Raw genomic sequence first — 288,358 nt, forward strand, 5'->3', positions numbered from 1 at the left:
GAATGTGTCTTCAGACATTATCAAATGTCTCTGCATCTCTTGTGGGGCTAAGGGGTGGGGTAGGGGCAGGGGAAGTAGAGAATCACCTCTCATATCACAGAGCCACTGAATTGACTGAGGCTATCATTATTTAATCACCTGCATTAAGGCAAAAGATTCCACCTAGCCTACCTGCCCAGTACTATACCCTTTCCCTATTTTCTACACTCCTTACGATTCTAGTTTACTTCAGGATAAAAATCTAGTATTTCTAAAATGGCATTAAAAGAGCAGTATCTGTACTCTACCTCTCTAGTTTCCCGCTCCAGCAGTTTCCTTATGGATGGATGACAGTCATAAGAAGTGTTAGTCAGAAAAAGTGTTAAATATATAAGCAGCTTATAAGATAAATGCAAAACTCCTAGGATGTTTTATATAGAGAATGTGAGTAAGCATGTACTTTGTGAAACATAGGCAGAATTGTGTTAAATATACATAGTGAGTAAACTAGAAGGCATGCCAAAGGTAAATAAATTGAAAGTATGATGGAACAGAGGGTCATTTATACTCAAAAAGAAATGGACTCACGGATACATAGAACAAATTGGTGGTTGCCAGAGAGGAGGGGATTTTGAGGCTGGATAAAAATATAAAGAGATGAAGAAGTAGAAATCTGTAGTTACAAAACAGTCATGGGGATATAGAATATAGCATAGGGAATACAGTCGATATTATTGTAATGGCTATATAGAGTGCCAGATGGATGACAGAGTAATCGAGGGGATCATGAATTATATAAATGTCTAACCATTGTACTGTACACCTGAAACTAATATAAAATAATAAAAATAAAAAATGTTTCCACATAAAGATTTTCTGATTTGAAAATAAACACATGTTCTTCACTCTAAGAAATGATATGACAGTATACAACAAATAAATTTAGAAACTCAAAGAATAGCATTTTAAAAAATCATTCTTCATTTTGCAAAAGAATTAACCTCAGAGCTTCTTTAGTAAGTGGAAACCATCAGAGTATAAAATACTATATTTTTAAAAAAGATGAAAAAACTAAGCTATAATTATGCAATCTCTGGGCTGAAATCTATATCACATCCGTGAGAAACATCTTGTATAGTCCCATATGTGCACTATCCAAAAAGTGCAAATAAACCCATTCTGTTCAGACTAATTAGTAAGCTCTGGTTGTGCCCAGATATGCTCACCTGCACCTATCCAACAAGAGCAGGTGTGTGCTATTGGCCCAAAGCATTTTCTACCTTGGGCCTCCTTGCTATAACCTGAACTCTAGTCCTCATAAGCATATCATCAGTAGAAAAGGCTGATGTGGCAGATAGAACATTGCTTAACTCCTGATTCAGGTGATGTTGTCTTTCCACTTGCTTGCATCCTATCCTAAGTGTGTCAACTCCAACTCTTTCCATTTGCTTTTCACTAGATATTAAAATTGATTCAATCATATACGTTATTCGAGCATCCTAATTTGATCTGTGAGCCTAGTATTTCATTACCTCTGGGATAGCTTGCCTAGTTTACTTGGAGGCCACCACTGCAACAAGTTATTTTCCATACGACAGCTCAATTCAAGCATTAATCTACTCTCAGAATACCCATGTTTGAGTAACTCTCATTTTATCCTGTTCATATCCTGTGTTCTCATGATGGCATTTATCATACCAGACTGTGATTAACTGTTTATTTTTGTTACTTTTTATTCTTTTGTCTCATTATTACTTAGCAAAGTGCCAACTACGAAGTAACCACTAAAAGAATTACTGAATGCGACCTCCTACAGACACAGTTGAAGGGATTATCCCTTGTTTTTGCCTCCCATTCCCCATTTCTCGTTTAGTGAGCCCCCAAAACCCTGACTGGTTGCACAGCAGCATGGAGGTGTTAGAACCATAGGCTCAATTCAGGAAACACCTTAAAGTGTGTATAGTGTTACTAACAAGCTTAGGCTTTGGTGGACATTATTTCCCTGTCTCACATTTTTTTTTTTACCTGGCTGGTTAAAAAAACAATAGCTTGGAGGGCCTTTTCCCTCCTACCCCCACTTGAAAATGGTTGAAGGCTGAGACCCTTGAGTCTAAGAGATCTTGAGCTCGCAAAGGTTCTAGATGAAATAAACTCACTTTAAAAATTAACGAGCGCCTAAACTGTGGCAGACAATAGGGATACAAGAAAGTAAATTATTTCTTCCCTTACAAAATTTACAAGCATCTTCCTGGAGCCTACATTATTAATCTAAGTAATAAACATAGTTATTTTTGTAGTTTAAAACAGATGAATTTTTTAATATATTTAGCTCAAATGAAAGAAAATAAAAGGTGAGGCAGTAAGTAAATAAAGGGCCTCTTCTTGAGGTCCTTTCAACTCATTCACTTCTCCTTCAGGGATTAGAAGGATAAGGGTGCAAATGTTTGGCGTCACGCACAGGCGTGATATATGCGAAGAGAATCCAAGATAGCTAAACCCGTTTCTCCTAAGAGACGGCCCCAAGGACCAACCAATTCCCCAAACCCCAAGAACCGACGGCAAAACCCTGTCAGCGCCTGACGCAACTATTGCCTCACCTAGAGTCATTCACCAATCACGTGGTCCCGCCCTTTCCGTCCCGGAGGCTGCCTGGCTCCGTTCCGCTCTAGGCTTCTCCCGGGGCCTCTCTTTATGGTAGCGCTGAGCCTCTCTAGCCCTCGCTCGCCGTCCTCTCAGTGGTAGCGCGGAGACTCGCTGAAAAGCGAGCCTCCGAATTCGCGGTGTGTGGATTCGGATGCTGCTCGAACCCGAGCGGAGGAGAGTTCGCGCTAAGGTGGAAAGGGCTGGGGGGTGGAGGCTCTGGGAAGGAGTGAGGGCCTGGAGACAGGTCCCTGGGTGGGAGACTCCGGCCGAGTTACGAGGTTTGTGAGAAGTGGGAATGGAGGCCCAGAAACGTGAGGGGGGTGTTAGCTGCTGGTTGGGGCCTCTGGCAGCCTCCCGCCCTGCAGCGTATCCCTCGACGCCCAGTTTATCTGCGGCCCTTCGTGTCAAGTCTCAGCACAGTTTCTGCCGCATCTGTTTTGTCCGCGGGTTGTCGCCTCCCTTCCGGTCCCTAGAGCTCTCAAAACTATGGTTTAGGCTTGAATATATGAGTGAGGGGGGTTGTGTTCTTGAACCCCATACGCAGCTTGTGTCTCTCCTATTTTATTTTTATTTTTGCAACCAGAATCCTCTCAGCCCTAGTTGTTTGGTTGAGGCCAGAGGCCAAGTATTCCTTTTTTTATCCCGGTACTGTGAACATAGTAGGTGCTCACTGACGTATCCGGTGGCTTGAAACATTTTGATAGAGCCGTAAACTAGGGCCGTTAAGCATGTGATTACCGCAGCCTTGGGTGGGAATAATGGTCGGATCTGGGGATCTCTAGTCACTTTGATTTGGGGGGATTCGGCTTTCCTGATGTGAGATTCTGTCAGTTTCTGAACATGTATTCATTGAAAAGACTTTGTGAAGCGTCTAATAAGTGGCAATATTGTGCTCGAGGAGCTACAATTGTAAACAGTATCCAGGTGATTTCCTTGCCCTCACAGAGCTTAATATGTAATGGAAAAAACTAACAAGTATCAAGCTTGCGGTGAGTACTATGGAAAGGAAAGTCCACGAAGTGACTCTTTTGCCTTGGGTAATACAGAGAATAACACCCTATAGCTCCTGCCTTCCAACAGCTGAGAAATAATAAAGATTTTTAATTCACAATGAAAGTGTGCAGAGAGGAAGGAGGATCTACGGCAATAGTATTTGGGTGAGACTCAGCAGATAGGTGAAGGATAAGTTAACACTGCCTGACAGATAAAGCTGAGGGCTTTCTAAACAAAGAGAACACTATGAGGGCATACAGCGTAAACAGACTTTGCAGGTAGTGTAGTTTGACCTGGAATATGTGGCATTTGAAACAAGTAAGGCTGTGCTTAAGAGCCCAGACTTTTTTTTCTAAGAAAGAAGTAAAAGTGCTTTTGACAGAATGTTAACAGGTCAGTCTCACAATCCCATACTCAACGTTCATATTGTGAACAAGTTATTGTTTCAAGTTATTGTTTGACAATTTTGGCCACATCCAGACAGAATAAAGTAGAATGAGGAAAGCTTTGCTTGTTCCTCTTGGTCCGGAAACAACCTCTCAGTTGTTGAAATTCCCCTTCAGTTCTCCTTGGCCTATAAGGGCCAGAGGAGTAGTGTGACAAATTGCAAATAGGATTTGGAAGCCTGAAGAGTTTGCTACATTGTTCTAAAAATGATCTGAAAGTAGACTGGACAAAGCATTAATAAATCTGAGGGGAGTGCATTAGATGAGTAAATCATTAGGAACAAAGTAATGGAGATTCTTCATCTAAAGTAAAATTAGGTTTGGGTTGTTGTTTTGTTTTGTTTTAATTCAGCGAATATTTGAGTTCATTGTATCAGCCATTATTCTAGGCCTGGTAACTAGAGCTGTGAACTTCAGTTTCTTTGTAAATGGGAATGATAATGCCTCAAAGTTGTTACAAAGATTAATGAGATGTTTGTGTTTATTGCTGTACCTGGCCCTTGCTATATAAATCGTTTAATTGGTACTGTGGACTATATTTTTGTCTTAAATTCTTTCTTCCTTTCTTATTGGTCCTCGGCCTTTTTGAGGATTGAGACTATCTCTAGTTGATTCTTTAACCCTTGTTCCCATTCACATGTTGCATAGGTAGCATAGGTAGCACAGAAAGTTGCCAGTTGCCAGAGTTGTGACTTGTATGTGTGTGACCATAGGTAAAGCTGCTGATTTACATAGTGGGGGAGGGGGGGTAGATGAAATGATTTTCATTAAATAAAGAATAACCTGGAAAATGCTTTATAAATTACAAAACCCTATACTTTACCCTTCCCCCAAAAGGATTTTTTATGGAAGGGAAGGACTCTGGAGTTGACCTAAAGATTCAGTAAAGTTTTCATTTAGTTAAATTTCATAATACTACTTTTTCCACTCATTAGGAGACTGGTAACAAAGTAAAAAGCTGAGAAAACATATTGGAAAATATTATTGCCACATCTTTCCTAAAATTTGGGGCAAGAAAAAATTAGTTCCTTTTTTACTCTGCACTTCCTTCTGCTATTGTTTTAGGACAATTTCGTTTTAAACTGAGCAGGTCTTATCATTTGCTCATAGGGGGTTCAGCTTTCTTTTATCAGCAGGTAAGAGGTGGGGCATAATGTGAAGCCAGCACAAAAGAAAGATCTCTGCTTCCTGGACTATGCAAAAAACAACTATAGTAAATGAAGTTGCCAGAATTAGCAAATAAAAACACAGGATGCCTAGGTAAATTTGAATTTCAGGCAAATTACTTTTTAACAATATTTGGGACATAATTAAAATGAAAATTAATTGTGCATTATCTGAAAGTCAAATTTAATTGAGCATTCTGTATTTTATCTGGCAACTCCAGTAGTAAATTCTAACCCCACAGTGACACCTAAGGGATGAATGCTCACAAAATAGTATAACAATTGTGCAGGCAGTTTAATTCCTTCAGGTGTTCCTCCAAAAATTATAATACGGTACTCAGAAGTGCGCCAAGAGCTCCAAATGTTTGGAAGTCACTTTACCAGAAGGGGATGTTTTCAAAGACTGATAGGGTCATGGTTAATTTGAAGAAAAAATTGTTTTAACTCTATGCTTTTCAACTAAAAGTCCAAGTTCATAGCAGTTTAAGATTAATGTATACTGTTGTAGAAGATGTCCAAGCAAATACTAGAAAAATTGAATTAATAGGAGTTAATCAGTTATACTTTGAGGTTTCCAGGAGAGTTTAGGATTCTTAGTAATAGATATTCAGCTGCAGTGCCACAACTTAGTCTGCTAATAAACTCTTGTGAACTGTGTAGTAATTTAACCAAGATTAAAGGAAAATAAACGAAAGCTCCCAGTAGCCAAGGAAAAGAATTCTCTAATGGGTAAAAATATTGCTATGGACAATAGAATTTCTAAAATAAATTTCGAAGTCACAAGATGCTTTTCCTATCAAGTATGGTCAGGGTAACTCAAGACTGAATACTAAGAACAAATCTCACGTTCCAAAAATTGTTACAGATTAGTAGCTACAAACTGATGACAGTTGCCTATAATTATAAAGAACCTGAAGCACTAATAAGAACTATAAGCATTAGCAGTTTCCAGAATGTGCTGTAGGATAATTGATCAAGTTTTCTTTATACTGTTAGTAAAGGTCAGAGCCAGATTTGGGTCCTATATCTGCTAAGGTACAGTATAGAATAGTTTGTCATATAGCAGTATCTCTGGTTTCTTTTTCCACTCCTTAATTTACTTTATCCCACTTTTCTCTTTAAAAAATCTAATTATGATAGAAGACATGCGATGAGATTGGGAACTATACTTCAGTAGTTAAATTTTGCCTTTTTTTTTTTTTTTTTTTTTTTGCTCTCAGAGAACAGGATGAATTAAGCAGCTCTTCAGAGATTATTGCAAACACAAAGTATCCTTTGAAAAGTGTCCCAGTAGTTAAAATTTAAAAGTTGGTTAAAATAGAATAAAATTAGATAAATACACTCTGTTTTAGATACTTTTTTTAAAAAAATAAAATGTTCATTAATCTTTTAACACTTTAAATTATTTTTTATTTTTAAATTTGATATTTTAACTTAAAACATTCAGATATGTATTCACCATTTTTTTCTTACACGAGGTCTGTTTATTCTTTGTATATGGTTTTACTTATTACAGTTTCTCTCTGCAGAAAACACATCAGAAAGTATCCTTAAGATTTCTAACCAGTTTTTAAAGTGGAACAAAACTTATAAAAGATTTGCAAAATTTCAGAATCCTAGATTTTTCAGTGCCTGTCCACCACCCAGATTTTAATTTTTTGTATCTGTTTTCATCTTCAGTTTTCTCCTAATTACTTGCATTTGTTGGATCCTCTCAAGAATTCCACTGTTCTAATATTTACTTTGAAAAAAACATAGTTATGAGAAAGGTTAAATAGAAAGTATTTAAAATAATGAAACACTTGTGTGCATGCCACTTAGCCTTATCTTCAAAATCTCAAAAAAAAAAGTTCCTTCTTTTTTAGATGTATCCACAAATTTGGTATCTGTTTACTGTTGTGTATATTTTAGTATGTATACATGTTTTCATCCATAAACAATATATACTATTTTTTGTGTTTAAAAATTTACACAAATGATATACTGTAAATCCTTTTGTAACTTTTTCATTTAGATTATCTTTGAGGTTCCATGTTGATACATGTAATTCATGCAGTTATTCAGTTTAACTGCCCTGTAGGTGTATCTTTATGAGTAATCCACAATTTCTTGTCCTTCACAAGAAGGTTAGGTTAGTTCCAGTTTTTCTCTGTCAAAAACTGTAAATGCTTTATGCCCCTGGATATAACTTGTGCTCATGTGAGAAATATATTTCTTCAGCACAGACACCTCGAACTGAAAATGCAAGGTCCTAGGGTATACGCTTCATTTTGCAGGAAATTACCAAAAACTCCTACCGATGTGTAAGAAGCATGTAAAAGTTGGCCACATTTTAGCCACTACTAGGTAATCATCGCTTTTTTAAATTTTTGCCAAGTACATGTTTGAGAAACAGTATTTATTTTATTATATTATTTTTTTTAGGCGAGGAAACCCTTCGTTGACCTCACAGATTGCAAGGACCTTGTTAGCTTACAGTCCCTTATTTTTTAATTGTTTTTTACGCCTACAACACCTGATCTTCCTAGATGGTCTCCCAACCAAAAACTAACCAGGCCCAACCCTGCTTAGCTTCTGAGATCAGACAGGATCGGGCTTGTTCAAGGTATCATGGCTGTAGATGAGAAATGGTATTTGATTTGCACTCTTGATAACTAAGAGGTTGGACATCTTTGCATGCATTTATTGGCTATTTTGCTTTCTTTGTGAATTACCTGTTTACATTTGTTTCATTTTCTAAAGAGTTATTTTCTAATTGATTTGTGGAAATCAGGATTTATTAATATATTTGAGATAATCTAACAGTTTTCAAATGTGTCTTTTTATCTCTTTTAGAGTTACACGGAAATGTTTAATTTTGACATATAGTCAAATGTGTCCATCTTTTTGTATGATATGTTCTTTTTTGTTTGAGAAATTCTCTGCCGCAGTGTCACAAAGCTGCCTCTGTTTTTTGTAAACATTTTTAGTTTTTCGTGTTTAATTCTTTAATCCATCTGGAATTGATTTTCGTTTGTGTTAAAGAGATCTTATTCTACCTTTTTCCACATGGTTAGGCAGTTTTCCAAGCATCTTTTATTAAATCCTTCTCCCATCAACATGTAATACCCATCGATTTATAATACCATATGTCATACACCTTCATCTTTTCATGGATCTATTTGTCTATATTATGCCAGTACCACCATTTTAATTATAATTCTATATAGTAAATAAATATTTTACTTTGTTTTTCTTCATTATTATCTAGGTTTACTAGGACCCTTACTCTTCCATAAAAACCAGTTTGCTAAATTCCAAGAGGGAGTGGAAGAATATCTGATGGGATTTTCATTGGAATAGTATTGGATTTATAGATAAATTTCTAGAGAATTGACATATTTACTGTAGTCAGACTTCCCAAGACATTTCTACATGTATTAAAAGTGTCTCTTTTGCCTTTCTGTTTGGTAATTTTATTCATAAAAGTCTTGCATATCTTTCGTAAGATTGATATATTTTGTAAGGTATCTTAAAGTGTCTCTTTTTTTTCAGAATCCTTGTTGAATTATCTTGCTAGTTCTAATAGTTTGCATACTAAACCTCTCGTGTTTTCCAGGTAGATATTTATATTATCTTTGAGTAATATTTGTTACTTTTCAAGTCTTACACTTTTTAATATAGTGTTAAATGGGTGCTGTGATAGCAGGGATTGTGTAGTTCCAACTTCAAAGGGAATGCCTGTGTTATTTTATGATTAAATATAATAACATTTATTGTAAGCTTTTGGTAAATACCTTTCTATTCTTCACTTGTTAAGAGATTTTTTTTCTTCTAAGTAGTTATTGAATTTTATTAAATGCTTTTTCAGTGTCCCAGATAAAAAGTTGGTAATACAAATCTAATTCTAATGTTTTTTCCAGGGTGATCACCACATGACCTATTAGAGATTGCTAGACAAAATCAAACTGGAAACTTGTTGAAATCAAGAATGATGGATCCATGTTCAGTTGGAGTCCAGCTTCGTACCACAAATGAGTGCCATAAAACCTACTATACTCGTCACACAGGGTTCAAAACTTTGCAAGAATTGTCATCAAATGATATGCTTTTACTTCAACTTAGAACTGGAATGACACTTTCTGGGAATAATACAATTTGCTTTCATCATGCAAAAATTTACATTGATAGATTTGAGGATTTGCAGAAGTCATGTTGTGACCCATTTAACATACACAAAAAATTAGCCAAAAAAAATTTGCATGTAATTGATTTAGATGATGCCACTTTTCTGAGTGCAAAATTTGGCAGACAGCTTGTACCTGGTTGGAAGCTTTGTCCAAAATGTACACAGATTATCAATGGAAGTGTGGATGTTGATTCTGAAGACCGGCAGAGAAGAAAACCTGATTCAGATGTATGTATAGCAGTCATTTTTCCTGCTGTGTTACTTCTACAATGTGGGCTTTTGTTTAAGTATAAGGAAATCATATTTACATTATTATTTATTAGACTCATTAGCATACACTGAATATAAAGTTGGGGAGGTGAAACTAAATGGCATTTTAAATATTTCCATATACCCAGAATGAAGGATAAAGAAAGTAGGCTTGGGAATGGAATAGCATAATCTGCCCTCCTAGTGCTAACACATTAGGACTAGTGCTCTTACACATGAGAGCACCCTTAGTCCCCCACGCACCCCCGAGACCAACGTAACAGTGGGACATGCCAGCCAGCAAGGGTCTGTGTTTAGCAGGTCCTTTTTTTGAAGGACTTGAAAATTACTGCTTTACAAGGAACATCAGAGAAGTGACTTACAATAGTTGTTTCTTGTTTCAGCCTTTTTCCTTTGGCCCTATCCCATTCTTGTTTGGGTTTTTAAGATGCTTGTGAGTTTCCTTTGCTTCTGGATCTGAAATTAGTTGGTATGGTTAAGGCTAATTTTAGGACCTGCTATGGTCAAAAAGCATATATTTTTACATTGTAAATATTAAACATTTTATAACTCTCTTATTAGCATGGCTGCATTCAAATTAACCATATCAGAACAACTTAAGATTTTATAAAGCAATCTTTGATGTAGAACAAGGACAAGTATATTCAAAGGAGGATGTCTCAAAATTTCTACTTATAACCAGTTTATAATTCTTGCTGCCAGGATTTTTGTGTCTATTTTCTCTTTCATTATAGTAATAAACTAAATTAAAAGATAATTAAAAATTGAAATTACATATAGTGCTTTCTTTTTGTTCATCCTTCAGAGGCATATTTCCAGGCTCAATGTTACCTGGCAGCTCCTACTAGGTATTTACAACTGTCACTTAAAATGTCTTCTCTGCTTTAGTTATCCACTGTCCTTTGGAATGTGTCACAAAAAGCTTTTTTCCCTCAAGTAACAAACTTAAGTTCTTAACTATCAAAATTTTGTTTCACCAAAGCTTTTGAAAAAGGTAATACGTTTTAGAACTTGAAACCATATTCTCTGCTTTTATTTTATTATTATTATATTTTTGATATTCTCTGCTTTTAAAAAACATGTAGCAATAGTAAGTAGAACTTTTTCTTAAAGATTCAGGATCATTATTAGGAACCTCAGTTATATGCAGTTGGGTTATAAAGCGATTTTTCTGACTTATCTCCTGTGTTGCTGGCCACCATTGAAGTTTTCACCATGCCTGTCTTCCTATCTTCTGAATATGCCAGAGACTAAAATTGGATAATGAAAATATTATGGGTAAATTCACCAATAAACTTTGAATATGGTCCAGGGCTGTGCATATTTCATTACAGTTGGGCTCTAAAACCTTTTTTTTTTCTTTTTTGTGAGTTCCAGATTGTCTTCCAGGTTAAAGTATTATCTGGATTCACATTAAATGAAATATTAATATGGTCTGATGTAAAGATTTGACTTAATTATTTGTTTACCTTTATTTAGGGAAGAACTGCTAAAGCTTTGAGGTCATTACAATTTGCAAACCCAGGAAAGCAAACGGAATTTGCTCCAGAAACTGGTAAAAGAGAGAAAAGAAGGCTTACTAAAAATGTAACCGCTGGTTCAGACAGGTAGGCTATGTAATACTTAAGGCATATATTAACTTGCCGCTTCACATATGTATTGTTCCCCTATCTTTCTCTCTAAGTTTTGCATTTTCTAGGTCAATATTTTAAATTACATAATCTAGAACCACTGAGGGCCTCATAAAAAAATTAAGGCATCTTTTTCAACTAATAATTTATTTCTAAGAAGAAAAAAAAATGAGATGAACAAGATAATTTTAGCATGAGAATTAAAATAATTTAAGCAAATTATACTTATAATTAAAGTAATGCACCTTTTTGAAAAGCATGGGCATTATATAATTGGTATATCTCTGTTCTATGAGCAACAACTAAAAAGTAAATTTTATGAGATTGCAAGATTGCATTTTAATTTTTTTGGTATAGAATAGAAATTGTACAGTTGAATGAGAACGCTAAATTGTCTAGAATATGATTCTTTAAATTGAGAATTTCTAAAATATAAATTGACAAAGAAAAGTTAGTATAATCATTCAGAATTATATATGCTGTTTTTTTCCATCTATTAAGATTTTCCATTAAGTCATTTAAATATTTTTAGGCCATATTTGCTACAGTGCATTAAAGAACAAGAAACAGATTAACTGCAGTATAAAAAGCAATAGAGTAGTGTACTGTAATAAAAAATTATGTTCACAAAGCAATAAAGAGCTTGGTAGCCAATAAAACATACCTTTATTAACTAGCTTTTTTTTTTTTTTTTTTTTTTTAAGGTAAGAAGAAAATCGTTTTAACAGATACATACTTATTTTTTGGACAAAGTTCTTGTCCATTCCTTTGCTAAGTTTATTTTTCAATGGACTCAAGAGGCATATTCAGGCTTTTTATCCTTGTCTAAACACTTTAGTGTGAGGTCTCTTCGAATATGGAGTTCACTTACTACTAACTGTAGAGTAGCCTTCAGTCTGCTAAGTTATGTACCAGTTTACCAGGCCTTCATCCCTAATTCAAAATATTTTCCCTCCTTAAATTTTTTTTCATTACCTTATTATCAATTAAATATTCAAAAAGAATATCCTTGTGAGGTGTAGTTCACCTTGTGTTTATTTTACAGACAAGTGATACCGGCGAAGAGTAAGGTCTATGATAGCCAGGGTCTCCTGATTTTCAGTGGAATGGACCTCTGCGATTGCCTTGATGAAGATTGCTTAGGATGTTTCTACGCTTGTCCTGCCTGTGGCTCTACCAAATGTGGAGCTGAGTGCCGCTGTGACCGCAAGTGGCTATATGAGCAAATTGAAATCGAAGGCGGAGAAATAATTCATAATAAACATGCTGGATAATTTGTGGTATCAAATTATTGGATCTTTAAAGGTCCTTTCTCTATTTCTAAAATTCTGTCATTCTAAGATTCATTTTAAAGTTGATTGCCAAATGAAAAATTTGGAAATCACTTTAACATGCACTCAATACATGCTACTATTGCATTTAGGGTGCTTTAAAATACATTGTCTGATGTAAATTTAGATGGCCTCTTAAGATTCATTGTCTGATGTAAATTTTGATGGCCTTTTACTCAGCAATCAGCTTTAAGCCTGTCTGGATCAATGTAAACAGGGAATAGGCAGTCCTCTATTTGCACAATTCCCATATCCACAAATTTCTCGATGACAGTGATTAACACCAGGTCTTTAACAGCACAAGTTTCAGTTACCAGTTACCAGAGTATATTAACTGAATAATTACATGAAGTACAAATTTCCTTGCTAGCTCTTTGATCCACGAGTCACTATGAGTAACAGAGGTAATTCATGATCAGTGACCAATCACATTACTTCCCTCAAATTCTGCACATCTGTTGGTCAGTTCGCAGCAAAGCATGAAGTTGTGCTGTCTCCTCGTCACCTATGTGACACTTTATACAAGTAGATAAAAAAATTGGCTAACAAAGATGAAAGTGCAGGGAAGAAATGAAAAATCATAATGCTAAAAGTGAGGTCTGAGTTGAACATTAATGGAGTTGTAGAAATCTCTGATCATGGGAATGTTGACATGTCTGCTTTTCTAGAGCTTCTACATACAGAGCCAGAGAAACTTAGTGAAGGCCCACCTAACATGAATGAGGAAGGTGGTTGTGATGAAAAGGATGACTATGTCCCAGAGAAGGTAATGGTAAGAAACTTCACATTAAAGGAACTACAGAGATATTCACAGCATTGAAAGTACAGATGATGAAATGGTGGAAACTTAATCCAAACTTAAAGGAGTATAGCGGTCTGTCATACCACGGAAAAGATGCTTACTCAGTGTAAGTTATTTGACAAAGACAAGCACTATTCAAACTACTCTTGATTAGGTTTTTTTACAATGAAATAACATTCTAATTCTCAATGTTCCTAATGTTTTAAATTACAGTGTACTACAATACTTTTTTCACAATTTATTTATATTTTAACAGAATTTTTAATGTTTTGACAGATTTTTAAAACAGCATAATTTTCTCCATTGATTATTTAAAAAGATTGCTTTGAATGGCCATTTTTTATGGTCCCACACTATTGTGCAAGGCAAGGACAATCTGTAGCTGAGAACAGTGCCTACTTCAGGGAAAATTAGTGTTGATACAACTAAGTGGTTGATGGTTAAACTGTTTTGGGAATAATCTACATATATATGTGCTAAAACATGCCATTTCCTCTCCCCACTTAAACTCTTCAAAAAAAATGTTTTAATAATGTAAACCTTTTGTTGTTTAGAACATGCATGCTTGGTGAAATTGTGTTCTTGGCAAAAATCTTTTTCTATGTGTAAAGCAAGAATATACATACAATATGTAAACAGATATAATTATTTCTGTGATATTAAAATCTTTCGAGGTGTCAATTTGGACTAAAAGGACTGAAAAAGACTCCTTGAAGAGTAATAATTTTTTTAAAAGTGGAAAAACACTGGCTGAGACTGAATTTTTTGGAAATTAATTGAAACAGTGTTAGAATTTGCATGGGTGCTATTTGGGAGGATGGGGGTATGTGATAACTTCTCTGCTCTTTTGTTTTTGTTAAGACAGCTAATTGACATTCTGTCTAAAATCTTTCATCATCTAAGAAATCGTGATGAAACTAGGTTTTTGTTTTGTTTTGTCTTCCCTAAATATTGTACTTTAGTTTAATCAAATGAGCTTTAAACAATTTGAAATATTTTTCAGCCATTGAAACTATAACTTTATATAGCCAGTTTTATTGAACTAATAGAGCTTTATTTTTATTTCTGTACACTTTTGGTATCTTTATAAAATGGCTGGTTTTACTTTGATGGAATGCCGTTTTCAATCATTGAATTAAATGTCGTTTTTAAGTTATAACTGTTCACTAACTTAGTTATCAGAAGTACAGTTAATTCCAGAGTACTGGCAAAAAGAATATTTAGCTTTATATATGTAAGTAAAATGCTAGAAACTATTTTCTCATAAAGGGTGCAAACATAGACTCCAATTTTTTCTGAATTTCCAGGATCATTAGACTTTCTTAATTGCATTACCAGTATCATTTTTGTTCCTTTTACGTATGCTTTAGTATGGCTTAGGTCCTTCATAGAGGAAAATTAAAATCTTTGATTTTTTTTGTTTGTTTAAAACAGAAATATCTCTTCAACAGCATAAATGGGTTTAAAATTCAAGCTGTGGTATTTCAGAATTCTTTAGTAGAACATTTGTTATTTTTCAAAGATGGTAATTTTTTCAAGGGAAAATTTCTTGAACAATTTTGCTAATATTGGCTTATTATGCCTATGTAGGAGACTAAACTTTTAATGAGCATACAAAACATTTACAGAGAAAGGTATATGTGATTTAGAGTAGGCTGAAATAAAAACTGTGTTTTGGAAAATTTATATTACAAGTCCACTTAACTGTGTTTTAATATAAAATTGAAGGAATACAGAATACAATAAAATCATCTAGATCCTTTTTATATTTTGCATATGACGCAAGGTGAGTAAATTAGAATGCTGTTAATCTACAAAAGCAAAAATGAAAGTTATCTTCTGCCGTAAGAGTGGCTCCTGGTGGAGAAGTTAATGTAAGACCACAAACGGCCTTATGCAGTGTTGGTCACAAATATTAAAACAATGCACATATATATTTGAATAAAATTGCATTCCATGTGATCTTTTTCCTATTTGTTTTTTATAAGTATAAGAAAATAGCTACTTACCTTTGGAATATTATACATATGATTCTTCTATTTTTAAAATGTTACATTCTATATAACAAGCTGCTCAACAGCCTTGACAGCCTACTGTAAAACCACTCTCCTGGCATTGAGTCAACTAAGTAATTCTTAGCAGATATATTTTGAAACATACATAGATGGTATTGAACAAAATTGAAGCAGTTCAGTTCTTGGAAAGAGCTCTTGCTACCCTGCAAAATCAGATACCACCCCCCCCCAACCCCCAGCAGCCTTACATTCTCACCCCTTCACCTCCAAAAAGGTAGTGTGCAAATCAGGTAACAATGTAGAAAACTGAAATGTCTTAAATGGATTAAGCTTTGGTGATATAGGTTTTTCTATTTTACTATGGTTACCCTGTTAGAACTAGCTTAACATCCTTGTCCAAGTTCATATGACAGTGCCTTAGTTTTTACTGACATCTGCTGGTATCTTCATGAAAATAACTTCTGCTACTCCTAAATAATTTTCATCACACCTAGACGCACTGGTAATTTTGTTTCATTAAACTAAAAACACTAGTAATTACACTGAATTGGGTTTTTGGGGTTTTTTTTTGTTTTGTTTTTGTTTTTGCCTCTAATTCTCAAAGTAGAATGGATTATTTTTTCCTTTTTCGCATTCTTAGGGCTTTCCCAGCGGAAGTCAACCACGTTAGATTTTATTTTTTAGGACTATAAGTGAGGATACAAAAAATGCATAAGCGTTTTTGGGGTTCTTTTATTTTTATAAAAGGAATGTCTTGGAAAAATGGTTTTATCTGTATTTTTTTTAAATTATAAAACACTTCATTGAACACTTAGTTTGAAAAGTATAATAAAGTGTAAAACCCAACTTGTAGGTTATTTGTAATGGCATCGATGTGAGGATTGACTCATTTTATGAAGATAATTTAACTTCCAGAAGATGAAGGAAATTTACCAGATAAGCAAATTATTAATTCAGTTGTGTTGGATATTACATATTTAAATGCAGTTCAAAAATATTTATAGCCCTATGAAGTGGCTCAACTAAAATGTATTGTTTTTTCTCTTGAGACCATGAAGGAATAATTTCTTTATGAAACAATGATTACACACTTCATTTTTCTCTCTTCATAGCATTATGAACAATTAAATATATTTTATTAAAGAGTTTTTATAATCTTCCGAGGCTATGGTTTTGAAATAAATGTAATTATTAAAAAGTAAAATGTTTGCAAACATTGCTAACATTGCCAAACCTCCCAAAACTTGCAACTTCAACAGCCAATACCTGAAAACACAAAAATAGTTTTAGACCCTTGATTTTCATTGTAAACCTGATGGATACTTTTTTTAACCAGTTCTTTTCAGGGATACATTCTGAGGTAAGGGCACATTTTACATCAATGAAATAAAAAGCCAGACATTGGCTCAGGGTTGCAGGATCTTTGTCATACCAAGAGGAAACATCTAAAATCAAGTTTGAAAAGTATGGGCTTTAAAAGGAGACCTGAAACAATTTGAAATGTAAATACTAGCCCTATAAATATTCCTTTGTTATCAACAATCAGTTAAACTTGATAAATCTAAATTAAATTGGTTTTAATTGTTTTATATTCAGATAGCCGAAATATATGGAACTTCAAGGCAGTATTTATAGTTCATTTTAAAAATTAAAGTGGTTTTTGTGGCATCAGATAAAGCAATTTTTTGGCAATACTGGTACTATGTAAATGAGTTCTACAAGACTGAGTAAAGTACAGGTTTAAATTTGGCATTGACAGGTAAAAAAATTCAGCCATATTCAGTGAGTTGTGGCATCATTAAGGTTTTAATCTTATGTCTTCCCCTAAGTTAATTAGCCCTTTGATTGGGATTGGCCTTTTCTTGTTTTTCTGTTCAGCATATGTTGAGGTCAGATCACTTAGGGGAAGATAGCTTAGACAGCCAATCTGAAATGATCTGAAGAAAACTCACTAGCTTTTTTTTTTCTGGTGAGATTTTTTAAAAAAAAAAAAAAATGCCAACAAGCTTCTAGTCATTTATGGTTTACTGAATGAGATTATGCAAAGAGAATTTCTGCATAAAATATAGGCCCTACTATTTGGGACATGCAAATAAGATTCTTTTTTCCCCAAAAAATCATTTGGCTCATGGCATTCTTAAATTGGGCCACAAGAGGACTCATCTGTAGGAAATGTAGAAATGAAAAGGAAACATTTCCAGTTTTTCAGTACAAGTTTCCAATTCATCCCCAAATGGTATAGTTGAAGAAATGTGTATATTCTCCTTGATATCTTTTTGTATTGAACTATACGCATGGATTTAAGGGTCAGAGAATAGCTAAAGATCTGTAACAGACCAAGCCTTACACTGTGTGATGCCCATAACCCACATTAGTGGGCTCCTCACACCTTTTAAAAGAAATGGCCCTAGGAGATTCTTAACACTGCATTTCATTTTCCCCTGGTCCCAACTGATTGAGTTTGGTGGGAGACCTCACCCAAGAAAAGCCAATCTATCTTAGCCAGAAATTTATATGTTGGGCAAATGCTAAGGAAACTACCGAAATGATGAAAGTGATTAAGTGAGCCAATTGGATTTAGGAATTTAAACAGAAGGTAAAGGAGAAAATTCAGTTTGTGTAAGGAGAAATGAAATGACAATAGCCAAGGCACCATAATGGAACACTAGGATTCTTTGCTTAAACACTGGAAGGCAACAACTGCTAGAGCTGCCACTGAGTCACCGGAGCTGCTATTACATGCGTTTATCTGTTGTATCTTTTTAAAAACCGTCTCAGGGTAGCCTGGCCACGCAGTCAAGATCCTCTTACTTTTGTATGTTTACTTCCAACGAACACTCCATTAGTTAAAATCTTAATAAGGAGTTAGTTCTTTCATCTAAAGAGTACTAATACTCTGCCCTTCTAGTTTCGAGACAAGAGACTGGCAGTGTGATGTTATATTCCTGCATGTTAGTGGGTCTGGAGTAGGAGTAGAGAATTTGCATTTCCACCAAAGTGAGGTTGAACGTGGCTTAACCTGAAAACCACACTTGAACAACTGCTCTAGAACAGCGATTCTCAATCTTGCACGTGCATTAAAATAACCCTTGGAATATCAAAAAATACCTTGACCGTGGCCTCACCGCCAAATATTTTCATTTAATTGGTCTGGGGTTTGGCAGGAGTGTTGGGAGGCCAACTCTTCTGGCTCAGTGTGAGGATCACTCAGAATTCAAGTAGGTGGTTGTTTGATTTTATGTTTCAACTTGGCTATACTATGGTATCAGTTTTTGGTCAAACATTACTCTCAATGTTGCTGTGAAGGCAATTTTTAGATGTGATTAACATTTAAATCTGCAGACTTTGAATTAAGCAGATTGGCTTCCATAATGTGAGGGGGCCTCATCCAACTAGTTGAAGGTCTTAAAAATACTGAGGTACCCCAAGGAAGGAGGAGTTACCCCTCCAGGCAGCCTTCAGACGCAAGCCGTAATGTCAACTCCCCCAGGTCCCCAGACTGCAGATTTGGGGCCTACCAGCCCCAACAAGCATGTGACCCTGTTCCTTCTGATACATCCTTCTCTCTGTATAAAATGTAAGTGCACATCTTGCTTTCATTTCTCTGGTAATACAATAACCTAATTAGTCTCCATACCAACATAGTTCCCAGAAAGGCCCTAGCTGTAAATCAGAGTATAAACCCTTTACTAGATTTTTGTTGTTGTTATATCTGGGCTAAGGTGAGTCAATGAATATATATATCAGTCATTTTTACTTTTTTCTCCTATTCACATTATCGAATTCATTTTGTTCATGCTTAGAACGCTTTTGAATCTGCATCAGGTTTTTGTTCATTTTTATTTTGCTTATACCACCCCTGTAATGAACAATAGTGTATTATACACCCAATATCAATTCCCCTTTCTATTGTAAGCACTCAATTTAACTTTGAGCAACCGCCCTTGTACTCTTAGACCATGTAGTTCAGATGGTGTTACCTCACTTTGTGGTTCCAAGTCTTGGCCTTTGAGAGTGCAGCATCTCCCTAACCTTAGAGAATGTTTTAAGGGCAGGTACATGACTCACCAGGCCAATCAAAGCCAGTAACCATTAGCTTTTCTGGGGCTAGAGAAAGAGATGCTCATTTTTAATGAGGGTTGATAAGCTCATAGATTTCAGATGACCTATTAGGTGGCTAATCTGGACACTAAGTACTTCAGAAGAATCTGCCTTGGAATGAAAATGACATAGGTAAGAGCAGAAGACAGAGTAGGACAGACAGACAGGATTTAAGTACCTGGATCTAGTTATGCCTAAAGTCAACCCTGGACTTTTCAGTTACATGAACCATTTTCTCTTTTTCTCCATTATTGTCTATTAAGTGACCAGATGGAGAGTCAGCTGTGCATATGAGCATAAAAACCACCAGAGCTCAAGGGTAAAATGGCCCGTTTAAAACTCATGCCCTTGGAACTTATATACAGTATTCTCCCCTTATCTGCAGTTTCACTTTCTGCAACTTCCGTTACCTGAGGTCAGCCATAGTCTGAAAATACTTAATGAAAATTGTCAGAAATAAATAAGTGTTAAATTGTGCACTATTCTGAGCAGTGTGATGAAATCTCACTTGTCTTGCTCTGTCCCTCCTAGGAAGTGAATCATCCCTTTGTCCAGCATCTCCACGCTCTATACACTTCCTGCCCATCAGTCATTTAGTAGCCATCTGGGTTATCATACAAACTGTAGCGGTATCACAGTGCTTGTATTCATCACCCTTATTTTACTTCATAATGGCCCCAAAGCGCAAGAGTAGTGATGCTAGCAATTTAAATATGCTGAGGAGAAGCCATAAAGTGCTTCCTGTAAGTGAAAAGGTGAAGGCAAAGGAAAAGAAAAAGAATCACATGCAAAGGTTGCTAAGACCCAAGGTAAGAATGAATCTTCTGTGAAATTCCGAAGAAGGAAAAAGAAATTCTTGCGAGTTTTGCCGTCCCAACTCAAACTGCAAAAGTTATAGCCATAAAGCATGATAAGTACTTAGCTAAGATGGAAAAGGCATTAAACTTTGTCATAGGTGTGTATGTACAGGGAAAAATTATATATAAAAGGTTTGGTACTGTCCACTGTTCCAGGTATCCACTGGGGGTCTTGAAACATATCCCCTAGGGGATAAGAAGGGACTACTGTGTATTTTAAGGAAAGAGCAAGCAGCTGTGACCTACAGCCACATCTTTATTCCTCCTTTAAATTCTCGCAGAATCTTTTCACTATAGTTGTCATGGACCTTAAAACTCAACCTCCTTTCAAGGACGAATGTAGCATGGACTGTGGTAATTTGCCACTAGGGTCTGAAATTTGATAATTAAAAACAGGAGACTTACAATTAAGATATCAGTTTTCGGTGTTTTGGTTGGTATATTACTTGCTTTTAAAGCACTTACAGTGCTTGAAGATTGTTGGAATACTTGAAGCATTCTCTCTATAAGCCTATGTTTCATAACTAGAATTCGGTTGTAGGTGAAATGATCAGAAATTTTTAATAGCTGTCTGAATTAATTAACATGTCAGGCAATTAAAGGTATATAATTGCCTCAAATTCGTCATTTATAATACATTGCTAGCAAAATTAAATTTAAGTATTAACAGCTCTGGTTCGTCTCTCTTTCTACCCTTTCAGGACACAATTCTGTATGATTGAAGGGGAGAATTGAGTCAGTGGTTCCCACCAGATGAGCTTAGAACAGCTCAACGATTTCTATATGTCGCATTAATGACAATAGTGACAAATTTATGGTGACTTTCTGATACCTGAGGTCAACCATAGTCTGAAAATATTTAATGATAGTATTTTAGATAACTGGAATTCTTATTCACTTATGATAAAGATATTAAGATGCTTTCCTCTTTTTTGATATTCTACTATATTGATGTATTTTAAGCTTTTTTAAGATTTAAAATTAAATAAAACAATACAGATGATTTGTGCCGTGAATTTCATAGGTTCTTGTATTTCTGAGATTTCTGTTCCAAAACATTTTTAAACACCTTAAAATGTGGCTAATTTAAAGAAATATTTGGTTTGTTAAACTTTTGCTATTAGCCAAAATTTTAGTAAAAACACACTTCAAAAAAAGAAACTTTTTGTACTTTGACATTTCATTTTTGTGCATCAAAACGTAAAATAACCAATTTGATACACTTAATAATTGAGATCTAAGAATAGATACCAGTTCACGTGTATTAAGTCTAACTCTTAGCAATGTACTACCTTTATTAGGTGTTATCTCATTTCACATTCACAGGTGAGAAGATCTATTTGGTCTTCCTATCTTTATAACTTAGCTGCTATAGTTTTTTCAACTTTACAATATAGCGTTATCAACTGAAATCACCATGTTTTGCAATAGATCCTCAAAACTTACTCATCTAATAGCTGAAAATTTGTACACTTTTACCACCCTCTCCACATTTCTTACACACCCCCGAGCCCCTGGCAACCACTTTTCCACTCATTATTTCTGAGAGTTTGACTTAAAAAAAAATTTCCACATATAAGTGATACCATGCAGTATTTGTCTTTTTCTGTCTGGCTGATTTCACTTAAGCTGCTATTTTTATAAGTATGATTTGACAGATGAAGAAACTGAGACTCAAAGAATTTAATAACTTGCCTAAGGTCGCATAGCTTATAAGTGGAGTAGGAAGCAAATGAGGTCTGTTGATTCTAAAGTACAAGTGCCAACCTATATTCACTATATTCTTTCTTCATTTATTTTATGCATGTGATGTTCTTCCTATTAAAGATTCATTGGAACTATTTGAATCTAATGGTTTGGTATTATTATAGTTTATTACTATAGTTGTTATTATAGTTAGGTATTATTATAGATTACTTAAGGCATGTCTTGTAATTAAAGATTTTACCTGTTTCTGTCCCTGATGCTCAGCCACCTCCATAAAAATGGATGGGAAAATATTGCTCAGCAAGTTCCAAATGTTTTTCTGCTTCCATCGTGAGGGGTCACTTTGAAGAATAAGTTATACACCTGCTACGTGATAACAACAGCTTTTCGTTGTCATTGGGTCCTTAATTGAATTATACTTTAGCTCTTTTAAAAATCTTTTGTATCCATCTTCATTGTATGATGCCCATATGTCCAGAAGAGGGCGATGTTTTACTACAAACTTGCAGTGAAACATCCTCTGACTTGCTTTGGAGAAGGTACACATTTAGAAACCAAATTTCTTAGAGTTTTGGAGCACTATTTGCTTAAGTGCTTCAGGAGAAAAACATTTCTTTTTAATATTATGTGGAGAAGAGAAAAATGTCCTTCCTCAACTTTTTATATTAGTTGTTCTTTCAACTGGAAATCAAATATTCTATTGAAGTACAGGTTGTAGTGGAATATTCCAGAACCAGCTGATACTTTAATTATAAGTGTTTATAATCCAGTCTCTATGACTTCCTGACTTCGTGACTTCAGCCAGGTTACTTGGTTTCCAGAGGCCTCAGTGTCCTTGCGTGTAAAATGTTAACAGCACTACTTACGTGATAGAAATATTGTGAGGATTAAATGTGCCAGTTAAGAGTCTAACGCCGAGGGAAGACGCTCAATAAATGACAATATTCTAAATTGCTGAATAAGTAGCTAATCTGAGCAATGTTATATGAAGTTTGTCTTTAAGATGAGACTCATCATTTCCATTCTGTGTTGCATAAAACACAGTGCGTGGCACATATTACACATTCAATACATTTTGTTGAATAAACTATTTTAAAATATGGAAAGAAATTATATTTAGGGAAGAAAACATGAAGCCAAAGATAAAGCTGGTAACATAGTCTGATAGGTATGCTTCCACCTTTACTTTCTTCTCCCTGACCCCCATAAAGAGAGGTCAGTTCCCTTTCTTTCTTCTATGAGTGGGGAAAGTGAGTTTGACCAGATAAGAATAAGGTTTAGGGAATGAAGGAAGAGAAAAAGAAATAAAAGGAAGTATTTGTTCTCTGTCCTCTGTTTTCTCCTTGGCAAAGAAAGGCAAAGGCCTGGGGGATTGCAGAAAGTACAGTGTCCAAAACGTGGACCTCATCAGGTAGCAGCTATAAGTGTCAAAGCAGGTGTTGAGGTGAGCTGGCTCTGAGCCAGTAGTGAGTTCTCAGAGACACAGGACAGCAGCCACAGGTAAATCCTCATTGCTCTACCCACTCTGCTCATCCCTGCTTCCTGTGGGAAATCCTCCCTGGGTGGAGCCCTGAGTGGCACCAAGAGGGAAGGAGCTGCAGGTCCTGTTACCTGGCCTGTTGTTGGCCTTTGGTCTGTGCACTCATACCCCAGGCCCAGCTCTGTAAGCTCCTAGCATCAGCTCCATCAACCTATGCCTAAAAAACCAAAAAATGTAAATGATGACATTTCTTTTCAGAGGGAAATCACCTCTAAATGACAAATATGGCTGCCAATGGGTCTTAAAATAAAGATTTTGTACCAGATATTTGTTAGATAACAGCAACATTTGTGAACTACTTTCCAACAAGAGGAAAACAGTTGCACAACTAATGGTATAATATTTATCTATCAATAAAATGCAACCAAATAAGTTTTTTGAAGAATTTTTAATGACTTGGGGCAATATTCTAACATATTGTTAAATATTTTTAAAGCAGCTTACAAAACAAAATAAATAGGATAATTCCAAATTTGCAGAAAAACAGATGCCAAAATGTTAATAAAACTTATCTTTGATTTAATATCATTTTTTATTCTTTCTATCATATATTCTACAATTTTTAAATTTCCTGCACTGAACACTATTACTCTTGTAATCATGACAATATAACACTACAAAAAGGTAGTGGAAGTTGTTATGCTAATGATTTGTAACCCTTCCTTGGCACATAGCATATAGCTCATTGCTTTTGTGGTCAAATATTGAAGAAATGGGCAAGTCTCTTGACAACGTTGACCCTTAGTTTTGCTTCCTTAAAATGAGAATAATTCAATGGGGTGGGGGACTTTACACTATTGTAATAATTGAGATGATGTTTGTAAAACTTTGCTTACCCAAGAACTTGGTACAGAGGAAGCATTCAATCAACTATAATAATAATTATTAAAGAGCAGAATAGTTGAGTAGTTAACCTAATTCTGGCCCTGGCTTCTTTAAGCTTTCCTTCCTTCCTTCCTTCCTTCCTTCCTTCCTTCCTTCCTTCCTTCCTTCCTTCCTTCCTTCCTGTCAAAATAGTCGATAATTCAATAAGTTGATATTGACAATTCAATAAGACTCAACTTTGCTTATTGTTTCACCCCATCTCACAAATTGGTCCATTCGAAATGAACCCCAGACCCTACTGGGAAATAGATTCTCAGTGATAAAAAGACCAAGGAAAGAAAGTGTGGCTCTTTGGGAATGGGAGAAAAAGCAGCCCATTTGGCTGTCAGAGTGATTCTGTGCCTATGTCTATGTCCCAAGGAGAGATTGCCAGCACTTGGGCTATGGGTTCTTGTACATCAGAGAGGCCCAAAGAAGAGCACAGGTTCCCAGATCTTGGTTGGGCCATCCACTTCAACCAATACTCTGAGACCTGGAGGGCAAGAGGAAAGAAAGTGAATCTGAGACACAACATCAGAGATTTAGGTTAAATACTCCATTTGACACTTTTCAATAGCGTTCTAGGCAGACAGAAACTCCAGAGGTAGAGTATCAGCAGAATCCTTTCAGAATAAAACGAAATGAAAAGCCCTTGCAAATATCTATGTAGAGGCCACCTGAGCAAATTCTGATCATGGCTGGATTTACCAAATGGACTCAATCCTCCTGCTGCCTTACCTTATGCCAGTGCTTACAAACATGGCCTGAGGCATCAGAAACTGTCAAACTTAATGGGCTCAATCAAGCAACATCCCTCACGGATTTTCTGAAAAGCAGGGTTTGAAGAGGCTCTAAATATAAACAAATAGCCCTGAGTTTTTTTAAAATCTAGAATCAAGGTAAAGGATTGTTTTATTATTTTCTTATTTTCTTACAGTGTAGGTCCGAGCCAGGTCCCAGGCTGAGTTGTAATCCTTAAACAGCTTTATGAGTTAGGTGCTTCAATTATTTCCATTTTGCAGACAAATGAAAACTCCATGAAATAGTTGTTTTGTTCACTCCTTTGTCTCAGTACCTCCCACACTGGCTGGCTCAGTAAATATATGCTGAACCAATGAATGAAGTTAAAGAGTATGCAGAAGCCACACAGCCAGTAAAGGGTGGAGCTGGGGTCACACATAGGATGGCCTAACTCTAGAGTCTGAATTCTCAAACTCTGCCCATATTTACCCCTTTCCCACTGACTGCTTAGTCTGGGAAAGAAGACAAGGGCACTCTGATGGAGGTGCCTCCCTGCATGACACTTAGAGTTGGCATGTCCTTAGAAATGACTAGATGTACAGTGATTTCTCCAGGGTCACTGTTTAGACATTACTAATGATCCGGGGCTCCTCTGGTCTTGGAATATGTTTACATTTCAGCTGTGAAAGCTGAACGTTTCTTTATGATATAATTCTCCAGGCTTTCTGCAATGCAGAATGATAAATCGTGGGCTACTTACCAAAAATCTCTAGATACAGGCAAATGTACTTCCAGGATCACTTAGCAATTGCTTGAGGGCTTTGAAAGTCTCTTGAAGACAGGCCGTTGAAGAAGTTTCCCCTAAGAATTTATCAAGATTAGGGCTCAGAAGCTAAATGCAGTCCCTATACCTTTTAGGCTCTATCTATTCGAAGGTGAACAGATTGAGTTTGCATCTCTCTGTGTGATTAACATCGAGCACCCTGTGTTGGTTGAATAGGTTCATTATCTGGAGAAGAATTTAAAAGGCAGGATGGACAACTTCAATTTAGATAATTGTTGGATGTGATGGAGTGCTCTTCAAATGGGTCTGCGTAGGGCGGGGGTGGGAGAGCACTGGAAAGGCTCTCAGAACCCACAGGCAGCAAATACGTAAGTGGAGGAAGCATGATGTATGGGATCAGAAGCCCGGAGTTTCAGCTCCGTCTCCATTACTAGCTGGGTGGCCTTAGGCAAAATCGCTCAGTGTCTTTGAGGTCAGTTTAGTCATTTGTAAAAGCGGCAATGATCGTGCCTAACTTTCAGGTTGTCGTAGGGATGCAGTGAGATGGCTGAGAATGCCTTGTAAATGCTCTATATGAGGTTTATCATCATCATCATCATCATCATCATCATCATCATCATCACTACACAAGGTTTAAGAGAATTCAAAGACAAGTGAGACACTGGATTTCCATCCAGTCCTATAGAACCTGAAATTAATACAAACTTGAAGCTCTCTTTAAGGAAAAGAAAACAAAATTATAAATAACAATTAAGTACATTGCATTTGAGAGGGCTTTGTTGGCTTCACAGTAAAGGCACCTCTAGAGAAGTGGTAGAACGGCTGTCAGGAGCATGGACTCAGGGAGGCACACTACCTGGGTTCAAATACTGCTTAGCTGTGTGACCTTGGGCAAGTTACTAAACCTCTCTGTGCCTCAATTTTTCATCTGTAAAAAGGGGTGTTATGAGGATAAACTTACTTAAAGTATGTAGTGGTGTTGGCACATAGTATGAAATACACATGCTTACGACCATCATTTTTTTCTAACCTCTTTTCAAGGATCCTTTCACCTGGAAGAATGGAATATAATAAGGGCAAATGTTACTTAAGACCAAGTGTGGTGAGTGCCGTAAGGAAGTACAAACTGTGGTTTCTGGGGTGGAGGAGAAGTTTTATGTACGTGGGGGAATCGGGAAAGGCTTCATAAAGGATAAACAGAAAAGGTTTCCAGAGGCAGTGCATTCCAGGTGGAGGAAATAGCCCATACGTAGGCTTGGAGGTGAAACTCGCTTCGACAATTTGGGAATAACAAAGGTCTACACTGCAAATGACTAGAGAGGAAGTAAGAGGTGAACCTGACAAGGCAGACATAGTGTCTGGGGGCTTGGGTGCTGGGTGGGGAGGGGCAGGCAGTGGTGAGAGGATTAGGGCACGCGGGCCTCAGGAAGATGGCTTCGGATGGAGGAATGAAGTGGGAGCAATGCTACTTAATCGTCCTGGCAGTAGGTCACAAAGGTGACTGGAGTCCTTCTACATTAACAACCCAGACAATATGAAACATGCTACCAACAACATTGGGAAGGGCACTCATTTCTTTTAAGTCTGAGGAAAGAGAGTCCAGTTTGTAGTTTTCACATTTTCCCCATTCATATTAGTGGTTGAATTTAGTTTCTCACTCTAATTTCATCAGTATGAAAGGTGGAGGGGGTTTTGCCTGTGAGAGCTTAGAATCATCACTCAGCTCAGTCCAGAGCCTTATACATCTCCCACCCCAGTCTTGGGCCTTATATATCACCCTATGCTCATAGGCTCAGACCCAAGGGCTGAGCAGGGTGTCTCTGGCATGGACATGTGCTTTCTCCTGGTGAAAACTTGTCCCATCCCCTTTCATTAGGACTAGGAGTTGCGAAATTTCTCTTGCTGCCACCTTTTGGGGGTATATCTCCTTGAGAAATGAAGTGATTTTGTGTAGCTCCCTGGTATTTCCTTTTCTCCCCAGGCAGGTGAGGCCATTGTGTGCAGCACACCCCACAACCTGAACTACTGTATATGACAGCCCAGCAGCTGGTCGGGGCTTTACCACAGAAGATATTTGTGGGGGCAGGTGAGGGGGGCAAGCGCTGCTCCCAGGTGTTTCCACCTGAAGGGGAGCAGGGTTTGCCATCCTAAAATATGCCTTTGGGGAATAATTATTATTTTAAGCTAGTTATTTTTAAGAAACAAAATACTCAGGAAAAACCCGTGACCTTCTCTCAACTGCCTAAAAGAATTTAATAGAGAAACTTGCTCCAGGAAAGGAGCTATCACTGTAGATAAGTATGGTTTAATAAGAATTAGGTATGGCAGACAAGGAGGTACCTAGCAAGGCCCATTTGATCAAAGTCCTCTTTGTGTCCCATTGTTAAAGATGGCCCAACAAACATTTGTTTACCAAACACATGCTTTTCCATCTCTATGTGAATCGCTTTCCTCCCCTTTCAAGTCCCAAACCACTAACTTCCTTTTCTCTTAAGCTCAAGATGGCATAAGAGCCTCAACTGTCTGATTTGTCCTCTGGTACTGATTTTTACAGAACCTCTGTATGTACAAACATAATACATTTGGTTATTTTCTCCTGTTAATCTGTCTTATGTCAATTTGATGATTAGCCCAGCTAGAAGAACTCAGAGGAAGAGGAGAAATTTCCCTTTTCCCCCCACGCCCTTCTGGGAAGGATAGTTGCCATGTGTTCCCCTGGGGATGCTGCCTCCCTGGCCTCAGCTAGTCCAAGAGTAGGCATCCAACTTCATCCAAGCCAGTCAGCCTCCTTCTCCGGAATGTTTAGAACCCTGGGCCTGTAAGGAGAGGATCAGCCTCCTGTGGGTGGTGGGAGCTACGGGATTTGAGTACTGGGAACACCCATCAGCCAAGTTCTCAGTACGGATGAAGACCGGCCACCTAGCAGAGAAAGATGCTCTCCCAGGAGAAAAGTGAAGTGTTGGTTGAATTTGAGTGCCTCTTTGAATTTTCCTTGAGGACTAACCCCATCCCTATGCTACTCTGGTTAAGTGTGTTGCCTGTTCAGAAAGTTCCTTCTTCTTTTTCCTAAACCATTTTGAGTTGGATTTCTTTCACTTTGATCAAAGGATCCTGATTTATATACCCATGCTCTCACCCCATGCTTATCAATTAAAGCTTATTCAACCTGTTTCCCTTCTTTTCAGTGACCTAAATGTTGAACAGATAACTTCGTCACTGTTAACATAGAGAACAATGTGTTAAAACTTAATCACAGTGAGTGCTTACATGACATATTGCTTTTCAAATTTCAAAATAATTTTTCAATCAGTATTTTACTTAATCTGCATAAACATGCAGAAAGACAGGGCAGATATTCTCTTCCTTATTTTCTAGAAAAGTTAGGGCCAGATAAATTAATTGACTTTCCCAAAGTTGCCCAAGTTACTTTCTGCCAAAACCTGAATTTGAACTTTTATCTTTTGCTTCCAAATCCTGTATACCTTTCCTGATACCTTGTTGCTTTAGAAGGTGACCCAATGCTTAGATTTTTGGATATTGATGAAGGCTAGTGAGGAAGATAATGTGGTCAGGGCTCTGGGTAGGCAGCTTTATATTCTGACTACAAGGAAGGGGGAAGTATTGTTGCTTAATTTCAAAGGTCCAAGGGAAATAGCACAGGGCCAGGACCAGAGTGAGGCAAGTGAGACGCCAAGGGTGAACAGTTTAAGGAGACTCCTAGTCTCGAGGCCAGGCAAGGGCTTACCCTGGGCCTGTAACATCATTAAAGTCAGAGCTTCAAAATTCAGACTCTAAGGGTATGTGAGATATCTCCTGAAATAAAGACACCCCTTCTAGGCTAAGGGGTAGGAGGTATGTTGAGTGGAGGAATCAGATGACCAAAATCGGGCACTGGTAGTCAACCCTGTCATGCCTGGCATCTGGATGTAATTGCCCTAACACCTTTGCTCAGTGCTTGGTTCACTTGGCTAACTCACCATGCTCTCAAGGAACAGATTTTTTTTACTTACCCTGATACAAATGTCCTTAAAAGTAGACACAGGTGAAGAAAAATTATAATCACATTCTGTTGGAGAGCTAATAAAAGCCAAACAAATACGAAAAAAAAAAATCAATGTTTTTAAATCTAAAGTAGATTCTGGAGATAATCTATTTTAAGTTAGATTTCTGTCACTTTTGACCAGAGTCCAATTACTATAACTATATGCTTAGGCTGCTCCCATCGATCACGACTTACTTGTCCTATTACCTTCCTCTCGGTGTCCTAAAGGTTTATAAGATCATGAAATTGAAACCAATAGAGCTTAGGAGGCTTTCTCAAGGTCGCACAGCTAGTTAATGAAGAAGCCTGGATTAGAATCCAAGTCTACTGACACATAGTGCTCGTTCCACTATTCATGAGTCTTAAGCGAGTCCCACATTAAATAATAGTCTGAAGAGAGTTATTGTCTAAACTACAAAAATATTTTATTACTAGTCATTTCATAGATGCGCAGTACTTTGAACTTTTTTGACTGTTTTTGCATTTCATTTTTAACTCACAGAAATTTTGAGAGTAGATTAGACCTAAGATAAGGAAATTGAGGTGCAGAAAGGTTATATGATTTGTCTAAGGAAACGTATTGAGGAACTGGTAGAACAGTCCTCCACCACTGTTCATAGTTCTTCAGACCAGACTCCATGACGAGCTAAATATTATCTAAAATTATCTGTCTAATAACCACTCCCTCCTGCCCTATTTTTGTTATCTATTGCCACCTAACATATCACCCTGAAACTTAGCAGCTTAAAATAATAAACACTTCCTACTTTACTGTTCCATGGGTCAGGAATCCAGGTATCACTCAACTGGGTGCCTCTGACTTCAGATCTCTCCTGAGGTGGCAATCAGTTGTCGGCTGGGGCTGCAGGTCCATCTGAAAGCTCAACAAGGGAGGATTTGCTTCCAAACCACTGACAGGATTCAGTTCCTTCTGGGCCTTGGTTCTCTGCTGGCTGTTGGCCAGAGACCTCCCTTAGTTACCAGATGGCCTCTCCATAGGGCAGTCACAACATGAGAGCTGGCTTCCCTCACAGTGAGCACACGAGAGAGCAGGACAGGGAACCCTAAGGCAGAAGCCCCAGTACTTTGTGGAACCTAATCTTCAAAGTAACATCCCATTACTTTTGCCATGTTCAAAAAAAAGCAAGTCAAAAGGTCCAGCCCACACTCAAATGGAAAAGATTCAAAGGGTGTGACTATCAGGAGACTGAAATCATGGGAGCCATTTTAGAGGCTGCCTATCATTTATCACATGCCCCAAATTAAAATCCCACCTTCAAGTTGCCTCAGGTGAAATAACTCTAGAGTTAAGTTTATTATCCTTCAGTTTTTAAGAGAAAAAAAAAATTTTTTTATTGTAAAGCAAAAAGGATTATTCATCCAAAAATTGTAGCTGGCAGCTTGTTTGATATTTTGAAACCATGGTACAAAGTGGACACGTACCCCAGAGGGATCGATCTGTGATTCTGCCATCCATCTCTCCCTCTCCTCAGAGCATGCTAATTTCATAGTTTCATTTTTTTCCATCTCAACTGAAAGTCTTGCCTTCCAGATAGCACAAGTGAATGACACTGCCTGCATGTCAGAAATTGCTACTGACATTTCAATTTTGCTTAATTTTTTTTCTTTCTTTGATAGTATTACGGAGAAAATTTACATTTGAATAAAAAGCAAATAGTGCATGTCAGAGTAAGCATCAGGGAATGTCAAATTGTTTTTTTCCAATTACAACTCTATTTCAAATAGGGTAATGCAATTAAAGGATAATTACTAGAAGCACAAAGCCAAGGTTACGATCAGAAATTGTTACCCTTTCACTTTAAGTCCTGTCTTGCTAAATAAAATATTCCTGAGGGGCAAGTTACTGTTTGAAAATAGAATATACTCATCTAGGAACAACCAAACACTTGGCAGTATTGACCAAAACATGTATTTGTGTATAAATACAAGTGTTTTTAAAAAGATGAAAAGGCATTGAAGGTGAGCAGCATTTTCCTTGATTTCATCACTCTGATTAATAATGTGATAAATTAACTGTAAGATGCAATATTAATTAACAGTATATTAGCTGCATTTTATTGCCAATAACATAACAAGCTCTGAAATAGTAGTCAGACTAAACTGCTGACGTGGGCTCTTCTGCAAACTGAGCTGTAGTTTGATTTCTCATTTGTCCAAGTGAAACATCAGCAACTGAGTAAAACCAATTACCTCAAAACCCACCAAGCCCTCGGCAGCAACTTGGTACATCTGAGCTTTGCCCAAATGTTATTACTTTCAAATTAGAGCCTGGTCTGAGATGGGGCACCAAAGAATTTCTACTACTGAAAATAATTCAATATGGCAGTCTAGTTGTGTAACACTCTGCAGAGCCAAAAAACAAAGACTCCCTCCAACTTTGAGACATGTTGAATCTATAGCTGTTCACTTCTGGAAGGCAATCCTGGAGGTAAGGAAGTCAGATTTAAAAAAAAAACAACAAAAAAAAAAACAAGAAGAAGAAGAAGAAAAAGAAGCATTTTCCTAACTCCCTTAAGTAAAAATGTTGTAGGAAATTTTCCAGGTCGCAGTGTTCATTTTTGAGGTGAAGTCCTGGGTTTGGGTTGAGGACACTTTAGGAAAAAAGATGCAAGGCCAAGAATGGAGAGGAATAAGGAGGCTTAGATAATGGGAGTTATCTCACCTCACTATGTAGTGAGAAACTCTATCCTATGACAAAAGTTTATCTGGTAAAGATAGAAGTTACCGCGGTAACGCATGGTCAGAGGAATTAAAACAAGCACAGCAGAATGCATTATAGGTTCTTGAAGAAACCCCTGCTCATTTATTTATTTACTTGTCTCCCCAACATTCTTTCACTTAACAGCCTTTCTCTCTCTGTGTGTCTCTGTCTGTTTCTCTCTCTCACTCCTACACACGTGCAGTCATTTCCTATTTTTTTGCTTAATTTCTTTCACATATCACTATCGTAAATTGCATTTCATAGTTTATTCATTCACTTACTTGTTTATTACCTGTATCCCCACCAAATTGTAAACTCCGTGAGGTCAGGAGATGTGTCTCTGTGCATTGCAGAACAATGCCTGGCACATAGTAGGCATAGAAATAGAAGAATGAACCCATTCACCGAACTTACACTTACCAAATGCCCAATGCCTAAGTGCAAAGGATTCTAAGGAGAGGATAATCCTATCATTCATTGGAATTTACTAAGTGCTTTACATACAGTCTCTTATTTAATCTCATAAAACCCTGCAAAGCATGTGTTTTTGTTGTCTTTTTTTTTTTTTCCAGATGAAGACACAGAGGCTCAAAGAACCTGGTTTACTTAATGCCACACAGTGAAAAAGAGGTAAAGCCATGAATTAAACAGGGTTTGACACTCTGACTCTAGGCTTTGTCTTATTCAAAGATAAAAAGGATACAAATACCCTCTCAGTTTGGGTTTGAAGCATCATTGTCTTAGATGGTCATCTTTGCCTAGCATGGCCAGAAGGGGAATCCAGTAGTGAATCCCAGAGAACTGCAGATGGGACATTTGCCATTTTGGGAACTGCCGGAATGTCCTCCCTCCTGGCAGGACCTGGTGTCTCCTGCTGTTTTGCCTGGGTGAGGTCGGATTCTAGCACAGGTTCTTGAGAGCACCACATATTCTCACCTCCCTGGTTCCGGGTTTGTATGAGAGCCTAGCAGCTGGCGGGCATCCTGTTTACCTTTAATAAATCTAACAAATGAATGATAAATAAATGATGAGTCTTCTGCCTCAGAGAAGCCAGTAGGGGCAGGACCCAGCCAGGTGCATGGGAAGTCAAACTTTTCCAGCATTCACAACTGAATTCTAAATAGCCGACACCAAACTCCACAGTCAGTTCAGTCCACAGAGTTTCTATGTACTTTACCAGCCACAAAAGTCTTCCTCTCTCTTGTCCTCTGGAATAAAGAAAGTTCCTCAGCCTATTCATTCCATGAATTAAAAAAAAAAAAAGGTTAAAAAAGGTCTTCCTCGGTTACAATGCTGTTCATGTCCTTTGACCAGAAAGAGTTAGAGAAAAACTTCAGGATTGATCTGAGGGACACAGAGCCCAGGTGCCATTAAAGTGTATTAATGCCAAGGTCTGTGCAATTAGTGAAAAGTCAATTCCCATTACTAGTTAACACTATTGAATATCTGCTTTCTTTAATAAAAAGGCATGTCCAGTACAAAGAGAATAAATCAATAGGTTGGCTGCATTTAGATCTATTCTACCTTCTTCTAAAATGCACAGAGAAACTCCCTGTGAGAGCTCCACTGTCTGTCTGCCAAGCTCAGTCTGTGAGCTGGCAGCCGGCCCTGACATCTTTGCCTGAGATCTTTCATTAGTATGATCTTGCCCTAGCTCTCATTTCTCTCATCAGAAAATTTGAGTTTTGCCCTGTGCTTAAAAAATCTTCTATTTGAGCTTAACCTTGATCTGTCTCTGATTTAAATTTGTTCAGAAAACAAGCCATCAGCAGCTATGGATATACTTCTAAACCCCAGTGTGGGCTAACATTAGTTCTCCCTCAGGTGGGGACAGTGTGGGGTGGACACAGCCTCTTAACAAAAAATCTTTAGGGCCTGAAAGAGCTTGTCCCTTCAGATACACCTTTTCCTTCCCCTCCCCACCCCCGCCAGCTGGTTAACCCTGTCTGCTGTCAACTTTGGAGGCAGCTGGAATGCCCATTGAAGTCTTCAAGCCCTCTGGCTTCCCAGAACCACATGCGGAGGAAGAACGCCTTTGCTTCTCTGCAGTGGAGGCTTCCTCTCTGTAGCTAAGCCTGGCTATTCATCTTCTGTGTGGCCCACAAGAAGGAGAAAGCTGTTTATACACTACTCTCAATATAATGCTTAGTTTATTGGAAATTGAAAGGACACTTTGGACATCATTGTCTCTCAGGTGCTTGCTAATTATGTGTAAGTTACTCTTAAGTTAGAGTATTGTATTTCCACTAAAGTGATTTACATTTCCCCAAATTTTTTTGTTTTATTAACCAGAATGCTCAGTCTTTGATTGAAAAAGGAGGATTGATATTATTTTGCTTTAGCTCAAGTTTATTTTGCAGAATTACTTGATATTCTTTTTTTTATCTTTTGGTCCCTATTTTTATCTGTTGGTCTTCAGTCACTATTTCGATACTTCTGTACCCTCTCTCCCTTCCCAGAGATGTGGGTAGGATGATGGTGATATTGGTTTGGGTCATTGTTTCAATGAAAGAAAGTATTTGAATTCTATTCCTTTCAGGATTCAACAAATCAATATCAACTGTTCTGGGTTTTTCAGTGGGTTCAAGTATTTCTCCACCCACCAAGGTAGACATATCTCCACCCACGAAGGTAGACATATCTAAAGAAGTGAGAGCTGGCTGAACCCCCTTCTGTTTATTCCTGCCGCTTGCCATGCACCTGTTCCTGGCCCTGAGGTCTGGTCTGCCCCATCAGATGATCACAGACCAGGCCCTACACATAGAAACTAAAGAGTAAGACTACCGTCGTAGATGCTTCCTGGAGCTGCTGAAGTCATGCACTGTAGATAGAGAGCTAAGGGAGGATATTTCCTGTGCCACTTCACGGAGCAATTTTAGGATGAAAGTAACTGACATTCCATCCTAATACAAGGGGAGAAGTCTTCAATTGCGAGGAGACATTTATAGCCACAAAAATAGCCAGTTTTTCTGCACATACAAAGTTATAGATTTTGAAAAGGCAGATTCATTAGGTGACGAAGCAAGATTTAAAAGTCATCAGACAGGCTGGCACAGTGCTCCCAATAGCTGAGATGCCTCTATTGAAGGGATACTGACTAAGGAACAGGTAACTGGGTCAAGAGACCACCAATCTTTGTCATTTGAAGTAGACGAAGGCTGTATACTTGGCTGGAAGCAGTTACTGAATTCTCATTTTGGGATAGAGTTCACAAAACGATGAGCAGGCATTGTTAGGAAATTAATGCAGGATAAATTATGGTAATGAATGTTGGGAAATGAATAAATGCAGTTCCAAGCAATCTGCCTGTGTGATGTCTATATAGGAAAACTGCCTTTTAAGGGATTGGAAGTTGTCTTTGGTCCTTTAGCAAATCTTCCTGTGATAACCCTAAAATGACTAACAGGAGGCAGAACTGGATTAAAATTTTCACTTTTACAGAATATAGTATGTTTTACAAGTTCAAAATTCACAGAATTGTCTTAGATGCTGCACATCTTATGAAACCTCAAGCAGTCGACCTTTCTTGCCTTCGAGATGGGGTGGGGGGAGAGGGACTAGGAGAGCTGTCAGAGATATTCCCCACCTTTTGCAAGAGAGCCAAGTTATCAAGCCAGAGTTGGTAGGAGAGTTATTCCATGAAACGGGCATGGTATGGAAAGCACTCTCACCCTTGAGTTCAAGTGCATGTTGAGATTATTATCTGGAATAAATTCTGATTAATATAAACTTGAACTAAAGGAGGGAAAACATTCAAGCATGTGTTTATACTTGTTGACATGCATAAAGGATACACCTTAAATCAAAGCCATAATACTGGAAGAAAAGATTATTGAGAAACGTATACCACTGATACAATCTTACTAAGAAAGTCAACATTCCAAATCCCCGAAGAGACAGGGAAATTTGTTTCAATAATTTGTCCAATCACTCTACAAGCCATAAGAGCAGCCTACAGTTGGGGGCCCTCAACCCTCCCCACACCACTTTGTTCTTTTTAGTTATTGACTCAGTTCCTCACTCCAATGCTTCATTTTCCAATCATTTTGGAAATGGACATAACTTCCATGGATGATTTGAAAGCCCTAGAGGGTTGAATTCTGTATTCTGAGGAGAGCATTGCACCCATGGCAATGGATGTCACACACACAAATAAGAAGAGGATAAAATAAGCCCATCCTCTCAGATGATGATGCCAGATTCCTGCAATCAGTTTTCTTTATTAAATGTGAAACTTTGACTTCAGCCAAGTTAGGTCTCTCAGTGGAGATAAGATTTCCAAACTGGCCAGATTTGGAGATTGGCTGGATAAGCCCTGTCAAGGAGAAGAAGTGGGTTTTTCCACTTCTCTGCTCTTAGCACACTGTCTATATCCCCCAGAGAGACATTCTTACATTACCTCTTCCTCCTCCCATGATTTCTTACCAGAAACTAATCTGAAGGGTACAAAATAATTATATCTAATGGCTTCCCATCTCATTCAGAGTAAAAGCAAAGTCTCTATAATGCTTTCCTCACCAAGCCACATGCCAGCCACTCACTCGCCGTCATTATTCCTTCTCTAACCTCCTCCAGGCGCAGTTACGTGTTAGTCCTGCGAGTTCGTCCTTCAATGCTCCAGGCATATTCCTGCTTCAGGCCTTTGCCATTGCTGTTCTCTCTGTCCGGGTTGCTCTCACTGCAGTACACACTTAGCGAAGTTAGGTCTTAAACGTCACTTCCTCAGTAGAGACTCTGAGCTACCTCACCTAAAATAGCTACATCCTCTACCTCCCAAGCAATTCCTGTCTTTTTTCCTAACATACCATATAATGCACTTTTAAAATCTCATTTAGTCTGTGTCTCAACTCAAATGTAAGCTCCATGAAGACAGTGTTTTACTCACTGCTATGTCCTTGGTATCCAAAACAATGCCTGGTATGTAGTAAAGGCTCAATAAACACTTATTAAAAGAATGAATCAATGAATTGATGGATGAATATCAATAATTTACCAACGGAGATTTCCATCTCTCCTTCATTCACATATAAAGGTCAAGTCCTTTCACTGAGCACCAGAAGCATCAATAGCACAGGCTTCATTGCAAATGGCTGTAGGTTCTTACCACATGCCAAGCATTATGTGAAATGCTGTATATATATATATTATCTTATTTAATCTTCACAACCAGCTCCTGAGCTTAATGTGGTCATCCCTGGTTTACAATGAGTAAATGATGAGCCAAGGAGATTAAGTAACCTGCCCATGTTGGCATATTAGTATGAGGTAGAGCTCAAATACAAGTCGAAGTTCATCTAACACAGTAGGTCTCAACCAGGGGGTAATTCTGCCCCGCAACCCCACCCTAGGGCAATGTCTGGAGGTAGTTTTCATTGTCACTACTGGGGAGGGCATGTAGTGGGCGGATATCAGAGATGCTGCTAAATATCTCACAATGCACAGGCCTTCTCTCCCACAATGAAGAATTATCCAGCTCTAAAGGTCAATTGTGCTGAGGTTGAGAAACCCTGGTCTAACTCCATAAACTGTTTTTAGTCATTTTGCAGTTTTGCGCTATGAGTTGCTAGTGGCAGTGAAAATGGCATCAACCCCTTTATAAAGCGATGTGAAGATATTTCTCGAGTGTCAAATGTTTTCGTATCTTTTGACCCTGCAATCCTATTTCTGTAAATCTGGCCTCAGGAAATAATATAAACTGTGAAGAATGTCTCCAAATATTTATCATGATGTTATTTGTAATAGCAAAAATTGAAAACTACTTAATGTCTGGTAATAAAGGACTCATTAAGTAAACTCTGGAATATCCACTTGTTGGAACATTAAACAGCCATTAAAATGATATTTATTAAGAGTTTATAAGGAGAAGAGAAAATGCCTATGCAGAAATGGTAAATTTTAAAATTAGACTTCAAAATTACGTTTGCAGTATGACTATTAAAAATGACAAATTATACGTACAAAGGAGGTGAAGTAGAAACACACTAAAATATTAATAGTGTGGTAGGACAGAGGCTGGTTAATTTCTTTTATCTTTCAATGCTTCCAAAATGCCTTTGTCGAAGGAAGAAAGGCACGTTAGTCATGCTGTGGTAGCTGGAACCAGCTCCATCTCTGCAAGTTTATACCTAACAAAAACATTTTACTTGCTTATCTTAAATTCGTTTTTAATGTTTTAAAAACATTTGATTCCATTAGATCAACGAGCTCTCTCTCCTAGAACCAGGTCTGCTGTCAGCGCAGTTACTATTTGGGGCCCCGAGCGGCACACGGAGGGTAGGATGCTAACGTCCTTCATATGAACATCCAAAACTGGAAGTCATGATGAGTCCAGGAACTAAGAGTGTGAGCTCTGGACTCTGACAGGCTGTGGTTCAAATCTCAGCTTCACACTCACTAGTGTGTCCTTGAGTGAGTTCTTAAGCCCTCTGTGGCCTCTGGATCCCATGCCCATGTTTAAAAACTATAAAATGCTGTTAACTCCTGATGGACTCTATGCTCTTTGAATACTATGGCTTGGAACCCTCCACTTGGAAACTGTGCCACAACCAGCCTAGTTTCTCATCTTCCTCGTTCATCCCACTTTCCAGAGATGTCTTTAATCTCAAGAAAACTTAACAGCTTAGCACACAAAAGATATGAACCACATATGAAAGCCTCATCTAAAATGCTTTACCCTTGGACTTTGTTTTAAAATTAAACTTGTTTTTACCCTGTGGGCAGATAGGGGTAAGGTTTGGCTTTCTGGTCAACCTTACGTTGCTGCCTAGAATGAGTAAGAAGCACAAACAAAGCAGCTGCGGAGACAACATGCTCTCTTATTCAGACAGCATTTGGGAAATGAAAGAACAGAGAACGCAGTTATTTAATTAACCCTTGGAGTCTCTGGAATGTAAACATTTTCTTTGTAAAGCCCTGAGCCCTCTCTTGTTTCCAACCAGCAGGCCTTTATTTCTGCCTCCCCTGTTCTCTCTGCTCTTGACCCCCATGTAATGCATTGTTAGATGACTTGTTTGCACAGAGAGACAGGATTCTTCCCCCAGAATTGTTAAGGCGTTAGAAATTTTCTCCCTTATCAATTTTCCATGGACTGGCCCTCTATTCCCTAATGACATTGTATTGGTACACACTGCAGACACGGGCTCAGAAACAAAAGGAAAAGTGAGGCGATAGAGATACACAGCTTGCCTCCCTGCCTATTCCCAGTGTGTCCCACTGACAATGCTGTGTGGAAGGGAAATTGTTCCATCAGCGACTGTGTTAGATTCATGACCCCGCCACAACCTTGAATTGGCCTTTAGTTGTCGCTGATGGGAACTGAAGAACAGCGCCTGTCGACATGATTGCTACTCTCCAATGAATCAGAACATACAGGGCGAGGAGCAGCACATTAAACCAGCTACAGAAATATATCACTGTACTTTTATATAGATGTATTGCTTTTGCCCAGGCATATAAATGATTGGGCCAGCCACTTATTTTTTTTTCAAGGACTATAAATTTAAAATAAGCTAAGGGTTTTAAAATTATGTTCTTTTTAAAAAATCAGGGTAGCTATTTTAAGGCAACAGTCAAATATTTAAAGATCATCTTATATGGATATTTCAGCCACTGTCATTGGGAGGAAAATCAGCCCTTGTCACCTGCTCTCAGGTTACTTAACACATAGGCACTGATTTATCATGTGTTGTCGTTTACTAATTGATCTTTTTCAAAAATGTTTCCCGTATTTACCTCCCAGTCTGCTTATTGGAGAAAGTATAGTTCGCAAATTTGAGATGTGACTTAAATAGACAGCAAGCATACCAGCCTAAATCAAGGTGCTGTAAGAGTCAAGGTGTTCAGAGAAAGCTAAGAGTAGGGAGGGAACCAATGATTCTTAAATTTGGAAGTTATCGGGTCCTACTGAGAATACATTGAGGCCAACGGACACTCTCCCCAGGAGCACATGCGTATGCTTTCGCTTATGAGCAAAATTTTTCATTTCACTTCAAGGGCTCACAAACTCCCTGATCCCCTCCCTGGAGCCCAGGTTGAGATCCCCTGTGACATACTAGGATGTGATGACCAGCTATGAAACATGTCTCAAGTAGTTGGTTACTCATAATAGGTAAAATATAGATGTTTACTCTTTAGAAGCGTATACTGTTGAGAAGATTCAAAGGTTTTTCTATAACAGCATCACTCTTATTTGTCCCCACAGGTAATAAGACTTTATGCGGTCCAATCCATGCCTACCTCCCTCATATCACCGATTGACACTTTTCTCCTCATCCCAAAAGTTCCAGCCACATGACTTCCTTTCTAATTTCCAGTGCACTAAGTTTCCTGCCTTGGATTATTTTTAACACTGGGCAAACATTTTTAATGTTCTACGCACAGTTTGAACAAGGCCACAGTATCTGTCTTTTGTGTGTATCTTAGATTCTCTGGAGGGAAACAGACAATAGGCACAAAATAAATCTATAAGTTTGATCATTTCGAAAGTTAGGAAGTAATTAAAATATGATGATGGGATAGAGAGTGACTAATGGATGTCCTATTAATGTGTTTTAGGGAAGATTTTAGCTAAGATAAGATAAAAGAGAGACAGCTGCAGGTTAAAGGAAACCTTTTACAGTAGCAAGTGCAAGTGCCCCGAGGCTGGAAAGAACCTGGTTTGGAAGGTCAGTGAGGAGGCCATGTGGCATCTGACATGCTCTCTCAAGGAGAAACTTCAATGATCTGTGTTTCTGCCCAATGCACCGATATGCCATAAGCAGTTGTAATTACAAATTACGGGCTTTATTTCTCTGCCATAACTTTGAGTTTTTGTCAAAACCTGGATATGCAAATTGAGGTCGCTGAAGACATAATTTGAGTTGGAGTAACATGAGGCCCAAAGAGGTTAAGTGATTTGCCCAAGGTCATACATCTGGTTAATAAGTTAGCTTCTTGGAAGAGACCAAAGAAAAACCCTAACCTTTAGCATTTGCAGGGTAGTTTTCTTGCACCATACCATTCTGCCTCTCAGTCACCTTCACATAATTTATGAAAGGTTGCTTTTTCTTGAAAACTGTCCTGGTGCCTGGTTCCGTATGCAGTTATGGCCCAGAGACACATCATCATTACATACTTTTTTAGCTTTTATGAAGTTTTGTTAAAAATCTAGCTCAGGGTTCCTGATTTTTTGAGTTCACCAATAGCCAAAGGTAAGCTAAAAATTTCTCGCCTATAAAGGAAACTGAGCAGCACTGTTACTCTGGGCCAGGCATTAAGATCAATGAGACTGTTATAGGTTGTGAGTTCTCACCTGCCTCTGGTTGGGCTGGCAGTTGGGACAGATGGCTTCGCAACATTAAATGTCCATGTCTAGGAGGATAACCATGCTCCCACACCTCTTTGTCCCTCTGAGCTCCAAACAACAATTGAATCGACAGCAGTCTTGATTTCCAATAAGTGTGGGAATTTTCTGATCTAATGGAATCAAATGTTTTAAAAACATTTTTAAAAAGATGCGCAAGTGAAATATTTTTGACATTTTGGCAAAAATAATAACATAGAAGTCATCTTGTACCCTTCTCAGTGCTTCATTATCAAGAATTGCATGATATTAATATATTTTTATACTGGTCTTATTAATTTTGATCATTTAATAAGTATCTTGTGGGAAGATATTTTGAGACTATAAAAATCCTATTTCTCACCATGCTTTTACTCACTAATTTTAGTATCTATCAATTCTTGTCTGTAAAAGTTATCGCTGTTGTGTTTTCCTAATGGCGATTTTTCTATTTCTATCATTCCACATTTATTAATTGGAAATCTGCTGCAACAAAAGTTGTCCCTTTGCCTCCATATATTTATTCAATTGTTTTTATGTAAGTATACACTAATGGTTATTTTATTTATGCATTATCATTACTATGATTTTTTTTTCTCAAACTGTCCCAGATTTGGCCATTCAGAGACCCATCAAGTTCATTCCTGTATCCCTAAACATGCTCCCATTCTTTTTGAGCACTTCTTTACTCTCTGACACTCAAGATATTCCAAAATTATTTTATACTTTCCTTTCCTGGCCCTGGAATCAAACACTTCTCCAAGGAAAAAACAAGATCTGAGCACAAGCCATGCCCATTGCTACCACGATATCATTGCTTCTAGGTTCTTTCAGTGGACAGAGCATGGAAATATACGAAATGTACTGACACATGCATACAGAAATATCTGTATTTTCAAATCTACCATCTCTCATCTATCTCTTTATGTCTTTCTCTCACCCATCGAGCTATCTATCATTGATCTATCATCTATCATCTATCTATCTGTCACCATGACTTCGTGCTGATACCTCTGATTCCAATCAAACTCTACAGTGTTCATGAGTCTTCCCCCTTGTCGTATTTATAATCCCTTTCTTCAACAGTGAGAGACCTGACTCTCGTTAACCATAATACATTTATTTATTTGTTCAGTCCTAGAACATATATAAAGATTTTCAGAATTACCAGCCCATAACCCTATGAAAAATTAAACTTACCAACTGGAGTACAGTATTTGTATAGAATACTTTTTGTTTTTCGCTGAATAATCACTAAATACCACTTTCCAAAGTTACTTGGGTTAGTTTTTGTACCCTCTTTTTCAGTGTAGTTATATTTGTAATTTGTCATACAGTTAGGTTCATTTTTATTATTTGTATTCCACTGGGGATATCCTCAAACCTTGGTTGATTCTAAATGTTTAAATTTATTTGAGGAATATGCTAAATATGAAGGAGCTTTTTATTCAGAAATTATACTCAGAGAAATGTCACTTTTCCTCATCCTTGCTACCTCTTTCCCATCCCCCCATTCTTTCCACCCTCTCCCCCTCCACCACCTCTCAGTAACTAATTCAATTAGTTTCCATTTTTTCCTTTCCATATTTCTTTTGCACAAATGAACAGATACTTATAAATTTTCTTATATATTTTTCTTTCTTATATGAAGGGTAACATGCTATAAATACTCTTTACGCTTTGCTTTTTTCCGTGTAATAGTATATCCCAGAAATTACTCCCAATTCTTTTTTCGGTTTCCATCAAGTGAACGTGCCATAGTGTGTTCGACCACTCTCTATGTATGAACACTCAAATTCTTTCTAGTATTTTGCAATCACGACTAATGTTGAAATGGATAACCTTGTGCATGTGTATTTATTTACATATCGTTGGACATATATCTTCAGTACAGATTCCTAGAAGTAAAATTGCTGGGTCAAAAAGTAAGTGCACATATAGTTGTTGAGCATTGCCAGATTATCCTTAGGAATGGTTCTACCAATTGCATTTCCATCAGCAATTTATATGAGCTCTTCTTTCTCCATAGCCTTGACAACAAAATGTGTTGACTGCTAGTTAATTTTCACTAATTTAACAGGTGAAAAAATGCATGTAAGTTGAATGTTGGTTTAATTTACATTTTTCTAATAATGGTTGGTGAATTTAAACATTTTTTTGTTGTTGTATGTTTAAGGGCCATTCTGGATTTCTTTTCTTTTTTTTTTTTTTTTTTTGAATTGTGTCTTTTTTGAATTTTTACATGATGCTTTTGGTCCTTTATCCCTCATTTTTAAAGAGTTGTTTATGTCGTTAGGTGGACTAGCCCTTTGCAGTATGTGTTGTAAATATTCTTTCCTAGTTTGTGAGTTATTTTTGGCCTTTTACAAAGGTGTTTCTTGCCTTAAGAATTTTTTATTTAATTTTATGTAGTCGAATTTACCAACTCTTCTTTTTGCCTCTAAATTTTATTATACACTACTTCAGTGCCAAGGAAAGTAAGAACTTACCCTAGGACATTTTAAACCTGAGTAAGAGTAAAGAAGCAGAAAATTCAAGGGCTATGTTGTCAGGTGGATTCTATTCCCATTTAGCTCACTTCATCTTTTTAGCTGCAAGATCTTTGGCAAACTACTTAAACTTTCAGAACCTACTTTTTCTCATCTGTCAGATGGGATTGTGCCACATACCTTATGCTACAATGAAAATTTGAAATGCTCGTTTCAATGTTTGGCACTAAGGAGACATGATTATTATTATTGAATAAAAATCTAAAAATGTGGATATGATATTTTTGTTCTCAATATTATTTCATCAAGACTTTACCACTTCTATAAGAACAAAGAATCTGAGAGATTTTTAACCATTCATCTGTGTGTTCATCAAAATTGTTCTCTTTCTAAAATACTTTGTCTTTCGAACTGCTATTATGTCTCTCTTCTATAATGAATTTAGAGAAACATTATGAGGATGAAGGAGTTAACATCCATAAGGCACACTGAATTGAGGAGTAATAGCATAAAAATGAGTTCCAGAAAGAATTCTAATTAACCCAATTTATTATCACCTTATCTCTCCAAAGTCCTTTTCTGGCCCTTAGCCCCAAGTTCAAAATTTTGTGGTAATTCCTAAAGAACACATAATACTAGAACCAGGAATCTTCAGGTTACACCAGTTATTGTCAGTACCGCAAAGGTACTCATTGGAATTCCTGTGGCCAAATGTATTCTTCCCTTAATAGGCAATTCCTTTTCAGTTTCCTCGTGAAACAAAACAGATGTCCATAAGGAAGTCTGATGACACTTTTGTTTTCAATAGTATTCGAAGGAAACGCAACCAAGACTATTCCCCTAATCCTTTGGCAGCTGCTTCTAAATTATTTGAACATAATGAAGTTCCCATCTACTGATAAGTTAATTAGGTAGAAGTGTGTCCTTATAGAGTACAGATGTATTACAGGGGGAAAAAATGTCTAAGGGCCCATGGATGAGAATGAATTTACTTCTAGTTAACTGGTGTTTGTTTCTCTCATTATTTTATCCCCAAGGGCATGATTTGGACATGGTTGTCCTTCCGCCCTTTGCAATTCCTCAGCGCCCCTGGGCACATGCAACTGACCGAGGGAAAAAGAACGAAAGTGACAAATGAAAGGCAACTAATTTTGATTGCATCTTTACTATAATCTGATCACTACACTACCTCCTTAGAGATATGTTATTTCATTTGCTGCTGGTGTCTGAAGTGGGGAACAGTCTTGTGGGACTGAGCCCTTAACCTGTGGGATCTGCACTAACTCCTCATAGTTACAGGTATACCTCAGAGATATTGTGAGTCTGGTTCCAGACCATTGCAATAAAGCAAATCATAATCTTTCTGTTGGTGGAGTGTCTTACTTTCAATTTGTAAAAAATTGTAACATCTGTGAAAAACAAGAAAATGAGGTTTGGCTGTGGTTTTAGAATGGTTGGACACCCAGTTGGTGTTGGAGAGTCGATTTTTGGTGCTGGGAAAACAACATAGGTGGAGACCAGAGATACATCATGCTAGACATCCTTCGGCGCACGCAACAGTTCTGCAGAAGGGAGAGTCGTCCTGCATCCAGCATGACTTTCAAAGGGATCACTGGCGAAAACCCGTTTATAATGATCTAAGCTTAGAATCGAACTTTGTTATTTACAAAGTATGTTTTGCATAGTTTTTGTATAACTTTTCAGAAATGCAACTACTATGTAAACTGAGGGAAGACTGCACTTTATTTTGTGCTCTGTGGTACTTGAATTGCTAATACAACACACCTGTGTTGGTCTGTCTCTGTTCCTGCCACATATGTGATGGAAAATGTAGGTGCAAACACTGGACCACTTCATTTTATTGCCTACTGTAGTTGTGCCTGAGTATTTATAAATTGTTTTATTATAAATTATCTTTCTTTTGTGTCTTCTTTATATTGTATATGAGCCTTTATCGATTTTTTATGTGTATCTTGATTATTATTTATGAATTTTATTTCAGGATAATAAAGGAGGCATTCCAAAGTATTTGCAATAAAATTGTAGAATTTGATCTACAACTGTTCACAGTGATTTTGAGAAGATCCCATATTGGTGCTATTTTATAGATACGGGAATTGGAAATCCGAGTGGGTAAGACTCTTGCTCAAAGTCACACAGCCAGTAAGTGGCAAAGTCCAGATTCAAATGGTTTCTGTCTGGTCCTAAAGTCCCAAATTTAGTGGAAATAAGAGGACAAAGGACAGAAGGATGCATTAAGGAAGAAAAACATCGAAATAGAAAAAAGTATAGAGAAGAAAAAAAGATGTGAATCAATGTTTATTTCAATTGTTAAACTCTGTTGAGTAATCTAAATGTTTATAAAAGGTTCCCATTGATAAATGTTGTTTGATGTCTGCTATATATAATGTATATTTAAAAATGCTGAGGATGCAAAAATAATTTTGACTGTGTAACACCACCTCATCCTTGAGAAACTTGTAGTTGGGAAGATAGAATACATTCATTTGAAACGAACAAACGACATGGTCCAGGGTGTATCAAGTGCAAAAGGAGAAGGGCGGCAGCATCTATTCCCCTAAATGCAGGACCTGGTTTCTAGATACTTTTCCATTCTCAGGCTGTAGTCAAGGAACAGGAAATCAAATGGTTATATGCTCAATGAAAACTTCATGTGACAGGCACACATTTTCTTTCCCTCCATTAAAGCTGATTCCTGAATGCAAGGTTGATCCTGGCTTTGTCAGACACAACTCACTGTGTTTTCCCTTTTCATAGCTCATGACATGGGGTACCCTGATTTTCACTGGAAGAAAATACCACGTGGCCCAAAAAGTGAAGATCAATCAGATTCCAGCAAATGCATCATGTGAAATGTCCAAAAGCCACAGCCACCACAGGGCAGATAAGTGGCCTGTTTTCTGACCCTTTCCGATGTGACAGGTTCTCTGTCATTCCCATTCCTCACTGGGGCTGATCTTAAGCAGAACTGTGCTCTCGCTGTCCCTGGGGAGTTATTTCCCTGTGAGGACTCACAGGCAGGGCCGATTTTTGGGACACTAATGAAGCTTAAGATTCAAGGCCTCTCATTTGCACACACCCCTCTTTAAATCTAAGAAGGAAACCACAAAATGTTCACAGGGTCTTAAGTTTCAATAACACTCACAAAAGTAAGATACTGTAGGTACAATTGGTTAAGGCCACTATCTCTTTCTGTTCGGACTTCCCCTCTCCCCTGTATTCCTCTGTGTTAGGAAGGCATTGGAGCGCCCATAGGTATTTTCAGCTCTAGTTAAGGAGAGCTTGGGATGGGGATACATTTAGTCTGAATGTTGTAGGATATATTTTTGTGGTTCGTACTTACTTCTATACATGGTTAAGGATGGCTAGCTGTCCTGAGAAAAATGGCTTCCAGGAATATTCCTTTTACTGATTATGCTGGCTCTTCTATTATTGAGCATATCATGAAGATACAATGCCTGGGTACTTTGACATTCAACTATCAAAATGTCATGCAATGCCTGGCATCAGATGTTTATAGGTAATGTGGAGAAGTAAAGTGTGAAATATTTAGAGCCAGAAGTCAGTCTATGAAAAATTCTTCCAAATCTTAGAGCACATATATAAAAGAAATTTATGAAAGCTTTCCCAAATTTGACAATAATCCTAAAAATGTATTGATGTTACCCATCGCAATTGGAAAAGCTGAAAAAATTTTTTTCTAATCTATAAAAAATAAAGATAAAATTCGATGATAGAGGAAAGATTGAATTATCTTTCTCTTTTTACCTTAGAAAATATTACAAAACCATTGTCAAATAAAGAATTATTCATAATATTGATTTTAAAAATGTAAGAATGAAAAGTGTTAGAGAGGTAAAGTTTGTGAATACTCAATTCCAAACGTAGTAGTGGGTTTTCCTCCACCAAGGAATTCTTGGACACCATCTGGGTGTTCTACGACTCAACTCCATTCTGACACTACCTACCTGCCCCCTCTTCCATTCAGACACTGCTGACAAGTCCAGGTTGTCGGCTGGGCTTCTGACAGACCGGTTACAGACAGGAGTTTCCCATGCTCCCCTCTTTGGGTTCCATTAACTTGCTAGAGGGGCTCACAGAACTCAGAAGCATTTTAGTTACTAGATCAGCAGCTTATTAGGAAAAGATATAACTCAGGAACAGCCAGATGGAAGAGATGCAAAGGACAAGGAATGGAGAAACAGTGTGGCACTTCATGGCCCCTCCCAGGGCCACTCTCCCCAAATCGCCATGTGTTCTCCAACCCTGAAGTTCGCCAAATCCAGTCCTTCTGGGTTTTCATGGAGCCTTCATTACATAGGCACCATTGATTAGATCATTGTCGGTTGGCATTGATTCAACCTCCAACACCTCTCCTCTCCCTAGAGGTATGTGCATTAGTGGGGGTTGGGGGAAATTGTTGACTAAAAATTCCAATCCTCTAATCCTGTGGTTGGTTCTCCTGGCAATCGCCCCCATCCTTAGGTGTGATCCAAAAGCCACCTCATTCACATGGTAAAGACACCTTTATTGTTATCATCAATTAGGAAATTCCAAGGGTTTGAGGAGTCCTGTGGCAGAAATGAGAGAAAGACTAAAAATATAATTTCTTAATATAAATCACAATATCACAGAGGTATGTTAGGCAATTAATTAATAAAATTATTATGCTCTTTTTCTGAATTTTGTAATGTTTGGATTATTGTCAGCTTTTTAAAATATGTGATTTATTACGATTCATTTTCTTATTCAGATTAAACATTTACTTTTGCACCTCATTTTGTATTAGTATTTTTTTTCTTCATCAGACATTTAATAAATTGAATAGGGTGAGACTTAAATGGATACTGAATTACAACAAGGAGGGGAAGGGGAACAAGGATGTAATTGCAAATGACCCCCAAGTGTAAGCGACCTTCTTGTATTAGTAATTTTATATGTTTTTCTTACAGAGGGCCTCTCAAATTTTATAAGCTTCAGGTCTCACAAAACTTGGATTCATCCCTGCTCATGAGGCCTGAATTAGCTATTTTCAAAGTGCTGTTATGCAAAGACGGTTTGCTTCATATGATACCAGAGGGCTAGAACTTTAATGCTGAGATATACAAGAGGAATGATTTCAGGTCAGTTTAAGAAAAAATATTTTAATATTCAAAGCCTTCCAAAGATGAAGAGGGAAGCTATGGAGGTAATGAGTTCCATCACAGTGGAGCTATTTCAGTAAAAGCTTCACCATCATTTGGCATAGCCGTTGTCGTGTGAGTGCATGCTAGCCAGGCTGGTTGGGCGTAATGAGCTTTCAAATGTATTTGGATGCAGAGTCTCTGCTTCTTCCTGTCTGTGTACCCTCGGGGCCCTCATTGTGCCCCTAACTTTTCTCCCACGATAGAATCTCAGGGAGGGGTGAGACGGGCTGGAGTAATGAGGGCAGAAAACAAGGAACACAGCAAACACAACAATATCTTTATAAAGAGGAACTGAGGGCTCAGAAGTGAGATTAATGGTATGGCAGGTTCGGCCGCTGAGAGGGAATCCACAGCAGACAGTTTCTAGAAACACCTTCTACAAGCTACTCCAAGACCTAATCGCGTCCTAAGGGAAAGGCCCAATTTCTCACTAACGGTGGAGGCAGTTGCTTTGCCATTAACCTTTCAAAGGGTCACTTCCACACCATGAGCTCAACATGCCACCCAGAAAATGTAAGTGAACATCAGTTTTGCTTTCCCTCTTGCTTAACTGTTTTAAATGTCCTTGAACTGCATTTCTCCACCAGGCTTAATTTTATGGATTGTGGATTACATTTACTGCTCAGCACTTCTTGCTCAACCCTGGACAATTGCAGACCTACTGAGTTGTTAACTCACATGGTCAGCATTAATGTCTGGACTAGTTATACCAAATGACTGTAGCATAGCACGATTAACACCTGGCCTTAGAGCGTCCCAATGAAATCAGCACTTCAGTTCTTTTTCACCCAGCAAAAAACCCAAGAGAAATGTACAAGTAATGACTTGGGTTAACTGTGCTTATCTTTCAAAGAGTTCAAATTCCTACCCCAGTCTTGCTAGCTGCCTTATCTTGGAGAATTGTATTTGAAAGCTGCTTGATGGCCAATTTTACCACCTTACAGGCAGGTTATAGAAATCCAGAGAAAGATGTGACTTCTCCATGGTCCACAGAAAGTCAGTAGATTATCTTGCTCCATTTTTCCCCCACTAGCCCAAGTCACTTAGGTGAATTCCAAAAAATTGTGGAAGCTGCAAAAAGCTTTAGAATCATAGAATCTTAAAGCCAAAAGGGATCTTTAAACTTACTTATTTTTTTGCATCTCTAGGCCTGGAACATCTCAAATAAAGGTGACTAGAACTTGCCACATGTATGATCTATAGCTGAAACCACTATATCTACCGATGAGGAAGAAAACTCTACTACTGATAGATGGATGAATCCAAGAGAGTGAAGCACAGTGAGTATAACTAGTTTCTAAGCAAAGGACACTTGAAATCATTACTAAAGGGCTCCCAGTTCAGTGCTAACTTCGTCAACTTTTCTTGGTCTTTTCCTCATTTTGTCAACCCCATTCAGTGTAGATTGTTGTTCTGTGAAAGTCTGACATGTGTAGGGATGCTCAAATTAAGGATGTCAGTGATTCTGTTTAGGAGGAGGACAATCTGCGGCTGCTGAGAATGGAAAAAAATTCTGAAATGTCCTCTCCTGACTCACTCAACCGTCCCTCCCACGGATCTTGTGAAAGGGAGTTTGACAAATTTTCAATATCAAAACCAGCTGTCAGGACAACACAGGGTAATAGCTGTCCTTGTCAAATGCACCAATTAATTCACCTGTCAATGCTAGGATAATTGATAGACTCCACAATATGGCTGAGTAATGAAAGTTGAAGGCATTACTAAGTCCATTTTACCTCCTAACAGGTCTTATAGTGGAACTGAGGCTGTCAGAGCTGGATTATACCAATAAACCTGTGCAAAAAGCTTGACTTTTAAAAATATGTGTGTAGGCAGGGGGAGAAAGTCTCCCTGATCAACTGCATCTGTTACTATGTGACCAGTTCCCAAGAATATTGCCAGAAAATGATCAAAGAAAAATGTGGCAGATCAGTAAACATTCTACTCATTTATTCTGAGGTTTGTTTGCATGCAGACACTTCCCTGCTTGGGGGTACCATTTAAGATTGCAAGAGCCTTGTCCTTCCTGCAGTACTTACTCATTTGGCTGGAAGTAGGAAATAGAAATCTGAATCAACAGAAATCCAGCCAAAAGATTTGGTAGAAAATATTCCTTATTCTTGACAGGATAAAACAATGACTACCATGCAATGAGAACACTTACCTGGCTAGAGATTTTTGCTGAATATATGATGATATAATATAAACCATTGTGGAATTCCAGGGTGACAGTCATAATTAAATAATTCTGGCAGGAGGGACAAGAAATGTCTAATTTGGTAGACTCCTTAGATCTGGTAGAGTCCCTAGGGGGAAAGGATTATTTTTAAGGCTAAGAAGGAGCAAATAGGTACACCAAGTCTAAGCAGGCAAGATGTTGACTGTAGAGGTCATAAGATCTAGACCTGTGAACAGGTTTGAACTCTGGTCTGTGCATTCTAACTTTGTCACATGCTTCTTATATTAATTTATACTATTTGCTGAGCATGGACCATTCTTAGCCTAAAGGTAACAGTAGTAGTAATACTACTACTACTACTACTAATAAAATTTATTGCGCATTTACTATGTTCAGGTGCTTTATGTAGATTTTATGTACTTTATCTCATTTAATTCTCACACCCACCTTATGATGTAGATGTGAGTGCATGAGAATTTTTAATGTGCACAGACTTCTAGACGAACAGAAAGACACCTGTGATCTCCATCTCAATTTTCTCCCTATTCCTTCTTCCCAGAGAGGAAAGATTCTTCCTTGTTGGTAGATGAGCTAAACACTGATCAAATTCCTAAGATACTGATAGAGAAAGGAGAAAAGAGAAAGGTGGAGGATCGCCTTGTTGATGGATATAGGGGGTGTGGGGTTTACTTTTTCAAGAGTATTTGAGGAGCAAGGTTTGGAACAGCTGCAGAGAGTAGATTAAGTGGGTGGGAGAGTGTAAGGATTGAATAAATATTGCCATAATCAAGTATTTAAACCCTCTATAATGCCCTTTGAAGGATGCCAGCAAAAACTGGAATATCTTCTCAACTACTTTTGGGCTGTTGAAATTAGTGCTTATTATATGTGATATTACTCTAAAATAGAAATACACAATCTCTTGGGTTCATTACGATTAGAGCACAAATGCCACCCATTGAAAGACAAGAATATTGTAACTCGAAGAAATTACAAAATTCACCCAAAGCTTTCAGTACATTTGTGAAACTGTGATCTAGCGGCACAGATGAAACTACGCATTTTTACATTCCTTCCCATGCTTTTCTGGAACAATCCCACATTCAAGGATTTTCCTTGGCTAATTACATCTATTTCCCACCAAGCCTCAACTCAAAATATAACTGCTTTTCTTTCAGTAATAACACTTTTGAACATTGGGTACTTACTACGTGACAGGCTATGCCAAACACTTGACTTGCATTTTCCCACTTAATCCTCACATCATCCCCTGAGTATCCTCTCCAATAGACAGAAGAGAAAACTGAGGCTTAAGTAACTTGCTCAAGGCTGCATAGTTCATGTACGGCCCAGTCAGAAGTTGAACCCAGCTCTGTCTAACCGCAACCCTCTGCCCCCTCTTCTGAGTTAGGATCATTGCGATGCTCCACGTAAATGCAAATTGCTACAATTGGAAGTGAGTGGATCTTGACCCTTGCTCAGAAATATTCTAGGCATCCTTCTCACTTTGGCCTGCTTTCATTCTGGTTGCTTGGATTGCCTTTTGGCCTAAAATGGCCATATCATTTGAATAACCTGTGTATCCAGAGGAGGGACATGTCCAGCAGGAGACCCAGCCCTGAGGCTTAACTTCCTTGGAGCAGCCTGATTGATAAGCCAGGATTTGTTTAGGCAGACAGTCTTCAATTTGGATTTGTCAGGATCAGGAAGATTTGTTGTTATGGTTGTTGTTGGCTTTTTTTTCTGTAGTAATATGAGGCTCAGAGTGAATTCGGTGTAATGTTTGTTCATCTTGACTATGATCTTTAAAATCATAACCATGTTTCTCAAACCACCCGCCTAAAAAAAAATAAAAACAACAACAACAACAACAACAAACCACAGGCATAGATTTGTGTAATGTGCCAATGGAAATAGTTTTTCCTGAAAAGTAAAACATTTTTCTTTCTATCACTCATGTTAAGTCAAGTTATTTAATGAGAAAAAAAATAGATGCAAAGAAAAAAGGAAAAAGGTAGAAAGAGGAAAAGAAAGAAAGGTCCTGTCTTGATTTTTGCCCCTAGGATCATGATGATGAGATCTCCTAATTGGACCAAAATCCTTGTACCAGTGAAAAATAGATCTTCGGTGCCCAGTAAAGTCATTTCTCCTCTTCTCTCTCCCATCCCACTCCAATTCAGGAGGCTCTCGTTTCATTTCATTTCATTTTATTTTATTTTTACTTTGGCCAACTAAAGCTGTCATGTTCGGGAGCTAAATGTGTTGTCCTGCGTGGGCATCACATCCATCAATTAACGTTTCTGCCTTCTGTGCTACAGGAATTATCTCCAAGTTCATCTTGATGAATTTTCTCTCTACCTCATTACCCAAGCTAGATACAGCAGAGACTTGTCATGTTTAATGGCAGCCATCTTACACACATTCTGATTCTTTTGAACGCACACATGCCTGTTTATATAGGCCCGTGAACATCTCATTGACTATTTCTTGCATTAAAAACAAATTATAACAGCCATGTAAGTCCCTTGTAAAATAAAACCAAACATGGAAGTGCTTTTTAAAAAGCAAATGCCCTTGAAAAGAATTTCTTTTTAATGCACAATCGAGAGTTGAATCACACTATATTACTACTACTGTGCTTTGATTTTTTCCACTTACTTTTTTTTGAATACCTAGTGGTAAGATGGACATTAATAACTGTTAAGCTCTTAACATTTTTAGAATGCATTTAAGTTTTATAGCACATTTAAATTTAATTTCTCAATTGTTCCTCATATGGACCTATGAGGTTATGTTAGAGGAGACCCTTAGCTACTAAGATTCCTGAAATAAACTCCTTATATATTTCTGTTTACTTATTTTATGATTCTTTGGACAAGATGCAAACTTTATAAGGACAAAGGGTCCTGTTTGTCTATATCATGACTGTTTCCTCTGGTATCTTATAAGAGGTCAATAAATATTTGTGTATGAACAATGAATAATTTATTCTAAATAGCTCTATTTTTTGGATAGTGGTTTGGATTTTTTTTAAATATAAATGAATTTTTTACTGAGATGTATAAGAGGCTTTCTTGCCTTTTAAAATAGAGTACACTGTCCATGTCTAGCTATTTCTTGAGGTGCAAGATCATTGTTGAAACATTGCTGATTAGTTTGTCGTATATTTTACCGCCATGATTTTTGAGCTCAGGACATATCAAGCTTTTTGCCTCTACCCTAACTGATCTAGATCTTTATTTAATAGTTTGAATCTTTGAGTTTTCTGACTTAAAAAAATCAGTGACAATTGATAGCATCAATTTTATTTCAGCAAACATATATATTGAGTGCATATTATATACTAGAAGTCGGAATGAGTACAGAAAGCAGAGACACAGTCCTAGCACACAGTGATCATGTAATTGTTATTGGCTTGATGTCAGTGTATAAGAATCTTTCTCATTTTGAACCCGTTCTATAATGTTATATGGTGAGTTTAGGATTCAATAACCATGTGTTAGTAATGTGTGTAAAGTATGAAAAAGCAGGCATAGCAATAAGGTGTCTTTTATTTGTACTGTTAGGAGATTTTGTATGTGAATTGGATAATAATATCTAGCTTAGTACTTATGAAAGACTTTATTTTTTAATTGCATCTGATTTTCAACCATGTTTATGAGATGCCTTGTTTTTAAAGGAAGTCTTACTCTATACCCATAAGATAGAGATAAACTGAGACCTGAAAAAATAAATATCTTGTGTAAGTTTGCATTGCTAGTTAGAAGCAGAACCAGAACCAAACTTCAACTTTCTTGATTGCTAATTCTATGTATTTCCTACCAGAGCACGGACTCACACAGATTTATTATAGAGTGACAAGCATACCAGTAAATCTTGTATGCCTCTCTGTGTAATACTATTAGTAGCTTTCCAAAATAGGGAATGAGGCTCACTTATCTTTTTCCTTATTCAGCAGCTGTCTTATGTGAATCTGAGCAAAGAGTTGAGGCAAAGTTTTGCAATGTGTGTGTAAGGGGCAAGGATTTAGGAAAAAAGGCAATAGACATGGTAACCAATTCAAAAAATAATCAGGTATCATCTCTTGCTATTCTCAAATCTTAAGTTTTTATAGTTGCCTTGGGTATTAGATGGAGCAAAAGCCCCAGACCTAGGGAGAAGGCAATGTCAATATAGCTTCACTTCATGTGAACTCATCCTCAACACAGGCTTTTCGTGGACATCTTGTTTATATTTGTTTCTAGAGTAGAGTCTCTTGTGGCTCAGGCCTATTGCCCTGGCTTTCTGAATTTTCATGATAGGTGATGGCATTTGTGTTGACTGTTGCTGTGATGGCTCTTCGGGAAAGTACACTGTTACTGAACATAGCAGCCAGAAAGACTTTCCCAACATATATATCAAATCATGTCATTGGACTACTTAAAACCTTCCACCGTCTTCCTGTGGGAATTAAAAGAAATCCTAAATTAAAATTTGCTGAGCATAAAACGTCAATATGTGTGTGTGTGTGTGTGTGTGTGTGTGTGTGTGTGTGTGTATGTATAAAGATATGAGGTGATGGATGTGTTAATTAATCTGATGGGAGGAATCCTGCAATATAAATGTATATCGAATCATCATGATGTAGACTTTATATATCTTACAATTTTATTTTTCAATTATACCCCAATAAAGCTGAAAAAATAAAATCCTAAATCTTATCAGGGACAGCAAGGACTCTTATGATCTAGCCCTTGCCTCGCCCCCGCCCTCTCTCTTTACCCGCTCACTATGCACTGGCCACACTGGCCTTTTTTTCTGCCTCTTACTGGAAGTTCTGCACTTGCTTGTCCCTCTGCCTGAGCACCGTTTTTCTCCTCAATCTTCTTGTGGCTACTTATTCTCATTGCTTACATCTTCACTCAAATATTTTCTCATTAGAGATTTGTTCTTTGGCTACCCTCTGTAATGTCACCCATCTGCCCTGCCAATCTACCTCTAGCCCATTACTCAGCTATTTTCCTCATAGATGCTTATCACAATTTGAAACTCTTTTTTAAATTACATTTTATTTTCTTTCTTTCCTAAAGAATATGAGTTGGATAGAGGCAAGAACTTTTAAATTCTCATTTACTGCTGTCTTCCCAAAGCCTAGAACAGTGCCTAGCACATAGTAGGGGCTCAGAATTTGGGTGTTGAATAAATCAATGAACAGAACACAGTTTAAATGAACTTCATAAACTTCAGTAACTCTTATCACTGCTTGAGTACTTAGTCTTACTTTTCAGCACATTCACAATAGTCAAGCTCTTCTGATTTATTGTGCTAGAGTTATAGTTGATAATTCTTGCTCACCCTCCTACTAATAAATGTGTTTACGGGTCACCCATAACAACTGCAAAAGCAATAATAATAATAAACTATCAACACTTATTGAGCATGTGCTAAATATTGGACACTACACTTGTCCCACATTTATTTCTAACAGCCACGACAGTTCTGCAAAGTAAGTAGTAGAATCCATATTTTATGGCCGCATATTCATGATGTCTCAAACATATTTTCAGATTCCCATATTCCTCTCAACATGCTTATTAATGCTTATGAATAAACTCCTACTCTGAGCAGATATTCTGCCAGGGACTGAGGTCAGAAGAGGCTCTCAGAGAGAGATAAGAAATGAGAGTGGCCTCAGTACTACTGACCACATCAGGGTGGAGAGACACTCCTCATGATCTGCCTTCAGACAGAAAAGGAACTGAGAAATGGGCTGGGGGAGGGTGTGGGAATGACCCTCGTTACAATTGAGGGTTAATTAATTTCCTCTTTGGGGGAAAATACCCAGGAGCTTGCTAAGCATTCCAGCTTCTTTGGGATTCTGCAGTGCACAATACTATCGTCTTTCTTGCTGACAGCGAACAGTTCCAGCAAAGCTCCATCTGCAACAGAAATTTCCATGGTGCCCCCCTTCCTTAGAGCCCTCCTCCACTCCACTGCACTCCACCCTGTGACAGCAAATACCTAGACCTAGTCCTTTCAGAGTTCAGAGGTGGGGACCAGTGAGAGCTGGGGGGCACATCGTGTGCTTGGCAGATGCCCAACACTGATGTGGGGGAGGGCTTTGTGGGAGGAAGGTGGGAGCCGGGGGTGTGCCCAGCTGGAAGCCGCCCGTAATTTAACACTCACAGATGGAGACTGAGGGTGATGTGATACCCCCAGCTGTCTGCCACTGCCGCCTTCAAGGCCCCCCTCTGCTGCCTGGGATGCAGGATGCTTTGGGAAGGGCCTGGTGCGGGTGGAGGCAGCCTAATAAAGCAGCTGGTCTATTAGAAGATAAGCTTTGTGGAGAATCACACAATCATTTTGAATCCCCCTAATCCCAAACTTTATTGCCCTAGATAATAAGCTTTGGTAGCAACGCTCTATTGAAATATGGAATTGTCTGCAGGCTCGAGGCACCTGCTGTGTCACTCAGATTCAGACTGGCAACTGCCAAGGAAGATTCAGGGGCAGGTGCACTGTACCCGCCGTGGCTCTCAGAGGGATTGGACATGACCAAATAGGCCAGACACCCTCCCACAGAGGGCTCCAAATACCCTGTGCCCAGCAGGCCTGACTTGGGCTTGAGAATGTTGTCTCTGCGGCTTGCGCAGTAAGCTGTTTGGGGAACTTGGGAAAGAAGGAACAGGAGGGAGAATTTGTCCACTGGGGATGCTGAGGCTTAGAGAAGAAACCAGTTCTGTCTGCAGACCTCAGTGGAGAGTCTCTTTCTTCCTCCTGCAACTCCTTCTTGCACCTGCCTGGGACCACCTAGGCACAGGCTGTTTCCTTTTCCAGCGGGATCTTCCCCTGCCTTCTTACCTGCATGTCTACCTGGGGAGGTTCTCTGGCCCCTCATCTGTGATGTCTCTACGCCCCCATCAAGCAGACTTATGTGTCTTCTCCTATGTGCCTCTCTAGTTCCTGATTCATGTCGGGATTGTGGCCCACACATTAATTAATCAAATTATCAATTAATTGCTTCTTTGCCTGACTCCTGCATTCGACTAGGTCTTTGAGGGCAAAGACCATATCTAATTCATCTTTTTGTCCATAGTATCTTGAAGATGCTCAAGATTTAAAAACAAAACAAAACAAAACAAAAGCTAAAAGCTACCTAATTTTGTATAAAATAGAATCCTGTATGGCCACGGAAAATAATGAGGCAGATCTACACATGGTCACAAGGACTGAGGTCCAAAGCATATTGTTAAGTGAAAATAATGCAAAGTGCCAAATGATATAAAAATGTTATCTTATGTTAAAACGAATAATAATGGTATTAATAGTTGCTTCTGGGCAGGGACTTGAAAAGGGGTTGTGATGGGTGGGAGACTTATTTTTTACTTTTAACCTCTTTGTAAAAATGAAACTTTTAGCATATGTGAATATTACCTTCTAAAAAGGTGGAAACACATACATTTGCACATGTAGAAAGGTATTTGTTGAATGCAGGAATAAATATGGTTCATGCTCAGGTTGGTTGGTATTACTCTACTTATTCATTGCCCAAACATGATCTAGAACAATGGGATGTATCTGCCAAAGGCATTTGCAACAGATAAAAGGAAATGTATGATAGGACTTATTTCAATGCAGATGATCATTTGGGGCTGGAACAAGAATTTGTCAGTTACCATCAATCAGCTGAGAAGCTGTGAATGAGAAACTTGGAAGGTGCAATGGGGGAACTGCCTGGGATGCTTTGGGAAGACCCTGAAGCTCCCTGCTCCCCAATGGACAGCCTTCAGTGGGAAGAAACCAAAGAGGCATTTAATAACCTGCATTTAAGGAATAATAAATCTGGCAAGAAATATCTGTAAAGAAACCTGTCAGCTTTTCCTAATTGTTAAGATTAGGATCAAAATGTTTAAATGTCCCTTATTAACATATTCTTTCTCGCTTCTCCCTTCGTCCCCTCCTCCCTCCTTTCCTCTCCCTCAAACATGGTTATAGATGCCCTTTCTAGAAGGTCTGCCCTCCCTCAGATGAACATGACTTAAATTATTTGGCTCCCTCTCTGATGGTGTATTGATTACTTCCCCATTCCCATAAACAACCCCTTGGCACCTCTCCAGGGGCCTGACTGCACTAGATTAAATTAAGAGCAATCTTGGCTTTTAACAGAACCTCTCCACCAAGCAGTTGCCTTGCAGGAGCGATTCACGAGTTTAATTTACGATCCTTAGGGCCTCTAGTTAGGCAGATCCCTTCCTCTAACATTGCCTTTAGGTTGCATAGATTGAGGAACCTTAGTTTTGGGGAACCTTAATTAAGTTTGGGTGTATCCCTCAATCTGAGAGATAGAATATGAGAACAAACATAGTGTGTGTGGTTATCCGCAGAACCAAATTGAGAGCTCCACTCAGGCAGAAGTGGCTTCCTCATCTTTGAAAATAGCATCCCAAAGATGGCCTGCCCTCCGTGCGGTAATGTAGCAATGAGTTCTTCGCAGCCCCCCTGCTAAGCTGCTATGTGGACTTCTGCTTCTATGTTTTCATAAAATGTGTGGCTGATGCGTAGAAATTCAGGAACTCCCTGCTTCCTTTCCCCAGGTAGGATTTAGGTTTAAAATAATTCTCAATTAGCTATTGAAGAATTCAATAACCCTTCATGGCTTCACTTATGTATCCCATCAGACATTGTGCCTCCACAACCCTCCATTCCTCTAGAAAGTACCTTGCTGTTTTTCTATGGCCTGCCTGCTGAATTTAATTGCCTTGATGTACCTCAAGGAGCCTCTAAGAGATTGAGGCAGGAGTTTGCCTTTTTGGTAACTGATTTGGGTAAATAGGGCACCCTTAGTTTTAGGAACTTCATGGCTAATCTTGTCCTCAAGGACAGAATAATATAGCACTGCAAGAGTTCGGGGCTTCGGAATAGGACTCAATGGCCAAATATACATAGTTTCCAGGTGGATCAGTACACAAAATGTTCAAGCTACTCAAGAGTGTCATGGTCCCCAGATCACCTACCTTTTGCAAAGAGCATCCTATATCATTGATTCAAGTATAATAGCCCATATTTAACATATTTTGTATGTAAGTGTTAAAATGCAAGCAACCAGTTGGCATGTTATTACATTTGCAGACACTCAATTAAATATTTATTAATTTGGATTTGCAGCTTTCTTTGAAAATATTGAAATAACGTCTTTCCAGATCTCAAACATTGTTAGTCTAACAGTCTGGTGTTCTGTTTATGCTACCCATAACCTAAAAGTCCTAAAACTATCCTTTGTTCTCTGGAGGAGTTTATGTTAATAGAGGCAGGATTTGGAGAACATCATTTTCATTGATTGCATTGCGGCAGCCTCTGAAGTGTTCCAGAAAAGTGTGTTGGACAGGATGCATCCTTATGTTGCTCTGAACTACAAAGGAGTGCTGTTTCAGTTAGTCTTCGCTGTATAACAAACCACTCCAAAATGTGGCTTAAAACAAAGATTATTATTTTTAACGATTCTGTAAATTGGTCCCAAATTTGCTCTGCCAGTTTTGCCTGGATTCGCTCAAGCAGCTGCATTCAGCTGGAGAGTCAGCTGGGCTTAAAGGTCGAGATGGTGGCATATGTGGCAGAGGATGGTGGCTGTTGGCTGGGTACCTCACTTCTCTCATATTTGGCCTCTTCATCTTCCAGGGGAGGCTAGACCACCTTCCTTGTATGGTGGCCTCGGGGCAGCATTCAAAGAAGGTGGAAGTGGATTGCTCAGAGCAAGTCACAAGATCAGCCCAGCTTCCAGAGGGTGGAGAAATAGACTCTCCTGGATGGGAGGGGCGCAGAATTACAGTGCAAAGTGGCCTGGATTTTGGAATGGAAGGAATTCACAGCCATTAAACAACATACCACAGCCGTAGTACAGATGGACTGCAGGTCCCAGAAGTGAGGAAGAAGGAAGTGTCTTGAGCCTTCAAAGAAACTGGGGCATTGGGTCTGAACTACAGGCCCTGTGGCTTTGCCCTACAACCTTTTCTTATGAAGGGACTTAATTGAGGGCAGTTTAGCAGCATTTTGGCTGAGCGGTTTGAGAGACTAAGGCTAAAGAAGCACTGGTCTCCCTACAGTCTTTTTGTCCTTTCTCTGGCACTGCTCGCCCACTCTGCAGTAAGGCTGTGTATCAGCCCTTAGTTCCTCATGGAGGAAATCTGGGACAGATGCCTAGCTTTATTGATCATGGGAGGAAAAACGAAAACAAAACACATGGTCCCTGAATGACACTCAAATCCAAATGCCCGGGTTCAAATCTGAGCTCTGTCACATGCTGCCTGTGATATGTGAGCAACAGACACAAACTCGCTAAGCCTCGGCTTCTTCTTCTGTAACAGGAGCTGATTATTAAATCTTTAAAAATTTTAAATCACGTCTGTGTGTTTACGTGTAGATTCAATAAAATAATGTCATTTTACTTCACTATCTGGCATTTGTTAAGTATTAAATATGAGTTCTTGTTATTTTTCCAAAGACCCGAAAGTCAAACTAAAAAGAATGGTCTGAAATGAATATCTTAACATATATTTACAGAATCAATACCAGTACATAAATAACAAAGAAAAATTCAACATCCCCAGTTACACTTTCGTGGAAGGCCCTATCGTTGTGCTTTAATGTAGGCCCGGGAGGAGCGTGAAAAGTGCCTTCATTTTGCAGTCAGACTGACCTCGGTTGTAATTGTGGCTCTGCCAGTTAGGAGTTGTGTGTTTTTGAGCAAAATACTTACCTTTTTAAGTTTCAGTTTCTTCGTCTGCCAAGTGCACGTGACAACAGCACCCGCAGTTACATCAAAGGCGAGGTGAGAATTAAGGCAACACTGCGAATCAACTGGCGTGCCGTAGGTGTTCCGTGCATACTAGTTCTGTCGCCTCCACTTTGGGAATTTCCAATTTCCCACTTGAGTTCAAATAGCACATTCAACAATATTTTTTGAGCGCTGGCATGTAGAAGATGATGATTGACTTGACTCACGGTTTTTGCGTGTGTTTGATTTGGGGTCTTTGCCAGGAGCCACAAAAATAAGCGTGCCCTCTCCTGAAACAGCCGATGTGTTTTTGTCCTTATTGACTGTCACGCTGTTCTGTCTCTTTAAGGAAAGACCCTGAACAGGCTGCTCACCTCATTAATACTAAAGGCTGTGAGTTTTTCAGTTCTACTGAACTCTGCATGACCCTCGCAGACAATAATTGCTTTAACATAGGGTTAGGCAACAGCAACAAACTTGTCTAAAAATAAGCCAGGGCTTAAAATACAACTTAACCTGGGAGATTTAAGTAGGTAAAGAAGATGGCTTCTCTCTGGAATTGCTTCTTGATTAATCACCCCATCTGAGGCTGTTGGAAAAAATGACAGTTTTCAAACAGGGCTTTAAATGTCTCCCGCTCTACTTTTCTACACTGGCAGGAAGCCAGTCCCTGTAAGCCATTGGTTCTTAAAGGGGACAGATTCCCTTGGATTTTCTAAAGTACAGCTCAGGAAGACAGTGGGATAGGAAGGGACCAACTGACTGATAGGAAATTTTCATGCTCTTCACTTAATGTTTGTTCATCAAAATAAACTCAAAGGGCAGCCATTGAGTCTGGAGAAGAGAAGTGATACCTGGGGAAGAAGTGTATATTTTCAGTTGAGCTCAGGGCTTAAGACAAACATGCTTCACTGTGTCTACTAGCTTCTTTCCAGTCACATTATCCAATACCTTGCCATCTATACTTGGATCCTGGCATTTTATTAACTTGACCCTAGTCTTCACTCTTTCCCTCTTGCTGGCCTCTGTCAACCATAGGGTTTTTCCTAGGTACCACTTCTCTGAACACCCATGCCTTGAATTTGGGAACTTTCAATTTGCAGCCAAGCTGGGGTCACCTCTCATCTACAGTTGTTTCTCTTTCTCAAATTAATTATGAATTATCTAGAGTCTTGCCTTTCCTCTGTACCTACTGGGCACTCACAGCATCACTGAAAGATATCAGTGGCCAGTCTCCTCTCCTCTGTGTCCTTGCTGATGAATGAGCTAATTTCTGCTCTCATACTACACCCTAAACATAATCTCTGTGGTCTTTAGGTGACTTTGGCTTTATCACTTGGGCCTAAATGCATGCCTCCAACTGGTGGGATTTTTAGACAAGAATTCCATCATGTCCTTAGGTAAGAGATTCTTCTTAGCCAACATAGATTTCTTCTTGACCTTAAACCACATAAGCTCTGTACAGGGATTGGCTGGCTAAGTGGTTTTCACACTGTGTTCCTCATCCACACTGTAGGATTCTGCAAAGGACTCTCTCTGGGAATCTTCCACTTGATTTCAACAAGAGTGGATCTACTCTGACCAGTTTTGTGTACTATATTGGAGTTCCATCTAAGATTGCCTCTTTGTCCACAACACTCATCCCAACACATCTGCATAGTTTACTCCTACTCCTTTGTGACTATGGTTTAATTATTTTCCACAACTACCCTATATAAAATGGCAGCACTACCTCCCCTAATTTCCCATTTTTCTTACCATAGTTTTTATACCATCTGATATATTGTATAGTTATTATTTATGGTGATTCAAGCTGCCATGAGTTTTTGTTATGTTTAGTACTTCATCACCTGCACTTAAAATAATGTGGACACATAGGAAAGACTTAATAAACATTTGTCCAATAAAAGAAAAAATTATATAGAAAGACTCCTAGAGTTCTAGGGCATTTTATGTCTTGTTTATCATAAGTCTGAATGACTTCTTGATGGAATCATTTTCTTTCTTTTCATTTTATTCTATTTACAATATTAACATTTTGACTTTTTGTGTGTGTGTGTGTGTGGTTCTGAGTTTTGACATATGTAGAGATTTGTGTAACCACCACACCATAGTCAGGGTACAGTAAGTTCCCTCATCCCCCCAAAACTCCACAATGCTGCCCCTTTAGTGTCAAGTATTCTCCCCTCAACCCCCTGACAAAACATTAATCACTATAATTTTGTTTTTTTGAGAATATCATATAAATGGAATCATACAGAATGAGACCATCTCCTTTTACTCTTTCTTGCTCTTGAGATTATATTTTGTGTATTAATGGTTTGTCCCTTTCAATTGCCAAGTAGCATTCCATTGTATAAATGCCAAGTAGTATTTTTATTGCCAAGTAGTATTCCACTGTATGGACATACCACACATTTGTTTATCCATTCACCTGCTGAAGGACATCTGAGTTGTTTCCAGTTTTGGGTGATTATGAGAAGAGATGCTATAAACGTTCATGTACAGGTTTTTGTGTGAACCCAAGTTATCACTGTCTAGGGTGAATACTCAGGAGTGGGATTACTATACCAAATGGTAAATATGTATCTAATTTCATAAAAAATCTATACCAAACTATTTTCCAGGTGGCTGTACCATTTTGCATTCTTGTCAATAATACACGAGAGTTCTAGTTACTCTGCGTCCTCATCAACACTTAGCTATAAGACATAATACAATTTACATATATTTTCTCTCAGCCTGTAGTTTGTCTTTTCATTTTGAAGTAATGTGTTTGACAGAGCAAAAGTATTAAATTTCCATAAAGTCCAGGTTACCAATTTTTCTTTTATAGATTATGCTTTTGGTGTCATATATAAGAACTCTTTGCCTAATTCCAGGTTACGAATATTTTCTCATACATCTTCTGAAAGTTTTATAGATTTGTTTCATAATTAGTTAAAAAAATTCATTTGGAGTTAATTTTTATATAAGGTATGAGGTCAACGTTTATTTATTTTTGCATATGAAGTCCAATTGTTCTAACACCATTTGTTGAAAAGACCTTTCTCTTATCATTGAATTGACTTTGTATCTTTAAAAAATAGACTGCTCATACTTGTGAGTCTGTTTTGGATTTTCTATTCTATTCCATTGAAGTATGTATTTATCCCTTCATCAAAACCACACTGTCTTAATATACCTTGATAGTAATTGTTAAAATCAAACAGAATGAGTCCTCCAACTTTCTTGTGGAATAATTTTCTAATTGCTATCATCCTCTGCTACAAAAGGAGAAAGTAAAGAGAAAAAACACTTTTATTGAGCACTGTTTGTTATAGGCAGTGGACCATGCAAATTTACAGTATTTAATTTTCAAAAGAATTCATTCCGGGTGGGTATTATATTCTCATTTTTGAAGATAAGCAAATTGAACCTCAGAGAATTTAATAAATGTCCAAATCTATATATCTAATGTGAGGCTGAGCCAGGTCTTAACCACAGGTCAGACTGACCTTCAAACTCACACCCTATTATACAAAAGTTCATGTCAACCCTTCTGGATTCTAGAGGTAGAAAATATGCCTGAGAATACCTTGGCTGTTCTGCTGGATTTAAGTTTTAAGAAATCACTTATGTTAAAAAAAAAAAAAAAAAACTTTCTGTGGTTTCCAAAAGTTATTTTGTTCCCATGGTTGAGATGCAAACATATTCTTATTTACACAGTCTGAAAAGGTTTAGTTTGGCCTCCTGAAAAATCTGTGCTCAGTTAATAGTCTAAGAGTAAATTGTCACACTGGCTACCAGAAGATAAATAATCAAGGATTATAAGTCTTTAATTTAATATAACTTATTCTCATTAATTAAGTGCCAATTACCTGCTTGTCTTTCCTGGGAACTGGCCTTTGCAATCAATCTCTTCAGAAACGTTGTACACACACGCTCACAGAGGTATTAATATCACTCAAGATTTACAGGCATTGGACTCTTTGGCTTAAACCATCCTCAAACACTCTCCACTGTAACCGCAGATAATCGTCATAAATTTCCCGATCTTTGACCTAACTGGTTCTTAAATTTCCATTCCCTAACGGTCTTGAGGAGTTCGTATTTATCATACTGAGACGCTTACTTCTAAGGATCAATGTGTTCAGCAAGGCTCTGGATTTCAGATGTCTGACCCATCCTCCTACACTGGGTTTTTGCTAGTGACAACAGAAGAAAATCCTTGGGGACTAAGAGAATACTCTGTTCTCTGACTCCCCTGTACAAATCATTCATGGACAATATAACCTTGCAAAGTACCTGGAACAACTTGATCCCTCACAAGCCTTTCGAATGCCCCACCCGCACGGATTGAAGCATTCAATGGCGGCACATGTCCACTGCCGAATATTCCCCTTCCAGGCTTTAGCACTTGGCTGGGTATCTGCAATTTTTATGAAATTTCTTATCCTCTAGACTGCTTATTCCTTATGCTTGTACATAACTATACATTTTATGGGTGCTATAAATTTAAACCTTGCAAGTGGCTGGTGGTTTGCTTCACAAAGCTGGTCTGGAATATGTGCCTTCTAATTCCGTATTTCAGCTCAACAAAGCAAGGAGAAAAAGGAGAAAACCAAATTTATTGATTGAAGGAAATCCTAGGCTTACTTGAAACCTCAAAGTCACAGCTTCCTGCATCTGATCAGCTTCTGCTCTTTGTCAACATTTTGACTTGAATGCCCAGAATAGAATTATCTCCATATCAATCATTAGTCGAATATTCTTTATTTTAAAAATTAGTTCTGTATGAATATGCAAAGTAGAATTTAAAGGGTAGAAGAGTATGAGATAAGTCATAAAGCAATCATTGACAAGCATAAAAAGTCTATATAAATTATTTGATAACTGTAGCTCACATGTGCCAGGTACCATGTTCTTTGCATCCATCTTCTCGCTGACTTCTCTCAAGTCTTATGAGATCGGTACTCTCATATGTTATCACTCTCATTTTAATGATGAAGGAACTGAGGCTCAACCAGTTTAAATAATTTGATCAAAATCTCATAGATAGAGAATGGCAGAATCCTGTTCTGAATCAAATCTGCCTGTCTGGCTCCAAATCTCATGTTCCAAACATGATACTAAAAATGTGACTTATTCACCACCGTTATAATTTCAAGCTCATTTTTTCAACCATATACTGCATGACTTACCTTACACACGTAACTAAAAATTAGTCAATTGTGGGTCTTTAATGTGGGCAGGTTTAAACATCTTCCAAGAGGTGCTTGAAAAATTCAGTTCTTGGATTTGTCCAATTCATTTCTCCAATTTGTAGGAAACAAAAGGAACTGGTTTGGGAATTTCTTACTAAGTCATTCTTCTTGCAAGTAAACATAATACTATTGATTCTTATCAGTGCATCAAGGGCTATGAATTGCCTTTTTCCCTTTCAGTAGCAGAAATAAATTTGCAACAATTTACTTATATTCTTTCAACTAATCCCCATTGTCATGCTAGAGTTATTAGTAAGGAGATAGAACTGAAATTTTGGGGAGCCTCGGACAAGAATGAACATATTTGTCCTCATTAACATACTGATCTGACCTACACACAACCTATTCACTCATTCCCTAGAAGGGGTAGTTCTAGGTTTCACGTGAGCGTGGCTACTTGTTGTTCAGATCCAAGTGGACACATGACCTGGGTACCAATTCACTGAGTAAGAAGAAGCTGAACAGGTGTTTTTTTTTTTTTTTTTTTTTTTTTAACCAAGCATCATAGAAGATCCATGATCAACTATGACTGAGGTTCCTGGAGATTCTCAGTTCGTTTTCCCTAGGTTTGCTTATTTCTTGCTATTTATTATGTCTGTATCCTATAAAACTCCTTTTTAAAAAATGAATTAGAGTGAAGTTTGGTTCTATGTAATTAAATATCATCTGGAGAGTTTTAAACTTTCTTTAATATCAAAAAGAACCCTTCGGAAGTACAGATGTGTACAGGTCCACCTGCTACAGAGCATAAAATGGTATGTATCAGACTTGAAAGAGTTAACTTGCCCTCAGAGAACTAAGGGGTTGACTTCCTTCTCTTCAGTTGGGCCCAGATTAATTTTGGTTGGTTGTAAATGGTGTTTTTATTCAGGAGGCATGGGACATATGTGATAAATGTGAAGATGATGAAACGTCTTATAAAGAGCTAATTGTTTGTGAAAGATGCTCTCTCAGTGACACACACAAGTCTGATGTACACTGGCTGCTGGCTGTTCTATAACAATTTCATTAAACCATCAACCCTTAAACCAGAACGTAATGTGACAAAGCAGAGATTATCTTCTTTGACCTTGGTGGGATCTCGAAACATGAAAAAAAGATCAAATACTCTTTTTTAAAAAAATAAACAACTTCATGAAGACCTAATCACCCTGCATACTAAATTCAAGAACAGGACTTAGAAGCCAACCATTTTTTTCATTAACATTGTTGTTAATTTTTCATGCTGTATCCAATTTTCTCCATGTCTCAGATGAACCACTTACTCTAATTTATTAGCTTAGGAATTGCCGAATTACAAAGGTAAGAAAAAAAAATTCTGTTTCGCCTTTCTTCCAGAATGAGACTGCCATCTCAAGGACCTGGAATTCTTCAATCAAGAAATCATTTCTTCCCATCCTTTAAATTGGTATTTTATCAAATCTCTGGCCTCTAGAATGTCAGCAGGCATTACCCAGTGTAGAATGCTATGTACCATTTCATGTCTTTGTAAGTCATTTTGTATTTATCTTCAGAATTATTTTATCATTTCACAAACAGTTTAATGTATTTATTCATGTGTAAATGGACAATGGGTGAAGGTTAGGGAGGCTTGATTTGCAGCAAAGACCTCACTAAAGTCTTAAATAAAATAAAATAAGTTTGAACTATTGGCTAAAAATTAAAAATTGTGGATATCAAATTATGACCATATTCTCTAACCTTTAAGATATTGCTTTAAACAGAACAGAAAACTGCTGAAAAAAAATGAATATACCCAATATATATGATATATGCATATATAAAGCCCTAGAAAATAGTCCTAAAACTCAGCACTGTACTGAAGAAATATTAAAGTCTTGGGTTCGTAGTTAATTCTTTAACTGTAATTAGAAAGATATTTGTGGAGAGAACTTTTTTGACCAATTTGGAGGAAGAGGAGACACTTTAAATTGTAGGAAAGTTCAGGAACTATCCAAAAGCTTTAAAACAGTCAAGTCCTTGGCCTGTGGAAGATATATTCCATTCTTGATTATTTGGGTGTCCATTTGAATGTCGCTTTGCAGATGTCAATGTTAATATTAGCCAGACAAGTTCTAAATCCTTAAAAGAATAGAGCATGAACTCATTAGCCTGTTTTAAGGTGTATCATACAAACGATGAAAGTTTAAAAGGCCTGAAATTTTAATTTCTGAGATTTAACATTAGCCAGACCTCTCTGGCTTACAGACGTGCACTCCTAACTTTATGGTCCGAAGATCAATTGTTTTGTATTCGTTTCTTTTTCCAATAAAAGATATTTATCATCAAACATTCCTAAATGAATTTATTGATACTTTTTCCTGATAATACACATCATGGCCCAAAAGTAACACATAAGCCATGATCTGTAAAAATCACTATAGAAAACTGAGACTTCATTTTACAGAACAGCAGGCGGTGCAGACGGAGTAGCACCAGAGATTTTCCACTTGGAGGAAGACAGCCTCATTGCTCTGATGCACGTTAGACCACTGTGGTTAAGGCTTTGGTTGGAACCTCTCTTTGGCCCAACTCTAGACTAAATCTTATGCTAAGCAGAGTGTCTGACATAGAGTGGTGACATGATAAATATTAGTTTCCTTGTGCATGGCTGTAGAGGTACAAATCTGCATCCCTGACCTCAATCTAACATTCCCCAGGTGCATGTTACTGGCAACTAAATGTACATAAAAAGATTAGCTGTGTAACCCCACTTCCAAACTTCATTCCTAAAACAAGGACTAAAACAGAATCTCTTTGACTTTAGGTGAGTAGTAGAAACATTGCCTAACAAACTAAAAGAACTGTTCAACTGAAGAATGACAACTATAGTTTTATAAAACTTTCCGATGAAAAGGAACTACATAAGATAATAAAAATGGCCAACATACATCTCCCTCTAGAATGCTCCTAGGTCAGCAATAATTACTTGGGGGATTACGAAAGGAGAATGTCTTCATTGAATTGCTTTTAACATTGGTCCAAAGTGGTGGTGATGAAGGGGCTCCTTAAATAGCTTTGAGAATGCTGAGTTTTAAAAACAGTAGGTGATGTCCTCAGCATCCCAGCCAAGCTATTCACTGTAAATACTACCAACAACCACAGCACTACTGGCATAGATATAAATATTCATATCAATAAATGTGGTATTGCTGAATCCACAAGTATAGCCGGAATAGACTGCATATTGTCACTTCACTGGAGATGCATAATTTATTTCTTGGGAAAAGTCTTCTTTAAGAGTAACATCTTCACAAAACAGTCTCCTATTGCCATTGTGTTGATTATGTTGGAAAAACCCATCACATATAGATTATGACGAGGAGGTTCAGCTCTCCTGGTCTCCTATAAAAGCCAGCAGACCTCATATTAATAAAACCACCAGGCTACTCGTACCCTTAGTTCGAAGGTGTCCTAACATCTGAGAAGGTAAATCCATCAATTTATAGATTAGAGAAAGTAAGTGATCAAGAGTTACATAAGTAATACCTATTGATCTGGGAAATCAAAAAGTTCAGTTTTTTTTTTTTTTAATTTTTATAAGATTTTATTTGGACCAAACTGACAATTGCTGGGAAGCAGATCTCAGATGATCCCAAAGTTCATTCAGCTTTGGAACTTGACCTCTTGCTTCTTCTCTTACCTATTCCCATCCCCCCACCCCCACCTCACCTTTTCACTGAGTACTTTTCTCTTCATTATCTCTGAACTCAAGTATATTTTATGGCTGAAATTCCTGCATGCTGTATCCATCGACTTCACCCTTCACTGGGAAGATAATCTATTAAATACAAATGCAAGAGAAATACAATGTCCATCTACCATAGTTTCTGAATTTTCACAGAACATACAAATTCCATTTATAAGATGTGAAACCAACATACTGCTCTCACTGTTACCAGTGCTTTTATGACTAGTCCCAGACTTGTTTTGGTTATGCAGCCCTTGACAAAACAATGTAAGGAAAAAGGTTAATTTGTTTTGTGTAGGACATAGTATTGTTGAAGTAAACACACACACACATTCATTCATTCCCCCTCTCTCACTAGAGATACTTTAATGCAGAAACAAAGTGAGATAAGTGATAAGTATTATTACTTCTTTTCTACAAAATCGATTTCAACAAATTTTCTCAGGTGAAACCTTCCAAGTTGTACTTTTCAACTTTTAAAGAGAAGAATCAAGAAGGTAAACATGGTATTTCAAATCTTGTGACAATTTATTAATGCTACAGGAAGGAGTACTGCGTTTAACTTTCCAGGATCTCTGTACTATTTATGTCTCAAACCTCTTATCTTCATTATCACTATCATCTAATAAGACAAAATCTTTGTGGAGTGGCCCGTCTGGTATTTGTTAGAGCCAGATCTTATTTAGAGAATGCTAAACTCTGCCTTCTCTCAAGGAACCTTCAGAAGATAAGAATTATCTTGATGTTTTTATTTATCTTCAATTTCTGATCCATGGATCTATGTGAAACTCTGAGGAGGTGGGGGTCAGATGTTTCCAGCATGGACAATGGAATTCAAAAAAGTGGTGCAAATTGAAAGCAGCAAGGGAACTGCACTAATACCCACTCTCTTCCTGATGACTGTGCGTCCCAGAGAGCTCATGGGGAGAATCACTGCTGGTCCACACACAGCATCAAAAGCCAAAGCCTTGTTTTCCAGACCTCATTATCCAACCTTAACAGTCACACCCACAGGAACACAAGCTCTTGTATCTCAGAGTTACAGACTCCAGCAGACAACTAGACCAGCTTCCCAAAAAACACTTGTCAGGAGGATATCAGTGCAGCCAAGACCAAAGTCACCCTTCAATACAAGTTCAGGGCAGCAAAAAAAAAAAAAAAAAACGCGTGCTCAGGGCAGTATTTCTCTAGAGAGCTATTTCCGATTCCACATAAGAGTAACTGGTGGCCTTGGATAAATCATTCTTCTCATTTATGTGCTGAATGGGAGAAAACAAGTCAACAACTGATGCATGCAAAAGCATTTGGAGGTGATGGATGGAGACATTATGGTGCATTTCGTCAATGGCATGCCATTAGAGAAAACCATTTCGTAGAGTAAATTAAGAAAACAAACCAGCTACGTGACACAGTTGAAATTGCCACTGGTCAGGCCAGTTTTTCTCCTGCAGGAGTAAAGCTGCACAGATTGACATCATCATTATCACTCAGACTCCCTTTCCTAGGTTAGCTCCTGTGCTTGTCTGAGCCTTATATCCCCAGCTTGTACTTCCCCATGATGGCTACTTACATACTGAAAAAATCTGTATAATAGAGACCTCGACTTTCTTTAAGTGCTGTCTTGAATTAGTATTTAAATCCCTTAGTGCTATGTAACTTCATGTGACAATATCTTGTTTTCTTCACCAAGTTATACAGACCTTTCTTGGCAAAATCTGGGTCTTCCAAAAGAAGCTTACTAGTATAGAACTGTTAAGTAAATATTTGTTGATTTTATCTGTGATTAGTTTCTCCTTTTTCAAATACCTGGTTATCATCCGCCAAACAATGATTAACTCATTAAGAAAGCATTTCTTGGGACTTAGATGCTGGGAACGCAGAGACAGAAGCCCTGGTCATTGATCTTAGCTCACACACAGATAAGCAACGATCAGAAAGTGGTGCAGGTAGAAGTATGGGGGGGGGGGCGGTGCCCTCAGGCAGCACAAAAGGTGAGTGTTCTGGGCACGGGTAGGCAGATTCAGAGAAGGCTTCTAGGAAGTATGACTCCTTTTAAGTTGTTATTAACTAAGCATTATAGCTGGTGGATATGAGGGCATGTTGGTAAGCCTAAGCATGGAGAATTAGGGTTCCAAATCACTTGCTATCTCAGGAGTTTCCACTGAAAAACTTAACCTATTGCCAAGGTCATCGACTAAGGTCATGGCCGAAATGGGCTATGAAATCACAGGCCTTTCTTTCCCTTGGTAAGCAGGCTCTGAGAGCATTCGGATGCACCTCATGGTAACTGTGGCTTCATAAAAATCAAAGCTGATTGATGGGAGCAGGCTCTCTGCCTTCGTGTGTTTAGTCTACTCGTGCTTTTAGTACCACTGTGGCTGTGCTTCCTAATGGAGATGCATTTCTCACTCTCACCATTATCCAGATATAGATGCTCTCGGATATAAAAGGCCATTTACTTCAAGATCTTTGTCTTGTAAGGCATCCCTAATTCAGGAAGGAAACAAGAAGGAGTCGAGAAGAACCCACCACAAATGTTTTGTCAGGTAGTTCAAACAGAGAGAGAGATAGGAATTTAAAGAGCTCAATTTATGTTTGGCTTGGGTTTGCAACTCTATTACCCAGACTCAGTCTAGTTCAAGGAATCCGCTTCCTCTTATGGAGGGCTCTAACATAAAAAATAAGCTTCATGTTTCTCTTTGCCATTTTTTTCCCTTCAAAAATTATGATTGACAGCATAATAAAACCTTCTACTTATTATAATAGCTCACCAGGGCCAGGACCCTACTGATATTATCATATCAACTCTGACAAATCCATCGTGAGGTAGGAACTATCCCTGTTATACAGGTGTGGGGTACAAAGCTGACAGAAAGCAGCACATCCTAAACTTCCCGATGATAAATGGGATTTGAAAACAAGTATGCCTGATTCCAAAGTCGGGGGCTCATAATGACACCCAATGTCTTCCAGACTGAACGTACACGTATGTTAAAACACAGGACAAAGAGCTGTCAAAGTTCGGAGGTAGATAAAGTAGAAACTACACATCTATCTCTCTTTTAAGAGGAGGAACTGGGTGCCCAACAGAGTTGTTGTACATGGTTGAAGGGAAAAAAAGCGAACATTCATGGGAATCCTCGGAGGAGGTCAGATTTTGAGGTTTCTCTCAAAAAATTTGGCTTAATGATAATAATAAGCCAAAGATAAGTGGCTTGCTTTCGGCTACAAAATCATAGTATGTCTGGCCAAACTGAGCTTTCCATCCAGTTATTCCTGCACGTCAAGCTGAAAAAGCAGTTCATGCTTAAAACTTAAAGAGTCCAAATGCCAACACGGGACTATCTCCTTGATCTGCTGTGGTGCCAGTGACCCTCGCTGCACTTCTCACAAGCTGCAGAAACTGACTTTACATGGGCACCAAGAAAGAAGGAGGCTTCTCAGAGAGGCTTTTCAATCGGTACGGTTTTCCTTTCCATGGCAAGGTAGACAGGAACAGAAAGGGAGAGATGACATCTTAAAAAGGAAGGAAAAGCAGCCCTAAACTTTTGAAAGAGCCATGCTACAGAGTGGGCACACATGCAGCAATCCTGCTACTTCTGGAGAAAAAAACGTTTTGTATTAAGACACTGATATTCAGAGATGAGTCTGAAGCCTTCTGTGAAATCACCCATTAAAACCAAGAGAAGTAAAGACCGGCCACTCCCGGAACCCTCAGCACATACAACAGCCTCCTGCTCCAAGCTCGGCAGTGTTTCTGAACGTCTCGGCTCATAGTCAAATTCTCAAAACAAAGTAGACCTTAAATCACTTGGGTTTAATAATTAAACAAAAAGGACCTTAAAACTTGTAGGAAAGTGAGACTAGGGCGTGGAAAGATACTGGGAAACCAGAATAATATAGGAATGTCAACTCTGTTGAAGCAGAGGTAGCATTTCCTTGCTGGATAAGGAGGGCATTACTCTGGTCACAGCAAGTGTTTTATCTGCAATTGACAAATCCCAAATCCTCCAAGCTTCTGTTTCTCCCTCCTTAATACCTGGGTCACAGTATTTATTTACGTAAGTGATGGAGATGAAGGCAGGCTTAATGCTGGCCACCTGTCAGAATAACAGTGACCTGCCTCTTAAGGGGATTTCAGCGACGGCCCCCCTCCCCTACATCTTTATAAAACAAAAGGAGATTGGGAGAAAATGTAAAGAAAAAAAATTCACCAACTGAGCTTAAAGGAGATGGTGAGGTGGAAGGTAAAGACTCCAAGGATGGAGAGATGCTGAGACCCAAGGGTGCCATTTAAAACAAAACAACGAGGACAGACTCCTTCCAATGCTGACATTAGAGGGATTTTTGCAAAATATGATCCCCAGACTGAAAAGTCAGACTCACTTATCTGCCTCTTTCAAATGCCTGTGGGGTTTTTCATATTTTTTATGAAGAAAAGTTACAGTTTCCAAGGAATACAAATAAACATTTTTTTTTTTTTCTCTCACAATGCCATTGTGCTCTTGAAGGTGAGGAGTCAAGAAACAGGTCCCTCCTGGAGAATCTCAATGCAGCATGGGGCACCCTATTTAACAAACACAAGTGCACCACTGGCTGGGTGCCAGGCAGTGATCTCTAAATACTAATTCATATAACAACTTATGACAACTTTATCATCACCTCTATTTTACAGAGATGGTAAGTACCCAGCCGAAGGCAGCTGTGCTAGTTCAAGGTGGAGCCAGGATTAGCCCGCACACTGGCTCTAGGCTCTGTGCTTTTATCCACCATGCTGTGCTGTGCAGCAAGCAGAGAGGAGGTGGTCTGATGTGATGTCGTAAAGCCACGCTGCTGGGTGCTCCAGCAGCTCCTGCATGAGAGACGGGAAATATCCCCAGGTCCTTATCAGTTTTATATCAGCTCTTATCTGCTGCAGATACAGGGCGATTAAAAGGGCATGAGTTATGGAGTCGGATAGACCTGGTTTTGAACCTTCCATTATCTCATTCAATTTCTGGAGCCTTAGTTACCCATCTATAAAGTGGGGCTTATATAATCTCTTTCAGCATTTTGTGAGGATTAGAAACAAAATATGAGACCTACTCAGAATAGTGACTGTTGATGGAAAGATACAAAGTGCTCATTTTGTAAGAGCTATTTCAAATGCTTCCTTGATATAAGGCCCAGTGGAGAGAGCATCAGGCCTTTGGAGAGTCATCCAGACTCCTCTGGAGGCAATTCATGCAAATAAAGATGTGAACGTGGACCAGCTGAAGGATGTGCTGTCCCTGAGCCAGTCTGCCCTGTAGGTTCTGCAGACTGGGCTGCTTCCTGCCCCTACATAATAGAAAGCAATTTTAGTAAGTGCTAAGCTTAACTAGTTTGTGTCCACATGTACTTCTAAGGGCTATACACACACTTTTCATCATGATCAGCCACTTGTTTCTGGAAACCTGCTTTTCCAGAAGTCTGAGCCCAGCCCCTTGCACAGTAACTGGATGGAGTTTTCATTCAGTCTCTGTCTCTCACTCTAGTTCCCTAGGAATGGGCCTGAAGTCGACAGCCTCTTCTGCTGATGTAGCAGGTCAGAGGGGGGTTGTTAACTTCTCACAGGACGTCTTAGGTACTCTCGTCATGGACCACCTGTGGTTGGGAAGCTGGAGCATCTGCTCTGCAAGCTCAGACAAAGTGTTTACCAGAGGCTCTGGGTGGCAGCCGAGACACTTAATAAATATCAACAATTACGATGGCAATGGCCCAACATGATTACATACAAGTCTGAGCTGGAATTCTGGCCGAGAACAATCTTTCTATTCTGCTGGTACTGAAATCAAGAATTCTCTTCTGGAATTATAGCAAAGAATCTACAATGGGTAGGAAGGAAGGAAGATGTGTGCGAATATGGTCCAACCAGCACTGGAATATAGACTTTTGGGATGAACTGCAGACTCAAGATCATGCTGCTTTTCTTCAATGGCTCTTCCAGAGAAATTAAAAAAGACATAGTTTTCCCCATCCCACTGCCTTCTGCCTCCGGGCTGCTACAGCCTTTCAGAGGTGCACATCATTAGAAAAAACACCGAGGGGGAGATAACTGGTTCTGGGGACAAATGAGACTGCGTAGTGGTGACTTTATTACTCACTGGTCCACCTTCCCACTAGCACACACACATCCACAATAGAGCTCCAGCCTCCACTGCACGGTCACTCTGTTCCTATAGAAATGACAATGGCCAAAGATGAAATCTTTACCCTGTGAAATCTATGGCAAGATAAATGACAGCATGATGGAAACAAAAGAGTACACTGAGTGCCTTATCGATCTACCTGCCAGCCCGAGAACAGGGGGTAATAAAATTTTATTGAAAATTAGAAAAAAAAAAGTCACTTATTCTAAGTCTTCTGAAAGGGAGTACTGATGTTTCATATGAATAATGTCCCCCTCCTTTCCCAGGGCTGAATCACTGTCCTCCCACCAGCCAACCCTCCGAACAGCACGAATTTAAAAATCTTGCAATTTTATTTGCATATAAAGGCCGCTAGATATAGAATATCACAATAAATTTAAAGAAACAACTGCTTTCCTAAATTTCATTAACAAGATAACATAAAATAGAATAAAGCTCAACAGCATTTACAATGGGAAAACAGAAATGACTATTAGCGACAATATTTTGTGCTAGCGAAGATTGCATCGACACACAGTGCAAAATGGGAGGGGGGAGGGAAGTAAGAAGACAATTCAGGGCATTTAAATATAAAGGACAACTAAGCCTTATTTTAGTTAGCTTCCATTGCATCCATTTAAGTCTATACACGCCTGTAACTGTACCTAGATTTATCTCAAGCTCTTTAAGACCTTGAGTTCTGAGAAAATGTGGCAGCTCCTTTGGACGTCCAATGTCCTGCTGTACAGCAGTTGAACTGTCCTTGGCAATATTAAACTCCTAACTTAGCCATAATACACAAAAAATATTTATATATATAAACCCATTTTGAAAAGGAGTCTGCACACTCATTTTTTTGCTGCATGAAATACTTGCTCTTGACAGATTCCATTTCCATATTTTTAAAGCTAAAATAATTTAAAAGGAACAAACAAACAATGAGAGCTTGTATAACCACAATATGGATCTCACTAGCTAAGCCATCCTTTAAACGAAGGTTGTTTTCTTCCCTTGACAGAACTTTCTTTATAGTGAGAGTGTGAAGGGAAGTCTTTTTCCACGCCTACTTTTATCGAAAAGATTACCATAAATCCGGGCCACATCTGCGGAAAGAAGCATTATTAAGACAACAACAACACAACATCAAAAAATAAAATAGTTCAAACAAAACTCTTAAACAATTGTGCAAATCTGGGTGGTTTTTAAAACACTGCCTACCTGTTTCTTTCTTTCTTTTTCTTTCAGCTTAAAGCATATTAAAATAAGACTTTTTATCACCTTTTATAAAGAAAGCTTGGCTGTCCTTTGGCGAACACTGACAATTTACAATGGCGTGGCCTTTGAGAAAACAGAAGTCATTTTACAAATTCACAATGCACCTCTGATTTCAAATAGATTCCCCATTAAAAAAAAAAAATAAAGAAGCACAACCTCTAGCATCTTTTGTGTTTCAGCAATTTACAAAAAGAACTCACAGGATTTGGAAATAAATGAGTAAGAGAGCGTAAGTTTATAATTAGAAAAATGGCAGTTTGTAGACCTTCCCTCACATTCCAATTGGGCATTTAGAGCTTCAGGAACCCTGTGGGTTTGGAAGGTCAAATATAATTGGAGGATTGGTCGGTTGAAAGCTGACTGTACACGTTGAGGCATTGATGTACGTTGTGTAACCGTCGGTCATAATGCCGTAACCTGTGGGGAGAGAGTGTCATGCTTACTTGTAATATATACAAATAATAGTGGCTCAAAGCAGCACCATCAGACAAGGAAAACAAAATAAAACAAAGCCTTGTTGGTGGGTAGTGAGATGAAGTTCAGTGGAGACTCCTCAGTTATAACAGCTTTCAGAAGCTGCCTCCCGATTTTCTTTCTTTAAAGGGAGAATTCTCTGCTTCAAAGACAAGGGACTTGTTTTTCCTTATTTAAACACTAGATTTGTCAGGAAAAGGCTGTCATGTCTTTTCTAGTGAGACTATAAAAATTTTTCTCCCTCTTTTTAAAATATGATTTTCATTTCAAAGCCCCTGTGTTAACTATTGAATTCTAGGGCACAGAATGAGTAACATAAGAAACTCTTTGGGGATGCACACAGCCAAACCCCCAGTAGGTTTTGGGATGGGTGAAGAAGGAAAGAGTATTGCACTGGGAGTTGGGAGGAGTAGATGCTCACTCAGCTTCCTTAACTATGAAATAATCTCTAAACTGCCTTAGTGAAAATTAACAAGTGATCTTATCTTACTTGAATTGTGTGCTTTTGATGCAGAATTCCATTTCCTTCAGAGTCAAGTAATCAAACGTCCAAGTGATTTGGAGAAACATCACCATAGGACACTGCTTCCTAAGCTTACCTGGACACTGGATCAAGCAAAAATACTTCCCATATGCAGTATAACTCTCTTGTGACCTATTGGAAGAAAGCTAAGAAAGTTTCTCTGGGTCTTTGATATGTATGAACCTTTTATAATTTTTAATACATTGAAATTTTCAGCATGTTTGTAAATTTGCACATTTCTCTGGATACCTTATAGTTTCCTTATAGCCTCGGCAATTGAGTTTGTAATTCTAGGTTGGTGTCAGGCTCATATGGCATAGAAAAAATATGCCTGTGAAAAAAACAAAATTACCAGGACTTATAGAAATAACTGATTAGGTTTTTTTTTTCCCTTTCCATTTGCTAAAATAAGTAAGCCTGTGGAGAGCTTAATGAGGGTCAATGGAAAAATCTCTTAAGAAAAGAAAAGAGGCATTTAAAATGTGCACTGTTTAGTTCTGGGGTCATAAAGTCTTGTTATCTCTCTCCATCAGGAGGTTGGTATTTGCCCTCTCTCTGCCCTCTTCAGCTGTCTTAAGCGAATACAATCGAGACAAGTTTATTTGAATATGATCTCCTCCCTTTTAAGCAAGTTTATTATTTTGAGACTTCAGTGGAATTCCCCAATTGTCTGGCTAGTTTAAAGCTAATTAATGATTAAAAAAAAAAAAAAAGGATGAAATGTAAACCCATAGGCATGCTGCAGGAATTCAAACCTTATAACTGCCCCTTAAACTGTGGTTTAGACATGAGTTCCTCCGGTCCCCAAATCCTGTATCATGCCTTAGAAAGAGGTGCCCACCTTTTCAGGAATCCAACTCAAGGTCGGGGCAGGATGACATCCACTCTCGGGGAGCTTCGCCCCTGCTTTCCACCCATCCACTCAGCTGGTCCTGCACCTGGAGCAAGCTGACTTTCTCTGGCCTGAGTAGAATGATTTTCAATATGCTCTTTATTACTCACCTAACTAGGAAACCACTGGACTTGTGGGCTTTGAAAAGCAAACCTTGTGTTTTTTTTTTCCCCTTCATCAGGTACAACTGCAGATTCATAAATAACTTCGGAGAACAGCTGTTAGCAGAAGATGGAGAGAGTATGGTGGCTGCCTATGTAAACGCACCCACTGCATACAAATGTCTGGAACAGGGAGAGTCTTGCAAGGCCAGAAAATTGAAGAGGGCTCTGGGTCCATCTAGAGGCCCAGTTACCCCTGCTCTGCAAATGGGAGGACAGACAAAACCTAGTGCCCTGAAGGTTCCTGGGAAACTTTCAGGTTCTATGAACTTGACCCCAGCTTACTCTGAAAGGTGGAAAACGGCAACTGGACCAGTCACCATTCAGGGAGATTTAATTATTCTGTTTAACCGCAGCCGGAGCTAATAGTACTGATGATTTCTGAGAAGTCCAAAATGGTTTTCTGAGGTTAGTAAGAAAGGCGGGTCCTGCCGCTTCTGGTATATGTCTTTCACTGCATATCCAAAGTTATTTTTTCGAGAATGTCTTGTCTTCCTGAGTCTTTGTGTACATGCCCAACGAAACACAATATTTACAAGTAGGAGAAGGCCAGAGAAGTTAGTTAGTCTAATATCCAGGCCATTTCTTCTCTCTTGAAGAGAAAATTTGTTCTTTATTACTTCAGGGCTGTTCTGCAGCAATGGTTATCAAACATTCCTCATCAGGGCCCTGAGATTGCAGAAGTTGCCTGCGGGGAAGTGCTAGGTTTTCAGTAAGGTGGGCCAGACCTGGTTCCGACTCCCTAGTCTGCTTAAAAGAGAGCCGCTCCATGTAAAATATGTATCAGCTTTAATGCAGGTGCTTCTCCCAACATTTTAACTGATGAAACTAGTCCACTGGTAAAAAAGGGTTTGAAAACCATGGATTCGGTTATTGCCATTATAGCTAAGGTCCCCACTGTGGAATGAGATCATGGATAATGATGACACAATATGTCACGAGCCCTTTTCTTCTGGTCTTACCTTCATGAATTCCACCAAACACATGGAGCTTGGGCCGGACTCGTCTCTGAACTGTGTTTAAAAGCTCCACGCAGCCCACTCTTTGAAGCTCCTTTGGAACCCAGTCTCGAAAACCTAAGGGCAAAATGCAATCAATACTCTTAATTTTCTTTCTTCAGGTAAGGTTTCATTTAGACTTTCAGGAAGCCATAACTCACAGAAGGTTTATTACATTATCTGTAATCCTAGCTTCTCCATTAAACCTTACAATGGCTTTTAAAGAACTTTTCACTCGTCACTTTGTCTTCTTTAGGATCCTGAAAAAATTTTTTTTGGTTTCCATTTTTTTTTCTTCCTGTTAATTAACATTTTTTTTTTTTTTTCTGTAAGGGATTTGATTTATTCAGCTACAGGTTTCAAATCTTCTTCATGGGCCCAGTGACATTTATTCCCGGCAGTCCCATAATATCTCTTTCTCTCTCAATTCAGTTACTTTCTTTTTTTTTTTTTTTAAATCTTTCTTATAATAAAAGATAGATGATAAAAATACATAAACCTTCAGAGAAGGTTTAGGAGGGGCTGTCTGTAAACTGGCCACAAGATACCTTGCTTGCTTTGGCTATATCAACTCTTAACCTTCAGTGGTTCTTGCTGACCAAAGCTTGGGGACACCAAGTTCCCCCTTCCGTCTCCTCTCCAGCGACAAGCAATGGTGGTGACCTCATGGTGGCATGCAGCAAGCTGGGGCTAATTGACTACCTTTATGTAAAAGCCACTTAGTTCTACACTTAATGCAGAAAATCCATAAAAACTGACATCAATTATAGCAAAAGTCAGCTCTCTGAATGATTATGGTCTGAAATGAAATCCATACACCTCAGCAGGATGAGGTGCAAAGAAGGCAGGTGGGACGAAAGGCTAAATCATAACCAGTGGGAATCCATTCCATAGCTCCATTAGGTGAGCTCTACTATTTAGAAATGATCAGGCAGCAAAGGGCAGACAAGTTTATTCCACTTTGGCGAAACCGTAGAAATGAAGATTTAGCATCTTTGTAAAGACACATTACCTAGAGTGTGGGACGTGGCCAGATGAAAGTAGGAGCCCTAAAAAATCCAACCAGGGTTTTTAAAATTTTGTTAATTAGAGGGGGAAAAAACCCTTAATTCACAGTGAGTGGCATATTCCCTCATGGATGTGCTTTTCTTGAAGGGGTAAAATATCCATATACAATCAGCTGAGAAAGCATCTTGCCCATACCATAATGGTGAAGTCCCATGGTGTGATGGCTTCCCTTCCCAGCTGGAGAAAATTCAAGGCTGATCTCCACCCCCATCCCAACTTCCTAATCCAGCATTTTCATAAGAATCCTAATAACTGTATTGATTCGGGTTCAGTTTTACCTTACGAAAACTTTGCCCGGCCTTTTATTTTGGAACTCGTTGATGTCGATCTCACTCTGCTCTATGCACAGCCACTCTCTGGACTACTCTGTCTTTACTACAAAGAGAGGGATGATAGCCTCCCTAGTAACAGTTCCTGAGATGTCTGAATTCTCTGGAGGCTAGAATTTTGACTTACTATCACCGCCACTTGCTTTTATACCCAAATTAATGACATGACGAAGTCTGTATATAACCGATCTGTCCAAAGTTGTATGCCAAATAATACTTCAGGCATGTAAATGTTTCTAAGCAGTGGACGCCCAAATCTCTGACAGTAAACATGACTGCACCCGACCAGGCTGCTGAGGAAAAGCATCGAGTTGGCTGGGATGCCATCTCTGGAGACTCTCACTGGGTAACTCTGCTGATCAGAATATTTAGCTAGCAATTTAAGGACCAGTCTCTAATGATTACAAACTAGGGAAATTAATTATGACTTGACAGAAATTGTTGATAAGTATAACCTTTTAAAACATGAGATAGGGTGGTGTGGGGTAGGGAAAAAAGCATGGGGGTGGTGATTCTGGAGTGTTGGAAAAGTCAGGAAGTGCTGGTCTTTTGCGAATGTATGCAATCTCCTGCAACAGAATGGGCTCCCCTTCTCTTTCTTCCTCTTAGCATTAAAATGTGTCACCATGGCGCATGTGTGTTAGATTTTTTATTTTTCAGGTTGACAGAGGAGGAAAGTGACATGGATAACTATCCCAAACCATAGGAAAAAAATTATGAGAATCATTTATTTTCGTATTAAGTACTTTCCCCCTTTCCAAATCAAGAGGCTCAAGAAAAATTTTCTGTACTTTAAAAAAATTTGTTAATAGGGTAGATTTAATTTTTTTGTTTGTTTGTTTGTTTGTTTTACTACAAAGTAAAAAAGAGAGAGAAAGAAAACTCTCCTACTAAAAGTGAAACATCTGAATTTCCTGAGCACACTTTAGTTTGACAAGGGATAATACATGTGGAGTAGATGGGGGATCAAGGTGGTAGTCATGTTTAGAAAATGTTCTGTGGCTAAGCCAAATCACTAACAAGCTCATGAATAATTAGAAGAAAATTATATAAGTCAAATAATGATCTTTTGACCCATGATCTGGGTAACTAAAAGTAGCTTTGAAGCATACTGGCAATCAAAAATTGGATGCAGGCTCAATGTATCTATAGGATAAGTATCTTTAAGTAACATTCAATATAAGTCCTTATTTAACATCTTGGAGGGGGGGGCGGGGAAGGATGCTTTTCTCACATAATCAGTACAAATATTAAACTTTAAAGATCTCCCAGGTTCCACTACTATATGGTAAAGGAAAATGAGCTCCTTTGAACAAGTTTCCATCATTTCACTGCCATGCAAAAGCCCCGTGATCGGGAGGTCTGTGTCTTCCATTCTCTACCTCAACCCTTACTCCAAAGTGATCCAGCTCTTAAAATAAATTATCAAGCCCAAAAGACTGTGGTGTTCCATACTCATTTGATTTTCCCTGACTTGACTAAATGAAAAAATTTAATTTTAAGAACACCTGTAAGCCCAGCAGAACTGCTGAGTTTAATTATCATACTGGGTTTCTTTAAAGACAATGACATTTTTCTGTTTGTATTTTTTTTTAAAATAAAAATGATTAAGTTCCTGAAGCATTTATTTATTATGCTTGGGGGAAAAGGCATCTTGTATGACAAAAGGACAACCTTCGCTTCACTTACCTAGAGGAGGTCCATGTGTCATGAGAATGTCGACGCCGTCAGGGATGAGGTTCCATTTGTCCAGCAGAGACTGACCTCTGGGTAGGTTAAAGCCCCATCCATTAAACCACGGGGTCCTTTAGGGGAGATAATGCACATGGTATCAGGCCAGTGGAGCCTCGTTTCTGCTCTGCAATATTTCTCTCGCGCACATTCCCCCACGGTTTGCATTGCTCTCTTTTCTCTTTTTGATGGTTGGCCCTGGCAGCAGGATGCTTTTTTGTTGACTGCTTCAAAACCAATCCATCTGAAAGCAAGTGTGGAGCCTGTGAATTGTTCAACTAGAAAGGGGCACAGAAGCCTTTGCAGTGAAGACTTTCCCAGCAGACTTCTATCAAAATCTTAACAATGCTTTGTCTTCCCCCAAATCTCAGTGCTTCCTAAGATGCCCAGCCCGGATCCAAAGCATTTCCCACCCTTCCTGCAGTGCCTCAGAGCTCAGAAATTCCACCAGTACTCCTCCTTCCTCCCCATCACCGTGAAACTATACTTGACCACAAAGATTCTTACTGAAGTCTTTGGAGAAAAGGACAGGTGTTCTGCGGGCAGAACCTTCTGTACAGGGAGAGTACCCTGGACAGAGAAGGCGGAAACAAATACAGGGGATCTGACAAGTGAGAAGGGACACAGTGAACAAAAAAGCCGATAGGGAAGATTTCTGGGGACACCCTCAGTCACTCTGGAATCCAGTCTCCTGATAGTAAATGTAAACATTCCGCCTTCTCAGGAACTTCTCCACGAACGAGGTTCTGAGAGCAATGCTATGGGGTTTTTGTCCATTCAAGAAGCATTTCTAATCGGAGCTGAAAATGTCTCTGCTATTTATAACAAAAAGAGAATGATCGATTTTTCTCTACAAATACTACAGGCTAACTCATATCAGAACAAAGAAGTTCCCAATGCCATCCTATTCCCAAACATCTAGCTATAACCACTGTTTTTTGAAACTGATGCTTTTGTTCTGTAGGAAAATTCTAACTTGCTATGGCATACATGTAAACGACAAGTTGGTCAATGTTCTGTTTTAGCCCAACTTTCTGCTTCATTTTAAGCCGCCCCTTCCATGCCTGCTGAGAGAGATAACCCTGTGTACGAGCTCACCTGGTTAGTCACAGCTAATCGAACAGGGTACATTCTTTTATAAAGGCAATACATAGGCCAGACTAATCAGATTCTCTCAAGACTCTGAGCTCCGAGACATTGACCCAGCATTCACTGGATGGTAGACATGTAAAGTAAAGGCCAGAGGTAAAAGGACGATGGCTGAAAGTCACATGAAAATCCACGTCAAAAGTGAGAACCTCAGTTCCCTGAGGTGTGAGGGAAAAAGTTTCAAATCTAAGAGACTATGTAGCCCCAGCTAGAAAAAGAGAAACCAAGTAAGTACCTGACTTGGTTCTTAACCACTTTCCAAGTCCCTAAGCAACCCTCAGGAAGTTTATTTGTGATAATGATAGTAAAATAATAATAATAATAATAATAATTAAAGCTATAATTTATTGATGTTTATGTCAAAGTACTATTCTAAGCACTTTATTTGTATTAACACACTTAACCTCACAACACGCTCATTAGGTGGGTGCTATTATTAACCCCATTTTTCAGATGAGGAAACTGAGGCACAGAGAAGTCAAGTAAATGCAACCAATAAACTGGATACAGACCTACACGGTCTGGTTCTAAAACTCATGCAATTCTTCTTACATACCACCTGAATTAACTTACGACTTGCATGCCCTGGGTGAGTCCCCTCCTGTACTCTTTTTTAAGTTGGAGAGTCTCATTGCTTAAAGCCAAATGAGCTCTGAACTGAAATACTATGACATTTGCATGGTCCTGAAATCCAGCGATAAGATAGCACAAAGGACAGCAATAAGATGGAGAGGACACCAGTGGTTTTTGCTTACTCAGCTCTTTCTATCCTTTTATTTTGGTAAATGGCAACTGAATTTCCTTTGGGGAACCCTTCCCTCCCCAACTCAGCGCATGTGCTCTGGTAAGACTCATCTTTGCTCTAGAATGAAGTATGTGTTGCCTCTCCCTGGACAGCGGCGACTGGTCTGAGGATGTACATATAACCCAATTAGGCCAATAAGAGTCATCTTCAGGATTTTGCTGGTGCGATCTAAAAAATAAAACCATGGTTTCCTTTCTGGGATCTCGAGGCATGAGAACTACGGAAGCCTGAAATTGCTTGGGAGCCACCTTAGCCACCATGCAGACAGCTTTAATTTGAAAGTCAAACTACCACAAAGAAAGCCAAGCCAAGAGACAGAGTGCCTCAGGGACCCTATAGGACATGAGGATCTAGCTGTGCCTGAGGCCAGTCGTATTTTCTTTCTAAATACATACACCAGGAAAATCTTTTTCTTTTTATTAGCTTGAGTTAGGTCCTGCTTCTTGCAACTAAAAGAGTCCTAATGTATACAATTATTGCATTTAAGGTAGAAATGACCACCTCCCCCCCCCCCCCAAGATGTTTATAAATCTTGGAACCTATAAATCTATTACTTTACATGGCAAAGGAGAATTAAGGTTGACATGAAGTCAGGAGCTAATCAGCTAGGGAGACGACCCTGGGTTACGGAGGCGAGCCCAATGGAACCACAAGGTTCCCGGAAAGTGGAGGAGTAACACAAAGTAAGGACTCAACCTCCTATTGCTGGCTTTGAAGGTGAAGGAAGAAGACAAGCCAAAGAATGTGGGGAGCCTCCAGAAGCTGTAAAAGATAAGGAAAGAAAAGGAATTCTCCCACAGAGGCACCAGAAAGGAATGCTGCCCTGCTGGACTTTAACCTAGTGAGACCCATGTCAGACAATAAGGTCATAAATATGTGTTGTTTTAAGCCACTGAGTTTGTGGTGATTTGTTACAACAGCAATAGAAAACTAATACAGTACCCAGACTGCCTGATCTCGCTATAAAATGCAGGGACTGTGAGTGGCACTGGCCTCACTTGAGATATGATACAGCCCTTCCACAGCCATACTGTCTTACATCAGCTAGCAATGTTTTTGGTCTTCTTATCCCAGGCTGCCAGGGAGGTACCAGGCATGACAGGCATGAGGATAATGTCAGGTAGACCCTTTCTGAGCTCAATCTAGTCAGTCTCACTCACTCTTGTCTTCTAGGCCTCCCTGCCTTCAGAATCTCAAACATTTTCATTAGAGTCTAAAACAGAGCTTTTCCAGTTTGAGATGCCCATCCTCCTCCTTCAGTTCACAATGGCCCTTTTCTAAGATTTATCTTAAAAGTAAAAAAAAAAAAAAAAAAGCAAGTTCAGAGCCCAATGAAAACTCAGTGAGCATTTTGGCATGAGAGAGAGAAAAATAAGCAAAAACATCTGTTTTCCTAGATTTTGAAAACAAGCTTCTAGGCCTATGATTCCTGACCGAATGGCAAATAAAGAAGTGTTGGAAAGAGTCCCAAGCACACCCAAGTAGTAGGCACAATGAGGGGCTCTCATTTCGCTGCCAGGGTCTGTCTGGTGCAGTCAGCCTCTGAACCTCAAGGACACCCCAGGGACTTCCAGAGTCAATGAAACAGGACTTATGTTTTTTCAATCTTTTCAGTTTTCCCTTGAAGAATTTTCTTTTAGAAACCCACGGCCCTATTCCCCCAGGAAATGCTTAGTTCTATAAGTGCTCTATGAAAGATTAAGACAGGCCCATGGTCTATAGATACCCCAAATTTCATTTGGTTAATGTTAAGCTTGTGACAAAATCCAGAAGCTTCCAAATTAAGGGTAAACTTTAAAAACGCCTGGCTTTTATTTTGACTCAAACCTGTATGTGTCTGAGGGCGACAGAGAGGTTAAGTTATAGGGAAAGGAACATTTATCGAGCCCTTGATATGCTTTACATAGGCGTTTTGCTATTCAATTAAATTTCTCACAGCAATTCTTGAGCTAGGTATTAGCAGCTCTATTTCTAGATTTAAAAAAAGCTGAAGATCAGTGGTATAGTAACTTGCCGATGTTCCCAGGACTGGTAAGCCCGAATCTGAACCCAGGTCTGCTTGCTCCAAAGCTTTTGTTTTTTCTTTGCTCACTGCTGAACTAAACCTTTCTAGCCCAATTTCAGTTTTGGCTTTCACATACATAAGGTCAAAACGGGGCTGCTCCATTCAGTCTCCTGGGCTGTGTACTGCACAGCTCCAGAGGGTTCCATGGCATTGTGTGACCGAGGTGGCCCTTAGTAAAAATGAACTTAACAATATTGTTATGGATTTTCTTGGATGTTTTCTGTGCCTCTACATCCTCTGGATAAGGCCTTTTCCACCAGACAGTGACCAGGCAATGGGAAAAACAGCCCAGTGATAGGTTCCAGAAGTATCCCAGCCTGACATAACAAGTGAGGTATACAGAAGTTGAGAGACCCGTGTGCTAATTCTCATTCTGGCATCAATTCACTAACTCACATGGACCTTAAATAAAAGAAGAACCTTCAATGGGCCAGTTTCCTCATCTGAGAAATGAATGAGTGGGTGGATTTGATTACTGGATTTCAGAATTGTTCTTTAGGTTGCAGAAACCCCAAACCCAAAGTAGGTGCATGCAGGGGTGCTCTTGCCAGGGCACTAGGAAGAAGGGGCTCTGGACCTACTTGCTCACTCAGCCCCCTTTTCCTCTGAGAAGGGGGCACAGCTGGCAAAACCTGGCACTTGATCTTACTGTGACGTAGAAATCCTAACATTCTAGAATTCCGCGCAGACTATCACTGTTCTGAATAAATGCTGTGAATTGCTTTTAATGAATTATCAAAACTGCCAGTGAGGTACAGAGAAAAAACTGCATGGAGCAGAGACAGCATGTGTCAGCATCAATGAAAAATGCTTTACGTAGTAGTTGAGTTTCAACCTGAAACTTGAAACTCCAGCAGCGAGCCCATCAGGGGGTCCCTGGAAAATATGTGCACAGTCAACCTCCAGAACCCCACAATTGGTTTTGTTCTGTAGCAATGGGGAGCCAAGGGGAAAAGGAGGAGAGAGGAATCCAAGGGAACAATGTCTGTTGCCTCAGCCAAGGACTTCATAATTAGCTGTGACTAACAAATACCACATGGGAACTAACTTGTAAAAAAATGTCCCACAAAGCACCCTATTGCCTGTGGGCCAGTTGGAGCCCATAACCCGTCCCCTCATAGAGAGGGATTAGAAAACCCTGAGAGGAAGGGGAGCATTTCAGCTGCCTGAAGCCACTGGACACGAGACTCAGATAGATGAACTCTCGGGGTCCTTTCAAGGTGCCCTTCCCCTTGCTCTCGGAATTAGAGGCACTTGGCCTCTCCGGGCCACGAGTCCAGGAGCAGGCGCTAAGGGAGTTAACAGAGGCAGAACTTGTTTCAAATAATGTCAATACAAAACAGGTTTGCTATATGGAAACAGGTTGAGATGAAATCACAGCAAAGGTTATCCGTGTTTGCAGTACACAGTGCTGTGGTATGGGCAGAAGGGAGCTGCCGGACCATAAATCCGAGGCTGGGACAGGTGAATGGCTGTTTACTCCCCTACCGACTTCTAGGGGTGGGGGTGGGAGGGAGAATGGGCACGCCCCAGGAAAGCATGATTTGGAAACAAGAAGTTGGTGCTTGTTCACTTCAGATGGCCTGCTCAGGTCACAGCCCTGTTGTTGGTCGGTGACAACAAATCCATGGACAGATGGGTCTGGGCAGGCTTTATCACGAAGACTTGGGATTCCACCTAATATAGTCTCTTAGGTGCTTCCTGCAGAGAGTAGGGCTTGGAATCTCCTGGTGGTGGTGGGGGGGGGGGGGCGCGGGGGGGGGGGTGGGTTGAGATTCTGCCTGGAAGCTGTGAAAGGGAAAATGTAGGGGCTCACCTAACACCCAGACATAGGGGCTGGTGTGTTGCCCATGCCACTTAGAGCTATGAGAACCTGGAGTTTCTGCAAAAGTTAGCCATTCTTGTTTTGGATTCTTGTTTTATAAGCAGTGGGTATGAGCATGGATCATGAAATTAAACAGAGCCACATTCAAGTCCCAGGTCTGCTACTTACTAGCTTCTCTGAGCCTCAGTCTTCTCATCTTTCAAACAGAAACAGAGTATCTGCCTACGTGGACTAAGTGAGATAATTTATGTAAAACTTTTGGCAGAGTACTGCCATGAAGCCTTAACACGCAGCTTTTAATTTATATATGATATATGTTAACAATACCTGTGTATGTATACACGCACACACATACACACAAAGAGTTGCTCACATTATTTTTTCTCTCTAGGATTTCCCAAGCTCCGGCTCATCAAATCATAGACCTTCCAGCTCCAGACTTTTGAAAAAAGTCTCCAATGAACAGGCAAGCATTACTAGATGGCTAGATAGAGCCTGATTTCCTCTGGCTGATTACTTATTAAAAGACACTTCCTCAGTTCACTTTTGAGTGGAAGTTTTTCAAAAAGGCTCACTCGCTCGCTGACTCACTCAGTCTTGCATAGACAATCCCGTGGAATGTGAGAGCACAGGGCAAAACAGTTAGTCAAGGCTGCTTAGCCGGCTAGTACAGGTGGTTAGAGTTTGACAGGATTTTAAATTGGGGAAGTTTAAAGAAGGTTACTTTGGGTCCTTGGAATATTTATAATAGGGGGCTCAGAGAGGTTCACTGGAGGAACTGACAAGCTACTTATTAATGACATCACTGCTGCCTGGCGCCTCCATTAAGCAGAACTCAGAATCTGGGAGCTGGTTTTTCACATACACTGTCTTTCCTAAATGGTGGCGCTTCAGGATTGCAACTTTCTCCAGGCCTGGCACTCCTAGCTGCCATCGGCCCATCTCTGACTGCACATCACACCAGGTCCAAGAGAAGCTAATTTAACCACCACTGGTTAAAATCACACCGCACTTCACAGCGCCTTTCACATGCCATGAAGCTGTCACGATAATTCCTGCTCTCTAGCTCACCTGACAGCTCAGCCCTCCCTTGACTGCAAAGCTTCCCATCGTCGGTTAGAAAGAGCGGTTTCCCTGGCACCAGATGTGTCATCCTGAATATCCAGATGAAAGGCAGACACCTGCCCCGCTCCCCTCCTCGCCTCCTTTTCTCTTCGTAGCTCTGGAGTTTGTTTAAGAAGCCAGCCATCTCTCCCCGAGTCCCTCCACTTGGCAGCCTGGAACGTACTCTTCCACGCAATTAGAAAGATGTCTAGCCCAGGGAGGAACTTCACACCTTGTGCAGCAAAATGACACACACACCAACTGACACCACTAGGAGAGGGAGGGACAACTTCGCTTCAGGCCAAGATTTACACCCCAGCTGCCTGGGAAGCCTGCCTAGCCCAAACCACAGGAGGCTCAGCTGCCACCGAAGGGCAGTGCCGGCTTCTCTCGCACCAGCTGTCCAGTCCCGTCTCCTCACTATGACTTTGTAACTTGTTCTTTCCTTATGAGGGCCTTGGGATGAAAAGAGATACTGTTTTGATAAAGGGCAGGCCTGGGTGAATAATGTGGTCTCTTTGCCATAGATGGGACAGGAACAAATCACACCTGAGGTAGTCACCTGAGGCCCATGAGCTATGAACAGGGGCTTCGTAAAACAAGGCAGCACAAGCTACAGTCTTTATAAACATGCCAATGGTGTCCCCCTTTGGTAACCAATAAGGAACAAGTGTCAGAATTAAGCCTCGGTTATTCCTTTTCCTTTCCCCCGCTGGAAAAAGGAGATGGTGTAAGCAGAGTTTGCTTTAGGAACCAAGGAAAAAAATCACTATGACCTGTTTTTGAACTTGGTGTGCCCTGAATTATTAAAAATAACAGTGTCTAGCAGGCTCTCCCAAGCATACCTGCTTTTAATCTTATAAACAAGTTCATAGCAGGAAGAGGAAGATTTTCAATCCATTTCCTTCCCATAGGGATGTGAGGGAAGCTATGCCCATCCATCATGCAAAGAGCCTGACGGAGCAGAGAAAAGACCATGGCCGGCCGTCTGTCTGGGTGGGCAGGTGAAGCGATTAGGGACATGCCTCGGTGCTTCCAGAAGTGGCTTTTTGTTTTGTGGCTGAAGAAGTCAGAGGAGCAAACCAGGGTGCTCTGACTCAAGGATGGGCCCTGAGCTGAACAGCCTCCAATGGGACCTGCACGAATATCTAACCCCTGGCAGACAGAATTCCTCAAAGAGGGACATTGCAGGACTCATCACCCAGGTTTCACAGAAAAAGGGAGGCTCAACAGATGGAGAGAAGCAGAAAGAGAAAAGCAGCATTTGCCTTTGCCCGCCCGCCCACCCCACTTTTGGCAATCGTTTTTTATTACTGGAAAATACATATAACATAAAAATTTAACATTCTAACCATTTTAAGTGTATAATTCAGTGGTATTCAATGTTGTGCAACCATCACCATTATCCATTTCCAGAACTTTGCCACCATCCCAAATAGAAGCTCTGTACCCATTAAACAATAGTCCTCCATCACCCTCTCCCCATAGGCCCTGGAAACCACCATTCTACTTTCTGTCTCTATCAACATGACTATGTTAGTTACCTCATATAAGTAGAATCGCAATATTTATTCTTTTCTGTCTGGCTTATTTTGCTTAGCGTAATGTGTTCAAAGTTCATCCATGTTGTAATATGTGTCAGAAATTTCTTCCTTCTTATGAATGAATAACAGTCTGCTGCATGGGTATGCAGCATTCATTCTTTTATCTAAGGTTTCTATGGCACTAAGCTTGGCCATAGAGAGACATGGATAAGTCTGCGTCCCTTTCTTTTTCTTTTTCATTTTTTTAAAATTTCTTTTTTAATTTTTATTTTTCAGGCAAGGCAACCTTTGGTTGACCTCACAGATTGTAAGGACCTTGTCAGCTTACAAACCCTTATTTTTTTATTTTTTATTTTTTATGCCCACAGCACCTGGTCCTCCTAGGTGGTCTCTCATCCAAGTACTAACCAGGCCCGACCCTGCTTAGTTTCTGAGATCAGACGGGATCGGGCTTGCTCAGGGGGGTATGGCCGTAGACTTGCGTCCCTTTCTTCATGAAGCACTAGTTACTGGGTTGAAAGCCCAGTGAGGATGAGCTCAATATGGTATTTCTGGAGCATTTACTCATGTAGCAGACAACCTGGATGCCTATATGAGCCAGGTTCCGGTAAGACAGGTGCTGAGAATACGAAAGTGAACTCAGTTTCCAGGATAAACCCACAGCTCACTGTTTCACAGGTAGAGTTGCTCTGAACAGAAGTCTTTAACTCTGGCTTTCCCTTCTAAGTAACCCAATTTCAGAGGAACTTGGGGAACGTCAAAATGATCTGAGAATTAATCCAGCAATTCCAAATATGGATCACCCCCCAGGCCAGGAGGTGATGAATGGCATATTTGACAGGACTTTTTTGGGGGAGGGAGGTCTCCTCTCATTTCCTCCTGCTCACCCCTTAATAAGGCTCTTCAGCTAAAACCAGGACCACAAAACACAAATCCATATCCTACTGGAGACTAAGCCTGCAAGGGCAGCATGTGTCACATGCCTGGCTGCTTCCAAAGCACAGGACAAACAGGACAGCGGCGGAGGTGGGAGGGCTGCCAGGTACCTGGGCAGAACTGGGCAGAGAGCACCTGCACCTCCCTCACTCCTTTTCCTACCCCACCCCACAGATATGTCACAAAAACTTAGCAGGTAGAGAGTGTTTTTCTAACTTAGATTTCTCAAAAGAGTAAGAACAAGAGAAAAGATGGGTTCAGGCTTAGCTATGTTTTATCTTGTTACCCAGTGAATTCTTAAAAATTGGTGTTACTGAACAGGGCTAAACTGATGAAATCTCTGTCCCCAAATGGAGGATAATACACCATTTTATTATTTTTAGTTTAGAATGTGTCTGTGTGAGTGTGTCATATATTTACATTGCTAATGCTGGTTTCTTTTTATACTATTTCATATTCTAGGGCACTGGGCAAACAGATATAGCTGGGGAGCATTGTGCTGTTAGAAAGTCTGCCACCTAAAAAATAGATTCAAAGAGAATAAACAATAAGTGGACAATAAAATACCATGCAGCCATTCATTAAACATGCCAGGGAAGACCGGAAGCTCAAAGACTTCAGTCTGGTTCTCCACTGTGTCCCCAGCACCTGGCACAGAGCAGACGCTTAAGTATCTGTCAACTGAAATTGTGTTAAGAATGAATGTTGGTGAAGAGTGCGTAACTTCAAGAGAAAATGTCTATTCCTTGATGGTCAATGGAAAAGCAAAGTATTAATTTGAATTTCAGTATGAATTCAAGTATGTAAAAAATGCTTAGAAAAAAGAAACAGACCAAGATGCTGAATTAATGGTTATCTCGGGGTGGGAGGAGGATTAGGGTGAATTTTTCCCCCTTCTTTCTATTTGTCTATTATTTTCTACTTTTTCTATACTGACTTTGTATCATTTAGGAAGAAAAAAATATTTGGTATAAAAATCTCCATACAGCCAAATGTGAGTGTGGAGGGAGAGATTTGAAGAATTCATTATCTATTTAGACTCTACTCTTTGACTGTAAAGCAGTTTCTTCCAGGGGGTGAAGAAACTGTTGAATTTGGGGGACTTTCACTCAGGTAGCTGATTTACAGCTTGCTTTTTTTCTCTCTCCTCCCCACTGCCATTCGTGGGAACAGAATGTCATCTTCAGCATCAGAGGTCTTGTATTCATTCAAGTAATTTGATACACATTGACTGAGTATCTGCTGTGGGTCAGGCACCGCTTTCTTGGTGGTGGTTCATTTTTTGTTTTACTGAGGAATTTTAGTTTAAATGTAGCTAACATTACATAACTGCATAGTATTTATTACAAATCATTCCCACATTTATTAGTTCACAATAACCCTGAGTGATGGGCAAGGTATTAATTTTAGAGAAAACAGTATACAGAAATCAGAACTTTAATAACTCGTCCAAGGTCACTTACAGCTGAGGTGGCATGAACATACTTTGTAGTCTGATGATTACACACATAAGGTTAGAAATTAGATAAGATTGGGTTCAAATTCTGACTACTTTTTGCTTAGCAATGTGACCTTGGGCGAGCTCTTCTGTCTGATCTTGGATTTCCCATCTGTAAAATGGAGATAATCCACCAACACTGATTTATGGATAAGATTAAATGTGATACTATACATAATGAATTTAGCAGAGTGCCTTATACTAAGAATTAAATATCAGCTCTTGTAGTGATCATCTTTATGAATGTTAATATAATTACAAAAATAATATCACCAACCCTTGGTTTTTATTTCCTAATTTATCTTCTTTGTATGACCACGAAACATACCTTCTCTCTGATTTAGAATGTAGATACCAAAGAATCTAGTGGATCTATCTCAAAGCAACAAGCGATGACATTCAGATACATTGCCCAAAATAGGTGGACCAGTTTTGGGCAATGGGACAGCACATCTTGGAATTAGAAGGCATGGGTTCCAGTACTGGCTCTTCCAATTTATTTGCTACATAACCTTGAGGAAGTAACCTCTCTGATCTCTTGCTTCCTTAACTGTGTAATGGGGATAGAAATTCCTGTGAAGTTTGCAAGGTTATCTAACAGATGCCCATATAAACGAGTTGCAACTAAGAGGAAAGTGCCTTCTGATGAAGTATCTTCTTAATTCCCATATCACTGGCTATCCATGTTGCCTGTTTATACTGTTTGAAAAGCTCAGAGGGACTAGAATAAGTGACAAGTAGGTCAGATGTAAGTTAAAGTGTTGGCCCCATTTATCTACCATTTTGGCTCTAAACAACTAGTTTCAGTCCAGACCGATTTAGTAAAGTGAGAAAATTATGACTGCAAACGGGCAGTACACACCATCAGAGGAATGAGTGAAAAGCTTAAGCTGCCCCTTCAATTCAGACGTTAAAGCGAGCAGACAGACCCTGGTGTCGCCCTCACCGTGTGCCAGCCAACCATATATTATTAATTGGGCTCAGCAAACATCACTGAGTACCTTCCACTGCAGGGCTCTGGCAAGGCCTCCAGGGAGATCTAAATACAATGAGAGACCATCCCAACCTGCCACCTGGTTGGGCTAACGAGATAGTCGCAGGAAAAACTGTTCTCCCCTCTCTCTGCCCATTAAAATTCTACTGAGCCCTCAAGGCTCAACTCATATTTTCCCCAAGTAGTTTTCCCCAATGCCATCAGCAATTTAACTGTCATTTGTGAAATTTATCATACTCTGGATTATTATTGGCCTCTGCGCATGTGTGAGTTTTAACTTATTTCCCACCTCATTCCAACAAGTATTAAGCAAAAGTTGTGTTATGAATATGTCTATCTTCCCTCAATGGATCGTGAGCCCTGTCCTATTCATATTGGGGTCTTCAAGATCTAATACAGTGCCTGATGTATAACAGATGTCAAGAAAATATTGATAATAATGAAAAAAGCAAGAGAGTTTACTAAATGCCCAAGGGAGTGATCCAGATAATATGCGGAGGTAAGGATGGGGCAAGAAAGATTATAGTTTGGGTTTTTAAACAACAAAAAACATTTAAATATACTGGATTATAATGTAGGCCTTTGCTGCCAAATATACTAGCCACTATGTGGCTACTGAGTACTCTAAATGTGGCTAGTGTGAATTGAGATGTACTATAAATGTGAAACACACACATTACCGTGAATACTGCATACAAAAACAATATAAAAAAATCTTAATTTTTACATTCATTCCACGTTTAAATAATAATATATTTGAGATAGTGAGTTAAATAAAATATATTATTAAAATAAATTTTACTTTCTCCCCCAGTTTTTATATGAGGCTACCAGAAAATTTAAAATTACATATGTGGTTCATGTTATATTTATATTGGACAATGCTATCACAGACTGCATAACTATTAGTACTATGATTCAGGAATCCCTGTTTAGGGATTATTTTAAATTATTTTATCCTACAAAATAATCCAAAAGCAAGGGAAAAATGCTATACACAAAGTTATTCATTACAATGTTATTTATAAGAGCAAAATATTAGAAACAAATATATGCTAAACTCTGCATAAAAATAAGAACAGTTTAAAAAATTACCATGATTATAATATCCAATGATAAGTATATTATGCAAACAAGCACTAATTATGAAGACAAGGTAGCAACACAGAAAATTCTTAAGATATAATATTGCTTGAAGAAGTTAGCCCACACCACACAGTGTCCAAATCTATATGTAATCTGCATGTAGGCATGTCCTTTCATTCACTCGTCATACATCTGCTGAGTGGCTACTACATACCAGGTTCTGTATTAAGAGAAGATCAGAAATGAGAGGGGATATGGAAACATCCAGAAAAAATGGACAATCATGTGTACAAATGGCAAAATATACCAGGTGAGATACCCATCTGAAAGAGGTCTCACTTAACTTTTCCTGGGATGAGCAATGACTAGGAAAAAATGTGAAGAAAAACAAGATAGCTACTTTCTCGGTCAGGGGTGGTTTCTCAGATTACCAAGCTTTCTTGGATTGTTATCATAAAAAGGCAGAGTAGTAATCAGCACCGGACTCCACAGCAAGCCTCCGGCACTGAGCAGATGTACACTGGTGACCCAAGGAGGAACTAAGTAGTCCTTGTAACAGTGAGACTCTGGAGTCAGACCTGTGTCTGAACCAGTGCTAACACCTCCTCTGCTGCACCTCTCTGAGTCTCAGTTTGCCCATCTGTAAAATGGAGACGATTCTAGTATCTACTTCATCTGTATACTGTTGAAAGTTAAACAAAATAATCCATGTAAAGTTCTTAGCAGGGTGTTTTGCACATAATAAGCTCTAAATAAATGTTGATTTTATTATTATTATTATTATTATTATTATTATTATAAAAGATTAGCAGAATTGCACAGGATGAAGGGTGGAAACTGCCTGCTCTTTCACTACATTCTAGCTGTACTGGGTCACTTATCTGCAGTTTCTAGAATCATTTATAGCCATTGAATTTATTCAGCCAAAGTTTCTTCATTTTTTTAATGCCTTAAAGAATGATGAAATTATAAATGTTTTATATAATGTGATAGTGAAGTAATTTAACCAGAGAATTATTTAGGTCTGCCGTCTCTCACTCGGCAGCATAACTCTTACAAAAGCCAGACTGTACTCTCATTTCAAATTTCACTCCCTCCCCGCCCCCACCATGTTATTCATTAAGTTCCGATCTACTCAGAATATTAAACACGATTTATCAATCTCCAGGTGATCTCCCCTTAGTTAAAACAAAACCGGGTCAATCGTTTTATTGTTTCTTAAAGAGATGCAGATGAATTCAAGATATCTTGAAAGAGAAACATTTCATTTTTCTGATAGTCCTGGTCTTCCTCCAATAAGAGACTAAACAAGTTTGCATGAAAACAGACTCTTTGTTTTATAAATAGAACATTGTTCAAGGTTTTCTAGAGGTGTCTGTTAAAAATAAAGAGGGTTACAGTTTACTTCTTTACAGCTTTCAAAATAAAACAAAAAAGCCTGAGCTTAACTAAATGTGTTATATTTTTACTTTGAAAGGTATCTTTCTTTATGTGAGCCAGGACTGATTTCTCGAGATGAAATTCCCCAGAAATTAGATTTCCTATGTTTATACAAAGTGTGCTTATGTAATGACACTACAGTGGTTTTTATTTTTTTACATTATAGTGTTTTACTTTTTTAAAATACATGCCTCAGAGTGAATACAACTGACTGTTACACTTCCATCCTATCAAGTCCTCATACAATTCCTCTTTGAATATTGCTTACTCTGAGGAGTATGATAACCATCTTGATGTATAAGATCTAAGTTATCTGCTCAAAAATTCAGAGCACTGAAGTTGAACTCAATCGATGGTCCCCAAGTTGTGCACTCTGTGTTTCCCAAACCGTTTCTAGGTTGCCTGGTTGGAACTTGTTAAGTGTCGCGTTGTAGAAACAACACCAGGTTCTAGACAAGTCCCCAGGAGCCGAGCTAATTCACGTGATGACTAACACACAATAACAGTAATGGTTAAGGGCTCGCGCACTGCCTAGAATGTGAACATGGAGAGAGGGCTGACTTACAGCTGAGTGCCGGGGACGCGTCTCTCCTGGCCCTGGTGAGATTGGTCCCCAACCTCCAGTTCGGTGGTGGCTCTGGGGCCAGAGGCAGAGGCTACGAATTGGGCAAAAGTGAACTGAGGTTTCCTGGTTTAACTTTGCAGGGCAGTATTTCCCATATTATGTCTAATGGATCTGATCTGAGATCGTTCTGAATCACAAAAGGATCTGGTTAAACAAGTTTGAGAAACGCGATTGCTTTCCCCCTCCACTTTGGGAGTATAAAGTGACCATTACCATGTAGAGACTCTGAGAAGCCCTATAGAAGAGAACTATGTTTAACATGATATGACTGAACATGTTCCAGACATGTTCTGGGTCCCTATGAATCCCGTCCCGCTTTTTTTCTGTATCTATTAACAAGAGCTAACATTTATAAAAGCTTATGATGCGGCGGCAGGTACCGTTCTAAGCACTTGGCATACATGAACTCATTCAACGCCCACAACATCCCTTCGTGGTAAAGGCTTGGATTAACCTTATTTATGGATGTGGAAACTGAGGCAAAGAGAGGTGAGAGATTTTCAGAGTCACACAGAGAGCCCTTTTGAATCACCATGCCAAAATAAACCCTGGAAACCAATCCCCTTGAAAGTCACTTTAGGAAACACATCCCACAGGTAGGTCCAGGCCTGCCCCAGATGGCCCCATCACACCTTTCTTTTCCTTCACTCTCATGTCTTCGCCCATGAGTCTCATTTCACTCAAATCAAGGTGCTGGCAGGGCTGGCTCCTTTCGGAAGCTCTAGGGGAGAATCTAGTTCTTTACCTTTTCTAGCTTCTAGATGCCACCCCACGTTTCTTGCCTCCCGGCCATATTACTCTGACCTCTGCTTCTGTGGTCACATCTTCTCTCATTTTGACCCTCTTGCCTGTCTCGTATAAGGATCCCTGTAATTATATTGGGCCCACCGAGATAATCCAGGATAATCTCCCCATCTCAAAGTCCTTAATATATCTGCAAAATCAGTTTTGCTATGTAAGGTCATTCAGAACTTTGGGGGATTATGATGTGGTCATCTTTGCGGGGCCATTATTCTGCCTACCACACTGGCATTGCACTGATGCTGAGCTGCAGAGGAAAACAGGACCCGGAATTGACAGGAGGTGGAAGGGAGGAGGTGAAGATTCCTCTGGGGCCCCCAGCTCCCACTGTAAGGGGGGAGGAAAGACACAGGATATGGGCTTCTTCCCTTCCTCACCTGCCACCTTTCCCATCACCAGTTCAGCTATGGTGGCCCCTGAACAGCAGAGGTGAGACGATAAATGAAGGCAGGACCGCACTTCTCAGACAGGTGTGTCTATCCTCGAGGGGCCTGGCTCTACGCTGGGAACACTCGAATCCTTAGATCATCCTGATTTATCATCTGGAGCAATAATTTTCCTTAATGATGCTGATATTTTTAAAAAGTGAAACGACTATTTTCATAGTATTACAAGTACAGGTATACTGCTGGTTGTGCTTAAAAACAACACTTTTTAAATCTTCCTGGTTGGCAAAGTATATGAGATAACACAATGCATTTCCAATGGTAATAGTGGTGTTTAAATAAATTAATACCTATGCTATGCTTAGATTCGTGCCTGGCATATAGGAAGCTCTCAATAAATGCTAACTATTCAATTTGATTTTTGTTATTCCACCACTAAAAGAATTATATAGTCACCTGTCAGGTGTTTTCAATACATTGGCTCCTTTTAACTTCACAACAACCCCATGAGATATGACTGTTATTTTCTCTGTTTTATAGACAATCAAATGAGGCGAGGTCCACAGTGTTTCAATCACTTGATTAGGCTACACGTCTGACTGGCAATGTTGAGATCCAAACTCAGTTTGCCTCAGAGCCCATAGTTTCAGCATTTCCATTTCTCCTTCAAATCTGCTACTCAGGTTCTTCTGGGGCCAGCAGAGCATATCAGTCAGGAATTAAATCAGAGTTAGCAGAGCTTCTGAGTGAGTTCTTAAGGGGCTCTTGTTTGTAGGCTTTCTGAGTTATTAATTCTACAGAGAAATTTCTGTTCTCTTCCTTGTTGCTGCTAGTATTTTAAAAGCGAGGGAACCAGAATTTGTGTCCCTCACTCTTCTCCACTGTCGCTATCTGATGACGCACGACCTCCTTCATGAAATGGCCACAGCTTCTAGCTACTCAATACCTTCTTCTCAAAGCCTTTAAATGAACAGTAGCAAAAGTGGTGTTGTCTAACTTTTCAACAATTGGAAAATTCTAGGAGTCAGAGTTTTGCTGGCTCTTCCCCAAACAGAAAACTTTGAACTAGTAGTGGCAGTGATATTCGATCATGGTGGCTCTACATTTGGAAGAATTCCTGATATACGCAAACTTCGTGCTGCTTCTGAGGATGCTGGCTAAGGATACCACAGGGAGAAAAGAGAAAAAAACCTATTTCCCAAAAGCTTGACGAAGGTGAAGAACAGGAAGCTTTGCGTGTCCATGAGCAGTGACACTCGACTGGCTGACAAAGGCTGACCACCCATCCATCATTCATCTCTCTCTCTCTAGACCGGGGTTTCTCTCAGTTTTGTGAGCTAGAAGTAAGCGGTGGCTTTGAACTTCCAGCTCTGCCTCTACAGACAACTGTCAAACTCTCCACGTTAATCCATGTGGGGTCAATCTGTAAGTGGCAGAGAGGGGATTTAGTCTCAGGTCAGAGTGTCTATAAACTTTGTTATTTTTTTCCCGTGACTAGATACTGGTGAAGGAGAATAGAAAAACTTGCTCAGCATTGTACAGTAGAAAGACTCTCTCATCAGAAACCAAGACACCTGGGTTTTAAATTTGCCTCTGGATTATAAACAGTCCTGTCAACCGAGGCAAGTTCCTAAACTCTTATGTAGCTGTTCCTTCACCTGCTCGTCAATGGGTAAAGTGCTAAAGTTCAGTATTTCCCCCCCCCCCGCCCCGTCAATGTAATCTACCAACCTGAGATAACAGAGCTTAGCGTATAATAAATTCCTTAATTTTTTTAGTGTCTGTCTCGCTCTCCAAACTGTAAACTCCATGAAGGGAGGCATTTTTGTCTTTGCTCTATTTCCAACAGAGTCTGTCTTTTATTACTAACTTGATAAATATTTATGGGATGCAACAACAAATTCTGGAGAGGGAGCAAGGTATAATGCAGAGGTTCTCAAACGTTAGAGAGCATCAGAATCACCTGAAAGGCCCACTGCAAAGTTCAACAGGTCCAGGGTGGGGCGTGAGAATGTGCATTTTATGAGAAAGTCTCAGGTGCTGCTGTTGATGTGGGTGAGCCCTGGGACCAGAGTTTGAGAAGCACTGGCTTCATGGTAAAGCGCCAGCTCCTGTAGCAGGCTTCCTTAGTTCAAATCCTGGCTATTAGCTTGATTTACCTCCGTGCATCAGCTTCTTCATCTGTAAAAATGCAGATAACAAAACCTACCTCTCAAACTTCCTGTTTGTAAAACACTTCCAACAGGGCATTGTATTTGCTATCATTAAGAGATTATTCCTTCCTGCTTTGATGTTTTAGCCTGTATTTATATTGGTTCTTCCCACAAAAGACATATATGTATAATTTGAAATTCTGGACTTCACCCTAATAGTTATTCCGACACTGCTGGGCCTTACATTTTTCCCATTAAGATCTTTGTGGATTTGGGCCTTTGCTGAGTAACAGAAAGATTTCTCAGTTGGTAAGTCAATTACTCAGTAAATTTTTAAAGTGAGCGTCTTTATCTTCCACATCAGGCAACTTCCAGGTTCCAGTGATAAATAAAGAAGTAACCTCTTGCGTAGAGCAGCGTTCTCCAACCTTTTTGGCACCAGGGACCAGTGTTGCTATGCCTGATGATCTGAGGTGGAGCTGAGGAGGTGATGCTAGTGCTGGGGAGCAGCTGCAAATAAAGATGAAGCTTTGCTCGTTCACCAGCTGCTCACCTCCTAACATGCTGTGGACAGGTACTGGTCCATGACCTGGGAGTTGGGGACTCTTAGCCTAGGGAGTGTGGTCATTCCTAAATGGTCAAGGCCATGATAGATACCACCTCTCAGAGACGCCTGGGCTGGCCGTGGGAGGTACAGAGAGCCTCGACTATTTAAGCAGAAGGAAATTAGCAGAGAAACAAATTAAAACAACAATCAGATTTAAGTGGCCTCTATCAGGAAATTAACTTTAATGGATATTGTCATCACCAGCCCTGCCTCAGAGTTGCTCTGCTCACAGCATTGGGATGCAATAAAAACCAGGGCCTAAACACCGATTTAGCCACCCACAACTCAGAACGGATTTTCTTTTTACTACCGTATGTTTGCTTTAATATGTTCCTTTCCCTGTTCATTCAAGCTTTTCTATGATTCTATTAAACTGATTGCACACCTCTGCAAATGACTGCACACCTTACCTGAGACAGAAGCTCAAATGGGGACTGGGAGATTGATTCCTTGTTTTGTTACTTTCTCTTAAGTGAGACCTGAACGCTTCTCTTTTCTCCATCACGTTCCTACCCTAGAATGGCGAGAGTGCTTGAAAGGGACTGCTCAGTTCCTAAGTCAGTCCTTTCCTTGCAGGAGAATAAGCACCTGCCTTCTTATCTAGCCATGGCTACCTGATCTGGGTTCCTCTATATCAACACTTACTCGAATTCTAGACAGAGTCTACTCCCCAGCCTTCCTCTACCCAGCTGGCCTATCGGCAACCTTCCCGCTTCATTCGAAACACCTCTAGATTCTGCACTGAAATTCAGGCCTAGGGTTCGGCGGTCCTCTTTACTTGCTACTTTGGGATCAAGATCAAGAGATCAAGTGCAGTACAAGGAGGGCAGAGGGAATCTGACCTCATGGGAGAATCTCTGGCTTGTTAATAAAATGTACCTCTGGGGCCAAGGAGCAGGGACCTTGCGGGGAACAGAGGTGACAGGCCTGGACCCCTAGTCCTTCTGATGGCATCACGCGCTGGGGAAGAGCGTGGACTCTGGAGCCGCACAACTGTGTTTAAATCCTGTTTCACCACTTATTGGCTGGGCAAACTCTGGCAACCCTCCCTGGACCTCAGTTTTCTCATCAGTATCACTGGAATCATTATCGTTTTCTACCTCAAGGTGTTATCAAGGGGCTTAGTTAAAATAAGTAAAACAGAATGGTCCTGATACACATTAAGTGCTAGGTGTTCGTTAAGTGAAGAAAATGTATTGAGCCCTCTTATGCGTCAGAGATGACGAAGAAATGGCTTTTATTGGCAAAGAGCTCATGGTCTGGTAAAGGAGACAGACTTGTGTAGTAAGAGGTATGAGTGTGTGGGGAGTGATGAACTCTATCTGGAGGATAATCATAAAAGCTTCCATTTATTAAACACTTATTAGGTGCTGTCCACATTTGTCCTCTATCTAATCCCTGTAAGAGTCCTTCAAGGTAGATATTATAGTCTCAAGTAACCTATGAAGGATAAGACTAAGAATGCTTAAGTTACTGAACTGAGAAGTCACAGCCAAGTGGCTGAGCTGGGCTTGGATGAAGAGATGCCTGACTTCAAAGTTCATACGCTTTCTCCTTATAAGATAAAGGGACAAGACACTTAGGAAATCATGTGCTATGTGCCATGCATCCCAGTAGAAACAGGTAGCGACAGAGGGCGAAGGACTAGTGTTTTTATTTTTTTCTTTTCTCCTTTTTTTAACCCATGAATAGCTGTGTGACTTCGGAGAAGTTACTAGTCTCCCCTGTGCTCCAACTTTAGTACTATAAGATAGTACTAATCTGTGTCCTACCCACACTGCCTCGTAGAGTTGTTGTGAGATCAACGGTGACAACCACAGTGGCTCTGCAACAAATTTAGAATGCGAGAGAAAAACAGAAGGCTCCAACTCTAAACTTCAGCAGACAACAACCTTAATTGAATGATCTGCCCCCCTATCTTTCCTAAGCCATTACCATGCGGTCCTACCTTCTTACCCAGACTGTAACCTCTAGGGGACAGGAACAGCTTCTGGCCACCCCACCTGTATAATCTTGTAGCACGTTGTCACAGAAAAAGAACACACTGAACAGTTGATCAGGAACAGGAATCCAACAAGGGAGAAAGATTTAAGTAGAAAATGACAAAATTTGTCCAAGAACTCATAGGAAAATACAGAGTTTAGTAAAGCACGTCAATTGAGACTAAAGTGAATTGGCAAAGGAATGTTGTCTGGTTCTGAATTATCCTGTGTTCAGATAAACTCAGGTTAGGCCCTTGTACTTCCAGATTCAGAAAAGAACAAACACTCCAAACCTCTAAAGATCTGCCAATCACTAATTATATGGCAATTATTCTATTTTGGGCTTTTGCTAATGAGATCTGGGAAGTGTCTTAATTACCCAAAATTATGAAAATAATTTCAAACTTGACTCTAGGGCTAGTTTTACTCCACTTAGGAAGAAAAATATAAATGAACGTGCACGGGGTTATTTTTTATTAAGAAATAGTTTGAATTTGCTGGCACTCCAGGCTCCAAGTCTACAGCATCCAACACCTTAAAATTTGAAGTTGCAGGTACATCTGCGGTGTCGCTATTATGTTCAATAGATTGCTGGTGGATTTGGGTAATTTCCAGAAAAAGGCGATCTCTTTCAACTGCGGTGCTCTAGAAATCTTAGTCACTGCCAAAGGAAGAGAAGGTGAATAATACTCTGTGCTCAAGGCGAGGGCCTGGGACACAGTGTACAAGTGGGAGTAGAGAGGATAAGAGGGAATGGCAAGCTTATTATGCAAAATATAACATATGCTTCTCCTCGTGAATTGCTTCCTATAGATAAGTAAATGGGAATTTCCTCGGATAACATTACATCCTATTTGTATACACCTTTGCAATTTATGACCTGTTTTTGTCATGTCATAAGGGAAGGGAGTTTAATATGGGAGGTAAAAGCACAATTCTTGGTCCTCTCATTAACTGTATTTATTGCCTTAAGCAAGTTACTAAACATTTCTATCCTTCAGTTTCCTCAGGTATAAATTAAGGTATTAACTGTTATCACCCGACAAGGTTAAGTAGAGGCAATACATGAAAAGCCTCGACATACCCTAGACCAGGGGGCAGCTAACTATGGCTTATAGGCCAAATATGGCCCAGTGACCGTTTTTGTAAAAAGTTCTGCTGGGACACAGCCACGCCTATTCCTTCGCGTATCATCTGTGGCTGCTTCCACACTGCAGAGTCGAGGTGCCACAGCTGGGACAAGATGGTCTGCAAAGTCTAAGATATTTAATCTGCAGCCGTTCACACACAAAGTTTCCCTACCCCTTTTCTAGACTCTAGAGCACTGAGTGAATGATGGCTATGAGGGTGGTTGAAAAACAGGTACGCTTATGGCATTTTCCGGGTAGAAAAAAGCTCAATAGGGTTACATTCCTTACTTAAGGAAGCAAGGCTAGTCGGTGCCAGGCCGAGACTAAGCCTGACTCCCAGCCCAATGTTTTTTCCCACTACACTTTACTGACATGCTCATTTCACTTAATAAACAATCAGGGCTGAGTTGGCACTGCCATAAAATCAGTGGCGGAGGCCTTGCCTTTGGTTTCTATTTGGGGTACGCCTGCTTGTAAATCCTGTCAGCATGGTGCCACCACAAGAATGCATCCAAAGGATGCTAATAAATCCCACTGCAGTCACATTTTCCAAAGTGTGTTCTGTGGAATGATAATAGGTCTTGGGTTAATTTAAAAACAGGGTGCTGTAGTCAAACACAATTGTGAAAAGCTGAGTTAAAGAGATTTCTTTACTACAGGACTTCTCAGAGCCTTTAGTGTATTAGCACATATTATGAATCTCCAAGAGAACTAACTAGTGAGCAGCACCTCCCAAATCGGTCTCCCCCCTCCCTCCTCATCCCATGAGTTACTCAGCAAGGACCGGTGGGCTCCAGAACCACTCCTTTTTCGGCCTCAGAAATAGTATTTCCCCATTTGTAGGAAGGGACTTTACCTCCCCATACCCAGATGACATATTTTTTAATTAATTTAAAGAAATTAAAACTAAGGAAATGCCCTTTTAATTACAATTGAAGCATTTACTGACCAAATAGTTCCCAGGAGTTATTACTAGAAACACATGCTTTCCAATGCCGCTGAGGAAAGATTTAAGTAGCTAGTTTATACTCCTTCTAATCTTCCCAGACTTTCATAATTCTGAGTTGACCGTGAAACAATCAAAATCATCTGTTCCATGTGGAAAATCAGAAATGGAACATGTGAGAGATCACATTTTTATACATTTGCCACAATCCCCTCTTACAGAACCAATCGCTTTTAGAAACATCTGTAATGTATGAAGTACTTACAATTGACTACAATCTTGTGGTAATAGCTTAATTATGCCTCCAAAATAATGCCCCCTCATCCCAGGAGGCTGGCAACAGATCTGTGATTCTGTGGTTCAGTCTATTGTTTCTCTCCCATTTTGTCCTTTATTTCAATCCCAATTATAAAAGTGGGAAACATTTCTAAAGTTTTGGTCTCCAAATGCTGTTCCAGTGCTGTGATCTGCATTTTCTTGGTTCCCTTTCTTTGTTACATGTTTCCTCAGTCCTGAGACCTAATGGAAATAAGTGCTGGGGTTCCATCAGAGTCTCTAGCGCCCCGTGCTTGCCCTTTTATTTCCTACTTATCACTCTGAAACACTCACTGCCCTTGAATTGCTACTTTACTGAAGTGTAAGTCCCCTGGGGCCAGTCTTGTTCACCACTGTATCCTTATAGCCTAGTCCAGCGCCTGGTGCTAGTAAGTGTAAAAGAAATATTTGTTTGTTGATCTCTGGCTCACTGAAATAACAGGCAGAAAGATGGCTCCTTGAGAGGGAACATTTCACGTATGTTCAAGATACCTGGGTTAAGCAGACATATAAGAATTGTTGGAAAGCTATGGAAGAAGGCAGGAAGAATCTGAAGAAGAGAGAAGCCCCCTCAAGCATGGCAGTTTAAGAAGAAAATCTTGAGATTTTGGAAGGGAGGAAAGAGAAGACTAGTTTCCAGACAGAAATAATACATCAGGGATGTTTTAGAGAAAAAATAGATGGAGCCCAATTAATTACTATCTATGATGTGGCTACTTAGTCACATGAAATCTGTGAGTGTTTGGAGAATTATCACTGATAGGAAAAGAGTTTACAGAAGCAACAGAGAAATGTTTGCCAATTGCCTACTATGTGTGAAGAAGTATGTCAGGGCAGCAGGACAAAGGGGAAAGAGATGAGACATTGCTCTAGATCTGACCAATTTCATGTCTGATAAGGGCATCAAACATGAAAACATTTTAAAACAATGTGATAAGCACTGGCATTCATTCATTATTTAATCCATTCAGGTGCATAACGAAGGTTACTGAGCACTCACTCTGTGTACAGGCTGGAGTGACCACCTCCTCCTGGGAGACTTCTTGCATATCATATGCAAGGTGACATTTCAGCTGACTATCCATTGGGACTCTCTTTTTTAAAAAAAAATTTAAAAAAAATGGTTATCACTGTTAAGCTTTGATTCTAACCTGTTTTGGATCTATAACTCAAGAAATTCCTCAGATGCAATATTAATATATCCCTTTGCTCACATAGATTCCTAAAACCAATCCTCCGCACCTGCTTCTCCATCCACTCTGCTGGGGACTTAGTAGGAAATGATATATTTTAAAAAGTCATAAAACAAACAGCATTTATGATGACAAGATAGTAAAAATAATAGCAGTTATCACTAATGGGAGTTTCTTGTGTCAGGCACCAAGCAGAGTATTTTACATGCTGAAGCTTATGACTTTATGCATCAGTATCATCTCTAGTTCAAGCTGAAGCATCCGAGACTTAGCAAAGTTAAATAAATAACTTGTCCAAGGTCACCCAGCACAGGTGAGAGTCAAGCTCTGGTCTGCCTGACTTCCGGGTCAGTGTCCTGTGTCACTAAGCTCCTTTCACATTGTAAGTGGAGACGAGGTGGGGAGAAGAAGGAAGGGCGTGAGGTAGGAAGGGAAAGGGACGTAGAAAAAAGACAGAGGCTAACCATTTTCAAAATCTGGCATAGTAAAGTGGAAAGTACTAAGACTTTGCAGCCATATGGATCTGGGTTCAAATTTTGTCTCTGCATAATGAACTTAGGGAATAGGCAACACTTTGTATACAGCTGGGGATAGTAAATAGTAGACCCTCCCCTCTGGCACCTACTGTCTCAAGAGAATGACTAGGTTGATGGAGCTCTGTCTACTTGAAAACTGTGAATCATGAGTGACATTTCTCACCAGAAGGAAGATTGCTTAAGTAAATACTAGTGAATTCGTCTTAAGCAGGAATGAGTTCACCTTACGCTTCTCCCTAGCACACAGGTGCTTGGAACTGTGCATTGCTTTCAATCCACGTTTGATATATGGACAAATGCAAATTATTAAGGGATGCAAGATATTCTGGAAAAATGACTATTTTCAAAGCAAAATACACATCTTTTTTTTGTGTTCGTGTCATCTTGTGAGAGTTACAGCAAAGCAATTATTTTGAAAGGAAACTGATTTAAGCTTTTTGTAATGAGTTAAGAAATAAGTAAAGAAACAAATTCACTGGGAAAGTCAAAAAGAAACTAAACAGGATGGAATCGTAGTGTTAGGTGAAAAGTTTTCCCTTATAGCACAAGGTAGAAAATATGAACTTGAGAGAGGCAACTGACCAGAGGTATAATTTGCATTCCACCTGCATTGTAAAGTAATGAAAATAAAGTCATGTGCTCTGAGCAGAGCTGTCACTTTCAATTGTTCCAAATTGTTTTGCTTGTCTCACAAAGTGCTTCAAACATATCAAACGCACTTCCCTTTCTGAAGAAGCAGTCTATAACAAGAATGGAAATTAATAGTGGTTTCTGAATTGCTCTCAAACACACAAAACATCAACCACTTTTTTTTTTCTTCCAGACTGGACACTTCTCCAAGATGATCTAACCCTATCATGGCTAAATCTATTTAAAATAAACATTCAGAATAAACTCATCTCGCAGCTGACAAAAGAAATAAAACACGCATTTACGGTGATCCAAATATTACAAGTTAAGACTTAAAAATTAAATTAACTCACTGAGAAAAACAGTCATTGTAATCTTAACTCCATTCCACTTTTCTTTTTGCTTTTATATCTGTACTTTTTGGTTTGTGCTGGTTTGTTGGACTTTTTCCCACTTGTTTAATTTATTCTAGTCAAAAAATATTTAAATCACACAGTAATGCACCAAAACATTTTAAAAATCTTAGATACACTCACGACAGCATTAATTTCTTAAATACCCATAATCATGTGTGACAAAGAACCAGCAGCCCCTGTGCTACCTTAATTAAATAAATTTTGAAGATGTCCTCTGACTTTGTCAGGACTTCTGGGAGTCAGCGATCACGCATATTGGGATGAAAGAACAGGACACACAGCAATTTCTTAACAGCAACTCCATTAATTTTTTTTCCTCTTTGGGAATTGTGAAATTAAGTTTGGGGAAGATGTACAGTCCCTTTAACGCTTCCATCTTCTCTATCGCTCTTTTCCCCTGACAACACCTATTCTAGGTGTTCAGTCGTTGCCTAAATGACCTGTGACAAAGAGAAAATACAGGACGCAAAAACCAGGCTGGCCTCATTAAAATGTCCGGTGGGAGAACTCAGAAGATGAGAAAGGGCTCTCTCTGGGTGGGTAAGGCTGGCATAATGGAAAGACTTGTTGGACCCTCTCCCACCAGGATAAAAACTAAGGCTCAAAGGGCTGACTTGATTTGCCGAAGACCTGTGACTCATACAGAGACCTAGATTCCACATTTTCTGACTCTTAGGCAAAGATCTTGCCGTTCCTGAGTTCTCATCTAATCTGTCGCAAATGACAAGTTTTTTACTGTGGTAAAATATCCACAACATATAACTTTCCATTTTAGCCATTTTTAAGTGTACAGTTCAGTAGCATTTGGTACATTCATGTTGTTGTGCAACCATCACCACCTTCCATCTCTCCTTTTTATCTTCCCCAACTGAAAATCTGTATCCATGAAACGATAACTCTGTTCCTCCCTCTTCCCCTGGCAATCGCCTTTTACTTTCTACCTCTGTGAATTAGACTACGTAGTTCATGTAAATAGAATCATACCACCTTTGTCCTTTGGTGTTTTTTTTTGACTTAGCGTGTTTTCAAGGTTCATCCATGTTATAGCATGTGTCAGAATTTACTTCCTTTTAAAGGCTGAATAATGTTCCATTGTGTGTATATACATTTTATTTATCCATTCACTTAGTGGTGGACACTTGGGTTGCTCCCACCCTTCGATTATTGTGAATAATGTCACTATGAACACATATGTACAAATATCTGCTTGCGCTAACATAACCTTTAATCAAGAAATTTCTCCCTTCCCTAGGGTCACAAGCCTAAAATGATGGTAGAGGGATCTGTACCTTCTTGAGTACCCCATTTTCTATTAGTATGATCATTTCTCCGCGGACCCCCCCAGTATTTCATTGAGCTGGTTGCATATAGGTGTTAATGCAGCCCAAATTTAGGTTGATACAAAATGAACAGCTTTGCAATCAAGGTTAAAAGTCTCAAGTTCCTCTTTGGCCCTGGGAATTCCAACTGTGTACAGAAAACGGGCTATGCTAGAGGATACCGGCAAGCTCCCTCTCCTGCTCTCTCCTCCTATTGTTTCGCCCACTGGGAATTCAGCCGGAACAAAGACTCCCAATTCAGCTCAACCTGACAACCACTTACTGAGCACTTAGCTAGCACTGAGATCTATAGTAAGTATTCACAGGTTTGATCTTGGCATCACTAACATTACCTTTCTTTGGAGGATACTATGATAGAATGGCACATTCCTAAAAGTGCTAGCTGTTACACAGCTGACAAGAAGAAGAATAGATTAACTCACTGCAAAGGAAAAAGAAAACAGTATATGTAAGCAGAAGAAACAAACATCTTTCCATTTCCTGACACCTTCGTTCATATTTTCTTGCCTGATGAAGACTTGACACTCGTCAGGCTGCTACTCTTCTTCACAGGCAGGATTTAAAATACCTCCAGAGCATGCTTGGCAAAGCAATTAGAGAGCCCCTTGTATATTTCAATCTGGCTAATGGTTTCCTAAGCCATCCCTACACTAAAAGAAGTAACAAACAGCAAAGGCAGGAGCACCCTTCCCATGCCACACTCCCATAATGGAAAACAAGTGGCCCGATTTGCTTGCCAAGCTCATCAGAGCCCTCCTGGAGTCCCAGTCTAACGCAACTTTTTATGCCTAAGTTACTGATTTCCCTGAAAACATTGCCTTACAATGGAAATGTGGACATTTAACTCAAGTGCTCTTTTTGTAATGGTTTTGCATTAGCTGCTGAGGAGCAAGGCAGCCACAAAGATAACATATTGTGTTTCCTGGCAGGGATGGAGGGAAGGAGGGGAAGAGAGGAAGAAGAAGCTGTTGAAAACAAAATTAGAAGTCATGTTATTTGATAACATTCTAAAAGAACATTAGATTTGTACTCTATGAGCTGGGCTGTATAAACACAGGGTCATTCTAGGCAGACAGGCCAATATTTGTCAGGTGGGGGTCTCCCTTCCCTGGAGCACCTGGCCTCAAGTCCTATCAGGTATGTATGTGACAGGGTCCAAAAGCTGTCCTCTTGGGCTGCTGCATGCCATGGAATTTCACACAAGTCCAGAACTTCTGACAGTCTGATTTGATAAAAATCCCAAACCCACAGTAGCCCATTATGTGGGTAAACTATTCATTTTATATTCACCTCCTTGTCGTGTTAGTGCAGAGGTCATCTAAAGAGGAGGCCTAATTAATCAAACTGTCAGAGGCAATGAGGAGGAGCATGTTAATAGGACTTTTATTTCACCCAGGAAAGCGGCAGCCTGACAGGGACCAGAAAATATGGCCTGGGTGTTGCTGTTTATTAGCAGTGCTGAGATCAGTGGTAATAGGAGCCAAGCAGTGTGTGGTTGATGAAGTGCAGCGTGTCAAGGAGCAGCAGCAACTCGAAATTAGACTGACAAGAGCCAGCACTCGGTGGATATTGATAGCCGATGACTAGAAAGCCTGATGCAGAGGGGCATATCGAAGACAGCGGCATAGCCAAGAGGGGTTTGTGCAGTTAGGCAGGGGCAAAGAGAAAGGGCAGAGTTGGGGTTCCATTCTCCGCTGGCAGGTGAAAGGGTCTGCTTCACAATGAATCTCTGCTTCAGCCAAGCAAGATTTCTGCAAAGGATCCTATGAACCAGTCCCTGTCCCAGGTGCTGGGATGCAAAGATGCACAAGACGCCGCCCCTCCTGGCTAGTGCAGTGCTAGTGCACCCTTAAATATGAAGAAAGCTATATATATTCAAAAGTGAAAATTCATATTTACACCAAAAATGCAGGATTAACAAACAGTGTCAGGGGGTTTGCAGAACCGAAGCCCAGTCAGGAACATTTGCAGAGGAAACCCTGGCTAAGAGTCCTTCATCTGCTGTCATCATCTTGAGGGATTATTTTTTAAGAGGTGAATGAGCATCATTTGGAGGGAGAACGAGATAAATCGCAAAGGCACCATTTTCGTAACAGGGATTTTCAATGAAGGACTGGAGAATGTCATGTCATTCCTACTGAACCCCACATCTTACGCTTCTGTAGCTGAAGTGAGTGTCGGGAAGTTCGGAATTAGCCAGCATGGAATCAGCAGGGATGGGTTGAATGCTCAGACTTGAGGGCACGAGAACAGCATCCGAAGGGTTCCTTCTTCCATAAACCCGGCACTGATGCCAGGTGCCCACCGGGCGACCTTATTCTCTACCTCTGGGTGGAGGCCCTGGCTTCTGATTGCTTCATAGATTCCATAGATGATCGTGAGATACACTAACATTTTATAGCTTTATACACTGATTCTTAAAACAGCCTTTAGGAAGATTACTGCATGTGTCCAATTTGATCTATAAGGAAATAGACAAGGCCATTTTATACAACTTTCTTCCACGAGGATGAGATGCAAAGGGCTAACTTATTTGTTTTCTGAAGGCATTCCCTGACAGTTCAGAAAAGCATTCCCTTATCATTTTAAAACCCCTATGATTCCTTCACAGGACTTACTCTAATTCATAACTGAATTTGTTTTATTTCTGTTTACCTGCTTGCTCTTCAGTCTCCCCCTGCCCCCGAGATTCGAGGTTACCACAGCAAGGACTGTGTCTATTTTATGCCTAATATACATCCATTATTAAGCACAGAGCCTGGCACAAAGCGGGTGCTCAACAAATTTTTGTGAAATGAATGAGTGATTGTACCTAAGTACAGCTTAAAATGAAATGAGTTAGAATATAATGAATCTTAGAGTTCTGCTGTGTTTGAATATGATTTCATTACTTCACTCCAGAATATTCATTGAGCACCTATTACTGCCAGGCTTTGTCAGACTTGGGGCTTCAATGAACAAAAGAGCCTTGACCCCCTACTCACACAGCTCTACAGTCTCACTCCTTGTCTAGAGCAGAATAAACAATAAATATAATGACTGAAACACTATCAATTATAACCGGTGTGTTAAACTTGTCCTATATTCAGGTTGCACAAAGTAATTTGCACGTGTTATTTCTTTGATGCTCACAACCATCTTATAAATTAAATGTTGGTATGGGTCCTACTTTACAGATAGAGATCTGAGCTCTGGAGAGGTAAAGTAACCTGTCAGTGTGACCAGCAGTAGGCAAATGGGCACTGGGGTTTGACTCCAAAGCCTGGATTTGTAAGATCAGCAATAAGGCACTTCTAAAATACCCGAACAACAAACAGAAAAATAATAGCTACACATGTGAACTTCCTTGGACTCTATTCTGCACCCAGGTTTTGCAGCCAATAGTTTAATGGCATATGTCTTCCTCAGTTTTTTTTAGTTTGCAAAGAATTTCCACATAAAATGACACATTTCACCCTCAGAGAAACACTGTAAAAGGGAAGAGAAAGAATATTACTTTCCAGAAGAGGTAACAGGCTCAGAAAAGGTATGGCTTGTGCCACATGGTTGGTAAACAGTCGAGATAAGTCCTGAACTCGGTCTCCTGGCTCTCTGAGTTCCGAAGATTATTTTAATTTTTGCACTTAAAGGATTCATAAACTATTCCAGTGGATCCTTGAAGAACAATTTGTGGGCAGCACAGTGTCATGAGACAGAGTAGCAGCTCGGCAGGGCAGCAAGAGCCATCTGGGGTCTTCGTCCCGGCCTCAGCACTAACCAGCTGTGGAAGTGCGAGCAAGCCTCCCTCTCTCTCTCTGGGCCTCATCTTCTTCCCCTGTGCATGGGGACCTTGATGACATGATCTGTAAGTTGTTTTCCAGCTCTTACATTCAATGGGAAGCTCCATTTTACTCATTTTTAATTTCTCGTTTTTAGATTCCTTTCTTTATCTTTTAGCTACTTTTATGACATTCGCAAATTAAATGTGACAAAGTCTGGCACCCATGACTCAGGACTCTGGCTGTCAGGTCTCAGAAACATAACTCTCACTGCTGACCTGACCCACGCAAAGTGTGAAAAGGGGGCACAGAGTGAGGGAGGTGGTCTTAACCAGCAGTTAGCATGTGCCCTGATGGATAATGGAGAGTCTGAAAGCTCAATGTCCTCATATTTATCATTTAAACCAGGCTGATTTAGAAACTTTGTTACTGAGGAATCTTTACCTTAGGGCCACAAATTAGTCTATTTATAATCTTATCAGGAACCCCACCCTAACCCATCACTATGAGAGGTGCTATTTTAATGTTAAAAGAAGCCTGTTTCCACAAATGTCCATTTATCTTTGACCATTTTCATGTGTATTCCAACAGTGTTAGAGGGACTTTCAAAAGAATACAATGCTTTATGCAGTGGGCCTCATTATCACGGAATTTAAAGGGGCGAGAGTGGGATATTTTTTTAATCTCCCTGATTGACAGGCTGCAGCGGGGGTGGGTTGGAGATGTGGAGACGGGAGACCTGTGCCCCAGTTCCCGCTCTCCATGCAACTCGATGCAGTCGTGGGCAAGTCGTTTAACCTTGATTTCTTAAATTGAGAATGGAATCACAGCAATTAAGCCTGCCTCAAAGGAACTTGGGGAGTAGAAGGGAGCGGCGAGTTCCCATTTCCTGCCTCTTCTCATTTTGCCCTTTCTGCTCATTTAAGGCTGCCGCAAACCACCTCAATTGGTCACTACAGAATAAAAGCAGAAATCGTTTCACTTCTCTGCTTAAAAACGTTCAAGAGCTTCTCACTGCCTAAGAATAAATCCCAAATTCTTGAGCTTCTCACACAGAGTCCCGGCCTCCACCTACTGCTCCGGCTGCACTGGCCTTCCTGCAACCTTTACCCTTTGGCCTTAGTCTCCTTGATCTTGTTATTTCCCGTTCTGAAGGCCTCCCTCTCTACCACTGCCAAGTGGCCAGAGCTGAGTCACCCTTAAAAGTCTGGCTTAAACATGACCTCCACCTAGGGGTCTATAGACCTGAGCCAGCCCATCCCGTAGTATGAACACCTGCTCCTCTGTTCCTACAGCACTCTGTGAGGACCTTTATTCAGGCAGCGTCTGCAGTATTTTAATTACTGATGTTTCTATGTCCTCCCACCTCACTATGTCAGTATTTCTCGTGGGGTCCTTACATCAGGATTATCTGAGGTGCCTGTTAGAAATGAAGACTCCTGGGTCCCACTCAAACTCACCAAATCACAACCTCTGGAGGTGGGGTATGACTTGTGCACACTAAAGATGAGAATCATTTCACTAGGGTGTGAGCTCTCGAGTGGCAGGAACCATGCCTGATTCACTGCATGCCTCCAGACCTAAGCACGGTACCTGGCACATAACAGGCACTCAATGAAAATTTGTGGATGAATAAGTAACTTATGCCCTTAGAACACAGGCAAGTGAAGTTCTTGTCTTGAGCGTTTGATTTGAAGATGCACTTCCTTAGATGTCTCTAGAAACACGTTTTGTCTGGCAGCGCGGGGCTATGCAAACTGCTATTAGGACGAAGGAGCTAAGAGAGTACTGCCGCTTTCCTTCACCAACGTTATTCTATGTGTTTCTGCAAAAGGGATGATGTGAACTACAACGAAAGTGGGGACTGGGAAAGAAGGGCCTTGGGGGACGGCTGCAGATGGAGACCTTCCCAGCTGAGGATGCCCAGCACATACTGCACCTTATGCAAATATGACTTCCTGGTGCAGTCAGCAGGCATTCCTTGCAAGGATATGCAATTCAGCTACATGGGGAGGGGGGTGTAGCGGGAGGGGGCTCTGAGGGGAAACACAGCCTTCTTAACTGTCATTTTTTCCTACGCGGAGCATTAAATAAATATAAGAGGCTAAACTACCAGCAACTAAAATTAAGCCTCTGGTGGCAACCAAATAGAAGTAATAGATTCCCTAGGACCTTTTTCATTGAAAATTGAATTTGAGGTCCAAGCCTAAAGGGGTACACTGTCACGTCAAGCTGCAGGCTCAGTCTGGGAAGCCTCCACATCTCAAAGGCATTTCAGGTCCAGAAAGACACAGAGAACCTGCTGAGGTGGATGAGCTGTTTCTGTGTTATCTGTTGGCCCTCAGGCATCCTTTAATTTAGTCTTTTTCAAAACCATCTCTTTGAATTGAGGCTTTGCAGGGGCCCTAACAAAATGAAGAAGGAAACCACTTTATTTCATTTTGGGGACAATCAAATTTCTCTCCGATAGGCAATTTCAAAACTGGCTAATTCTGTAAGCAGCGTACTACAGCCCCAACGGCGAAGCCACACTCTGCACACTTGCTCTTGGGCTGCCTATGGTGACATTCTCACTGAATTCGTTTCTTTAGATTTTCCCTTCCTATGGGGAAAATTGAGTGCACCGAAATTTCTGGTAATTTTCTACAGTTTGCTCTGTGATTTCAAAATGGCAGATTTCATTGGACACCTAGCGATTAGAACTAGCAAAGAAAACTTTTTCTTTTACTCTGAGTTTCCCCACTTGTCTCAAAAGGACAGATGTCTTCTTGCTAAGTCTAACTCACCACAGCTGGCTGGGGATCTCAGACTTGGTTTCTCTGGGGCTGGCTTTGCCTTCCCTGAAGAGAGGACCACAGGGAAAGCATTTTAATAGCTTCTGTATACAGCAGGAGTCAACTAGGAAACTTCTGGGTGCTCTCCAGTGCTGCTGCTGCAGTCCACAAAAGAGGTTGGGGGAGTGTCATTTCTTCCCTCAAAGAGGTCATCTCTGATCTCATCTCCATGCCACACACCTTTGTTTCACGCACTTCTCTGCGCAAGCAACTTCTTCACAAAATTCCTTTAAAACCGAAGGAGCTTCTTTTTATCTTGGCAAAGAGACTATTGTTGCTTGAAACAAAAGGGATCTGCACCTTAGTCCCCATGACATTGCTATAGGAACCTTATTTACAGTATGATAAAAACCTGTTCCATTCTTACAGCCTCATTAAAGCTAAGCCTCATTTAACTAGTAGGACATTTTTACAATGGGTTTACTGGCGTACTGTGATAAATGGCTGTCTAACATCCTTCAACAATAGCCAGGCTGCAGCCATAACCACGATGTGTATAAACACAGCGTCAGTTTAACAATGCACAGGGCTGAATAGCAGGAAGCTAAGGCCAACATTTTCCTTGAACGTGTGTGTGTGTGTGTATGTGTATGTGTGTGTGTGAGTGAGTGTGTGAGCGTGCAGTGGTTTGGGGGGGATGGAATGCACTAGCGGGAAAATTTATAATAATTTTTAACAAGTTCAATGTCTCTGCTGAAGAGAGACATTTGATGACCTTTGAAACTCATGACCTAATTAAAAAAGATTTCTGAAATTTGATAATTTGATCCCCGAAAGGTAAAAAGGGTTGGAAATAAAATGAAAATTACCTTGTTATCTCTCCTTTTAAAAATGTATCTGAAAAATGAATAGGATGATTTGTGAATATATGCTAATTCTTCCAGAAGCTGAAGTCCGGCTTGCTTATTCAAGAATGAGTTAGGTTCCTGGGTAAATCAAAACTACTAGTGCCAGGACAGATCCTGAAGACCAAGGCACTTTTTTTTTTTTGCCAGAGGGTCTATAAATTCTGCATTTTTTCTCTGTGATAAAGACTCTAACCATCGCCATCATATTAAACATTGTTCAGGCCTCCCTCTTCCTGGTACTTGGATGCCAAAGGGTGGAGAAGTATCATGTTTCTTAAATTAGGGGAGAAACTTCAATGTACTCAACGCATTCAGATCCTACCCAGATCTGATCCTGGCCTCTGATTTAATTTTACACCAAATGCTATTGCATAACTGGACAGAGCAAAACCTCTAGTATTTACACTGGAGACGAAGGTGTGACATTCTGTCTAAACGAAATTTCCCAGTTGTCCCAAGCAGTTTTTACCTTGTTTCCACGCTAGTAGTTGGAAATGTCACTACATATTGCTTCAATGACAGGTGAGCAAAAGCCAAAGTTAGCTTGGCTGGAGCTCAGAGCAAACAGGCCTGGGGACCAGCCTCATGTCCTCTGTTCCGCTCCCTCCAGGGCACGGGCTCTCACTCTGTCCCACCAAGCAGCATGCCAAAGGGGACCCAAAAGCTTGCCAGCGACTCACTCAAAAGGCTAATTAGGAGGGACCATGGCCCACTATCATGGACAAAAAGAACACTTAATCTCTCCTTCCCTCTCTAGGCTTTAAGAATAAAAGGCTACCTTTTGGGTGAATTTTGGCACTATCTCTATTTTTATTATTAGAATACACATTTAAAAGAAAAACTTAGTTTTCCATTAAACTAATTTTCATAATGTTAAACAAATTAAAAAGCTAAGTACATATCCTTAGGTTACTCCGGTGTCTTGTTTTTTTCTTCTTGATACCAAAAGGCAGCTTCTGCAACCTCCGCCTTCCTTCCCACATGGGATGGGAGGTAATCAGAAGGCATGTCTGCAGGCTTCATCAACAGTGTAAATCAATTAAGCATCACTATTCCCCTCAGGAAGTCATCCCTTTGCAGAACAGCCTGGCTTATCATGATGAGATATGGGAGCTCCCTGCTCACAAAAGTAAAAATTCCTCACCTGGACAGTCCTGCCAAGATCAGAGCAGCCTCTGGGCACATCCAGAACTCATTAACCTGCCAGTCATTCTATCCTGCTCTTCCAGACTGATATACTGATGCTCTCACAAAAAAGGCTCTGTGACTCAGTTTCCCCACTCTAATCTAGGCTGCACGCTGGCCTGGTTAACGTTTCATCGCATCTCGAATTCAAAGCCCCTATGTATTACTCTTGAAACAGAGCATCATTTCTAAGAATTTAAAACTCTCTCCAGATATGGCATTAAGATGCTCTTTATAAATATCGTTTCTTTATAGGAAATTTGCACTTGTAGGAATCATGGAGGAAATTGCATAGCAATTCCTTTAGTATTGTTTGCCATTCCCCATAATAAGGAGCAAATAAAGAACCTGGGGAAAATTCACCTGGAGAACAGACAGCTAAGGAAAAGACTAAATTCCCTTTGAATATCTGAGGTGCAGTCTGACAGGTAGACTAAGGCTTAGATGGATGTGGTTCAGCCAAAGGAGGTTTGAGTAGAACATATGCCTGGCATGATGAATGGTCCTCAGTTGAGAAGAACAAAGGCATAGCAGTGTGAGAAGAAGGGGGACAGAGCACCCAACCAGCAACATCAATTCTGACCATATAGGGAATAACAAGTATCCCGGCCACATACTATGTACTACTTGGATGGTTAAGCAGAGAGTGGATGAATTCATCATTCTCATAACCTCTCTCTCTCTCTCTCTCTCTCTCTCTCTCTCATGGGTGTATGCATATACATGCACATGTGTGTTATGTATGTATAGCAAGGTTTTGTTACTACAGAGGCACTGGATGGCTACGTAAGCTTTAAGATATGTTGCTGTCCTGAGATTCTATACTCCTAAAAATCAAATGGAAACAGGAATAAAAAGAAATGGACTAGTCTCCATATCCTATATTTTTGCCTACTTTTTTTTTTTTTGTAGGTATAGTATATTTTAGGACTTCCCGATTTCTTAAACACTGTCATGATGGTTTCTTATATAAGACGCTTTACATGAGTACTATCTTTCCAAGAAGGGTAGGCTCTATGTGAGCACTAATTATTCATGCAACCACACAGCTAGCAATACGAACAAAAACTGTTTAGACTCAAATACACAGGAAAAGGTACTAATTCACAGCTGGAAAAAAGTACTATTTCATCATGAGGAAAATGTTGTAGGAAGAAAAGTCAGTGCCTGGCAGGAGTCAATCTTCTTAGACTTCATTTGATAAATTTTATTCTGTCCTTTAAAGGACAGGGAGGAGTTCACTCATGCGGTTCGGTCTGCCTGTGAGAAGGACTCATCAGTATTTATGGAGTAAAGTAGCATGCTCCGAGAATGCACAGCCGGCACTGCTCCCGGGCCACATTCTAATGGAAAACAAGAAAAGGTGGGACATAATGGGGAGGGGACTTCTGCCCTGGTCTGTGACACAGTTCCGGAGCCTCTGTGATGACATACACTGGATGACACACACCCACGAAAAGAAAGCTCAAAAGGAGTTTCTCATTCATATGGCGGTCTGGCATTTCAACTTTCTAATTTTTCAAGACAGTCCTTTCTTTTTAAATTGCTGAAAGATGATATCCTCCTTAAGTCATGACAGTAACTTAAAATGATCCTTTGGCATTTTCAAATTGTTGATATGTGCCCCAAGTTGGTAAAGTTTCAGAACCGAATCATAGCAAAAAAGTAGGAAAAAAAATGGAAGAAAGGTAGCATTTACTTGATGCTCACTAAATTATAGGAATACACACACACACACACACACACACACAATCACCTTTAATCTGCAAACTATTTCACAACCTTTATGTTGATGAGGTTCACAGAGGTAAAGCAACTTGCTTAGGGTCCCACAGTTAGTAAATAACTGAACCAGACTTCAAACACACTTCTAAGTCCAAAGCAATGCTCTTTTCAATACGCTAGAGGATTGCAATAAAGTTTGCAGTATATGCTGTCTTGGCATTCTAGACAGTAACAAGTCATATAGGGTTGATTTGTGGGCTGGCACATTCTTAGGGCTTAATTCGGAAGCTATGTTCCCAGAGTGAAGATACAGTTTGATGAACAAATTAACCAAATATATATTAGATTCCTAATTTCCAAATGTCCAGTGGGAATTCTGATGCTGCAGCACCTAAATCATATGAGGTATTCCTGGAAGGTAAGAAATGGAGCCCTTGACACGGCATGCAACTCATGTCAAATGGAAGGAACCCTAACTTTAGAGCTAAAGCCCTGAGTCTCATTCTGGCTCTTCCAGACCAACACCTGCCATCGCTTCTCAGTCTGTTTTCTCTTGTGCTAAATGAAATTTGAAGATTAGACGATCTCAAAGGTCCTTTTCAGTTCCATGCATGAGAAAATATTTTGAGGTTGAGAAAGAAAAAGTTAAAAAGTGAAATAAGAAACCATGAAATGTTAGAGGCTGAAAGAAACTCAGAAATGAATCGGTACAATATTTTCATTCTATACATGAAGAAAGTGAAGGCCGAAGGGACAAGGTGACATCCAAAATCACACCACCAGGAAGTGAACCATGTATATGACTGGTGCTCCCTGAATTTCACATCAACTCTCCTCCAACAACACAGGGCGTACTGGGCTTAAAATGAAACACATCATTAAGGGGAAATATCCAAAAAATCAGCATTTAACCATAACCCATATCTCAGCTCAACCAACACAGTTCCTGAATTAACTGGCTTTTAATGTATTTTGCTCTCCACTGTTACAGGAAAGAGGCAGAAAGACGTTCCCACCAGGAGTCATTCTAGGAATACACAGCCAACTCAAACTTCAAAGCCAATTGTCCTCACATTTTAGTGGGCATAAAAATCACCCTGGGTGCTAAAGTGCAGACTCCTCCCCTCCGCCCGCATCCCATCCACCCGCCTTGTCCCCAAATGTTCTGATTCCTGTCTAGGCAGGCCTGGCCCAGCACTGGATAAGTGAGAACTGAAGTCAAGGCTGAGACCTGTATTCTAAAGCTGGATGAATGGGGCCAATAAAATGTTGTTAATAGTGGTTACCTGAAGATAACAGGAGACCTTGACTTAAAATTATTAGGGTAATTTTGTACAGTTATTAAAATAAAAAAAAAAAGTGTTTTTGTTTAATCCTTAGAGATTTAGATTTAACCCAAACACTCCATCTACCAAAGATGCCTGTTATCAGTGTTGTGTTACTTTCTGTGCACAGTGCCAGCACATTCATAAATAAACCTAATTTCCTAAAGAAGGGCTTTTATGAAACCATGGAATATCTGGTTTAAAATAGACAAAGTCACTATGACAACTCTAATTTTATAATAAGAAAATCCATCAACATCCCAGGAGAGAAAATAAAAGCTAAACTATGGCATTTGAAATGTTGCATCTCGTGAAGACTTAGAAATGTTCAAGTCTTCATAAGAAAGAAGGCTTTGCAGCCCTTTTAGGTCATGTTATAGGGAGAAGCTTTGACAAGATAATAAAATATTCAGTATAGCAGTTTTCACATCGGCAACGTTTCATGCAGAAGCTCTTTCTTGGTTCATCGTATTTCAAGACGTACCTCAATTACGAGAGCTACATACAATTGGAAATAACAGTCTCCTGTCCCTTCCTCTTCACCTCAGACTTGCCATACGTGTGGTTAGGTTGCATGACATTACCAGTATCAAACAGTTTTCTCTTTGGAAATCCCGATAAGAACATGTGTATTGTGGCAATTAGTTTTGCTCAAGGGTGGCCAACTGTTTTCAGAAAGCCAAACTGAGACTCTTTTCCCAGAAATGAAAAGACATGGTTTGAACCATCTGGAAGCCGACAGTAACTAGGAGTCTGTATTTGAGAGTCCGCCTGCTGTCTGTTCTACTTTGTAGCCCACATGGCCACTTGTGTAGGAAAAAGAAAACACTGGGGGGTCAGTGGTTACAGAGGCACACAGGCGTTTTGTACTTGGCACAGCCAAGACCAGGTGTGTCCTAAAATAAAGCAGTGATGGACAGATGAGAATTTCACACTCCGCATACAGCATTTTCTGTTTAAATCCAGGGGATCCTATATTTTTTGTGAAAGCTGGCTTTTCTTCTCTGTTTTCATTATGCCAGTTTTTATTTTTTCTTATCTACACACACACACACACACACACACACACACACACACACACACACACACATACACTTCTATTTTCTTGGGCCATAATATAAATGTGGAGTCCAACTCTCCCACACCCCTTAAAGTGGAGGAAATCCCTTACTGACAAGAATCAGGAACACACAGTCCCATATTTCTGGGGGCAAGGTGGGGTAAGGAATTTGTCTGCTCAAAAGAACTTGACAGATTGCTGGTGGGAATGGAAAATGGTACAGCTTCTATGGAAATGATATGGTAGTTTCTCAAAAAATTAAGCTTAGAATTACCAACTAGTCTGGTAATTTCATATCTAGCTCTATATTCAAAAGAAGTGAAAGCAGGGACTCAAACAGATACCTGTATGCCCATGTTCACAGCAGCATTATTCATGAGTCGATAGGTGGAAACAACCCAAGTGTCCTTAGATGGATGAGTGGATAAACAAAATATGGCATATACATGCAATGGATAAACCTTGACAACATTGTGCTAAGTGAAATATGGCAAACTTAAAAGGACACATATTATATGACTCCACTTATATGAGGTACCTAGAGTAGTCATATTGATAGAGATAGAAAGTAGACTGGTTGTTGTCAGGGACTGGAGGGAGAAAGAAGTGGCAGTTATTGTTTAATGGGTATAGAATTTCAGTTTGGGATGACGAAAAAGTTCTGCAGATGGTGCCGGAAATGGTTGAACAACAATATTAATGCCACTAAACTATACACTTCAAATGGTTAAAATGGTAAACTTTATGTTATGTATATTATATCACAATAAAAGAAAAACCTAATAGGAAAATGATAATGTTGAACCAGAGATGCCATTGAATGGGCCTGGGTTGATACTTCATTTGTACAACAGCGACGTCAAGAGCCAGCAAATCTATCCCTGCAGGAGTGGAAAGGATGCTCTACCTTCTGCAACTCACACCCCAACATCGGGATCATTAGAAGACGCTCTGAAGACTGTTAGGGCTGCTTCAAGATTAAATTTAAAAAAAAACAAAAAACAAAAAAAAACGGTACTTCAGTACCTGAAGGCAGGCATATAATGAAAAGGACCTAAAAAGAAGAGAGCATGTTCCTTGAAAATTGGCTAAATCTTCTTTATGAAGAGAAAAGGTTCTTTAAAATTTTTTTCCCAAGCCTTATTTCAGATTCTGAAGGTAAGCGCCATATATTTCCTATCACGAATAGAAATTCAGCTACGTTTCAAGAGATTATCCTACGTAAACATCCAGGCGGAGATGCTGGGCACTCGCTGTCTTTCATAAATTCATCTGATCAACTTACCAATTGCGATTTGACAAGTTTGTCAGCCTCCTTCAAGTGTTGCCAGACTCAGAGAGAGTAGGGAAAGACCAGTTTCCAAAACAGCAATCTGCACTAAAGAGCTCAGAAAGCTCTGCTCCGGTTCTGGGCACATTTTGGGAACATAAAACTGAAAAGTTCACACTCAACACCTGTTCTTCATTACCCTCTGCTTTCCAAGGCAAAGATAGTCCTGTTACTGGGAAGTAATCAAAGACATAAACATTCCTTTAACATAACAATAATCTGAAAGCAGTAAAAAGCAAAATGCAAACAAAATCAACTAAAAGCACCAACTCCCAGCATGAACTCATTTTTGCTATTCTCTGACCCATTTGGAAAGAAAGTAAAAAAAAAATCACCCAAGACCTACAGATCGAACTTGGTCATAAAGGAATAATAAGATTTCAATATGTTTTATATAAAAATCATTGTATAAATAATGCAAAAAACTTAAAATAATGTAAAGATACCAAGAGTCTTTTAAAACTACTCAGAAGTAGGAAAGGGGAAATAATTCACTTTTAAGTATTATTTTAAACAACGACTTCCTTCATTCAGGGAAAAAAATCCAGTTTCTATTTCTGTCCCTCAATCTATTTTCCTGGAGTGGATCTCTAAGAGAAGTTTACTAACATCCAAGCACTTGCAAATAAGGAATCCAATAATATACCATTCCCATCCATTCAAACGTCCATGTAACTGATTAAATAAACAGTTACTATAGCAAGTTTAATTGAGGAAACTGAAATAGATGTATTTATTATTTTTGCCAACAGGACAAAAAGTATGGAAAAAGGCACAGTCTCTATCACCTGGTATTTATTTGATAGATGAAAACTTTAGAAAGAAATCTAAAAAGGCACATTTAAAGAGATTTTAAATCTGGAAAGAAAAGGGTCATATAGTAGGCAGCCGGCTGGGGAAAAGAGTATTAACTGTTGGAAGAAAGAAAAGATGGACTGTTCTAAAGAACCTATGGATTAGAAAAAAGACAAATACAATAGTTAAGACTAGCCAAGTGACTTTGGAATTGGATCTGTCAATTTTTATACAAACGGTAAACTTGTAAGAGAGAGAGAAGAGTTAAGAAATTTCATGTGTGTGTGTGTGTGTGTGTGTGTGTGTGTGTACAGATTCATGCCACTCGGAAAGGTTTCTGTGCCATCTATTCAGGCCAATTCTGAAATTTCAGTTTCAATATCATATTGAGAACCACTGACGAAAATAAACACCAAATGGTTGTAATTACGTACAGGAAACAAGCTTCAAAGGGGAGCTGTCCACTTCCTCCCCTAGCAAACAGGAGAGTGGACCTTCGCGAGTTGCTTTCCCAAGCTCGCTCCTCCATTCCCCCGCAGCCCTGAGCCCTGGCTTCCGTTTGGAGATCCATGGTAAGCTGACAAAACTTCACGCCTAGCAAGGTAGACTCTGAGACCTAGGCTAAGGCCGTGAGTGCCTGTCATTCTTTTGGTCCCGGCAATTGGTACGAGAGTGAAGATAAGACTCAAGTCAGCTGGCAGGATCGGCTGCAGGATTTTGCTGAGTCTGCCTTTACCCTACATACATTCTCTTTTCCCCTTTTAGTTCCCCCAAACCACTAGCAGGCATTTGGAAAACGTGAGGAAACAATATGCCTGAGAATGGAGGCAATCTGTAAGAAATGGGAGAAACAGTGATCCAGTCACTTGTTTAAGGTCATCTTAAAACCTCCTCTAAAGCCATATTTACCTTTGAATTTTTCAAATACGTGAGCCAAAATATTCCTTTAAATTAAAGCCCAAAATGGAGGATGACTATAATTTCAGAATAAAGGACAGTTCTTCCCAAGAAGCTGACGTACAAAATACGACACATGCAAACATTGTCTTTTTTTTTCATTTTGCCACAGTAATACTACGATAGTTTACCTTCCATTCCTTGATATAGTTGAATCAATTAACCATTTGAAACTTAAGATTTTCAGTAATTAATACAATTTCTCAATCATCTGGATAAACAGCATTACAGGTGTCTTCTGTGCTACTGGGCAAAAACCTGCTAATTTGAGGCTATTTTGCCTAAGAGAAGAGTCTCTGATTAAAAACAGAGAAAAATCTGGGAATATTCAAAGCTGTGACTTGTTGTTCATATTCAATCAATTCGCTCTCATGTTTATAATTTTATAAAATTATAATTTTTATAATTTATTTGATGCTTTACTTTCTGTTATGTGGGTGCAAGGATTTGGACAAGAAAATCTTCAAGGAATTTATTGGTTTTGGAAGCCGGTGCTAACACCCATGAGCTACCTGGATAACTCCAGGCTCTCTGGTATACCTAACGGAGCTTAGAGCTCAAGTTTTGTATTAAGCAAACCGAGTCTGATTTCTACTTCTACTACTCACTCCATCTAGACAATTTTAGACAACTCACCTGTGGGTCTCGTGTACAGGTTCTATACAATGAGGATTAACCTACCTTCTTCACAAAGTTGTAAAGATGAAATAAAATGTTTAGCACAGTTTCTGGCACATGGAATACTATGCAAATTAGGAGTATCTCAAGTGGTCTGGGCTGAGATCTCATTTAGAGTTTATGCAGTTATGTTAATTAAGTAGGTGAAACTGGAATATTAAAGCAATTGGAAAAAGGGATGGAGCATACCTGTGCCACAGGAGACCTTTAAACTCACTTATTTGTTTGGTTATTTGCTTAAGCAAAATAGTGTACGTGGAAAACAACACACTTGGTGTCCAAATGTAGCCCTAATTCCTAGTTTTGGGCCTTTCGAAGGTAAAATTTGAAAAGACAGTGAAAGAGTTGAAAGTTTCAGTGAATGGGGCATTTGAAAGCTACATCCAAGCTTGTAGTAATCATATAATGCCTTCCCTAAAGTAGCCATCACTAACACCCCTCTATTTTATTTCTGTGCACGGCACTTATTGGTATCTGATATTCTCATTTTACATTATTTTTTATTTTTGGTCTGCCTATTTCTTGTTAGAATGGAAACGGCATGAGAGCACTGACTTTGCTCCTAAGCCTGAAAAAAGAAGGTGTTCCACAGATATTTGCCGAATGACTAAATGAAATTTATTATTTGGTCCTGTGGATTTCTACATAGAATCACTACTTTCAAATTAAGAATTTTATTAGTTTCTAAACTCCCCACTTTGAATGAGGACCCAGCCAGGAGAACAATGTGACAGGCAGGTAATTCAATGAAGGGATTAATAAATGGAGAATTAGTTTCAAAGGTGTTAGAAGAGAGCCTTATATTTAGCAGTTGTAGGATGCCACTGCCCCACATGGAAGAGATGCTGTTGCTGGAGGCCAGGACTACTCTGACAGCCGGAACCACAATGTCCCACCCAGAAGAAGCTGGGTCCACTGAGGAAAAGGTTCTCCAGGGAAAGCCAGACTCCAGAAGCCCGCTGGAGGTTAGTTAGTAGAGGAGCCTGGGAATCCTAGCTGGCAGCGGTCAGTCAGCCCTGTGATACAGATGAGCAGGGCAAGGGCTGGAACAGAGCTGAGTTGCAAAGAGCAAAGGATCAGCACAGCCTCTGAGTTTTAAAACGTTAATATGAAGGGGCAATGACAGGCGTGGATCCAATCATAGGTCAGGGACCTAGCTATTATCTTCTTCCTCTTTAAATGCTTTTGTGAACTCAACTGAAACAGGACTTTTTGGCTCCAAATACCTATTGAATGTTTGGATAAAATACATTTGAAAGAAATGATTATTAAGGCCTGTACCACCATGACATTCTGATTCTTTACTTTCTGAGCCAACTCTATTTGGTAAGAATGGGAAACTCTGTTTAATACTACATCTAACTGAGAGCACTTCTCAGTCTCTGAATTGAATGTGAGTGTGTGTGTCTGGGTTTTATATTATAACAAATACTTTAAGCATATACACATATTTCAAACTTTTACCCGCACACATGACAGAATAGTTAACAGAAATATTAATCTCTGTTTGGTTTTCCTCTGTTTTTCTCTTCCTTATTCCAAGAAAGCCCTTGTGTTCTTTTGCCTCAAGGGTGTTTGTATATCATAGTTTAAATAGAAGTTGCCAGAAACACCACCTGCCCCCACCCTTCCTGGCTTTTGTTTTCACTGAGGGCTTGAAGCTAGGTCAACACGCTGGGGAGGGGAGCCCGGTGAGTGCCCTTGGGGACAAGGTGGAAGTGAAGGATTACCAGAGGCAGTCAAGGTAAACTGGAAGGGAAATTTTTCTACAGTGAAACAGATGGACTGTCGGGAGTAGTGAGGCCTCAGTTGGAATTGCTGGCAAGGGGCCTGGGTGGGTGGGGGAGTGACCAGCCCTCAGCCCTCAGCAAGACAGCTGTGTGATGTCCCTTAGGAGGTGAAATCATGCCCTCACTCTCAGCTTGTGCAGCGATCCCCCAGCCCAAGTCAGGGAAAACAGAGCCACCACCTGCTTTCAAGGGACCATGTAACGTCTATAAAGGGCCCTTGAAAGCAGTGGACCAAAGTCCGGAAGGCCCCCTTCAGATATCCGGGATCTCTCCAAGGCCCTGGGTTGGGAGCCAAGCAGAGTGACCCTTAATCATGACTGACATCTACTTTCTTCTTACATTACAGAGTAAGGGCTCAGATTTAGATTTATTTCAACTCTGAAAGCAAGCAAACAAATAAGTTGATGTGAAATGTCTTGCATCTGTATAGCATAGTGGAATAATATTCACACCTGCTACATGTTTAAACGGTTAAAAATTCAAGTCGCTGGTGCAGAGTTATAGCTCACGCCTTGGGCTTTCATCAGTAGGTGCAGCTGTGGAATTGCTGAGAGTGGAAGGGGCAGGTTATATTCAGAATCCTTGCTTTGGAGATGGATTTGCTGATGGTATGACAGAACCTCGGTAAGATGGCACGAATGTCTCTTGGAAGAACCAACCCCACATTCTGCAGAGAAAGCAACAGAGCTCCCCAGAAGCCCTGGATTCAAGCAAAAGATGCCACATATTATGATAGCGTTTCCCAAGCTTCGGTTCTCATGTACTAGAGTCATGATTCATTTGCCACATCTGTGTACCACCTGTACTAATATTTACTGAATATTTCTGTACATATGGACTCATTTTATTACTTAAAAAAATTTATTCTCACTCTAAAGAACGGTATCCATGAAATCACGAGTTTGGTGTGCCCCCCCCCCCCACACACACTTTTCAATATACAGTCAATCAATACAAAATTACTAAAGAACGAATGTTCATTTCTGCACTAAGGTTATGTCACGCTTCATTAAGTGGCATAACTCAGCACAGTTTGGGGAACTGCGTCACATGCATTTCTGTAAGAATTATGGTTGTTCTGGATATTCTGAAGGCATTTTCTCTTCCCTTTGATCCTAGTTTCCAGACTTTGATAACCTTCTGATTATGTCTGAATATAAAATGATACGTAAGAGAGAGAGAGAGAGGTAGATGAAAGAAAGAAAAGGCAGGAGGAGAAGGGAGAGATGAAATGAGGGAGAGGAAAGAGAAGAAAGAGAAAAGACGATGTCTGGGCGAGATATCCAAACAAAAACATTAACAGCATAGGAACCTCTGTATTTGTGTATGTGTGTATGAGCAATGCAGTCGCGCCAGGAAGTCTGTTTATCAAAAACATGGTTACCTCATGAAGAGGCAGCATTATCCTGAACAATGACACATTGCTGGCCCCAAGCATAAAAGAGAAAATAGGAAGCATTGATGCTTGCATCCTCCAGAGTCTTCCAGAGCCCCTGTAGTTCACCCTGCCACTTGATCTTTGCCTTTTTGCTCTGCGGAGACTTTCAGCTAGCCACATAGCCAGACCTCCCTCTACACCTTCCCCACTTACCTTCCTTATCAGCTCAGGAAGAAATTTCTGCAAAACTCTTCCTCTGGTCACTGATATCTCTGGGAACCAAACCCATTAAGATATTTTTGATCCTTACTCATGCTATTTTGAATGTCTGGTGCACAGGAAGGAACCGATAAAAATAGAATTACAATGCCCTCACTGCCAGTGGAGCAAAGGGGCTGATTAAGATTGATGTCTGAATAAATACACGATAGCAGGCCCTACATTTTAATAGCCATGGAAGCAGAAAAAAAGAGTGCAGTTTTCACTGACCGTAGGTATGTATATTTCTGCTCCCTTACCATGCACTTTTTACTTAAAATGCGGCCCCTTTTTAAAAAATATTAAAAGGCATGTAGAATAATAATACAAAATAATGGCTAATATTCATTGAGCACTTACTAGATGACAGGCATGGTTTTGTGAAGCTTACAGGTACTGACACATCCCTCACAGGGATGGGAAGATACTATTATTTCTTTTGTATACATGAGGAAAATTCAGAATCAGAGATGTAGCAATAGCACAGATTCAAGCCCAGTCCTGCTTCTCCAAATAAATATATTAGCACAGGTGTCACTTAATATCTCTTCACAGCCTCTTCTGTAGTTAGAGGTATCTAAGATGCAGGTAGCTATGAGGACTAAATGAGAGATACGTAAAGTCCTTCAGAGAGTGCCTGCCATAGGGTAAGCATTCAAACACAATGCATTATCACCATCATCATCATCATCATCATCATTCCTTCTTCCATATCTTCCACTGATTAGGAGGAAGATTAAGAAGAATCTCTCTCTGTGCTCCTATGAATCTGGTGATACAAAACAAGTAAATTTCAAAGAAAGAAGCACTGCCTAATCTTTACATATTCTCCAAGCAAAGGAGCTGAGTCTCATGGTCACTGTGTCCTGGAGGGTACCTAGGGAACTCCATAAAGTGTTCCTTCAGTCCAACTAGATTCATGTCCTTTGACTAGCAACATTCAATTTATGGTCCGCACTCATTTTGACTCAAAGAGCCTTGCTTGCTTGTGAGTGATTATACTTGTGCTTGGTGACTGAATTCTTTTAGCTGCCCTTTTAATAATTCTAGCCACTTTTATTTTAGCACATTTTTTTATGTAATTTTATTATCTAACTTTATTTAATATTTTACTCCTCAGGTATAAACAGAATGGTCCATTATGACAGCTAAGTGGTGCTATTCCAAACACAGATTTACTTAACTGTCATTTTATGTATATGGAGAACTTGTTCTTTAGATTGTGGACAGCCTTTCTTGCTTTGTAACAGCATCTTCTGAAGAGGAAACATTTTAAATTTTGATTAAGTCCAATTTGTCATTTTTTTTTTCTTTTATGGTTCATGCATGTTGTGTGTCCTATAAAGAAATCTTTGCATATCTCAAAGTCGCAAAGATTTTTAGTTTCTTTTCTGGACGTGTTATAGAATTAGTTTTTACACTTCAGTGTAAAATCTATTTTGTATTCATTTTTGCATATGGTGTGAGGCATGGGTCAAGGTTTTCCATACTGCTATTTATTTGTCCAAGTACTTTATAAAGATTATTGTCTCTCTCTTAAATTGCCCTGGCCTTGTGTCAAAATTCATTTGACCATATCATATATGCATGGGTCTGTTTCTGGCCTCATTTTCCTTTACCATTTATCTATGTGTCTACCTTTCACTATCACCACACTGTTTTGATTGCTAAAAGCTTTATAGTGAGTCTAGAAGTCAGAAAATGTAAGTCCACCAACTTTTATTTTGTTAATTGCTTTTGGTTAGATCTTTTTCATTTTCAAATAAATATTAGAATCAGCTTGTTTATTTCCAAAAAAAAAGTCAAAAAGCCTGCTAAGACGTTCGACTCGGTCAATAGACTAAATTGAATCTACAGATCAATATGAGGAGAAATTATATCTTCGTTTGTTTAATTTCTTTCAGCACTATTGTTTACTTTTCAGTGAAGAGACATTCCACATCTTATGTTACATATTTATTATATTTTTGCTTTTGTTTTTCTAAGCTATTGTAATTAATATTTAAAAAATTCTTTTTCACTTCAGTCTGCTACTATACAAATATACATTTGCTTTTTGTATTTAGTCCTGTATTCTATAATCTTGCGAAATTCAATTTCTTCTAGATTGTCAGCAAATTCCTTAGAATTTTATTTTATAGATGCCTTAGAATTTTCTAAATTAACAACCATATCACACACACAAAAAGACAATTCTACTTTTTCCTTCATTACATTTATTTATTTAGTTAGTAATTTAGTGCTTTATTATACTGTTTAGGGCCTCCAAAAAATTGGTGACCAGAAGTATGAGCCCAGGAATTCTTACCTTGCTCCCTATTTTAGTGTAAAAGTATTCAATATTTACCATTCACTATGATGCTAATTGTAGGCTGTGGCCATGTAGCAGATTGATGAAGTTCCCTTGTACTCCTAGTTGTTGAGAGTTTTTATTATGAACAGTGTCGAATTTATTTAAAGGCTTTTTCTGGATCTATTGAAATGATGATCGCATAGTTTTCTTCTTTTATTCTTTTGAGAGGGTGAATTACATTGATTTTTTTGATGTTAAACCAATCTTGAATTCTCAGGATAAACCCAAATTAGTTATAATATATTAAGCTTTCTGTATGTTGTTGGATTTGATTGGCTAAATTTTGTCAAATATTTTTCGTGTATATTAATGAGGCATATTGGTATGAATTTTTTTAATAATGCCTTTGTTAGATTTTGGTATTAATGTTATACTGGTCATAAAATGAGTTGGAAAGCATTCCCTTTTCTAATTTCTGAAAGAGTCTGTACAAGATTTGAATATATCTTCTTTGAATGTTTTATAAAATTCATAGGTAAAGTCATCTGGGCCTGGAGTTTTCTTGTTGAGAATGGTTTTTGAAAATAAATCCTATTTCATTGTTATATATAAGGCTATTCAAATTTAAATTTTATCTCATGCCCTTTTTAGTAAATTGTATTTTTTAAAACATTTATCTATTTCTTCTAAGTTTACTGGCATACAGTTGTTCATAACAGTCTCATATTTTTAATGTTTCTAAGATCTGTAGCGATAACTCTCATTCTTGATGTTGGTGATTTATATTCTCTCTCTTAATCATTAGTTAGAAGTTTATCAGTTTTGCTAATCTTTCCAAAGATTGAGTTTTAGCTTTCTTATTTTCTGTTTTCTACTTCACTGATTTTTGCTCTTAACTTTGGTAATTCCTTCACTGGACTTACTCTGAGGTTGTTTTTGCTTTTCGTTCTCTAGTCTCCTAAAGATGGGACCTGAAGTAGTTGACTTTAAGTCTTTATTCTAATATAAACATTAGAGCTAGAAATTCTCCTCTAAGCAGTGCTTTATCTGTATTCTGCAAATCGTAATGTGCTATATTTTCATTGCTGTTCAATTTGAAATCATTCCTAAATTTGGGCATCTCTGACTTACTTAGAATTATTCGAATATATCTTGTTATTGATTTCTAACTAAATTTGAGAGAATATATTCTATGATTTTAATGCTGTTAGATTTACTGGACTTTGTTTTATAGTCCAGCATATAGTCTACCTTGGAAAGAATGCACTTGAAAAGAATGTAGTTTTTGGGTAAAGTGTTTCATGAATATCAACTAGGTCTAGGTGGTTAGTAATGCTGTTCAGATCCTCTATGTTTTATTAATTTTTGGTCTAGTTTTACAATCAATTAATGAGATTAATGAGAGAGACATGTTACAATCTATTATGATTATGGAATTGTCTATTTTTTCCTTTAACATTATTAGTATTTGCTTTATGTATTTTGAAGGTCCAGTGTTAAACACATATATATTTATGACTATTATGTCTTTCTGATGAACTGACCCTTTTATCATTATGAGTGTCCCTCTTCATCTGTGGTAATACTCTTCTTCTTAAAGTATCTTTTACCGGATATTAATATAGCCATTCTAACCTTTAGATGCTTATGATTTGCTTGGTACATCTTTTCCCATTTATTTACATCAGCTTATTTGTATCTAATATTTAGAGTGCAGCTTTAAAGTGTGTCTTTATATTTAAACTGTGTCTTTTATAGATAGTGTAAAGTGTTTTCTAATTTTTTCAAATAATCTCTGTCTTTTAAGTTAACGTAATTGTTCATGTGAGTAGATGTAGGTCAATTCTTATGTTTTTTATTTTTCCTCTTTCTTCCTCTGTTTAGTTTGCCTGCCCTCTTTTCTATTAGTCTATATATATATATATTTTTAGAATTCTCTTATAAATTGGTTTTTAAGCTTTATATTTTTAGGGGCTGTTCCAGGGTTGTTATACATCCTTAACATTTTACAGCCATGTAAGAGTTAATATTGTTCTCTTTCACATAAAATGTAGATGTGCAACTTTCTAAGTCTCTTCACACTAATATGTAACATAGTTGTCATATGTGTTACATCTAGTTTATAAACACAAGATATTATAATGTTTCCTTAAACAGTCATAAGTATTTTTTAAAATAATTGGTGGGAAAGTAGGTTTTTACATAGGTCTTCACCCAGATATTCAGCATTTCTAATGCTCTTCATTCATTCCTGAAGATCCTGGTTCTCCTCCAGTCTCATTTCTCTTCAGCCTAAGGAACGTCCGTTAGCACTGCCTGTGATGGGGATTTGGTAGCAATAAATTATCTTCAATCTGAAAATGTCATTTTGCTTTTATACTTTAAGGACATTTTCTGGCTGCAGAATCCTGGGTTTACAGGGGTTTTTTTTGTTTTGCCTTCAGCTCTTTAAAGATGTTCCACTATTTTCCGCCTTTCATGGTTTCTGATGAGAAGTCTGATGCCATCTAAGTCATTGTTCCTCTGTATGTAAAGTGTCGTTTTTCATCTGGCTGCCTTAACTATTTTCTCATTTTCTTTGTTTTTCAGCAATTAGACTATGACATTCCTAGGCACAGTTGGCTGGATATTTTCCACCGAGCTTCTTAACTGTAAATTTATGTTTTTCACCAAACTTGGGGACTTTGGGAGCATTATTTCTTCAAATAATATTTTGGTTCTACTCTGTTCTGTGCATCTCGAATTACTTATATATTAGACCTTTGATATTGCCCCATAGATCCCTGAGGTTAGTTTTTCCATAATTTTTATTCCCTTCTTTAGATTGTATAATTTCTTCTAATCTACAATCAAGTTCATCCACTCTTTTCTCTGTTAATCCATCTGCTAGTGAGCTCATATAGTGAATAATATATTCAGGTATTATATTTTTTCTGTTCTAAAATTTCCACTTGGTTCATTATTTTTAATATCACTTGTGATATTTCCTACTTTCTATTAATTACAAATATATTTTTTAATCTTCACAGCATAATTATAATAGCTGCCTCAAAATCCTTATCTGATATTTCTATTATCTTATTTATCTCAAGGTTGGCTTCTGTTGATTGTCTTTTTCCTTCATAATGAGTCACATCATCCTGGCTTTTCCCATGTCAAGTAATACTACAAGTTTTCAATGTTATATTGTGGCGACTCTGGATTGTGGTATATTTCTCAGAAGAATGCTCATTATTTATTTCAGTGGGAAATTTACTTAGTTAGAATCAAACTGTAAACTCTGTCCTATCTTTGGTGGGTAGTAGTTCAGATCTCAGTTCAGAATGCTTTCAATCTGCCAATGCATATACAGCCAGAGACTTGGGCAGAGTCTATACACATAATTTGGGTTCCCCTTATTTGGCTCTCTCTTTTTTTTTTTTAGAACCCCCTCACTCTCTGGTAGCTCTGGTTACTCTGAATTCCTTCAAATGGCTGCTTCTGCCAAAAAGAGTACAGGCTCTCTGTTGGAATTTGAGCCACCCCATGCCATACTCTGTTGCTGCCCTTGGCGCAAAACCACAGAAATGGAAAACTCACTCTATGCCTGTTGCTTCCTCTAAGTTTCAACTCCCCTTTAAAAAGCTCCCTGCTTGTGTTTATTCTCCAAAGCCCTTAAGTATTATTTTTTTGTTTTGCCGGGATTTATAGTTATTTGTGGGAAGTTCAATCTGCTAGGAGCTTATTGCTCCATAACTGGAGCAAACCCGTAATATTTTTAAAATAAAATTCAAAACCAGTAGCCATATACTGTTTACATATGTGTGTTAAGACAAATTTAAACAAAAAAAATAAAAATAAAAATAAAAAATAAATGATATAGACAACTTAAATTAATATACACCTGGAAAAGGAAGACAGAGGGATAAGAGAGGAGAAAACACATTGATAAACAGAAATTATTGTCAGTGTTCTAGTGCTCTGGCTGTGTGCGGGCTAATGGCTGGCTGTTCACCACATTATTCTGAAAAGGATAAATAATATGATAATAATAATGGCTATGCACAGGCCAAGGATGGCAGTGTATCAATGAACCAAGGAATCTGATTAGTTTAATTATGTCCATCTGAAAACAAATATTCTCAGAGTCCTCATCTTGTTCCTAGACTCCCGAAAAGTCTCAATACCAACAAGATTCTGAGAAGCTCTAGCCACAGGGTCTATGAAATGGTTAAGGATTTATGAGATTCATTTATAGGTAAAATTTATGGCCCATTTAAATTTCGGCACATCTTAGACACATGGTTAATCATGAGAACCCCACTAAATAATGTTGTCGTTTGAATGAGAAGGATAAAAAGACAAAACCAGGCATGTGTGTATTGTTTCTTTGTTCACAATACATACAGGCTATTTGACCCAGACAGGAAAAGTTCCCAAGGGTTTAGAAGCAAGGAATAAGAAGAAAAGAAACTGAATGCAAGAATACTGAAGAATTCTCAAACCAGGAGGAAACTTCAGCTTGCATGCTTAAAAGCATATCCACATGTCAAGGACCGTGGGACATTTTCCCAGAGGGGACTGGACAAGAAGCCTCTCTGGTCTTAGTATCTTAAACGAGGCTGAATGGAACACCAGGGAATATTATGCTGGAGGGAGGGAGATCGTACTGGCCGAAGGGGTGGAAAAAGTGACGCAATCGCAGAGTTCTTTCCCATCTCTAATTTTATGACTCTCTGTAAAAAATAAGAATTCGAACTACTTCAAAATAAGATCACCGGGGAGACCTGGCTTTGAAGACTGGATTTAATGAGAAAGAGGTTGATAAAGGTTTATCTTCCTGTTGATAATCACACACCATGCCAAAATATACCTCCACCCGACTACTGCTTCGTAGCAAATATAGGGTAAATTTTTAAACGAGCGCAGAGCATTTCTCTGGGAATTCGGAACAGTGGTGGTGGTGGGGAGGGAGTGAGATAATCTACAAACAATATCGCTCAAAAGTAAAGGCTCTGCTTCCCAATGACCAAAAGCTTGACAAATCACACCCAGTGTTTTATTTCTCAGGATCTTTAAAAGAGCACAACGACTCTCTTCTAGCAGCTTGCTATCTGGTTTGATTTTTAAGGACTCCCAATGACAAATCTCTGAAAAAAAAAAAGTACCGTTAGATTTTTATTTTCTTATTTCATGTCATTAATAATAAATGATATGCATTTTCCCAAGTCCAGGAAAAATAACCTTTTTTTGTTGCTTTCACTGAAACAGCCATAAAAACACATTTTTAAAAGCGATCTCTTATAAAAGTACACTTAAAAAAGGGGGGACAGAGAAATTTAATTGCTATAAAATCCAAATCTCCAATATCACCATGGGTGTGAGGAAATAGAGCCTCTTCGGAGAAAAATAATTCTAATTACGTGGCATGCTAGAGAGGCACCCAAGTTTATGTCAGTAGCAGATTCTGATAAGATATGCTCCAAAGGAATCGTGTCTGGACTGTTTCAACTGGGAGAGTGTTGGTGTAATGTTGGTATTTAGCTATGATCTAGAGGCCAGCAAAGGTTAGGTTGGACAAAGCAGAGCCTAATGAAGCTGCTAGTGTCTGGGGTGAAAGAGCCACAAAGCCTTTCAAATTAGCAGCTGAATCCTGACACTCATTAGTGATTATATATGCAAGGGCTGCAACTTAAGCCCCAACCAGTAAGACAGCCTAGATATTCGCACACACACAAAGGAAATAAAGTATGTACAAAAATAAAGAACTAGAACCTTTTCAATGTCTTCCTTTTCACATTTTGACATTTTTCTTTTTCGTTTCTTTCTTTTTTTAATTTTAATGACAGGACTGCAGTTACTTACCTTCCAATTTAGTACTAAAATAATTACCACCGCGACTAGAATGAGACTTCATTTTTTTTTAATCAAGGAAGGTCTAGTCAGAAATTGCTTCTGCTAAGTTCTGTACAAGACATAATATACTCTTGTTAACTAACAAAACCAATAAATCAAGCTGAAGCACTTATTAAAGTATCTTACAGCACTAAATTTATCACTGATGACAAATTTAATTTGGGACTCTGACAGTTTGCTCCTTGCATATACAGTACTCTAACAGATTTCTTTATTTTGGGGGGTGAGGGGAGTCAGTTTTTTCACAAGTAAGGAATGCTGAAATTTACCAGAAATTTTTATAGCTGTAAAAGGCGACTTCCAATAGAAAACTGTGTTTCTCCCACAGCTTTGCTATCTCTGGGAAAAGTTATGCATTAAAATTCTCTTCCAGAGATTTTATCCTTCACACATTCGAGTTATCAGAATTTAAAAATGGTGATAATGAGCATTTTACGAAGCAATTTATAATCATCACTCAGTTAACCCACACTCTATCTCCAGTTAGGTCAGTGCTCCTCCCTTGATAATGAAGATAAGAAAATTGAGATACAGAGTTCCCCCTATCTAACAGGTAGAATAATTTCAATCTGTGGCAAGGTCTTGTGGCACAAGGGAGGGTGGAAAGAAAAAAGTAATTCATAAAACTGTGTTGGGTCTTCTTATAATTACTCAATACTGTAACTAAAAGGACCATATTCCCACTCTAAGCATCAAATGAGAATTACATTTCAAATACACATAAAATTATTAATGGGCAACCTTTGCTTGACACCATACTTCTCGACTATATAATGTGAATAATGCCTTATTTTCTGTGCCAGTCGACTGCACTATGCAGCTTTGTACAACACAACTGGGCTACACAAGTTATATTTTCTATAAACTTTTCCTCCTCCTAAATCATAGCTCTACAATTCTACATTAGCATTTTCCTGCTGTCTTTTCAAACGGTATTTTCTTTCTTGACAATGCAATCAGCATATAAAAACCAAATTTCAGCGCCTGGTCCTGTTTAAGGCACACCCAGCAGCCTAAACCACAGGCTGACAAGGGGAACGCATTAAGCTCTGGGACAAAAGCATCCAAGTCGACCTGTTTTGCAGACTGATTAATAGAAACAAGCTCCAAGGACTAATCACAAGCCTGAGCCCTGTTTTGCAGATTAATAGAACAAAGACACAAGAGAGGAGGGGAGGTTACAGCACTGGAATACAAATAAGCAAAGGTAGGCACCAGGCTTTCCTCCACTGAAGTCACATCCTGTAAAGCCAGATCCGCAGACCCCAAGTGCCAGAGTGTCGCATTTGGGGATGAATCAAAATGTAGCACCAAAGAGGTCTGGGTTTCATCAGTCACCCCTGCACCAAATGAGCCATCTAGGTTCCGCTCGCTTTGGACATTCTGATTTAAAAGCAGAAACAACATTTTTCGGCAGAATGACACATGGCTCTGGATGCTCTCAGGGAATGCTTCCATTTCAGCCAGGCAAACCACAGTACTTGTTGAGTAGGACAGCCACTTCCGCACCCCCATTGTTTGCAATGACCTGTCACACAGGTAATCTGTGAAGTGTGCGCGTATGTACAGGCTCGCAAATATACAGGAACCATATGCACGGCGATAGCATAAAGTGAGAAGCATCAATTTACAAACTGTTCCTAAACACAATTTTACATCAAGGAAATGTGGCCTTTATTCCTGAAGACCTACCCACTGTAGGAATATCCAAAATCCCAGGGAAACAGAATGAAAGAAAGAGAAAAATATTCATAGGAAAGAAATCACTGTTATCCTTGTGGTGTATTACTTCTCAGTTTTCATTTTCTCTATAAATTTATATTCATTTTTTTTGTAATGTAATGCACCCTTTGTATATTTTTGGTGGGGATATGGCTTTTGAAATGGTTACTGCTAAAAATATAAGAAGAAAAACATACCATTGCTCTCTGATGACCGATGCTAATTCCTGAATGACTAAAACCAGGTGAATGAATAAATTTTTACTGGAATTGTGAAATCTTGATCCATGTGATTATTTCGATAACTGAAGAGAGTTTTCACAGCTTGGGAAACAATCTTTAGGAATCGCGATGTCTACTTTCTACTTGCTTTCTATCCTTGATGGTTTTCTGCAGTAACTATTTCCTTTAACCTCTTTTTTTCTGTTTCTACTTGTAGAAACTCAGAAAGTCAAGTTTTTTTGTCTCATTCACAAGAAGATATTTGAGTCAATGTACAAAGACAATGGATTTTCTCTGACACATCTGTATTCTGCTTTATCAATAATCCAATTATTCTGTTTACTGCAACATCCAACCAAGGAAAAACACATTCATAATGAAAATCATAAATATCAACAGTTACCAAACCTCAGAATTGACTTAAGAGCACAGTTAAGCCTGTGGTTTACAGGCTAGTCAAACTTCAAAATTTCCAAAGACGTGATCCTGTTTCTCTCAGGCTTTTCAGAATAGAGTTCAAACTCTACAGAAGGTAATTTCTATAGCAAATAACCTTAAAAAACCAATACCCTCCTTGGTATCAGATTTTCCTTTCAAAAAAGAATACTGAATAGCACATACAGTGTGTTTCAATGTAGGAAGACACTCAGTACCCTGAAAATTCCCTCGCCTTTCATGGGCCTGTCTCTGGAGCTGCTATGTAACTTCAACCACACAGAATTTGCCTTCACTAAGAGCTGTTTAAAAGCACAAAGGTCAGGGCCAGTACCCACACCCCGCCCCCCGCCCCCCACACACACTTAGGTTTCCCATTTTCCTATTCATTCTGTTAGACCAACAGGTAAATACTTCTCCTTAAAGAATTATATCTTTTTTAAGGGAGCTGAATTTGGATAAGGAAAGCAAGTATTCTTTGCTGTTTCATCTGAAAAAAATAGGAAGCCTGAAAGAATGTTTAGAAACAGAGCCATCCTAAGCATGACCTAAAATTCTCATTCTCAAGTGCTTTCTCTGTATTAATCTATTTAAATAATGCGAAAGCAAACTCCACAAATTGAGTTTCTCAAACTTCCTTTTTCAGAGTGGTTTTTTTTTTTTTCCCCTTAAGTCAAAACACCAAAGGAAGTAAGTAAAAGAGTGGAGAGGTTGCCAATAACTGTCCAACGGCATATTTCCAATGAGTTTTGCCATCAAAAATGTCTGATTAGGTTTTAGTCTAGCATCTTTTATTTGTACTGAAAGGATCAAAGCAAGAAGCCTCTTTCTACTGATTCTTCATTCAAAATAAAAATAGAGGCCCGATTACGGCTAGAGGTTGGATTTCTAAATCATTACGACAATGAAAATATTTTATTTTTTCTAGTTTCTGCCTTTGATAATCTTTCTAGAAGCAAGGTACTCCAAGCTATTTTCCATTGTTCATGAAGCCTTGTGTGGAATGAGTGTTTGGTACATCTTACTGGATTTTGTTCAGACTGATACGTCCCCAAATTTTAATATATACAGTAGCTTAAAATATAGTGAGAAAAACAGTAATCTTTAGTTATTAAGCCAGGCAGGCATCAGAGGCACTTAGTTTTATGCATCATCATTTTGTACATAATATGTAAAAGAGATTCATAACCAGTTTTAGGAAAGAATGCAATATCAATGTGTTGACTCTGACTTGGTTTTTTCCCTTACAAATAGAGCCTTGGTTTTACTTAGTCTTCAGTGCTGATTCACTATAGGCTCATATAAAATTTCATGAAATTTTAGCACCACTTTGTTGTTGTGGTGGTGGTCTATACTAACTAAACCCACCATGCCAGACAATAGGCCTGAAAGTATCTAAAATCCCTAATAAATATCACCAGCCCCTTCTGATATTGTCTTGGGAAATTTTATCCTGGGAAGAAATTTAGGCTAGTTCTTAACAACCCTTTAAAAACTGCCTTTTACATACCAAGTGCTTCTATTCACTGGCTTTTCATTTTTCGCTGTAAATTTCATACTTGGGCATTACTAGTCATAGTAACTCTATTTGCACTTTAACCAAGCTGATCTTTCCTAATATTATAGCAAAACGGTCTTCCTAAATCTCTTGAATTAATGCAGATTTGTAACTCATCTTTTGTGCTCTTACAGAACGTAGACACATTCTGCTAACCCAGAGACTTTCAAATTTGCCACTAACTTCCTGTGTAAACAGTCCTCACGGAACATTCCACATTCAATTTACAATCCCGATCCAAGATTATTTTTATTTTTCCTGGGTGGAAATGCAGTACGAAGTATTATTTATAGCTTTAAATTGCTATTCATGTAAATGACCTTAAAAATGTCCATATGTCTTCATTTAACAGACATTTATTCACCCTTCTTCCATGTCTTTGGACAGAATGCAGCCAATATATGGGATTCCTTTCCTAAATGGTTTCCACTTATCCAGATCATAAGCAATTTGCCATGCACCGTACAATATTTACTTTTAAAAATTCTCGGTTTCTCTCCTCCTTTTCTCCCTCCTCCCTCCGCCACACACACATTCACACGCACATGAAAAAGGGTAACCATTTTTTTCTTAGTCTAAGTTTCTCATTTATGCCCTTTTTTGCTTCTCCCCTTCTCCCTGGCTTGCCATCATAAAAAAAGGAAAAAGAAAACAAACAAAACAAAAAGAAATTAGCCATTACCAAAGTACACAATTGTTACCTTTCAAGGAAAAAAATAATACTTACTGATAATTTACTGAGTGCTAGGAACTTAACATGCATCATCACATTTTAATCTCAGTAAAATATTACTGAATAGTGACCAAAAAAAAAGGCTTTGGGGTTGGACTTCCGGTTCTGCAACTCAGGAAATGAGTGTCCTCGGGTGAATTATTTAACTTCTATAACCTTTAATTTTATCTTCTCCCAAATGGAGGTAATACTACAACCCTTCTTTACAGGGTTGCTGTGAGGCTTAAAAGCAATGTTATATAAAATATTTATATGTGTGGGTGATGTTCAATAAATAGTAGTTATTATTATTTGCATACCTATTAGACAGATGAAATAACCTGCTTAAGAAGGTATATGAGTTCTGAGTGATAAAACTGAGACTCAAGCTCTCAGGCTGCTGCTTTTAATGGCCAAAGACTGTGGCCTCCGTACCACACACTGCCTTCCCCCTTCAGTAGGTACGACAGAGTTGCAACCGTTTAAACTATGTCCAGTCTGCAGAAAGAGCTCAACCCAGTTTCAACAAAAACTTCATTGTCAGAGGGATGTCCCAGAACAAAATATGGTTTGGCCTGTCCCCCAACAAGCCTCTCGTGGGCTTATAGGTGAATCCTTAAGAGGGTAAGTCATGCCATTCAGTGACGGCTCCCTCACAGAACAGCCTAGAAGGGCAGACGGCTTCTTCCTTGTCCGGCACAGAACACGGCACGGCTTTGAATCATGACTCTACTGTAACACACTTTGGCAGCATGGACACTCATTACAAGAGGCAGAACGCACATCCTGAGGCTAGTACTAGGCAGAGGCTGTGTCTGGCAGCAGGGGAGCACCTGGTGGAAGTGGCAACCTCCTCACTGTGTGCTCCAAAGCCCATCTCATCTGCATCACAGATCATCAGGTGGATCAAAAGAACCCGTGTAGTTACCTGGACTTACTTGTGAGTGCATCTGAGCTATAGGGGAGAAATATGCCACAGAAGGGCAGAGCAGCAGCAGTGACTGAAAAACCAGGCAAATATGGGTCAAGACTGTTAAGGGGACCACAGTGGACTATCTGGAAATATCTGGAGAAATTCATATCACACTTAGAGTTCAGAGTGAAAAATGAGAAATCCATGTTTGCCAAATAGCTTGAAAATAAATGGTACAGAATCCACATGACTTTCATTCAACCCTAAGAATTCAACCACTGAGAAAAGAGAGTACTAAATATTTGATAACAGGTTTCTAACGTCCAAAGGACTCGCTGCAGGCCCACCTGGTCTAACCTCCTACCTTTACGCTCACTTTTACTGCAGCTTATAGAGGTAGTCTCCAAGACTAACAGAAACTTCCGTAGCTGCTCATGACATGGAGATAAGGCATCTGAGGTAAAGAAAGGACAATTAAGAGCTTGAAAATACTGTCAGAGCCTTTCTTTGGAAACTCTCACTGCCTTCAAGTGAAGTGTGTCCAACTACTTTCATTCCTCACCTTTACTAAACCATAATCACCTGGAGAGATGCTGCTAAGCTTTCTGTATTTCTGAATGTTCAGGGAGGATCTAGATATGTTCATGAAGCTCATGGACATAATTTAGCACTTTGTTTGGTTTCATTATTGTCTACCATCTCTATTCCTCCTTACGGATGCATGGCTATGGTAGGTTGTATATTAGAAAGAGTTCCCTTCTGCAATTGGAAGTCTCATCTGTGTAGACCTTCATTCCATCAGCCATAGACACATCTCTACCACCACTACCCTCATTCATTCATTTGTTCATTCAGCAGCTGTAGACTGAGCATCCACTGTGTGCTAGTAGTGGGCTAGCCTAGGGGAGGCACAGAGAACAAAGATGGCAGGTTCCTGTCCTCGTGGAGCTTTACAGTCACTGTATAATCTTCCATTCACCAGCAGCAACTCCAAGTTAAAAGTAGTCTGTGAATGTAACATGAAAAAATAAAAGAACATTTAGTAGCCAGCCAGTAAGGTCTCAATGTGAAGGCCCAGGTCTTCTTAATAGCATGGTGCCTGGGCTCACATCATGCCCGACTTCAGTGGGAGCACACAGCCAGCACTTCCTTCTTGGTGCATACACCCAGGGTTGCTATCTCTCTTACCTGCTACTTAGTGCTTCAGAGGGAAAAAGCAACGTGCACCTAATACCTTTTCCCTGTGATAGGTGTACGGAGGAAATGGAAGCTGTCTCCATGGAGCGGAAAGACCAAAAAGAGCTGATCCATGTGTTATGACACACTGATATGTAGGTTTTTCATTTTTAAACACCTAGGTTCTGGAGAACACCATATAAAAGATACTGGATCATTTCTTTCAACATTCCTGTTTTCTCCCTGCAAGCATCTTACCACTGGAACGCGAGAGCTCCTGAAAAGTACTGGCCAGGATTTCTGTAAGCCCTTTTGATGAGTAGCTGGAAACAGCCACGTCTTCTAAGTGCAGGTCAAAGAGTAGAGAGACGTCTGTGGTTACTAGGATATTCTGGTTTAGTCTAAAGAACTCAGCAAAGGAACTTAATTCTACTACCACTCCCCAAACTAACTCCGTGACTTTGGGCAAGTCATCTTCTCTGTCGAAAACTCCATTTTGGTCTTCTGTGTCAAAACGAGGCAATGCTGAGTAGAAGATGACACACAAACACTTGTAAATGCTATTATTATTATTATTATTATTAACTCTGCTTATCTTAAATGGTTAGAATTTTATTTTTCCCATCAAGTGGAATCCACTTAAGAGATTTACTTAGTTAGCTTCTAACAGAGCAGGCACCGCGCAAGCCCGCAGAGGGCTCTTGCCATGAACCCGAATAAGATTTGGTCAGGCTGGCGGGGTACCAGGGGCTTAGCTGGCGAAGAACACTACAGCTGCCAAACTCAAACTGCGAAAGAAACTCAAGGCTCAACATGGTTCCCGTCCGTGACCTACCTACCCTGCAGCAGACCTCTCCCTGGAAGCATGTCTAACACACCAGAATTTTTTAAATTTTAATTATTTAAAATTGTCGTGAAGCTCAAATGAGGTAACACATGTGGAAGTTCTCTAAGTGAAATATGCCATCTTTATGTAAGTTTATTATTGTCATTTGCTACTGGAGTTTGTCTCTCAGAATGCACATGCGGGCAAAAATTTAAAGTTATGCCGATGGCTGATATTAAGTGTAACTGAACACACGTGAACACTTCTAGGCCACATATGTCTACACAACCACCACCACACATCAGATAAAGGTGCCACAACGGGCTTTACAGGTTTGGACAGAGTGGGCAGAAAGGGACTAGCTGGATCCAACATCACAAGCTCTGCATAAACTGGCTTTCAAATGGGTTATTTACTGATATGTCTATCAATGGGAGGTAGGAAGCAAAGTGATCGGATTTGCTTTCTCCTTTTTCAAATAAACAGGGCAGTTGTTAAACCAGAAGTGAATCTGATCCCGTGCGGCTTTCAGGGCAGTCGGCTGCATTCTGAAACAGGCAAAAATGTAAACAAAGGCTGAAACTCTAGAACAGGCAGAACAGCCATAGGTTTCATAATGGAAGAGTCTACGGGTCCAGAGCCAAGAAAAATGAAATGATAGCTTGGGCCTTTAAACAGAATCATGTAAAAGCAGAGTGCATATTTGTTTAACATACATACACACACACATGCACACACGCACACGCACACACACACAACCTTTTTCTGTGCCAATACCTTTCCAAACCTTCCTGAATACAAGCCGGAGAACGTGGTACAGAACCAGTATTGTTTGTATAGTTCTCGTTCTTTAGTGTGAAAATACTTTTCCTGTTGAGCACGGAGATGGTTTCTTTCTTTCTTCTTTCCTTTTTTTTTTTTTTTTTTTTTGGCTTAAGTTAATTACAAAGTATGACTGTGAAAATAAAATAAATGAGTTCATACCACCCATCCCCATATCTGAATTCTATCATAGGAGTTGTCGATTGGTTTTCTAATCCTCTCACTCAATGTCTGCTGTTAATTTGTTTGCTATTTCAAGAACTTGAAGACTGTCAGCAAAATACATGATGCATTACAAAACTTATAATTGGAAATAAAAGCATCTGAAGTTTTTCGGACAGGGTAAACATAAAGTACTATTGCACTGATCAGAACAAGGCAACATGAGCATCGCTGTACCTAGTGGTATGTGAGCACATCGTAAAGGCTGCAGAGGGCAGAATCAACACTTAACTGTTACTTTGAAAAATGCTGAGAAAATTACATTTAAATGAATGAATGAACTAAACATCTCTGGGATCCTAAATGAGGAGAGGAATGAAGGGAGAAAAAATATATCCTGCTCACACTTTGAAAATGCAACTTAACGGCTTTCCCTTGTTATTTCAGTCATTTTAGAACGACACTGCCTAGGCCCAATTTAATTCTCCTGCTGCAGAAGTTAAGGCGCTTCCTCCACAGTTACTAAATCTGACAAATTACACCTGGGTCTACTCTCACATGAAAAGGCATGCTCTTTGTTCCTGATCCCGTGGTCAGCATAGAGATCAAATTCCTGGACATTGGAAAGCCCCACTTATATTCATTAAAAGCCATGGGAGACCAGCTCTGCATTTCTGTTCAACAGAGGAATGAGGGGCAGGCTGTTGCTGGACAATACAACTGCTCTGCTCAGGTCTGAGAAATACAGACTTTTTAGTTTTTACAGCGTGGCTGCTGATCTGTTAGTACCTAGATTTTTTTTCCACACAACATCTTAGTATCAAAAGAGCAGTAGTCGAAATCAGAAAAAAAAAGAAAGGTCTAGTCGATATTAAACATTAGGTCCCACCAGTGAGTTTACCAAAACCTTCTTGCACTAAAATGCTGGCTACAGATCAGTAACCAAAAAATACAAAGATGACTTTAAAATTCCATGTCCTTTCTACCATGGCCAGACAAGCAGTTAATTACCACAGTGGCTAATATTTGACAGATTAGAATTTTGTCTCCTCTTTCTAACCATACTTAGACCTTGGAAAAGACATTACAGAGCTGCTGAGAGTGATCATAAAGAGAAGATGAGGAACAATCTTGTGGAGAGTATCAACTCAGGGGACATAAGAAATCCACAAGCTTTCCTGTTGTGACAGCAAAGACCTGGGTGGACCTAACTGCCTGGAAACTCAAGACTCTTTTCTTCTGTCCCACTAAGAGGGAAAGAAAAACATAACAGCAGAAGTTAAGAAAAAGTATGACAGAACTGCTACTCCCAAAGATGACACTATATCACACCTGATTCCTTTCTTCAAGATTCTTGGAAAAACGAGATGGTGAAGGATACATACAGAAGCCACAGAACCTGCCACAAGGCCTCCTGAGGGGCAGGGTAGCCTCTAGGAAGAAAGGAGCATCTTAATTCCAGGACAATGCATCCCACTTACAATTTCTTCGGCAGAGACCACTGAATTTTCCCGGACCCATCAAGGCACATCCAAATCCTCTTCCTTTGGGGTCTAAGAAGGACCACAGTGCACCCCAACTGTAAACACACATGAATGCTCTGGCGTGTTTTCAGTTATTTTCCACATACAAATTCCTGCTAAATTGTAAATTAAGAGATACTGTTTTAATTCTCTCTGATCTTTAGGAAGCTTTCAGCCTCGCTACACATTATAAACATGTAATGAATATGGACTAATATTCCATTTCTATATTGAGACCAAGTCACAATCCACATTTTTTTACATACATGAGTTACAGCTATCTTCCTGGTCAGATGGCAGTTACTTTTGGGAAATTTATGACAGAACGGAAATCTTTAGTATCAAGGTTATTTTGATTTCTTTTTAAATTAAAACCACTAGCAATATGTGCTAATCAGAACTTACTATTTCCTCCAAAAAAGTCATTGGAAAAGCATGGAAATCAAACTTAAATTTTGGTTTATGTTATTTTGGGGTTGCAATCTCTAATGATTTACTACTATGAGCGAATCTCAGGGATGGAAAAGCCTAACTTCTGAAGGGAGAAAAGTGGCAGCTTGGCTTCTAGTCAAATTCTTAATAGTCAGAGAGGTTAAAAATTGTACAAAATCTTAAAACAATCAAACGTGCTTGCAAATATGTTTACTCTTTGAAGATTCTGATGTGATGACCATTTAAGCGAGTGCTATATGAGAGAGACTTGGGCAGATCTCATTGCCCCTGTTTTTACCAACAGAGAAGTTAAGTAATTCACCTATGTCACCCAATCAGCAGAGGCTAAACCAGGAGTAGAACCCACCCCACCTGACTCAGAGTACAACAGTCTTCATATGAAGTGGAGAAAGGTGTAAAGTATATATTAGTAATAGCTAACACTTCTCAAATACTTTATGCCAGGAAGTCTTCTGCATGCTGTGCATTAACACATTTTTCTTCCTAACAACCGTGTGAGGGAAGTAACATCGCTATCTCCCATTTTTAAGATGAGAAAACAGATGTATGGAGCTCTTCGGAAAAGCACTCCAGGTCCCACGGCTGAATAAGTAAGAGAGCTGGGAAAATCTGTCCTCTCTGCACAGAAATGCTAATACAGGCACTCTTAAGTTATCGTTCAGATTATGAGCAGTCCTAGGAGTATTAATTTTAACAAAAGAACTTGCATGGTGAGATCTAAACTACTGATGCCTCCAAAATATAGGAGGAAACTGAAATTTCCTTTTCATCAACCTCTCTATTCTTGGTCAAAAGACAAAATAGCAACAACTCCAATGGGTGAGATAAATTCCCTGTAAGGATCTCCCTCATCATACGGAGGTGCTAGGCAAGAAACAGTTCAAAATCCCAACAAATTATGTATAGAGAGAACTTTGGGGTAACATTTCAGATGACTAATGCTGCCTAATTTTTTGACTGTGCCACCCTTCTCAATATTAAAATTAAAAATTTATGAATGATGTAAATCTAGCCCAGACATACACTTTGCCCAAAGTTTATAACACCACCAAAAAAAAATTGTCCCCACCACATCACATATATAAATTACTATGCTTTTTTTTTTTTTTAATTTCTTGAAATGCTGCAAGATCTGCCCAGTATCCAAAATCACTCCCTCATTCATCACAGTCGTCATCTGATTTAGATAAACCAGCCCCTAAACATGTTTGAATCTGCTCAGATAATGGAGGAAGTTTGTCTGCTGTCATCATTTTGGCTACTATCAATCCGGGGATCTCAGAAAGTCCTGCTTGTTCAGGAAGAGCCTTCAATCTTCTGTGCCCTTTGAAGATTTTTCAAAAATCATCTGAAGTTAATGAAAAAAATGATCGTAACTCACATAGAGCTTCTCTGCCAATCAGAGGACATTCCTCAACACAAGGCAGCCACTAAGAAACAGCAATAAAGCTGGAAAAGCTCATTCCCTCCTGCCTTTACCCACAAACGCTCATAAAAACATCTTACACTACCCTGAGAACTGTTTTCAGATTTCTGTTTGATAAGACAAATTTCTGTTTTTATCTCTTCGCCTTTTACCACCTTTTCACATATAAAAAAATTAACCGACACATGTTAATAAAGCTGGATATAACCACAGCAGACGATAACCCTCAGTTACTGCACCACCACCATCACCATCACCACCACCTCTGCCATGTCCTGTATGGCCATCGGACTCCACTTAGAACGCTACCATTTAGTATCTGTGTGATTCCTGGGCAGTTACTTAACTTTTCTGTGTCTAAGTATCCTCATCTGCCAAATGAGAATCCTAATGGTACCCATTTCTTAAAGGTATTTTTAAGAAAATGAGATGATAGCTATAAAGGACTTAGAATAGTGTCCGGCACAAAGTAAAGACTCAATTAAGAGTTCGCAATCATTGCCAGGTTGATTTTAAACACAAATGCACTTTCTGTAAAGCCAGAAAAATATTTACAGAAAATATCTCAACTTTCTATTCTACAGAGGGTGAAGCAAACTGTTGAATTGGGTGGCCAATCTGGGTTTACTCTGCCTTCCTCCAGCTTTATCTGCAATGCCTAGGGCAGGGCTGGGATACTTTTCCAGGTTGGGTGAGTAAAAGTTAATATAGAGCTCTCAAAAAGTAAACAAACAAACAAACAAATAAATAAAAGTCCAAGACTTCTTTTATATTGCTCTTCTAACAGTCCCATTTTAAAGATGAAAAAACTGGCTCTGGAGGCTCAAGTTCACAAATACTTAGTGGCGAGCCGAGACCAGAAAGAGCGGTAATGAAGCAAACCTCAAGGTACTCTTTTAAAGCCATTGCAAACGTCATCTAATTTCATCTTCATAAAAACCCTCTAAAGTAAGTATTATTTTCACTCTCTTAGAGATGCAGAAACTGAGGCTCATCCTCTCTGAATTAACTTCTTCATAACCAAACAATTAACAACTGATAAAGCCAAGATGAAAATGCTTCCTGTCTAGCTCCCCAAGTGCTTCAAGTTTTCTAGAGCTCAGGGCTGAGAACTCCAGTACTGAACTCTCAACCTGTGACTTACAAACTGTCTGTGCATCATTCTCCTCTGGGGAGCTTTGAAAAAGACAGACTACTGGGCTTCGCCTCAGGAAGGAGAATCAGAGTCTCAGAGGACAGGGCTTCAAAATCTGTATTTCTTCAGTTGGTCAGGTGATCCTGATGTGTAGCCAGAATTGAGAAACCTTAATCTAAGAAAGGCATTTTATGAGACTTCTACCATAAAATGGGAGGGAAATGAGTTACTTAAGGCTGATGGAATGTTCAGAGTGGCTAAATCTTCCTGAAGGGGAACAGTGGTGATGGTCCCTCCAGTCCTGCTGTGTCCCACAAACCCATGCAGCCCCACGCACATCTGCCAAAGTCCTACTTGCCTAAACACATCTGCATCACAATGAAAACAAGCACTGCACTTTGCAGCAGTGCCGGACTATGTGTTATGCTGGAAATACAGCAATAATGTTTCGTTCAGCCTTATCCTTTTTATCTGAAGCACCTAAGTCTGCAACATGCTTTTTTAGTCTTGAGCGAGAAAGAAATGGAGGGAAAGACTGTTGGAATGAACACTTACCAAGGTGCACCGTATATCCTGAATCCCTTCACTGTTACCTCCGAGTCTTGTAAGTAAATACTGTTTGTCAGGAGGGACTGAACGTTGTCAAAGTCCTCTGGTTTCAATTTGGACACAGAGGGGAAACGGTAGTAGTCCTGTTTAACAAGGTCTGCCATGAATTCCTTATCAAATGTCAGTTCATGATTCCCAGCAATCACTATTTTATATTCATATGGCAGGTTTCCTGAAATAAGAAAAGAGAGCACCAATTAGCACGTTCATTTCCCATCATGAAGAACAGCCGCCGAGACTGTGTGATTAGCAGACGGTATACACAAATGAAATAGCTCATGCATTCCTTTATATTTCCATGGGAACCAAAATTTATGACTACTCCTTTTGCTAACAAAAATGACAATAAACAGGAGATGGAAAGCCGCTAAGAAGCTAAAAAGCTACTAAGAAGACATTAAGTTTTCTAGTTCCATTTCTCTCTTCTGTATACTACAGATTCACTGTGCTGAATCCACACTGTGATGAATCCGGCAAAAAGCACATTAATCACGATCTTTAAAAAAGATCTGGACTTGGTTTGGTTCTCAAAAATAAGTTGATCACATCATAAGGCATAAAAATATAGAACTATCATGTTGTACATCTGAATATCGTATGCCATCTATGCTTTAATAAAAAAAAATAAGCCAACAGACTATTCTTAACAACTCAGATAACTGCTATATTTTTAGTATATCCTTCATACAAAAGACATGGCATAGCCAAGCCTTACACAATTTACGTAAATTCAGGACTACATGGTACAATTTCATACTGCAAGTTAAAGTTTTCCTTTTGGCTTATGAATAAAAAACACATTAATAATGCTGCCTCCCCCCATTAGAAGGCTAACTTTCTATCCATTGGGGATGGGAGAAGGAAGTGTAAAGCTTAACCCCCTTTTAATATTTATGGTATGGAAATGTGAGTTCTCGATGTGCGCTTTTTATGCAAAAGTTTCCCGATCAAAATGAGATAATTCTGGGAAGAAGAATGAAAGCTATAAAGGAAAACCCAAACACCAGACTTCTGCATAGATTTATAATGTTTGAATAAAGTACAGATCATACATATTAATAACTCACCGTGATGCTATAAGAACCAAAATCCAAAGGGAGATAGTGCCGGGCAGCTGTCCCCATCCTGAAATTAATGCCCTTTTCTATTCATTTTCATTATCCATCCCTCAAGCCTTACCGCTGGGCTGCTGCTCATTTTATTTCATTTCATTTCATTTTATTTTGAGAGGAAAAAGGGCAGGACAATGATGCCTATAATTCCAGCTTCCCGAGACTCCTAGGTCCAATGCAAAATTAATGTTTCCTGTTATTCCAGGAAGAATGAATTTACCACTAGCAGGAATCTGGATACACTTGTAAGAACTGGTCTTTACCAGCAAGTCAGAGTCAATGATTTAATTGATGAAGCTTACTGGGGAAGAGAATTATACTTTGGGGGGAGAGGCAAATTTTGTCATAAATCCACTTAGATTTTAGCAATGCAAACTACAGAAATTATACTGTGAGGTCCACAATCCCAGCAGCACACTGCAAACGTATCTGCTAACACCGAGGCGATATTTAAGATTGCCAGAATATGCTTTGTGGCGCTACTGGTTTTTCTTTAGCTTTCACTTTTTAGGTTTCTAATGGTAATACAATTGCATATATAGCAATGCTGGTTAATGGGGAGGCTGAAGAGAGACATTAAAGCAATCAGAGAATAACACTGTAGAACAATAAAACTGAAAATACTGTGGCCAAATGTCAATGGGTATCCTTGACTACTACTGGCCCACAATGTTGTGCGACATGCTTTTGGTCTCAGTTTTTGCAAGGTGAACAGCTCATGGAAAACAGGAAGCTTCTCTCAAATGCATGTCTATGTGAGTTTACAATTTTCACTAGCATAAGGCAGTAAGAAGTGTGATTACGTTGCAAGCTACTTGGACAGAATGGTATTTTGCACAATTCTCTGCACTTAAAATACAGATGAAAGATGTATTAACAGGATGCAAATTCCCAGCACTGCACATGCTGGCAATTTGTGAGATGCCCCACAACTCTAATATCATGGCTCCATGACCCCACTGGCTTAATAGCTCACCCCAAGATTCACCTGTGCTCCCAAGGCCAGAATGGGCTGAAACATTTTTCCTAGACAGTAATCTGTTCCAAGCAGGTCCTACCAGTGTGAATCTTTCAGCAACTCTATTTGTACAAGTCACGCTGTAGCTGCCTGGTTCCCTTTTAATCATTCATGATGATAGACTCACTGTAAACCATTTCTTTATGCACCACTGCTCTTGCAAGAGGGCTTGGCTTCTTGCTTTTTCCATTTTAGAGCTTTGCTTCAGAAATGGCACGGGTGAGACTGGGAAATAGGGGAGAGGAAGTACATTTTCCCCCTTCAGACCAATTTAAAAAAAAAAAAAGTAAAACTGCTGCAAAGTAAATCTTCCTCTGGAAGACAGGACTCCTCGGTGTCTTTTAAATCAAATTTGGACACTTGACATAAAGAAGTAGCCACCAAAATGAACAGCCACAGAAACAGTGATGATATTTACACATTGCCAACAAACTCATCTCTTTCTGAGAATCCAATAGTAGTTTCCGACTTCCATTTTCTGTTACCTATGTTATGAGATTGTCTGACATATTTTCTTTTCTGCTGAACTGACCTTTCATCTATAATCTGCCAACCTTTATGTTTTATATGAAAAGTGTAAGCAGGGCAGCTGACAAATCTCCTGTTACTTGATGGCATTTTAGCTTTTTTTCCAGACTAGATTAATTTGGAAGGCTCTGCAGTGAAGCTCCAAACTTCTTGGTATTCAAATAGTATCATTTTAAAATTGTCAAAGAGGTGCCCGCTTTTATCTATTTTATTCAGATCAACCGTGGAAGCCAACCTGCCTGAATAAAAAAATCAAAGCCATATTACAATTTTTCCAGCACGGAAAAATTCTTGCTTCTAATGACCTAAAGAACTATATAGCTAACCAGTTTCATTTTTCCCAATATATGATATATATTCTATTGGTGATAAATAAGATTATTTTAGGTGAAATAGAGATGAACTTTTGGCAAGATGTCAAATAGCTTTATGTTTTAAAAACACATATTTGAAAAAAATACAATATAACAGCACAAGTAATGATACATAGTTTCACTTTTTCTATTTTTCATTTCTATTTTCACTTTTCTATTTTTATATAGAAAATGAGATGATTTAAAGAAAAATAGTGAGCAAATAATTGTACAGATAATTCACAGAAAGTGATGACTATAGCAAATGAACGAACATATATGTAGCAATCTAGCCCATCAGTTCAAGTTAGAGCTATAGACCATAAGTGAGACCATGAGCTCTTCGAGGCAACAATTAAGTCTTATTCTACTCTGTCTCTTCTACTATATCTGCATTGCCTAGTGGTGTCACATAAATAGATGCTCACTTAACAACTGAAGGATAATGGAAGTCAACTGGGTTTTCACTGCTACTCTACATTTCTAATCATCCCACACTCCTGCCACTGACTATTCTCTAAGCAGCCATCACAAAACTTTTCCAGGTTCTTGTCTAGCTCCCAGTCTCCTTTTGACTCCCCAACTGGCATACGATGTGTCCTCTTCCTCATGGTAGTCTCTCTTTACTACCTCATGTTTACTTTCCTATCACTCCGTCTGTTTGTAGGTTCTCATCTTGCTAATAATTGGCCTCAATCCCACTCCTCCCATTTCCACTGGCATTTTCCTTTTCCAGACGTCATTCTGACATTTTGGATCTCTCTCTATTTAAGCCTCCTCCTTGGTGAGTTTATGTTTATCCACCTCAAGGAAACAAAAAATAGCTGCCCTACACACACACACACACACACACACACACACACACACACACGCACACGCACACACACACACACACACGGACACACACACCCCTCACATACAGTTCTAAACCATCCCTAACCTTTCTTCTTCTTTGAGATGCTTCCTTATTTCACTTCTAAACTTCTGGAGAGGATTCCAGAATCATGCAGCTGATAAGCCAAATTTGGCCCACAGATATATTATAGTTAGCCCTCGACTGTGTCTTATTTAAAAAAAAAAAAAAGAACTAAGTTTTAGAAATCAGGAGGTACCACACGAAAAATTCCGGGTTTCTAATTTCCTTGGAAAATCAAAAGATCAGGCAATACCGGCCTCCAATCTGCCAGAGACTTCTCCAATCCTTCTTACTTCTCACACATGACCCACTTGTCATATTTGTGTTGTCTGAGGGGCCACTCTATTATTTGAATTAGCAACTTAGGGACAAATAGTTACTCAAAATTTACCAAATATAATTTGGCTTCTGTTTCTATTCTCTTCTAAAAGCTTTCCTGGAATGTCGATTATAACTTCCTAATAGCCAAACCAAGACTTCAGTTCTCATCTCCATTAATCACACCACAGTGATATCTGTGTCCCTCAAAGTATCCATTCCCCTGATCATTGATGCTGTACTCTCCAGTTTCCCTCCTCCCTCTCTGATAGTTCCTTTCCTCTCTTTTCTTCCTCAGCTCCTTTTGCATCCCAGCTGACTCAGTACACTCTCTTTCTTTATCTTTATTTCTATGGATATTATTTAATATTTTCTTACCATATGTCTCACATTTCTCATCTTCATGATTCAATTTTTAAACTATTATAATTTAAATCATGGAGGCAGCATGAGGTTAAGAGTGGGGACTTTGTAGGCTTTGCCACGTGACCTTGGTGATGACCTTAGCTGTACAGCCTCGGACTGAGTCTTTATGGGGGTAATAACTGCACACACATCATAGGTTGTGTTCAAGATAAAATGAGAAAAACCTTCTAAAGCTCATGCATGGTGTGGAATAAACCATGGGTGCATGTTAATTATTTTTTACTCCATCTTTTTAGTTTTGCTTTTTTCAGATGACTTGTCTCCCCCTAGACTCTGAGGTCTTTGAAGGCATGGATCATGGCTTATGGTTCCTTATTTGACAACTACTATTAAATAAATATGTGAAGGAAGGAATGAGCCTCTGCAAAAGTTGCCAGGAACTTCCCTAGGAGCATTCTAGGAATTGAGCTTGCCATCTAGGAATCAGTATCTCATTGTCCTCCTGAAATGTCCTATTCTCTGTCCACAAATGCATTCTAGCCAAATAATCTCCAACGACCTCTTTTTAAACTATGGTTTCCTGAAATATACATGGGAAAATAATACTACCTCTAAGGTTTGGTGTGCATTAAACAATAGTGCATGTAAAGAATCTACAGTTTTTAACACTTTATAAACACTCAGTAGCTGTGTTGTAATAATTTTTATAATGATTAACCTTTCTCAGCCACTATCCAAGAAAATATTAGTTTATCCACAAATTGGATCACTGTCTGGTCACAATGACACAATGTCACTATTCTCAAAGAAAAACATCTGAAGATGGAAAAGAAAACTTTGATCTTCCAAGGGCAAAACTAGCATCTCCAAAATGTCCTTCAAGTTAACAAAAGTATTACTAAGGTTTAAGGCATCTGGATCTAGAGGTGATGGTGGGTGAGCCTATGAGGCTTTCGAGCTATAAATGGCGCAAACCCAGACACTTCTGTCAAGGTAATTCTAACCTTGCAAAATGTGTACCTTGAACACACCGCTTTTTTCCTCTTTCTGTTGTCCAGCTCCCATCTCTTCTAATATTTATTCAATACCAAAAAATGTGCCAAGATAGGCTTCTCATCCACAGCGAACAGTAAAACCTGTGATTCGTAACATCCCAATTCTACTTCTCTCAACAGTGACTATCCATTTTAAATGTCCCTAATATTGTCATAGAATTTGATGGGGGTGGGGGAACTCTTCTATGAGTGTGTATAGAGAAATAGAATATTTAGACAAGTTTAAGATTTTGAGGTACGCACATGTCTGGTAAGTCCATAACAACTTTAAAGCTGATACATAATAAATTGTGTCAAGGTCAGCCTCCCAACTTTAAAACAAATTCTGGACATTTAATGTGTCACTTAAAGTGGCTCCCATGAATCATGGAACACGAATCCAGAAGTATCTTCAGGGACAACCTGACCTAGTGCTTTGAAAGCTGCGCTCCGTGAGCCTCCCACGGCTGGAGCAGGGCTGCATGAGGAAAGTGACAAAGGCAGAGGGGAGAACCCTGTCCCCATGTTCATCACGGCAGCACTGTTTTCCTTTATTTTACAATTTGGGGAAAGCTTTCATTTGAAGAAAATTATCCCTGACTTAAAAATATTTTTAAAAGTCAATAACTGATCCACTTCCATGTCACTGATGAAGAAACTGAGTGCCAGAGGATGCTGCCACTCACTAAGCAAAGTCGCAGGCCAAATTCGTGGCACAAGTGGGACAAGAATACCTCTTCTGCATCTTGTCTGAGCCATCCCTTCAGGTGACTCCAAGTCCCTCACAGCCTCATGAAGTCAGACTGAAGACCTGAAGACCTACCTCTCAACATCTTACCATCCTCTACCTACAGTGATCTCTTCTCTAGTTCTAGGCAGCCGTGGCTATTTTTGTTTTTATTGTGAAACAGAACTCCCCGTTTTAGATGTTCCTCTGGCTGTATCATGGATTTCTCCTCCAGGGGACATCAAGACTCACCCTATGACAACACACAACCTGCCTGGCTCAATTAAGGCATTCTCCAAACGCTGCTGCAGTTGTGGGTATAATTTCTTACCTGCTGGCTCCCAGAAGAATTTGGGAGCTGACCCAAGGAGGAGAAGGTCACAGGAAGGTCACAAGGAGAAGGAAAAAAGCTCCTCAGCCCAACTTTATGCAGAGTCTCAGAATTTAAAAATTTGTTGGCTCCATTATGAGAACTAAGAGGAAGCTTTGACAAGAAAATAGAAGTTCAAGGTAATAAGCGCAAATGCCTACAGGAACCAGAAGGGTAAAACGAAAATGTGAACTGGACTGTAATAGAGAGCAGTGAGGACCAGGGCACACGTGCATCACCATTTTAAAATAACCATACAAGCACTCCTTTGGCTGAACAGTATAACTTGCGAGCTTGTCCCCCTCTACATATCACCATTAAAAGTTGATGTGCCTCAAAGTTAAGTATTATACAAGTGTAATATATTTTTCTGCTGTAAATCATTATAGAATGTATTCCTCTAGAAAACTCAAGTTCAGGCCAAATCAAAATCCAAGGTCAATTTCAAAATAGTCACTTTTCTTGGGAATCTTCCTGCCACCTGCTAGAAGATGGCTCTTGCACCATACTCCTCATTGCAACCAAAAGGCCATCAGGGCTGTGACTAATGACAAATACCACTTCCCCATGCCCCACTTTTATCAGGGATCTGATAAGGCTAATTGACTGCTTATCTCCTCTTTATTCTGCTAAAACCAAGAGAAAAAGGCAAAACAAACACAAAGTACAACAGTAGTTATTCCTCTCAAAGCAAACCTGGCTTGCCGGGTCTTCTGGGTAAAAGAAAACCTAGTTGTATAAAGGTGACAAATTCCAAGATCTCCAATCCCTAAGCCCACTCTCCTCCAGACTCTTATAGACTTTGAAAATAAATGAGAAAACCAAAAAAATGCTTGTGGCCTAACGCTCATTAAACAAAGCTCACCTTATAGAAAGAAGAAAGTAACACAGAGATGACAAGACAGAAGGACTGGCTATGGCTCGCAGATGCCCAGGAAAACCAAACTCACATGGCACAAGCGTCGGGCTCGCTCTCCCTTGCCAAAGGGCTAGAAATAAACTAACTTTTTGAGATTAAAAAAGATAAAACAGATATATAGTTGGATCTATTATTACGGAATGTTCCTAACCAAAAGAGCTATACTACAATTCGATCTCATTGCCGAAACCTTTAGCCTACACGGGAAGTGCCAGGGCCCTATTTTAAAACACTGTTCCTTAAGCCAGTGTTAAAAAGGGACCTTGTTATATCTCCAAGGTGGATGAAAGAAAGCAATTTTTTCTGTTTAAAATGATCATATTTTAAATATTGTGACTAGCAGAAAGGGAAAATGTTCAAACTCTTAAAGTCTCTGTATTCCACTTAGGACTGAGTAAGACTAACTTGAGAGCGAAAACTGGCCAAGCAGAAAATTTTGCCAGGGTATGAAAAGAAAAGGGGAAAAAAAACCCAAAAAAAACAGCATCGAGGATGGAAGAACTATGAGGCTGCAGGATGGACTAAGGAGATACGGCATCTAAATTCCTTTGCTGATGATTGCTGGGGAGAAAGAGCAGAGAAAAGCTAGGTCCAGCCTGGAGGCAGAGGGAGGGCCCTCTCTACTATAAGTAGGCAGAGCCCACCTTTCCCTGCTGATCTCCCGGCACCCAGGAAAATGCTTGGCATTTAGTTGGTGCCCACTACCTACTTATTAAATGAATGAATGAACTTTCAGCAATCCCTCTTGGCTCCACGGTTTGCATTCAGTTGCCTGGGCTGCAAAGCCACCACAAACATTCTATCAGGGCAAGCTCTGTCTCTGACCTCAGTCTGTCCCCCTTCAGGCTCCATTAATTTTCACAAGTCCTGACAGCTCTAAGTTAATACTCACACTTGCTGATGGAGCCACACAGCAGGTTCAGACTGCTACCTTCTCCTCTGAAACTCATGCATTAGGGTTTCTTCCATGCTTGCAATGGGAAACCAAGTCTAAGAAATATTAAACACAGAAAACTATATTACAATAATGTCAGGGCTGAGCCAGAAACCCAGGAGAAAGTAAGGAATACTGAGCGAAAGCCCAGTGGTCCGCTGCGGGAATTAGGGCTAGTATAAGAAACCATAGCTGAAACGTTCCATTAAAAGAATCCCAAGGCACCAGGAGATATTATAAGCCTTCATCTACACAAAGGAGACCAAGGTCTATCCCCCGCCCAGGAAAGCAAATTCCCTCTGGACCTGAGTAGTCACATAACTAAGAAGTGCAAACCACGAAGGAGCAGGCTGTTAGTACCCATAATTATTAGGAATTCGAAAACAACTCTGAGATTTCTGTTGCTTGGCAGCAACTTATTTGCATGCATTCTTGTCTCAACCATAACCTTCCAACATAACTTTTCGTGACTTAAATATACTCATATTGTCATTCATTTTAAAAGACAGCCATAAGGTAGTAAAAATGAATGACAGTGTCCTCTTCATTTCCCTAAGTTGCCACCCAGAACAACACGGCATGTTCTACATGTGAAGCTGTGGTGGTTGGTGGTTAACTGTCCACTGCAGCCTGGCTCCCACCATATTTAAGTATTATCACCTGGCTGGACAACTGGAACCATATATACTCTCCTCAATATTTATCTTGTCCAACATCTTCCTTACGAAGGAGGGCCTTGCCTTGTTGAGAAAGATTTATATCCCATACAACAAGTTCTATTTAACAATGAGACCAGCTCTGAAAGACTCTTCAATCTACTTCCTCAAACTTCAGAAAACCGGATCCAAATCAGGGTTTCACCGGATAGTCACAACAAGAATTGGTAAAGAACTGTCGAGTCTGCTCTCAACCAGCTCTGTGCACGTCTATATTGCTCAGTAGTGTAGGCATATGTGGCATGAGGAAAAGATCAAGGACTTTGGAGTCATATTTGGGACCAGATTTCTCATTTGGTCACTTATTACATGTGAAACTCAAACTCAAAACGTGCTGTTTAACTCTCTTATTAGTCGCCAGAAAATAAATAAATAAATAAATGATAATAGTGGAACCTGCATTACAGAGTGGATGTGGAGAATGAGTAAGGTCCTGAGTAAAGGACCTAATGCAAACGTGACATATAAAAGAGGACTGCTATTATTTGTATCGTGTCCTGTTTTGCACTGTAACTTCGTTCAGGATAAGGCACCTATCTCCTACTTCCTACCACCATTCAAGAGTATTCAGTCGATATCTTTAATAAACTATACTGTTAACTGACAAAGTCTATGATGAGCTGAAGGATAATAAGTTGTCATTTTATCCCCACAAAGCCTTTTAAAAAGCAACTGAGAAAAGATGTTCCTTCCAGGAATAATTATAAAACAAGTGGCAATTATTCTACAGAATAATTAGAAGAACAAATGCAAATCCTATGTGTTTGCATTTTAAATCATTAAGTATGGTGAAAATCAAATTAAGTAAAAATAACACAGGTATAAAGGCCATATTCTTTAAAAGAAAGTAATGACGTTGAGGTTTTTTAGATTTTTCTTCTCACCTTAACCCTGTAAATAGTAATAATAAATCTTTCGGGGCTAACTACTATTATTTTTGCATGTTGAAACAGTGTTTGGGCAAATGAATGGAGGATTTCAGTGTGCAGTTATTCCAAGGGGCTGGTTCACTGAAGCCAGAACAGAAGGTTGACAATGGAAATAAAATCTCTGCCTTAACAGTGCCACTGGGGCTAGATGAAAATGGTCTTCTAGAACTTGATTAAAACTAAATTGAAAAAGAACATATTTGGCTAATATTACATTAGACTAAAATATAGAAATGAACCCTAATACTCTTGGAATCTAATAAGAAAAAGCCATCTCAATTTCCAAACTTTCAAAAGCATCTCCTTTAAATGCATCACAGATCAATTTACATGGTACTTTTGCCAATAAGCAAAACCAAATCACAGGTTCCAATTGGCTTATATTGGAAAGTGTGAGAGCAAATGCTAGAAAATGCAATTACTGCAAACAAACTCCATTTTCTCCGCTCCGAAGGGAATTTCAGAGAATATTTTATTGCCATCAAATAATATTTCAGAAGGCATCAATACACAATTCTATTTTCTTTTCAGAGTCCCTACTCGCTGTATAATCGAATCCATTCTACAGAATATCTTGAAATTTAGTGAAGAGCCTACGAAAGGGGATATTACCTTGCACACGCGTCCTATGTCAATTTTAATAATTTGCACTCTGGACAGAAAGCCGCATAGAACAAAGTTTAGGAGCCAATAAAATTGACTTTTCCCATTTTATAACTCAAAATTTTAATGAAGCATTTCGAGAATAAAAATTTAAAAGAAATCTCTCAGGGAAGGTTATTTTGATCAGTAGTGACAGCAATGAGATGAAGGGAATGGAGACCACATTTGTTTCCTCTTCCATTTTTGCTTCTCCTTCACCCCTCAAATGGCAAAATTTTCTAATAAGAACTCCAGATAATCAAGAGCTACAAAGAAGACTTCCTGGGGGGTGTAAAATCATAAAGTCTCCTGCTGGTAAGGTTTCGGTTTCACTGAAACACCAGTTCCAACAGTCCCTGATCTCTTTCCTTGGAAAGAGCTTTGTTGCCCTGTACTGCGAGCCATCCCCTCTAGAGAGAAACAGTACAAAGCATGTAGTGTAATTCCTCAGGAAGAAAGGATTTCTGCAAAGTTTACCATGACCCTTGAGGTCTGAGGTTCCAGGAAGTGGAGCCGAAGGTCTATTTCCCTTTCTACGTTTTTATTCCTTACCCATATGTTATAGACTGAATGTGCGTGTCCCCCTAAAATTCGTATGTTGCAATCCTAATCCCCAGTGTGATGATATTTGAAGGTGGGACCCCTGGGAGGTGATTAGGTCATGAGGTTGGAGACCCCATGAGTGAGGTTAGTGTCCTCATAAATGAGACCCCAAAGGATTTCCTTGACCCTTCTACCACGTAAAGGCACAGCAAGAAGACATCATCTATGAACCAGGAAGAGCCACCTTGATTTTGGACTTTCCAGCCTTTAGAACTGTGAGAAATAAATTTTTATTGTATACAAGCCACCCAGTCTGTGGTATTTTGTTAGAACAACCTGAATGGCTAAGAATCATGAGGATATGAGTAGCTAGTACCTCAATTTTAGATTCCAGATGGCTTTAAAGTGTTACAAATCTTATTTTTATTTTATCCTAGGATGGCATCAATTATATATATCACAAGGTATACTATTCTATTCATTTGCAATTGAGTGACTGCATCTGATTTAAGAAATCTGTTATAAGGGGATTTTTTTTTGTTGGGGAAGACAGATGGAGGCGAAGATATTGGCTTGCAATAATAACTCAATTTTGTTTAAAGTGAACAAATGAATAAATAAATGAATAAATGAACTATATGCATCACACAAATAATGTGTTTTAATTTCAAAAGAAAAAGAAATTACTGTTGCTGCATGGTTAACATTACTCATTTAAAGATTTTTACAGTCTTGTTCCCAGAATTGGGTAGCTCAGAGGAGATAATCAATAGTGAAGTTAATGGAATAGCCATTCATTATTTGAGGAAGGTGCCTGTATTTCTTCTTCCTTGTATCCTTTCATCTGCAACTTTTCACCCCTCGGCCTCTTAGGCAAATCACTGCTGTTTTGACAGCTGGCTTTGCAGAGGCCACTCTTTACAAATGAGCCTACTGCCCAGGCCAAACAGGACATGTGTGTGGATCTTCTCAGGCCCTCAAGTCACTGGGTCAGATGAAAGAATCCAGCTAACATACTTGTAGGGCCAGCTTTGTCCTTTTGCTTCCATCAAAAAAATCAAGAGACAGCAGGATGCCCTTGACCTCTTATCCTCTAATTCCAAGCGCACTGACATTCCAACCTAGGAGAGTCCTCAGAGATCAGAATCATTCTTTGTATGGACTGGGAAACTAAGACCCAGCAAGGCTACATGACGTGTCTCAAAGGTCACCCAGTAAATTAGCTGCAAGGTGGAATTCCTGTTTTCCCAGCCCAATCCTCTCTTCCTTTACCGTGTCATTCAATTACATAGTCAGAGCTTTTGAGATGAAGAGAGTTTAAATGATTTGTTTCACAGATCAGGAAATTTAGGTTCAGAAAAAATGAGAGGCTTTTCTGAAGACTGTGCCTACAGTCATGAATCTTGACTCCTAAAATCAATCTGCTACTACCTGTAAGTCCCGTCCAATAACCGCCACCCCCCCCCCCAGGACATATGGTTACTCATTTCTTCATACCTCACAGACATTCAGGATGGTTCAAGTTCATCCAACTATTATAGTCTAAGGCCATTTTCTTTCATTTGACCTATGGAAGGCATTTGTTTAGCAACCTTAACTGTGAGCTTAAATCAGTTATTAACTTAAAATAATAGAAATGACCTCTCTGGATCCAGGTACCATCCTTCCAAACTTTCCTTCTGTTTCTGACACTATTGCTGAAGTGCCTTTGATGAAATACAATGGTAAAGTTCCTCTATAAGGCCAATATCCCAATTTTTACTCATTTTTTCCCATCAGTAACTAAGTGGCTATGTTTACTACGTTTGCATATTCTTAGCCAGCATGGCACCCCTTTTTTGTATCAAACACCTAAATAGTTTCTCAAGGTTCTGAACAAAAGATTTTCTTGACCAATATCTCCTTATAATAACATAGGCTTATCTCAACCACAGTATTTCATTTCTGCCTATATCTGAAATACCAGCATTTTTCACTAGGATTATTCTCCTCGGAGTGGGAGGTAAGTAAGGCCAGTATAATTGATTCTTGAGGTGCTGAAAATGGAGGTCAAATTTTTTGAAAAAGACTACATTTTTAAAAAATGAATTCCTTTGGAGTGTTTTGGCTAGAAACTGGAGATTAGATACATAAGTAGGAAAACAAGGTATTTTTGCAGGGTCAAACATAATTCTCCACAACTGAGAACTCCAACCACTTCTATTCAAACCCATCCAAAGGCTTGTGAAGTTGATTCCTTACTAGAAAGGTCTGGCCAGACTTCAATGCTTTGGGTTAAACTGTTTTTACTTTTTAACTGTCATGTGCCATCTCACTTTCAAGTCCACATTCTCAGATTCACGCACTTTGTGGTTTCCTTTCCCTTTCGGCTCATTTCAAAGCTCTCGTGAAGTCAGGTCACAACCTAATTTTCTAATCCAGTAACCCTGGGGGGAAAAAAAAATCTTATTAGATCCCATTAAATCTCATTAGATCCCTGACCCTCTCAAAAGTCAGAATGCAATCTGATAATGAAATAGGGTCCCAGAATGCCCATGGAAAGATCATGGTCTTTCTACAACATTCAGTAACTATTCCCTGGGGTCCCAGGGTGAGACTGGAAATATGCTGGGGTCTGGCTGAGAATATAATGAATACACAAAATAGAAAAGAATCTCTGCCCATAAGAAGCTTATACTCAGTTGGAAGCAACAGACAATAAAGAAGTAAATACCTACTAACAAAACTCAGATTGTGATAATTGCTAGGAAGGGAAATAGATGCCGTGAAAGAATAATAACAGAAGAAATCTACTGAAATAGGGTGATCATGAAAAGTGTCTTCGAGAGGGAGCAGTCAACATTTTCAGTCCACCCATCTTCTTATTAATAATCAGTTAAGAAATGCAAAAAACAGATTTCCCTGATTATGTATGACATAACGTGAGGCAGGAAGCACACATACATGTGAGTGCACCCACACGCACATACACCCCAGTGGTGTTTACAACAAGAGAAAAAGGAATACTGTACAGGAAAAAAAAAGAGAAAATTTTCAAGATGGAAATCGGAAACAGGTATTAAATATGGGATTTTAAAGCACCACCCAAGGCTGTCTCAGTCACTAGCCAAAGCCACAACACTGTGGTTATCCCTTGAATCTCAGCAAGTTATACTAAATGAACTTCATTCATAAAAGAATAGTAGACTGGTATTGAAATAGTATCTGGTAATGAAATATCTTTGCATGGTACCTCTAAGGTACCAGACTCATAGAGCAGAGTTGATGGTCTACTCCGCCCCAGCTTTTCATGATAGCAGAGCCTCCAATTTCATTCATGTATTCATCACCCCGTGAAGCCACGTCCTCAAGAAAGGTGTGCCTATTCTTAGACCCGGGTGAGTGGATCTTGATCAATCACTGATTGTATTTCCTTTGCCAGTGATCAGTTTAAAGACGTGCATGTCACCCAACTGAGACACGAGGGGCTGCCTGCTGACAGGATTCTAGGAAATGGTCCTGACTATACAGACAGACAATACAAAGAGGAAATGGCTCTCTCTTTCCATGGAATAATGTCATGCCTCTGTGTTAAGCCTGGAACTTCAGCACTCATTTTATAACCTTAAGGGTTAAGGTTAACATGTGAGACTAGGAGAAAGGAATACTGAAAGAACTTGGGTTCCTGATAATCATCATCGGGTCCCTGAATTACCATATCCTCCAAAATGCTTTACTCTTCCCAGTCTTCTTATTATATGAGATAATAAATCCCTTGTTATTTAAGCCATCTTGTTTCTGATTTTAATGCAGTATATTTACATTTTTACATGTTCAATTAATAAAATAATGTTTCTACCAAACAGTGCTATTCGTATACCTTCTACTCCTTACAACAGCCTAGTAAGAGATTCTGAATCATGATTTGCTGCCTCTGGCAATGATACTCAGAGTCCTTGTAAACAAAATTAAATGATGATGACAATTATGAGGCTTAGAACCAACACAAACAATACTTAACTTCTGTCATCCTAAAAAAATTTATACATTAATTTGCTTAATCCTTTCTTACAACAATTCTTTGAATGAAGAACTATTACCCCATTTTACAGATGAGGTAACTAAAGTACACAGAGGTCACAATGGAAAAGAAGGCCTTGTTAAGGGTGGCGAAAGTATGCAGAATAAACCCTGAATTTGACGATCTATATTGTCATGAGCAAGAACAGTGCATTGAACTAGCAGGAGAGCCACAGAAGAACTCATTAAAGCTCCAATTATTTGGTTCCCACCAGTAGAGAACCTGATTCAATAGGTCTGAAATAGATTCCAGGAATTTGAATTTTTAACTACCTGCCTGATAAGCAGCCAGGTTTAGGAGATAGGAACTTGAAACTAGAGAAAATCGAGCTGCCCAAGATTTGGGGGGGTGGGGCATATTAGGGTAACTGAGTTGATCTATGAACTCTTTTTCAAGTAAGAATATAAAATGCTTCAAAAGTTAACTCCCACCAGAGTGGTTAGATAACCTTAATGTTTTATACATTAGGAATTAAAATTAACTTGCTTCCTAAATCCAACAGGATACAGAGAGTTGTGTGTGTTTTGTCTTCTTGACTGCCAGAGTCATATACTAGCCCCAACTTGCCTCACAGATATGCCAAGAACTTCCTGCAAAAGATATGGAACAGCCTACCATGTCAAGTCAACTTAAAAATCCCATGAAGCCAAGGTCACAGTCACTTCGAGAACTTTCTAAAACAAATACTTTAAAGTCTGGATTGGTCATAAAGATTTAACATGAAGCAGACATATCTTTTCACTATGGCAATTTTCTGTCCACCAAAGTCAGAGAGTATGAATGTGACCAAAGGCGAATGACACTAAACTGAACTGCAAATGCATGGTATATGAGTAACCACCTCCCCATCCTACAATATGGCAGCCATTGCTAATCAGTTAACATCTTTCCCACCAAGTCTGGATGTGGCATGAAGATCCTTCTTAACAAAATGCTTCAAGGCTGAAACTCCCTCAGGATATGAACAAAAATTAAGATCTCTCACTACTAGAAGGAAAAAATTGCAAAAAAAAAAAAAAAAAATATTGTGTGTTCATTTCCCAGACACTCTCTGGTACATTCAAGACTTATTATTTCTATAGCTCTTCATTTCTTGTTCATAAAGGGCATTTGGATAAATGTTTACCAAGTTTCATTCGTTTTTTTTCCTTACTAGTTTGGCCAAAGGATTTGACATTTCCCTAACATGAATATTAAACTCAGCATAGCCCATGAAGCACTAGAACCAAAACAGTTAATTAGCAAGTCACCAAGACTGTAGCAAGAAGCAGGAGGCATGGCTTAGGAAGCTGCCCATTTTTATCGTAAGAAAGAAAATAAAGACAGTAAGTCTAAGAACATTTATTAACCCCCCAGTATGGGTAATTGCCATCAGATGTGAGTCTGTCAGTCTTGCATTAACATAAGCTACTACGTCTTGGTTTTCAACGGCACAGTAATGCCCATGATACGGCAGATAAGTGCTAACGCTGGAGTTTTGAGATCCAAGCTCTGTGTCCAGCAAAGGCTTTTCAAAGAATTTCACTCTCAATGGTTGCTTGCCTAGAAGAAATTCATTTTATGTTTAAAAAAAAAAAGTAAGAAAGAAAACAAGGAGGCATTCAATTGAGCAAGCGTTTTTTTAACTCGTTTTAAGATAATCTCTTGCATTCACCAACAGTTTCTCCAATGAGCAGAAGCACAGAAAGACACCTTGTATGGTTTGGCTGCATGTTCCATTTTATATTGTTAGATGACCTAAAATAATGGAATGGCAATAAAACAAAAAAAGAAAGGCTTTATAATAGTCGGGATACGCCGATCAATTTTAAATTGAATTACACAGCCTGCTAATCTTTATGATTGGATAAAATTTCTTTCAACATCATGCATTATACTAAATTTTGCAGTGCTTCCCCCTCCTCACTTCTTGAGCCGAAAGCCCCCTGCCCCCACACACACACCTCCCCAATGATAAAGCTTCCCTTTGACCCTAAAAGCATTGTTCCTGCTGACTGGGAAGACTTGTGCAAGATTTCATTTTTATAGCTATTGTTAGTTGGTGGGCATCTGTATCTCACACCAGGGTATACACAAACAATATTACAAACACTGGGCCTATTTTCCTATAATCCCATAAGCATACAATTTTTTAAAAAATGGATAGATTCGAGCATACACATATGACCAAAGAGATTTTTAAAACCGACACTATCAAGGAGCTTTGTTAAATTTTAAAAACGGATGTGTGGAACACTGCACACTGCATATTTGATGAACCGAGCACACTTCCGAAACTCTGAACCACCCAGGTCTCGAGTGATAGTAGCCTCACTGAAGTAGGAGCCTGTCTGTCTGGGCTGTGTTCTTGCTCATTTGGTGTGATGGAGCAGGGTGCTAATGTGAGGAGAAAGAGCTTGTTCTGTAAGCGTAGATGAGCTCAGACTTCAAGCCCTCTAACCTTAATGAAGAGAACTGAGAGAGGACAACAAGAACTGCCTTAACAATGTCCTGGTCTTTCTTCCTCCTGTCATCAGAAAGGAAGTTTCTGAATTTGCCTTACAAAAACTATGTATATATATTTCTAGGAGAAATGACTCTTCTTAAAACTTAAGCTCCTTCCTGATACCTTAAGACTATGGAACCGTACTCTGTGATACACTTTGGTTTATTTATAATAAAAATGAAAGATCCGCCCTACACTGACTTGTGAACAAATTCATGTTCCCTCTCACTGAGCTACATTTATGATTTTTCTTTTTAACATTTGCAAGGTAGGAAAAGAGACCAAACATAAGAATGAAAACTTAGATCTGAGAATCACCGTAAGAACATATAGCAAATTATAAGCTACAGAACAACTACCAGAAACCGCACATAGTTTCTGTTTCAGATCTTTCTAGATATGCTAGATGCTCTTGTAACTGACCCTCCAGTCCCTCTGAGACACATACCAACTGCTGCCCACAAGGCACTGACTAATGACAGTCACAATTATCCCTGCTGACGTCTATGCACTTCTGCTCCCATGTACAGCAACCCAGAGCCGCTTGCATTTATCCCCACACAGTTTATGCCAACTATACTATGGACCATGATTACCTAATGCAGTTATATACTACTTAAAATGACCAAATACTAATATTCAAAGAGTGTATAAATTTGCTGCTACATAAGGAGGAAACGACACTACTTTAAAAAGCAGAGGAAAGAATCATAAAAATCTAGATGTATTCCACACTCAGATTGTTTCGCAAGCATCTTTACATTTTGACTTTCCAATAAATAAACTAAAATCGAAATGTGATAAATATGACACACTTTTGATAAAATGATAAATTATATATGTGTGATTTACCCAGAAAAGATAGTGCTGATCTCTAATCACTGTGAGCAAAGAAAAAGCTTCAGCACTACCTCAGAAGACTGGCCAAAACATGCATAACTGTATGCTCCAAGTTAAAATAAAAATATTTTGCTACATGTTTATCACTGTTATGGTTTCCCACTTGAGCTGACTTTTTGATTAATTGTGCGCTTTCCAGGCCCTGTCACATTGGATAAGAGGGCTTCAGCTGGAGTAGCAGTTAGACACACACGCGGTAGCTGTGAATGTGGAAAGCAGGGCTTTCACCATCCCCAACCCTGACGAGACGTTATCAAGAACAAAACGTACAGAAACCAAAGCTCTATCTGCTCTATGAAAGACACAAATGTAGTTTTGGTTTCTACCCTTTTTTATAGGAGAAGGCTAAGTTTTCTCATTTTCACAGTGTTAAGTATACAAATTTAAAGATTCATTTGTCGCTTCATATTTAAGTCACGTTTAGGCTTTGTGGTTACATTGCTTTCTGAATCCAGGCATTCTATGAAGAAAGGATTCATAAAATGAAGAATAGAAAAATATGCAATGAAAATAGCAGCTTGGTTTCCTAAATCCCCAAGGACCTCATAAATTACAGCTAAGTAAACTAGTATCCCTACTAGTACCACGAATCCTACCATATCACTACCACCTCTAGGACTATTATTATATGCTCTTGTTTGATTTTCAATTACAAATTCAGGTGATAAAAGGTAATAAATGCATGCGGCACTGATGTGCCATGGGCACTGAATCACAAAAGACTATGTCATATGAAATAATTTAGAGTCAGTGGGTAAAATACTACACAATCTTGTTCTCAACATTTCACAGAGAAATCAAAGCTCAGACATTGTATATATTTTTTAGTCAGATGCCTGTTCTCACAAAATTTTTAGTCTCCTCAAAATAAAAAATAAAAAATAAATACCTTTTGACTTTTTTTGAAACAAAAAAGAAAAATACAAAGTAGAGGATGGATGAGATTCATATAAATGACAGGGAGAAGGGGGACAACACAGTTTAATTGTACAACTTTACCCTGAAATTAGAAGAGAAAAAAAAATGTGCTGTTTTTTCCTGCTCCTGAAATTTCAACAAAATTTAAGAAACACCGGGGAAAAAGTTCATTTCAGTTTCATAATGCACACAAAACTTGCTGCAATAACATCTAAATTTGGTAGATCAATAATGTATGATTTAGTTAGCTGCTTAATTATTCATTTTGGAGGTACCAAATAGGGTTTTAAAACAAATTCCAGGTGTGAAAAGATCTAGGAAGTACAGGTGGTATAATCAAAAATAAGTCATTTTTTTCCCCAATGTAATTATTTTCTGGAACATCAGAAAACTTCCAATTTTCAAAATTAGAGACATTTTGATTTAAACTTTATTATGTGTTTTATAAACTTTACAAATGCTGAAATCAAAGGCCCTAAATACCCTATTTCAAAATACTATACAGAAAAATAGCATATATCAGGGTATCAAAAGGTCACGAGTGACAAATAAAAGGAGATGGTAGCATAAGAACAGTAAGCAAAGATAAGTAAAAAAAAAACGACAACAACAAAAAAAACAAAGCAAACAAAAAGAATGTTTATTTGGGAACAGAAGACTAAAGAATACTGTATATGGTTGCAAAGGTTGTTGACTGCACAAGAACAGCAGCCAAGGGGTGAGTGGAAGCTTGTGCCATTTGACAAGCATGTACCCACCAGGTCTAGGGGACACCTATTTACACTTTGTACAAAAGTACCTTATGAGCGAACGGCAGCACTAATCAGGAATAATGTATGGAAAAAGCTGAAAAATTTTTAAATGAAAATGCAAAACAAGTTCCATTTTCTTCCCTGAGTTAATGAAATAGGGAAAAAAGTGTCTAGGGGGTCTAATTGTGAGTTTCAAAATGAATTTCTGCTTTTAGGCTAAACTGTGAAAGTGTACTAACCAACTGTGTGTAGGAGCCTCAGTCCACAGCTCCAGAATGTGCCTTCAAGTTTCCATAAGGACTAACTTAGCCGGGCCAGAAACATGCAGAGAATCTGAGTGTGCAAGTTTCCAGTACCACTGGACAGGTTATCAAAAGGTTCTTTTGATCTCTTATCACATTCTGGCTAGCAATTAGCAGCCTTCCATCAGACAAACCTAGTTTATAGGACATTAGGTGAGATACTAGGCAGTATCTCTTAGAGAGAAAAAAAATGTGTTAGCTAACTTTGTAAGTAGTAAATTGTCTGGTCCTTGTGAGGACAATGTAAAACCCAGAAAAGAAAAAAAATGTATCATCACTCAATTCCCCATTACCACGAGTCTCTAGATTCTGGAGTCCCACCTTTCATGTATGCCACAGAAAATGCAGGATTCAGAGCACAGATACTGCCTCTTAGAGCAATATGACCTAGGGTGCAGTAGGTACAGAATCTGTAACTTTAGGTCAAGAGTAATTTCTTTGTATGTTTGCTGGAGGATGCAATGAATAATAAATATGTTTACAAAATCCCCATGGTAATCTTGTTGCTTGATATACGGTTCTTGCAATTATTATTTAGAAAGGTAGGTATAAATCATAATGCTAATTTTATGGGATCGAGTTTTCATTATAACCCCTCACTCTTTAAGGGTAAGAAAGTGAGAAATAGTATTTTAGTTTAGTTTAATTTGGTTTGATTTTTTAAATTGTTTGCAATAAACGATTGGATCCTGAAGAAAAAAAATTGTTATAAAAGACATTATTAGGACACTTCGCAAAAAATTGAAAAAGTCTGTAGATTAAATAATAGGATTGTATCAATTTATATTTGATTTTTAAAACTACAGTAGACTAATATAAATGAATATCCATGTTCTTAGGAAAGATGTTGAAATAAAGGGGCATAATGTCTATAGCTTACTCTCAAATGCTTCAGAAAAATATATATATATAATTTTACTTGCATTATATATATATATATATATATATGAGGAGAGAAAGAATGATAAAGCAAATGTAGCAAAATTTTAACAACTGGGGGATTGGGTTGTACAGCACATAGGAGTTCATTGTATTATTTTTGTAACTTTTCTTAAACTTGAAATTAGATTCAAATTAAGTATGAAAATGTTAATTGAAAAATGACTAATCAACTAGGGTTGCCCATTGGTGTAAGAAGAGCTATTTACACATGAACAGTCCTTCCTGGACTCCACTTCGCTTTCCGCTTTCCGCACCCTAGGCTAGCGGCCTGCTCTGTGTGCAGGAATGGCTGTACAGAATGACGTGGACAGTGCTACAATTATGTCCTCTCCTCTTTCATCCTCCTTGCACTACTCCAAGTGAGCATGTGAAGGGTGACTGATGATTTGCTATGTATCTCTGATGAGTACTATATTATTTGCATCATAATATTTTCATTTCTTCCCCCTCCACATAATGCCACGTTGACAGCAAGGTCAGTTAAGTTACTATAAGGGATTTTTAATGAAAACAATTATAAATTTAAAATAACTGTGTTTAAAGCATTTAACAGTCACTAGGGTCAAGTGATTACAGCAGTTACAAGACCCGTGGGATGTGTTCGCACCAAAACAAAGTGAATAAATTACCTCAGCTGGCGCATGTAATCACTAAGTGACCACAGGGGTCAGGCAGAGTGGAACCCTGAAGACTTTCACGCAAAACCAATAATGAAAATTTATCAGTCAAAAGGTGGGGGGAAGGGGGGACATCGAGAATTAGTGAGTTGAATCATAGACTGGAAGCAGAACTGACTCTCCGTGCAACTTGAATGGCAGGGAAAATGGCATTCAAAAACCCAGGGGACGGCTGGAAAAAAAATTCCAGGAAACAATACGCAGGCAGGCTGGGAGGATATGGAAGTGATCTATGCAGTATCGGCAAGTTAAAAGCCAAACCAAGGGCTACTTTGGTATAAGAATGTCTGTCCATATCCAGAAGCCTGTGGCGGTCCGGAAATCCATTCAGAGGTCTAGGATGAAAGACAGTGAGGTGTGTGATGTTAACGATAAAACGATCACCTCTAACATTTACGTGGCACTTGACATCTTCTGAAGATGCTCCTCAAACTTCACCCTCACAGCTCTGTGACTATTCCTCCTTGCTGTACAAAAGAAGTGGCTGAGAAGCAGGGAAGCAACACATTTTGTTCATGGAAGTACAACCAAAAAGTGAAGAAAGCCAAACATTTACTAAAGAGTCCCTATCTGCTAAACACTGCTGGGAATGTCATCTCAGGAGACTCTTATTTAAAAGAAGAGACCAGAAGCCTTCAAGGTAATGTTTGCTAATGGTCTGAAATTAGTATGGAGGGGAGAAAGGGATGATGACCAATTAGGGAGGCAGGGCCAGTTATTTAACAGAGGCAATCTTTGAATAAGGCCTTAAAGAATGAACAAGTTCATAGAAGAAAGGGAACAAGACTGGCAGGCTGACAGAGGACCAACAGAAGCAAATAGTCATTTACTCAGCAAATGTACTGAATGCTTTCCACACACGCACTGCTGTGCTTGTGACCTCATCAATGAAAGAGAGAGAGAGAGAGACAAACATGCCTGTTCTCATGGAGCTTGCTTTTGTTCATCTATCCATTCACTCAATGCACATTTCAAGCAGCGCCTATAAGTCAGGCACTGTTGTAGGTACAGAGGATACAGTGCTAAACAGCATAAGCCCAGACCCTCATGAAGCTTGCATTCAGCAGAGGAAGACTGATGATAAATAAAAAGACACAGAAGTAGAAAGAGTAAGATCTCACCAAGAAGATGGTGTTTGAGCAGAGGCCTATAGCCTGAGGAAATGGATAAATACAAAGGTTCAAGCTGAGAATAACCTTGGACCAGAATGTTGCTGTGCTTGAAGGAGAAGGAACAAGGGAGAAAGTAATAAGACATAAACCCAAAGGTCTAAGGAGATGGTGGAGACAAGCGCAGTGGGGAGTGAAGTTGGAGAGATTGGACCAGGTCATGAAGAGCTTTGAATGCCACAGCAGACCTCGTTGCATCAGTAAACAGTGCCTAAAAGGCATTCCACAAAATCTCAGTCTGATGGGACGTCCCATGGAAAAAGGGACCTGGGTCTACATTTCTCCATCTATAAAAATGGTGGTAATCGCATCAAACAACCAGAAGGTTGTGAGGATTAAATGAGTTAATTCTCATAAAGAGTCAGGCAATAGTGAGGGCTCAGCAATTGTTAGTTTTTATTAAATGATTCCAGGAAAGATGAATGGCAGGCTGGTCTTGTCAGTTTCTTTAGGCACAAACGAGACCCAAAAGACACTCAAGAAGTAAAGCTGACAAAACACAGTCCTAGACAGAGGAGGATTAAGAACCTGGATTAATGGGCATGTGAATCAGAAGATGGACTGAAGAGAATGAGCAGCATTTAGAGGAGATATTAGCTCCGTTTGAGATAAACTGGTTTTGAGGTATCTGTGTACCTTTCACCATCTATGGCAAAAGACCCAGTCTCCAGTTAGATGCAAATATCTCAAGAGAGAGAGAGAGAGATTGAGATAAAATCAGTATTCCATTCCATAAATCAAACCTCAAAAAATGAAAATAATCTCTGAGGTTTTGATATGCAGAATTAGCATAGGATGAGAAATGGCAATACACCCAGGCAGAAGACAAAGCCATTAGTCCTGGGCCCTCCACTAACAAATCTGTATGCAATTGGCTAAGACACTGAAACTCTCTGACTTCTCACAGAAGAGAGAATACTGACAATCAGAGGCTGGATGCTAAGTGCAGTGATACTGCTCTCATTCCCTACTGGATTCTCAGTGCCTTCCACAAGCAAGACCTGGCCCTCAGAAGACACTTAGATCATATGCAAAGAATCTTTTGAGGACGCAGTCCCTTTATGCTCTAGTGTACAAGGATTCTGCTCCATGATTTAGGATTACATAGTTTGGGGGCTTCAATTTTCCCTCTTGGAGCAGATGACTTGGAAACTTGGTGACTCTGCCATTTCCAAAGAACTCTGTTTTTATTTTATTTATTAATTTCCATAGCAATATAATTTTCATACAGTAAAACACAAAAAGATTCACACTTTTCAGAAAACTGTTTACCTGGCTTTCTCTGTTAAGCTGATGAAGTAACAGTTATGTATGTCTTGCCCATGTCTATTTCTTTTTAGGTAATGGGGTATTTCGGCAAAGGAGAAAAGGAGGGAGCTTGAAAATTGAAGGTTGGAAGACTGCAGGCAATGTCCAGTGATTTTAGCTCTTGTCCCAGCTCTTGCACTGGCTCACAATATGGACTCTGGTCTGTCCTTCCACCTTTCCAGATCCCTATCCATCCATCAGCAAGACAGGGATAATACTGTCTGCCCATATCAACTTCCCTGCACCGTTAGAAGCATTAATGGACTAATATACTCAAAGGTACTTTGAGTCCTTTGGAGGAAAGATGTCATATAAATTAGAGGCATTATAATTAATGTAATTTAAGAAAATGGCTAGCCATAACAAAGAGGATTAGGTTCACATGGATCACAAACGACCTAGTCATCATGTCCTCAGGTCACTAACGATCCTTTCTAATGGAACAAAATCCAACCTTACTTTTTTGAGTATATTCAGCTATTCTGTATTTGGGGTCCCCCCCCCCCAGTATTTTACTTAATTCTATATCAAAATTGAACTATATTTCAAAGTTAATTTTTCCTTACTGGGAAAAAATATTTATATATGAATTAGACCAGAAGTAATTCACTTTAGGATAAAAAGTTCGTCAATGTAACAAAGGACAAGCAGATAATCAACATGAATCTAACTTTTATTTTTATTAAGCAAATACTCATGCTATTACAGATAAAAAAACAGATGTTTGTATCATAATGACTGGATATATAGGCAACTCATAGATATTTTTTGAAATTCTAGAATCACATACTAAGACAAAAACACCCTAAGTAATTGCTTGAAATTGAAAGAGAAACTATTAAATAAATTATAAGTCTAGGACGGTAATTGGGAAAATCAAATTACGAATCAAAAACTGAAAAGTACAGCATGTCAGATATTGTTTTTGTGAGCAAGCTAAAGATTAAGAAATCTCTTTGATATTAAACTCCAGGCAATTAGAATCAAGGAATTCTAGGCTCTGAGGAACTCTGTGCACATTCTCCTCTGTAAGTCACGGGAAAAGCCATCTTGTTCGTCCTTCTTAAAGCTTCGTACCTTTGTCTCTTTATTAGATATGACTATTAAGTAGTCATAAAGTTGTATCACTGTCAGCACGCCAGTGAGTTCCCCCTGCTCAAATCATTTCTGAAGCTTTTCTCTGGAAAATGTTAGACACCTGACAAGAGAAGCAGTTTCCATTTTGTCACATCATGTTTTTTTTTTTATTCACAATGTTATATCCCCACTGGCCTACTTCACACAAGTTCCAGCTCCTAATCATTTTGTACTATTTCAAAAAATCGGAAGCCTTCAATGTGCAAACCATATCTGGAAAAATTTTATGTGTCAAGTTATTTAAAAAAATAACTTGAAATCTGACGAAAGTCTGGTATGCTGGTTTGTGAGACGGGAGCTAGCGTGCAGAGATCGGTGTCCAGAGCAGGGGTGGTGACAGTGTGAGGAAGAGTGAGTGAGTCAGATTAAAGATGGGAGACAGGAAGGAGATAACAGGAGATCGAAGAGAGGGACAGAGAAAGAGGATGCCTGGGTCTCCTCAGATATATGGTTCAGAAGTTAATTAGAACCCAAGGAGACATCTATGTGCGTTCGGTCTAGGAAGCGTGGAAGGGAGACAGTGCCCGGTTGCTGGAGGCCAGGCAGGGCCATGGTGTTCGGCCTTTCATCTGCTCCACAGGCAGAGTGGGCCACGGGCCGTCACTGCGGCACAAAGGACTGTAAGGCCACTTTCCCTAAGTTCTGCCTGCCCAGGGAGTAAGAAAAACTCACCAACAGAGCAGGAAGGAGTAATCATGTACTGGAACACTTGGATAATGGAATTTAGCAGCAAGTAACATTTACTGACCATTCATTGCCTGTACACACTGGATATCCGTTATCTTGTGTAACCTCACAAAAATCCTGTAGGTTAAATATGTTAAGCATGAATAATTCTTTTACAGATGAATAAATTGAATATCACGGAATGAACAAAGTCAAACCCAGAATTTGAATTAAAAAACCAGTGCTTATGCTCTTAACCTTATAATATAATGTCCTTTTATTCAATGCACACACATGCACTCACGCACGACACAAGAGGAAACGCCCGCAGTTAATAGTAGGTATCGATGAATTGTAGGACACACTGGTGACCTTCGTGTTTTTCTGTACAATCACTTTTGTCTTTTCACAAAGAATATGTAAGCTTCATAATTAGAAAAAGGTTTTAGTCATCTTTAAAGGACCCTTGAAGGATGAAAATTTTCGGCCACGAGGATATTTAAATATATATGCGAAAAACACTCTCTCTTAAATACTACTGAGATTATTACATATAAATTACAATCTTTAGAGGAAAATTTGACAATATATAATAAAACATTTTTAAAGATGTATGCATCATTTGGAGCAACAAGTATAATTCTAGGAAGATGACCTATAAATATAATTAAAGATGTTTGCCAAGAGAGAAAGAAGGATGTTTATCACACCTGTGCAGATGATAATAAAGGAATGAAAACACCTCAAGTGTTCAGTAATAGAGATGGCTAACTAAATGAGTGCACTCATACAACAGACCACAATGCTGACACACAGTATGATGTGCTAATTTTTTGAAGTTACAGGATAATATGCACAGATTAATTTTAAAAAATAGTAATTAAGCAAAGTCCTTAAAGCATGAAGATTGTTGCTACTGAGAATATTAAAAATAAAAACAGAAAGTAGAAAAATTTCTCAAATGCTACACACCAAATAGCAATTATTCTGAAAATAAGATTATGATGAATGGATATTTTCTACTTTGCACATGTCGAATATTGGAATTTTTATAATGTCTGTATATATTATTTATATTGAAAATATTCTTTCTAGAGAAAAAGTCTTTTAGCCATATTTATTGATGTAGAAAGTTGTTCACAATATATTGTTAAGATGAAAAACAGACTATAAATGTTATTACTGTAAGACCTCTATTTTGGTTAAATGCATATGTGTGTATACATATGCATCAACAGAAAACACTCTATAAAGAGTCACACTAAAATGTTAACAGTGGTTATCTCTGGCCACAGGCAATTTTATTTTCTTCTTTTGCTTATCTCTATTTTCTAAGTCTCTAAGAATGAACATGTATTACATGTATTATGAAAGTAAAATAAGTAGCTCAGGCTGTGAAAGCTTTTCCTAAAGACTGGCCCCAAAACTTTGGGCCAACAGCAAGATCACGGGAAAAAACAGTCTCCTAATACGACTATTGTGAAAGGGACAAAAATTGATTTGTGTATCTGTGATATGGGACGTTTGTTACAGTCACACTCCGTTACAATCACGTCTGATACAATGGTCCTACAAATATGAAAAACCCTTTTCCCGAGATTTTCCTTGGAAGCATTTCTTTCTTTCTTTCTTTTAGGCCTGGAGGAAATGAAGCTCAGAGCTATTACATGACAACCGAGACCAAAGAAAAGCCATAATTAAAAGTTCATGGCATTGGTGCTATGTTAAAAGGGATTTTGACTGACTAGATAGCTATATTAAAACTTTCTGCTGAAAGAATAGGCCACCCCAAAACATGGTCTTTTAGTTATAATTCAGGAAACAAAACAACAACAACAAATCCTTTTTAAGTATTTCTACACACATATAGAAAGAAATTACTAACAATAGCCAACTGGCTGTTATAAATACTTCGAGGAGAAAAGGAAAAGGAAGGGATAAAAAAGGAAAAGTAGAGAAAGAAAAAGGAAAGAAAGGTAAGACATTTTATACACTGCATAATTTTAAAGTTTGGGCCAAAAGTGCAGGCAGAAAAAAATTTTTGCACTTTATGTTCATTTATTCATTCAGATTCAACAACCGTTTGTGTGCACCAACTATGTTTCAGGCCCCTGAATTGGGTGTATCAAGAGCACTCATTAGGGACCTACTGGTGTCTAGTAGGAGAGACACAAGTGAGCAATTATATAACAACCATGAGAAAGGCTGCAAGGAAGCCTGACCAACATGTTACCGGAAGCAACCAACTCTGAAGGAGCATCAGGCATAAGAGACGAATGAGTTCTCCTGAAGGAGAGGGTCACTTCAAGAAAGGGAAACCGGGTTTTTTTTGCAAAGAGAAAGAGGTGTGAAAGGACATGTGCATTTGGGGAATGGGAGGAATTTTGGTGTGGGTGCAACTGAAAGTTGTAAATAGCAGGTAGACGTACAATCAAATGATGAGATTCCCTGATGCTCACCTGTGCTGCATTTGTGGATATATATGCAATATGCAAGGAGAAAGCTTTCAAAAATGTCCTGAAAATGAGAGGGCAGTAGGCACGAAGACAAGTGAACAGTGAAGAATATCAAAGAGGCACAGGCTGGAAAAACAGGCAAAGTGAAGGAAGACCACACACGGCCCAATGCCTCACAAAATGTTCCTTCAGGCACAGCAGTGCTGTTAGAAAGTACTGGAGTTCAGAATTTACTGAAAAGCAATAAAAATAATCACATTTTCACTGGCTAGTAATCCATATTTGGCAAGTTTATTTTTAAGCCAAGTCTGTGATTGTGATGCATTTTTTGCCAAGATAAAAAAGAAAGTGTTATAATGGTCGAGTGGCTGGGACCCCACCCCAGTTCAACTCACCAAAGCGTATTTGTGACAGACTTCTAGCGTACCTGAGCTTACATGTTAATGGGACGATAGGATTTAACTATCACTTTAAAAAGTACTTCTTTGGGGGAGATTTTTCTGTGCCTCTTTCTCGTACCTCTGTAGTCCCTGGCGATCAGAAGCCCTGGGCTGGTTCCTGTGAGAACAGCCCCATACAGCTCCATTTGTGAGACAGGGATGGGGATGTCTAATCAGCCAGACTTGTGGAGAAGTGAAAAACGGGGATTCTGGTGGCTCCCTCAGAGTGGCGGAGACCGAGGTTTAAAATTTCATTCCCCAATCCATGGTAGAAATTTCAGAGGGAAGGGGCCACTAGGGCAAAAACAACAGCTATTAGAATACACTGATTATTTATAATTCGAGTGTTCACAAGTGGGAGAGACCTACCCACAGAAGACAAGATTTTTCAGGCTCTCATCAGTTGCTGTTCACTTCAAGGATGGAAATGAGTGCAATAAAATTCTAATGTCACAACATCATTTAAACTATCCCTTGGAGCTTATGTGATTGGCTGTGTTTTTAGTGTTCTTTATAGATATTTACTCTCTTGTAATTCTTGACCATTGGAACGGTCCACACCAAATTCGCAACCTCATAATGCACGCCCATCAGCCAACTCACGGACAGAGGTCGTGCCATCAAAAATGCTTCAGTGTAACATAAACCCACCATAGACTGGAAGTGCACATATATGTGAGCGTATGTGTTAACGGAGGCAGTTATTCAAAACACCACCACCTAACCCAGGATACGGTCCCTCCGGCGGGGATGCCAGGCCCTGGACTAGGAATAAAGACAGGAGAACACACTTAGGAAGTGAAGTCTGATGGACCCAAGTCAGATTCTGAGGTCACCTCCCAGTCATGTGATCTGAGGTAAGTTAACTTTACCAAGGCTATTTCCTCCTAAGTAAAAATAAGAAGCTAGTACCTACTTCACAAGTTATTGTGAGAACTGCATGAAATGGTACCTGTAATTGGGAGTGTGGGGAGGAAAGAGAGTGTCTAGACCCTACCACCTAAAGACATAACATAGCAGTTCAACGTCCCTTCATCCAAGGTCCAGGGCAACTTGGCCGCTCATTATCTGAGTGGCCCTGGGTAATTCATTTAATCTCTCCAGCCTCAGCTTCCCCTTCCATCAAATAGAGGTGGGACCTCCAAGGCCTCTTACCATCCTAACCAACATTACATACAATTATTACAATTACTTAGAGGGAGCCTTGTTTTCAGTCTCTATTCTTGTATCTTTTGATGCTCTCTTACACTCTAAATCTCTCTTTAAATCTAGAGTTCCATAACTTTCTAGTTCCTGCCTTTTGGATTCTATGACGCTAGCTCTGTCGCCTCCCTCCACACTATTTGTCGACAGTCATTATAGGCCAGGGACTGTGTAAAGAATGATATATGTCCAAAGTAACCGGGACCCATCATCCCTGAACCAACAGGGAACTCCTGATGGGATTCTCAGGCCTCGCAGCTGGTAGGTCAGGGTGAGATTCAAGGCAGGAAAGGCTTATGTATATCTTTTGAGTAAGAGCACATGGTCAAATAGCTACTTAACTTCCACATGAAACTGCCAGAAATCAGTTCGAGCTTAAACTATGGGAGTTTCCCAATTGCCTTAAGCCCACTCATAATATCACAGAATAGTGAAGGAAAAGTGCTCACACTTTGGGGTAATACAACCCCAGGTTTACCAGTCAAGTGTACTTGGGTGGATTAGCCTTTCTGAGCTCCCTGTCCACTAAAGGAGCTTGGGTAAGGTAATCCAACTGAGCTTCAGGTTCCTCATCCATAAAATGCTAATAATATGAGCAACCTTAGAGGGATGCCCTAGGGACAGGAGTGCCTGGCCTGTAATAGAAACAGATTACCCTGCTAGGAGAATCAAGGAGTTTGGGAGGATGATTAAGCTGTTTCCAGTAATCAGGGCAGTCTAGACTAGAGTAGAAAGAAGGAAATCAGAAGATCATTGAACTCTAAGCACCTGCCAAACTCAAGCACGTGGGAAGTGAATGCCCCATGATGGCAGGAGCCCCAGACTGATCTGACCCTTGACTCTACTCCACTCTGCTCTGAGAGGCAGCTGTTGCTAGAGGCACTTTTTTTCAGGTGAGAGGTTCCCCAGTGATCCAAGAGTGTAATCATATACCATCTCTCGCCCTCCGAGCACCAGGAGGCTGTGGGGGTAACTGGCTATTCTGGACCTTCCCCTATGGGATCCCAACTTCCCTATCCATAACCCATGGGCTCTCTTCTGAGCCCCCTGCTCAGAACTCTTCCTCCTACCTCAGAATATCAGAGAGAAAATGGAAATAGAAGAAACTGACCACGCGCCTGGCACTTAGCATTTCCTTATCATTGTATTTCCTTAGTTACGGCACATTTCCATTTATGGAGTAATTCCTTTTATAAAATCTCCCAGTGTTTACCTCTAACCTACTAAATAATTCCTCTGACCTCTTCCTGTTTTTACCCTTTAAATATCTGTTGATGGTTCATTCACCACATTCCCCATTCAGTTATTAATGGTCCACAGAAACTTACTAGCAGCAATCATTTACTGATTAATCTGCACAACGATCCAGAAAGACAGGTAGTATTAATCCTTAGTTCTGCACAGGGAAACCAAGGGGAAAAAAGAGGTTAACTTAGCTGCCCAAGGTCAGCAGCTAAACAAGATTAAAACCAGGATCTATTCTGTCTTGTGTTTCTGTGAACACTTCCCACAGTGTTATTCCCTTTACAAATTGTCAAGGCTAGATCATTTCTGTGTTGCGATTCAGTTGTTAACAAAAGTTCAAAGTGCCAAAATTCAACCAAAAATAATTTTCCCTGCTAATAGTTCATAAATAAAAGGGGCTAAAATGAAGAGATAATAGTACTTGAAAGTTAATTTTAGAGTCAAGAGAAGTGAAAAAATGTGGATTATAGACCCAGCTCTGCCATAAGGGGATGCTAAGCAAATCACTTAACTTCCCTGCAACTCTGAGTCATCTGTGAAAATGAGATTATGCTGAATGACATTTAACATATCTTGCTGTTTTAAATGAGATGACTGAATACCTACTAAACCAGAGCAAAATATAAAGCTCCAATATCCATGCTGCCAAGATCGTGGTAAAATCCGTATATTCATTCACTGTAAATAAAGTACACAGCTACAATCCCCTTGGAAAAAAAGATGCCAGCAGACAAGAAGAACCATAAAGAATTCCATATCCCTTGACTTAGTAATTTAATTCATAATATATTTTACCCTATGGAAGCAAAAAGACACATACAAACAAAAATGCACATTTCAGTGCTAGCCATCAGAGGAAAAATGAGCAATTTAAATGTTCATTTCAGAGGGACATCTTATTAAGTAAAAGCACAGAACAATATAAATGTCATGTTGCTATTAAAAAGGTTAAATATAAAAATTATGCAAAATCGTTTAAAATCTTACCAATATTATTAAATGAAAATAACAAAAAGTAAAAGAGTAGATATATACTCTGATGTCAACTATACAAAATGTGGATGGATGTGCAAGATCACAGGAAAACTCAAAACAGTTATATTATTAATTAGGCTTACTGATTTTTTTAAAAATCGTGTTTTTAGGGACTATTATTTTTCCATTAACATTCGATCAATTGTTAAAAAATTTCTCGAATGCTGATTTAAAGTTTCTGCCTAAACTACCTGAGTAGTTTTTATTGGCTGACATATTACTTATGATGTTATTCTTCCAAAGTGATTTCTGCTCTCTGCTATACAATTCTTTAGTATCTCTAGAGATTCTAAAATCTCGGAAACTTTGCACTTCTTTCCTTCACCTAAGAGAGTTCTTAAAAAGATCTGTCATCTAATCTAGCTATGAACAACCCCATGATTGCCTTCTAATGCTAATGTTGGGCAAAGTCTGACTCAGGAGTGAAGATTTTTCAGATAACCCCGACCTATTGGTGCCTCTACAGTAATCACAGAGTTGCCATGATACTGTTCACGGTATACAGGGTGGTTTCAAATTCCAAGTTTTAAGAGCTTTACAGAAGGATAGCTTATATTTTCAGGGGTCTTAGGACACCCTTCCTTCAGGTTTACTTAGAAAAGCTGCTCTCACACAGCACTATGCGGGGACCCGCCCTTCACAGTAGGACTTTTACATGCTCTTCATTTCTTAGAAATGTTCTCTTGCTAGTAGGTCATTTGTACATCTTTGCTCATAATATCTGGGAAAGACTGCAGAGCCAATGAATTAAAAATATGATTCTAGGTCTCATGTGTGCCAATGAATGCCCTCATTAAAGCAGAATGAGTGAGATGAGATGAGTTTCAAAGCTTTCCATCCCTTTGCCCCAGAGCCACCGAGGCCAGGCAGTGAAAGGATGCACAGTAAAATTAAATATCTAAAAATTCATCTTTAATTAACAGAATTGGATTAAAGCTAGACACCACCGCATATCATACGAGAAATGGCTGAGCTGGCTTCCAAGTGCTCTAATTCAATTAGGACGCAGTGAGTGACACTCGGACGGGAAAGGTTAATTGGGGGCGCCAGAACGCAATCATTCCTTACCTAACCAGTCATTAAACTTCTTAACCTCTGAGGGCAGTCCCAGCTCGGTGAAATCGCCTGTGTGGAGAAGGATGTCCCCATAAGGCATCTGGATACCATCTGTTCTGGAGTGTGTATCTGAGATGCAGACAAACCGCGTGTGGCCCGCTGGTTTTGGAGTGTCATATGGGATGGGGTCGACCCTAAAGTAGACATAACAGATCCCATAACAGTTAAATATATTAGAACCCTCGTAATTGTCATCGCACATACATATCGATTGTTATCCACGAATGCACCCAGACAAACTGATGCAAAGGCAGAAGGGATACTTTTGGGTACAGAGGAGACTGCATTACGCATATATAACCCCAATGGGCAAATTCAAAAGCCTTACTTACCTGGTACGAAAATTAAAAAGAATATTGTACATGCAGAGTCGGAAATAACACAGGAAACTGATGGAGTGATTAATGGTGAAGTTTAGGGATACCGAACCCCAACTGGGGAAGCAAAATTATGCTATTTTTTCTCTCATCATGCTCCAATTGATCCCACTACTCATTAGGAAATGAATAACTAATTTATTCCTTCTTAAACATGCATAAGTTAAGCGACGAACTAATTTACAGAGAACGCTGCACATGATTTGCCAACTGAGATGTAGAGAGGCGTAGATAGTACTAATATTTAATATCCTTTCCAGAACCATTCGGCACCCATATGTCCTTGGTTTTGCCAAGAGTCTCAAATTGTAAGAAGGAAAGGTAAAGCCAAAATAACGGAGCTTTTAAAAAAATCATTGGGTGTTAAAAGAAACAACTTTGTAAAGCTCCTTCTTTACCTCAATGAATTATCTGCAGTCCCAGTACACCTTAGGTTACTTGGAATGCCTGGGGCAAACATTCTATTCTGTACAAATAGTAAGACTTTTAATGGGTGTCTATATATCTACATATGCATTAATATATGTATAGTTTTAGAGACCTAAGCACTGTGAAATTACACCAGGGCATAAGTATCAAAAGGCAAAATGATCAACCCTAAGCAAAGAAAATGAAACAGAACATTCTCATTTAATTGAGTGTAACAAAGTGTGCTAAATAAACTTGGTAAAGAAATGCAAATCTGACTCTTCAAGCATACAGTTTTAATTATTTAAGGGGTTGGTAACATAGTTAAGGATGCTTTAACTATATTAACTCTATACTGACAGCTTCCTTTTATTTCTCTGTAGAAATGCATTTATTTTAGATTATGGGTGAAAAGGAGCAGTTATAAATGCAAAGAGAAGGTCACAAGAAAAGCAAACATGTAATGTGGAGATTACAGCGTAGAACGTTTAATAAGGAACAATATTTCATGTCACAGTTTCACCCTTGACAGTTACGCAGCAGAGAACACACTGAAAGCTCAACACAAGATTCCCTATATATCTTGCCTCTATAGGCTTTGCTTCATTTTTCTTTCCTTTTCCCACTTTTTAAAAAAGAAACAATCGATTTTAACAATGGCAATTGTAGTGAGGAAAATTAATACATCAGTATACAACCTGGCTAATCTTGCATTTCTTTCTCGGTTAATCTTTTAATTTTATTTTTATCTTTCACAGAGAAGAAGGAAAGTAAGGAAGAAGAAAGAAGAGATAAAAGAGAGAAAGGAGGACGGAGGGACGATGAACTCGTTAACACAGTGGGTCTAACTGGAAACCTAGAAGGAAAGTTTACCTTCTGCAAGAAGTAAATGGATTTTTCCTGTAAAGGTTAGTAATTAATAGTGTTGTCACCATGGAGGAAATTCACTAATCCACTGAGATTTTATGAGTAACCTGGAAACCCTCCTGATTATATCCAATGTTGACTTATTTTTTAATATGTGAAAAAGTTTAGTATCTTCCTTTCCATTTCTGAGACTATTACGATCAGTCTAAGTGGTTCTAATCTTATCAATTTCTCCTGTCTTTTAATAGTAGTTTTCCCAGAGGATGAATGACCATCCATCCCCTCTGCAGCAGGCTGTGTCATCCACTGAAAGTGATAATATTCTATTCCTGTACCTACAGTTAAGGTGCTCCCTAGAATGGGACTATACACGTTTATACTTGGGCCATCAACATCTGAATGAAAATTAAATAAATTAACCGCTGAACTTTAAATATGTGAATAAATTCAGTATTATCTACACGTGTATATACACATACCTTTATTTTCCAGTTCTCGTACTAATAATCATGTATAGACACAGCCTCCATTTCTTCCTTTCTGTAACTGAGCTAAGCTACTACATGAAAATCTTTCAGGAGTCCATCCAAATTTATCAGAGGGACATCACAGTTATAAGTTTGAATTTATGAAACATAAAGCAGCACAGATATAAACTCCTGTTCTATGAATCTATTCAACTTAAGCAAATCATCACATGGTACATAATTTATTTCCCACCTTGGCTCCTTACTGGGCAATAACTTTCTAAGACTATTGGAATGCCAGTAAGCTTTTGAATGACTGCAACTTCCTTCCCTACTCTATCACTTTCTCCAGAAAAAAAACCATTTAAATATCCAACAGAATTAATGTGACATAAAGGCCACAAAATAGAAAAATAGAGGGGACCGGAAATAAGAAGAAAACATGTCTGTTCAGCTTTGAGCCAAAATAAAATGATTCAGAAATACACAGAAACAACGCCAGAGAAGGTTCACACGATAACACCACCAACTTGATGTCATCAAAGAGAAACAATCTGTAGGCATTTGACAGAGATATGGAGGACCGATTCAAGGTAGACGACTGGGGCAGAGGGAGACACAAATGCAGAAATTACATACATCGCCTGACCCAGACACACTGGTATCCTTTGTTACCCACAGGACTAAGCACAAGAAGATATGACGGAGCAACACATCAGAGCCATGCTGCAGGGTAACATGACAAATAACATCTGGGGGTCACAGGAAGAAGACATTTCCACCCAAAGGCATTCAGAGTTGAAAATAAGACATCTAGTAGAACAGGCAAGTTGCAGTGGATATAATCAAAGTTGAGACAACCCTAGGGGAACCACTATTCCCAAACTGGGCATTTGGTGAACACTTTGCAAAGTCAAAATAAACATTTTCACTATAAAAGCATATTTAAGGGAGACCCTGACAACAACTGAAAGATCTACCTCTTCACATGGTGTGAAGACACTCACGCTCCATTTTCCCTCTTAGTTAACAACTTTAATGCTTACCCTTGATGCTGCTGACTTCTCAAATGACCTAACATTCCCCCCAGGGAATCATGTTAAATTTCCTAGCAAGTGAGTCTCTTACCAAAGCAATCTAACCCCTAGAGCCAGATTCAAATATCAGAGCGAGATTTGCGCGTACATCAGAGTACACCCAGGGGAAAACAGGATGACATGGGAAGATGAGAGGAAGACAAAGCATCATAAAATCCCAGAGCTGGACAAAACTTTAAGGGGCATCAGATTCACTGCTTTATATAAAGCTTGAATCCCCTCTACTCCTTTCCTGTCTACCAGACATAAATTTTCTTTCCAAGGTTTCCAGAGAAAGGGAGCTTTTGAGTCCCTTCCCTTCCCCCAGGGCAGCCCATTTGGGTTTTTCATAGCTCTACTTGCTGGAAACTTTCTGATCCAGAGTCTGCACCTCTGAGAAAGCTGAGCATGGGCCAAAGAGAGCTGGCCTGGAGCCTGAAGACTGAGTAACAATTTTGGCTGAGTTATTCACTTTGGACGAGTTATTCATTCGTATGGTCTTCATTTTTTTCTCTCACTTGTAAAATGGGAATAATAATGCCTAATCTGCTAAGTTGTTATGAGGATATAAATTGTCAAGTACTGGGTCTGGCACATGGCACATGCTCAGAAAGTAGAAATGCAGAATGGCATAAGGGTAAAGCATGTTTAGCTATTCAGCCAGATTCTCTGGTCCTGAATCTCACACCACATTTACATACAGTGTGACACCCAGCAAGGCACTTCACTTCTATGCCTGGGTTTCCTCACCTGTCAATGAATATAAAAAATAGTACCTATTTGTTGTGAAGATGAAAAGGAATAATGTGCTCAAAGCATGTACCACAGTAGACACTCGACAAGTGTTTTTTTTTTTTTTTCCCCACGAATTAGTAGTATTTTTACTACTATTAGTAACAATAGTAGTAGTAGTGGTATCCTTTAATTTCTCTAACCTTCATCTGTCCTTCTGTTACCAAGACATTAATTATAACTACCACACAGGGATGTTATGAGAATTCAAAGAGATTACATACGCAATACCTAGCACAAAACTGGGCACACGGAACACAGTCAATAAATAAATACATTTCCTTCCTTCCTGTGATGACCTTCGTAATCTCAGTTCTGCACTCCAAAAGTGAAAAGAAGAATTCAGTCCCTTTTCCATTGGATAGTTCTTCAAATATTGGAGGATATGTATTATAAGCCCCTATAATCTTCTCTTTTCAAACTGAGGAGCCACTGATTCTTCTGTCTTTCACTGTATGATAGATAGGGTTTCTAGTGCCCTCAGAATCCTGGTGATTGTACATTCTGATGCTATGATCCCCTCCACTTGCAGTGTCGGAGTTTACGGGCCATGTGAATTCATGGACCAGTCAGCTGTGAAAGACAAATGCCAGCACCGGCGGCAGAGAGCCGACGGTGCGGGACACCCAGGCTGCCGTGCCTCGACGCCTGCACTTTCATCATAAACTATTTTCTGACTAGATCTCCAGGTTTTGTGCCAAGTCTCAAATCTTGTTCTTGAAACTTGATTCTCAAATGTTTACATATCTCGCTGCATATTCAAACAAACAAACCATGCCCATTTATTCAATCTTGGCACATTAGAGTTCTTTGCCCGTAAAAAAAAATATTACAGTATTATTGCTTCCACTATGGAATCCTCTTTTGGCCATATGTGTTATTTTTTCCAATAACGAATTCATACAGCATCACAAGTTCCATTGATAGATCTTCAGAAAAGCTGTTATCATATGGTTTGTTATGACATGGATTTCATTTTTAGGCCACATGTGCAGTAAAAGCCTTATGTACATAATTAACCTATAATTCAGTGTCAGAATAGAGTATAACCCTTACAAAGTATTTTAATGGGATCTGAATGTATTTACCATCCCCTTCCACTTGAAAATGGTGATGTTATGATTATGCATTCCACTGACTCTATCTCTAAAAAGTTTTTCAGTGTGACATTAAAGCTTTCATTTTACCCAGAAAATTTGGATGGCATAAAAGCTAATAAAACTGTCTGTGATGTTACACCATTCACTCTAGAGGTACTACTTGATGAAGATATGCACAATCCACTGGCAAAACGATGAATAAATACCAGGCTTAAATTAGTAGAATTATAGAATTTTTATATTGAAAGGAAACGTACAGATTATCTAATCTGTGTTTCACTTCTTTGACTATCCTCTTCATGGTTTTTGCCTTACTCATGTATACTATTATTTAATGTTTGTTGTGTCTTATAATTTTTATACAATTTTTTTTTTTTAGTTTTGCCCTAAAAAAATATCATCTATAAAGTCATGGATTAGATACTCTGGTTGTATTTTCAACTATATAATAAAATAAATATATAACTATTAAAATTCTGTTTAAGGTTTGTCCACTCTAAAGAACTAGAACTCAAGATCTTCTAACTTCCAATTGACCTGTATTTCCACTCACTTAACTTTGGAAGCGAACATGATGCCTGAACTTGGAGAGGAAAAAAATGGTAAAAATTACAAAATGCCAATAAATCAATAGCTTAAATTCTTGTAGCCATTAACATCTAGAGAGACTGCTCTGAATTATTGGAATTTGCTGTCAAAAATATCTAAGTTTTAGTGTTTCACACATTGACCCCTCTATTCTCATGTACATTATCAAGTCAAATGGAGTCTCTTAAAACTTCAAAAATAAACAAACAAACAAACAAATAGAACTGTTTATTGCAGTTCATAGAGTGAGTGGGCAATATAAAAGTCTGATTTTTATAGTACTGATAAAGATAAAAAGTGTTCCTCATTCTCAAGGACGTCGTTACACGTGCAAATTGACTGCAAACGTTTCCAAACACAGGTGTCCTTAGAGGGACTACTTTAGTTAACAGAATAGCGTCATTAAAAGAGTCTTGCTTGGATAAAGAAGCTATGGTACATATGTACAGTGGAATATTACCCAGCCATAAAAGAGACGAAATACTGCCATTTGTGACAACATTGATGGAACTCGAGATAATCATGCTAAGCAAAATAAGCCAGACAGAAAAAGCTGAAAATCATATGGTATCACTTATATGTGGGATATAAACCTAAAAGCAACAAATGAGCAGGACAAACAAAAAGAGACTCATGGACATGGACTATAGACTAGTGGTTACCAGATGACTATAGACTACTGGTTATTAATGGGGCGGAGGAGGAGGGGGGAGGTAGACGAGATAAAGGGGGTCAAATATAGTGTTTAAGAGGAGGGTGAAGTGGGTAAAGGGGATCAAATAAATGGTAGCTGAAGGAAACTGGACTTTGGGTGGTAAACACACAACAGAATATACGGATGTCAAATGATAATGTACACCTGAAAATTATATAATTGTATTAACCAATGTTACCCCAATAGGCTTAATAATTTTTAAAAAGAGCCCTGCTTGTGGAGCAAGGGCTTTGTGCACTCTTAGCACACTGTCATCCATCAGCACTGTGACCCTGTGCAAGGCCCTTCCCCTTTTCTAGTCTCCATTCCTCAAGTATTTGAAAAGAGGAGCAAATGATCCCCAAATGATTAGCTGCATGGTTTCTGGGCCACTATCAACATGTACAAGACATGAGAAACAATTCAGTCCCTTAATCAGCTTAAAACATGTCATGTTCTTTCTCTTTGCAATTTTATTTTCTGCTTTCCAGACAATGCAAAGATAAACGCAGTCCATATCCATCCAAATATAATCAGGATTAGTAAGATTTTATATAGAACGACACGTGAAACTGCAAGTTAGGACTTAGAGCTTCCATGTGTATCTAGAGTAAAAGAGAACAAAGCCAGAATTCCAGTTACCACAATGAAACAAAAATTTTAAAATATGCGGTTTAACTACTTGCTTCAGAAATGTAGCTATTCTCATTTTTCTAAAAGTATGAGTTGGTGAAATTCTCCTAGCTTAGCCCTAATGCCCCAGAACAGAAACAGTGCTGAAACACAGTAAGTAAGCATCACAGAACCCGACACATAAATATATTCCCATTTGTACCAAGGGCACTACCTTCCTCTAACTGCTGAACTGCTGTATCAACACTGTTCTATCACCAACTAATTATAGCTAACAAAACCCACTGCACGGAGTGTGTCTCGTCTATTTTCCTAGTACAAAAGTACAGTGCTGACATTCAATGAATATTAAGTGGAAACAATTTAATTCTTTGAACGCTGCATGTGATATGAATTCATGGTCCTTGTACGAGTCCCACTTGAGATGTTTTGGTGCCCGTCAGGCTCGCTGCCGCGTGAGCCACTGAAGCCTCTCAGATGGCATGTTGTTAGGTCGTAAATATCTCACTGGAGATGCACCGTCTAGGATTAAATGTTTACCACTCTTTTAACCTAACGACAAAGTTAATTGGCTTACACGGCCTTGTATTTGAGAAAAGAAGGCCTGTGACACTGTACTGAGTGTCCATTATGCCACACCATCAGTCAGTCAGTCACCAATTGCTTAAGCACCTACCTGTGCGCCAGGTGACATGGTAGGTTCCGGGAAGACAAAGAAGCAACAATGGTGTTGGTTCCTTCAGGGACTCGTTGTTCAACAAATGCTTACTGGCATGACTGGTTTCTGCTCAGTCATTTAGTCATTTCGCAAGCATTGAATAAGGACCTTTCATGAACCAGAGATTGTGTGAGGCGCTAGGGAGACAGTTCTCACCAAATCAGAGATGGCTCCTGTGATGTGTAAACAGACGATTTACAAAACGACACGCCAAGTGTTTAATCAAGGATGGGTGAGGGGCTGTGGGGTAAAGAAAAACATGTCTCTGGCATTGCCTGAGGGCTGGGAAGAACAGGGGAAAATACAGTGGGTGGGCACAGAAAATAAAGTAGTGTGTCAACTTCACATGCTTGGGACAAAGGATCTTACGCTCAGAAAGAAGAGGCATGAGAGTGGTCTGAAGCTAGAACTTGAATTAAAATTTAAACAAGTACCGGGCTTGGAAAATCAGGCAGAAAGGAAGAGTTGTTCAGGCAACTGCGGGAGAGGTATGGAAGCCTGTAGCATATTTAGGGACCTGTAAGGAAAGAGGTGTGGCTGGAGCAGAGTCACTATGACAGAGCAGTGGAAGGTTTTAAAGGCTGGCGGGACTGGAGCCAGACCACACAGAGCCAGACTGTGGGGCCTGAACCAGCCCTGGAGGCAGTGAAAAACATCCTCCTCCCTCACCCATAGAAAGGTGCAGACGGCCACAAAGAAAGCTGGCTTTCAAGAAAACCCTTGTGGCTCCATGCAGGATGTGAGGGTGGCTGGGGTGGGGTGGGAGGGCACTAAGAAGGGAAGCCAGCCAAAATCTACGCCTATGATAAAGCCGAGCCCATTCAAATGAAAATAGATAGAAAGTGAGGATATGAAGGAAAGGCAGTAGAAACCTGATGATATTATAAACAAAACTATCGTCGTAAGTATACAATAAATAAGGATTGGAAAAGTAGTCAAAAATGAACAACAACATAGTACACTATTAAGTCTCCTGTGCAGCCCCATCTTGTCCTCATTTTCATCACTGATTTGGTGCTATGGACTGAATGTTTCTGCTCTCCCCTAAAATTCCTATGTCGAAGCCCCAAACCCCAATGTGATGGTATTTGGAAGTGGAGCCTTTGGAAGATAATTAGGTCACGAGGGTGGAGCACTTATAAATGAGGTTAGTGGCTTTATAAAAGAGAGACAAAATGAAGATGATCTCTGTCTCCATAGGACATAGCAGGAAGGTGGCCATCCACATGCCAGGAAGTGGGCTCTCAAAGTGAATGAACCAAACTGCCTGGCACCTGGATCATGGACCTCCCAGGCTCCAGAACTATAAGAAACAAATGTTTGTTGTTGAAGTCAGCCAGTCTACAGTATTTATTGTAGCAGCCCCAACTAAGACATCTGGATACCGACACAGAATTTTTTTGGCTGAAAATTATAATGGTAATGATGAGGAACGATGGCAACAATTTTCATTTAGAAGCCAGGTGCTGTGCGATGCCCATTACAGGGAGTGTTTTCATTTAACCTTTACAGCAAATAGGCCCTGTCTTGGTCCTATTTTACAATTGGGGAAACTGAGACTCAGGCAGATTAAACAATGTGGCAAAGGCGCAGGGCTAGTCAGGGGCTTCTGCCCCAAGCCGAATGCCCAGTGCCTGCTCTGTCTGCCGTCCGTCCGCCAGCTATACGACTTCCTCTTACACAGCACAACACACCCCGACATATGAGCAGATTCTGTCCTAATATGGGGAACACAGTGTTTTTAAGTCACTAATTACAACTACAAATTCAAGAACAAAATGTGGATTTTTCAAACACTGGTCCACCTGAAAACATGTCTTCATCTGGCTCAGAACAGTAGAAAGGAAATTATAGGCTATCGCAAACATAAGCATTTAATTCTTTATTCATGAAGAGGTGTTCATCTGATTAAACAAGATTTTATTTTTGTATTCAAACTTTGTCAAAGGAGAACAGATTCTACTGTCTTTCACTACTTTTCCAACCCATCAAAGCCAAGTTTTCTAATGCTTAATGCCCCACAAGTAGTTGCTAATGGCATTCATTGTTTCGTTAATTGTGCTTATCAGAAGTGCAGGTAACTTCAGATTTGCATGGCTAATGGGCCTTCTTTAAAGTGTGTGCCATTTCGGTTGGGTTTTAATGGTCTGTAATGTATTTTTCTGACTTTGGGTTGAGTTGATTGACTTAACTTTCAAAAAACCAGTCATGCCTCAGGCAAAACTACCATTTTTAGCTATAAACGAACGAGGGCATCACGTAAGTACATTTCAAGACCAATGTTTATATGTAAGTCTACTTAAAATGATGCCAAGATCTAATGACCTTGTAAAATTAACGTAATAGAATAATGTTCAGATTATCCCTTGCCGAAATGGCTAGCCCACTATTCAACCATAAAAATTACATAGTTTCTACACAATGAGAAATCCATTTAGTATTTACTATTTTTTCTCCCTCTGGGAATGAAGACTTATTACCTTGGTGGAGTATTTCATAGTTTACATTTCCCCATGATTTTTACAGGGTTGAGGTACCTATGGTACAGACCTAGTGGGTGACTTGCCCATCACCACCAGCTAGTATGTGGTTGAAAAGAGACTCTGAAATTCCAGTGATCTATTAACTTGGAATAATAACAAAGAGAAAATACCCTTTACCAAGTTACAGCTTCGGATTAGCACGGCCCAAATTCCACCCAGGTTTCTCTGTTGAGTGACACTGGTAAGATCTACCAAATGGTAAGACTAGAAATTAGTTCTCTCCCCCAAACTTTTCAATTAGCCAACTTAATCATTTAGTCCAGGAGTCAGCAAGCTACAACCCATGGGCAAAATCAGCCAACGTACATTTTTAGTAAGAAAATTTTACTAAAACACAACTACTTGCATTTGTTAAAATATTGTCTACGGTTATTTTTGAGCTACAGTAGTAGAATTTCAGAGTTGTGACAGACTCCATGTGGACTGCAAAGCCTAAAATATTTGCTTTCTGGACCTTTACAGGAAAGTTTGTGCACTTCTGATTTTGTCACTTAACAAAGATTTATGAAGCAAGATATATGTTAGATACTGTATTACTAATAATCATATTTGATATTTAGCAGCATCTACTACTACGCATCAGGGGTTTTTCCTGTATTATTATATTTAATCCTCTAAAGATCTCTATAGGGTGGGTGGGTGGGTGGGTGGGTGTGTGTGTGTGTGTGTGTGTGGTGTGCATGTATGTGCTTTTATCTTCTCCAAATTTTGCTCAAGGTCACTCATAAGCTTGGGACTGAATCTGGAGCCTGCTAAACCATGACTTTCTGCCCTTTGCTATGCATTAGTGTTTCTCAGACATTTGGGGGAAAACTTAAGACTTTGGAATGAGCACCCAAATAGAATGCTGAAGCCTCCAAGCCTTAGCTGGTCCCATACGGATATAGACCTTAACTTATAGATAACTTAAAGCAATACAAATAATGCTTAACTATAGGTTCAAATAAATTCTGTCCAGCTTACAGTTTTGCATCCATTCATAAATTCATTTCAACATTTTTTTATTCCATATAAACTTGAGTTTCTCCTAAGAACTTGTCATAACAAATGTCTTGGTTCCCTCATTAATTAATGAGTAAAATAAATAAAATTTTGACAAAGTGCTCATTTTAAATCTGTATGTCAGGATTTTAAAGAATTATTGTTAATTATTGTTATAGATGTTAACAAGATGCCATTTTTACCATCTCGAATCTCACATTTTACTTGGGAGGGCATCTATATCAAACTGTAATCAATGTGACCGACCATACATTATATATATCAAGAGAGAGAGTAAGAGAGAATATTTGAGGTAAGTTCACCAACCAGACAGCTAAGGTAATGTTATTCAACATAAAAGAAAAAGTATTTTAAAAAAATAGAGAGAGGTATGAAGGTGAGAGAGGTGAGTCAGAGTACCAAACTAACAAGAAGGTAATTCCCTGATATGTGCTGCATTTGTAAGGTGACCCACGTTTTCCTAAAGTTGTTGAAGCTTGTATCTCTCTACTTCACAGCTGTATTATCCAGATATCAATTTTCACAAAATCTGGATACCAAATCATTGTGACTACAGTTATGACTACTCACCCAGGTCAGGTACCCATCAGGCACAAGTGGTTAATTTATTCCAAATTTTATAAAAATAATTTAAAATGTTAAACAAGAATGACTGAGCCCAATGTACAGGCCACATTTTACAGAGGCCAAACTTCATGCAACGTACTTTAAACTTACATTCAGGTCAGTTCAGTCTGTCTGTCTATCTGTCTGTCTGTCTCTTTCTCCCCCCCCCCCCCCATCATTCACCCACAAAAATAACACACAAATCCAATTATACCCTGATTCTTATTCTGGCCAGATTTAATTTCTTTTAGCGCCTGGTTATATGTCATTTCTACATTCCTTTATTGGTCTCATAATAGTTCAGATATACAATTATCTTGTTCTATTTCAAATCAGCGACTTTCTTACATACTTTGGATAAGGAGAATAAACTTCAGATAATTCTCAGTTCTGCATCAACGTTTGCTAAAAGTTTATTAGAAAGTCTTCATCCACCGTGTCTGCATAATTCTGTCTGCTCCTTTTCACTCTTGCATACACCCATTCGAATGCTAAACTGCAGAGGACCGTTTTCTGGAGTGTGCATTCTGCAAAATCGCCTATCATAGTGCCTTACAGGTTTGCTAAGACTCAGGCACGTCAGCTATCTCTTTCTGCCAGAGCAACGATGAATAAGATGAAAAGGAGGTTAGATCACTTTAATTTTTTGGCAGGATGATAACTTCCTCAAAAAAGCCACCTCTTTTAAAAAACAAACAAACAAACAAACAAAAAACAAAAAACAAACAAACAAAAAAACCTTACAGGTACTACCAGTGCCCTACTCTCCGATATCATCCCACCTCCAGTCTCAGGAGATTCTGCTGTGTGATTGTTTCAAGCTCTCTTCCTCATGAAGAGATGAACACGTGACTACTGCCATCCATAAAGGCTGAAGTGAGTGTACTTAGCTAAAGGGCATTGCAATAATTTTTCTCTTCCACGTGAGAAAGTTAGCCTTGAAAATTCTCTGGCTCACTGCCTGTTTTTAAATCATCTTTTAGAGAGGGGTAGCCAAGGGCACATGTTAAGTTCGAACAAGTCTCCTTCTCAATCCCATATCAATTACTTTTTAAAATAACAACAAGAACAACAATAATAGTAATAATAAAAATAAGGTATATCTATCATGTCTTTAATTTGCTTTCAAGGCAGTGCTAAAGACTGGATACTTTAATAGGCAATGCCTCCAAATGCCCATTATGAAAAAGGAGCCCTGGCTGACAGATTAAACTTGATTACATCGGGGCTGGCACTGTTCTGTACAGACGTGATTCCTCTGGAATCTAGAATAAACGGTGGCCTGAGAAAGTTACCATAAAGGTTAACTACAAATCAGCTTCAGATTCCAAAGAAATCCTTATCTCTTTCACTCATGTTGTAGCATGCACAGTACTAGCAAACATAGTGAAAATCATAAGCTCGTTTCAATAACTGAAGTGGGTCTAGAATACAACTTCTCGTTCCTTGTCCTGACTCTTAACTGTTTGCTACAAGACCCACCACAGGGCTGTATTCCCATTATGGTCCGGCAGAGGGGATATGAGCCGGGAATTCTGAGGTGGGTTTGCCAAAGCAAAACTTCACTGAGTGCTATGGCAACCTAGCACACGGATAATTTTTATAAGCACCTGGCCTAAGAGGTATCGACAAGCTCACATGCATCTGGACTTGCTGTTTCCGTAGTTTGTCAGGCTGAAGTCATGGGCTTTTCTGTTCCTCTCCTTGCTCTCTGGTGAAAGAAGAAGCCTCAGGCCAGCCCGTCAGGGAATGCCCCGGTAACCAAAGGCACAGCCCTCACTTGGGAAAGGATGCAGTAAGACCTCCCGTAAGGTCCATTTCTGGGCTGGCCCTTTCCTGATGAGAGGGCACAAATCAGGTGAATCTGTGAATATTGCTGCTAGGTTTCTGGGTTAAAGTTTTTTTTTTGTTTTTTTTGTTTTTTTTTTTTTTCCACCAGAGATTAAGTCTAACTCACTCAACTTGTTCTCTGCAAACTGGATTCCTGTGGGAAAGTTGCAGTTATAACTCAAGCACTTTGCCCTTTCTGATTTGCCTACTGTTTCCTTCATCTTTTAACTTGTATATTGGTACAACCCTTTGCATTTTTCCAGAAAGCTGTTTCATATACAATCTGATTTCATCTTCATCTTATAGGCGAAAAAGGTAGTGTTTATTATTGCTACTGGAATCTAAGCTTCAGACTGACCTCCTCACATCCAGTGTCTGCGACAGAACTGGATCCAGGCTCATACTGCCCCACTCCTAGCAATAAAAACAAGGGCTACCGTCAGTGAACGCTACTTACTGTGCATCAGGCGCTGGGCCAGGCTCTTTGTGAGCACTACCTCATCTATTCCCCGCCAGAACCCTATAAGGTAGGTATTATTAATCCCATTTTACAGATGAAAAATACTGGGTTTATGAAGTTAAATAATTTCCCCAACGTCAGTGATGCCATAAACAGTGAAGTTTCAATTACAAAGAGAGTCTGCCTGACTCCTGGCTTAGTCACTGTTATACCGATGCCCAGTCCAATCCTTGTTTCTACACAAACCCAATGTTAAATGGAAGAAATATAGGTTTTCTCCAGATCTAAAGATTTAAAATATTAGCTATTACTTTTAAATACCTAACAAACTTTTGAAATTGTAGTTTTGCCCACTTTGATACCTTTCTACAGAAAACACTCTAAAACTATAAAATGCCATCTTTGGTCAGGTGTTTTCACTCGTCCAAATATCACTTGCTTCCATCCCTTAGCTCATTTCAAAGAAAAACAGATGTGCAATATAAATTCCTGCATGAAATTTACTAAAATCCCCAGAAAACTTTATGAGCATAAGAAGTTCTCAAGACAAACAGCACCAATTCAAATCCCAAATATATAGACAGACAACCTCTGGAATGTGGGCAAGTTACTGAACCTCAGGCTTTAGTTTTCTCATATTTATGCTAGGGATAAGAACACTTACCTCCCAGAGATGTCGTGATAAAGTAATGAGAATGCGCTGAGGACTAGACAATGATTATTGTTTTGCAGTTAATTCTATCCCTGCAAAATCTCCCAGGACTGCCCTAATTTTACTAGGCTGACAAACCTCGACTCCTCTCGTTAATGAAGTGTTCTGATACTGATTATAAAGCATCCTATACCCTAACTAGGAAACAACATATCATTTTGTAACTCATAATTCAATTCCGTCTCTTAAAATTATTATTCACTGGGTACTATTAAACTGTCAAGTCTTCTAGGTCACCTAAGTACTCATTTCAAATAAGTGTTATTTTACACATTTCAGTCAAAGAAGAGGCACCAGAATCACAATGGACAAGTCAATTTCCCTGATCCACAAAGGTGATTTTCCCCAGAATATGAGAAATTATTATTTTACTGTGAAAAAATGCCTTTTTTCCACCTAATTATAAAATATATATATGCTTACTAAAGTTACAGATAACTGACATTAGAATTAAGAACACGTGCATAAAAAGCAAAGAAAGATAAACCCATATTCACTTACCCAAAGATAGATACTAGTAACATTTTGGTAGCTTTCCATTTTGTCTTTTCACTATGCATTTTTAAAACATAATTGGGATCATTCTGCACTCAAAATGTTATATTCTGTTTTTTTTTTTTTCCTTTCCACTTAAACCATTATAACGTCAGCATTTTCGATGTTACTGCAGACTCTTTATAAACGTTTTCACTGGCTGCAGGATATTTCATGGGTTAGTGTTGTCATAATTTTCTTAACCGTTTCCCTTTGCTGAACTCCCCCAAAAGGCTTTTAAGCTGTCAAGCCCAGACAAGATTTCTAGACGCACAGCCTTAACAATGGGGCCTGCCTGTGGTCATGAACCGGGCCATTTGGGGAACGAGCTACATAACTTCTCACCATAAGTGAGAAACATCGTGGGTCCTGCTCTTTAAACACCAACAGACCAGGAGTTCAGGGATGTGTGAACCCCAAATGCCAGTAGTTCTGGGGACAATTACAGCAAGTCCTAGAAGATAAATAAAATAATGTTTTTCACCATCCCGGCCACCCACAGTGAGCAGAGAGAAGAGCACAAACAACTCCTCCACATTCGGAGCGTGTACTCCAGTGCAAACACAGGGCACAGATGTATCTGCTTTTCTCCTCTTCCCCTACACAGTTTATTTCCAAAAATCACTGTTCCATCACCACTCAACACCATTCGCCGCCGACTGCACCATAAAACCTATTTTTTTTAAGACATGTATCATGTTCGTTATATTTTCTTTCAGGAAAAAAAAAGGAAAAAAATTGTAACTGTGTGGTGACGGATAGTAACTAAACTTATTGTGGTAATAATTTTGTACTATATACATATATGAAATCATTAGGCTATATATCTAAAACTAACAATATTTTATGTCACATTTCAATTTAATAAATAAAAATATACGTAAAATATTTCCCAAGAAGAAAAAAACAGGGCTGGGGGAGAGAGAGGCAGAAGAAGCAAGTATTTTGAAAGGAAAAAAAATGAGGTAGATCTTGCTTATAGTCACAGAATTAACACTGCAGTCATAAAATATTATTATCAATGTTCACTCATTACCTTCACATTCATACATGACCATCATCTTAAGATTCAAAATTCACTGCCAGACCTTTCAATTTAGGAAGGGAGGCGTGGTCTCAAGAAACAACTTGTGAATTAATTATATTTGCATCTCCAACGGTTAAAATGAACAAACAAACAAGGATTTTTGTTTTAAGCAGTGAAAGGTTAAGCAAAGAGAAGACAACATTTGTGCATTTGCAGACACAGTAGCTAGAATTTAGAACATTTTCATTGTTCCCGTTAAAACCAAGATTGAAAAACAGGAAAGAAGTTACAACCTCAAGCTGAAAGTCAGGACGGCCTAGTGGAAAAGAATGGGCTTTGTCACAAGAAAAGCTGGGTTCCAATTCTGATTCAAGCCTCATGAAGGAGGGATAGCCAATTCAGAGATTTCTTTGAGTATTAAATATAGTATCTACAACTCCAAGCACCATCTCCTGGCATAGAGCAAGTATGTCTTCTGTTGTAAGGATTTCTGTATTATTAACAAGAGAAGTCTACATTGTCATATGGAAGCTGCTGGTATTCAGATTGCACTGGCAATTTATGAGTGCAGATAATCATAAGGTCAAGAACCCAGAGATTAAAAAATTGAGGACTACTGCTTCTCTTTCTTTTCTTTTCCTTTTCCTTTTTTTCCCCCTTCTTTAACCGTTTAAAGCAAACTAGGAACTAGGGGAAAAAAGCATATCCTGCCTAGACCTCTTGGCTTGTCTTGGGACAGTTTGCCCAACACTGGGTCCTCCTTACACTTTATAAATTTCCCAGTAACTACAGAGCAGTGATCCCTGCCCCCATGTCGGTCCCTTACCCAGGGCTACAGTAGCTTTACGTCCACAACTCAGCTCACTCCCAGGACAGACTTCTGAACTAACCATGACCAACTCTGACCATAGATAGCATTCAAAAAATCCTAATCCATGCCTTAAGCCATTCAGACATCTCCCTCTGCTTTGCCTTTCACTTCAATTCTAGTAAACGTGCCCCCTTCTCGCTCTAAGCCTTCATAACCTACCACAATTCCAGGCACTGCAATCCATTGGACCTTGCCCTGGTTCCTTTAAAGCTAAGCTTTGATTTTTAAACTTCTGCCCCCAAACTCAAGAATATACACTACAGATCTGCTACATGTTGCCACGCTTTGGGGTCAGCGGGCCGAAGCCTAACATCACCTGCCAGCCTCCCTGACATTGACTGGTTCACTGGTACACAGCTCCACACAGACACGGGATCTCTTGTCCTTTTAAGACCTGCAGCTCACATCAACCCCAAATGCAAACAGTCTCCGGGACTCCACAGGAATGTTGGACTGAAAGATCTGGTCTCCTCCATCATTTCCTAGATGCCATTGTATACAACAGCAGAATTATCATCACCTATTTAACTCATCCAAGAGGACAATCATTCTCACTCAACTGCTTACTGTTTTTTTTTTTTTTTTTAAGGTTGGATTTTTCTTCTTCCTGCCCACAGGAACGACCTCAGTCCTGGTCCGCTGAATCAGTCATTTAGCCGTAACTCATGTCACTCAGGAGCCAGGTCACTCCAAAGACCGCCTCGATATGGTCACTTTCTTGCTTTAGTGACATCAACGGATATACTGATTCACAGATGTTTAGCACCAGAAAGCAGTTTTGGGGACCTACTCTCTATCTTACAGATAAGGAAACAAGGCTCAGATATTGAGAGAGTTGTCTAATATCAAAGCGTGAGTCAGTGGCCATTCTGAAACTAGAAGCTCCCAGACCTGGAATCTCTCAGGCCACTGACATCATCTTAGATAAATGTGTCCATGAACTAGTGAAAGAAATAAATTCTTTCACACTTCTTTGGAATCTCAAATTCTTCACTCTAGTCAGTAAAGGGCCTAGGCTCCACATCATTATTTCATACTTCCATACTGATGTGTTCTTTTCAGGAAATTTCTTTCTTCCACAGACCCTCAAATGTACCCCCAGGTAGAAAAAAAATCGTTTTCTTTCAAAATTTTCACACTGTTTCGGGTGTTTAGCTGAAGGGGTTAAAAGTCTTGCATGGAATCTCATGACCAGTGAGTATGATGTTTCCAGGTGTAACTCTCCCCTGAATTATCATCCCACCCCAGTGGCCCTGGAGTGAAAAGTTCAGGAACTAACACAAGGAATTCTGAGTAACTTTGGTCTACAATCTTAGAATGCTTGACATGTGAGGATTCCTGGAGACCACCTGCTTTAACCACTCTTAGTTTCATTTTACGGATGAGGAAGCTAAGACCTACACCATCTGATTCTCAATCCAATATGATTTCTCCATGCATCCTCGCAGCCTCCTAAGAATAAATTCCTACATGTTTCTGTTTTTATGTGAGTGAAAAAGTCATCTTGGGTCATGCTTCTCTATAGAGCCTCAATCAGTGGAACTGTTCCAAAAATATGTTTGTGGATCTGGACTGCATTTACTTGATGCTTCTTCATGACTTCAGCTCCATGTGTTTTTTTCATGGACAAGAAAACAGTCAAAGTCCAAATCGTTAAGCCATGGGACTACTGGTGCCTCCTTGACAGAATAGCAAAACCCATAGACTCAGGCAAACTTATGTTTCACTGACCAACTGTGAAACCCAGGTCACTTTGGGCAGCCTCTTTTAGCCTTGGTTTTCTTATCTTCAAAATGGGAATGCTACTATACTTCCAAATTATGGTGAAAATTAAATAAGAACATACTAAAACAGTTAGCACTTAGCTCGGTACATAACAAGCAGTCAGTAGACGGCAGCCATTATTTTGTTATTTCTGTGGATTCTGTCTGGTTCTGTCTGGCTTGCCTCTTTTTACCTGGTTTCCTCGGTCTGACTTAGCCTCTATGCCCTGCATTCTGGAAGATTTAAGATGTCCTAAAGAAAAGAGTAAAAGGGTTTTCCCAAAAGTAGTGCTTAACCAAGGTAAAACAATAAAATGAGGGAAAATACATCAGAATGGAAAAATAATCAAAATAGTAAGGGTTAGTTTTATACTCTAGGCTAGGGCAAATGTTCTATCCAGGCTAACACAGATCATTAGTGGGCATTACATTGAACCATTTTCCCCATAATAAAAGTTATGGCATTATCATTTCGATTTGCTAAATGGTCCCAGACTCAGGCAGTTTGCTTACCTGGAACACAGCAGGAATTCAATAAATATTTGAATTAGTGAATAAATAAAAAATGACCGTGACAAATAAGAAAATACATAACAGAATTCTGACACAGTTATATTTGCTTTTCTATTTATAAGGCTAAGTAAGTTTTAAAATATTACTATCTTAACTAGAAATATCAATCCAAGCTTTTTTGTTGGAGACAATGTATAATTTCATATAATCAAAATATAAGATTTTAAATGTATCTTCGGAAATGTATATTTTCATTTATCTGTGATTCCTGATAACCCAAGGGCATCTATAATAGCAAGACCAATTATCAGCTTTCATGACAGTATAAAAACTGAGGTATAATTCAGGTTTATTTGGAAATATTCTTCCTCAGTTATTGGGAGATTTAACAGATATACGTAGCCACACCATCTATTACAATTGTTCGTTTCCTTTAAAAAAAAGAATGGCTACTTGTTAAGTAATCAATTAGTAAACATCTCTAATCAGCCATCTTAGTCACCTGAACAACAGAATGTGCAATTATTTCAGTCTCAAAGCTGACAGACCGCATTTCCCACTTGCATAGGATCATTTGGATCAACTGTTATCAACCTTGCAGTAGTCAGTCCAATACCTTTGTGGACAAGCAGAAAGTTGATGTAGTATGATGACAATAAGTCGAAATATACATGACTATGTATATATTCATGGCAGTGACCATGAGGGCAGCCTATCCAAAGACGACGTTTAGCCTGGTGAAATCTAAAGTGTCCAGTAACTAGAGTAAGAAAGTGAAAGGTGAAAATTCGCTAATGAATGGTACTCCTTGGGCATGTTGAACTGGCACCATTAGGGCCTCTCCAGGAAGGTGTGAATGAGTACATGGGCGGAGATGATTTCTGTAGCTGGAACATACAGAGAACTCTTTCCTTATGTGCCCATGGACACGCTCCAAAGACAACGCCTAAAGAAATTGTTTCAGAATTTATCTCGGCAGTATAGGTAGGCTAGGAATAGGTGGTAACACCACCGAACAGAACACACACACATATGTGTACATGCATGTATGTATTTTGTTATTATTTTATTTATTCTGGTGAATTTATTAAAAAGAAACAAGAAATCTGGATCAGTACAGTTTACAGTCACACTTCAAGCCTGACAGACTTTCTCAGGCTGAACTTTTGGGGTCATCCTTTATCCTTCTCTTTCCTCCAAAGCTAAAGTTAAGCTATTCCCAGATAAAAGCTGTCTTTCTTATATGTACATTATAAATTGCTTTTGCCTCTCTTTTTCTTTTTACTTCCTTCTTTCCTCCCTCCCTCCTTCCTTGTTTCTTTTCTTCTTCTTTTCATTTTTCCTAGCTGGTAACAAACCAAAATGTGAAGAGAAAAAAACAAAAGCATAAAAATGCTTTACAGTCACAACCAATTCTTTTCAAAGAGTTAGCAAACCTGGTCCTCCTCATTTGGACAATTACAGTCAAATGAAGGATCTAGTTTCAAAGTGCAGCTGCTCATTTGAAGTGGGATAGGCATGGTTAATTTTTCCAATGAGAAAATGGTGATGAATGGAATAGCAAATAAAGATATCTTTAAAGCTAGACTAAAAGAAATTATTTTAACTCAAGAAGGTTGTCAATTTGGAAATATTATCCAGAGAATTTTCAAATCACAGAGAGGAGCTTTCGGAAAACCTTAAGTGACTACAAATGAAAACTGTGCCTTGGAGATGTTTAAATAAAAGTCACAGTAGTCACACAAGCAACTCTAAACCCTGCAACATCCAGCTGCAGAGGACTCTTAGGGAGGCCACTGGGATCCCAACCCACACAATTATCTTCTTTGTAACCCACATAGCAATAGTAACAAAGGCCTCTACAATTTTTATTAATAAAAGTTTACTGCAGATTGTGATAATATTTAAATTCTTATGACTTTGGAATATCATTTTGCAGACTAAAACAAATGATCTTTAAAACTACATCCCGTACTGGTCACACAAGTATGTTTCTTTTGTGAATATTCATTCAGTCGAATATGGTTAATTTGTACACTTCTCTGCATGTATGTTATGTTTCAAGTTTACTAATTCAAAAGAAGTTATACACAATCACCTCCTTCCATATAAAGTGTTTCTCCTAGATACAGCTGTTTGAATAATATGATAACACAAAACTGCACATCTCCTTCAAAGCCTTATTGAAAAAAACTGCAGGCTATTTAGGAACGTTACTTTTTCTTTTGTGCTTAGTATCCTTAAGTATTTTCTTTAGATGGAAAGACAAGAAATCTGCCTTCTCGTATTTTAATTTCCCATTCATCACATTTAATTCTTTCCATTTCTCTCAACTAACACCTTTACAAATAACCAAAGATCGTCACTGGTTGGTGTATCACTGTAACTGGTATGTTTCTTCTTTTCGAAAGTAGTCTTCACATTTATCAAAGGACAGAATCAGCACTATAGCTGCCTGCTGCCTTGTGGGATTTTATCAATAATGTAGTTAATAAACAGAGGTTTTGTGGATAACCACACTGTGTTACAGGTTATCTAAGAACTCATACCTTCCCTTTGACTTCCATCTTAAAAATTCATGAATTAAGAAAACCTCACTGGAGGGTGGAACTGATCTGTGAAATTGAACATTCTCATTTGTCACTGAAATTACTAACTTTTGAAGTCAGCAATTATTATTGTTGTGTTAAATTATTTATTTTCAAAGAAATAGCAGGGGAATCTCGAATTGATGTTTAAGGCATCTGCCTTAAGGGTATTTTTAAAATATAGCCATAAAGATATGTATTTTATATTGATCACTCAAAACATGGCGAGGAACTGAAGTTTTTTGTTTATTTGTTTTATGTAAACCATTTTCTGTAGCCAACTGCCTGAAAAGCTTCAGATTGCTTTATGCTTTCAACCAACAGTGACTGGCATTTACTCTTAGTAAGCAGAAGTTGTCACAAACGACAGAAAGTGATTAGCAATCACTTGCTACACGACAGGAGATAGTCTTAAAACTCCCATTTACCCCCTACTGAACCAATATCTTAGCTCATTTTAGAGAACGCAAACGAGTATTTCTCCAGCAACTAACATAAGTGAAAATATGAGCCCCAGCTCTGTAGAATGCAACAAATTTGGTCACAAAGGAAAATGAAAGCAAGCACCCTAACACTAACTCAAGACACTTTAGTTGGAGAAAAACAGCCTGCATCCCATAACATTTTATGATAGCAAATGAGATGCAGGCAATGTAATTTCACTTATGTGATTCACTTACAAGCAATGCAAATGCAATCTTGCTGATTACACTTAAAACAAAAGACTGAATCTGCTTATTTGTAAGCAGACCCTAGTCATGCAAACATCATGCTACCCCCCAGTGGGTGTAGAACAAAAAGAAAATCTGGCTGAAGACCTTTTTTTCATTCTCACAGAAAGAAAAACAATGTTAAGATGAACCCTGGGTTGACCCAATATGCTTAATAATGTAGCTTCTCAGTGTCCTCAATAGAAAACAAGGGTCAAATGTGGGAGTAATGTTAGTTGAGGTGTTCAACCCATGTGTAAACAACGTCCAATGTTTTATTTGTTTTTTAGATGGTCATAAGAAGTGTTCAGTAAGCACTTCCATCTACGTTTAATTTTAAACCATCATTTACTTGTGGGTGTGTGTGCATGTGTACACACACAGACTGGTGTATAGACAATAGAGATGTATAATTTCTACAGCGAAATGTAGCCTGCTGCAACCAATACAGTCATGAACCGCACTCCTCACAATGCATATTCTATGAACTTCACTGCCATGTAAGTTGGAGTCTTGAGTGTTCCGGAACTACTGATTTTAATCATTACCATAAACTAGAACTTTTATTGGTTGCTTTTTCTATTATGAAGTTCAACAGAACTCAATGTGAAAGTTGCTGTCCAATGCCATCTCTAAACTTGCCAGAAAAGCAAAGCTGGAAAAATTCTACTTCCTGCGATGCTTAGTTTTTAAGGATCTAACAGGTACTTCTGGCCCATGATCAGCAAGTGAACCAATGCCCAGCTGCCAGCCATTGCACCAACACCCGAGGCATTTGGCTAGAATCTCTCTGATAGCTAGATCTGTAGCACCCTAGGCCAAAGCCAACGTGGGCCCAGCTGCAGTTTTAACAATAAAGAAGTTTAATGGGATACCTCACACCTTCCACAGAGCATTTTCCAAGAGGGAAATTGCATATGACTGGAAATCCTTCTTGTGGATTGACTTGCGGCCCTAGGGTTTCTCAATCTTAATGAAGAAGGCACACGTCTACCCAGAGATGCCAGTACCAATTATAGATAACAAAAGCTATTTTCTATGCAATAACAACACTTCTTTTTGGTCAGAGACATTATTTCCAAGTAGTAGCCTCTATGAACTTCTCAAACTTCTCAAAGTTCTCAAGAACTTTGTTTTTGATATTCAACCACAGTCATGTCTCAGAACGGTTCTCAAGTTTAACTTGTTAAAATTAATTGTGTTGAAGAATCCAACCTTCTATCTTTATGTTTCCAAATGGAAAAGACCTAGAAGCTTAGTGCAGGTTCGCTCATTTCCACACAGCACAAGCAGTGGGCCAGAAACCATTTCACTTGTTTGGAATGTGAGCCATTATCCAAGCCCACGGCATATGGTTGCACACTCCTCGACTCCCACATCCCAGGAAAAATCCAACTGCTATACAAGTGTGCATAGTCTCTGAGCAGGAAATGGCAGTGGCTTCTGGACCCCAGGGTTCCAGAAGCAACTGCCAGACTTGACAGGAACCAAGGGACACAAGCGTGGTAAGAACAGGAGGAAAGAGTATGAAATGAATGCAGAGTGTGATCCTCCAGGGTAAGACAATAGCTGCTCCTGTTTATTTTATAAATGTTTTCCATTGCATGGCACCCCGTACAGACAGCATACCTTTTTTCACCTTTGGGACAAGAATCAGACCTTAAGACACTTTGACTGACCTAGAGTTTGTCTACAGAGAAAAATCAGGAAATAAAATTGGAAAGGAATTTAACAGAGTTAAGTCCGATATGAGAAAAAAAGTCTTATTTTAGACGTGTGCTTGAAGACATTCCCCCTTGTTTCTCTTACTCGGTTAGGATTTATTAACTGCCCCCAAAACTGTACGTTCCACAAGCATTTCTGCTCATTAAGGATCAAAAAGAGATACACATTATACTGTAAACCAGCAGTTCTGTGTGACCTTTATCGGGTCACTCAACCTCTCTGGGTGGCCAGTTGGACACAGCAAAATTTTCTACATGTGTTTCCCCCACAATGAGCACCAAAACACAAAAATACACCTTGATATTCTATTAATAATCGTGCACACACGATTATTTTATTAAATATTATTTAATTCAGGCACATCTGATTGTCTCCCTAAATAGGCAAAACACCCTAGCAGATGAAGACTGCATGGTTTATAGTTATATATTATTCTGATTGCTAGACCTAAGAAGACATTCATGTATTCATTCCATCATCGATAACTTTTTTTGTGTGTGTGGAAGACACTGTGTATGTACTGGGGATAAAACGATAGGCAAAACAGCCATGATCCCTACCCCCAATGCTACTTCCAGTAAATACTTATTGATTCATTGACGGAAACATTTTCAGTGGGCCCCCAGACCTCCCGCTCATCTTCCTCACATCCTCACTATTCTACAGATGGTTTCTGAGACTCCCATCAAGCCAAACAGCTCTTTCCTTTATTCAAATATTTTAGAAGTTCTCATTTCCTACTAAAGGTATCATAGGACTATAGAATCATACAGGAGGCCCCAATCACTTAATGCCAAAATATGAGAGCTGACAACAAAGCCTCCTTCAGATATTGATGAGTGACAGGACGTAGCGGGTATTGTCGGCACACCGTAAGGAAGGACAACCGAAGCGAGCAACGCGGGCAATAACTAGTGTCTGGGTGAACACGATAACAACAGTGACGACTCCCTAAAGAGGAGGAGAATATCGGAAGTTTAAAGAGAAGTCACCATGAGGACAAAAATGGCAGAAGAAATACGCAAGGGCAGCTGTCGATTTGTGCATTTAATTACCGAGCCCATGGGCACTGCAGAGGATTCAAGATCAACCAGCATCAGCCCTGCCCTGACGGAGCTTCTAGTCTAGGAAGAGACATATTGACATCTTGGCTATCTCCCCTTGTATTGCACATATAACTTTCAAAGTGAAGGTAACTGGGCTGGGACATTTGCGAATTTAAGTCACGTGATACTGCATAAGGCTGCTCTTTTAATCTTTCTCCTATATGAAGCATTGTTCTGGGACTAGGCTCTGAGAAACAACTGGGGAAGGAGATGGATGTTACAGACACTTTCTTTTCTACCCTGGCCAGAGGAAAGCTGCTTCGCTCTTTCTATTTCTTACCCTTTCCCTAAGATCCCATGGTTCTTTCCCTGGGTTATGTGGACCAGAAAGATACACATCTACTAAGTATTTTATATCTTTAATGGCTTTTCCCAATTCATTCCAAGTAATTATTCCTGACGTTGCCGGCCTTCAGGCTCATGTGCGTGTCCACTCAAGCACACATATACTTATGAACTCAGTCTCTGAATGTGCCATACCTCGTCATCCCCAGCTGTCCTAGAAGGTGCTCTACCTCCAATAATAATGATACCAATGTGCGCAAACATTCTGATAGGTCTTCATGTGTCCCAGGAAATGTTCTAGGTACTATACATAAATCAACCAATTTAACACTCCTAACAGTTTCATGAGTAGGTACTATTTTCCCCATTCCTTTGTAGATGAGAACACAGAGAGGTTAAGTAACTTGTCCAAGTCACACAGTGAGCAAGACGCAGACCAAGACTTGAACCCTGGCAACCTGGTTATAGAATCCATGTTCTTAAACACTACATGCTACTGTTCTCTCCCTTCTCACAGTGAAGCTGAGGAATATATTCCAGACACTTAGGCATTTATTCCAAAACTATTTATCAAAGCCTTGTGTGTTAATGTCGACTACGTTTTCTTAATTTACTAATTGTTAACACTCATTTTTAAAATCTAACTAAGATCAAAAAGAGGGAGAATGGTAGAAATAAATGTCCCCAACTCTATGTGCACTGAATGTGCTCAGAGCCCCCTAATCTGACTCCATATGTGAGCAAACAAGATACATAAATCTGAGTAGATTGGTTGTTCATATAAACAATTCAAAGCCTTATCATGCCTCTCTGAACTGACTCCAATTCATCAAAAATGTAGGAGCAGGTTAGATATGGCACCCTCCATTAACTGAAACACACCAATAAATTTCCAAAATGTAGGACTCAGCACCAAAAAAAAAAAAAAAAAATTATTTATATAGATGGAGAAATCCCTCCATCTACTGCAGAACTCCATGCAGCTTGCGTCTCCTCGGTGCAGTCTGGAATCATGCATAATGCAACACCGCAACTGCTAACAGCAGGCGCGCACCAGATAATTTACACTTGTTTTTATGGACACGAGGAACTGATCTTTGAAGCTGTCCCTAATGAGATTCCGCTTGGCCCTAACAGCATCCTGAGAGAGTGTTCCGGTTTTCTACTTGGCATCCGGTGCATATTTATAATGCAGAATACAAGCTCATTTAAATTGCACATGTGGATTTTGGTGTCTTCCCTATTTTAAAGAAAGATTTTCACGTGCTAAGGAACAGTGACTTCTCAATTACTGAACTATCCTTTACCTAAACAATGTCACTGCCAGTCGCTATGGGTACTTATCAGAGAGGAAAGTCCATCAAAGGGCTTCAACCTATAGCCTAGTATCGCCCCAATTCTAGTCTGGCACTCAAATTCAGAAACTCAGCCAGGTCCTCAGCCAAGGGACATCTCTGGAAAGCTTAATTTTGCAACACCTTCCTTAACAAACACAGTCACAAGGACAGTTAGGGAGAAAACCTGAAGTCTGCCACCTAAATTAAAAGTTTCCTGCCCCAAAGTGTCTGCAATGCAAATCTCTCTTTTTTATTATATACGCTCTTTTAAGTTCTGCTTCATGTAAAATTCTGAAGCTTGGCACTTTATACAGAATTGTTTTTTTCATTTGGTTTTCAAGAGGTTTATAGTCGTTCATAATTGCAACTTCAATACACACTACCTTTAAATTTCACGTGTATTACTTTTAAATCAAGAAATTTTTAAAGGTTTTCAATCACTATATAACAACAGTGTTGTTATGATGGCATTATCTGTACTTCACCTAAATCACATATTTCTGTAAAAAGTTATTCTGTAAGAGCTTAAAGAGTTAACTGTTTCAAAAGAAAAAAAATTATTAAAAACATGTGAGTACAGAATAAAATTGGTTCACCTCATACAAAATGCATGATTCTTATGATAACAGATGACCCATTTTCATGGTCTTCATTTTAGGTAAGCTCACATATTGGGGGTAGTTGTGAGACTCCTGGTAATCGGGCTCAACTGTATCCTAATTAATTTCATGCTTCTCACCAATAATTGCTAACTCCACATAGGATCAATATATGAGCACTTTACCCGGAGTTTAAACAATATACTTCCTAATGCCTCAATATTTTAAATTAGAGAACATAGGAAACCCAAATCTTTAGAGTCTAGCTGTAAGTGAAACTTGGATGTTTTTCTTATATTAGAAATGAGAGTTTACTACTGTTAATGTAAAAGTCAGCCGAAGGCAGGACAGATTATAGCACTGGCGTTGGAGTATCAGAAATACTCACTCTGAGTTTCATCCAGCTCCAGCCTGAAAAAAACACGGGAGACTTACATAAGTTACCCTTTTTAAAGTCAAGGATACCTTCAAGTCTAAACATATGCTCTCAAAATGAATGAATGATTACAAGGGAGCACACACTTCTTGGGGAAGCACATAGTAAGAGAATACTGAATCCTTGCAAACTCAACTTTCATTCATTCAACAGGTTTTTGGAGCGCGTGTCGAACGCACCTGGAGCTGTGACAGGTGCGGTCAGTGGAGGTAGGCAAAAAAATAAAATGAAATAAAAGTAAAAAAGAGTTGCTGCCTTCGTAGAGTACAGAGCCTAGTGTAAGATGGTTATTTCACAATTAGAAAATACATGATGATTAAGAGTGACCAAGGGAAAGCATTACTCGTAGGTACTCTGAATACATATAAAGGGTTCACCAAATCCGGAAATGGGGTGGGGAACCCCTAAAGCAGTAACAAAGGTGGAGGGAGGGAGAAAAGAGGATTTAGCAGGCAGGGCTGCTGACACCATTCTGAGCCTCCAAAGTTAGAGCAGTGGACCTGCCTGCTGCTCTCCCCGGTCCTCTCAGGACTTCTCTACTTGGAAATTTTAAAAACACGAAATTCAGGGGGCACACCTAGAAAGCTGGATTCACAATATATCTTCCCTTCAACGTCAGCACCAAATCCAGACGAGGATGGAAGACCTTGAGAAAAACCAGTGGACAGATCACCGAAGTTGGCACTAACTGCTGCCAACTGTCTGGCTGGCACCAACGTACAGGCTCAATTGCCCATAAAAACTTCACTGGAGTCTTAACTCCTCTCAAAGGAAATCATTTTGCAATCCACAGTGGGGCTCACCCAGAGGCCAGCCTTCGGGGGATGCCTTGAATTTGGAGCTTAACTCAATTGCATGGTTTAGGGCAAGAGTTTCATGTTTCAGATGTGCAGTCAAGTAATCTGATCCCATCCGAGTTTTAATGGCTTCTAAGAAATACAAAGTGTTAAACTCTTTCCCAGCCTCCCCCTGAGCGGTCTAAGGTGCTTTTTTCCAACCTCCATTCCCCTCCCCCCACAGTCGTCTCTTATTCTCATACTCACACTGTTACTAAATCTGAGACACTAATTTAATACTCAATTCTTAATCCGAAAGTCTGATCGTAATCTGTGTCCTAAAGCAGGGCACACGAACCCAACCCGTATTCCCTTTAAAAAAAAAAAAAAAAAAAAAAAAACAGAGAGAAAATAAAAGAGTAATGGCGGTGGAATATATAGCAACGGTGCTTAATTTCAGGGATGATACCATGATGTGTTCTTATGAGTCTAGAAAGAACATTATCTGGTTCTGTGGACACCAAAGGCAGCAGACCCCAATTCCACAACTTCAGTAAAAGGCACATCTCTGAGAGCTCCCCGGCAGCAGGCAGGGGGCTAAGTGTTTATTAAGTCTGCGCCCTGGCTATCAGTAGGTTAACATATGCTCAATCCTTCCCTCAGTGTGGGAATGGTTTGAGAGACCGCACAACCCTATAGACTTTAAAAACCGGAGGAAAAAAAAACAAAAACAGAAACTTCTCAACAAGAATGAAACAGACATGGCAAACTTAATGGCAATCATTATTAATTATTACAATTAATGATAATAGCTACCATGCATTGAGCATTGAGATACCGTGCTCAGTTCTTTCACACGCACTAAGCAAGATCTAGCATAACCTTTACCATTACCTATTGAAGCATATGTTGTTATGATCGCCATGGTCAAGATGTGACACTTGTTTAGTAGAGAATATAAATGAACAAATGCAAGGGGCCCAGGTATGGATGGACAGACTGGATTCTGGCTATACTCTTTTTGGTAGGGGGAACTTTTCAAATGATATCATTTTAAAAATATTTTTAAATGTGCTTACATGTCTGCTTAGCAACCACCACTCCACCCCCAAAACTCTCCCTCCAAAATACATGCATTCATTCTTTCTCTCTCTCATGTTGTCCTGTTTATGGTTTTATTAAGATATTAAGTTCAGCAGTGGCTCTTGCAGGCCATGGTACAGCACCTCCCCAAACAGTGCTATTTGTTTATAAGGTGACACAACCTTCCTTGCAGAGTGTGGGGGCATGATTAAAATCTACCAATAGCCAGAAAGCTCATTTTAATTCTACACTTGACAAAATAAACACCTCGTAAAGGTAAGCAAGCAGAAGCTACTTTTCACTCTGGATGGCTCTGTCTTAATAATCTTTAAAAGGGAAGAACCAACAGCAGGGAACAGGCTCTCCTCACACACACAAAACACAATTATGGCACGAAGAGATTGCAAAACCCCTTACGTAAAGTTAAATTATTTTTTTTCCTCGAAAGGATGTTCCTCTCATAAATATAGACCGTTGCTGAATTGCAAAGGTTCTTTCAGTGGAAATTCTGGCTGCATTAGCAGGATCTAACTGAGCCTGTCTGAAAAAACCAGGGCATTTGATTTCTCTGAAACCGATTCCCAAAAGGGCTGATTTTTTTTCCCCTCTTTTGTCCACAGCAAATGAAGCTCCACTTACATGTTGGAGGAAATATTTCAAAACATTCTCTTTTTTCTCAAAGTGCAGAATTTATGGTAACAGATAATTAACAACAAATGACAAACAATCTGAGTAGTAAAGGTCCCAGTTTGGTTGCCAAGATGATGGTATCAAATTCCAAGATAAACAGTGGAGCGTGCCGGCTGCCATTAATGTGGTGGAGGGGTCGAGATGGAGAGATGCAAAACAGACTAGCCATCCGCCACCAAGGGCACAATGTGGAGCAAACAACCTCCCACGGGGTTATTATTTCCCTTCTGAATTCTCCAGAGCGTCACCGGGTGAGGGGGTAGGACAGGGCTCACCCCACTGTACTGAACCGGACACCCAAGCCTTTATATTTCATATGGGGAAAACATTCGATTCTTCTTTGAAATGCATCATGGAAGAATCAAGGATTAACATCATTTAGGAGTTAACACCTCCTTCCTATTCTGTTGGTTCTTCCCCAAGACTTGCCCCTCCCCTTTCTTCTTTTCTCTAAGTATGAGTCAAAATAGCTTTCAGAGCTACCAGCTGTGCCCAAAATGTGAGGGTTAAGAACAAAGTGAAAACAAGTTAACCTGTAAAAGTCAGAATCTGAGCACAACATATGGTAAGTCTCCTAGCTACTCGCAGATGGCAAACCTTGGGAAATTGCAAATTCAGATATTCTTACATTTCTCAAAAGCCAGTTCAGAGTTCACTATTTGTCAAATGGACTTGTGTGTGTGTGTGTGTGTGTGTGTGTGTGTGTGTTTTAATTAAAACACAAACCTAAAATTTTGAATTACCTAAAAAGGCCTGACAGTTGTTCCTTCTCAGAGATCAAAACAAGTCAGTGTATCAAGAATTCCTATTCAATCTTTTCAAATGCTAGATTCACTAGTATCTAGGATTGGTGTGCACACTCCAGAAAGCAAAGGTGCAATGTGTCTTATGTACCTACTGACTGATGTTTAGGGATGTTGACACCCCCCTGGTGTTACAGCCAAGCCCAAGTCCAGGGCCGTCATAAATGCAAGAAAAAGAATTATGATCTAACAAATATGTCTGGTAGGGCCTTCCTCTTTCTCCCCCCTTCTTTCACATAAACCCCCATTTTTCCTCTTTTTATCTATAAAACATGCATCTCCTCATTATATGCCCTGCCTACCCATGCGGGACCAGTAGGTGAACTTTGGCAATTTTAAAAAAAAGATGGAATACATTAAACATAAGGTAGAACCACGAGTAATGGATATGATATTTATGATTTAAAAAAAAAAATGTCTCATAGTCTGATAGATTCTGTGGTTATCTTTGAAGTCCTAAGGCCAAGGAAAGTAAAACAAAAGAGAGAAAATCTTCCCAAAACTCAGGACCAAAACAGAGCTGATAAAATATCCATGTCACAGTCTGAGGTTGCTTAGTTGGTGGGAGAGTTAATCTTTTTTCTTGATTTCGGTTTTAGGTCTTTGTGCAAAACACATTTTAAACTAAGTGTACAATATGTAAACAGTTTGAAACTCGGGCTATGGCCCAAATACCTAAAACCAAATAGCACAAGCGAGCCACTTCTCTTAGCCAATCAGCATAAATGCCAAAATAGCCCACCGCAAGATGGGAAGAGACATTTTCCAATCCAAGAATTATCGAATCATTGAGCTGGAAGGTTTCGGAAACTGTCTGCACAAAGAAAGAAATGGGTTGAAGTAAAGTCTACCATATGATGTAGGGCCCTGCAGTCTTTTAAGGAAGCCACTACCAACAGAGAAACTTCAAGAAAGGTTTAATTCTCTCTTGGACTTTGAAAGCTCAATAATATCAAATACTGAAAATTTACCTGTTTGTTTTATTAAAAGGAATTAATTCCTCTTTTGCTTTTTTTTTTTTCCAACTAGTGTCAAGGGCTTTAGTACTTAATATAAAACTGCAGGAAAATTTAAACCAACTAGAAGAGCTTATATTCTTGATTTGTGGTAAAGAAGAAAAAATAAAAAGCCTGCAAAAATACATTTCCTTATTTTTATGTATTTTACCCCTCTACTGTAACAGAATTGAGCAAAAAAAAAAAAAAAATCTTCAAAGCAAAATAGAAATATGCAGACCCAAATACTGCAAGGGCCAATAAATCCAACAGTTTCCTCTTTGCAGAGTTAGTGTTTCTACATAGACAAAGCCTCCAAGTGTACTTTTTACATTTTGAAAAAAAAAGAAGGCAGACTAACACGGTGGTCTGCAAAAGTGTGGTAGTTTTACCTATACTGATATTGAAATAATAGCCTAATCATGCCAGGACAGCTACTAAAACATCTAGCTTTCATATGCTGTGAAAGTCTAAAAGGGAAAAAACCATGAGAGGGCCAGAGCTAAGGAAACACTGCAAAGAAATAAAAACACGCTGATGGATATTCTGAGACTCAGTGAGCTTTTTCTCCCTTGAAAACGGTTAGGAACTACCAAGAGTTTGTTATACAAGATGTGGTAGAGTCGGCGGCACTAGCTTTGTTTTTACATCTTAAAATCTACATCTTCCTAAGCTCTACGATCTCAGAATTAAAATTAAATGTCTCAGATACAGTCTATTACATTACTTCCTGTTTAGTTTGCTTTGCATTTTGTATATTTTATCAAAACATTTCCATGAATGAAGTTTAAGAAAAAAACTGTATTTAGAGCAGGAGACAGATTCAGTCCAAAGGAGAGGTGGTGATCTGATGGTTTCCCAGTTTCAGGATATGTAATGTATATCCACTGACTGTGGCCACTTTCCCTACGAATCTGTCTTTATCTCTATAAATGTAAGTATTTCAGAATTTGAAATCCAGGAATACCATCCTAGAGAGGATCTGCTTTATTTGTGAAAATTTTTTACCATCTCAGAGAATTACGTAACTAAAATACAAACGAACAAAAAATACTACCCAGTTAGGCAATGTACAGTTACGGGTCTAAGAACAAATCCATATGGACGAAAAAAAAATCTAATTTTAGGTTGTCTTTTTAATGCTCGAATGCAAACAAAGAAATCTACAGAATAAGAAAAAAGTCAGGTCTAAAACGAAGTCGAACTGTCACGGACCACAAGACTAGTACCCTCAGGGAGAGTATAGGAAAAAGAACTTATTTTAAAAAAGAAATGAGAGAGGAGAAGAAAAATACCCTGTGTTTATACATGAGTGCAAACTAAAAGGGCCATTCAACATCTCCACGACGAATTTCAGATTGAAAACATTAACAAAAATTATGGCCATGCTAATGCACAGGCCCGTGATAAATTTGTAATGAGAATGAGAAAGTGGCTTACCAAGAGAAAAATGTTTAGAATTTTTTTAAAGAGCTAATGCAGCTCAGCTCTGTAGCAAAGTATGAATTTCTACATTGTTAGCAAAGGCAATTTCACAGAGCCCCAGACATTCATTCATTCATAGATATTACTCTTCCTCTGTGTGAGTTAGGGGTCATTTCTCTTCTCCCTCCACCATCTCCCCATGATGTCTCCCTTTTATATTCTTTCCCTACACATGAAGGATTTGTGCTCTTAATTTCAAATAAACAAAAGAAAAGATAAGAAATAGGAGAAATCCTTGGCTGGCAGCAAGGAGGAATGATGCTAAAAGGCATCGAGTCCAATAGGTGATGAGAAACTTGAAATTCAGAGAGGCTCAACTTGCTAAGGATCATGGGCCTGATTAGTGACCAAGCTAGGACTAGAATGCAAGTTCCCTGAAGAACTGTCAAGTAGTCTCCCACAGCAAGCCATTTTATTTACTGACACTGTATAATCTGTTGGATTCCAAAAAAGAATTTGAAGATACTTCTTAAAAAATTCCCTTTCAGGTATAAGACCAAGAAGTAGGCAGCATTCATGGCATTGCACTCATCTTCCCGCACATGAACAAGCTGAATTATATTGAACCAACAAACAGCCTTTGGTCTATTTCTTGATTAGAACATAAAAACAGAAGAAGGGGCCACCCAAGGAAGCTAGGCTCAAAGAAAGTATAGATTTGCAGCCGAGTGAGTCTTGAATGCAAATCTTAATGCATATAAAGCAGAAAGACTAGTAACGAATTATTTTTGTATCATTAAAAACTGCTTTTATCATAAAAATATTACAGAATTACGTGTATAAACTGAATACTGAAAGGTCTTTACCTAACACTCCCTCCCCAAAATTTATTTCGGAAATAATCAACAATAATATTGATATTTATCTTTCTACACATTTATATATATTTTTTCAACCAAATGGCACCATTCTTTAACACTCTCCTATAACTTTGTTTCTGTACCTAAGGATACCTAATACAGCCCTAAACATTGACTTCCGACCACATAAAAATGAAACTTCAGATCAAACAAACAGAATCCTGTAAGAATTTGGCATGGAATGATCACCCAGATACCCTAAACACTTCAGATCATTTTTGATTAGCAAAGCCCAAGCAAACAGCGACGAGCACAGATGCTATACAATGCAGCACAGCAACGAGAACACAAGTTAGACTTTTCAGGTTTGATACCGCCAAGCAGTTTAAAAAGGAAAATGTTAATATTTATCTCATGCTCGCCAGCAAATGGATAAGACCATAAATATTATCCCAACAACTACTTATCAACTGCTATCTTTTAGGCACTACGTCATATACATCATCACGTTTAATGCTCACAACCATTTCACAGGGTCATTACACCGATTTACAGAAGAGAAGACTGAGGTTCAGGAATTTGTCCATCATTACCCAGCTAAGCCAGTAATTGGTGGGATCAGCATTTGTATAGAGAGATCTGATTTCAGACCACATTCTCAGCTTCCACGTGAATCCTGTCCTCATTCCCCAGCCCAATCTGTGCCCTTTGCACTCAACCCTAGTTCATTACGGTTAACTCTTGATGCTTCTATTTTAACCACCACCAAGTGAAGAAAGGGCCACTGTGATGCCCTAGAGAACAACCGGGCAACCCTCACCGCACGGGATTCCTTCCTCATGGGACTGTCACTTCCATGGAGAAACTGGAGGTAGGTGCGACACTCCTAAACTGTCTGTGATCTTGACAAACTCTGAAGTCAGGACACTTGCCAACCCTGACAGCCAAAAATCCCACCCTGAAAGTTTGCTGGACCAAACTTACCAATGAGTGATTTTTCTTATGAATTCATTTATTTATACTCCACTGATTCTCAAAACAAATTGAGACAGCTTAGAATAAAAAAAAAAATGGAATCAATAAAACAATTATCAATAACATCTAACACTTATTGAGTATAGACCACATTCTAAGCACTCCTCTAAGTACCTTACAAGTAATACTGTTTTTAACCTTCACAACAACCTTTTGAGATAGACACTACTCTTATTGTCCACATTTTACAAATGGAAAAAGAAAACACAGAGAAATTAATACATTTCTCCACAGTTGGTTACAGCAAGTGGTGCAACAAGGTTTTAAATCCAACGATCTGATTCCAGCGGTGACGTCAACCACCACGCTGTGCGGTCTCCCAAATAAAAGAACCAGAGCTAAGTAAGACTCCAGGGATGCTGACAACCGAGGCTACAGACAGGCACAGTGACTAACACTGAGAATAAAATTTGATTTGAGCTTCCTAACAACCAACCCTTAAAGAAAAAGGTGAGAAATTAACCTCGGTAGGGTGACCAACTGTCCTGGGTAACGTGAGACTAAGGGGTCTCCAAGAACATGGGACTTCTAATGCAAAAACTGAGATGGTTGGATACTCGGTTTTGTAATATTTTATTAGGCTTCTAATAATTTTTAAAATACAACAAAATCTTTATAGTGTTTTCAAACCTACGGTGGCTCCTTCAGCACCTCTTCCTACCCTCATTAAATTTACTAAATAATTTTCTCAACAGTCTTCTTGGGAAAGATGAAAGAGTTGTAGAAAAATGAAGGCATATTAATTGTTGGTTTTCAATCATCACATCTATTAGTGTGTTCAAGAGCCCGGGTAAGAGGGACACACAAATTCTAGGTTACAGTCTACCGTGCCATCTCCAGCTGTACTTTAATTTTCTTTCTCAAGGTCATACAAAATTGCTTTCTTTAAAAAAAAAAAAAAAAAAAAAAAAAAAAAAAAAACTCCCCTGAGTCTAAGGCAGAGATACAGGCAAGTAGTTCTTAGAAAGCTTGGTTAGAAGTTACAAGTGAAACCAAACCAAGACAAAGCAATAAACCTCTTAAAGCCAGTTGAACAACAGCTCTGAAATCAGTGATGAGTTTCATGAAAATAGGGACCAGGTCATATAAATCTGTTCCCCTCGCTATATCATCTTGCAAATGAATATTGTCTTAGTTGCCATCTTAACCTTATATGTTAGAGTTAAAATATCCAGAACTATCATTTGGTACAAACCTTCACAGATGAGTAAACTGAGGCCTGGAGAAGGGAAGTGAATTGCCCAAGGTGGGTCACAAAGCTGAGGTGAGACTGAGTTAAATGGGAAATGAGCTATTTCTTAACTAAAGTGAGAAAACCCCAACTAAGTTATATGAAAGAAAACAGTGGATCATTTAAGGAGCATGATTTTAACTCCGATCCAGGAGATCTGCTCCGGGTATTCATAGACCTCAGTTGTAGATTAAAAAGGAAAACACATGTTTTAAAAATCCCATGCAAAATAAATGAGCAACTAATCAAGTGAAAAAGACAAAATACCTTCAGGGACAGAAGCAACGCTCTGTACAACATGTTGGAAATTTCGGAAAAACTAAAAAATTTTAGACTAATTATTTTATGAACACTTTCCAGCCAATTTAAATTTCTGTAAGACTAAGTGTGCTTTAAAAAAAAAATAACAGAAATAGAACATGATTGCATTTCATATACTTGAATGCCTAGAATGAACCAGTCACTACGCCAAGGCATCAAGCACGGAAAAGTCAAGGCAAGGAAAAGGTGAGCCAGTATCTTGATAATGTGCATGCACCTTCATACAAACACTCGCGATGTTAAAACAGATCAGAAAATTTCCAGTGAAACTCTCCAAATCTCAAATATAATTTCTCATCTCAATGCACAATCAAATTAATGGATGGGTCAATCAGTATTTCTAAGCACCTGCTACCTGCTCAATCTCTGCCTTTAAGAAACAAATGAGAGAGAGAGAGAGAGAGAGAGAGAGAGAGAGAGAGAGAGAGAGAGAGAGAGAGAGAGAGAGATAATGGCGGTGGTATGGTCTGAAGTCAATGATTGCCCAGTGACTAGGGGTACTGTGCTAGGGGCGCAAAGTCAGTCTGGACTGGGAAAGACAGAAGATGTTTCACAACGTAGAAGAGCCTGAACTGGCTCTGAGGCGTTTGATGAGCAGAACATAAACGTGAGTGTCTCCACTGTGAGAAACACTGAAAGCAGGGGCACTAAGATGGAAAGGCTCAAGGCGTGCTCAGGTGACAGTGAGCCAACCTGTGTAGCTGGAGCAAAGGGTTCAGGTAGGAAGCCCTCAGTGGGTGATGAATGCAAAAAAGCAAGCTCGACTCAGACCATGAAAGAATCCTCTACTCCAAGGTAGGAAGGACGTCTGGTAAAAGCCCATTTTTCAAGGCTTTTTTTTCCAAAAAAAAAAAAAAAGGTATAATTTGATCTGAACTTTTCATGGTTGGATCTAAGCAGATCAGTTCTACGGTTACATGATTTTAAAAATATCTTTGCGCATTCACAGTTCACGAGTGGAATCTATGGCAACGAACAAGTGAAGACTAAGCTGAGATTCCCTATCGGTCATTTGCCAAGGAGTCTGGGGCAAAATATACTTTCTTTTAACTGAAAGGAAACAGAATTCACAAAGTTCTTTGCGATTCTTTAATACAAAATGTCATCTCAGCAAAACAGAGCTAAAAGTATCCTAAGTCCACCTGCACTAATTCTATAACATATTTGAAAAAAACAAAAAGAAATTATGAAAAGCAGAGTAAAATAAATATATGTAACAAACACATAGTTATCATTCAGAAAAGCCATTTTAACAAAGAAAATTCTTATCTACCTTAAAAACTTTTCCTTAAAATCATGTTAGTGACGCTTCATAATCATGAATAGCCTGATTTAAAGAAAGTATAAAATTCTTAGAAATAGTTTAGCACCAACCATTTGCAAGGATTTTTTTTTTCTCTCTTCTTTTTTTTAAGAACTCTCATCACAGTAACTGCATGGCTCCACTGAATATACTTGCAAAGTAACATCCTAGTTTTTACACTAATACACAGGCAGTCAAGAGAAAGATCTTTCTGTTTGGATAGTGTTTCTAAGTTTGAGGGAGGTTTGTGTTTGTGTGTGTGTATATGTATGTATGTGTATTGGGGAGGGTGACCCCACTATTTTGTAAATGCCCAAATAAAACAATTACTAAAAAAAAGGAACTTGTGACTTGGACATGCCCCTAGTTCAGTTTTGCAAGGAATGGTAAAAACAGTCAACAGAGCTCTAACCTCCTTTCTCTCTTGACTATACAATAGTCTTCAAAGAGGTTCAGTCCTACTATGAAAGACTCGTGTTAGACATTGGAAGCGTCTAATAGAGAATGAGCACCAGGCCTTGAATAAACAAGGGAGATGGTGACCTTTTGCCCCATCTGCTGAAAGCCCAGCACATCCTGTAGCAAAGGAACAGAAAAAAGCTGGTGTGCATCCAGGTGCTGCAAAATCCTTGCCTCTTGATTTCTCCCACACTTTGTTCCTTAAACAGTTTAAATGGCAACATGACTTCAATAGTATTAGGGAGTGAGAGAAAAGTACAATTCCTGGAACCAAGTGTTCCACTGTCCCTTAATCCTTTGTTCCCCATATTGTTCAAACTATGCAGCATGCAGCACACGTTCCACAAGCAACAGGCAAGACAATGGGTTTAGCAGTGGCTAAACAATTAGTCCTAATTAGGCCTATTTCCCAGCTGAATGTAAAGGGGTAGTGGGGTGAGGTGACGGGAAATAAAACTATAGAGATTTTCAAGAAATATTTGATCATGGAGGCAAAAAATACAATGTAAAGCAAACTGAACAAAGGGTCAAGAAACTCTGCCAAAATTCACTGCGTGACATTAGGCAAATACCTTAACCTCTCTGTTGTTACCCATGAAATGTGGATAACCTACCACCACCCCTCAGAGGCTCTGAAGATCAAATGTTAAATTATGGTTGAAAGGACTCTGAAAATCTGAAGTGTCACACAGATGTGAGGGATTCCTCAGAGCATATATGAAAGCAAAGATAGCCCACTTGTTTTGCGAATCATAAACTTTTTATTCTCCCTGGCATTAGTCATTAGTAACTTCCTTATTTTATATTTATTTTCTTGATTGCTAGTTTTTTATTTTTATTTTTGTTTTTTTATGTTCATGAGCGATACTTACATATGTACATGTGGCGGCTGGAATCGGCTCTGGTTGATGTTGTAGTGCGTGAATGCCTGGGTGGGGTTGGAGCTGTACTCATCCACCGTTATGGTAACTTTGCCTTGAGAAGGAATCCCATGTGCCATCCTTCCTCCCTATAGGCATGAGCAACTCACAACTTTCCAGAGCAAAGGATGGAAGCAGGCATGGTGCGTTTCAGCCAAATTCTGAACCCAAGGATTTGCTCATCAATACCACTGTGCAATTCTGGGGAAAAAAATATACATATATAAAATGAGAACAAAGAAAAAGAGGGTGTTCTAAGAGATGTCACATGTGACACCTAGACATGAAACGTGATTCACGAAAAAATATCTTATCTGTGTTGCTGCCTCGTGGATACCACCTTTCCCCACTCTCTATCCTGCAAGGACTTCAGAGTGGACATTACACTCCGTATGACACTGCTGGCTGCTAGCAAATCATTTCAATGGCATTCAAACTAAGATTCCCTCTTTAATTATAATTAAGGCACTTAACATGAATTACAGAAGGGCCATCTTCACAGTTGCCATGGTGTCTAACTATAAATGGTTTGTGCTCAAAGTGGACACTCTTCCAAACCTTCCCTGCTAATTGGAATATTTGGTCTGTGCAAGTTGATGTCATATAATAATTTGAAATCTCAATGCTTAACACAGCCGTACAACGCAATGACAAATGCAAATGTAAAATGCTATGTTCATAACAATATCTGTGTGTACCTATATTACACACATCGTGTATGCACACTTTATATGTAATTTTTTCTTTCATAAACAGTCCCCAAAATACATAGGTACTCAACGCCTGGTATATAAATGCATCCCATTCTGGCCAAGAACTTTATGGCAAGGCAAATCCCTCTTGGTAAATGTCATATAATTTCTTTAAAGACTATAGTCACTCAGAGAGGAAAGTCCAACATATCCAAGCTTGGCCCACCACTTTGGATGCCTTCGTTACCGTCCCTCTTTAAGCCCAGAGCGAGCAGTAAAGGAAGGCGGCCATCACATCTACCTCCTCGTTCTTGCTTGCTGCTATATAAATCTCGGTAGTGGGTTTCTTTTCTTTTCTTTTTTAAGTTTCCACTAGTTTTGAATCTTTTTTAAAATGTCAATATGTGATTTGCTGCACCGGGTTCAAAAGGAGGATGTTTATTTTTATAGAAGGTGTGCAAAGACAGAGGAAAGCACATCCCTGAATCCGGGCTGTTGCACAGAAGCAGCAGCAGCGAGTAGCACAGTCCTCAGGTAACTCCGGGGTAACCTACACTTTTACTTTGAGTGCTCTACATCAGAATACGTTTGCCATGTGCACCATTAAGCTCCGGAGTCTTAGCTGCTATCTCAAATAAAAATATTTAGAATAATAAGATTAGATTTAAATTTGGCATGAAACACCTTAAATATCAAACAGAAGGCAGATGGCCTGCTATAGGCCATTTATTTTATTATTTTACAACCCGGGGCTTGTGTAGACCTCCATATGCTAGCTGGGCTAAGAAATTCCACAGCGTTCTACTCAAATCATTGCCTTCTTCATCTTAGCAAAGCGAGCTAAACACCCACCTTGCCTGAATTCCTAATGTACAAAGGCACTGCCAAGAGATGACTCCCTGGGGCGCTGGCATTTTAAACAAAGTGTCACTTTGGGTTCTCTTTCTTCTTCCTGACCTCATGGGAGGTATGAGTCCTTTAAGCACCAGTTGATAGAACAACCAGGCCAGTAGGATTAACAAAATTAAAATCTTTCCCTGCTCCTCTGATGTAAGATGTCTATAAGAACTGCTTACAAATCATAATGTAGCAGTTTTCATACCAAGTTTGCAGCTGTTTCCTTAATTTCTCCCACAATTATATTTTACTGTTATTTTGCATAACAGTAAAACACAACACCTGCTTCAAATTGCAGTCCTGTTCTAAGTACTGTAATTCTCTTTTGAGACACAAAGTACCGAGACACTACTGAAGCGCAAAACTGCATAATTGCGCCACGCTGAAAAGTAAATACAAATGAAAACATCTTCCTGTTATAGAAATGACTATCATTAAAAAGAATGTTAGCCATCAAGGCGCAGAGGGAAAAAACACACATTTTCAGACTGCAAGAACTTAGTGTTTGCACAAATTAGAGACTGGTGTAAAAATGAGATGTCAATTTTTATGTTCCTGCCATCAATGTCTATTGTGCGAAATACAGAACACCAAGAGCCAGAGGAAACAAAATTCACGTCTAGACCTCTGTGGTCTCTCAGTGACAATATCTGCACCCTATGCCAGAGACAGTTTAAATGTTTCTGGAGCAAACTTACTAATTAAACTAAGCAAAATGCCCTAGAAATAAAACATACATACCTATTATGTAAATATCTATGCAATGACTTATAGGAGTTAACGCTAGATCCTCCCATTGGAAGCCTAGAAGAGACTGAATTTGGAAGGTGATCAATTTGCACTCCTAAATGGTCCACTCTATCCTAAAGTCAACGTAGGATTGCCTTTACGATCAAGTGGACATCTGTGCCTCTCTGCACCTTTGCCCCAGCGAGACGAATAGAACGTCTTTTCATCAGCAAGCGCAGGCCCCTGTAACTCTGAAGGGCTAAATGGGTGGCTGGCACCTCATTTGAATTCATCTTTACCATGTTCTCTTTCAAATGTTTTATCGAAACAGTGCACCTGCAGCTTCTATCTTCTTTAATCTGGAGTCCTTTGATGAAAATGTCAGACTGAAGCAGAGAGCTTCAAAACTTTCATAGGAACCTTTACAGACAAGTCGAGAAAAGACTTATTTTTTAGGATACTACGTTCAGCCCCACTCATATCACAAAATGAATGCATCCTAAGAATATCAAACACCAACACATGGTTAAGGCCTCTATTTGGTAAACTCTCAGAAACATGGGACAGTGGTCCCTTCCTCTAATCTGAGAAATGTGAAAAAAAGCATGAAACAAGACAGAATAACCTACTACCTAAAACAATCAGGAAGCTGCATCACCTTGCTTCACATATTTTGGCAGTAAAACCTTCCAAATAATCAGATTTTGGAGCATCTCATTTATCACACTTGTATTACTTTTTACATATAACATTTAAAGAGGCTAGTATTCTTTTTAATTTTTTTTTTTCATTTTAAACTTCAACATATTTTCTCCACAAAACAAAGGAACCCAGTACTAAATGCCAGGAATCCTGAAGAAAATTCTGAAAGGGACTAACACTACCAAACATTCATACTGGTACTAGTTTGATTTTCTTTAAAAAAAAAAAAAATCATATGAGCACATTTTGCATTTCCTAGACAGCAATCACCTCTTTTGTCCCTTAAACTGTGCAACTTTCAATTTTTTTTTTCAGGAATCTAGTTGGAAAACCTTTTAAAGTTTGTTGGCAATGAAAGGATTAAACCTGAGGAATTAAACAACTGTCTCCACCTGTTAGGCATCAGAAGTCCAATTTACTGAAAGCTGCAAAGCAACAACTCATGACCTCTCTACCCAAGCACTATACGGCATAGCCTATGAGAAAGGAGCCCGTGATTTCGTCGTTTAAACAAGGATGCTCATTTTATTCACTTGCCCTAAGAAGATCGCTGGACCGCCAGACTTTGGAACCTGCCGGCTCCAGCTCCTCCAAATTCCACTTGCCTCCCTCTGCCGCACAGATCGAGAGATTTCTCAACTCACGCCCCTATTCTTTTATGCCCACCTCCAGTTACTCATCCCTGCCTCCCGGAGTGATGCTGACAAACCTTCCCGGAAACTTCTCCGCCAGGGAGTTTGGAGGGATCCACGTGCCTCTGTCCACAGAGCGCCCTCCCTCCCGCCTCACTTACACCTGAACTTGTCTCCAGCACTGCGGACACCCGGCTGGCACATTCTTTCGGAGAGGAAGGGCAGGACTTTTCTCCTGCGCCTCTGGCTACGCGGAGAGTCTATATACGGTGGGGCGGGGGGCGCGGGATTCTCTACTTTGGATTGGTGTATTTGTTTTAAATCGGGGGGAGGGGGAATTCACCAACTACACACACACATGCACGCACACACACACACACACGCACGCCCTGCCTGCCCCGCTCAAGGCCCGCTCGTCCGAGCTACAGCTCCCCCTTCCTTCCTGGAGCACTAGCTCGCCTTACTCGCTCAGTTCCCCCGTTGCCACTGCCGCCGCCTCCGCTGCCGCCGCCGCTGGCACTGCTGGCTGGCGCTGGCGCTAGCGGCCCCGGGTTCCGCTGGGCGCCTGTCTTTCTTTCCCTCCCTCTCCCCCAGCCCCATATTGATTGATGACCACCGGTGGCCAATGGCCCTGACAACGCGCCATCCTCGCTAAGGCATCGTAGCCCCACGCCCCGACGTCAGCCTCCCGGGAGCGTTGGCATCCCCGAACCCTCGGAGCGGAGCCCGCGCCCGGGGCTGCCGCTGTCGCCTCCCAGTTCTCTCCGCCCCGGAGCTGCCGGGCTGCTTCCCTGGAGCGGCTGAGAAAGGGAGGGGACCGATGAGCACTGGAAGGGGGTGTGGAAGGCACGGACACCCCCCTTGTAAATCTTTTCTTTCATTTAAAGTTTTGGTTTTTTCCAACCTGACCTGTTCGTGTTTGCAGCATCTCAAATCAATTACACATTTTTCATGATCCGCATTTGCACTTAATTTGGGGTGTGCTGATGGAGGGGGAGGGTAAAGGTGCTTAAAGCTATCCCCACTGGGCATCCTTAATTTCTTTTCTTGGTGGCAAAATCTAACCCCTCCCCAATCTCTATTAAAAAAAAAAAATCGCCCTTCACCTCCTAGGCCGCAAAACCCCGGAATTCAAAGCCTTTACAAAGATAACCCTGTTACGTGAAAATAGCAAAGAAACTCCTGCCTCTCTCCAGAAGAAATCGGGCGTCAACGGTTACTTTTTCTCGCCGCTCGTCCCTGCCGCCAAGCCTGGGTCACTAGCTCGCTCTGCAGGCTGCGATCGTGAAGACTGGAGGCGGCAGGGGAGAGCGAGGTCGGGGCGCGGGGACAGGGTGAGAGGAGCCCCGCGCGGGAGCGGAGCGCGCGCGCAGGCGGTCCCGCGGGCGGCCGTGGAGCGCAGCCGGAGCACAAAGCTACGCGACGCCTTCCCGGCCACCGCACCTCGCTCCGGCCGCCGCAGGCGCCCGGGGCTCGAGCCAACACAATGCACCCGGGCCTAGGCCGGGGCTGCTCGAACACACAACCCCGGGACTTTCTAGTAAACAGCTCGCCTTGCCTTCGTCCCCACCCCCATCCCCGCCACCCGGCTTGTGCCGTTGCCCCTCGCCGACACCTTTCCTCCCCTCCTAAGAAATCCCCGCGGAGGAGGGGGCGGGGACGTGGGAACCCCGAGAGGTCGCGGGCCGAGGACTTGGGGGGGAGGGGAGAGAGCAGAGGGGCAAGCTACTGAGTGAGAGGGAGACAGCTCCTAAAAAAGAATTCGCTTTCGCTCGGGGGTAGAAAATAAGCCCTCCTCGGTTCCGAATTGCCAGGGAAGCGCCCGCTCGTGCAAATGTCAGGGACACCGGGGCAGCCGCGGTCCGCAGCCTCTGAACCCCAGCACGCGCCTCTGACAAGGCACCTCTCACCCGGGCTCCGCTTTGTGTGTGCATTTTTTTTCCCTTCCTCCTGCGCTCGGCACCGGGCGCCTGGCCGCCTCCTCCCCCTCCCCCGCCCTCTGCCTCCCTTCCCGGGGCGGATTACCTTTCCCGGGCTGCGCTCCGGGTCCCGGGGATGCCTTCAGCGCCGGGCGAGCTGGCGATCCATCGCGGAGCCGGCGGGAGGCGCGCCGGGGGCGCGCGGGGGCGGCGAGGGGCGCCGGCGGGCCAGAACCTTCGACCTCGGAGGTCCCGCTGCGGGCTGGGGCGGGGGGCTAGGGGGCGCGGCGCGAGAGGAAGGCGGGGGGAGAAAGGACGAGAGCAGCCTCGATCTGGGGAGAGAGCGAGCGAGGGGGCGAGGAGAGGGAGCGAGGGCGCGGCGAACCGGAGGGAGCACGAGCAGTGCAGTGACAGGGACTGCCACTGGGGTCAAAGGAGCATAGCTCCAGGAAGCAGGGCGGCCAAGGCGCCGCTCCGTGCGCGCTCCCCGGCGGGACCCCGCGCCCTCGTGCGTGCCTCCTGCAGCCCCGGCCCACTCGAATCCCCTCCGGCGCCCCGAGGCCTCGGGGTTGCAAGAGGAGGAGGGAACTCAGGGCGAGGCCAGCAGCCTGCTGGTGCTCCTGGGTCAAGCAGGCGGCAGGAAGCTGAGCTGCAAGTTCATCATCATGAGTGTGATCAGCGTAAAAATGATAGGGGGCCAGGGAGGGGCTGTTACGGAGCCCCAGGACAATAAAGGGAGTTTTCCCTCCAAATGAGAGTCTTCTGCAACGAGAACACCCAGCTTCACCCCTCCCCCTCCAACCGACCTGCCAGGCACTGTCTGGAGTCCTGGCACAGCTCCAGGGCGCAAAGCTCGCTGCTGGGGCAAGAAGAGGGGCTCCGGCTCTGAGCTCAGACCAGATAAGGCGACCTTGGGTCCCCTCCCATCTGCTGAGCTTAGGCTTTCCAGGGGGAGAGCTATGAACCCTTTCCTTAAGCCTTTCAACTCGCCAGATATACACACACACATACACCTTTTTCTCTGCAATGTTGTTTCTAAGAAAGAAAAGGCCAACCCAACTGATAATTTTTTTTCACCTCCAAGAATTAAGGCAGGTTCAGGATAGGGAGGTGAGGAGAGGCAGACTCTAATGTTCTCGTTTTTGTCTTTGGGTCACCGTTTTCCTCAAAAGAGAAGCCCTTCACGAACGTTTTAAAAATTAACTTAGTCCCCTTTTCTCTGGGGGGAAAAAAGGTTTTTAGAATTGTATGCAAACAACATAAGGAAAGAGAAAGATACTGAAATGCTAGAAGACAAGACAAGGAAGAGAAGGCTTTTAGAAAACTTGGTTGGCAAAGCTGTCCGTGAAAGATGAGGTGGCCCTGTGATGTTATGCCATTGTCAGAGCTGAAGGATTTGGATGGCAACCAGATCTAATTCCTTTCCAGGAGTCAGACTCAAAGATCTAGGCATTTTCCAAAGGGAAATCCAATGGATGTCTGTGTGAGAAAGAAGTGTGCTAAGTGTACTTTGTGACAAGTGACTAGACATCCTGGCTGAAATTATACCCCCTAAAAATAAAAAGGAACCATTTCAACCTGGTCTGTGGCCTCCGTGCTGAGACTAATTGGTTTCCAGGGTCTGAGGAGGAAGGGAGAGAGGCTGGTAGGAGCCCCTAAAAAAAAGATCAAACGGAATTCACTTGAAAATATTTCCCTTCTACAATAGGCTTTCCTGGCACTTGAATTTTAAGTAACCTATCTCTTATGCTTGGGTTGAAATGAAGGGGGAAATGGTTTTGCTAATGTATTTTTTTTGTTGTACAGTGTGCCCAGAGTGTCGGTACTTGTCAAATGTGCTGGGATCAAGGGACAGTGACTACTCTTGCACGGCACAGTTCACAGCAAGTGGCACTGACATTAAAGAATGCCAAAGATAGGTTGGGGGCATTTTTTTAATTTTGTTTTTGTTTTTCAGCCCAGCAGCAAACACTGACTAGAATCGTGTTTTTGAAGAAATCCTTGGTTTGTTTTCTTTATTTTATGAGTTAAAGTATAATCTCATGTAAAAGGTTTGAGTTTTTAGACTGAGTTATGATGATTTAATCAGCTCCCCCCCCAAAAAAAAAAAAATCAGCACCAGTCAAATAACTTCTTTGGTTTTCTAACCTTTTTTTTCTTGTTTTTAGAAACTAACTGGCAATCAATCAAAAGAGTCAAACTAGTTTGTACATGATCCTAAATCTATGTGCACACAGACAATAAATATTAATGCCTTCTACTTTAGTGGCACATTTAAAAGAATATTTAATGCTATAAGAAACCAAGTGAGTGATCCTTTACAGAGTTGACAAAAATTTATATATCATTTTGCAGACTGGGGAAAAAATTGAGGCAAAAAAAAAAAAAAAAGCTTATAATTGTAACTTGTGCTGTAGGAAGAAGTCAGCCTCTACTGTGTCCCTGCTGATTAATTATATACAGAGAAGAGGTAGTGATCAAGCCGTATAAGGGTTCTAAAATTTTATTTCCATTGGGCTACCAAAAGAAAGAAACTGGAGAAACTTAAGTGAATTTAAATAGTAAATCAGGAACAAAAGGGATTTATTTTTCAAATAATTCTCATTACATGAATTTGAACATATTGCATTTTGTTAAATCATATAGCCACCAACACTAAAAGCTTGTTTTAAAATGATTAAATGTGAACCATGTCTGTCCCCTGACATCAGCTTTGAAATATCAAGCCTCATTATACCAGATTTTAAATGCTGTAGGCTGGAACTTTCTTTTTTTTTTAAGATAAGTGAGCCTATACGTTCTATTTTTTGTTATTGTTGGTAAGTTCAATTTTTATTGTTTATAATGGAAAACAAAAGAAGGATAAACATCAAATGCCAAGTTTATAATTGCCTCTATACAAATACTGCAAATTTTTTTCTTTAATGGAATGTAAATCTGGACCCTTTCCCCAGTGATTTCATCGAAGGAACTGGCAAATATGCTTCCTGATAGCCTGCTGCAATATCTTTTAAAATAACTTTTTAGAACGTATTTTGGGGAGAAAATGAGAAAGAAGAATGTGGGAGAACTTTAGATGGAAGCTTGGAAAGTGAATACTGCTTTCCTTGAAAGCTCAATACTTTATTTAGAGTTGGCTTTCATTGTTCCTGTAATACGGTTTTCAATAATTCAGGGATACTTGTGTGTGCCTTAAAACTTGGTTCAATACTACGGTTCTTCTTCAGAAAAAGATTTATTGAAACTATTGCATTTTGTTGAATATTTTTTTTTTGACATTATATACACCAATCTAACTGTAGGAACAAACAGCAACTATTTTACCTTTTTTTTTTTTCCTGAAATTGTCTGCGTTTTTATCATTTCCAAGCAAAGGCTAAGGTGTATACTATGAGAAATTAGAGCCTGTCGATAGAACTATTATTATGATGCAACTAGAAAATAATCTGAGCCAACAAACACCTTTATTCTAAATTCCTACAGTATTTACACTTTTGACTTGTTTCAATTATTTTCATTGTAGCCCCTTCAAGTTTGAGAACTACAGCCTATATTTCTTTGTGTCCTTAAGTTCTATTCACGTACCAGACAATTGGAAATATTTGTTAAACAACTGTATGGTTAAATAAGTGAGAAAGCGAGTAAGAGAATGCATGAGTGAATGAGACAGTGAAGGAAAATCCATACCAGATATTCAGAAACGGAAGTGATGTCATGAGACTAGTGTCAGAGGATAGGAGCTAAGGACTTTCCATTGAGTTCAAATAGCACATTTAAAAGGGTTTGCTAATGTATTTAGAAACATGAAATAATACATAAGAGTGTTTCCGAAGTTTATATTCTCATTGAGAAACTAAGGATTGTTATGTATCACATTTGTTTTAAGGCATTCTTCTTTTTAAATACAGTAGGATGCAAAAAAAAAATTCTGAGTAAAATTAACCTTAAACCTTACAGAAATAACAGACCAAGATATAGTATCAAAAGAAACATATATGCTTAACCTGATCCTTTTTGAAGTCCTCAAAATAAATAAATCATTTATTTAATAAATCAAATAAATCAAAATATATAAATCATTTTTTGTCCTTTATATTTAAAATTTTCTATTAGTAAACTGATAAAAATGTTTATGCATAGGAAAGATTTAGGAAGCACTAGAACTGACAAAATTTTATTTTATAAAATAAATTACATAGGCATTATCTTAGAAAGGCTTAATTCGATTCAGGTTTGCCAGCAGCTTAAATAATAAACATAGAAGGCATGAAAATCTTACAATTATGCAAAACATTCACTAATTTTTACTCTACTTACTAGCTAATATCTAGTATGTATCAACAAATCAGATAAGTATTATTTATACAATAATAATTTTAATAATTAATTTTTAAAATCTGAACAGGATGCTAAGCATGTATAAGTATGTTATTCATCCTGATAGACTTGCGTAATCTCTGTTATCAATTAATGTTGGCTGAGTTTTTCCCCATATCATGGTTCCAATTCTGGAAAAGTAGTAGAATTTAGTGGTACTTGGGGTCATCTTGTTATGGTGGAAGATTATGCTCATTAAAGTAAAAGCCAAAGTTATCTCTTTTGAAAGATGGGCACTGTGGAAGACCCACAATAACCTGATTTTTAAGAAATATATGGGGAAGTTTTCAAGTTTAATAATTCAATTTGACAAGCTAGCATAAGATATTTCAATATTTTGAGTAAGCAATGTATAATGTAATTTTCCTTCTCAGCAAAAATAAATAAATACATTTTTAAAAAGTTGATTCACAAATATAGTGGACAATTTGGTGGCAGACAGAGGGGTGAGTTGAGGGGCTGGGAGAATAAGGCGAAGGATTAAAGAAGTACAGATTAGTAGTTGATAGTTATGCACGAGGATGGGGACCACGGGGAATGCAGTTAGCATTAATGTGATGGCTAAGCGGAGGGAGGAAGCAATTGGAGGAATCACGAACAATATAGATGTCTAACCAATGTACTGTATACTTAAAACTAATTTAAATAAATAAATTTATTTTAAAAAAAATTGAGGTTGAGAGACCAGCAGAATCTAAAACTCATTTTTCTTTGTATTATTTAATGTAATAGTTACATTCATTTTTCAACAAATATTTTCGTAAGCTCTGCTTTGTGCCAGGCAGAGAACTTAAACCATGATGAAGTTATAATGACTCAAACAGCAGAGGTTTCCTCCATATTATGAAGTTTGTGATCTCATGAGCCTAGGGAGAGACTGACTTTAAATAATCACACGAATAAATAAAAATTATATTTATGAAAAGGAGAGGCACCCAGTTCAAAGAAAACACACAATAGGGAGACTTTTTATCCTCTGAGGCTGAATGAAGACTTTCTTGCTGGAGGAAAAGAATATGAGGATGTCAAAGGAAAGATTGGGGCAGGGTGGTGGGGTAAGGAATTACATGGTGCGAGCGAAAGGGGTTTAGATACAGATCTGTAGGCAGAGGCCAGTACTGAAGGGCCACATTACAAGCTAAGGCCCTGTTCAAGATGCTTGACTTTATTATGAGGGCAATCGAAGCTCTTTAAGGATCTTAAGTAGAAAGGCTAACATGATTAGATTTGTGTTTTGAAAAGGTCACTCTTCCTCCAGCATGGAGAATGGATTTTGGGGGGCCTAGAGTGAACATTGGGAGGCCATTTGGGAGCAAATGCTTTCACTAGTTTGGAGGTGATGGTAGCCTTCGGCAGGACACTTTGGAGGAGATGAAACGTGGAGAGGCATGAATGGATTCAAAATTTGAATACATTTTTTTTGTAATAAAAACAAAGATTGTCAGAATCTTGAAATAATGGCTGAAGACATGGTAATACCCGGCCAGAGAGGCTGAGAGCCATACTTACTTAATGAATCCTTTTCTTAATTCTCTCACTCCATGCCACTCACAGGCCAGCCTTCCTATAACTCTCAACTATCTTCATTCAATTCTACACTCACCTTTTGGAATGCCATCTTGTAACAAAGAACTGCAGCATTAAATACAATGCTGGCATAAAATATTTCTAACTTTTTAAAAATATACAGATCCTAAAACTTTATCCCTCATTTAACGTCCCACACCTATTTTTGGCCCACATACGGACTTGTTCTTATTTCTTATAAAATAAGAATCCAATAGGTAAATGTATTTCTGTTTTCTTTTAAAGATTTTAGATGCTACATTAATTTTATGTCTGTCCTCATCAGAACTAGTTCACCTATATTTAACATTCCAAACAATATTCTAAAGGATTCTTAAGAGTTCTTTTTAAGGGAAATCTTCAAAGAAATAGATATACTCTCAGAGAAAATACATAGACATTGACTACAAGTAAGAATATTGCTCTCTTGGTGCAGGCTTATTCCATGTGGACCCAATTGGTTTTCACAAATCCATTGTAAGAAAGAATTTCTAGGTGCTGGGCTCTTTATTGGTACAAGCTAAGTCACTATGGTCCTGCTTAGTGACTCAGACTGCCAAGAAAAGGTGCAATGGAAATATATACAAACATTTTAGAACTTCTATAATAGCAATTATGGTTTCTAACTTTATCCCTTTCTTGGTATTTCTACATTTTGAAGATTCCATCAGTTTCTTCTTCTGTTCTCATGATTCGCCATACTGACCATCTATAAGCAAAGTAAAATCTGTGCACAAGAGAACAGTTAAACAACTGAGATTTAGGACACATGGTTTTACTAGAAGCTAAAATAAAAGGAAAGTTTACTGGAGGTGAACCCTAATTTACATTTAGTACAGAAGGAAATTTAAATTTTTTTTCATTTTTTTTTCTTTTTTTATTTATTGTTTTGTGAAAATTAGAAAATACAGACAAGCGAAACGAAAAAAATAAAAATTAGCTGTTATTTCATCATTCAGAAATATCCAGTTAAGGTTTCATTGTGCAGTTTTTCCAATCAAATATATTCTACAAAAATGGAATGAAATTGGGGATGCAGGTAAGTGTATAGTATAGTAGCAGAGAGGAAAGGAGGGCTAGAATTTCGTCTCTGCCTCTAACTACCTGTGTGACCTTGGGTAACTTGCTTAAATCCTCTGTGTCATGGTTTCCTCTTATAAAAATCGAGATATTGTATGTTTTTACTTGTACCAACCTACCTAGAGTTGTTACAAGTGTTAAATGAATTAATATTTTTAATAAAAAATTAACACATTCATTGTAAATAAATTAATTACAAATGTACATTAAGAAGTAAAAGCTCTCCTCTTTCTCCCTCATATCCCATCACCTACATAACCTATTCTTTCAAATAAATAGAATACTATAAACATCTTTCCATATCATTAAACATGTTCTGAGGCTTTATAGACTAGAATTTTCACTAAAGGAAGTGCTGTGCATATTATGAGTTCAGAATACCCAAAAGTCCGTATTTCATTTCAGGATACTGCACACACAGTACAATCAGAGATTGTACTTTTAAAAATGCTCCCATAAGAATTCAGTAGTTCTAAAAAATATTAAGGAAATCCTTCTGATATTATTCATATTTATGGGAATGATTAAATTGACCTTTGAAAGACCCCAAAATTTACAATTTTTATCAGTTTATTAATTCTCTTCACTCCTCCTTTTGAGGCATAAATATTCTAAAAAGCAAATTAACAATTTTATGTTTTGCTAGCTACAGTTAGCTTTGGGTTATTTATGCAGTTCAAATTTATTAACAAAACAAGTAAGATGATAGTTTATTGAGAAGAGATGACTAATTGATACACCAATTATTGATATAACACTTATTTACATACTTCAGAGTTGGCAAGAATATAGAACAGGCTCTTATCTGTAGCATTCACTTAGCAGGAAGTTCCAGATGTGATGGCAATAACATGGGAAAGTTGTAAAATTTAGGGAAGGAAGAATTTAAGAATTTTTTGAAACTTGGCAGTTCTTTGGCAAGTTGTATGGCTGCTGCTTTTCCACCAGCTGGGATATGAAGTATGTGGAAGTATATATGGCCAGTGTTTATTTTATCACAAGATTTGCACATTGGAATTAAATAGTCTGTGGTAATTCTCAACCTTCACCATGCACACAGGCTAATCTACTTAAACAAACATGAGTGTTTTGGGGTGACAAGGGGTTGGCCTGGTGGATTCTAATATTTTCATTTTAGAAAAGGCTGTACTAAGAGAAAAATGTGTTCAACAGCATCTAGTATCTGGTATCTGAATTTGCTATTGGCAAACTGGTCCTTGCATGTCTTTGAGGCATATGGAAATTGATGATGAAAGTGCCTAGTGTAACTAGAAGTATAATTTGATGAAAACTGAAGCAGTGAACTGTGAGAAACTGTTAAACTGGTGTCATCAAACAGTGCTTCAAAAATAATGAAACAAAACTACTAGCCCTTTATGAGTAATATTGGGTAAAAATGAGAAAAGCACATGGCATGTGCAAAAAGTTTAAATATATGAGGTAATGCTCTTTTTAATTACTATTATTACAAAGACCACTCCAAAAGTCTACACCCAGACTCCTTTCCATTTATCTCTAAGTAGACAATGACATCACGTCTCTTCTAAATTATTCAGACTCAGGGGATGGAATTGGCTCATTCAATAGGGAATGCCATGTTTAGTGTTGGCACGATACTTAAAGCCTCCCTCTACATTATCACTAAACTGAAAAGCACATTTGATGGTGGCCAAATGATTAAAAAATTGTTTTCCTCTAGACTTTAAGCACTCAGAAAATCATGAAGAACAAAAATAAAACTGCACCGTAGGTATAATCGTAAAACGTCATAGAAGGAGGAAACTTAAAAAGTGAAAACTGTTCCAGTCATCTGAAGGCCAGCAGTTCGTGCAGTCATTAGAAGTCGTTCCACACGGGCTGAGTTGGAGGAAAAGCCAGAGGTTGCTTTGTTCTTGACTCTGAGTGAAATCAAAACCTACCCAGACTATACAAAGGCAACCTTGGTCCTCCTTTTGCTTGCTTGGTATATGCACTAAACACACGTAAATGACTTATATTCAGAAAAGTCTCTGATTTTGTTCATATTAATCCATGTCTCAGGCTGGCAAAATGCCCAAGCACAATCAAAGAGGTAGAGTATAAGCCTGCCTTTTCAAACAGGCTAGAAAATTTGTACTGAAAGATCACAGGGTGACAGAGACAGCTGGAAAAATTGGAGCTGGGGCTCTGATTTTTGTGCCAGTGGTACACCTAATGCAAAGGGAATGCAATGCAGATGACAGATTGAGAGTTATGTATGCTGTTTAGTTCCGCAATACTGTACTTACACAGAGGTAAAAATGTAACATTCTAAAAGTAATACTGTACTGTAACATAACACAAAAATCCCTCGCTGTTGCAAATCCAGCAACAAGTTGTTAGTAAAATAAGATAAACACTTACAAAGAAAAGAGTGAAGCAGTTGCTCCAAACAGTCAATAAAAAAGGTAGTTTAGTCATGTCCCTTAATAATCATTTATTTGGAAAAATAGTTCTAACAAGTGTTTTTATATAGAGAGAATTTTCTGCAAGATGGCTCAAAATGCTTGGATCACAAAGGGTTTTCAAAATAAAGGTTATAGGATATTATGCTTTTAAAGGAACGTGTATGATTTTTCTTGTTTTTTAGTAGTGAGTTTATTCATAATGGAAAATAAAAAAACAAACAAAATATTATCTATAATTCCCTATATCACCTCTATTAGAACAAACCTTTTAATTCAAGGTGCTATTCAACATAATTTTGGTCAGATGAAGGGTGTCATCCACAACTGGAATGCTGTCTATAAAACGAAGACCGTTGAAAGTTTTATTGAGTTGTGTTGAAAGTCTCTGGAGTTCATGCTGATTCAGGCTGTGTTTTCAGACTTTGACACTCTGTGGCCTTTGACAGGCTTGAAGACAAGCAAGACTAAAATGGCTCTCACAACTCAGCCGGTGGTCACAAAGAACGGCCCATGGAGATGTCCGTCGCTGAAAAAAGCAGCCTCTGGAAAACAACCAAAAGGGGAAAAGAGAAGGAAATTGAGTGTGTGAGTGTGTGTGTGTGTGTGTGTGTGTGTGTGTGTGAGAGAGAGAGAGAGAGAGAGAGTATGAAAATTGAGAATAGATGAAAATATAATATTTGAACGTTGAAGGTAAAAATTAAATCTTGAAAAATATCAGTGGCTGGAATTACAGGTATATATTTTCCTCTTCTTTTCCATCTCCAACAACTTTATTAATTAGAGTTAGAAAGTATAGATTGTCAATCACACAATTACGTCAAAAAAAATCTGTTAGAACCTTCTGGCATCTTAGGGAAATTGGGTAATAAGTTCCAGAAAGAGGAATGAAATATTCCTAGAAACAAATGTATTCTCTTGCTTCATTATTTATTTTAACTTTTTCATCTTTAGTAAAGCAACATCATATTCTACATATTAATTATATCATTTGCTATTTCTCTAATTTGTTTTTCTGACATTCATGTGCTCTTATGTTAGTTATTTTTCTTTTTAAAGAGATATTTTGATGACTGACTGATGATATTTATTGGAGTATACATTTTTGCTTTAAATGTGTACATATGCCCTAAAGTTTTTTTAAAAAAGGATTAAAATACTCAAAACATATATATACATAAACTCATGCACCACTAATATGTAAAGTCTTCAAACAAGCCAGGTTAAGATAAAATCATAAGCTAATATGTAGCTAGGCTTCTGTCCTGCCATTCTCTCCCTCCCCCCCCCCCCTGGTTTTCCAAATAAACATCAGGCCCTAAGGGCTCTTTGAACTCACTAGAATGTTTAGCACCAGCAATCACTGCTTCATGTAGCTTATCTTTTCCTGGTATTTCTACGTGATCTAATAATTCTAGCCTGGCCAAGAAAATGAAAACTTCTGGGTCTGTTTCTGGAAGCACTGCACTCCCCATTGCCATCCGTGATAAACCAAATAACCTTTCTCCGCCTCAGCTATTTTCTTATAATCGTGTCTATTTTGCAGCAATGAAGTGAAGCTTGATAAAATAGTTGGAGGAGTTCACCAGGGAAGAACAGTCTTCTGAGTCATGCAGGTGTGTCTGGTAATTAAGTAATGAATAAGGACCAACCTCTTGATGGCGATATTAATTAAATATCCAACATTAAAGTGGCACGTCATTGCCAAGGGATTAATAAAACAGATCCTTACTCTATTAGGTTGGGATTCTTTAGTTATAAGTAATAGAATCTGACCCTAGCTAAGATCAGCAGCAGGGAGTTTATTGAAAAGTGACAGGATTACATCAATCGGAAGACTCAAGATGGGGGATTAAATCTTCTGAAAATGATTGCACCAATATATATTTTATACCACATGTTCTTTTAGCCATGTGGTTTTGACTATACTTACTTGAACGTGGCTGGACTTTTACAGTGCTTCAACCAAGAATGCCACAGAAGGGAGACCTCATGATTTTGGAGGCTACATCATCAAAAGAGATTGGGCTTCTACATTGATCTTTCTGGAGAGGTAAATCTTTGGATCTTTACATTTCCACGTAAGAAGTCTGGTCACCCTTAGGCACCATGCAAGATGGACTCCATAAAAATTTTGAGAGATGTCCAAGGAGACCCATCTATTCTTGTCCCCAGCTGTTCCATTCTTCCCTGACCTGGTGCCAGACATGTGAGCAAGACTTCAAGCCTTGCCTTTAAGCAACCCCAGGAAAATATGAGTAGAAGAGGAACAAACTGTCCCTGCTGAGGACTTTCCAGACTGCAGCCTTAAGCAAAATAGATGTTATTGTTGTTTCAAACCATTAAATTGGGGTGGACTGTAACACAGCCTTAGTAACTGCAACAATTGGGCAAGAAGCAGGAATCAAGGAGTGAGAATACAGAGAGCTGGAAACCAGGAGCTAGAGAAATACCTGGTAGCATTAGTAGTGTGATTGTGCCATTGCCACCAGGATGACTCCACACCAAATGTCTCTCCAGTCCTGTACCACTTGCTTAAGAGTCAGTGTTCTGGAGGCTACATCCACAGACCAGGCTGAGACTGTAAATCCACCTCCTGCCTGTACCTGAGTGATGCAAGAACGATTTGATAGAAAGAGACTCCAAAGGCTCTAGTGACTCTCCAGTAAGCAGGCAGGCACAGGGTTTCTCATCCCCGTCAAGACTATAACATGGGGGAAAAGAAAATGGAGTGTTTTTCAGAATAGCAAATGGATGACAGAAGTCAAAAAACAGAGTCCACTGAGATCACACTTCATTCTTCTTAAATAATTCTTAGTTCCAGTACAAATTCATTACAAGTAAAATGTACGTTTTGTCTGCTAATGGTGTTTTTTAATAAAGTTGTTGAAATAGTCTTCAAGATAAAATAATTTACTGGGTGCTAGAAGATATCAAACTCCTTTCCCTCTTATTAATGATCTTAAATAATTTCATATTTAGCACCCAGTTTACAAAGTTTTCACAAACATAAAACAAGAAGTTGCAGATTGTAAAAATACTCAGACTTGCCTTAAACCTTTTTTTGGAACAATCTGGAGGAATAAACAAATAATAAATCAATATAATTCTAAAAAAATGTTCAGGGCCATTGTTTCTAGAACCACAGTTCTTTTTCACTTGTATTTCATCTGTATCAGATGTGGTGGCCCAACACACACACACACACACACACACACATGCGCGCGCGCACACACGCACACACGCACACATGCACACCTGCACAATTGCCTCAATCATTTTCAATTAAATAAGCAACTCAATTTTTTTAAAATAGTAAGAGTCACTGATTGTTCGACTGGATCAGAGGTTTATTTGACTGAATTGAAAAGCCATTGATCCAGTGGCCCTACAGATAGAAAATGTAAAGGATCATTTTTTCTTACTGTCATTGTTCATTCAAGTTTTAATTTGTTTTAGTTATTTAAGTGGAGACATTGTTCTCTTTTAAATGACGGTGCACACAGTGGAAAAAATGATTCTTTATCATTGAGATTTCTCTGTAATTTTAAGCAAGAGAAATAAAGACATTCTTTAAACTAGGATGCCTTCTTTTCTGTAGAAAAGACATCTGTAGGAGACTCATAATTTTTCCCAAGGATTTTAAAACAGATTACATATGTTTAGACACAATATATACTGAAACAATATATCACTGCTAAGATAGTTTATTGTAATTTTCTTGAACATGCATAAAATACACTTGGGAATACAACAAAATATGAAGGGTTAAAGCCAAACCTGGCAGTCTTGCATAGTGTCAGAATTTATTGGTGAAATTATTTAATAGATAGTAGAGAGATGATAGTTAGAGATGGATAGATGATAGATAGATAGATAGATAGATAGATAGATAGATAGATAGATGATAGAGATATAGGTGCAGATGTCTCAGGAATTAAAAATTCCAAAATTCTGTTTTGAAGTTGAAGTGATGTTTTTTCTTGTTTCTTTTTCTCACTTTTCTACTACTTCTACTTCTTTTTAGCTTGATTTGGCCAGTGAAATCTGGCGAAATCATGAAAGCGGCTTGAATGGGGAAACAGTGCAAAAGTATAAAGACCAGATCACTTCACAGTGTCTTACTGTTATTCTTTCAATATTTTGCAAAAGCAAGATTTCTCAACCTCAGCACTATTGACACGCAGGCTAGAAAATTCTTTGCCTCAGGAGCTGGCCTGTATATTGCAGGGTGTTTAGCAGCATCCCTGGCTTCTGCCCATCAGATACTAAAAGCGGTTTCGTCTTCTTTTTAATGGTAGTAAAATATGTATTACATAAAATTTACAATTAATTATTTTTAAGTGTGTAGTCCAATGGCATTAAATATAGTTACTTTGTTGTGCAGCCATTGCCAGCATACATTTTCAGAACTTTTTTATCTTTCTAAACTAAAACTTTATGCATATTAAACAATAAATACCTTTCCCACCTCCTCCTTAGCCCCTGGTAACCTCTATTCTACTTTCCATTTCTGTGAATTTGACTGCTCTAGGTACCTTGTGTAAATGGAATTGCATAATATCTGTCCTTTTGTGACTAGTTTATTTCACATAATATAATGTCTTCAAAGTTTATTCATTTTATAGCATGCCATAATTTCCTCCCTTTTTAAGGCTGAATAACATACCATTGCATGAATATGCCACATTTTGTTTGTCCACTCATCTGTCAATGATTCTACCTTTTGACTATTGTGAATAATAGTGCTATGAACGTGGGTATGTATAAATAGCTGTTTGAATTTTTCTTTGAATTCTCTTGAGTAAACAGGCAGAAGTGGAATTATTGGGTCAAATGTCTCCAGATAGTGTCAAATGTCCCCTGGAGAGCAAAATCACCCCCAGATTAAGAAGCACTTACCTAAAAGAACAACTTTCTTTGATCAATGACATTTCCACAGAGTTGAATCATTGACTTTTAGGTTTAAAAGGGGCATTAGAAACCATCGTGTTGAGTGAATCGTCTCTACCTGATCCCTGAGTCTTGGATTTGGCAGTGCTTGGGAACTCCGTCACCTGTAAGGCCACCTCAAACTTGCCCTATCAAGTCGTATCTCCTTAATCTCTTTTAGCCATTGGCTCCTTCCCATCATGCCACAAATATGTTCATGTCTCTATATCCTGTATTTTCTACCTTCTAGTCACCAGCAAATGTCTTCATAATCTATAAAACTTCACCTCCTATTTATTCTTTGATCAATTAACAATTGAAAATGTTTTGAATACAAACACCTAATTGCTAGATTCATTCACATGTTTTCTCTTATGTTTCTTTTTAACAAATCATAACGAAATCCAGTTTGATTCATCCTCTCTCTCCAGTGAACCATTTATTCAACAGGTATTTATTATACTTACTAGGCATCACTGTGTAATAAATAATTTATTGACTTTCATCTTTGGTTCCTGGAAAGTAACCCCTAAACCCTCAAAATTTCCCAAGTGATAGGTGAATTTTTGTCATTCATGCACCACTCACAGCATACTTGAAAGTTTATGCTAACAAGGAGACTCATGGTGGGTTCCTAGATAGTTTATGCTAATGTTATGAATCAGGATGGGGGCCAGTCATGCCAGAAAGACTAAGTGTGTGATTAGACTCTGGGCCTTTGAACCTGTGATATGAGCCTGATCTCTGGGGAGTGAATTGGGCTGGAGATTGAGTCACACGGGCAATGATTCAACTAATCTTGCCTACATAATAAACTTCTGACAAAACCTGTGGACACTGAGGTTCAGGTGAACTTCCTTGGCTGCAAATACTTTGTGTATTGGCACACATCGGTGTGCAAAGAGGATAATGTGCATCCTGTGGATAAGGAAGCTTCATATTCAGGAATTTCTTAGACAACGTCCCAAGTGTCTCTCTTTTTGGCTGGTTCTGATTCGTCTTCCTGAATTCTGTGAGTTGTTCTAACAAATTATCAAATCTGAGCGGGCACTAAGAAATTCTGAATTAGAGCCCAGCAGGTCAGGAATGAATGTGGCCTGGGAAATGCCAAATTTGTGGCTGGTATCTGAAGGGAAGTCTTGTAGAGGACTGTGCCCTTAATCCAAGAAGTTTGGCTTACCTGTAGGTTGCTAGTGCCAGAAATCATTATAGTAACTCTGAGGCAATCTACAGTAACATGTTGAACATTGTTTCTTAGCCTTATAGGGCTTAGAGAGAAAGAAACTAAAATATAACCAGAAAACCCAACAGAGAAACTCCTCTGGGTACAGATGAGTTAGATTCCCAAAGCCTATTCACAAGTTTGTTTGGTTCTAAGTCCAAAATGATGCCATACAAGTGATGAATATATGCACATCAATTGACGCTAAGTTTCACTTTGTTGCCATCATAATCTTATACCACTAATTAGTAGTTTTCATCATTCTCACTGCTTGTACATTCATCAGACATAGTGAGATTAATAATGCTTACAAAACACCTCAGAATTAAGCACAAACATATAAGCACTAGAGAACTAAGAAAAGTAAAAACAAAATGACTGAGATTAAAACATACTGTACGTGTCCACTTCTATCTTCAATTGCTGGTGAACAGAATTGACTTGACTTTGTTCCAGGGCAAAACATTTTGTTATACAAATGTCTATAAATTTAAGTTGGACTTCACAAAGAGAGGCTATACATACATATATATATACATGGATAAATTAGTGGCTTACTTAGACGGAAGCTTAGGGAAGTCTTCTCAATGACTTGAAGATTGAATAAAAATTAGACAGAGTGAGGAGAGTACAATTGAAGGAAGACAGTTTAATAGGTACGAAGATCCTGAGGTAGGAAACATCTGGGCACATTGAAGACAAAGGATGGTCTACATAAGGAGTGTGTCTGGGAGTGAGGAAGCAATTAAGTGAAGGAGTCTGCCTTAACAAGAGAGCACCAAGGCTCAGATATCAGAAGGTGGTGATGGGTGATGTGTTTGAGTAAATAATATGGCTAACAGTGGGTAAGCTGACAAACCAGTTATCCCACTGGAACGTGAGCCTCCTGGGGAGTGTGTGTGTGTGTATGTGCATGTGTATGTGTATGTGTGTATCCACTTTCTTGCCTGTGTGTATGAGTGACTTAGAAACTATAATAATTTGGGGTTATTAATAGGGATACAACTAGCATGAATTAAATCAGGAGTGGTGTGAATACATTCCATGACTTATTTTAGTTAATATTAACATCAGCACTATTAGATATTATTGTTATTATTATAAAAATTATTATTATTAATCTATTTTAAATAAAAGAAAGGAATAAGGTTGAATGGTTAGATTGGGATTAGAACTTAAGTCGTGTGGATCCAGAGCCCTCTCATCTGATATGATTCTTGAAAACATGTCCATGTTGGAGTGTACTGCAGTAGGAGATGAGTTTCCTGCTCTAACACAGAGGGGATCAGTTGTGAAAATGAAAAGGCTGTGGCTGGATTGCCATACCTCCATTTCCCAGTCAGCAGTGGCTGTGAATTCCACCCACATCCAGCCCTGAGCCAGGCATCCAGCCTTAAGACTAGTTGTGTAAGTGATGACATAAAAGACCTCTGAAGATTAGAAATATATTTGGGCAATGAATTTCATTGGGAGACTTGACTCTGTTAAGCCGAGTGAAGGGAATTTCTCTTGTGGAAGGATATTGGGATATTAATGCAAAGGGAACTGAATTTCAACTTATGGCTAATAAAGTCTAGAATATTCTGGTTCTGCGAAGTTTATCCAGCTCATTTTTGCTCTTCGTTTTCATAATGGTATTAATACTGCAACTCCAATCCTGAGCCTTCTGTGTGGAAGTAGAAGCCACTCCTCTAAACTGATTTCACTTCTCGTTTCTATTAACATAGGATTGAAACTGTCCAAACTGAGCCTCATTGACCTTACTTAATCACATTTCCCAAAAGTTTCCAAAGTTTTCCTGCAGTGCTTGTTATGCTGATAGTCTTACTGTTCCCAAAATTCCTGTGCCTTCCTACTTTAGTGCATATTGCTTGGCCAAAATCATCTTACCTATTTTATTCCACTTTTAAAGCCCATTTGTATATCCTTCCACAAAGATATTTCTTGAAAGCCTCTTCCTTTCTAGATTCTCCATTGTCTGTATGATACAGGTTTTGCACGTGGTTGTATTTATTCTTAATTATATTCTGTTTTGGTTTTTCCCTAAACTTTTGGTGCAGAGTTCCTAAAGGTGTGACACAAACTCCTGGCGGACAAAGAGGAGACTTCAGGTGGCTCTATAGATGTAGCAGTGAATAGCATCATTTCACATTGTGAGAAATATTTTTCCTCTTTGATTCTCAATAATTGAGATTAAAACAAGTAAAAGTATTTGTTTCTTACTAGTGTGTATTTAACCCCTACATAACACACAAACCTCCCTCTATGAAAATGAAAATCTCTTAGTACCTGGATAGAATAGAATAAAATATTTTGCTTTCACTGTATTTATTTTTATAAACATAGGCAAATAATAGAGATAAATAGAGACAGTGTGACTTCAAGACTCAGTTTCTCATCTATAAAATAAAGATAATTATAACATTTGCTTCAGGATAGATAGTTTGAGAACAAAAGAGAATGCACATAAAATACTTAGCTTAGTTCCTGGCACAGAAAAAAGAACTTAATAATATTAGTAATATATTTATGCAGCTTTACAGGTCCCTCATTGTATATCTCTGAAACTCAGTTGCTTCTTTTGTATTTTCATTTTATGATGTCTATCTACCTTTCCACTACAGCACATCACATTTCTACAAGCACATCTAATGAAATTATGATAGCCGATTAATCATTATATGACCCAATTAGTTTATAGTTTGGTTTCCTCTGAATCCATATAATTCTTTAGAGTTCTTTTCCAAAGCTATTGTTAAGGATTATGATTTCGTTTGTCTGTTTTGGAGGGTCCTGCTATAAATGCTAGAAAAGATATTACTAAGATATAGCTATAGCTTTTATAGTTAACATTTGTTGGCAATTAACCAGAATCAGGATCTAAGTGCTTTACTTGGAATATCACATTTAATTCTCTAGACCCAATCTTATACATGCCATTCTTATAATTATTTTATTGACAAGTAAACTGGGGCGCAGAGGGCAAACAATTTATCTATGTGACAGCAACAACCAGACCACACCGTTCTAGCTACTGGCAGTACTGGTGTAAGGCCTGAGTATAGGTTAGTACCTGTATGTGTGCAATGAACACAGGGATTTCTCTAGAAGCTTCTATATCATTACCTGAATTTTTTTGTCGCCTCCCTCATAATTCTTTTCTTCTTCATGCCTTTGCTTCAGTTGACTTTTTGTGTTTCTAAATTCCTATTCCTTTTCTTCTCTGATTATTTTTATGATTGGAAGACTTACTTTAGGAAATGTGTAAGTTTTATGCCAAAAAGGATATATATATATATATATATATATATATATATATATATATATATATATATATTTTATTGACTGGAAGAGTTAACTTTCAAAACACTTGGAACAGAAAACTGTTATGTGAATTCAATAAGCAAAGAAGCCCAAATCTCAGCTTCGCCTTCATTTGAGCCAATGTAGTTTTGAAGTGGTTATAGAAAAAACATCTATGTTGTACTGAAGCTCTAATATTTTATTTTCTCCTAAGAGAGATTGGTTAAAAAAAAAATCCATGTAACTTTTAGCTTCTAAAAAAACTGTAGTTCTCAGAACTACAATATTTAGGGATAATAATGAGAAATAACCAAGGGAAATACTAATCATTTTCTGTGTCAAGGAAAAGATATTCCTGTGCTGTAAGTGGGCCAAATTATGAGAATTATTCACAGACTTTTTTTAATAGCACTTAGTGGAGCAGTTAGGATAATCTATGCTCTATTGCATCATGCGGTATGTTCAGGATTTGGCATTTAAGTATGATACATGTTAAATTGAAAATATCCACTTGTTAAAAAGAAAAAGTAAGAGGATTCTACGGGTGGTTTTTCACCTGTCAGAGGTTATCGGAAGCTGTAATTCAGGAAAAAATAAAAAGTAAAGATGTAGGTTATTCAATAAGCTATACTACTTAGTGAACATTCCACCTCCTCAGTGCGATTTCCAGCTGATGGTCAAGGAAGTGACATACGTGGACGACGACAGTGATGAGAATCCACTGTGAAGACGTTCAAATAGTATGTAGAATGTGTACAGAATATACAAAATTTGTAAAATTTGTACAGAATAGTACAGAATATGTAACCCAACCCCCAGCTAACCTTAATCAATAGTGTCTTTTTTCCATGAAGAAAAAAAATAATGATGATGCTACGTGCTGAACTCTATCATTTTTAAGTTTATGTGAGAATTTATATTTATTCTAACAACTGCTTTGGGCACATGCTCTGAGGTTCTATAAACTGTAAGTCTCTATGTTTCTGCAAATTATGAGATTTCATCGGGGAAAAAATAATATATAATAGGCAATATGAGTCATATTTTTATCTGATGTCAGCATTACAGGAACTATGTTGATTTTAAAAGGGGAAACTATGAAATTGTCAATATTTCACTGTTTTTGATCTACAAAATGTCAATTTTATATGTTTCAGCCTAATATGTCAAGATGTGAATAAACCACAAAGCAAAAATATTATTTTTGGATTCTAACAATAACTGGATTTGCACTGGAATTTGTTCCAGTTTACAGAAGCTATGGCAATTTGAACATTTTTACTTTATGATTGCATTTTGAAGTGATAGACTGAAAATAAATAAAGTTTAAAGTGTCCTCTGACATTTTTAAATATTATATCACATTTCTTCAACACATCAGGCACTTTCAAAATTATAGTAAATCCAAACAAACAAATCATAAATAGATAATGTAAAACATCTAATGATTGGGTGAGAGCTTTCTGTATCAACCTGAATAGCAATTAAATAGCAAAGAGAAGGAAACTCTACAGCAATACAATGGGTCCCTTGCTTATATAAAAATAATTAGGGAATTAAAACAATAAGAATAAATGCCAGTGTACGTTAGGAAATACTTAAGACTTTGGTCCCTTGATTTAGACATATGGGATTTACTCTGTCATTTAAACTGTAGAGGGACCTCTCCAAGGATGAAAATAAAGTGACTCATTAAAATTACCAAGACGAAAAATCAAATATCAAGCTAGTTTTTAGAAAGAAAAATTGCAAAGTAGCAAATTATTTTCCCCTATTTTTTTCTATTTTGAAGTATTTCAAACCTGTAGGAAAGTTTCAAAACAGTACAATGATTATCCATATACTCATCTAAATTTACCAGTTGTTCAATTGTTACTATTTTGTCCTCCTTGTCCACCTCCTTATTTTCTGCAATTGTTTTATCTATTCTGACAGTAAGAAAGAAGTAAAGATATATTTTAAGGTGATTTTCAAGGATCTTTGTATGCTCTTCCTATTAGGTGTAAATCTTTACCTTTCCCCAGTTTAACCAATGTGTCAAAGATTCATAGATAGAACCTGTCTCTGAAAAGTACCAAGTTACCTCAGGAATTCACTTGTAATTCAGCCCTGTCCATACTCCAGAGTTCTAAAGTTCACTCCTTCAAGAAAGAGGAAGCGGGGATGGTAATTTTATCATTTACCCACAGCACATGTAGGTGACAAGCGATATATTCACTTGGTACCCTTAGCAAAAAGCAAAGCTCAGACAAATCAGTTTAAAGGGAAAAAAAGATTACATTACCTTCCTCCTATCAAAGCAAGGTCTAACTTTGACAGCAAAATCCTTTGGGGAGTTTATGTGTTCTTCTCACCTGATCTTGTGCGTCTCTTGGAATAACCTGCTAATTGATCTCCCTGCCTCCGGTTTCTTACTCCACTTTCTAACTCATCCTGCACACAGCTGCCAGTTCAACCTCCTGGAAACTCTACTTTGATCATGTTATTCTCCTTGCCATAAATTGTCACTGATGTCCTATGTCTAACAAGTTAGATTTCAAACTTAGTCTAAGACTGATATTCAGCTGGTAGGACCTGGTATATCTGCATCAGTTGTTAAAATACTTAAATACTTTCATACTGGTTGGTAAAATGAAATACTCTACTAATTATAAATTTTTTCTGATCTAGTCCAGCAGCAACTATGACAGAGAGTAATGGGGCTTGGGAATTGTGCTGCCATGAAGGTGGGTGGTTGGTGGTGATTGCTAAGGGTTAAATGTAATGGATGTGGTATCAATGGCGATGGCCTGCCTTATCTCCAAACCAAGATCTCGTCCTTGTTTTAGGTCTTACTTTAAAACTACACATCCAGTTCATTAAAAATAAATAAACATATAAAAAATCTGTTTATGTCTCACCATCAGCAGCACCACAATCTAGTCTAGCCCTCTATAAGTTCAGTCGTCACATTAATACATCATTCTCCATTGGTCAGCCAGAGTGATCTTAATGCTTAAGTCAAGACATCAATGGGCAAATAGAGAAAGAAGAGGTGGTGTATATATATATATATATAATGGAATATTACTCAGCCATAACAAAGAATAAAATCTTGCTATTTGTGACAATGTGGATGGACCTAGAGGGTATTACTCTAAGTGAAATAAGTCAGAAAAAGAAAGACAAACACCACATGATTTAACTTATACGTGGAATCCAAAAGACTAAATAAACAGACAAAACGGAAACAGACTCATGGAAACAGAGACTTAAAAGATAATTACCATAAGGGAGGGGGTGGCAGGAAGAGTGAAAAGGGGAAGAGGAATATAATAAAAAATATAAATTTACATGGTGACAGGTTATTACTAGAATTGGTGGGGTGATTACATTGTAAGGTATACTAATGTTGAATCACTATAGTATACACCTGAAACTAATACAACAAACATAAGATTGTATACTAACTATATTTGAATAACAAAATAAATTAACAAAAAAAAACATACCAGAGCACTGCTTAAAATTCCCAGTGACTTCCTTGCACGTGATAGCCAAATATCCAACATCCTGATCATGGTCTACAATGCTATAGAGGTCCTGCCTACCCTTTAAGCTCATCTTCTACTTTTCCCTGGCTCTACTCACACTGACCTAACTTCCATCCCTTGATTATGCCCAAATTGTAGCCATGTCAGAATCCTTAGCATTTTTTCTTCTTTTCATTTGGAACAAACTTCATACATTTTGTTTCATGACTGCCGTCTCCCAAGCCATGACTTTATCGAGAGTTACTTCCTCAGAGAAGCCTTCCTAGACCAATTTGAAGACTCTTTATTTCCCCTATTCTAATCACTCTCTACTTCATTACCCCATTTTAAAAATTATATCACAGAACACTTGAAATCTTCTTATGTCTCCTATTTTTTACACATTTATTTTTAATTTTCCACTACTTACCTCTAAGTTTCTAGAAGGCAGGGCCCTCTGTCTTATCATTGCTTTATCCCAGCACGTAGAAAGGTACCTGGCCTAACACACATTTGTTGACCGTCTGGTTGACAACAGCACCGAGTACAGTTCCTGGCACGTAGTGGATACTCAATATCCGTTAGCTATTTTATCATCACAGTATTCTATTTAGTTATATATTCGTTGGCTTCTCCTGCCTTTTTTGGCCCCATCTCACTCACTTTTATATACCAGCACCAGCAATATGCTTGGCACTAAACTGATTTTCTTGAATCTATTTTATTTTTTTATTACAATAAATAAAGTCAACCTGTAATAGAGCTCAGACAGAGATTTCTTAGGGTAGCTTTATCTTTTTGTTTCTCTTGAGTTTGACTTTGAGAAAAGAAGAATCAGATTTCTTGAAAAAATTGGTTATAAGTTTCCCAAGTTATGCATATTTCCTATAAAACAAATGTAAACTGGCAGCCTGAGGGTTCAACATAGTGCTTGAATGTAATTTGTTTTGCTCAGCAGCACATTAAAGTTTTTTCAGTGTACATTTAAAAATCAAAAGTGTTCACATTTCAGTTGGAAAAAGTAAATTATATTTTCATTTTCCTTTTTTCTTTTTTTTTTTTTAAAAAGAATATATAGATATAGTGAGATCAATTGTATGCCATAGTTAGCTAGAGATGAGTAACATAATGGAAGGAGGAGGGGAGCAGGTAGACAAATCTTGTAGGACAAGACATTTGTACAACTGTCTGGACCTTCATATATATATTATATATTATAATATTATATTATATATCTTATAATATATATTATAAATTTTTAAAAATAGGATTTTCCCCTGGGCATTAGAAGAGGCTGAAGCAAGAGTGAGGCCCGGAGGTTTAAGAATCATTAGCTCCATTATAAATCCACCTCCAAATGGAGTGAGGAAGAAGATGGCAAGCTTTATATGTAATTATTTAGATGATAAACATCTGTGTTTACTACAATATCAGACATGAAAATGAAGATTTTACTAGTTCATAATGTGGCATAATTACAAAGTAAAAAGCAACATTACAAAAATAGAAGGTTCTATGTCGGCAGCTTGATAAAATATAGGATTAGCAATATCTCAAATAATTCCTGAAACATCTTAAATTTCGGGAAACTATCAAACTAATACTCGTTCATCACTACTTCAATACAGAACAATTCAGAGTGTGTAGGTTATTTGAAAGGCTAATATCTCACTTCTCTGTTTACTAAATACAGTATGCAAAACGTTACAGGTGTCATTTTAGCTACTAGCTGAGTTCTGTGACATGAAAACTAAATTTGGATTAATGCCACACTTGAGACACCAGCAAATCATTTCCTGTTGTGGCTCAAGAGAAAAAAATAATGTTTCAGGTAATAAGAAAGACCTAATTATATCCTTGGCTAAAAATAAACAAAAGAAAAACAAACACATTCAATAGCAAAAAAAATAATGAAGGGTAGACAGAAAGGTAAAATATCATGAAATATTCAAAAGTTCAGTGGTCACTACTTTGTGCACTGCCAGACTCGTAGTGTACCTGACAATACTGATAATACCTAACAAATGCTTATGTTTCAGAAATTTGTTTTTAGGGCAGCTATGTGTAATCGTAAATAACTTTGTTAATTTAAGCAAGTTATAAATGATGTTTGAGTTCTAAGTTTAGGACAGAGAAATCTATTTAATAGTTAATAACTTGAAAACATAAATGTATTATAGAATGTAATCACTACTAATAACATTCTTTTCTAGAAGACACATTCTATTTTCTTCCTTAGAAATCTAGAAACACAGTTTCCTTAATTGGGAAAGTGGCCTTCACAGTCTTCTAGGGTTAGGGAGAAATGCAGAACAGGTCTCAAACTAGGGGAATAGAGAAAGTAGAGACAGGGAATTGCAGAGGGTAGGACTGTGGTAGGGCAGTAAAAGCAGCAACCATGAATGTGAATAGAATTATTGAGTGGTGTTTCCATAAAGTCTCTTTAGAGGAGACTAATTCATCTGAGAGAAACACGCTATTTGCTCTTCTTTGTTTTTCCTACCCGGAGTTCAAATGTGATGGCTGGAATCACAGTGGCCATCTTGTAGTCATGAGCTGACTTTAAGCATAGAAGTCATGTACCAAAGATGAAGAAGAAGAACAGAATGATTCAGGTAAATTTGTAAATGTGGGAGTGGTTTTACCAGTCTAAACCTGCCTGTCTGTAAACTTCATCATAAGAGATAAAATAAGCATGAATCTTGTTTAAGGGCCTCATATTTTGCATCCTTTTTCCTAGTAAAAAATTCTATTTGTAAGTGATACAAGGGACATAAGGAAAATTTACTGAGAGTTTTCTATTTGCCAAGCAGAGTTACGAGGGTGATAAACAGAAGACATTACTCTTACTTTCAAAGTACTTAGTCTACAGCAAGCAAAGAGGCAACTGTAATAATGTGTGATGAGTGCTAGCATGTGAGGAGAGCACTTAGGAGAGACAACCAGTCTCATCTGGGACATTCTTGTAGTTCAATTAAAAAAAAAAAAATCTTATAGTATTTGGGAATGATGCTGATTTAGCTAAAAATTTTTAGTTTTGCCCAGCTGTATAATCCTGGAAGGATTAGATTCTTACTTCTCACTAATCTTTTCCCAGTTTTCTTCTGCTCAATGAATGGCATCCCTCCCCCAATTTAACTTTTCATTTTGTCTTTGGTGATGTGTTTGGCTGTGTGATATTTTTCTTTATCCTCTTGGGATTAGTTTGAATTTTTGAATCTGTGAATTGACATCTTTCATAGGGTTTGAAAATTTCTTAATCATTTTCTCTAAATGTTACTTCTGCTTATTATCTCATTTGTATTATCCTGACTGCAGTTAAATACGTATTAAATCTCTCCTTGTCTACTCTGTCATTTATGCCCTCTTCTACAGTGTCTATCCTGAGTCTTTCCCTACTTCACTATGATTATTTTCTTCTAGTTTAGTAATTATCTCTTCAACAATGTCAACTGTTCATTGAATTCTTAATTTTGATGCTATAGTTTTTAGTTATTAAATTTTGATTTCTATTTGGTTTCTTCTCTTCTGTTTTGTCACTTTTTAAGAGTTTCTGATGCCTCACTTGAAATTATTAAGACTGAATTTTATCTTCTTGAAGATGGTTGATTTACAGTCTGTGATTGAAAATTCCGGGATTGGGAACTTTAATAGGTCCATTTCCATTAGCTTTTACATCTACTGGTTTTGTATTCTCAACATGTGTCTAAACTGATATGGTTTTATGCTGGGCTTGAAACAATATCTGTAAAAAAAAAATCGTGGAAGACATTTTTTCTCTAGAGATTTATTTTTTATTTTTTTGGTCTTAGGCACTTGTGCATTAATAATTAAAAATCATCCTAATCCAATTTCCATGCCTGAAAATTTTCTAGGTCTCCCTAGAAAATTAGTAGCTGATGATTGGTAGCTGGTGCCATCTGTACAAGGGCTGATTTGCTTCTAATTCACTTAATTCTCATGATTCAGCTTTTTGGGGTCCCAGGCTTGGGTGGAAGTGGCTCAGATGAGTTCCCACTCTTGCCAAACTTTCAACTCTTTTATTCTCTAAGATTTTGAGGATGTTAAAAGAACAACTCAACTTCTGGACCTCTTCTCCTGGATGGGCAAATACAGAGCAAAAAGAACTTCGAATGCTGGGCTCACATCTTTAAATTGTCATCTTGGTTTGATGTTAGTCTTAATTTCTCACTTACTTATTAGCTGTTTGGTTTTCTTTAAAAGACTAAAACAAAATGTATATTCTACCTTTACCAGTAGTCTTCAGTAATGATTTGAATGATTTAATCTGCCATTATTAAAGCTAAAATCTAGTTTCATCAATTTCTCTCTAAACTATGTCTGGAATCCATCCAAATATCTCCATTTCACTACTGACATCCTAAATACCTTTATTTCTTACCTAGACCACTGAAATAGTCATGTAATTTACCTGCATTCTCAATTGACTCCTTGAATCTAAGGTTTCTCATCCTCAGCACTATGGCCATTTTGGGCAGGATGATGCTTTGTTGTGGACTGGAGCAGGTGGAGGGAAGAGCTGTCCTGTGCATCTCTGGTCTCTACCTGCTAATAACATCGTTCCTCTTCCCTCGCAGTTATGACAACCAAAAATGTCTGTAGACATTGCTAAATGTCCCCTCAGAGACAAAGTCACCCTTTATTGAGATCCACCATTTTAATCCATTCATTACACAGAGACAAAAGTAAACTTAAAATATATGTAAGTTGTTAGTTCCTCATTCTTATGTGAAGTTTTACAGAGTGTCTTTCAAGGAATTGGTTTATTTTATCCAGATTATACCTATAAAGCCTTGCATATGATGATCCCTTTGCTTCTCATCCTGTAGATCTCAGCTTAATTAATCTTTCCTCAAATAGGTATTTTGTTGACTGAATTAATAGATAAATGAATGAAACAATTTGATTTCTAGGTTGGCTACTATCTTAAATAAAATACCTTATTCAAGACACTTTTAACAAAACAAGACAAGCCAAAACAAACAAAACCTAAACCTATCAACTACTCTTACTTTCTCTACCAAAGTAACTTATGATTTCCTCTTGATTTTCTGAGTCCCAGGAAACAGAGATCCAGAAAATACCACTAGCAGGACTTTTTTGCCCATTTTTATCCCCCAATACTAGGCCTCAGATGGTTTCATGATCCTATGGTTTGTGACCAAACTAATGGTTCCTAAGGGATTAAAAACAAACCAAGTTCCTTTTTTTTTCTTTTGTACTTTCTCTACCCTTTCTTCATATTCCTACGAACTGCCATTTTAAAGCACACACTGAAATTATACAGATCATGTTTCTCAAAGGAAATTATATCAAATGTGATTTATTATTTTTTAAAATAAAGATATTAATTCAACTTCAAATTTCTTTTATGTTTAGGTCTGGGAGAAGGTTCAGTGACAAGATTTCTAGTTAGTCCATTATCTCAAGTTTCAGCATAATGATACCTTTGCCTTAAGGTAGAGGTTTGTTTAATTCTTCAAATATCAGTTGCGAGAATTCTGAAGCACTCTATTCAAATCGCCAGACATTTACATTAACTAGCTTCCTGTTAGAGGATTGTCTGCAGATGCTGAATGTGGAAGGTAGGAAATAATGCCCATTCACAACATTTTCCCACTATTTTTTGCTACAACTGAGATAATAAAAGATAGAATGTTAACTTCCCTAAAAGAGAGTTTAAAATGACAAGACTTGTAGAAAATATTTTGAAACAGTACACCGTCTTTTCATATGTACAGTTTATCATCATTATTTATATCTATTAGAAACAGATGTAAGATGTTTGTAGTTTTCTCCAGGGAGAAATAAGTAATACTAATGAAATACAGATTACACTTAAACAGATAATCAAAAATTAAAATTTATGGCACTGAACAACTCTTGGCATGGAAATGATCTACTTGAAGCTTCTGAAGACAGTATGTACCTGAGAAGAAGTATCAGATACACTGAAAAGAGAAAAGGGGTACTTGAACTGTACACTCCTGAAATATTAAGATGTGGCCATAGGAAAATTCTGAAATACAAATGAGTCTAATTCCCATTTTCTCAATATGAATAATACATATAGCATTAATCAGGATGTAAGTAGAAGAACATTTGGGAAGTTATGATTCACTTATGACAGAGTAAGTCAGATTCTATGAAGGAGAGGGCACATGATGAATTAATATTTTATCTATACTTTCAGGATAAGAAACAAAAATAAAAACTGACAGAAGAATGGGAGCCTGGTATAATGGGAATATGCTGAACTGAGAAACAGGAGCTCTAGTTTCAAATACTTGCTCTGGCTCTGTGATCTTGGATAAGTCATTTAATTTTTTCCACTCAATAAAGTTTATTTTTTTAGAGCAATTTTAGGTTCATGACAAAAAGCACGGAGAGTTTCCATATACCCACTGTTGCCACAGATGCACAATGCTCCTGGTTATCAACATCCAATGCTAGAGTGGTACACTTGTTACAGTGGATGAACCTTCACACATTATTATTGACCAACGTCCCTAGTTGACCTTGAGGTTCACTCTTTTTGTTGTACGTTTCTATGGGTTTTGACAAATGTGCAGTGATGTGTATCCACCATCGTAGTACAGCAGTATAGTACAAAATAGTTTCACTGTCCTAAAAGTCCTAGTGCTCTGCCTGACAATCCTTCCTTCCTTACCAACCCCTGGCAACTGCTGAACTTTCATTGTCTCCATAGCTTTGCCTTTTCCAGGATGTCATAGAGTTGGAATCATACAGTATGTAGGCTTTCAAATTGGCTTCTTTCACTTAGTAATATACATTTATGTTTTCTCCATGTCTTTTCATGGCTCGAGAGATCTTTCGTGTGTGTGTGTGTGTGCGCGCTGCTAAATGTTCCATTGTTTGGAATATCGGTTATTTGTTTGTCTACTGAAGGTTGCTTCCAAGTTTTGACAATTTGGAAAAAAAGCTGTTATAAACATCTATGTGCAGGTTTTTGAGTAGAAATAAGTTTTAAACTCCTTTAGGTAAATACCAAGTACTGCGATTACTAGATTGAATGGTTATTAATAATTGATTTAATTTATTTAATAGACATAGGTTTATTTGGATTGTCCATTTCTTCTTATGTGAAGTTTTACAGAGTGTCTTTCAAGAAATTGGTTTATTTTATCCAGATTATCATATTTGTGGGCATAGAGTCATTCATAATATTTGAAATTTTATCCTTTTAATGTCCATGATTCTGTATTAATGTTCTCGCTTTCATTCCTGATTTTCAGTAATTTGTATCTTCTATTATCTTAGTTAACCTAGAAGCTTACCAAATTTTCAGATCTTTTCAAAGAGCCAGCTTTTTATTTTGTTGATTTTGTCCATTGATTTCCATTTTCAATTGATTTATGTTCTAATTTTTTATTATTCTTTGTTTTCTATTTACCTATAATAAAAACTTAGATCATTAATTTTAGATTTTATTCCTTTTTAATAAAAGAGATTTAATGCTATAAATTTCCCTTTAAGCACTGCATTTTTTATTTCATTTAGTTAAAAATATTTTTAAATTTCTCTTAAGATTTCTTTTTTGACCCAGGTGTGTTGTTTAAACTCCAAATATTTTGTAATACTCCAGCTATTGTTCTGTTATTGATTTCTAGTTTAATTCCTTTTCTGTCTAGGAGCAGATATTGTATAATTTCTCGCTCTTTCAATTTGTTAAGATGTGTTTTATGCCCCACAGTGTGTTTTTTCTTGATGAATGTTTCATGAGAGCTTGAAAAGAATCTGTATTCTGCTGCTGTTGTTAGGTGAAGTAGTCTAGAGATGTCAATTATATTCTGTTGATTGATGTTGCTGATGAGTTTAACTATGTCCTTACTGATTTTCTTCCTATTGAGTCTGTCCATTTTTGATAAAGGAGTGTTGAAGTCTCCAACTATAATAGTGTATTCATTTATTTCTCTTTGCAGTTCTATCAACTTTTGCCTCATGTATTTTGATGCTCTGTTTTTAGACACATACACATTAAAGATTATCAAGTCTTCTTGGAATATTGACCTCTTTATCAATACGTAATGCCCCTCCTTATCCTCAATAACTTTCCTTCCTCTGAAGTTTTCTCTGTCTGAAATTAATGTATTTACTCCTGTTTTCTTTTATTAGTGTTAGCATGGTATATCTATCTTTCTCCACCGATTTAATTTTAATCTATACGTGTCTTTACATTTAAAGTGAGTTTTGCTAGACAACATATAGTTAAGTATTGTTTTTTGATCTATTCTGACAATCTCTATCTTTTAAGTGGTATACTTAAGCAATTGCCTTTTAAGATGATTAGTGATCTAGTTGAATTAATATCTACTATATTTGCTATTCCTTTCTATTTGTTGTCATTGTCCTTTGTTGTTGTTGGTTTTTCAGTTTGTTTAATTTTTTTTATTTGTTGTTAGGGTGAAGACTTTTAACCCCTTTACAGGCTAGACCAGAAATAGAAGTCGAGTTGTTTACTTTACAGAGGCTCAGTTTCATTGTGTGTAAATGATTGAGTCTGCACCCTCAGTAGTAATCAACTTTTTTAAAGTAAAAGGGCCATTCATAAAAAAGTCACATGAAAAAGACATATTTGTTTTTATTCAAAATGAAAATTATTTTATCACATCTCATTAAAATGTATACATTTATAATTTAAACTGAATACACTAAATATAGAAGCACTTTTCTAGTCATTCATGCTGAAATTAGACCTTAGATCCTATAGAGAAATTTGTGAGAGAGCTCATCCTCTGAGACCAATAGTAGCTCATCAAAGGGCTATATTCATTTGGGATCTAAAATTATTATAAATGCTAAAATTTTATGTGATCCTACCACCCATTATAAGATATTTATACTATAAGGAGATAAAACATTGGTGCTATTTTAAGGGATGGATAAATTATATAGATAGTCAATTGTATAGTAAGTCACAATGAAAGATTCTTAGAAAACAGAGAACTGAGAAGATAGTTCACTTTTTAAACTCTTTTTAAAATCAGTTTCTGAAAAATATCAATTTGTCCATGAGCAAAAAATAAAAAGAACAACAACAACAACAAAAAAAAAACACTAAAATGAGACATGAATATAGGCAAGCTCCAAAGATACTGAATAAACTAAAGAACTCATCAGTTCCTCATGAAAAACCTGAGAATATGTCAGACCTTCACAGAAACCTCCTGCAAGTATGAGTGAGAAAGAAGGATGGAAGCATGAATGGCTGCTGGGCTTTTAAAGGAGAAGGTTGGTGGGGTTAAGATTCATTCCAAGTGTTGAATGGAGAAAAGGACAAGGAAAAAAACAAGTTTCTCACTGGGACAGAACTAAAAGGATTTCTTGAAGATTATGGGTCAAGGGAATGAAAGAGATATGAAAACTTCTGAATTTATATTGGCATCAGCTGTTGAAAAGTTTGCATTTCACATATTGCTTAAAGGGGCTTGCTAATGTAATGCATCTCTTACTTTTGGAAGACTAGGGAGTATATCCTAATTTTTATACAGAAGAAAACAGAAGTGATATAGACATCCAAGTGATGGATATATTGGAAATCTTTTATCCTCCCCAACACATTCAATGTCCATTCTCTTCTCAAAGGAACTGTCTGACTTTCAGCTCACTATTTTCTTAGTTATTTGGGATAAGAAATTAATTATCCTCAGAGATTGCATTTCAACTCCTCAAGGAAAATATGTCAGCAAACTTAGATAGAATAAGGGTTTCCCTTCCAAGTCCCCAAATACTCGTGTGCCATAGCCCTTATCAGTCTGTATGGCCACGGACCTCAACTTTTTGGCTTTTGAAGCATGAAATTTCTGGCAGAGTATTCAAAGGCATTAACTCATGTCCATCAACATCACCGTGCCCATTGAGCTGTACTTCAGCCTTGTGGTGCTATTTGGGAGGGATGTTTAACGCATTGACTGATGCACTCAGGAGGCAAACTTTTCAAGCTTTTCAGTAAATGTACAACTTCTCAACAGTTATGAGTTAATATTGCATCTTTAACTCCTCTTATCCTGCAATATACCACATTGCATAAGGCTGTTCAATTTCTCATTTGATCTCATTGTATATATCTTACTTTGTAATAAATGTCATTTTCCAAGTGATTCAAATGATCAAAATTTAGCACATGTCTGCAGAAGATTTGAAGTAGACGGTGGTCGAGAGCCACTAACTTATGAAGTGGTGGTTATTGTTTTGACTAGCTATTGTGATTAAATGAATGAGTGATTCAAATCGAGCATAAGATACTATAAATATTAACTCTTTGTATTACAAATAGAGGAACTTAAGGGACTTTAAAAAATATTCCCCATGTTCTAAAATTTAAGCATTTAGGTTTTTTTAGTCCTGTAATTCTTTGACCTAAGCCGTAACTAATTTTCAGAACTTCATATAAAAATTTAGCAAACATACTTGCTCTTTTTTCCTTTATCTTGGTTTCTTCCTTGTCTTTTCTTTGGCACAAACGAAACATCCCTTGGTTCTACCCTAAAATTTCAGTAAAACTCAGAAGTGACATAAACCTCAGCGTGAGAAACTTCAAAACATTAAACCTCTTTTTTTTTTTTATTTTTATTTTTTAAAGCTGAAGAATGTATTTTATGGAGTCTGCCCAGGAGAGTTCATTATTACAAAGCTGGTTGTGCAACCAAAATAATTAACCTGTAACCAATATACATGTAAAATTACTGCCTTAAGCTCGCTTTGGTGACTGTTTGCCATTAAATTAGTAAGATAAATAATTTATGCCAAAATATAGGCCTGAGATAACACCATTAAGACTGATAACATTTGTTCATTCATTGTAGGAAATTAGATGAAACAATTCTCCAAGTGCAAGCTATCCTGTGGCACAAACGGTATGTATAGTTGCATAGAGGAAAAGATGGGGACTCTGGAACTGCTCAGCTGATGCAATGTGTATGTGCCAAATATACATGGAAGAAAAGGTGAGTATCTGTGTGGAGCTTTGCCATGATTAGAAGCAAGCACATAAGAGCAAAAAATTTCTTGGGCAGAAAAAATAAAACTACTTATTTTTGTTCTCAGTTTATGGCAATGGTTCTTGAACATTTTTTGGTCTAAAATCATCAAGAGTACCACCTCCCGAGAACATATAATTCAATAGGTCTAGAGTGGAACCCAAGAATATTCCTCTTAAAGAAGATGCAAGTGGTTGGTGGACCAAATTTTAACAAGCACCATTCTGTGCAATTTGATGGGTTTGACCATCTTGTCAGCACAGCCCCTGCCTTCTTTACTTGCTCAGCTCTAACACTTAGTGCCTTTATTCAATAAATATCACTTCTCCAAAGAGTGCTTTGTGCCTGGCTCTGTGCATAAAGTAGTCAATAAAGCAGATCAGTTTTGATTGCTTGATTGAGGGACCAGTTTTTATCACCTTACCTCTTAGCTCATTCTCTCAGAGCAGCTCCTTTGCAACAATTTTAAAAGTAATATGTTGACATGCTAAAAAGATGTCAAAGAAAGCATTCTAAACCAAGAGGTAGACTGTTCAGTACCCAACAGAAATAGTGCTCACATGGTGAGGGTCTTAGTCTGTTTGATCCACTATAACAAAATACCACAGACTGGGTTGTTTAAACAACATAAATTCATTTATCACAGTTTTAGAGGTTGGGAAGTACAAGATCGAGGTCTCAGCATGGACTCATTCTGATGAGGGCCTCCTTCCTTATTCATAATCGATTACTTTTTGATGTATCCTCACATGGTGGACAAGGGGTATAAAAGAGAAACTCACTTCTTCTGTGTCTCTCCGTCACCCTGACACTGCTACCATACTCACACTTCTGACAAAAAATATATCGTTCCCCACTCCTCCACCCCACCCCTCCCACACACACCATGCAATTCTCTGTGACACCACCTAAGTGTCCCACAATTCGATTCAATTCTGACGCTAATTGCAGTGAGCATAGATTCTGTAGGTTAAAAATACAGTCCCACAAGACTGTCCCCACTTCAGATGGCAATCATAAGTAATAGGTTCCCAGGTCATCCACAACTTCTGTTTGCCTTGGTTACAAATTGGGGGTTCCCATGATCCCCTTTTCTTGGATTGGATTATTTGTTAGAGAGCTCATTGAACTCAGGGAAACACTTAGGTTTACCAAGTTATTATAGAACAAAGGATATAGTAAAAGATACAGATAAACAGCTAGAAGAAGAGATATGTACAACAAGGTCTGGAATGATCTCAAGTGCAAGAGCTTCTGTCCCTGTTGAGTCGGAGTGCTTCACCATCCCTGTACATGGATGTGTTCACCGACTTGAAAGCTCCTTGAATCCTGCATTTCTGAGATTTTAATGGAGGCTCCATCATGTAGGCATGATCAATCATTAATTCATATTCTAGCCCCTTTCCCCTTCACAGAAAGTAGGGTGTAAAGCTGAAAGCTTCAAACTTCTAATCATGGCTTGGTCTTTCTGGTTACCAGCTCTCTTCTCGAAGCTGTTCAGGAACCTGCCATGAATCCCCTTATTGGAACAAAAGACACTCCTGTCACCCAGGATATCATAAGGGATTTAGGAGCTCTATGTCAGAAACCAGGGTAAAACTAAATATTAGAGCAAAGGATGCTCTTAGAGCTCTTATCACTTAGGAAATTAAAAGGGTTTTAGGAGCTATGCTGGGAACCAGGGGCAGAGACTAATCCATATATTTTCTTTCATTTCACAGGGGGTTAGCAAACTTTCTGGGGCCTTTTTAAAAAAATATAGAGCATTGATCCCATTCACAAAGGCTCCACTCTTATGACCTAAGCACCTCCTTAAGACCCCGCTTCCTAATATCATCACACTGAACACTAGGATTGCAACATTGAGTGTTAGAGAAACATAGACATTCAGATCATAACTGTGAGAACTGATAGAAAAGAGTTGTGTTGTCTTCTTTATAGTTAGCTCCCACACAAGCCAACCAGGTTGACCTTGTTTCCTGGCCTAGACTGTCCCCAAGAATGTTTTTTTATTGTTAGAACTGAGGGATACCCCAGCCTAGTGGAGAATACAACATCGAACAGATAGATTTTAGTCTGATATACATATTACATACAAGATGGTAAGTGAGCACATTACAAGAGTTGCTGACTTAGTCTGAGGTGGTCAGGGGAAACGTTGTTGAGGAATTGTTTAAGTTGATAATTAAATAGTCAGTAAAATTTAGCTAAGCAGAGTATGGGAGTGGGGATGGGTGGGGGAATTTTTTATGGAAAGCCAACTGAGTGTGTGGTGGAATAACTTTGAGGAAGAAACTTAATTTGTAACAAAAGCTGAAAAACCAGTAAGGCTGGATCCCTAGAGAGTGATGGGAGATAGTCTGGAAAGATAAGCAGAGGTTAGATCAAGGAGAACTTTGCAACTCACTGAAGTCTTAAACTGAGTGACTAGGCACTTAATAGATATTGTGATTGAACATCACAATAATCTCAAAGTTGAGAAATAATCTTGAACTTCATAAATTTCCTTGAACTTTGATATGAAGAGCCTGCTTTCATGGTAAGTAACATAACTCCAGTTGGTTTGAGGCTAGTAACATACTTAGCCCCAGGGGATGAAGCAACATAGATCTAATACAGTCATGTCTATTTTCTTCCTGTTTGCTAGTTACTTATTACCCCAGCCTCCCTTGTGTTGAGGAATGGTCTATATATAGCCCACATCTGGCCAATCAGATGTAAAGAAAAGTACGTTGAGGGTTTGTATTAGTTTCCTACAGCTGCTAAAACAAATTACTACAAACTAAGTGCCTTAACACACAAACATATTCTCCTAAAGTTCTAGGGGCTAAAATTCCAAAATTAGTCCCATTGGACTAAAATTGAGGAAACTCTAGGAGAGAATGTTTCCTTGCCTTTTCTATCTTCTAGAAACCACCTGCATTCTTGGCTCATGATCTCCGCATTACTCCAACCTCCTGCCTGTCATTATGTCACCTACTCCTCTTCTGTATCAAATCTCCCTGTGTCTCTCTCTTATAGGGACTTTGGTGATAACATTTAAGACCCACTCAGGTAGCCTAGAATCAAGATTCTTAATTCAGTCACATCTGCAAAGTCCTTTTCTCTTATAAAGTAATATTCACAGGCTCTGGGGCCTATTGACAAATAAAAATTATATGTACTTAGGTTGTACAATTTCATGTGACATGCGATATATGTACATTGTGAAATGATGACCAATTAATACATCTATCATCTCATATAGCGACTTTGTGTGCTTATGTGTATGTGTGTGTGTATTGAAAACACTTAAGATCTGCAATCTTAGCAAATTTCAAGTACACAATATAGTATTACCAACTATAATCACCAGAACTTAATCATCTTATAAAAATTTGTACCCTAAACCAGCATCTCTTCATTCCCCCCACCTGGCCCCCTGCCGCTGACAATCACCATTCTACTCTAGGATTCTTTTGAGTGTGGCTTCTTAAGATTCTACATGTAAGTGAGATCATATAGTACTTTTATTTCTCTGCTTGGCTTTTCTCACTTAGCGTCATGTCCTCCAGGTTCATCTTTGTCGAGGCTTTGATGCTTAGAGGTGCTGCAGCCATTTTATAACCAGTAAGTGACATCAAAGAATGAAAATCTCACACACCAAGGACAGAAACAACCTGTGTTCTTGACAGCAGTGCTGAGCTGCTGTACAGAACCTTGAACAATATACCTCTAAATTTCCCGTTAGGTAAGATCATTAACTGCCTTTTCTGTTTATGACACAATTAGTTGATACTGTGACTTGCATTTAAATACATCCTCACTGCTCCACTTGACAAACGAAGTTTGGTGCTCTTTGTATCCAGGAAAATATCACCATCAAGACCTTAATATTGATATAGAAACAGACTTCCAGAGATAGAAGAGAATAAAGAGAACATTGGGATCAACTTCTTTATTTTAAAGATTTCTTATTCGAGGCTCTGAGAGGTGATAGATTTCTGCAAAACCAACAGCCAAAATTGTTCACGGCTGGGATTATAATTTTGTCTCTTGGCTCCTGGTTCAATAATATCCCCCACGGAGCCTTGGAACAATTGAAATGATGGTTTCGAGGGAACAAAAGGCAAAGAACAAACATGTTATACTTTTCCTGGGACGCAAGCTTTACCCAGGTTTCTAGTTCTTCTAGTATAATATAATGTAATGGCGGAGAGCTCTTGACATTAAGAGGCAAAATTTATATTTAAAAGGCTGAGATCATGGCATATTAAAGCACTCTAAGGATTTTGGCAATGAATACCAAGAGTAACTGATGGTTGTTATTATACAAGAACAAAGAAGTTGATTCTCTGGAATTAAAGGTGGTTCAGTGTCATTGTTGCTTGGGGGGAGGAGTAGGCACCTGGATTTCTTTTTTTCTCAGGACAGCTTTATCCAAATAAAACACGGTGTGTTTCATCACCCATAATGGAAAGTGCCCGTCACTCCTTGAACATCATCATATGGTTGGTGGCCGGTGGATAATGGAGCACTGAGTGTCAAGGTGACTGGCTTTCAATGCACACAAAACTAAAAATTATAGACCTGTCATTCCAGAGGCAGGCCACAATTAGCTGTCTATGCAACTTGAAATTTCCATTTTGCCAGCTGAGTAATCAGTTGACTGGAGTTTCTCATTTTGGATGCATTTCTAAGCCTTTTGTGTGCCGGTCTTTTAAAATCTGGATTCTAAAGTAAATAAACAATGCTCTTAATCAGATGTATTCTTTTTAGAAACACCCTTTCCCTAAACATATTGGCAAACCCCAACATTGTTATAGTAGTAACAATAATAGTGTGACAAAACAATATAAGCCTTAGGTATTTTATTTAGGAATAGTAGAAGTTCAAGCTGAAAAACAGGGATCGTGCCTTAACATCTGGGAGTCCAGGATATAGAAGGAGAAACTGAGATTTTGGCAGTTGGTAAATTGATAAGGTCACCAAGTAAGGAGTAAAATCAGTAGTAGAAATCAAAATTTTTGAAAATTTTGGTCTTGAAAACACTCACTCACTCAAAACTGTCCATTTACCTTTTTTTTTTTTTTTTTATCAAGATTTGGTTTCTAATTATATATCCAATTTCTATCTTTTCTCTACCTAGTCTTTTAGAGCTAAAGAAAAAGATGTCCAAGTGAGGTCTTTTGGAAAATTGTATTGCAATTTCCATTCAGTTGCTGTAAGTCCAGTAAATTTCAAGATTGTACAATCTCAAATCAGATTCTGGACCTTCTAGTTGAACCTGGATCTTCTCTGCCCTCCTCGTTCCATGTCCCCGGTCCACATTAATCTCTCCCTCACTTGAGTGACCCCAGTCTAAATTTAAATTGCCAAGCCAGGTGGACACGAGTGAAGTTGACAATTGATACAAATTAAAGAAAATATCAGAAGTCTGAGATCAGAAGTCTTTGAAGGAAATTTTCTCTGCAAGTCTTGGAAATTTCACGATATTATTTAGCTTTTCATTATGGTTTTAACTATTGGGAATGTTAGGCAAATTCACCCAGAATAGATTTGCCTGGCACAGTAAAAAAACTAAATTTGTATTGTATTGAAATAGGTCCTAACTAGACTGTTGATGGTAAAATATTGACTACTCTATTGTTTTGAATAATCAAATGTCATATTTGAGTGCAAATTGATTTCTGAGCCTCAGTCAAGGAGTGATTGAATTTGCAATTAGAGTCACTCTTTTGTGTAACTCAGATTACGTAAAGATCATTCTGAAATAGCACCTGAGTTATAACTCAGGATTTGGTGCGCGGTTTCTCTTTAATTTCTCAGTTTTGGGGATATATATTCAGTTTTTAAAGGACTCAAAGCTTTTTTTTTTACATCTCTCTAGAAAAAAAGAAAAGGACATAATCTAGGATTACAGGAGGCTTGACTCTGTTTTATAAAACTCTAAACCTAGCAATTGGTTAGTATTCGGTCTTTTATTTAGAAAAATAGTAAGCTTTGTCACTGATTCCTAATGATTAGCACAAAAAGGGGAAGGCTTTTCAAAACCAAGATAGAATCTCTTTAATTCCAAAAGTGTCCAATTTAAGAGAAATATAAACTGTGAAGATAAGCAAAAGCTATTTTCTCTAAAGAAAAGCATTTTCAAATGAACAGAACAAGCAAATGTGGACATAATTAGGTGGAGTTAGATAGCTATTAATTATTCACCTTTGCAGAGCGCGAATGGTGTTGTTGCTAAAGAAATGAAATAAACCATGCTATGGCCGCCCCCCCACACCACCACCCACTTGCTGTTGCTGCTGCTCTGGACTGAACTGGTTGAAGATGTGACAGCAGGAGAACAGAATGAGAAAATGCCCTTCGCTTCACAACTGGGAGTCGATTGTCTTTGGAAACTGTAGTATCTTCTACTGAAACAGAGTGTTGACTCTCTGCTTTGAGACGTAAAAAACCTTCTTATGTTTGGAATGTACACATACTCAACTATTAGAGTCTTTTAAATACTTTAAAAACAGTTAAATAAAGTTTATTCTCATTTTCAGACTTCCGTATAGTCTAGGCATGAGGACAATTGCCAAAGTGGGCAATAATTCAAATTGTTGATAATTATGCAAGGACTAAATCTGTTTACTTTTGCAGTCTTTTAAAAAAGCATTTGTTAAGCATCTGTTCACTTAACCAGGTAGGACTGCATGTTGCACATGAAATCTACCAATGAAATAATCTTAAGACCAGTGCAGTAAGCAATCAACACTTATTTGAGTACAAAAAAAAAAAAAAAACATATTAGTTCTAAGTGACAAAAATTGGAGTCCGGAAGAACCTAGGGATAAGATCGAGCAAATCTGGGTTCTAGTCCTGACATCAATAGTGACCGCATGTTACCTTCCTCTCAATATTGATTGAAATATTTGTCATCGTGTATACACATGTTGGGCGGTGGTGAAAGTGTGTGACAGGTTAGGACTGGAGGGACTCGAGGCAGAGAGAAACTCTCCAAACTTGAATAGCGCTTCTAAGAAATGAAATGACTCTGTTACCATGTCTACATTCTAATTCTATTTGTGCTCTATACACTTTTAATTCTTTAGGCAACTGCATGTTAACTGCCTTTTGCAGCTGAGGCAACCAATACCCATGAAGACAAAGTGACTTGGCCCAGATTGGACAGCTTGTCAATAGCAAAGCTGGAATCAGACTCTAAGTCTCTGATTTCCTGTGTCAGATACATTTTTTTCCTACATGAGTTATTTTAACCATGGGACTCTGAAAATAAGCAACCTTTTCAAAGTAGGACTGCGTTCTTATGTGTTGTTTCAAATAGGTCTTTTAAAAGTTGAAATAACTATATCATCCTAATAAGTCTATTATAAATTTTGATCCTGCATAGAAAAATATATTTATTTATATGTTAATTAAATCATCATTTAAATTCCATGGCTATAAAAGAATTGTAGATATGTAGAGTAAGAGTCCATTCTTTATTTTAAAATGTATTTTGTTGAGGGAGAGGTATGCAAAGAATAGAATGGGAGTCAAAAACACAAAATCAACTTGTACAATGGCTGCTTAGGTAGCATTCTTTGGTGGAGCTAGAAACTGTTCAAAGAAATATGTATTTGTAGACAAGTGGCAAAAGTTTGCCTTAAACTCAAATCAGCTGATATTATTTTTTAAAGCAGTATTCTTTTTGGTAAAGTTTATGAATCATGTAACAAAATGTCTCTTTCTTTGGGAGAGGAGTCAAATTAGAACACAGTTTTCTTAAAAGATTGAAAGATTTATGAAAAACACTGTGAATCGCAATAGATAAACATTCTATTTATACTAAATATAACAGACTTTCAGCCTCTAAATTGAGAGAAATTTCAACACACTTTAGTAAATATATGTTTTCATATCAGGTCCTGCATTTGTAAGAATGGTGGGTACTTCAGAAAGAAAATTAATGCTATAGGGAAGGTTATTTATGGACAAATGTAATGAATAAATTGAACTCCAAATTAGTTCAGTCCTAATAATGCATTCTACTTCTCTTCCAAATCTCAATTTATTACTATTTTGTAACAGACTTTCTGCATATTATAACTCGCTGATGCTGTGGTGTTGTTTTTCAGGGGAAAAGGATCGTGTTTCTTTTTTTCCCCAATGGAATAGAGGTTAACCAAATTTTATAGGTAAATAAAACTATTTTTTTTGCAGATCCAGAATGATGCCATTACTATAAATTATCTTAAAATTATATGTACATAAAGATTGGCCATTTAATGAATGTATTATTCTTTGTTACGATTATAGGTGGGCTTGTATCCCACGCTAAAGTGGTCATAAATAATATAGTGACTGCTAAGTCAGGTTAATATTAAAAGCAGAGTTTTGTAGTGCATCTTAAACACCACTATTCTCAGTCCTCTAGTTAAAAAACAAAGTCTTGTGGCAGTAGTTTATCTCTCCCCACCACCGTCAACCCCCAATTCATCTGGCTAAGTTTTGTGGGGCTCTTTCTTTTCGTGAAAATTATTCTGTCACATCGCGTGTGTGTATCTGTCACTGAATCTGAATTGCATGTGAATTACACCTTGAATAGATTCCCCAAACTGGAGAAGCAAAAATGTTCTCCTTCTGAATATTTTAGACTTGTATGAGTTCTCTAATATTTTTGTTTTTGTGCAAGGCCTCTTGTAAGGCGGCCTTGAGCCTTGAATGCTGACAGCCTCCATTAGCATTAATGCTGTTCTCTTATCTCCCCTCGCTCTCCTCTGCTCCCCCCTCGCTCTTTCTTGTCTGACGGTTCCCTGACATCGTTGACAAGGCTGACACCACCAATCAGCTTCGACTCAGCAAGGTCACTGTTCAGACTTGACTCCTGATTGGCTGCTGCGCTTCAGCGTGTTATTACTGTCTGATTTGATCGGAGGCAGGGGGTGGTCTCCAATCAAACAGAGAAAAGGTCCTAGAGAAGGTAATTAAATCCTGTCAGAGGCAATTATCGGTTCCAGGGCCATGACTCTGGCCCTGAATGCAGATGATCTGAAACTGTATTCTTGTAGAAATTCAAGAGGGCTCCTGGCATGGTTCAGCTAGGCATAAAGGAAGCAGCAGGCTTTCTGCAAACAATGCAGCTCTGTATTTTCAACCTTTCTGCCTTTTTCCCCCTTTACCCGAAGACTTCTGTTTTCACTGATCAAAAATATTCCTTTTCAGGTCACATTCTAATTAATTTAATAGACAAGGTTTTCCTTTCTTGTACATAAATAATGACAAGTTTTAGCAAAGAACTTCTGCCCTCAACACGGCTGTAACAAACAGTCTTTATCAAGGCAAACCAAAGCATTTAATGAAAGGACAGCAATCTGCAGTTTAGACCGACAGAGAAAAATATTTAAGCCTCTAACATGGGTATTCCACCTGTGGTGGACCCTGCTCTGCCTGTTTATTCCTTACAATACACATGATCGAGTTTGCTGCTGTGGCAAATCTAGAAGTTTCTTTCTCCAAGGTAGTCTAGTGAGGGCAGTTTTCATTTAATGTCTATAGTTTTTAAAGGACAGAGAAAAGCTGCAGCAGATTTCAGTGTGTGAGGAAAATGCCTTTCCCTCCCCCCACGACCCAAATACTTAAGAGAGTTAAAATTTTAAACCGAGGCCTGGAAAATAAAAACAGAAAGAAATGGAACGCTATATCTTTAATTGGGAAGGAAAAGCAAAGACAAACTACATAGGTGCACTCTTGCTCAAATAGATGGAAGACTTCCTGAGAAGACTCTTGTGTGATTTCTGTTAAACTGTTATTAAATATGCTTTGCGATGTGTGTTTTTTTCCCAAGAATTGAGCAATAATGTGTAAACCTCTCTCCAGATTCTGAATAATATTATTTGTTCTCAGTAGTATCAATAAGGTTAGCTTGAAAAATATTCAATCCATTGTAAAGGTACATCATAAAGTTTCTAGACCCTCATTCTCTTGGCTCGAATAGACTTAATGAAATATTGCCCTCAATAAATGTAAGCTTCCCAAATGGAGAGGCTTGACTCTGCCACTTGTGTTTTATAAGCATGGGTATTATTTTTTTCAAGAATTAAGATGTTCAAAACACCATTAAACCAATTTCTGTATTGTTGCTGACGAAACAGTTTAACCACTAGGGTTTCTCCCGAGGGAACTGTTAACTTTCCTCTAATCTTGGTTGTTTTCTTTGTTTCTGAAACATTATATTCCTTAATATGCCTGTCTTTATTTGTTTTGTTGAAACATAAACAGATGCTTTAAGCAAAATATCATTTAAAAAAAAGTAATCCTTGCTACTAGTCCATTGATAAGGGTGAGATATCAGGCTGGGAAAGAAATTGGTGGGAGAAGATGTTAATAAAAGTGAAAACTGCTTTGGACACTGGTTGGCTGGATTAAAAAAAAAATCCCAAGTCCATATTTGCACACATGACTGTGAAAATGATGTTTAATTCATCCCATATTGTGTTTTTGGAACATCAAAGGCTTCATCAACTTCCTAATAAAGACAAAATAGATAAGTAGATAAAGGCAAACTGCTTGTGAATCCGGCAGCATAGTTTAGAACATTTTAGAAAAAAAGGTTCACTGCTATTACAGAACTGTTTGCTTTTCCTCTATCTGAGTGACAGCTCTGTTTCATTTTTGAGCTAGAGTGTTTATTTTTCTTTGACCAATCATTGTATATTATTGTGTGCTTAAATTTTTTGCTTCGGTTTCATTTTATATTGAAAAGGTAGCTGTTTTATTGAAGACACGTCTTCTGAAAGAAATCTTTATCTGTGAAGAAAAACAGTTTTTGTAAGTAAAAAACAAAAACAAACAAACAAAAAACTTTGTATGTTTTCCCCTAGTGGTTAAGCTCAGGGCTCCCAAAAGAGAAAAGAAAAAAGAAAGAAAATAAGAATCATGTATGTGTAGTTTACTGAAGCGTCCTTTGTACTCAAGTCTGTATCGTATCCATCATCTTCTTCGCCCAGATAGGTCTTTCAAGCTACCTCTCTAGAGTGGAGATAGTTGAGGGCAGGAATGGCGTCTTACTTCATCTGGTATGTTGCCAGAAAGCCAATAAATAGAAGACTGCATCTTTTCAGACATTTATTAAGACACCCCACATGGGCCTCTGTGAAGTGGGACCACTCCCAAGTTGAAATCCTGGAAATGATCAGTAACTGTATAGTAATATTGTTTAATCAGAGAAGAGGTTCTAACTCAAACATCTTGTTGGGGAGTGGACTCTGATCTGACAGCTGTTATTTATGTTTAATTCGTGTTATAAATAAGTTGGAAGCTTCTTTATGCCGTTATTTAATTCTATGACCATTTAAGCACCAACCGTTAGAACTGCCTTAATGCAAAAGATCTACATTCATTAGAATTATGAAGGTGGGTTGTCTGCACGATGTGTCTTTAAAAGTTTGTAAACAGAACTCTCCAGGGGACAGTATGTTGTGTTCAATATTAAAATGTATTTTAAAATTTACAATGTTTATGCAAAACACAGAAAATAACTCATATTTATCTCCTTCTGTTCAGTTACTTTGGTCAGTGTTATTGGAATGGGAAGAGAGAATTTGCCTTTTAATTGGTCTTTTCTAGATTTCTCATGAGAGCCCTACTACCACACTGCAGAAGTATACTACCCAAACAAAGCCCGTTGAGGTACATTTTCAGGATGGTGCGTATGGGAACAATAATTTATGAACAGTAATAGGAGCTGGGTATGCAATTCGCTGCCCAGCACCAGAATAAGTGTACCCCACTGATTACTGAGTGCACTGAAAATACTCAAGTAAATAAGATAAAAGCCATCTGCAGTTCCTTACTTTTAAGTTGGAAATCATGAAAATTACTATTAAATAATATGTACTAAGAATTATATATATTTTAAAACGGGGATTGGCCGTGAAAAATTAGCTGGTCCTTACCACATAAGAAAAAATTAACTTTCACTGTTCTGTAATGTTGCTGTAAATTTGCTGTGTTGCAAGCTGCATATTTACCCCTCAAGGGACCTGAAAACTTATCAGATTTTATTAATTTATTGGCTCTGTGCTGAGGTGTACTGTAAACTAATTTTAAGTACTTCATTTTAATACTTATTCACTGCATACTGAAAGAAGCAATGTCTCCTACAAACCCCTAGGGTTTCCATAGTCAGTTATATTGTGGCTTTCTTCAGTCTGAAGATCTGAAATCTAAATACATTTAAATATTTTATTTGATGTTTCTTTCTTTCTTTCTTTCTTTCTTTTTTTTTTTTTAATTTATGCCTATAGCACCCTGGTCTTGCTAGGTGGTCTCCCATCCAAGTACTCACCAGACCCAACGCCACTTAGCTTCCAAGATCAGACATCGGGCTTGTTCAGGGTGGCATGGCTGTAGACCATGGACCATGGCTCCACTGGGGCACTAACCCAAGACCTTCTGCATGTAAAGCAGACGTGCTAACCATACACTATGGAACCATGTCCAATTTGATGTTTCTTAAAGGGCATCACCTTCATTACTGATTTTCAAAATTAGGGACACAGTGTTTCAGCAGCAGCAGCAGCAGCAGCAGCTGCAGGGTTGTGGCATCTGGAAATGTAGATAGTAGAAATGTTAATTTTACAATGAGCATGAGATTAAACAACAGGGTCAGAGAATGGTGGGGGGAAGGGGTGAACCATGATTTGGACCCAGGAGATCTGAAGGCCAAGACATGGGAAGGAAAAATGAGAGTAATGGAAGACTGCTGGAAGAAAGGTAAAGTTGAAAGGGGAGAGAAGAAAATGAAAACCTCTTTGGTAAATGGAAGGAATGAGGGGCACCCGACTAAAAGTCACAAAACTTGACTGTCCAATATAACCACCAGGAATGTTAGTTGTCATCAGTCCTGCTCAGCATCTGCTCCATTTCCTTCCTTCTCTCCAGAGGTGACAGATAAAATACAGGACCCTTAGTTAGATCCGAATAGCAGAGAAATAATGAAATATGTTTTAGTAAAAATGAAATATGTTTTAGTAAAAATATGTCCCTAATATTGCTTTAGACATACTAAAAAATCATTCCATGTTTATGTGAGATTCAAATTTTACTGGTGTTTTTCTTTGCTAAATCTGGCAACTCTACTTACCTGAACAGCAGCAATACATGCAGCCTAGTGCAGGCAGATGTGGGGGCCAGTATCAAATTGCCCCATGATCAAATTTGTGCTAAGAACTTTAAGGTTAGTTCATTTCTTGCCTCTTACCTCTGTCGTCTTTAGATACCACTGCAAATATTTTCTCTTTCATGTTCTAATACCTAAACTCGTCTGTCTACTTCCCCCCAAGTAATCATTCTCTTCCTTTCTTTCTTCCAGCTGCTTGCCCAGTATTCCCAGGAGTCCATCCACAGTCCATTCCTGACAAAGTCCTCTTTATCTAAAGAGGTTGAGTCTCCTCCTCTCAATGGAAACCCTGTTCTTCATTTGTAGCTGTCTTGAGTGGAGGCTACTCTTTGTGAGATACTCCAGGGAAGCAGGAGCCAAATTCTCATTGTTACTTCCAAACCTCAGGCAAATTCTGTCTGTCTCTGTCTCTGTCTCTCTGTCTCTCTGTCTGTCTGTCTCCCTGTCTCTCTCTCTCTCTCCCCACTCCAGCCCTGCGTTTTTTATCTTCTTTTTCCCCCTAGCAGAACTGCAAAACAGCTATAAAAATCGGTGGTTCTCCATCTAGACCAGAAGAGCTGCCCCAACCTTTTTGGTCATCTCATCCAACTCACAGAACATGAGCTACATAATAAATATTTGTGGTTTCTGCCTCTAAGTTATGGGGTGATTAAGTAACAAAATTTAGATGAACACTTTGGTATCTGGCTCACCTTTTTCTTCTTATGTATGAATTCTATCATTAATTATCCTTGAGAAATTTCATTGCCCATATAGAGTTTTACTGACACCCTTTCCTTACATGATTTGGCTTCTTCATCTTTGAAGAAATTATCCTTTATCTTAAAAAACAAAGGTAGCTAATATTAATGATTAGGATGTGAACAAGATAAAGGGGAGTAAGACCAAGTCTCCAGGTTGCGATCTACAGAGGTGAAACCCTTTTTGGATTGACAGCAAGTGGGAAACCTTCTGTTAAAGGAGGCACAAGTCTAAGGCAATTTAATCAAACTTCTGTCTAAGAATAATCTTCCCCCAAATCTACCATGGGTCACATTCTCCCCAGATAAAAACTTGAGAGAAAGAACTGGATGATTTTGGTTAAGGTTTGATTCAACTAGCTTTTATTTAAAGTGTTTACAATTACAGGGTATCAAAACAATCTAACACTTGTGCGATAATAGTGATTTTTTTTCAGTTAGTTGATACCTTGAGATCCAAGAAAATGAGGTGTCAACAGATATATTTCAATGACTTCCAGGGAATAGATGAGAGTTATGAGTCCTGAGTGGTAGAAGTTATAAAAAGTAGAAAATAATATGAGGATGATGGGAACCTGGAGGTAAATTTTGAGAGCTAGTAACCTGATGAAGAATAGTCATTAACAGTGGGAGAAGATGATGAAGGAGAATGGATACGGCTGGGCATTTGATTAATCTCACGAAACAGCAAATCCAACTCTCTGGGTCTTCGTGTTCTCCTCTGTAAAATCGATAGGTTGGATTAAAGCTGGGACAGCAAATTTTTGACATATTTACCACCACTTTCCCTTTCCCTGGCCAGCCAGACTTTAATAATCAATTATACCCCACTGTCCTGTTCAGTGTATACGTGGCTTCTGAATCTCTTTCAGTTCAGCAATCCAGGCAACTCAATTAATACATTAGAGGTGACATATTAGATAGAAACCTATTTCTGAGCTAGGTTATCTCAAACAACCTTTGAAGTATTAAAGTTATTCTATGCTTAATGTGGAAAATTTAAATGCTTCCCTTTATCTCTGCTTTAGGAAATGGTACAAACTGTGCCATATTGTAATGTAAACACTTACATCAAATGACTTGAGGTTCTAGAAAAAACAAGTAAGTATAGATATGTGTTCTATTTAATCTATTTTTCAAAATTCTAAATATAGCAAAACGAAAAAGACATTTAAACCTAATTTTATCAAGATGAAGGAGAAAATTGATTTTTGACATGTCTAACCATCACATTATCTGATATATGGATTTCAAGGACCCAACATTCAATTTTGTGAGCTTCCTTCTTGCTGATATATGTCATGTTATAAATCCATTTTGAAGATGTAACAGTTTTTGTTCTTGTTTCATTGGATTTTTCTTAAAGCAGAACCCAAATCTAGCCTTGAAAGCAGAACAAAAGTCTCCTCCAAACACAAACCCAACCTTTCTCTCAAAGATCATCTGCATTTCTCCTCTTTGTTCTGACAGAAAGTGACACTTCCCAAATTATGTGTGTTGGAAAATTGTAGAGCAGGGTGACACTCAGTTTTTAATAAAAGCTTATTAACATATCTTGAATATTCTTACCCTCTTCCTATGACATCAAAGGTTGCAGAAATGTAGGATGCCATGTTTTGAATTTTATTCTGTCAAACAACCTTGAGAAAAGCCGATATTGAATATATATTGAATGTATAGTTAAATTATGAAAAACTGTCTTCCTAAGCTCATGCTTTTCTGGTCATTTTATACCATTTAAAAATATGTTTTGTTCTCTTCACAAGAACAATCAATGCTCAATGTGGAAAACTTGGAAAACACAGAAAACACAAAGGGAAAAATGACTCATATTTCTTCCACCCCAAAATTATTTATCATACTTTTATGTCCTTTAGCCCTTCCTTTTCCCTCACCCCTCCTCTGTCCCTCCCTCCTTCTTTCCCTTCTTACTTCTCTCTGACTTCATAAATCATCTATTGTTTTTTATTGTCTCTGTTTTAACTTTAGCAACATGCTATGAAAATGCTTCAACATAAATGTATATTCTTTCTCAATAACTTTTTTTATTGAGGTAAATCTTACAGTGAAATGCCCTGTAAAATTTTATGAGTTTTATAAATGTATACAACCATGTGACCAACGCTGCAATCCAGATACAGAACTACTCCAGCTCTCTGTCCATTCCCCACCCTAACATAATTCCCGACACTGACTCCGATACAGCTAATGTTTAGTTTTGCTTGTCTCACTTATTTAAATGGAATCATGTAGTATGTAGTCTTTTGGATTTGACTTCTTTTGCTCAGCATAATGCTTTTGAGATTTGTTCATGTTGCTGCACAAAGTAGTTTAATCTTTTTTTTTTTACCACTGAGCAGAATTTCATTGTACACCACAATTTAGTTAGAGTCTCTTTTCTCCTATTGATAAATACTTGATTTATTTCCAATTTTTGGCTATTTTGACTAAAGCTGCTGGAAACATTCTTGCCTAAGTATTTTTTGTTTGTTTGTTTGTTTGTTTTGAAATACATGATCTTTGGCAATGGCATAGTATAGTATTGAATTTATATAAAACATATACCTTAACTTAATCACCATGTTGGTTGCTGCATCATTCCCGGCTTTCACTATCATAAAGAATGCTGCAGTGGAAATCTTCTTGTTTTGCCTGTTTTTTATTATGATAAAATATGCATAACATAAATTTTATCACAACCATTTTTAAGTGTAGTCCATGGCAAATTGTTGTGCAGCCAGCAGCACTATCCATCTCTGCAAAGTTTTCAGCATGCCAAACTGAAACTATACCCTTTAAATAACAACCCCTGATTCACCTCTTCCCCGAACCCCTGGTAATTACTGTTCTATTTTTTTTTTTTATTGAGGAATTGAGCTATTCTAGCTTTCTCATGTGAGATCGTATAATATTTGTTCTTTAGTGTCTGCTCGTGTCTGTCTTATTTCACTTAACAGTGTTTTCAAGGTTCATTCATTTATAGCATGTATCAGAATTTAATTCCTTTTCAAAGCTGAATAATATTCTATTATATGTAAATATCACACTTATCCATTCATCTGTGGATGGGTCGTTTCTCTTTTTTGGCTATGGTGACTAGTGCTTCTATAAACGAATATTGGTGTACAAATATCTGTTTAAGACTCTGGTTTCAATTCTTTTGTGTATATACCTGGAAACGAATTTGTTAGGTCATATGGAATTCTATGTTTAAATTTTTGAGGAACCTCTATACTGTTTTCCACAGTGGTTATACCATTTTACTTCTCCACCCAGTAAAATACACAAGGGCTCCAATTTCTCCACACCTTTGCCAACACATTATTATTATTATTATTATTATTATTATTATTATTATTATGAGGAGGAGGAGGAGGAGGAGAAGGAAAAGGGATAGCCATCCTAATGGGTGTAAAGTAGTATCTCGATGTGATTTGGCTTTGTGAGTTTTTGTACGTAAGTTTGGATGTATCCCTGATTATGTGTTCAGGTAAACTTTCTAAAAACGTAGTTTCTGTCTACAAAGTTACGTACATTCTGAAGTCTCTTGATATGCACAGCCACATTTCACTCAAGAAAGGTTATGCTGATTTATTCTATCATCAATGATATGAATCCTTTTTAGTTTGGTTTGCAATGTTTTTTTTAGACAAGTCAAAATTATTCTAAATCATTTGCTTGGTTTCTAACATCTGGATGTTTTTGCCTTTATTGTGACAATTATTCAGTTATTTATAAATATATTCATATTTTGCATATTGATGATCACGTATGGTTGTGTTAATGCCACTAATTAACTACTATCTTATTTGAAACCTTTTATTGATTATTATTTATCTGTATTTTACAAATTGTGTCTACCTTGTTCTCCCTGTTCTCCATGTAGCACTTTGTCTTCCTAAGGGCTTGGTAAATAACAGTGACAATAATTATTCCTTTTATCTGCATAGGATTTTAACTATTTAAACTCTTTCTAACACATCTTGTTCCTGGAGTGTCATAACAACCCTACCAGGTGGGCAGGTAGGAAATCTATTCTTATTCTCATTATTATAGGTGACGAAACAGATGCTGAGAAGTTAACTATAAGGCCAGCTATCTGGTTAGTGGCAGAGCCCAGGTAGAGACTGAGTTACCCAATCTCTATTCAAAGCTGTATCTTGGACACCACACAATCTTCTATAAATATATAAAAAGAGTCTTAAAAAACACCATATGTATAACATTTAATATAAAAAAGTGAGCTCAAAGAGAACTTGCCACTTCATCAGGCTTAACACATATAATTTTGATTTGATGCCAGGATCTAATGAGGATAGGCATATAATTTCATCATTACATTGAAAATAGACATTTCGAAGCAAGGAAAGTGGACAAATTAACTCATCGTAGACAGATGATAGTTGTTATTTTCAATTACTTTGTGAGTTCTTATTTCAATAATATCATATAGTTGCAACTATTATTTGCTATCTAGTAAGACATTTGACTTCTAGGGCAGAAAAAAAGTCTCTGTGACACTTTTCTAATCATGAAAAATTTATTAATATGAATATTGTCATGCTTTCCAAAATCAAAGTAAGAAATGAAAAAAATAGAATACAAAATTTTAAATTTACACTGTCTCAATGTGAACGACAGGTAAGAGTTTTCCAAATTCTGGCTCTAGCTGCTTTCTGTAGAAATGCTGTTCCTGCACAGGTGTCTGCTGACTCAGTCTCAGCTTTAGAATGAAAACCCTGCAGAGATAAAGAAATTCTTAGCTCATGGCTGTTAATCATATTAAATCATTTTTTAAAAATAAATTTTTTTTAGAATTCCAGTATGTGAAATAGAGAAACATTTTTAAAATAGGAGAGGAGGCTGAATCCCTATGCACAACAAGGTTCATTCACATTCATTCATTCGTTATTGAGCATCTGTTGTGGTTGGTGATGGTGACCCATGGGAGGTCAAAAAGAAAAAAGGTCTCTGCTCTTTAGCTTTCAGTCTAGTAGAGGATATTAATCAGATAATCATGCTATCAAGTGTAAAATTACAACTCAGACTATAACACACAGAAGATGTACACAGAGTTATAATAAACAATAATGGAAGGAATGGTAGAGTTGAAGAAGTCAGGGAAGTCTTCTCTCAGAAAGTCGTGTTAGGGCGTGCCTCTGCAAGACTAATAGAAACTTTCTAAGTAAAGATTGGAATTAAGAGTATGCTCTAGGAAGTTGAAAAAGTATGTGTAAAGGTCTGTGCTCAGAGGTTAGAGGAACTGGGTGAGGGGTGAGAGAGAGAGATGCAGAGTGAGATGAGGATAGAGGGGCACGTAAATGTCAAACCATGTAGAGTATGGCTGGCTGTGTTAAGGAATTTTGTCATTGTCATAAGAATAATGAAATGGCATGTTTCAATTTCCATTTTGAGATCACTCTGTTGTGGTGCACAGAGCATTTGGGGGAGGGGACTTACAGTGGATGTGAGTAGACAAGTCAGTGGCCTTATGTAGTGAAGAGGACAAAAGGAATAGTGGAGGAAATGCAGAGGAGTGGATGGATTAGAGTTGTTAAGGAAGTTAATTTGCAGGACTGAGAGGATATTAGCAAAGAGTTGTGGAGGGGTGTTAGAGGTTAAGAGCAGGTTTCTGGCTGGTGTAATAGGTAATGGCAACTGATAGAGGTGGGAGAGTCATTCCTCTAGAGTAGTGGTCACCAAACTATGGCCCATGGGGCAAATCTTGCCCACTGCTAGTTTTTGAAAGTAAAGTTTGACTGGAACACAGCCACACTCATTTGTTATTGTATCATATATGGCTGCTTTTGTGCTATAAATGCAGAATTGAGTAGTGATACTGGCTCACAAAGCCTAAAATGTTTATTATTTGGGCCTCTACAGAAAAAGTTTGCTGACCCTGACATTAGAGAGGGAATACTGGAAAAAAGACATGAGATAGGAAGATAATGAATTTGATTCGGTACGTGTATTTTTGAAGTGCTTTGAAAAAGCCAAGAGATGAAGTCAAGTAGGAAGTTACAGAAGGGACTTTAGAGGTAGTGTAAATGTATGAGTCAGCCTTATGAAGCTTGCAATGAAAATCACAAATAGGAATGAAGTCAGCCAGGGGGAAGTTAAAGTGAGAAAAAGAAGACGTCTGGGATCTAGCCTAGAGAAACTCCATCATTTGATGGCCAGGTAGAATACTGGTTAGAGATCGTGTGACTTTAAAGAATGTGGCATACAGAAGTTAGGTGTATTAATTTCTTAAGGCTGCTGCAACAATATGCACAGCTGTGTGGCTTAAAATAACAAAATTTTCTCTCACAGTTCAGGAGGCCAGAAGTCTGAAACCAGAGTGTCGACAGGGTTGGTTCTTTCTAA

General features: G+C 38.6%; 2 protein-coding genes and 1 pseudogene across 7 annotated transcripts; 1 reads left to right on the forward strand and 2 right to left on the reverse strand.

Annotated features, from left to right (window-relative positions):
- Positions 1-2,679: 2,679 nt before the first annotated feature.
- Positions 2,680-15,391, forward strand: LOC107515743 (ADP ribosylation factor like GTPase 14 effector protein). Of its 2 annotated transcripts, XM_036221094.1 has the most exons (5): positions 2,716-2,812; positions 8,762-8,825; positions 9,130-9,623; positions 11,145-11,272; positions 12,342-12,579. In XM_036221094.1, the coding sequence occupies exons 3-5, from the start codon at positions 9,198-9,200 to the stop codon at positions 12,568-12,570; spliced, it is 783 nt and encodes a 260-aa protein (XP_036076987.1). In that variant the 5' UTR covers positions 2,716-2,812; positions 8,762-8,825; positions 9,130-9,197; the 3' UTR covers positions 12,571-12,579. The 2 variants fall into 2 exon arrangements, with proteins under 2 accessions (XP_016010341.1, XP_036076987.1); XM_016154855.2 differs by lacking the exon at positions 8,762-8,825 and having other exon boundaries at positions 2,680-2,812; positions 12,342-15,391.
- Positions 15,392-78,166: 62,775 nt separating this feature from the next.
- On the reverse strand, positions 78,167-235,150 carry MPPED2 (metallophosphoesterase domain containing 2). Of its 5 annotated transcripts, XM_036220647.1 has the most exons (8): positions 234,773-235,150; positions 229,048-229,296; positions 188,780-188,961; positions 154,538-154,763; positions 85,242-85,357; positions 82,120-82,233; positions 80,181-80,236; positions 79,417-79,524 (listed from the first exon to the last, which is right to left on the reverse strand). In XM_036220647.1, exons 2-7 carry the CDS (start codon positions 229,173-229,175, stop codon positions 80,193-80,195), a joined length of 810 nt encoding a protein of 269 aa, XP_036076540.1. In that variant the 5' UTR covers positions 229,176-229,296; positions 234,773-235,150; the 3' UTR covers positions 79,417-79,524; positions 80,181-80,192. The 5 variants fall into 5 exon arrangements, with proteins under 5 accessions (XP_036076541.1, XP_016010338.1, XP_016010340.1 ...); XM_036220648.1 differs by lacking the exons at positions 80,181-80,236; positions 188,780-188,961 and adding an exon at positions 217,147-217,169 and having other exon boundaries at positions 78,167-79,524; positions 234,773-235,143; XM_016154852.2 differs by lacking the exon at positions 80,181-80,236 and having other exon boundaries at positions 78,167-79,524; positions 234,773-235,140.
- Positions 94,135-94,253, reverse strand: LOC118603221 (annotated as a pseudogene).
- Positions 235,151-288,358: the final 53,208 nt, after the last annotated feature.

Source organism: Rousettus aegyptiacus, unplaced genomic scaffold, assembly GCF_014176215.1.
Source record: "Rousettus aegyptiacus isolate mRouAeg1 unplaced genomic scaffold, mRouAeg1.p scaffold_m13_p_5, whole genome shotgun sequence".
Lineage (NCBI taxonomy): Eukaryota > Metazoa > Chordata > Mammalia > Chiroptera > Pteropodidae > Rousettus > Rousettus aegyptiacus.

What these genes read in the sequence shown, in the direction of transcription:
- MPPED2 (XM_016154852.2), bottom strand. Translation starts at nt 229,175, where the DNA reads ATGGCACATGGGATTCCTTCTCAAGGCAAAGTTACCATAACGGTGGAT. An exon ending in CAGCCGCCACATGTACATAT is followed by an intron (nt 188,962 to 229,047) that starts GTAAGTATCGCT and finishes TGTCTACTTTAG; the next exon opens with GGTCGACCCCATCCCATATG. An exon ending in GAAGTTTAATGACTGGTTAG is followed by an intron (nt 154,764 to 188,779) that starts GTAAGGAATGAT and finishes TTCTTATTTCAG; the next exon opens with GAAACCTGCCATATGAATAT.
- LOC107515743 (XM_016154855.2), top strand. Translation starts at nt 9,198, where the DNA reads ATGATGGATCCATGTTCAGTTGGAGTCCAGCTTCGTACCACAAATGAG. An exon ending in GAAGAAAACCTGATTCAGAT is followed by an intron (nt 9,624 to 11,144) that starts GTATGTATAGCA and finishes ACCTTTATTTAG; the next exon opens with GGAAGAACTGCTAAAGCTTT. An exon ending in GTAACCGCTGGTTCAGACAG is followed by an intron (nt 11,273 to 12,341) that starts GTAGGCTATGTA and finishes TTTATTTTACAG; the next exon opens with ACAAGTGATACCGGCGAAGA.